Genomic DNA, 288,358 nt, shown 5'->3' on the forward strand with positions numbered 1-288,358 from the left:
GGCCAAGAAATGGCTTGTTGGACCATTTGCTTCCGAATGTTGCCCAAGTTGATCTGGCGGTTTCTCCAGCAACTTCTTGTTCCTTGGCCAAAGTTCTTTTGTCCTGGGGTGAGCCACAAGTTGTGACTGTCCTTTCTGCTGTTTTAGGGTACAAAAGAGACCCCAATCTCAAATCTAAGGGAAACATGTAGTATGTCTTAAAAGGGAAAAGACACCAAGAAGACACAGGCCATTAGCCCCGAGGGCAAAATGGCGACCGAAGATTCACATCAGGATGCTAGTTAAATAAGGCATAAAACTCCAAAACCGAAACTCAAACTCATAGGACCCTGTAAGACCTTAGAACGACCCCTGGGGGTTCTGAGACAGACACTGTTTACAGGAATAGAAAGCCCCATCTTTCTCACACAGTGGCTGGTGGGTTCAAAGAACTGACCATTTGGTTGTAATAGGTGGCCAGACAGGACAGGTGGGTTGTCCCTCCCATGCCTCCACAGGTCCCTTATAGGAGGGGGCGGGGAGGGGAACAGGGTGACCATTAGCCACCCATAAAGACCTTAACTGGGCATGTTCCAATTCAGCCCCACCCCACCCCAGCCAGGTGGGTGTTACACCTGGGTGGCCCAACCTAGGCCCAGGTGGGCTTGATTCACCCAATGGGTCAACCAATACCTCTGAGCACGCCTACCCAGCCAGAGGTTTAAAAGACCCTGGCAGCAGGAAGGCAGTCTCTTTCCCCTGCGCCTGTGCCCTGGTCAGTTGTGTTGTGGTCTATCTGGCCTCGGGGTGGGCATGCAGTCCCACGAGGTTGCCCGTGTTCGGTGGTGGGCCCCAGCGTGGCGTACGCATGGTTCGGCACGCTTCCCTGAGACAGCGTGTACTCTTTTGAGGCTACAAAACCTGAAACTTCGCCCATCCTTCCTAAAAACCCACTTGGATGACAAACCAGATTTCGGCGTGAATCTTCTCGTGGAAAGCCAAGAACTGAGCAACCTAACAGTTGCAAGCCAGTGTGTAATTACACCACCGGTGCTCCTCAGTGCAACAAATGAAACACACATTCATGATTGGTGGCGGATCACTGCATCTCACCATTGTAGGAGGGACTAAAGAAGCAGGTACAGGGCCATGATGGGGACCCGAGTATTATGTTAGTTAGAAGAGCTTACAAGACTGGTCCAGGGCACAGCTGATAGGCCATGATTTATGACTATGAAACCCCCCCCAGTACTATACATCATGGACATACCTGGGCAAGCCCCTAAGAAACTGCTCCTTGACCCAGACTCTCTTATTCTGAGATCAACTGCAGGTTGTGACTGTCTTTTGTGATGGGCATGTTGTGGGCCAGATCTGGTTACAGTTGATATTCAATTGCTATGGTTGGGATACTTAAAAAAAAAATTTTTTTTAGGTGAAACAATGAAATAGATCAGAAACCTCATCAACTAATTTAACGAGGTGTTCTTTCTCTCTGAATTGCTAATTAAAAAAATTTATTAGGGGCTCATACAACCCTTGGTTGGGATACTTTCCCCGTAGGAAATGACTCAGAAGAAATAGGTTATCAGGAAAACACAAACAGGTAAAATATGGTTAATAGATGATTGATTATATCTATATACATATATTTAATGATCTGTAATATCTTATACCCTCAGGGTGGTTCATTGGGCAAGCAAGGGATTTTACAGCATCACGCAGGACTCAGCAGGTTGGGGAGTGGCCTCACAGGGTCTGCTGATGAGGTTGTCTTTGAGAGGACATAACCCACTATTTGCCCACATCCTGGAGTCCCAACAGGCTGTGTCTACATAAGTGACAAACGATCAAATCGGCTGATCCATCCACTTTCTGTAATTTATCTGTCTCTAGCATGTTTCTTTAATTTAAAAATATTTAGTAAGTGTATTGTAGGCTTCAAGGAGTATTGACATCCACCAGCTTCTCTCATTATTTGAAACAAAAAGAGATCTTTAAGTCTTATTTTTGTAATCAGGAAACTGGTCCACACACAAAAAAACCCAAAAACCATAGGGTCCAGGAGATGTTCAAAACCATGTGGCTGTACAAACGGGGTACTACAAGTTCCCAGGGGGGGAAATGCAAATTTCACGTGGATTTTCTTTCTTTTTAAGTTATCTCATCTAGGATGAAAACTGGGACTCACTGACTGCCACAGAGCCGATTCCACAGGGTCAAACTGCCCCTGTGAGTTTCTGAGAGGTGAAGCCCCATCTTTCTCCTGCAGAGACTGGTGGGCTCCAACTGCCAGCTTTACGGTCAGCAGCTCAGCACACACATCACCAAACTCACTGCCATCATCATTTCTGACTCACAGCGAGCCTGCTGGGTCTGTGGGTTCCCAAGGCTCTAACTTTTTATAGAAGTAGAAAGCTTTATCTTTCTCCCTCTGAGCGGCTTGTGGTTCAAACTGCTGACTCTACAATTAGCGGTCCGATTGATATTCCATTATGTCACCAGGGCTCCTTCAAATGGGGACAAATCCAGGTTTCTTGTCCGTTCAACCCCCTACAGTAGGGACTAAAGCATCCTGTACTATGCTGGTACCACGGTCACAAAGAACTCCAAATCAATAACAACACAGAAGAGAATTTGGCCAGAAGCTACTAAGAAAGGCTGCCAAAGGCAAAAAATAAAAGGACTCAGGAATTTCAAACTTGGGTTTTATATTCTCTTCTAAAAAATGTTTTTGGATCACTCTCAACTTGGATATTCTATGTTAAACATCATTATATTCTGTTTTCTTTAAAGTCCCTATACCTCCACACAAGAGCCCTGGTGGCGTAGTGGTTGCACTCTGGGCCACGGTCCACAGTCAGCAGTTTGAAGCCACCAGTCGCTCCTTGGTACAGTTCTGCCCTGTCCTGTGAGGTTGCTATGAGTTGGAATCAACTCAATGGCACTGACTTTAGCTGGAGTGATTGCGATCATTCGGTTTATTGTGCCAACTAGGCCTCCATAGGAACATGTGGGCGGAGCCTCATCAGGTCACAGCTTGATTGGAGGTCTATGGAGACAAAATACTTTCCAGGCTGCTACTTGAGCTAGTTCGTTTCCTCAGTTGTGCGCTGAATTGCCTGTGGATGGATGTGTTGCTAGAGCTTGAGGCTCCTTCGAGGCCTGCTTCTTCCCGGTACATCCCTTGAGTTTGAGATCCCATGGGGTCTGCTTCCTGCTTCCATAAGCTCCAGGGCCACTGTTGCTGCCCTACCCTGCCTGTCTTGCCTGAGGGCAGATTTCACTTTCCACATCCTGGGAAGGGCTTTCTTAGAAGCCTGAAAGATTAACTTATTCTGGTAGCTGAAGAGAAATTGAGGCCAAAAATATTTCATTGTAAATGATGTGTCACTTTGTGTACTGCAGTACTTTATATATAGTAAACATGAAGATTAAAGGGAATAAAAAAATCTTCAAATGAGTAGCAAACTAAACCCCCTGGCATGGAGCTGATTCCAATAATAGAGAGTTGAACAGAATAGAGTTGCCCCTGTGAGTTCCTGAGACTGGAACTCTTTGTGGGAATATACGGCTTCATCTTTCCCCAGTGGAGTTACTTACGACTGGTGGTTTCGAACTGTTGGCCTTGCAGTTAGCAGGCCAACCGGTAACCCATTATATTAAATAATCCCTGTAACTACCAAGCCCTCTACAAAGCGACAGAAATCTGAACTCACCAGTACATCAGATCATGGTATTGCCTGTTTGAGCTTTGGACCACATAGCATGTTTTCACTGAATCTGAAGTACACCGCGTTAGATGAAAAAGCAAAGCTTACTAGCTTCTAACTTACTGAGATTATTTTCCCCAAAATTGCATTTTTTAACCATCAAAACTATTACAGTGTCCTCATTTTTGAAAGACGATTTAAAAACCAGTTACATTTTTTTTAAATGAGGCGCTGATACCAAGGCTTCAAGTAGAAAGCAAATGCTTTGAGAATGATGATGGCAACAAATGTGCAAATATGATGGACACACAATGGATGGATGTGTGGATTGTGAGAAGCATTGTACGAGCCTCCAATCAAATGAGTAAAAAATAATTGAAGACCCAAGTATGAAAACATAGTTTATTTCCGCATTCAGACTTTCGTAGTTTATTTTTACAAAATAAGGGACAAAATTTGGTTCTCTCTGTTATTATAGAATATGTCGTCTATATTGAAATATATATAGGTAGCACTTAAGTCATAAACACACAGCACATTCAGCAGCACATACACAGCCACCGCTATTTTTGCATATAGGATCCCATCAGGAGCTAAACAGATCCTAAATATGCAAATAATTCTTTGATGCTTTATGTCAACCGGTATTTTACAAAGGCTACTCTGCAAACTACCACCACCTACAGAATGGATAAGCTTGAAGGATACAATGTTACAATGTTGCTCTCATGCCAGACTAAGACTTCAAATCAGGGAAAGCCCGACTGAACTGATCACTTTAGAGCAAGGGCAGAAGGTGGAACTAGTAAATGGCGACTTGAAGACGTATGCTTTGGGAATTCAAAGGACATGCTTTTGAATCTTCAGATCTTGGCTTCTTTAGGGTTCAGCCGTTTCTTAATCCATGTGCGAAGCAGGCTCACTCGTCATCTAACTGTGATAGAGGGACGTCGCATAGGGACTGTCGTCATCTCTGGAAGAGAAATTGAGCAAACGTGAATGCTTACGAGCCACATTCAGCAAACGAATGCGTATACTTATTATACAACATAATGACCAATTGCCAAAGGGCAGAAACTTGGAAAGTGCATTTTTTTGAAAAGTGTTATGAATGTAAAAGATTAAGGTGTAGCTTCTTACCTCCATTAGGTAGAACAGAATGTAAACATTTTGGTGCCTTGGTTACTAGGCTAAAGAATGACATTTCTTTATATATTTATATGCTATTTTAAATTACGTCATTATTAGTTGCCACCGAATAAATTCCAACTCGGGGCGCCCCGTGTGTGCAGGCAGCACTGCTCCATAGGGACCTTCTGGAAGTAGATCACCAGACCCGGCTTCTGAGCTAACTCTCAAACAATCTCACTGCCATCAAGTCAATTCTGACTCACAGTAACCCCCTGGGGCCGGGCAGAAGTGCCCCTGCGAGTTTTCGAGGCTGTAACCCTAAGGTAATAGAAAGCGTCATCTTTCTCCCACAAAGTAGCTGCTGGTTTCGAACGGCTAACCTGGTGGTTAGCGGTCCAACATGTTACCCAATATAAACCTCCCACTTTTCATCAGATAGTTGAGTGCGTAACCATTTGTGCCTCCCAGGGAGCCTGTATTAAATTATAAATTCACCAGATGTATATCCTTTTTATGTTCTACCTCTTCCCCAAAAGGAATGTGAGGTGCTTACCGTAATGACCACATATATAAAAAAGCAACAAAAACTAGGACTAAAGAAAGGAGATGGAAACAAATGCATGGATTTTAAGAAACATTACAGTAGTGGAGTCTAGGCAGTAATTTTTGTTGCAAGCTTCTCAGTAAATTCAGCATAAGCAGACTGTGCTGTTGAAGTCATAAAGAGATGTAGAAACCAATTGCATAGGAAAAAAGGCTTCAGCATATATTTATTTAAAAGACAAAAACCGTATTCTCACCTGAGAAATACCAGCTAACATATAAATGAGCAGTGGCTCTGACAGATTTTAGAAGGCTCAGTACTTACCAGGGTGCTGTTTCCCTGGAAAGCTTCGATGAGATCCCTGTATGTGCAGCTATGCAGACTTGCTAAAGGGGCAGTTACACGAATAAGGCAGAGGCAAACCCTGTGTGATTGGACACTCTAACAGATGAAGTCTTATGCAGAACGCCGTAGGTTTGTTTAGACTTCGTATGTTAAAACTGCCTTCCAAGAATTAAAATCCAATTTTTTAAATATTTTTTTTTTAAAGGAGAAAGACATAGCCAAGCCAGGACGTTCTAAGAAATCTTTCGTTCCGCCTCTGGCATGCTCATCAGCACATCTTTACCTGCTTTCTTCTTTTAGTTTCTTGGCTGCCTGTGTGGATAACTTAATCTGCAAGTCTAGTCTCTGCAGGAAATCTTGGGCCGACACTTCCGCAGGCTGCACCGGCTGTGCGTCAGTCTCCTGAGGGCTGGGAGGGGACTGGTCTGCCTCAGTGCCCTGCGGCTCATCTCCATGGGAAAAACTGCCATCAACAGTTTCATTTTCTGGAGAATCGATTGAGTTCAGTCCATTAAACAACAGAGGCTTCTCGGATATGACAGGGATGTTCAGCGTTTTCTTCAGAAAGATACAATCATTGGTAAATAGTTTGTTTGCTCTTTTTATCTGCTCCATCTAAAATGTAAAAACAACAAGTTACATATAAGTAAATCCAGAAGTAAGGGTTACTGCACACAACAGAGAGCTACAAACATGCATGAACGAAATGTTTCAATGGCTTCTCTGGATTCCAGAGTCTCAGTTCAGGTGTGGTTACCTCCCCAGAGGCCTCCCTCCAGTTGTTTGAAATAAAATGTCAGAAAATTCCGTTTCCCTTTGAGGTGTAGGTGATATGGGTTCCCCATCAAGTGACGGCTCAGTGAGATGAAATAGCATGCTCACGCTCACACGTGACTTAAGCCGGTGGCGTGGGGACCAGAACCGGGCCGGTGCCCCTAGCCCAGTGCCTCAACTCGAAATCCACACGCATGGAGGCAGCAGCCAAAAAAATCAAATGATGACAAGAGGAGCCGATACCAAGGGCTCAAAGAGAAAGTGAGTGTTTCGTAAAGGATGATGGCAACGTATGTACGAATATGCCTGATACACTGGTTGGATGGAATGTTATAACAGCTGTGAGAGCCCCCCCCCCATCCCAATAAAATGATTTTATTTAAAATCAGATGATGTATTTCGCATTGAGCAAATGTCCTGCAGAAGACCTCTTTAAGGTGTTCCAAAGCAAAGAGGTCACCTGGAGGGCTGAGGGGCACCCCACCCAAGAGCGAGTAGTTCCAATCATCCCATAGACGTGCAAAGGCTGGACGTGGAAGCAGGGAGGCTGACGAAGAACTGATGCCTTTGAATCAGTGCTGGGGAAGAATACTGAATGCACCATGGACTGCCAGGAGAATGAACAAGTGTTGGAAGAAACACACTAGAATGTTCCATAGGAGGATGGCGAGAGTTGGTCTCCCACACTTTGGACCTATTGGTAGGAGGGAGATCAGTCCCTGGAGAAAGACATCATACTTCGTAGAGCGTGAGAAAGCAAGGTTCTCAATGAGACTGACTACGACTGGGGCTGGACTCTGAAAAAGCATAAAGCATTGATGTTGCAAGACTGGGCATCGTTTTGTCCTACCGTGCACGGGGCTGCTAAGAGCCAGCATCGACTCAATGATACCTCACAATGTCTTGGTCACAGATCTCACTCATACATGCACATATATCATATTTCATTCTTTCTACCCCGTAGACCGGGTAGCTGCCATTTCACTCCACAGATAAAAGTAACACGGCTCGAAGATTATGGAGCACAGAATCATCATTCACCTAGCAAATAGAGAAGCAAGAATTTAGTGAACCTTTTCCCCCATAACTTCAAACTCTTTTCATAGCTTGTGGGCACTTCATACACATCACAGAAATGAGGAATGTGATGGTTGAAAAGGAGAATGGAATTCGCATCCATGCTATCAAGCTGCACGGATGGCACTGGTGGGAAACCAGGCCCAGGAATTGATAGACTACCCAGGGAGATGTTGTAACAAGCAGATGCATGGCTGAGTGCTCACGCACCTGTGCCACCTGCCTGTGATAGTTAGGTTTGTGTCAACTTGGCTGCGACGGGAGCCTCCGTAGTTTGCTAGTAAGCCTGCCCTCCATTCTCCATAATGTGACCGAATGTACTGGAAACAACTCACGCAGTTGTGGGAATATTAGGGCTGAGTGCAACCCTCTACTCTAGACCACAGGCTAATGATGTCTCTCTGAGGAGTTGGCCTACTTCACATACATAATGAGACTTTGTACCGAATTCAACCCCTGCCCCCTCTCCTTGCCGTGTGGATCCTGCATCTGTTACATTTACTGCCAGTTTTTTGGATTTCAGCCAACAGCATATCATCCTGTCCCTGAGAGCTATCAGCTGCCTGCCATAGTACCTGCCAACCCTAGGAACCATCAGTCTCTACAATATGGCCTGCCAAACTGCCTCTGCATGTAGCAGACATAATCTTCCCCCTTTGTCTTCCTCCTGCCTCCTGGCTTCACTTCCTGTTTCCTGGTTTCCCAGTCCCAGCAGCTACTCAAGTCAAGAAAAGTCTGTGCCTTAATGTCTGACACACAGACTTGAACCAGACTGAACTTAGACGCTTCTACAACTGTGTGAGTCACTTTATTGAGGGCAACGTATACACAAACATGCCTGATTCAATTGATGTATGGATTGTGATGAGTTATACAAGCCCCCAATAAAATGATTTTTTAAATTAAAAAAAACACAGAAGTAAAATTTTGCAGAATATGATTTTTTAAATGGTTACAGCTGTATATGAACAAGAAACCACCAGATATTAAAGCTGTTTTCAGAAGAGGGCATGGAATGAGAGATATTATTGATGTCAAATAACTTTGACTGGGGGCAGAGAATACCACAGAGATGGTTACCTGTTTTGTTGATTATGCAAAAGCATTCACCTCTGTGATTTCATGTTACTCGTCCACAATCAATGGAAGCAGCACCCAAGATATCAAGCAATACCTGACAAGTCATAATATTTTCGTCACTTCGAAAACCTGAGAGAGCTGGACAAATGAAGTAGACCAGCAGTTCTCAACCTGCTTGTCGTGACCCTTTCACAGGGGTCGCCTGATTCATAACAGTAGCAAAATTACAGTTATGAAGTCACAATGAAAATAATGTTATGGTTGGGGGGGTCACCCCAACATGAGGAACTGTATTAAAGGGTCACAGCATTAGGAAGGTTGAGAACCACTGCTTTAGACAGAAGAACTGAGTCATTTGAATTGTTGTGTTGACAAACAATATTGAATGTACAGTAATCAGCTGCCATGAAAACGAATCAATCTGGAAGAAGTATAGCCAGATGCTTCTTAGAAGGGAGAATGGTTACGTATGGATTGTAAAAAGAATTGCACAAGCCCCCAGTAAAATGATCTTTAAAAGAAAAGAAAAAAAATCTCATGTATTTTGGAGCTATTATCAGGAGGACATATTAATCAAAATTTGAAGCACCTGCTAATGGAGACTGCAGTCTTCGGTGTGAATTACAACTCAAAGGGAAAAAAATCCTCACATCTGAACCACTAAATAACATCACTATAAAGGGAGAAAAGATTGAAGTTGTCAAGAAGTTCATCTTGTTTGGATCCATAATCAGTGCTCAGGGAAGCAGCAGACCAGAGCTCATAGGAAGCAGTGCATGGGGTCAGCTTGCTGTACAGGACCTCTGTACAGTGCTGAGAAGCAAAGACGTTGCTCTGAGGGCCAAGGGGCACTGAAATCAAGCCTTGGTATTTCAGTTGCTTCGCGTGCAAGCGAAAGTTGAGTATTTAATAAAGACCAACGAATAGGTGGATTTGAATTGGTTGCTGGCCAGGAATCCTTAAAGATCCAAGTCTGTCAAGAGAACAAACCAATCTGTCACGCAAGTACAGTCAGAAGGCTGCTCACAGGCAAGGATGCTGAGAGGTGGTCTCAGGAGAGATCAGTCCCCGGAGAAGACCATCCTGTGTGGTAAAGTTGAGGGGTAGCAAAAAGGAGGAAGGTCCTCAACAAGATAGATATTAACACAGTGGCTGCAACAATGGGCTCGAACCTGCAAACAATTGGGAGGATCGTGCAGGACCTGGGAGTATTTTGTTCTGTTGGACATAGTCAGGTCGCTACCAGTCAGAACAGATCAATGGTGCCCAGCAACAAGAGGAAGGGGAGCCCTGCAGGCGTAGTTGGTTAAGTGTTGGGCTGCTAACTACAGTCAGCGGTTCGGGCCCCGCCAGACACCCCACTAGAGAAAGACGAGGCTTTTTGCTCCCATAAAGGTTTACAGTCTATGAGGTTGCTTCGAGTCTACATTGACTGGATGGCAGCGAGACTGGTTTCTGGAGGAATGGTACTAAAACACATAGAAAGACTAGTGAATGCTCTCACGTGCTAGGCCTTCGGCTAAGTAGGCATTCCTCTCGTGTCCTTGGGCCCATCTGGAGGATACACATCCCCCACTCCTGCCGGTCGTCAGGGGGCTGCAGCTTAGCTAGAGGCCTGTGAATGCTTCCCGTTTCTCTCTCCGATCAGACTAGCACCTATGTAACAGAGTTTCCAGCAGGTTATGTGTATGTTTTCTGTGAACCGCTGCACTCCAACTTGTACCTGTATACAGGAGCACCTTGACACCCCCCCCCACACCCCTACCCCGGGCTGACCCTGTCCTGTCCTGTCCAGACTCAGGAAGCAGTACTGCAACCCGGTCGATAAGCCTCACAAGGCAGATCAATATATGCCTCTCAGACTCTCGATCTCAGTTACGGTACATTTAAAAGTTTGGTTTCTTTTTTCCTTTTTAAAAATACCATTTAAAGTTTGGTTTCTCTTTTGCCTTTTAAAAAATACCACATGAAATACAAGCTAGGCTTGCCATGAGTGGGAATCCACCCAATGGCCGTGAGGTTCTCCGGTGCCTATTAAAGAAAGGGGATAGAAAGGGTGGGAGAGAGAGGGAGAAACCTGAAGATGGGCAGATGCATTTTAGAGACAAACCAAGCCTAAAAAGCCCAGTGGGCTCTGGTACTAAGTGTGGTTTAGTCATGAGAGAATCCCTGCTCTCTTCTGCCCTTACTATCCCCCGCTCTGCAAGCCCCATCGACTTCCTCCGCCTCCCTTGGGGTGTGATCTTCCAGTAAGTGCTCTCTGCCTCTGGGGGTAAGCCTGTGACTCAGTCCTGCCCTTTCAACACCACTGCACCCCGCCTTTCAGGATAGGCCACGGTCCCAATGGGAGCCATTCGGAGGAGCGAACTGCCAGGGAGACCGCTGCTGGGCTTGGGAGAGGGCGGCTCCTCTTCTTTCCCTGCTGGAAGGAGACGGGCCTGGAATACTGGGAGCCACGCTGCCAACCTCATAGAGCCTGAAGCCACCTTGAAGGGGCACATTTAGGCCTCTGGCCAGAGCCCGATGCCAGAATTCTCCCGGACGTTTCCGTTCCAGGAGCCAATAAGCTCCATTAGCATGTTTACTTGCTTCAACCACTCTGAATTTCCTTTCCCTCGAAACTGAAAGAGCTACTCCTGTGGTGCCCTTCGAAATGTTGACTTCCCTGGACTTACTGAGGCCAGGAATCAGTGTGCCCCGGGAGTAGGGAGGGCAGCGACAGAAGATACGACTGGAAGTTGAATCGCTGCGGCAGAGTGCAGAGCAATATGAATAGACTTTAAATTTATGCCTGACCAAGTTCTCACACAGACTGTGGGGAAACGCATGCCTTTCTGTGGTCTTTTCCTGTGGACCTCGGGGAAAAACAGCCTGAGAAGTTTCCCCACTGCTCCCTAAGGAGTTACCATTGCCCTTGGTTGCCGCCCTGGGGGGTGGGGGGCTGTGACTTTGGTGGTTGGCTGACATTTCCTCAGTGAACTATACACCAAGATGGTTTGGCACTTTCTGCCTGGCCCTGGGTTGTAGCTTGCCCAGTGATTGGTATGCACCTCACAGAGGTGAATGGTAGCATGTTACACAGACTGCGGCCTCCGGGGGAATCGAGAGTGCCATGCCTGCAAACTGCCAAACTGCCAAGGGGTTGGGTATATTCAAGCAGGCAGCCCCACAGGAGTTCTTAGGTGGGGGGTGGGGCATAGAAGGCACAGAGCTGGTAGGGTTAACCAAGGCCTGTCCTCAGAAGCACAGAACAGAGAGGAAGCCTGCACGGTGAAGAGGCATCAAGAGAAGTATCTTGTATGAAAGATGGGAGCCTTTGTCTCCAAGCTTCCTGAGCCTGCGTGCCCTGCTTCTTAACACACCACGGACTATAAGATACGCTGCCTGCGAGTTCTATGCAGCCATTGCGACAGATTCTTGAACCCAGCAGAGAAGCAGAGCGGGCGGTGGCAGGGATGCTGGTGTCCGAACTGGCCAAAAGTTTAGAGAGTGGAGCAATGTCTGATTTCCGTTTCCCGAGGATCAGCGGTGGGCTGCTCCTGGTCCTTAGCCACCAAAGAAGCTGGGCTCTGGTGAGATGCGACTGCTCGGTAGACAATGTGGGGGCAAGGAGAAAGGGGGGGCAGGAAGGAATCAGTAGTCTTCCAGAAGAGACCATGAAAGGGTGGATTAAGGCATTGTATTCCTATCTCCCCCACAGTGATTGTATTGATCCTTGGTATGGAGCCTAGTGTACACCTGGCTCTGGGGTGTACACACATCACCTGAAAGGGGAAGTATGCTATGGAAAGCCAGCCAATAGCAAGAGGTTTGCAGGAAAGCCAGCCAATAGCGGAAGGTCTGCCAGTAGTGGGATTCAAAACTTGAACTTCCATCCCACGCGGCCCTCAGACTAGTTGGGGTGCCCTTCAGTTTTCCAGGCTGAAGTAGCTCTTTCATATAAACATGCTCATTCCATTCAAATCTTTCCTCTGTCCCTCCTCCTAGAAAGGGGGGGGGTCAAGAGCCAAGAGAAGAGGAACTTGAACGTGAGCCCCCCTTCTGGTGACACTGCTCCTCTCTTACAATTCTGGGATGAAAGGAGGAAGCAATTAAGAGAGATCCACAGAACAAACAGGCAGGGAAGATAAACCCAGAAAGGCACCAGCAGCAAGTTCTGTCTCCTGCTGGTTATTGTCCCTTTGCCCCCACCCTCGCCTCTTCACTCCATCCCCTTCTCTTCTGCTCTGAGCCCCAGAGGCTGGCTTCTTACAAACTCTAAGCGCCCCGTGCTCAGGGTTCCAGCTGGTATTGGTAGTGGAGCTTCAATTCTGAACATCCCACTTTGCAGAAGGCTGTGGAGGTCAGTGAACGCCCAAAATCCATTTGCAGAGTCTCCATACAGATGAAGCCTCCGGTGGCTGCGTCCTCATCTTTAACCAAGGATGCCCGTGATCTTGCCAGCGAGCGCAGAGCACCCTGGAAAGCAGCCCGGGAAGCAGCAGCCTCTCTTAGGGACTTGCCTAAGAGCATGTCCTTGATGGAGGTCTCCATGCTGGGAACCATACAGGGGTTTCACAGTCATGAGTCACGCCTTTATCTGTGTTGCCCGGACTGCCTGGGTCAGAAGGTCCTGGCCCCATCTCGTGAGCCTATCTCTAATGATGTGCGGGTCCTGCTGCTGCTTCTGTAGTCCCACCTATAACTGTGATGGATTATGGATCAGCCACCAATCATGAATCCGTGAGTTTCCTTTACCCCCCCACCCCACCACCTTTTAAAGCTCAGCATCTCAACAAACCCCCGGACGCCATGATGGCCTTGGGCTAATGGCCTCGCTTGTCCAGGGGACAGCTGTGTCTTTGTGCAGTCTTTGTCTTTTTCAAGACCTGATATAAATGTTCTCCAAATCATATTTGAGATGGGGGTCTCTTGTGTACCCTAAAATATATGCCAAGGGCAGGTCCCTGCAGAGCATCTCCCCATGGCTCAGGGGGTCATGTCTTTATGGCCAGACTTTCTGTCAGGCAGCCCCTCATCCAAGGCTCTGCTACACCATCCCTTCTCCTCCCCTCCCCAGGGCTGCGCTTCTAGTCCCCTGCTGCTGCTAGTCTCTGGGAGCTTCCCCCTCCCTCGATGGCTCCTTTACTTGGGCCGCACATTTCTGCAAATGTCCCTTCACTAAGTCACCTCTGGCCACACAGGCATGACGGCCATATCTGTCATTCCGAGGAAGTCAGGCCAGAGGCTGCTGATCTGAGGGGCCCGGGATGAGAGCACAAACCAAGTGACGGAGTCTGAAGCTCAAGTGCAACCAAGTATCCGGAGGGAAGGAGATGCAGGGATCCCGTAGCTCTCGTACGTGCTGGCCTACACTTGAGTCGTGAATTGCATTGCTCTCAATCAGCTCGGGAGCTCCCCAGAAGGCAGGAGCTGTGTCATTCGTCTCAGAAACATTCCCACCCCACTCCATCCAGTTGATTCTCGCTCACAGTGATGCTGTGATCCAGGGGAACCCCTTCATCGGGGTTTCCAAGGCTGTAAGCTTTTGTAAGGAGCCCTGGTGGCACAGCGGTTACAGGTGGGCTGTTAACTGTATGGCCGGCAGTTCAAAACCAGCCTTTCCAAGGAGAAAGACAGACTTTCGACTCCTGTACAGATGACAGGCTCAGAGACTCACGGGTCACTATGAGTCAGCGCTGACCCAGTGCCGCGAGTTTGGTTTTCATGGGTTTAAGTCTTTATAAGAACATAAAGTCAGGGTGCAGTGTAGCAACGATGAAACATACAACTCTCCTTTAGTTCCTAAATGCTTCCCCCCGCCCCCTATCATGATCCCAATTCTACCTTAGAAATCGAGGTAGACCAGAGCATGTACACTGGTAGAGAAAGGAACTGGAAACAGGGAATCCAGGGCGGATGATCCCTTCAAGACTAGTGGTGAAAGTGGCGATACCGGGAGGGTGGAGGGAGGGTGGGGTGGAAAGGGGGAACCAATTACAGGGATCTACATATAACCTCCTCTCTGGGGGATGGGCAACAGAAAAGTGGGTGAAGGGAGACGTCGGACAGTGTAAGTATCACAAAATAATAATAATTTATAAATTATCAAGGGTTCATGAGGGAGGCTGTAGTGGAGAGAGGGGGAAAATGAGCTGATACCAAATGTTTTGAGAACGATGATGGCAACAAATGTACAAATGTGCGTGACACCATAGATGGATGTATGGATTGTGATAAGAGTTGTACAAGCTCCCAAGAAAATGATTAAATAAAAAATAAAATAAAATTGAAACGAGAAAGGAATTATGACCAAAGCACTTGACACACAAATCTAAAAAATATCATCTTGGCAGTGCAAAGTAATGAGACATTTACCACCCTGTTTTTAAAAAAAGAACAAATTGGGAATTATATTCCGTCCCTTCAAATATACATGTGGGCCTAAATATCAGTCTTCTTCCTACAATAAAAAAGGATTATGGATAAAAAAAAATTTTTTAAAGAACAGAAAGAGCCATGTGGCTGAAGGGTGGGTGGGGTGAGCGAGCCCCAGCCCAGGCAGGGCTTTGGGGGTCCCCCGGGGTGAAGAATTTGCATTTTATTTCAGGCTGATGAGATGGCATCCAGGGCCCCAGGGTAGCTGGTGGCTATGTGTTGGGCTGCGATGTTCAAGGACAAAGTCTAGTCCCATAAACAGTTACAGTCTCAGATACCCAAGGGCCATTGTACCCTGTCCTTTGAGCCAACATAGACTCGATGGCAGTGAGCTTGGATTTTTTATTTTGGGGAGTTTGAGATGTCATGAGGACAAAGGAAGTACATCAATCCATTTGGTCCCCGGGAGAGATCCCTCCGACAGCTGTGTGGAAGGTGGGCTCGCAGGAGAGGCATTCCAGGGAACAGGAGGCTCGGTTATGGGAGAAACACAGTAACCCACGCAAGAGATGGTGGAGACTCCCAAACAATGCAATCAGGTTTGTTTTGTTTTGCTTTAATACGTTGTATACGTTTCCCTGAATATACAAAGGTTTGTTTTGGGGTGGTTTTTTTTTTTAATGTTTTGGGGATTTTAGCTCGTGTACAACTTAGAAAGGTCATGATGCAACCCAAAGAGGAACTGGAAAAGCCTACAGCCTTCTCACCTGTTCAATAGTTTCTGGTTTTCAACAAATGCGGAAGAGAGAACCTGTGGCCTTTACAAAGAGAGGTATGAAATGTTTGCATTTCAAGGGCCTCTCCTGGTCTGGATCGAATGGTTCTCACTGCAGGAGGCAGAAATGAACTGCTGGCCGGTCTGGTCCGTATGAAACAGATCACAGAGTGTTACGGAAAAGTTGAAGGAGTGGCCAGCGGCCCACCAGGAGGAAATGAAGAACAAAGTACCCTAGTCCATAGAAAGAATTTATGTGACGTGATTCCCCTGGAAATAGATTTTCCCCTGGAAATACATTTTGCAATGGCGAATTCACTTTAAGAGGAATTCCTAAAACAAACAAAATTAAAATTTAAAAGGTATCTCGATTAGCAGTTGTTGGGTAAAGCCAAGCCCTCTCCACAGGGCACTTGGATCAATATAATCTATCTCCCTGCCAGCCTGGGGACGCAATAGTCCAACCTCCCAGTCCTTCCTCTCCATTCTGTGAAAGAGACAGCCCCACCCCACCGGCTGCCCTTGAGTCCGAATCTACTGGAGGTGACCCTGTGGTGTCAGGAAAAAACAGGAATCCATCAGGTTTTCCATGGCTGATTTTCGGAAAGAGATAGTCAAGTCTTTCTTCTGAGGTGCCCTTGGGTGGATATGACCCTCCACCTTTTGCTGAGCAGGCCATCCATCAGGTTAACAGTTTATACTAACCAGGCATCTCCCTGCCCCCTATCCCCCCAAACAGAACCAATTGGTGATATAATTTACAGAACATTTTCAAATACATGTGCAGCATTTAGTTATCCTTATTATTTGACACAAAAGAAAACAGAGCTACATAGGAAGAGATTCTCCCCCCAAATAATTTTCTAGTGAAGTGCAGGATCCACACCTTGTTAGGTTCTAAGTGCTGGTAGCAAGCAGACCCCCTCCATAGCCACAAGATCACGGGAAAAGGTGTGTGGGTTTTTTTCCCTTTAATGTTCTAAAGTTAGATTCTGCAAACAAATAACTGTATAACTCTGTGAATTTACCAAATGTGAAATGGCTTGTGGCGTGCAAATGATACTTCCATAAAAATGTTTTAAGAGAATACAAGGGGACTTCAAACAGTTCATGGGCGAGGTGTCAAAGGGATCAGGTATCATGTATCAAAGAGCAAAAAATCTTATCATTGTGAATGAGGGGGAATGCAGAGTGGGGACCCAAAGCCCATCTGTAGGCAACTAAACATCCCCTTACAGAAGGGTCATGGGAGGAGACAAGCCAGTCAGAGTGCAGGGTAGCAAAGATGAAACATACAACTTTCCTCTAGTTCTTAAATGCTTCCTCCACACACCCCCCACCACCGCCCTATAATGATCCCAATTCTGCCTTACAAATCTGGCTAGACCAGAGGATGAACACTGGTACAGATAGGAACTGGAAACACAGGGAATCCAGGACAGATGATCCATTCAGGGCCAGTGGTGAGAGTGGCAATACTGGGAGGGTGGGGTAGAAAGGGGGAACCGATTACAAGGATCTCCATATAACCTCCTCCCTGGGGGACGGACAACAGAAAAGTGGATGAAGGGAGATGTCAGACAGTGTAAGACATGACAAAGTAATTATCAAGGGTTCATGGGGAGGGAGGGCAAGGAGGGAAGGGAAAATGAGGAGCTGATACTAACAGCTCACGCAGAAAGCAAATATTTTGAGAATGATGATGGCAACAGATGTACAAATGTGCTTGACACAACGGATGTATGTATGGATTGTGATAAGAGTTGTAAGAGCCAACAAAATGATTTTTTAAAAGTTCATGGAAAGATGGACTCAAAAGGTAACGGCGGTCCCTGGTTAAAAGGGAAGACAATCCCTACTTGCCCCTTAGTGTTACATCGATTTGTCCTCACTTGAAATGACCGAAGCAAGCACTACTTGAAATAAATTCTTCATCACTGTCAGCTGCATTTGGCCACAGAAAAGCGTTCGAGCCTTTCCTTGCACTAATCCCACTGCCACTGAGTGATGCCCACTCACAGCTTCCATACAGGGCAGAGGACAAATGCTCCTTAGGGTTTCCAAGGGTTTCCTCGGGCTGCATATCTGTATAGGGTTATCTGCCAATGAAACTGCAGACACAGGACACACTCCTACAAGCAATCTCATGCACAACCGTGCACTGCCTCTACTTGGAAATCTGTTAAAACCCCAAACTACTAAACATTATTTCAGCTGCTTTCTCAAGACAGAGGGCCCTACTTCAGATTCGTTTCCTTTGACCAGAAAGGATAAAGAATGTCCACCAGTGACAAACATCAGGATTCATATAAACTTCCGTCTCTGACTCACAGACCTTGTTCTCTTAAAATAACAATCTTCTTTTCTCGGCAAAACACCTTTTGCTAGAGAAAGTGTTAAGAAAGGAGCTAGCTTAGCAGGTATTTGGAGGCTGGAGAGAAGACCCTGGTAATAAAACCAGATAGGAAGTGAATGAGGGTAAGGGGGGGTGGGGGTTAAGGACGGACAAGTAAAGTCCACCAGCAAAGGAACTCGCAAAAGCTTATGCAGAGGACCTGATGCAAGGGGCTTAAGTGGAGAGCAAATGCCTTGAGAATGATTGGGACAGGGAATGTATGGATGTGCTTTATACAATTGATGTATGTATATGTATGGATTGTGGTAAGAGTTGTATGAGTCCCTAATAAAATGTAAAAGAAGAGAAAAAAAAAAAGCTTATGCAAATAAAGGGCTACCTCAGTTGTTCCTAGGAGCTCTGGTGGTGCAGTAGATGATGCCTTGAGCTGCTAACTACAAGGTCAGCAGTTCGAAACCACTGGCTGCTCTGTGGAAGACTTTCTAAAGGTGCATGACATTCTCAGGGTGGGTTCAGGAACCCACCCGCTGCCCTAAGAGGGTCGCTATGGGTCAGAAGTGAATGAGTGACCATGGGTTTGTCAGTTTTGCCTGCTGTTTCTTTCCCCGTGTGTTTCTATTGGGTTCCCTGGATGCCCTTTCAGGGGTCCCAAAGCTGCTCTCAGTAGCTCATGGAGCTCATGGAGCCAGTCAATTTCCTTCAAGGGCTTGAATCCAACTGGGAGTGGCCAGGATTTCTAAGCAAAAAAAAAAACAAGAGCTAAATATAGGTCCTCAGGGTCGAGGAAGGAGCCTTCTGGTCTCAGTGGAGATAAACTCAGTGAGGGAAATTCCAGTCCAAGACAAGTTCCATCTGAGCTGTGCAGGGTAGTTCAACTCGGGACGGTTTCACTTTCCCACAACCACTTCCTCTTACTACGCAAAGATGCGCTCACCTAAACCCGTGTTCAATCCTATGTCAAACCTACTTTGGGTGGAAAGAGAAAGAAGCACTATGCACCAAAAGGGAAGTGGGTGCAGGGGGGGTGGGGGGGCAGCATTTGTCTGTCGGCTGAGAGCTGGCTTTCAGCCAAACTTTTTTTTTTTTTTAACAGCGCCACGTGGGTTTATTTGTACAACAAACAGCACAAGAAGACACCAGCGCCATGCAGGCAGCAGCCCAGGGCTCACACCAGTCCCTCTCGCCCTCACAGAGAACTCTACTTTGTGGGAGCCTGGGGGCCTCTGGGAGCTTGAGCTGGAGTCGTGGCCTTGGCTGGAGCATCAGCCTTGCTTTGTGCCTTAGCCTTGAGCCGGCAGAGCCTCAGACCCTTGGCAATACGTGCCCGAGCCCGCTTGCCAAGCTTGGGGTGGGCAATGTAGGCCAGTCGGCTGAGCTTGTGGTTGACGCCCATTGGGATCTTGGCCTTGACCTCTGTGGGCTTCACAAGATCCTTGATGGCCTCAGCGCGAGCAGCCACAGCCTTGGCGTTGTTGGCCTGCATTTTCTTTAGGCCCTTCTTGTTGTGCTTCTTGGCGAAGCGCATGTTCCTCAGGAACTTGGGGTCCACCCCCTTAAGAGATTCGTATCGTTGTGACCGGGGTTTCTTGATGCCGTTTCTGTGCCATTTCCGGGATTGGTTGTGCATGGTGTGATTCTTGGATTTGGCCATGTCTGCACCGACGCCTGCAGCTCCCGGAATGCCAGGGACCGGAAGAGAGGTCAGCCAAACTTTTCAATTGAAGTCTGAAAGCAGGATGCACTATACTCATGCACCCCCTACCTGGCCATCTTTCAGAGCCTGCTCAAGAGAGCTGGAGGAGCCACGTGGAGACCCACACCAGCATTGGGATGCTTCCACTGCCACTGGATCCACAAGACTTTCCACCCACTGGCCTGTGACCTTCCTGCATTTGGCATCATTGCATGTGCTGCGTGAGTCTAAAAAGGAATTTATGGACTAGTGTCGGACATATGGGCTAATATCGGACTCATGGACTTGATCTGGACTGGGCTGGGATGCTTTCTCCGTATAGAATGACTCTTTGATATAAGTTCTCTCGTACACATAGATGAGCGTCTCTGGATTTGTTTCTCTAGTCAACCCAGACTAACACATTGTGGACTACCCCCCCAGGGCCTAGTGACTTGGTTCCAGCCTGTCTTTTCTGTGGATCAAGTCCACCCTGAAGGGCAAAGATGAATTAGACAGCCTCCCCTGCTGCTTCCAGGGGTCAGCGGACGATGAACTGACCTGAGGTGCCCAGAGGGCAGCGTGCACGACCTCACAGTCCCGGCACCTAGCAAAGCAAGGCTCTTCAGAGGTTGGTTTTCACCAAAGACAAACTGATGGACCTCAGTTACCAATGACTTAACATGTGAGCACCTAGCCAGAAAAGGATGGTGGGAAAGGGTCGTAATGATATGTTTTACATCCCCAGTTGAAGTGACACCTGGCCAGGTTCTTCGGTCTCCTCTTTTCTGTTGAAGAACCAGGGCCCAGGTGGCATCATGGGCTCCTCTCTAACCACAAGGTCAGCAGTTTGAACCCACTAGACACCGTGGGAGGAAGATGAGACTTTCTACTCCAGTAAAGACTCAGGCCTTGGAAACCACAGGGGGCACGTCGACTCTGTCCTAGAGGCTTACTGAGTCAGAACTGACTCATGGTAGTGAGGTATTTTGGGCATGGAGCAAGGGCCAGTAACTTTCGAGATGGAAGAGCCAATCCTGTCCCTCACAATTGACGAGTTATTTGAGAGCCATAAATATATATATATATATATTTACAAACAAATGAGATCACCATTATCGGAAAATGAAACCATTTCCGTGTTTAATTTGACTTCAGCATTGAACGCACCCCGGAAGAGCTGCATGTGGCTCCAGGGCGGCAGCTGGCCAACCTCTGGAATAGAGGAGCCTCCTGGGTCCCTGGGCTCATCTCTAGGATCCACGGAGAGAAACTCAAAGCTAACAGGGAACAAACAAGTAGAAATTTCAGAACCCATCGACAGAGCCTCCAAAATCTCAACGCTCCTCACTACTGCTTTGATCTAAGCTACCATCTCCTTTCCCATGTGCTACTCCCAAAGCCTCCACACATCCTGTCTGGTGTCCCTGGCCTTGGCATCTGCCCGAGCCCTACCGTGGATCCTCAAAATAGGAACCAGAGTGGTCCTTTTAACACATAAATCAGATGTCACACTTCTGCTCAACCCCTACCCCCCGCAGACCCTTCCCAAAGTCCACACAATAGCCTTCCAGACCCTACACGACCAGAGCCAACTACGGAACCCCTTTCTTCAGTCAGCTCCCGCCAGCCACAGTGCCTGACACACATCAAGCATGCACCCGCGGCCCCAGGGCCTTTGCACGACTCCGTGGGCACTGGGTTCCTTCTGCCAGGAACGCTCTTTCATCAGCTATCTGCTCGGCTCCCTCCTTCATCCCCTCTCGCCACACTGTTGTAAATTAGTTACTTCTACTAGTCCCATTTCCCGTCCCGGCTCTTTTTCTTCCTTTCGCTGATCACTCTAACATACAGCATAGTTTGGTTAGTTGCTTGGTGTGGCCACTGACTCAAAGAGAAAGTGTTTCTTATCTATTCATCAGTACTACCACCAGAAAGGTAGGGCTGAAAAGAGAAAAGGGAAATTGGATAAACGACCGAGTTTGTTGAGAAAGCAAGTCTGGGGAAGCGGAGCAGCACTGGGATGGAAGAAGGTTGCAATTCACCTAGCGGGTCTCAACTTGGGGGTTACGACCCCTTTGGGGATCAAACGATCTTTTCACAGGGTCGCCCGATTCATAACAGTAGCAAAATGACAGTGATGAAGTAGCAACAAAAATCATGTTATGGTTGGGGCTCACCCACCACATGAGGAACTGTATGAATGGGTCGCGGCATGAGGAGGTTGAGAACCACTGACTTAGCGTTCAGAAAAGGCCTGAACAGAAAGTGGATCCATTTAAGCAAAGATGTGAAGGTTACATAATTTTAAGGGCCTAGTAGAAAATAGAAATATGGGCCCTGGCTCATAAAGTACTTAAAATGTCAAGACGGCAACTCAAAAAACCAACCAACCAACCAACCCAGCACCTCAAGCTCACAGCCATCACGTCACTTCCGACACAGAGCGACCGTCCAGGGGCCAAGAGAACGTCGGGGTCTTCCTCTGCAGGAGTAGCTGGGGGTTCTGCATGCTAGCGCTTCAAACCAAAGGCCCTGCAGTCAAGGCCCCAGGTTTCATCCTAAGCTCTGAAAGCACCTAACTTCTGAAAGACAGGCAAGAAGTCTACAGAGACAGCAAGGGGCAGGAGCCTTAAGAGGCAAGGAGGAGGTGTGTGAACAGTACACCAAGAGTAAGAAAGGTTGACTTACGGTTAACTGAAGGCAATCCCCCCCCCCCGCCCCTCAAGACTAAGACATGCCAAGAGAGGTGAGCTGTCCTTTGTCAACCCCATGGTGGCCAGATGGAGCGACAAAAGACCTCCCCCTTTACAATAAAGGCTTTTAATGAAATATTGTTGGGAAAACGACAGTTGATATTTAGCTTGTCTAATCAGTTTTAGTTTCGGAAACACACGGGTCACTGTGAGTCAGCCCTGACTTCGTGGCAGGGAGGGGTTTTTGTTGGTTTATGGAAAGAATCAGGGGCACGGGGCTATGGTGGATGTGCATTGGGCTACGAAGCTCAAGGTCAGCAGTACAAACCACCAGCCATCCCCTTACAGAGTTACTGTCTCGGGAAGCCCATGCCCTCCATGTAGGCTCACTGCGAGTCAGCATCGACACAGAGGCAGTGAGAGAGATTGAAAGACTCAAACTTTGAGGGCTCGATGTATAAACTGCTGATCTTCTGCTGCTCTTGGGATTCTGTCAGACATAACCTCAATGCCGTGCCAGTCTGCTTCGCCCCCTTTTCTTACCACATCTGCCCAATAAAATGTTATTTCCCTGTTATCACGTTGTGGTCATTTCTCCCCTACGATGGTTCGACCTCTGACCCCGTGGCTAGCACAGGGCCCTTCCATCTGGAGCCTTGTGCAACTGTGGAGGTCACACACAGTGAAGCCAGTCCAGCACACAGCTACCTGGGAATGTCCCAAACAGATCCAACAGCAAGGACAAAGACCCCCAAGGAGGGCCAATGCTCTGAGAACAAGCAAGGAGACGGTGGCTTGTTAAAAATGAAGATCCTGTAAGGTAAAATAATAATTTATAAATTATTAAGGGTTCATGAGGGAGAGGGGAGCGGGGAGGGAGGGGGAGGGAGTAAAGGAAAATGAGCTCATTCCAGGAACCCAAGTGGAAGGCGAATTTTGAGAACAATGAGGACAACGAATGTATAAGGGTGCTTTACTCAATGGATGGATGTATGGATTGTGATAAGAGTTGTATGAGCCCCAATAAAATGATTTATTTAAAAAATGGAGATCCTTGACGTCTTTTGGGGGTATTCTGATCCAGTAAGTCTAAGGTCTGCCAGGACCCTTTAGGTTTGTTTTGGGGTATAAGAGACCCTAAATCTCATAATGTATTAAGTCTTAAACAGAACAAAGACAAGGCATAGACCAAAACAGATCATCCAGGAGAGAGAGCCCATTGGAGGGAGACCCAAGACTGAAACAGGGCAATTGGAGAACAGAGCAAATTGTCTGAGCAGTTTGGCTGGCAGCCAATCAAGACATCACACAGGCACTGGAAATATGGACGTGGGAATGGGAACATAATTGAGACGTGCATAGTATGCCAAACAAGAGTTTACGAGTGTATGCGTGCTTAAATTTTGAGCACACCGGTATGCAAATGGCCACGGATGGCAGTGACAGCCCAAAGTCCCCACGGAGACCGAGCTTCATTAACCAGGGATGTAGAGCCGTGGCTCTCAACCTTGCTAGCTAGGGCCGCGGCCCTTTCAGACAGTTCCTCATGCGGTGGTGACCCCCCAACCGTAACATTATTGATGCTATTTCATCACTGTCATTTTGCTACTGTTATCAACCAGGCAACCCCTGTGAAAAGGGTTGTGTGAGCCCCAAAGGGGTCACGACTCAGGTTGAGAGCCGCTGCTGTAGATGATCATGCTCTCTCTCGGGCAGAGCGCCTTGAAAAGCAGATGATCTCCACCCCGCTGCAGGCAACCCAGGGAGAGGAAGTCCTATTTAGGGGCTTGCTTGGGCACGTCCTCGACGGAGGTCCGTACTGGGGACCATGCAGTGGGTCACGTAGCCGTGAGTCATTCCCTCCCTATCTATCTTGCCCCACCTGCCTCGGTGAGAAGGCCTTGGACCAATCGTATCAGCCCTTCTATTAACAATATGTGTGTCCCAGTCACACTCCCGGCTCTGCTTCTGTCGTCCTACCTATACCTGCGATGTCTGGCTCTGCCATCAATCATGACTTTGTGACAGTTCCCTTTGTTCCAAAGCCATGTTATCTGGCTAGATTCCATGGACACCATTTAAGCTCCCACTAATGGCCTCCCTCGTGCAGATGAGGTTATCTGTGTCTCTGTGTTATTATCTTTGTCCATTTTAAGACTTAATAAATATTCTCCCTAAATTAGATTTGAGATTGGGGTCTCTTTTGTGCCCTGAAATACAAGATAGGTACAGGAGTCTCAGACCAAGGCAGTTGGACATGACTCATGATTACACTATCCCAGCACCCCGCATGTCCATCAAGGACCTACCCAGGCCAGGCCTTAAGGAAGGCTGCCCCTCTCCAGGCAGGTTAGGAAGGAGGAAGTAATCCACTTTCTACTGCTCTTTGCCTGAGGGCAGGACTGGTGCTGTCCCAGATAGTTAATGGCCAGAAGGAATTCAATGTGGCTTTCACTGTTACCTCTAGCCTTTAGCAAACAGTGCTCAGAATTTAATCTCTAATAGCTTGTCTGCCCCGGGCAATTGTGAGGATCACCCATCTCTTACAACATCCTAGATGCATCCTGCTGCCAGCCCTGGAGCACCACTTCAGAGACTCCATTTCTAACTTGTTCCCCTATAACCAGAACTGGCAACCAGGTCTCCATCTCCACCCCTTGTCAGAGTAGCTGTTTATGGGAGCCATCTTTGTCTAAAACATAATGGCTTGCTCCCATCTCTACCCTAAGGAATTCAAGTCCTGCCAGGACTTCTGGTTGAATAGGTGGGGAACTGCCATTTGCGCCTGGCTTCCCACACCTATGAAAACATCTGCAGAGCTGTGCTCTGCACATGCCAGAGCTCACGGACTCCGCAAGTCAACTGTCTGCCTGGACTGACTCAGTTTCCCCAGCTTCCAAGCAACTCACCACCTATTCCTTTAAACAAAAACATTAAAGAGTTTACAGATTATTTTAGCAATTCAATATTAGAAACTTTGAGTCTTTCCGACCTTTGAGCTTCTAACTAAAATCTCAATTTACAGTGAATAAACCCAATTAATATCTGCAGCTATGAAATTAACAAGCAATGTTATGCTAAGTATTGTCATCTGTACTCTTTTCATATGCTCCCAAACTCACTGCCATCGACTCACAGTGACCCTGTAGGACAGGGTAGAATTGCCCTTGGGTGTTTCCAAGACTATAACTCTTTAAGGGGGTAGAAAGCCCGGTCTTTGGCATTTCGAACTGCTGATTTTGCAATTAGCAGCCCAAGATGTAACCACTACGCCACCAGAGCTCCGTTTATATAACTAGTAGTTTATGTGTGTGCAAAAAACACCAAAAACACAATGGTTCTCAACCAAAGGTAATTTTGCCCACCAGGGAACATTTTTGAGTGTCTGCAGAATTTTTTTTAAGTCTATTTTAATTATTTACAAAAAGAGATCAACTGGAATATTACACACTTGGGAATTTTAATATTATTACCTGATGTACAAATTAGAATGAACTCTAAATGTCTTAATGGAATCAGTTATGTTAAATAAAAAAAGAATAAAATTCAATCCTTTCAAGCACTGATTTAAAATGACTTATGGAAAGTGGCTGGGTTAACTGGCTGCATTCAAATTATAGCAAAATAATTATATTAGAAGTAGAAGAAACCAAACTAAAGTATGTATTAGACTATCTCTGGGTCATGTGTCAAATGCCTCACTGAGAGGGCATAAACCCCTAGAGAATATAAGTTATTTAAGGGCAGGGATTATGTCTCTTGATAGTCATACCTTTGAAGTAAGGGTTAGAGGTGTTGGCATCAACCAAGCAGGGACTAAAGATGCTGCTAAGCATCCTGCCCTACAAGGCACCCTACCCAAGATGCTACTAAACATCCTACCGTACAAGGCCTAGGCCGGCCCCATCAGGTCCATGTCAACACTGCTGAGGGTGAGAAACTGTGACTTATGTCTATAGATGATGGTTCTCAAGAGTACATTGTGTATCACATCTGAAAGTCAACGGTCTTTCTAAAAGTAATGACAAATCTGACTCAGTCCTTAACTTAAAATGCCTTTTTAAACAAGAGTTAAAAGACAGTTTTACAAAAATAAATAAAGAAAAGACAGTTCTACAGAGCAGGATCTATATTCGAGAAAACACGGATTAGAAGGCATTTAATCAAAGGTGGAGAACCTAGTTGAGCTTTAAGTAACTGTAAGTGAGACTACAGAGGGCCAGAGGTCAAAGAGAATGCTGTGGGTGGGGACCAATGACAACCTCTTCTCTAGATGTTGGGGATTCCAAGGTATAGGCACCCTGACTCATAGAGACCAGAGAGAAAGACTTTTCATTCTTCATCCATAAGCAAAATGCTGAGAGAGTTCTCCCTAAGACTATGTTAAACACCAGAAGCAATTAACTAAAGAAAAGCAAGTGCTTTCTCATTGTGTGGATTCAAGCTAGTCCCTGTGACAAATCAATCATACCTGTACAAGATCCTTACACCTCAGGCATCTTCTCTCCCCTGTACCAGGGAGATTCATTACACCAATGGGCTTATTGTGAAAACAAATTAAGTTAAGATCAAGACAGAACAGGACAAATGAAAGGCCTGGGATGTAGCAGGCATCAGGCAGAGGGTGGCTATGAGGTTTCCCAAATCCACCTTCCACTGGCTTTGACCCAAACCAGGGACAATGAATGCATACTTTTCTCACACTTGGAAAGCTCCGGAGGGCACCGCATGGGGCCACCTCATCGTGTAAACCTCAGCCCAAGCCTGCACAAGATCCCTGCTCTCAAAATGCTGAAGTGATGGGAGAACCTGATAGGTAAGCACACACCCACTCACATGTGCAAAACAGATCCCTCTCTGTCAGTCGGTCTGAAGGGCCAGGAAGAGTTTCGCTTTGAGAGAAAGAGAAAGAGAGAGCGATAAGATCATCTTCTCTTCCCATTGCGGTCAAGGATGGCTCAGGAAAGAACATTGAAAACTGATACAGGGCGTCAATGTAAAAAGGCCCTCACACAGCTCAGCGTTCGTTATAAGCAATTTTGAGGAAACAACTCGTTCCCCCCGGTTTCCCTATTCTCCCCAAACATGTGATACAATATATGCCAAAGCCCCACATGCTTATCAACTTATAATGAATCCAGCCCTTTGGCTCCCCTAGACCATAGCTCTTGGCTGCAGCCTCGCGACAGGTGTCACATTCACAGTGAGTCCAGGGGTGTCATGTCACTTCTCAATCAAGCACCATAATGGATAGAACCCAAACCATCCAGCGGGAACAAGTAAGTGTACCATTCCGGACTCATCGCTGGGCTTGTTTACACCGACAACAGAATGCTCTCTTGACTTTGAGTAAATAATACACAGCAGTGTCGTCAGGCTGCACACCAACCGGGTCAAGCGACGCCGGTAGGGCCAAAGCCTGGTCCCTCTCCCGGGCGAGCCTGGGCAGGGCACCCACCTGGGGCTGCAGCCCAGGCCTGGCAGGCGCCCCTCTCCGCGCGCAGGGCGGGCTCCGGCCACCAGGGCCGAGCGCAGAGCGGGGTCCCCAGGGCCCGGCGGCCAAGGCCTGCCTCGGGCGCCCCTCGGAGCCCCCCCAACCCGCCCTGCTCACCGTGACTCCGTACTTGAGCGCGATGCCCTGCAGCGTGTCGCCCGCGCAGACCCGGTGCTGCACATGGCGCTCGATGGCGCCGGCGCCCAGCGGCGCCCGCACGCTGGCCGTGCTGCCGTACGAGCGGGTCTTGGTGCGGGCCAGGCTCAGCGACAACTCGGCCTCCTCCGACTCGGAGCCGGAGCCGGCGCGGGAGCGCGGCGGCGACACGGGCCCGGGCCGCAGCGCGCGGGGGCCGCCTTCCCGCAGGGCCCGCGCGGGCGAGGAATCCGCCATGGGTCCTGCCGGGGCCGCCGGGTCGGGAAGCGCGCCCCGGGGGCGGCGCCTACTCGGCCGCCCGCCTCCCACTCCTGCGCGCAGCGGCTGCGGAGCCCGGCGCCGCGGGGGCGGCGGGCGGGGGCCCCCGGCATGGCGGGCGCCTCCCTCTGCGGCGTCCTGCCTCCGCGGGCGGGAGCGCACCTGCAGCGAGAAGAGCAGAATCCTTGCTGCCGCCGCCTCCACCCAGCCCTCCGGGCTGCGCAGCTCGCTCTGGCGCAGCTGGTCCTCGGCTGATCCATCCTCGGGCGTCCCCGCCCTCCCTCCCCCGCCCCCAGGGGAACCCTGGGCCTACTCCCAGCCGCTTGGCCCACACAGACCTGGCCCAACCCTACCTAGAACGCAAAGCTTTGCTCTCCCACGTTTATTGACTCCCCTGCTTGCTTGCTCAGACCTTCAGGCTCTCCCACTACCACGGATCCTTCCCTCCCCCAACTCCGTAGCCCGATGACTTAAAAGCCCACGTCACAGAAACCACTGTGACCCACAAGCATCTTCCAGCGCATCTCAACAGCCTGGAACATCTCAATATCTCAGAGCATCTCAACAGCCTGGCCCAGCTCAACATCTCAGCATCTCAGCATCTCAGCGCATCTCAACAGCCTGGACCAGCTCCACATCTCAGCGCATCTCAACAGCAAGGCCTTTCAACCAGGAGTGATAGTGCTGCTACGGTCCAACGGGTTGGCTTAAAGTTTAACCATCGTATCATCGGGTTTCACTAGTCTTTGTGCCCCCGGCACCCCTTTTCCTCCCAGACTGCTCTGCAATCAGCCTGACCATTTACAATGCACTCTCTTTGACTTTGAATTTACTCTCTCCACTCACCTTTTGCTCTCAGCAGATTCTAGTTGGACACCCTGAAATCCTAACTCTCCACATAAGTCAAAACCTGCGGCCACCAAGTTAAATCCAACTCAGAGGGACTCTGTATAAGGTTCCCAAGGCTGGAAATCTTTATGGGAACAGATAACTTCTTGCACCCTGGCTTAATGAGTTTGAACTACCCACCTTGATGTTAAAAGTCCATTGCTGACCCGGCACCATCACCAAGGCTCCTTAACCCACCACGGTATTACCATGAAATTCACCAATGACTCTGTACTTGGTGAACTTCACCAAAGATAATGTACTCTTCTTTTAAACACCCTCCCCTCTTGAACACTTTCTCTTAAACATTCTGGCTTCGGATGGTAGTGTGCAGCATTGGGGAGCACCTACTAGAACCCAGTACCCCAGTTTGTTTGTATCCTGAACAGCTGTTCAAGAAGAGTGGCCATGTGGGCAGATTATGAGCGTGGAAGTTTGAAGCAATAGCTGAAGTTTCAACAAGTTGCTGTGCTGGACAGAGGCAAAGGAAACACGGACTCAGGAGATGCGATGGCAGGGGTGAGGAAGGAGCCATTTCCCCACCACACACCCCCCTGTAAAAGCCTTCGATGGCTTCCTGTGGACCACATCCTGGATATCAACTCCCACTGGTTTTCAGCTATTCTTTTTCTCCCTCATGCTCTGGCCGTCGCTCTATCTCCTCCTCAGTCTTTAGACACCCCATGCACCTGCTAGGCAGAGCCACTTGAACTTGTCTCCTTGTTGCTCCTTGATATTCGTTACCTGCCACCTGAACCGGCATTCTTCTAGTACCTGGTGCACGCTTTTTAGATCTAAAGGACCATCTCAGGTGACACATCCTCATGGCATCTTTCTTGATTACTCAGCTGTCCCCCGTTCCCACCTGCCCAATTATCATTTCTCCTTTGAAACACCAGAGTTCTTTTCCTTAAATTTTTTTTTTCGTTTTCCAAGAGAAGTTTTAACCTCTTGTTTAGCATCTGCCTTTACTGCACTTTTCTCTTGTTTGGGTTAATCATCTACCTGCCTTATTCTTTCTGCCAGATGCACGCTTCTGGGAGTTGTAACTAGATTTTACTCATCTTTAGAGCTCCCTCGGTGTCTTGAAACATACTTTATTAAAAGTATAGTAGGACGTGTCCAGTAGTAGTTCAAAGATGCTCGAGGCTAAGTGAGATTGTCTAACAAGAGTCTGCTGTGCAAGGTTGCCATTCCAAGAACCAAGAGGGAGCCAGGTCCCCAAAATACAGATGAGCGATTTATCGATCTCCATAGAATGTTAGGAGGTGTTTATTGTAAAGTGTTCCATGAGCAAGTAATTGGGGGAAATTCTGCATCTAACACATATCTCCTTTAGGTTCATGGTGCACATAATAATCAAGTTGCCCCAAGGTGTGAATGCAACATTCCAGCATGGACTAGGGAATCAGTGGAGAGGTCTGGGGGGCTGGCCCCAGTACCAAATACTAAGTGGACGCCTGCCCCTCCCCCCACAAGAATTTATTTCAAAGGATGGCATTGAATCTGCAGCTCTGGGAGAGGGACATATCTGATCAGAACACACAGGAGCAGATGAAGAGGGAGGAGGAGAGAGTGGAGCACATCCTGACCCACCAGGCCCTGAGGACAATGACCCCAATTAGAGCAGCCAGTACACAGAGAGGACCACATGACTGGCCCCACTATGAGACATGAAGTCCCTCACTGACCCATGGCCCTGCTGGGGACAGCACCGGAGACACAGTGTGGGAATTGCGCCTGACCTGATCCCACCACACTGAAGCAAAGCACTGGGGGAGTGCAGCGGCACAGCAAGGGAATGGAGCAGCAAGGTCCCCAGGGAATGCTGAAGGTTGACTTTGGGGCCAGGGCGTGGTGCCCCAATAGACTGGACTGGAAAACACTCCTAAAGGCCAACAAATGATCCTTGAACTAACTACAAGCTTTTCTTTTTTGTTGTGTTTTGTTTTGTTCTTTGTCAGTGGTTTGTTGTTGTTGTTTTGTTGTATATTGTTGCTTGGTTTGGCTCTGTCTTGTTTTTGTGCACGTTATTATCTCCACAGATCTGTCTAAATAAGATAGGCTGGATGAACAAACTGGAGGAAAAACAATGGGACCGACAGTTCCGAGGGGATAGGGGGGAGTGGGGGGTAAGGAAGTGGTGTTAACAAACCCAGGGACAAGGGAACAACAAGTGATCCAAATTGGTGGTGAGGTGGGTGTGGCAGGCGTGTTAGGGCATGATTAAGGGTAATGTAACGAAGAGGCATTGCTGAAACCCAGGTGGGGATGGAGCATGATAGTGGGACAGGAGGAAAGTCAAGGGAAATAGAGGAAAGAGATGGAAGGCAAAGGGCATATATAGAGGTCTAGACAAAGACATGTACATATGCAAATATATATGAGGATGGGGAAATAGATCTATGTGCCTATATTTATAGGTTTAGTATTAAGGTGGTGGAAGGACATTGGGCCTCTACTCAAGCACTCCCTCAATGCATGAATACTTTCTTTTATTAAATTGGCACTCTACGATGCTCACCCTCCCGACACAACTGCTGAAGCTGTTAGGTCTCTCTCTCCGGGACTAGATTTCAGCCTCGGTTCTTAGCTCCACGCAAGAAAGATTTCACGCCGAAGCCGGGTTCGTGATCCAAGTGAATTTAATGAGAGTTCAAAGAAGCATCAGGTTTTACACGCACCCATTAGGATTCCTTTGACCATGCGGCCTGGCAGAGACTGCCCCAGGTCACGCAAGGATCTCTCTCCTCCCACGAAGACAACCAGACTGCACAAGCAAACCAAGACAAGACCCTCTCCCTTCTGGTCCCTGCCTTTTCAAGGGTTCCCGGGGGAGGTGTGGTGAGCAACACCAGGTTGATCCCATTGGCTGAATTGCAGTCACCTAGCCCAGGTGGGCTGCTCCAGGTGTAATGCCCATCTGGGCCCACCGGTGGGAAAATCCAGCTTTTGTCCTTTGCTGGCTCTCCTGGGAATGCGTAAATGGACTTCCCAATTCCCTAGGCTAAGCTACCTAACAAAGCCAAAGTGGGTGAACAAGTAAATGTGGTGAAGAAAGCTGATGGTGCCCGGCTATCAAAAGAGATAGTGTCTGAGTCTTAAAGGCTTGAAGATAAACAAGCGGCCATCTAGCTCAGAAGCAACAAAGCCCCCATGGAAGAACACACCAGCCAGTGTGATCATGTGGTCCTGAAGGGATCAGTTATCAGGCATCAAAGAACAAAAAATCATATCATTGGCTACACACCACCATGATATGATCGCCGAAGACAAACGGGTGTATAAGCAAATTTGGCGAAGAAATCTGATGGTGCCCGGCTATCAAAAGAGGTAGTATCTGAGGTCTTAAAGGCTTGAAGGTGAACAAGCGGCCAGCTAGCTCAGAAGCAATAAAGTCCACATGGAAGAAGCACACCAGCCTGTGCGATCACGAGGTGCCAAAGGGACCAGGTATAAGGCATCATGCAAATATATATATATATATACCATAGTGAATGAAGGGGGAAGTGCAGAGTGGAGACCCAAAGCTCATTTGTCGGCCACTAAAGATCCCCTCATAGAGGGGTTTAGGAGAAGAGAAGGGTCAGTCAGGGTGCCAAGTAGTACCAATGAAAAACACAGCTTTCCCCAGATCCTGGAAGCTTCCTCCCCCCAACTACCATGATCCGAATTCTACCTTGCGGGACTGGATGGGGCAGAGGTTGTGCACTGGTGCATGTGGGAGCTGGAGGCACGGGGATTCTGGGATGGATGATGCCTTCAGGACCAGGGGTGTGAAGGGCGATACTGGGAGAGTAGTGGGTGAGTGGGTTGGAAAGGATCCACATGTGACCTCCTCCCTGGGAGACGGACAGCAGTGAAGGCGGGAAAGGAAGACTCCGGGTAGGGCAAGATATGACAAAATAACAATCTATAAATTATCAAGGGCTCAGGAGGGAGGGGGAAGCGGGGAGGGAGGAGGGAAAAAAAAAGAGGACCTGATGCAAAGGGCTTAAGTGGAGAGCAAATGCTTTGAGAGTGATTAGGGCAAAGAATGTACGGATGTGCTTTATACAATTGATGTATGTATATGTATGGATTGTGATAAGAGTTGTATGAGCCCCTAATAAAATGTAAAAAAAAAAAAGGAAATAGAGCTGGAAGGCAAAGGGCATATATAGAGGTCTAGACAAAGACATGTACATATGCAAATATATATATAAGGATGGGGAAATAGATCTATGTGCCTATATTTATAGGTTTAGTATTAAGGTGGTGGAAGGACATTGCGCCTCTACTCAAGTACTCCCTCAATGCAAGAATACTTTCTTCTATTAAATTAGCATTCTATGATGCTCACCCTCCCGACACAACCACTGAAGACAAAGCGGGTGAATAAGCCAATGTGGTGAAGAAAGCTGATGGTGTCCGGCTATCAAAAGAGATAGTGTCTGGGTCTTAAAGGCTTGAAGATAAACAAGCGGCCATCTAGCTCAGAAGCAACAAAGCCCACATGGAAGAAGCACACCAGCCTGTGCTATCACGAGGTGTTGAAGGGATCAGGTATAAGGCATCATCAGAACAAAAAAAAATCTTACCATAGTCAATGAAGGGGGAAGTGCAGAGTGGAGACCCAAAGTCCATTTGTTGGCCACTGGAGATCCCCTCACAGAGGGGTCTAGGGGAGGAGATGAGGCAGTCAGGGTGCGATGTAGCACCAATGAAGAATACAGCTTTCCTCCAGTTCCTAAATGCTTCCTTCCCCCCACCCCCGACTATCATGATCCGAATTCTACCTTGCAAATCTGGATAGAGCAGAGGGTGTACACTGGTACAGATAGGAGCTGGAGTCTCAGAGAATCCAGAGCAGATGATACCTTCAGGACCAGGGGTGTGAGGGGGTGATACTGGGAGGATAGAGGGAGGGTGGGGTGGAACGATGGAACCGATTACAAGGATCTACATGTGACCTCCTCCCTGGGGGTCGGACAACAGAAAAGGGGGAGAAGGGAGACGTTGGACAGGGCAAGATATGAAAAAATAATAATTTATAAATTATCAAGGGCTCATGAAGGAGAGGGGCGCGGGGGAGGGGGAAAATAAGATGACCTGATGCCAAGGGCTTAAGTGGAGAGCAAATGCTTTGAAAATAATGAGGGCAATGAATGTATAGATGTGCTTTACACTCTGGTATGTATGGATTGTGATAAGAGTTGTAGGAGCCCCTAATAAAACGTTTAAAAAAACAATAAAATAATAACAATCAAGCTTCTAGAGTTGTTGCGGTAACACGGGCTCTTGGAGGTTGTTTAACATTGTTTCCCACACTCATTTGACCCTGGAGCTCTATTTCTCTCAGAGTGTCTACAGTTTGAGAAATTGGGGATAAAAAAAAAAAGAGACGTGGTGGATTAAAGGGGGAAAAGACAAACAGAAACAATAAGAAAGGTGGCTTTGAAAAGTCAATTGATGGAAAAAGAAAAAAGAAAAGTCAAGAGAGGGTGGAGGGAGGGGAAAAAGAGGAGCTGATACGCAGAGCGCAAATAGAAAGTAAATTAAAATCATGATGGCAACGTATGTACACATATGCTTGATACTAGTGATGTATGGATTGTTATAAGAGTTGTAAGAGGCCCCAGTAAACTGATCTTTAAAAAAAAACCAAAAGAGGTTTTCAAAAGACAGAACATTCGGTACCTTGACTGAGGTGCACAAGCTACACCAAGAAGTAGGAAAGAGGCAAAGTGAGGGTCCTTTGATTTCTGTGCAAAAGGACCACGGCTGCTGTGGAAGTTACTCCCCCAAATGCGTGCTAAAGGAACGAGGCTCACTTGCCTCTTACTAGGGCTGATTCCTACGCTCTGACCGTTATTTTTAATTTCTCCAGCCACTCGAAATGCTGTTCCGTATACCTCCTCCAAAACAACTGTACACCGTCTCTGCTGCTGTTAGGTGTTATTGCATCAGTTCTGACCCATAGCGACCCTGTGCACTACAGAACAAAACACGTGGAGGACCTGCAGCATCCTCACAATTGGCCCTGTGCCTGAGCCCATTGTGGGAGCGGCAGCATCCATCCATCTTGTCCAGGGCCTTCCTCTGCTTTGCTGCCCCTCCACTTTACCGACCATGATGTCCTTCTCCGGGGACTGGGCTCTCTGACATGTCCAAAGTATGTAAGACTCAATCGTAGCATCTTTGCCTCTCAGGGACTGTCTGGCCGCACTTCTTCCAAGTCAGATTGGTTTGTTCTTTTAGAATTTCATGATACTATAAACCCCTCAGAACCAATAAAGAGAGTAGTGATATCAGGAGGGGAAGGAGAAGGTGGGGTAGAAAGGGGGAACCAATTAAAGGATCTACATATAACCCCCTCCCTGGGGACTTACAACAGAAAAGTGGGTGAAGGGAGATGTCAGACAGTGGAAGATAAGACAAAATAATACTTTATAAATTATCAAGGGTTTGTGAGGGAGGGAGGGAAAAATGAGGAGCTGATGCCAAGGGCTCAAGTATAAAGCAAATGTTTTGAGAATGATGAGGTCAACAAATGTACAAATGTGCTTTACACAATGGATGGATGGATTATGACCGTTGTTCAAGCCCCAAATTAAAAAAAAAAAACTTGATGGTACTTTCAATATCCTTCTCCAGCACCACAATCAAATGCATCTATCATTTGGTTTTCCTTTTCCAATGTCCAGCTTCCACATTGGACACGTGAGGCGATTGAAAATACCCTGGCTTGGGTCAGGTGCACTTTAGACCTTAACGTAACATCCTTGCTTTTCAGTCCTGTAGGATTTCTCAATGCTGTCGCGTCAGCCCCACACGATTCGCTCCCTCTTTTTTATGTAATCTTTACTAGAGTTTCTCCAGATCCCCCAAATTAATCCGCTTGAATGAATACTTACTTTATATTTTATGGTTAAGATGCTTTGTGAGTTGTTTTTCCCTAGATACCTAGGCTATTCCCAGAAATCTACGATCCCAGTTGTGGGAAACTGAACTGGGCAGAGAGTGTATGCGGACAAACTCTCAACATTCATACATTAAGGGGTCTGGGAGGCCAAGGCTCCTATGGAGGAAACCTTCAAGTTCGTGGGTTGGAGATGCGTCCCATTCACACTCTCCTATGACAAGTCATCCCCCTCAATGTCCCCCCATAATAATGCCAAATGCAAAGTGCTGTCTGCAAATACATGGTCACTCACTACACTCTTGACGGTCAGGTACTTGAATGTTATCTGCCTGAAGGTTGTCAGCCATAAGGCAATCAGACCCCATTGTCTGTCCCACCCTGTTGTAGGGCCCACTCCCTTCTGATAAGGAGAATGTATTGTTCCCCTGAAAGAGCGCCCAAAGACACCTATGATCAAGCCAACTCAGACGACCAAGGTTAGGCTGCCATCTTGATTCTAAAGTCCATCCTCGTTATATATGTGCCTTCCTGTCACATGTGTGCCTCTAGTGCCCCCCTTCCTATTGCGTGTACACCCTAGCTCATCCCCCTCCTCTTACGAGTATGCCTATTGTACAACCCCTTCCTGTTACATATGTGCTTACCATGGCCTGCGTGCCCCGGAGTATATAAATCGTGAGATTACATATGCTCTCTCTCTGCTTGGACCTGGCTCCTGAAGCCATGACTTTGAAGGTGAGCCCTGGCATGCTTGATCTTGTCTGATGGCTCTTTAATGCACCGGTTCTCAACCTGTGGGTCGTGACCCCTTTGGGGACTCGAATGACCTTTCCACAGGGTCGCCCAATTCATAACAGTCATAAAATTACTGTTATGAAGCAGCAATTAAAATAATGTTATGGTTGGGGGGGTCACCACCACATGAGGAACCGTATTAAAGGGTCGTGGCCTTAGGGAGGTTCAGACCCCTGCTTTAATGTTACCCTTCAATACACAACCGTCCCTTGGATGCATTCAGTTGTAGGGAGGCTGGTCCCCGGCACCAGCGAAATTTAGATCTATTTCTCCCTCATTCAAAGAATAAAAGTTAAGGTGCACAATTTGAATCTCTGATGCAATTATAAAAAAAAAAACTTTTTTTCTCATTTCCTTCCTTCTTGAACCAGACTGCAAAGGCATTTTATCTGTATCTAGCCACCGTGAAGCACAAACCACCCAATTAATGTGAGCGATGAGGAGAATTTCATCCGAGGTGAAAAATGATCAGAAAGGGGAGGCTTCACTGGCTGCCTCTAGTTCAGTTCCGGAGGTCCCGGCCAATGCAATGAGCGGTCAAGAGAGAACATAGGAACTGAAAAGAAATACACAACGTGCAGTTGCCTGATAATAACCAGTTCTGACTCGTGGTGAAACGGTGAGCGCAGAGCTGAACTGTGCGCCATCGGGTCTTCAACGCTGTGATCTTTGGGGCGCAGATTGCCAGGCCTTTCTTGCACGGCACCTCTGGGTGGGTTTGCCCCACCAGCCTTTTCTTCTCGTTAGTGGTCAGTGTTTAACTGACTGCAGCACCCGAGGACTCAGTTGACAAACAATCCCTGAAAATGATGTCTACGCTGGACTTATTTGAACTATCAAGAGCTCATCATCCCGAGATAAAAGACCAAGGACACCCCAACAGTCCATCAGAAAATGTAATCGTATAAAAATAGATTCCAATAACCCTGAGACCGAACATTAAGGGCGTGTTACAGAACAGCAAGGGAACAGAGCAACAAAGTCCCCAGGGAAAACCAAAATTAGACCTTGGGGCCGGGGCTTTGCACCCCATCAGACTTGACCAGAAAACACTCCTATAGGCCAACAAACAGTCCTTGAACTAACTATAGGCTTTTCTTTTTTGTTATTGTGTGGTGGTTTGTTTGTTTGTTTTTTGGTCATTGGTTTTTTGTTGTTTTGTTTTCGTTTGTTGCTTTGTTTTATTCTGTCTTGTTTTTGTCCATGTTATTATCTCCGCAGGTCTGTCTAAATAAGATAGGCTGGATGAACAATCTGGAGGAGAAAAAACGGTTCCGGGGGGACATGGGAGAATGGGAAATGGGAGGAAAGGAAGTGGTGTCAATAAACCCAGGGACAAGGGAACAAGTGATCCAAATCGGTGGTGAGGAGGGTGTAGGAGGCCTGGTAGGCGTGATCAAGGGTACTGTAGCCAAGAGGACTTACTGAAACCCAAATGAAAGTTGAGCCTGATAGTGGGACAAGAGGAAAGTAAAAGGAAATAGAGGAAAGAACTAGGAGGCAAAGGACATTTATAGAGGTCTAAATAAAGGCATGTACATATGTAAATATATTTACATATAAGGATGGGGAAATACACTTATGGGCATATATTTATAGATTTAGTATTAAGGTAGCAGATGGACATTGGGCCTCTACTTAAGTACTGCCTCAGTGCAAGAATACTTTGTTCTATAAAACTGGCATTCCACGATGCTCACCTTCCCGACAGGATCACTGAAGACAAATGGGTGCATAAGCAAATGTGGTGAATAAAGCTGATTGTGCCCAGCTATCAAAAGATATAGCATCTGGGATCTTACAGGCTTGAAGGTAAACAAGTGGTCATCTAGCTCAGAAGCAACAAAGCCCACATGGAAGAAGCACACAAGTCTGTGTGATCATGAGGTGTCTAAGGGATCAGATATCAGGCATCAAAGAACAAAAAAATCAAATCATTGTGAATGAGGGGGAGTGCAGACTGGGGACCCAAGACCCATCTGTAGACCCTTACAGAAGAGTCACAGGGAGGAGACGAGCCAGTCAGGGTGCAGTGTAGCAATGATGAAACATACAGCTTTCCTCTAGTTCCTAAATGCTTCCTTCTCCCCCCACTATCATGATCCCAATTCTACCTTACAAATCTGGCTAGTCAAGAGGATGTACACTGGTACAGATAGGAAGTGGAAACACAGGGAATCCAGGACAGATGATCCCTTCAGTACCAATGCTGAGAGTGGTAATACTGGGAGGGTGGAGGGAAGGTGGGGTGGAAAGGGGGACCTGATTACAGGATCTTACATATAATCTCCTCCCTGGGGGATGGACAACAGAAAAGTTGGTGAAGGGAGATGTTGGACAGTGTAAGATAGGACAAAATAATAATAATTTATAAATTATCAAGGATTCATGAGGGAGTAGGTAGTGGGGAGGGAGAGGGGAAAATGAGCTGATCCCAAGAACTCAAATAGAAAGCAAATGTTTTGGGAATGATGATGGTAACTAATGTACAAATGTGCTTGACACGATGGATGGATGGATGGATGGATGGATGGATGGATGGATGGATGGATGGATGGATGGATTGTGATAAGAGTTGTATAAGCCCCCAATAAAATGACTTAAAAACAGATACCAATAAAAATATTGAGGATTTAATGAAAGAGAAGCATGCTTTGTATACAAAAAAATTAAACCGCTTTACCAATGGACATAAAAGACTACATAAGTAAAAGCAGAGATATACCACATTTTTAAGTGAGAAGACAGGAAATTATGAAAATCTCATTTCCCTGTCAAACTAACATTTACCTTCATTAATATTCCAATAAAAATTCCTTAGTGTTCTTCAAAGGACATGACAGACGTCTCCTGAAATTTATATGGAAGATAAAGGGATAACAAGAGCCAAATATTTCTGGAAAAGAAAGAGGAAAGGGGACTCACCCTCAGAGTCATTAAGATTTACAATAAAACTAGGAGAACTACGCCAATGTGGTATTGATGCAGAGCGTGCAAACATAATCAATAAAAGATGAAGATTCATACATATGGGGGTACTGAATCTATGACAGAAGTAGAATTATACCTTCAATAAATGTTGCTGGCATAAATCAGTTAGGCATAAGTATGAAGAAGATGACATTAGATCCCTACTTTTTGGTGTATTGCTGAATTGATTACGGAGTGAATTAAGATGGTTGTTAAAAGGTAATCTTCAACACCTTCAGAACAACATATTTATAATGTTAGGGTAGAAAGAATTTCTTAAGCAAGATGCCAGAAATAAAAAGACTTATACTGTAAATTTATGTCAACATTAAAAACCACTGTACATCAAACGATGCCTAAAACATTGAAACAGACAAGACATACAAAGAGAAAACATTTATAATGTATTACTACCCATTATATTTTATAATGCTTACAAATTATTAAGAGATTAATAATTTAAAAAGCAACAGTCAAAAGACATGAACAGGCAATTTACAGAAGAGAAAATGGAAATGGCAAGATGCTCCACTTTACCAGTAGCAAGTAAATTTGATTTGAAACTATGACTTTGTAATTAAGCAAAAGTAAATAATTCGACAATGTTCAGTAGTAATGCTGATGTCAGAAAACCCACTCAACTCCTACCCATCGCCAGTGACCTGATCCTGACCCAGAATGACCCTGTAAGATAGGGTAGAACTTCCCCTGCCTCAGAAACTATAACTACATTTTTATGAGTGAAGGCAGCCTCATCTTTCAACCACAATGGCTGGTGGTTTTGAACCACCGATGTTGCCGTTAGCAGCCCACTCATTAACCCACTGTACCACGAGGGCTCCTTTGTCAAACACCAGGAACTGGTAGTGTAAGGCCAATTGGTAGTGTACGGTCAAAACTGGTCAACCACTTTTTGAAGAACTGTATGGCAATATCTAGTAAAGCTGAAAAGGATATGCCTGGTGTTCTGATTTTGGCGTATTTTTAGTCTAACTAACCTAAAAGTTTCCCTTCTACCAAAAACAAACTCACCGTTAAGTCGATGCCAACTCCATGTCTATAAAGAAATGTTTTTTAAAATTAAATTCATTAAAAATAAATAAATAAAATTAAATTCATAATTGAGCTGTCAGTTAAAGACAGTATTACGCACCAGAAAGAAAGACGTGAAAGCTAGACCATAAACTACTTGCCTAGCATGAGGACATAGAAAACTTTAAACTGTTAAAGAAATTGAATCAAACTTAGAGTTAAAAATCTTGCCACCCCAGACATACAATGGACCTCTACTCATGTCCTCCCTCAATGAAGAATTCTTTGTTCTAATAACCTGGCATTCTGTGATGCTCACCTTCCCGACACAATTGCTGAGGACAAAGTGTGATGAAGACAGCTGATGGTGCCTGGCTATTAGACAATATAGCATCTGGGGTCTTAAAGGCTTAAAGTTAAACAAGTGGTGTGGTTGTTACATAATCTGTTGTCAATTTGAGTAGGAAGAGTGAAGGGGTGGAGTTTGGTCTGTCAATCAGGTCACAGCTTGATGACCTCATTTGGAGCCACTAAGGAGATAAATTGCTCACTGGGGGAGGGACACATGCTTACTCCCTGCAAGACATTCCTGTGGACGAGACACATGGAGCTACACTAGAGCCTGGGAACTGAAGGAGCCACGTGGAGACCCTTGCCAGCACTGAGATGCTTACACCACCACTGGATCCACAAGACATCCCACCCACTGGCCTGTGATCTTCCCGCATTTGGTGTCATTTCATGTGTTTTGAGTCTAAATAGGATTGTATAGATTGGTATCAGACATATGGGATAATCTTGGACTTATGGACTTGATCTGGACTGGGCTGGGATGTTTTCTCAATATTCAATTACTCTTGTATATAAAGCGCTTTATTATACATATATGAGTGTCTATGAATTTGTTTCTCTAGTCTACCCAGAATAACACAAGCAGCCAACTAGCAGGGAAGCAACAAAGTGCACATGGAAGAAGCACATCAGCCTGTGTGATCACAAGGTGTTTAAGGGATCAGGTTCCAAGCATCAGAAGACCCAAAACAAACAATCATATTGATGTGAATGAGGAGAGTTGGATTGGAGACCCAAAGCCCCTCTATAAAAAATTGAATATCCCCTCATAGAAGGGTCACAAGGAAGGAAGGAGTCAGCCAGGGTGCAGTATAGCACTGATAAAACACCCAACATTCCTCTAGATCAGCAGTTCTCAACCTGTGGGTCCTGACCCCTTTGGGGGTTGAACGGCCCTTTCACAGGGGTCGCCCGATTCATAACAGTAGCAAAATTACAGTTATAAAGTAGCAACGAAAATAATTTTATGGTTGGGGGGTCACCACAACATGAGGAACTGTATTAAAAGGTTCTCGTGGCATTAAGACCCAGTTCTACCTTACAAATCTGACTAGACAGGCGCTTGTACATTGTATAGATAAGAGCCCTTGCCACATGGAATCCAGGACAGATAAATCCCTCAGGAACAATAATGGGAGCAGTGTACCATGAGGGTAGGGGGCAGGTAGGAGGAGAAAGGGGGAATTGATTGCAATGATTGCTGTATAACCCCCACCCCACCCCTGGGGGATTAACAACAGAAACATGGGTGAAGGAAGACAACAAGTAGGTAAGATATGAGAACAACAACAATTTATCATTTATCAAAGGGTGAGTGGGAAGGTGGGGGGAGAGGGGAAAGAAGGAGCTGATACCAAGGGTTCAAATAGAAAGAAAATGCTTTGAAAATGATGATGGTGACATATGTACCACTACGCTTGATACAGTAGATGGATGGATTATTATAAGAGCTGTAAGATCACCCAATAAAATGATTTTTTTTTAAATCTTGCTACCCAGAAAATATCAACGTTAGAAGATTTTGTTGTAGATTCCAGCAGCCTTTTAAGAAATAGATCAACCCAATCTTATGAAACCCTTTCAGAGAACAGAACAATTTTCCACTCAGTCCATAGAATAACCATGTATCAAGTCCTATATATACCACAGGATAAGTAGACATTAAACCCAGTTTAGGAAAGAAGGAATGGTAGGAAAATTATGGACTCACCTCACTCACAAACATAGACATACATATTTTGAGGTATTATTAAGTCATATCCAGGAGTGTATAGAAAAGATAGTCATCACGAACAAGGTAGCTTTACCCCGGATATTCAAGAGTATTTTAGCATTATAACATCAATAGATTCAATGACAGACTAGATAAGGTCAAGTAATGAGTCTAACAAAGGATAAGCAAGAATTTTATAGAGAAAAAATAACTTTATTAAAAGATATTAAATTAGAACTAAATGGAAAATCCATGAATATTCATGGATAGGAAGGCTCAATATAAAATATGTTGACACTCTTCAAATTTCTGTTGATTCTATGTAACAACAATTAACATCTCAAGATGGAGTTTCAAGAAAATGAGCTAACTCTGAAAAAAGGTGATGTGGAAGAGCAAAGACCCACAGAGAAGCAAGATACCCCTACAGAGTAAAAGGGGAAATGGAGCTACCAACTATCAAGCACTATTGTGAGGCTATAATAGTTAGGGCTGGGTAATATTGATGCTCGGTGACTAATGGATAAGAATACTGCATGCAAAAGCAAAATGACAAACGTGTGAGAACTTCATCCATGACAAAGGTTGCATTACAGGTCACTGGGGAATCGTCTATAATGCTAAGACTCACATGGTAGAACTCTACTTCCTACGGCATCCATCTTTCATTACAAATTAATTAAATATGAAAGGTGAACCTTTAACATTTCTCAGAAGAATATATATAAGAATAGTTTTATGCCCAGATGTCATAAAGGAGTAAGAATAGCGCCCATGATCTTGTAACACACGGCAATCTGATGTTATAAATTAAGCACATTTCGGCTTATTAAAAAGTTGAAAATAACAATGACCAAGTGATCTACACACTTGGAAAGAAGAAGAACTTGTGGGAAGTAAGGTCAAATGGAAAGATAATCTATTAAGAAAAACTGAGTTGATGATGATGGTGACGCAACTTGAAGAATGTAATCAATGTCGCTGAATACTGAGTTGTTTGTGTAGAAATTATTGAAAAGTGTTATGCTTTGCTATATGTAATAACAACAGTAATAAACAAAATCTCAAAAAGGGAAAGGAAAACTGCGTCTGTGTATGCTATAAGATTAGACACACACACACAAAAGATTAGACACACTAAAAAAAAGCTGAAAGAAAACAGAAAAAGAAAAGAATGCATGAATTCAAATATAGATCTGGAGGGAACAGTCCAGAATAAGTTGAAGAGGGAAGAGGGCATAACATGCAAAGGTTCAAAAATATATCAAAAAGGACTTCTCAAAGAAAATAGAGACCTGGCATATTAAAAAGATAATATCTACATTTGCTTTTGTCTAGTGTTGATGAAAGACATGAGCCCTCAGATAGAAGGGAAATCAATAAACTGAGATTGAAGAAACAAAATAAAAAACATCTAGATGATTGTAGCAAAATAAGAAACACAAATATATGGAGGAAACCTCAAAAAACATATTTTTAGAATCATTTTATTGGAGACTCATACAACTCTTATCACAATCCATCCATCCATCCATCCATCACGTCAAGCACATTTATGCATTTTTGCCATCATCATTCTTAAAACATTTGCTTTCTACTTGAGCCCTTGGTATCAGCTCCTCATTTTCACCTCCCTGCCAGATCCCTGCTCCCCCATGAACCCTTGATAATTTATAAATTATTATTATTTTGTCATATCTTACACCGTCTGCCATCTCCTTTCATCCACTTTTCTGTTGTCCGTCCCCCAGTGAAGAGGTTATATGCAGATCTTTGTAATGTGTTCCCCCTTTCTCTCTCACCTTCTCGCCTCCCTCTGGGTATCGCCACTCTCACTACTGGTCCTGAGGGGTTCATCTGTCCTGGATTTCCTGTATTTTCAGTTCCTATCTGTGCCAGTGTACATCCTCTGGTCCAGCCAGATTTGTAAGGTAGAATTGGGATCATGATAGTTGGGGAGAGGAAGCATTCAAGAACTAGAGGAAAATTGTATATTTCATCATTGTTACACTGCACCCCAACTGGCTCATCTCCTCCCCACAGCTCTCCTGCAAGGGGATGTCCAATTTCCAACAGATGGGCTCTGGGTTCCCACTCCCCACTCCCCCTCATTCACTATGCTATGATTTTTTTTTTGTCTTTGATGCCTGATACCTGATCCATTTGATGCCTTGTGATCTCAGGCTGGTGTGCTTTGTTGTTTCTCAGTTAGATGGCCCCTTGTTTATCTTCCAGCCTATAGGACCCCAGATTCTATATATTTTGACAGTCTGGCACCATCAGCTTTCTTCACCACATTTGCTTATGCACCTGCTTTGTCTTCAGCAATTGTCTCGGGGTAGGCTGCTGTGCTTCCTCCATGTGGTTTTGTTGTTTCTTAGCTAGATGGCCGCCTGTTTATCTTCAAGCTTTTAAGACCCCAGACACTATATCTTTTGATAGCCAAGCATCATCAGCTTTCTTCACCACTTTTGCTTATGCACCCACTTTGTCCTCAGCGATCAAGTCAGGACAGGCTAGTGTGCTTCTTCCATGTGGGTTTTGTTGTTTCTCAGCTAGATGGCTGCTTGTTTATCTTCAGGCCTTTAAGACTTCAGATGCTATATCTTTTGGTAGCTGGCCACCATCAGCTTTCTTCACCATATTTGCTTGTGCACCCGGTGTCTTCAGCAATCGTGCCTGGAAGGTGAGCATCTCAGACTGCCGAATTGTTAGAACAAAGTGTTCTTGTGTTGAGGGAGTACTTGAGCAAGGGTCCACTGTCCATCTGCATTCTTAATACTAAACCTACAAATATATGTACATAGATCTATTTCCCCATTGTTATAGATATATTTACATCTGTATATGCCTATATTTAAATCTCTATAATTAGCCTTTGACTCCTAGTTTTTTCCTCTATTTCTTTGTACTTTCCTCTTGTCCTACTATCATGTTCAGTCTTCATTTGGGTTTTAGGAATTCCTCTTGGTTACATTACCCTTGATCCAGTCCTGCCAGGCCTCTTACATCCTCCTTGCCACTGATTTTAGATCACTTGTTGTTCCCTTGTCCCTGGGTTTATTAACACCCACTTCCTTTCCCCCACCTCCCCTCTCCCATGTCCCCCTGGAACTGTCATCCTGTTGTTCTCTCTTCTGGCTTGTTTATCCCGCCTATCCCTTCCAGGTAGACATGCTATGTACCATCACAAGACTGAGTACAGCGAAGCAACAATGGAAAGTAAAACACAACACATACAAAAATGTATAAATAGTTCAGAGTCTATTTGTTGTCCTTTACAAGTGCTTTCCAGGTGAGTCTGATGGAGTGCCATTCCCTGGCACATCTATCCCTGGGGACTTAATTGCTCTGCTCCCCCTGCTGCTCTATCGCATGCGCCCAGAGGCTGGCCAAAATCATATTTTAAGAAATAATACATTTTTTTACAAAAGGAAAAGAATTCGATTGACAGAAATTTTCTCAACAGCAAAATAGGTAGGGCCAGAAGATTATACAATTCTCTTTGAATTCTTAGAGGGGAAATAATGGAAAATGAGGCACAGAATAATAATTAAATTCATATTCAAGAGTGAAGATATTAATATTTTGGAGTAAGAGAAGTTTTTTTCCGGAGCAAAGAGAGTGAAGAAAATCAAAGTTTCAAAGAAAAAATTAGTCCAAAGAACTGAGGGGCTCCAACAAACAGTCCTTGAACTTACGACATGCTTTTATTCTTTTATTGTTGTTGTTGCTGTTGTTTTTTCTTTTGTTGTTAGATTTTGCTCTGTCTTGTTTTTGTGCATGCTGTTATCTCCACAGGTCTGTCTAAATAAGATAGGCTGGATGAACAATCTTGAGGAGAAAAAAATGGGACTGATAGGTCCGGGGGGACATGGGAGAGTGGGAGGTGGTTGGAAAGGAAATGGTGCTAACAAGCCCAGGGACAAGAAAAACAAGTGATCCAAATTGGTTGTGAGGAGGGTATAGAAGATCTGGTGGGGCTTCATCAAGGGTAATGTAACTGAGAGGAATTACTGAAACCCAAGTGAAGGCTGAACATGATAGTGGGATAAGAGGAAAGTAAAAGGAAATAGAGGAAGGAACTTGGGGGCAAAGGCATTTATAGAGGTCTAAATATAGTCATGTACACATGTAAATATACTTATATATGATGATGGGGAAATAGATCTATGTGCATATATTTATAGGTTTAGTATTAAGGTAGCAGATGGACATTGGGCCTCTACTCAAGTACTCCCTCAATGCAAGAATACTTTGTTCTATTAAACTGGCATTCCATGATGCTCACCTTCACAACATGATCACCGAAGACAAAGAGGGTGCATAAGCAAATGTGGTAAAGAAAGCTGATGGAGCCCGGCTATCAAAAGATATAGTGTCTGGGGTATTAAAGACTTGAAGGTAAATAAGCGGCCATCTAGCTCAGAAGCAACAAAGCCCACATAGAAGAAGCACACCAGCCTGTGTGCTCAAAAAGTGTCGAAGGGATGAGGTATGAGACATCAAAGAACAAAAAAATCATATCATTGTCAATGAGGGGGAGTGTGGGGTGGAGACCAAAAGTCCATCTGTAGGCAACTGGACATTACCTTATGGAATGGTTGTGGGGAGGAGACAAGTCAGTTAGGGTGCAGTGTAGCAATGATGGAACATGCAGCTTTCCTCTAGTTTCTAAATACTTCCTCCCTCCCCTCCGCCCACTATCATGATCCCAATTCTACCTTGGAAGTCTGGCAAGACCAGAGGATGTACACTGGTACAGATAGGAACCGGAAACACAGTGAATCCAAGATAGATGATCCCTTCAGGACCAGTGGTGAGAGAGATGATACTGGGAGGGTGGGGTAGAGAGGGGGAACCCATCACAAGAATCTACATATGGCCTCCTCCCTGGGGGACCGACAGTGGAAAAGTGGATGAAGGGAGATGTCAGACAGTGCAAAATATGACAAAGTAATGATTAATGAATTATCAGGGGTTCATGAGGGAGGGGGAGCAAGGAGGGAGGGGGGAAATGAGAAGCTGATGCCAGGGGCTTATGTGGAGAACAAATGTTTTGAGAACGATGAGGATAATGAATATACAGGTGTGCTTTATACAATTGATGTATGTATGGATTGTGATAAGAGTTGTATGAGCCCCCAATAAAATGATTTTTTTTAAAGTAACAAAGGGGCCACTCAAACTTCAGCCTCCATGACCCTGAGACCAGAACTAGATGGTGCCCGGCTAGCCAAACCAAGCACTCTGGAAGTGATAACAGTAGAACAGGGATGGAGAACACCTGGTTCTTGGGCCAGCTAAGGCTTGAGAAATCATTAATATCAGCTAACATCACACACTTCACCAAAGAGAAGCCGCTCCAACCATCATATAAGGCTAATAGCTCACAGAGGGGTGAGTTGATTGGTTGTTTGACCAGTATGGCCTGTGAATAATTTTGTAAATATTCAATGTCTCCTGGTAGAAAAAAAAAGTTTCCCACCTCTGTATTAGAAGGACCCAGATAGACTGGAGGGAAAAAAATCTATATATAGATATATAGATATTTATAAAGGAACTTTGGGTCTCTATTTGAATCTTGCCTCAGTGTAAGAAGTTGGTTCTAACAAAATAACGATGTATAAATTACCAAGGGCACATGAGGGAGGGAGGAAAGGGGAGGGAGGGAAAAACAAAAAAAGAGGACCTGATGCGAGGGGCTTAAGTGGAGAGCAAATGCCTTGAGAATGATTGGGGCAGGGAATGTATGGATGTGCTTTATACAATTGATGTATGTATATGTATGGATGGTGATAAGAGTTGTATGAGTCCCTAATAAAATGTAAAAAAAGAAAAGAGGAGAAAAAAAATGATTAGGGCAAAGACTGTACAGAAGTGCTTTATACAATTGATGTATGTATATGTATGAACTGTGATAAGAATTGTATGAACCCCAATAAATTGTTAAAAAAAAAAAAGTTGGTTCTAATAATGTGACACTGTATAATACTCACCTTCATGACATGATTGCTGAAGACAAAAATGGTGCATAAGCAAATGTGGTGAAGAAAGCTGATACTGCTCAGCTACCAAATGATATAGCTCCTGGGGTCTTAAAGGCTTGTAATTAAAGAGGCGGCCATCAATCAGGGAAGCAATAAAATCCACATGGAAGAAGCACACCAGCCTGTGTGATCATGAGATGCTGACAGGAAGAGGTATCAGAAGTTCAAAAACACACAACCAACTCAATGTGAAGGGGTATGGATACAATGGAGACCCCGAACTCACCTGCAGGGTAATTGGACAGTCCCTCTCAGAAGGGCCACAGGGAATGGATGACCAACCCAGGGGGCGGTAGGGCACTGATGAGCCACATAAATAACCTCTAGTTCTTTAATATTTCTTCCCCTTAATGTTTTTGTTTTGCCTCACCAATCACACTAGGTTTGCATATGTTATTTGTAATATTTAAGTTTGTTCATCACATGAAAGTCAAGATAGATAATTCTTCAGAAACAGTAACAAGAGTAAGAGTTCCCAGAGGGTACTGGAAGAGAAAGGGGGACGAGAAGAGGGGGGACGGAGAGCCGTTAGCATGGATGATTGTATAACTCCATTCAATGGCATGGAGCAACATAATTGTATGAGAATGGATATCTTGGAGTGTGTAAAATATGTCATTAAAATAGTATAAAAAATAAATAAGCCAGACACTGGTAGGAGAGAGACAGGTGGAATCTTTGAGCCTATGACCCTTCAAGCCTGGAACTAAACTCACCCCCATTGCTCAGTTTCCAGCCAAATCATGGGCAGGCCAAAAAAGTGAACAGAGGCATCCTGGTGGTGTAGTGGTTACATGTGGGGCTGGGGCATGGTCAGCAGCTCCTCAGGAGAAAGACCCAGTTTTCTACTCCTGTAAACAGTGACATACATAGAAACCCACAGGGAGTTCACTGCAAGTCAGTCTTGGCTGGATGGCAGTGAGATGACATACAGGGAACAACACCAAAGAAGTAAGCACTCAATAGAACAATCAACCAGACTCTCTCACACTCACTCTCTGCCTCTCTCTCATACTCACTCACTCTCACTCACTCTCTCTGCCTCTCTCTCTCACTCACTCACTCTCTCTGCCTCTCTCTCACACTCACTCACTCACTCTCAGTCACTCTCACTCACTCTCTCACACTCACTCACTCTCTCACACTCACTCACTCACTCACTCTCTCTGCCTCTCTCTCACACTCACTCACTCACTCTCAGTCACTCTCTCACTCACTCTCTAAAAAGAAAAAGAGAAGAAGAAAAAAGAACAATCAACCAGAGTAGGTCAGAGACCAGCATTTCCCCCAGGGTGAAGCTCAGAAGGTAGGAAGGCAGGCCAAAGAGAAACAGGAACCATGGGGAGGGCACTGGATGGGTGCTGTTACCCTGTGGGGTGGCAGTCAATGTCACAACATAAAACGTGTCTGGACTGTTGAGTGGAAAACCCATTTGCTCTGTAAACTTTCACCCAAATCACAATTTTCAAAAATGTTTAAAATTGAAGAGTCACTGAAAGAACTTTTGCAAAAACACGCCAGGAAGAACATTGAACTTAGAATGAGTAAGATGATGCAACCATGAGTAATTAAATAAGCATTAGCTGTTACACACAACACAACAATCACTAATTGGAAACGAGGTAGAAACAAGGTAAAATTACACTACAAAAACCAAGGATGGGAAGGGGGAAACTGGGTCAGGGTCAGCTTTGAGGTTCTCTTGGATTCTTGAACTGAAAGATGAGTCGTTACATTATTTCACTGCAGTATTTGTTAAAGGAAGTAAGCATGCGAGGTATGCAAGCTTTATCATGGAGAGAACAGAATAGATATGACTTGCAAAGAAGTAGAGAAAAAAGAAGGGAGATGCTAAAGTCAGTCCTTCGAACAAAAGGAAGAAAAAGAAAGAGGGAGGAAAGGGCGCAGTGTGCAGAAAGAAAAGATAATAAATACAAATGGAGCAAACTCCTAGAGACCTTGTGGAATAGCGTGCACCTGGGTTTCCAGAGCTTCCGATCTTTATGGAAGCAGATAGCCCCATCCTTCAAACAAAGTTAGGACTTTCAGGAAATGCAGGGGATAAATACGTCCGAGAAATCCAGTCTGTCACAGGGAGCGTTTGGAATAACAAAGGTGCAGAAAGTTTAGGGAATGAGGTTTAAACTGGTTAGACACTCAACTCTTTGTAGCTCAGACTTGCCACACTGAGAAGTCCTATCGTACATGCCATTACTGGGTTTGATAGTGGAACGAATACTGGCCTCTCAATTCAGTGGCCCTTGCTTGCAATTGTGCAGTATGCTAATTCCAAAAACCTTAGAGGATTAACTTTATTTCCTGATTTTATCAGCCAGCTGGGGAAGACATGGCCCTGTTTTGGAATGTACAAACTGTGCCTCTTTGGGGGCACAACCAGTATCTAAAGTGAAATGAGAGGGGGAAAAAAACACACCCACTGCCATCAGATTCATTCTGACTCATAGTGACCCTATAGGACGGAGTAGAACTATTCCTTAAGATTTATGCTACTGTAAATCTTTATGGGAGCAGGCAGCCTCATCTTTCTCCCTCAGACAGGCTAGTGGGTTTGAACCGCCAACCTTGTGGCTAGCAGTTCAATGCTTAGCCCAGACTGTCACCGGGGTTCCTTGGAAGGAGAGAAAATGGGCTTACTAACCAGCTGCGTGCCCTTGAACAATTCATATCACCTCTCTGCGATTTTTCTCTAACTAGACTTAGAGAAAACTCCACTTTTGGTCATCTCACAGAGTGGCTGCAAAAATCAAAGGAGAAAATTAGAGTAGGAAGGTATTTTCACAAATGCAAAGTGGCGCTATTAGTTTAAACGATGGGGTTTTCTCCGCAGCACTTCTGGTGTTGTTGTTGTTGTTCACATGATTTTGATTACGATCACAACGTTGTGTCACTGTCATTCACCCTTATTTCTGGCAGAGGTGAATGGGGCATTGCAGCGTCAGTCCCTCTGGTTCATTTCCCTTTGACTACATTCACTCACCTGCTATCGAGTCGATTCCAACTAATGGCAACCCTGTAGGACAGGGTAGAATTGTCCCTGAGGGTTTCCAAGACTGTAGCTCTTAAGGGGAGTAGGAAGCCTGGTTTTGCTCCTGTCACTACGTTGCTAATTCGAAAATCACATCGATAGGCATTACATGGCAGGGGGAGAGTATCAGATTTGCAAAATTCCACATCCCTTAATCTGTCAAGGCAAGGGCAATAACAATAAACGAGGGTTAGTCACCATATATGTGGAAGGGCCCAGAAGTGAGAGTAGAGCTAGGTTAAAAGAAAATAAAAAGGAACCGATTACAAGGATCTACGTGTGACTTCCTTCCTGGGGACGGACAGCAGAGGAGTGGGCGAAGGGAGACATCGGACAGTGTAAGATGTGACAAAATAATTTATAAATTATCAAGGGGACATGAGGGAGGTGGGGAGCGGGGAGGGAGGGGGAAATGAGGAGCTGATGGCAGGGGCTTAAGTGGAGAGCAAATGTTTTGAGAATGATGAGGGCAATGAATGTACAAATGTGCTTTACACAATTGATGTATGTATGGATTGTGATAAGAGTTGTATGAACCCCTAATAAAAAGATTAAAAATAAAATGAAATAACAACTCCAACTTCGGAAGGTAATTATTTGGCCAAGTATTTTTGTTGTTTTGATCTGTGTTCTATGCCATCCCACCCCATCTCCAAACTTCTGAGACACAAAAGCATTTCAATATCTTCGCAGCCCTAAGAAACTGACAAGAGAATCTATATTCAAGACTGACGTGAACAGGCTTAAGGACTGGCTGATAGTAACACGTGGATTTTAACATCTCCTTGCCCTAACTAGGCCCAGCTATTTAGGCCTAGCACTAACAGAGTCCATGGGCTGTGCCCATGAACTCCCTTGAAATTCCAAAGGAGCAGCCTTGAATGAGTAGCTATGAAATCCCACAAACGGTGTCAGGTGCTTTGAATCGTAACCTGTCTTCCAGGTCGAAACCCATTTTACAGGTGATGAGTTACGGCTCAGAGAAGCTCAACTGTCCAGTCTCACAACTAGCGAAGCCTGCCTGGGAGCGTGCGTCCTCCAGCATCCTCACCCCCATCACTTTCGCTCTACCTAGCTATAGTGCCAACTTGCCTTACCTCCTTGCGCCCTGGCATTTCACCTGGTACACCTGTTCCCATGCCCCAGCCCCAGGCCCTTTTGAAATCAGCGGAGAACTGCAGCGGACCTGGTCTGGACCTAAGCCCCGCCGTAACCACGCCTCCGGGTGACGATGCTCACGCACCCGAATGCTCTTCTCACCACCTTGGCAAACCCTCAGCACCTTGCCACCCGCAGCCTGCACTGCTGCAGATCGCCCGCACCGCTTCCCCCCGCCCCCCAGAGGAGCGTCCTCCTCCCGGGACCCGCAGTTACGGGGCGGCGACGGGATTCCAGGAGAGGGGAAGAGCGGGGGGTGGGGAGCCCCAGATCTGCGCGCAGGCGGACCGGGGTCCCGCCCCCGCCCGCAGCCCCGCACCGTCCGAACTACGCTTCCCAGACTGCTCCGCTGCGGCCACGCGCCGCGCCGCCGCGCCCCGGCCCGGAGCCGCCTGTTGATCGCCGCGCTCGCCCCGCGCTCGGCGCCGCCCTGCGCCCTCCGGGCTGACGGCTGGGAGGCCCGCGCGCCGGGCCCGCGATGGGCGCCCCGACGGGTGAGCGCGCCGGGGGGCGGGCAGGGGAGGGGCGCCTCTGCGGACCCGGGGCCCCCGCGATGCAGAGGCGGCCGCGCCCGCCCGCCCGCCGGAGGATGCTCTGCGGCGCCGGCCCGGCGGGAGGGCAGCGCCGGCAGCCGCCTCGATGCCTCCCCGGCCCGCGGGGGTGCTCGCGGCTGCGGGGCCGGGCGCTGCGCCCTAGCTGCGTGGAGCAAGGAGCGCGCTACCGGGGGAGGCGCGGGCGGCGGGCGGCGGGCCCGGTGTGAGTCCCCCGCGCCGCACTGCGGCTCCGCCGCCTCTGCAGCCCGCCGGCTGCCGCAGGGAGGGCGCGGTCCCCCGGTCGCCAGCGCTGCGGGCCGGGCTTTCGCACCCTGCGCTTTGTTCCTCAGTTTCTCCCCCTCAGCTGGCAACGTTTGATGGGCTCCGGATCCCCGTGCCCCGCGCCACCTCCGTGCAGCCGACGGGAGCGCGGACGCGGGCCCATGGTGTCTCCTCCCAGGCCCGCTCCTGGGGCTGTCACTCGCCGCTGTCAGGGAGCAGCCTGTGCAGGTGTTCGCGATCGAACCCTCCGGTCGTTTCATTTTAATTTTCCTGGGACGGTAATAGTAATGTACGGTCCTTGGGTCGCCCTCAAATGCACCTATCACGCTACAGATGTGAAGATTGGTTTTTAAACATAGCCGGAAGAATAAAAGGCCCACCGTGGGAATTTTTACTGAACCTATTCAAAGAGCGAAGTGATGAGGTCAAAATACAAATGACCCCGCTAGAGGCAGTGAGTATTTGGGCGTCGTCGGTGCCCAGTAGGCATTGGACTCACGAGGTAGTTTGGAAAATGCAAGGGCAACATTGGAGAATGTTTTTATTTTTTTTTTAAATGAGCTGATACCAAGGGCTCAAGTAGTAAGAAAATGTTTTGAAAATGATGATGGCAACAAATGTACAAATGTGCTTGACACAATGGATGGATTGCAATGAGTTGTACGAGCCCCCAATAAAATCTTTTTTTTTTTAATTGTCGCCAGTCCCTCCATGGGGACCTTGGGCATGTGCGTGCACAGTGCTGTGAGCCTCTTTCTCCTTGTAAAATGGGGCTTTGTGCTACATGATTTCTAAGCCTCCGTTCTCCCAAGATTCTCATATTGGGGAGCTAAAGACATGAGGGTGCTTCTGTGAACAACACGGCAGAAAGCGCGATTGTGAAAGGGCCAGAGGCTGTGCCCTAGAGGGGAGGAAAGATGTTTTCAGGGCTCAGGCAATCTGATATTAACAACAACAACAAACCTGATTTCCCATGCGCTCTTCAGCCAAACCCAACAAATCTGTGTACAGTTGTTTGAGATTCTTGTCAATTATTCTCCATTGGTAGACAATAGTCTTTTGTTTTAATGTTGCGGAATGCGAACTGACGGGGTCAGCAGGTGAAGGGAGCAGGGCTGGACCAGACTGGTCAATGAAAGCCAGCTAGGGAGAGGGACTTTGAATGTAAAGCGTGTATTAGATGATATTATGGGGTGGGGTGGGGAACCTGCTAATTTTCTTAGGCATGGTAAAGGTACTGTGGTTATATAAAGAGCCTGACTTTATTCTTTGAATATGTATGCCTAAGCATGAATGATGAAGTTTCCCGACCTTTGCAACTTGCTTTCAACTCAGTGTTGGGAGGAGATAAGGAATGGGAATGGTTGTAAACTCAACAATAAAAGAAATACAGCAAAAGAGTAACAGTTGGTAAATGAGGCAAATCCTATCTTGCTGCTGCTGTTCAGTAGCATGGAGTGGGTGTCTCGTCATTACTGACCTCATGTCTCAGAGAACTGTCCCGCCCGGTTTGCTAGGCTTTAATCTTTCTGGGATTGCCAGGTCTGACTCCTGCAGAACTTCTGGATATCTTTGAACTGTCAACCTTTTGATTAGCAGCAGAGCATTTAACCATCGTGCCAATGGGGCGCCTGGAGAGTAGTAGACCTACTGATTGCATTTTTCCATAACCTAAACTTTTCAAAGTGAAGCGCTGTGTTGAGTACTACAGGGTTCTTTGTGGTTAGCGACAGCCAGCTGCAGTGAATCTAGTGGGAAGCCCCTGGCTCCAAGGTCTCAAGGTTTAAGTCTAGTTTGGGTATGAGCAGGGTTAGGGGAAGTTCCATTTTTTGGTTTACCTTGGCTACGTTCCATCCCTGAGCTACTAGCAAGTCCCGGAACTTTGAGGGCTCCAGCCCTCCTCATGAATCTGCTAAAGGCATTGTCCCGTTTCCTCTGCATTCTGGGACATGAGTTGATTTGGAAGGACCTTTGGGGACATTGGTGATGGTTTATTTTATGTTGAGTTGGGCGATGCTGGGGAAAGAATAGATCCTGCTTTTTGACAGATCAGAGGTTGTTTTTTTCCCCCTCTTGTTTCTCTTTATGTGTGAAGCACACCCAATCATAGCCTAGGGTGGGTTCAGAGAGGCTCCTGACAGACATGCACTGCAGGGGCTACCTGTGCAAGAAAGTAGGTTCCTCTATTAAGGTATGCTATTTACGCAAGGCTTTTGAGAGGGTTAGCGCTTCCAGGGGTTAGTGGTCATGATGGGTGGTACTGAGGGGGCTGTAAGGTAAGGTAATGTAGTATTTTCTAACTTATATGACCACAGAAGCTTCTGGACAAAGCCCATGAAGGACATGTGTTGCATGGAATCAACTTTAGATACTGCCCTTTTAGTGCATTTGGAGGTGGAGGTCAGGACTTAGGAATACACGTGTAGGCAGGGGGCATTTCTGTCTCCCAGTAGCCACAGATGAGATGTTTTAGATTCTAGCTTTACTGGACCATAGCAGCTCTATTCCAGTCTCCTTTTCCCATGGTAACGCCCAGACAACCGGACCTGGTTCTTCCTATAACTTTCCTGCAGAATATTTTGTTTATGTGCTTTTGAACCAATTTCATCCTCCATGCACCACAAAGTCAATGATCCACACATTTCGGCAGCCTTGTTGGCTGCGTAAAGCAGGGCGTTCTGGTTCTCCATGGAACACTCCTCCGAGAGCCACCCATGGCCCTGGCTGGACCTCTGTTTCAGCAGGACTTTCCCCAAAGATGTGGTTTCCTGCTCGTTGTGCTTTGATGTTTTGTGTCTGAAGGCTGCCCCTCAGTTACCTCTGTCTTGGGTGCTTCCCAGTCCTCTTGAATTCCACTGCTGATGGGTGGGTGGGATGGGAAAGAGAAGGTCAGCTCTGGGACTGTGGGTACCAGGAGTTCAGGAAACAGGACCTGAGGCCAGTCCTGGCCGTGAAGAGCAAGGCGGCAGCTCTGGCTAATCCTCCAGTGAAGAAGCAGGATGCCCCTAGGCAGAGTGCGTGTAGGGATTTAGATCAGTGTAATGGTAGTTAAGCACTCAGACGCTGACTGAAAGGTTGGGGATCCCAAATCATCCCCACTCCCCTAGGCCTCTGGCTGCTTCCATAGTGACTGTAGCATTGGAAACCCTAAGAGGGCAGTCCTGTAGGGTCACCATGCATTGGAATTGTCTGGAAGACAATGTGTTTGTGGTTGGGAGTCCAGCGAGCTGGGCTGCTTCACAGCCAATGTGTGCAGGGAGAGCATCCCGCTGTGTATGGTTAACAGATGTCCTGGTCAGCCAGTGCTCATTCCTTCCCAAGTGTGGACTGGTTTGCACGTCATTCTGATGCGAACTTGTGAGTCAAGGTGAATGAAGCACGGCAGCCATAAGTCCTCATGAAGCATAGATCAGAAGCTAACTGCGTGACAGATGCCCAAGAGAGAAAAGATAAGTGAATTGAGGATCTGCTACACTGGCAGAAGCCAGGAGGGCAACGAGAAGCAATCAAACGACAAAGAACAAGGAACCCATGTTGCCAGTGAAGACGTTAGAAAGCTAAGTTCCTGAGGGCAGGATAAAGGGATGTGGCTAGAACCTAGTGTTCCTCCGGGTTGACTAAAGAAAACAAATCCACAGACACTCAGATATGTATCAGAAAGAGCTTTATATAAAAGAGCAATTGTATATTAAGAAAACATCCCAGTCCAGATCACGTCCCTAAGTCTGATATTAGCCCATATGCCCGTTACCAGTCTATAAATTCCTCTTCAGACTCACACAACACATGCAATGACGCCAAATGCTGGAAGGTCACAGGCCAGTGGGTGGAAAGACTTGTGGATCCAGTGGCGGTGGAAGCATCTCAGTGCTGGCATGGATCTCCATGTGGCTCCTCCAGCTCCAGGGCTTTGGCTCCATCAGGGTAGCTCCACGTGGCTGGTCAACAGGAATGTCTCAACAGCAGGAATGGGAAGGCAAAGAGCCTGGGCCTGCCCTCCAGTGGGCTGTTTATCTCTGTTACGCCTCCAAGTGAGCTCACCAAGCTGCAACCTGATTGACAAGACTAGACTCCACCCCTTCGCTCAAGTTGACAGGAGATTATGTAACTGCCACAAACCTACACACAGTTAGTGTGGAAGACACCAGCAAGTGGAAGGCAAGGAGGTAAGCAGAGGTCAAGAAATAGAAAACGGAGACTATGGCCGAACAAGGAACAAGGTAGCATTGAGGTATAAACTCATCAAGAGTTAGAAACAATGTAACAATCTGGGCAGATGGAAAGACTTCCGCTTGAAAGAGTATCTGCCAATCTGGAAGCTTTTTGTCTCCTTCTTGCTAAGTAGCTTTCTCAGAGCATGATCATCCTTCACCATGATAACTCGCTGTCCTTGGCAGATGCTGATCCAGACCGACAAGGAAACCAGAAAGACTCTCGCCCCCCCCCACCCCCCAGAATGTTCCCAGATGAAGAGCAATAGAAAGTCTTTTTATTGGGTGCTTAACTATGTGCTAAGCTCTGTGCTAAGACTAGATCTCACTAAGCATTAAGCATCATCTCAGCCTTATGCGCTAAGTACTCTTCTTGGCCCATTGTACAGAAGATAGAAATGACGCTTGGAGAGATGTCCACATCAGACCCAGGACTGGTCAACTCCAAGGCTCAGTCCCGTGGTTTTCTGTGCTCCTACAAACCTGGGACAGAGAGGGCCGCTAGTGGGCACACTGTTAGAAACAGAGGCTGTTTCAGAATATGTTTCAAGCACTGACAACTTTTGTAAGATTGGAAAATTCAGAACAACTAACCTTGGATATAAAGATACTATCTTCTGCCCATGTGATTGGACCATCTTCCAATGGAGAGGTTTTCCAAACAGCAATGTCTCGGCATCTGTCACGTCCTTGTATTTTCCCACCAGTTAGAAAGGAATGTAACAAAGGATCGTTTCATGTTTTGGTGGAAGGTGTGTTGACATGCTGGCATTGTTTTAATTTACTGGTTTTAGAGTGTGTAGGCTTGGCCCATGTACAAAGTGGCTCTACTGGTTTTTAAGTCTAAAAACTTCTTATGAGGGTTTTTTTTAATTATGAAGATGTATAAAAAGGAATGAAGAATAATAACCTCTCAAGTAGCCACCGCCGCACCTGGGAATAAATCATCGCTGACAGAACTGAAGCCCCAATTCCCTTCCTCCAACTGAACTCCCAGTCCCCTCTCAATTGATTGCCCTGGTCAATGTTCCTTTCCTAGGTAGGTGTTCTTAGGGAATGATGGTCTGGCTTTATCCATTTCAAAAGGCTTCCACGGTGTCCCACTGCTTTGATTTGCTCTTGTGAAACCCAATCCCTGCCTGGATTTGGATTTCATAAATAGGGCTAAGTTGCTTTGGTTTAGTTTTGAACTTCTTGTTTTGAATTAGGCGGGGCCTGGTGTTTTTGATCATCAACTACTTATCAAATCTCTCCATAGCTTGCTGTGCTCTCCACCTCGTTTTCTCTCCTCTCTCCTGTAGGACACTATCATCCCTTTGACCCAAGTTCACAGTTGTCTACCCTCGAGCCCAGGCCCTTCACCTCCCTCCTTTTCCCTCCGCCCCCACTGGCAACCATCAAAGTCTGGTTCTCTGTTTGCATGAAAACCTTTGTTTAGAAATTCCCTTCAGGACAGGGGTTTCATACAACACTTGTCCTTTTTAAAATGAATTCCACTCAGCATGATGTTTTCCAAGACCATCCATGCTCTGAGGCGTGTCCCAGTTTTAGCCTTATTCTTTAGCCATGCAGAGTATTCCATTGTGTGTATGATTCCTTTGGTCTCATACCCATTCTTGACCCATTCTTCTGATGGCCCGTAGGTGGGTTTCATCTTGTGGCTGTTGTGAACTGTGCTGTGATGCACCTGGGTGTACCTATACCTGTACATGCTGTGACTCCTGCTTCTTTAGGCCAGATACCCGGCTGCTTGCCTTGGGTTTGATGCTGTCTTTGTAAGCCGGTACACAGGCTTCACATTGTAGCTGATGTTTCTTTTTCATGCCAGGCTTATTCAAATAAGAGAGTGGAAATAAAGTCAAGGTCCTTGTTTTCCTCTCTTGAACTTGTGTCTTTGGAGGAGTTGTTATCTGAGGGCCCACGTCATTCTTCCTTCTGCTCAAGACATCTCTCCTCCGGGGAGCATGCCCTTAACCTGCCCACCTGGGCTCCCGGAAGCCTCGCTTGGCCCGTGCTCCAGTGCAGCATGTATGTACGTGGATCTAGTTACCTGCTGCGTGTTTGCCACGGGACAGAGACTCCTGCTATAGCTGCAGCAGTGGTTGGAAAACTCTCCACTGCCATGTTGCTAACACTTGATAGCTGGCGTCTAGTGGGGGACCCCCTACTTTTGGCTACCCTCTGCACTTTGGGATCAGAAAATTGTGACCCATAGGGCTCTTATTGGCTGATTTTTTTCCCCTAAAGTAGATACCCAGTTCTTCCTTCCTAGTCCGTCTCAGTCTAAAGGTTTCTTTGAAACCTGGTCGGCATTATAACGAGTCTGCAAGCCTCCCCGAACAGGTAGCGCCATCAGCAGGGACTCCTACCTGGGGCTACTGTGTGGAAGACAGGAACTTCTACCACTGAATCACCACTACCCAATGCGGACAATTGGGGAGGGTGGATGTGAACCCTCAAATGTGACCCCTAAAGCAGGTCAGCCATGAGCCATAAAAATCCATGATTTGATTTGATAGCTTTTTTTAGAAAATATATTTTATTTTGGAAGTTATTATTCTTGGAAAATGATAAATATCCTGTAGTGGAGACCATGAGATATTTTATTTGTTTTTCAAAAATAATACCCAGGCCTTCTCTAAATCGTCCGATCAAAATTCTGTTCCAGGAAGATACACTGTTTTATTTCTCTTCTGGCTTTGAGGCCCCCTGATAAATTGACACAACTCATGCAACCCACTTTCATAGGTACTGTGGCTCAGGAGTATCACTTTATGATAAACACTTAGTTATTGCCCATCTTTCACTGCTAAATCGGGGCAGAGGATGTCATCCATCCTGTTCCCAGTTTCCCAAGATTTCCTGGGAAAATTTACTTTCAAAAGATAATCGTTGAGGGGAGCAGATATCAAGGAGTTCAAGAAGAAAGAAAATATTTTGAAACTGATTGTGGTAGCAATTGCACGACACTGCTTGATGGGATTGAACTATGTAATCTTATGATTTCTGTAAGAGCTTACAATAAAGTGATTTGAAAAGCAAAAAAAGATAATGGCTAAATGAAAATGCAAACCTTAACTTGTGACGCCCAGGAATGTGAGATGACAATTCCTGTCCTCTGGGAATTGGTGGTGCAGTGGGAGAGAGAACCATGCATGTAGGAAAAGATAAGCAGGTCTGTGACGTGGTCAAATAAACCCACTGCCATTGAGTTGACATTGACTCATCACGGCCCTATATGGGAGTTTTGTGGTTGTAAATCCTTATTATAGGCGTAATCTTTCTCCCTGAGAGTGGCTGGGGTTTGAACTGCCCAGTAGTGACCTGAGAGTACCACCAGGGCTCCTTAGGAGCACAAATATAGGGAGCAACTTCTGTGGGTGTAGGGGATCTCAGGAGGTTCAATGGGAAGAGCACTGGACCAGAGTACTACATCTCTCTGAGTGGATTTCCATCAGCTTTCGTTATCCACTTATTTATTGGATGCCTGGTTTGGGAGGAAAATGAGGCTTTCTACTCCCGTAACGTTACATTCTTGGAAGCCCACAGGGACAGTTCTACCCTGTCCTACAGGGTTGCTATGAGTTGGCATCGACTCAGTGGCCGTGAATAAAAGTCAAAACTTGGGCTCAGAGTCAGGATGACAACTGTGAATAAAACTGTGGTTAGCAACTAAGACGGAGATAAAAGAAGTCACTGTAATAAAGTGAAGGCGGGCTGTGTTCCAGGGGGAGGCCATGGGGCTGACGTGGCCTTTGTGTGACTGTGAAGCGTACAGTGGGGCTGGCAGGTGAGTAGAATAGCAAGCAGCCAGATGAGGCGGGGTCAGGATGCTCTGAGCAGAGAGAGCCGCAGAAGGCATGATCCATGAATTGGAAGAGGTCCCGGAGCCTGGAGCAGGAAGAGAGGGGAAGTACAGTGCTGGGGTGGCTGTTGAGGAGGAGAGAGGCCAACCTGAAAATGTGAACTTTATCCTCAAGACTATAGGAAAGGACCCCCTAGAGGATTTTAAGGAACTCTATCAGAATTGCTTTTTATAAAGATCACTTGGGCATGGAGAATGGATTTGAAGGGGACGAGGGAAGTGGGGGAGACTCTTGACCCAGAGCTAGAGCTAAAAGTTATTAGCCATTGATGGATAAGAAAGAAACAGAAGTACAAGGATGGCTACCTGGTTTCCTGGGAAGATTCCTGCCAGATGGGCATTCGAGAGGAGATGCAATTTGGAAGGAAAGAGGATGTTAACAGTTTGGGCGTGCTTGAGGTGTTGGAGGCAGCCAGGTGGACACATTCGTGAAGCCATGGAGACATCGGCATCTAGCTCCCCAGAGGAGCGAGGTGATGGTGCCATGGTAGAACGCACAGTTTCGCGTGAGCCAGGGCACCTCCTGCACAGCCACCACTGAGCAGCATCCAAACTAAAAGACAGGAAGCAAGGCCTGGAAATCTATTTCCAAAAATCAGCCCATGATAGCCCTGATCCCGTTGTGCTTGGGTGTCGCCATGAATTTGAGACCAACTTGGTGGCAGCTGACAACAACGATAACCCTTGGGAAGGACGCTGGGGCCGGAGACTGTGGCTTCGGAGTCTTCAGGTCATGCGCGATCATTCAGACTCTGGAGGATGAGGCGTTCACGCAGGGAGAGCTTGCCACGTGAGAAGAGAGGGTCTCAGGACCCTGAGGACTGCCAGTGTTGAAGGCAGATGAAGAAGACTGATCAGAGACGCCCATCAGGAGCGGTCGGAGAAGTCGGAGAAACACGGTACTGCAGGGCTGGGTGGTTTGTGTGGTCTGGCATGCTCTGCTTCTGCAGGGCTGGGACGAGAGCCAGGCCTCCAACACGGAGCACATTGGAGCGGCCAGGAGAAGAGAGTAATAGCATTATATCTGTCAAAGTCCCAGTGAGAAACAGGATGGACCAAGAACTCTATAGTGATTTATAGTGATTTTCTCCTAGACCTGATCCCCTCCATCCTCACCTTCCTGTTTCCTACCCATGTAGAAGCCAGAGCCCAAGGGATCCACTGATGCAGTTTCAATAGACCATCCTCCTGGGGAAGGTTGGAAGGTGGGTGTGGCCGGACAAACAAATCTGGGAAAACAAAAATGTTTGGGTAAATTCCTATTGTTGCTATAACAACTCAGCACAAACACAGAGGGTTTGCAGCCACCCTTTTTTTTTTTCTCTCTCTCTCTCAAAGTTGTGGAGGTTGGAAGTCCTGAATGGATCTCGCAGCTAAAATCAAGGTGTCTGTTGCAGGGCTGCATTCCTTTCTGGGGGCTCTAGGGAAAGAGCCATTGCCTTGCCTGTTGTAGCTTTTAGAAGCCACCTATCTCCCTTGGCTCTGGTCCCTTCTTCTACTTCAAAGCCAGCAGCATCACTCTGACCTCAGGTGGGCCTCCGAGGGCCCTTCTGTCTTGTCTCCATCCTTTCAGGGCCAGCACCTGAGTGCTTCTAGTTGATCCTGGATAATCTTCTCATTGTTAATTTAATCGCACCCATACACTCTCCTGCACTACAGGAAGTGGCATATTCAGAAGCTCTGGGCTTCAGGATGCGGACAGCCTTTAGGGTCCAGGACTTTTATTCTGCCTACCGCATAGGGTGATTAGACCATATTGCTCGGAGGCACGGACTCCCTCGGAAAGTAACGGGGGGGGGGGGGGGGAGAGAGAGAGAGAGAGAGAGAGAGAGAGAGAGAGAGAGAGAGAGAGAGAGAGAGAGAGAGAGAGAGAGAGAGAACAGGAAGTACAGATGAAATACAGTTTCTAGGAGGTTTGGAGGCTAGGCAGTCAGAATTGCGTTCTGCAGACAAGAGGGAGCCGTTATAAATTCTTAATGAGGGAAGTGGCCTGTTAGGAGGGTGAAGAAAGCTGATCCGATCTGGGTGGCCGAGAAGGAAGAGCGCCCTGCAGACGAGAAACCTTTGCAGATGCAATAGGAGTAGCCAGGCGTGAAGGGCAGGGTGTAAAGCAAATGCGCAAGGAACGGATGCAGTCCGCAACGCTGTGCCAGAAGAACTGGCCGGAGGTGCTGGCGGCCTGGGCTTGACAAGAGCAGGAAGGATCCCAGGTGGTTCTGAACTTGGGAAGTGGACTCAGGGCATGATCTGGAAACCCAAGAGGATATGTCAGTTGCAGAGGAAGATGGGGTTTGGTTCTATAACATTGGGATAGGGCTGCCAACAGAATCTGACCTATTCTGTGATACCCTCGATTGGGAAGCACACCCACATGTATGTGCAGGGAAGAAGACAAGACCATCAATCGTGACATAATGCTTTCTTTAAAACACACACACATTTTTAGGAAGCATATTAATGAAAGCTGTTTTAGACTTGCATCTAGAAATTTTGAAATCTTTCAAAATGGCATCACTTTAAAGTGTACAGTTCGCTGAGTTTTGACCTATGTGTTCCTCTGTGAAGCTGTCATCACAGTCAAGGGGGTGCACATATTGCACGCCCCCAAAGTTTGACCCTGCCCTTTGGTAAACGCCCCTCCCCACCCACCCACGGGCCGCTTCCTATGCTGCTGAGTGGATTGCTTTCATGCAGATTCGTTAGCATGGTATAGAACTGCAGTCACGTGAAAGAATGTAGCGGACACTCTTTTTGGTCTGAGTCCTCCCATGTGCTTTTGTGTATCACAGTTCATCCTTTTTATTGTCAAGTTGTGTTCTCCTAATGGCCAGTTCAGGTTGTTTCCACTATAGGGGGTCTTATAAATAAAGCTGTTGTGAATAGATTGATTTTTTTCCCCCTCAAGCATATCTCACGCTTGGTGACAAATGAGATGAAAGGGGGAAATGTAGGTGAACTAAATTCTTATTCAAGTTCAGAGTATAACTTTTGGAATCACTTTTTGACATAAGATTATCAATGTTTGCTCTTGTCCACACAGCACTGCCTCTGTACCATCAAAAGTGTTACACACACACACACACACACACACTCCATGAAAGTGCTGGTAACTGCAAGATCAACCATTTTAAACCGCCAGCTACCGCACAGGAGAAAGATGAGGTGTCCTTCTCCAGTGAAGATGTACCATCTTGGGGACCCACGGGGGCAAGTTCTACCCTGTCCTACAGGAATTGGAGTCGGAATCCACTTGGTGGTGGCGAACTTGGATGTTTTTGAAGCCTGACTGATTCTGTTGGCTCAGTCTCTCGATCGCTAGCGGCAAGGTTGGCGGTGAGCCTCATGCAGCAGCTCCCTGGGAGGAAGAGCAGGCAGTTTGCTCCTGTAAAGGTCCCAGGCTGGGAAACCCAATGGGGCAGTTCTACTCTGCACACTGGGTCACTGTGAGTTGAAAACTGACTCAGAGGCCAAACTGAAAAACCAAACCACCATTGAGTCAATTCTGACTCAGTAATGGCCCTACTATAGGGGTGCTGAGTCGATCAATGTCTGTGGGAGCCCATAGCTTTAACTTCCTCCCATGGAGCGACTGGTGGACTTGAGCAGCTGGCCTTGCTGTTAGCAGTCCAAGGTTTACCCAACCGTGCCACCAGGGCTCAAGGGCACACGGCAACAAACCACAGCTTCTTCTGGAGCTGGCTTTGGGGGGCGGGCGTTACGTACACATCTGAGCCACCTTCTTCGCTCCCTTGCCATGGTGATTTGGTTCTTAGATCCTAAAAGAGTCTACCTCTGTCCCCAGGATTTTCTTCCTAATCCTTGACTTCCACACTGCTGTTCTAAGCTGGTGCTTTTGATGTTTTTGTCTATACAAACCATGTCAAGCCCTCCTTGACTGCCTCCCATTTGGTGGCGTAGTGGGAGCGCAGGGGGCTGCGGTCTGCAGGGTCGGCAGTTCGAAACCACCAGCTGCTCCTCGGGGGAAAGACAGGGCTTTCTACTCCTGTAAACCGTTGTAGTCTCGGAACCTCAAAATGGCAGTGCTGTCATGTCCTGTATGGCTGTTGTAAGTTGGCATCAACTCGAGGGCAGTGAGTATGGGTTTGGTTTGGGTATATTTGTAAGATACCCCCTACCCCTTGATAGTCTAATGTAAGATGTAGGAAATCCTGGTCCAACAATTCACTGATAGATCACAGCCTAGTAGAGTAAGGTCATTGTCCAGTGTCACACAATCATAGAAGCTGGGACCAGAACAAAAATCTACTAGGATCCAGTGGTTTCTCTGACGTTAGTGGGGCTTAAAAAAAAAATCTCGAGTATATAAGTGAAAAACCCACTGCCACCTAATCAATTCCATTTCATAGCAACCCCATAGGACAGAGCAGAATGATTCCATGGGGTTTCTGAAGCTGTAAGTCTTTACAGGAGCAGACAGACAGCATCAGCCTTCTCTAATGGAGGAGCTGAGGAGTTCAAATCGCTGACCTTTCAGTTAGCTGCTGGGTGCTTAACCACTGCCCCACCAGGTGCGAGCGTATGGGAAAAGAACACTGTGCGCAGTTGAATTAATAAATGGAAGAAGCATTCTTCGTTCTTAACATTTCCTTTGCTAGATTAAAAAAAATCTGTTTAGATCACTTGTGATCCCCTATTTCTGACAGAATAAAGCCCAGGTTCCTTGGCAGTGTGCATAAGAAATGCCCTTGACAGATGTCCCTTCCTTGTCTTGAATTCTTTCTTTTTTCCTTCCTCCATCGATTCTACCCTGTAGCCTCACCAAACTACTCTTCTGCCACCAGCATAGCATGCAATTCTTTATCCTTGTACCTTTTCTTCTTCTGCTCCGTTTCCCCGGCGGTGACCTGCCTCCCCCATGTCCATGACACTCCTCCTGTGAGGCTCAAATGCCGCCTCTTTTCCACTTCCCCGCAAACCTCCCCGCCCAACCAAGGATGATTTCCTCCTGTGTTTCTAAACCCACCGCATCGATACAGGATTTGTGCTATGACAGGTACCACGTAGCATGATTGCTTTGTGTGTGTCGTGTCTCACTAAGCTGTGATCTCCTTAACGGAGAGGGTCCTGTCTTGTTCAACAACCAAGTCAGTGCAGATCTCTGGAAGGAGGAAGGGATGGAGGAAAACTTGCACTTCGGGTGAAAATTTAGGAGTGAAGTGGTGGAGGGAGGGAAGGGGGCTGGAGGGAGAATGGACCGTGGGAAGAAGGGGAATGAAGATGAGGAGTGAGCAGAAAAGAGAAAGGGAAGAAGTGAGGGTATGACATGTGGCCAGGATTTTAGCCCCTTGGCTTCACTGCCCTGGAGTTACTGGACAATGTGTTCTCACATCGCCTTTCCAAACTCTCTTCCCTGAATGCCTCCCATTTTGTATTCTTCGCATCATTCCTCACTGAAAAGACACAAGCATGCTTCTTACAACCGCCTTACAATGAGCTCATTGTCCTTTGCCATTCTTTTATGGAAAGCCAGGGAGCCGAGTAGTATGGTGGAAGGGCACTCGCTTCACTGGGGGATCAGCGCCTGGCACGGTCTCAGCTCTGGGGCCATTGGCAAGGCACTTAGCCACCTTCGCCTGAGACTCTTCATCTGTGAGACCGAAATGAAATATTTGCCCATGCTTCCTGGCAGAGTGGTCGTAAAGATCAAAGTCGGTGGACCAATATATAGAAAACCCCACATGCACTCTCAGGATGCTATGCAAATGAAAGTAACCTGGGTATTCCTCGGAGATACTGTGGGTTCAGTTCCAGACGGCTTCTACAAAATGACTCCCGCAATAAATTAAGTCACAAATTTGATTCCCGAGCTCTCTTGGCATAGTGGTTATGCTTTGGGCTGCTAGCCACAAGGTCAGCGGTTTGAGACCACCAACTGCTCTGGAGGGTAAAGACGAGGCTTTCTACTCTCATAAAGAGTTACAATCTCAGAAACCCAGAGGTGGAGTCTACCCTTTCCTACAGGGTCTCTATGCGTCAGAATTGACTCAGTGGCTGTTAAGTTTGGGTTTTTTATTTGATCCGAGAAAGAGATCCCATGGCCGAGAGCAGAACCCTGGCTCCTGTCACTATAGGACCTGCTTACAGAAAGGAGCTAACAGCGCGGTTCTTGTTCCTAGCCCACTGACGTCTCAGAAGCTGGCCCGTTTGAATGCCCCCGGCTCCTGCAGAAGGCATCGCAGAAGCCATGGCACTCCCCTTTCAGAAAGAGCTGGAGAAATACAAGAACATCGACGAGGATGAGCTTCTTGGCAAACTCTCCGAAGAGGAACTGAAACAGCTGGAAAATGTTCTTGATGACCTAGATCCTGAGGTCAGTGACGTGGCCTTGGAGCAGGGTGGTGGTTGATAGTACGGGGTGAGCTCCGGGCTGGGCCTTAACCATTTGGGTTCCAGAAACCCAGGGTCTGCACAGGGTGGGTTCTGTGTTTGTCCCCCGGCTGGTTCTGGGTCATTCCCTTTGACAATTTGTGGAGCCCTTCCGTAGCCACATCTCCCCCAAACCAATTTCACGTAAGTGAAGAAAATGGTTTTCCATTGGCTGAAGACGAGCTGGTCTGACGGGCAATGAACGGCTCTTACCAGGCTTCTTCTGGGAGCCTTACCCTCTGCTCAGCAACGCAGCCCTGGACGTAAATTTCCGTCATCCCCAATTTATAATGGAGATGACCCGTGAAGGGCAATCTCCATACTACCCCATCTACTAAATGTCAGAGATGAGATTTAAACTTGAATCCCCATGAACTTCCTCTTTCTTCTGAATGCATGCTGCTGTGGTTGGCTGCCCCTGGGCCGACCCCTGACCCCTGTGCTCAGCAGGGTCAGACCATGGGGACCCATAGGTTTTCCACCGGGTGGTATTCAGCAGTGGATCGCCTGCATTCTGCCACCGAACCATCATTGCTGCCATTTTCAAATACATAACTTGAAATCTCTGGCGATCCTCGACTAGTGGGTAGTTTAGAAAGACTGTGATAATAATTTTAAGTAAATTAAAAGGAGCCTCCTAATGTTCTTTATGAGTTCCTGAAAAATGCTAAGTAGCCTGGCTACCTTGCTCAGTGAGCAAGGGCTTTCCCCAGCCCCGATGAGGTCATGCTGAATTAGAGATGGAAGGATTCAATGCAGTGGTTTTACTACAAATGAAAATGCCACTGGAGCTTATTTCTATGATAGTCTGATGTAACACACCCCTTGGATTTTTAAAGTTCAGATTTACTTTTAAAAATACAAGCTTTCTGTGTCTGGTTTTTAAACAAAGGGAAGGACTCTGAAAGCTTAACCAAGCAGGCGAGGATCTCTACCAGGAGGCGCACTCCCGCGCTCGGCTATTTCCCCAGGAGACCAGACTCAAACTCACTGCCTCCGGGCCCGTTCCATCTCATGACGACCCCGTAGGACAGGCCAGAACTGCCCTGTGTGCTTCCAGAGCTGCTACCCCTTCCCCCCATCCCCCAAAACTGTTACTGCTTTACAGGAGTAGAAAGCCTCATCTTTCCCCCAAGGGGCAGCTAGTGTCTTCAAACTGCTGACCTTGCGGGTTAGCAGCCCAATTCAAAACCACTCTTCCAGCAGGGTGCCTCTTACCCAGGAGGGGGGTTAGCGTGTCACCATATTGCCAGAGACCCCTGGATGGAGCAGCTGTTAAGCACTGAGTTACAAACACAAACATTGGTGATTCATAGCCACACAGGAGAGGCCTGGCAATCTCTTCCACGAGGTCACAGCTGTTGAAACTCCCTGGGACACGAGTGTGTGTGTGTGTGTGTGTGTGTGTGTGTGTGTGTATGTATGTGTGTGTGTGAGTGCTGGGTAGCACACGGGGTCGCCATGAGTCAGGATCAACATCATGGCAACTGGTTACCCGTCCCAGCATCTCCGAATCCCTACCCCGGAGCTCAGCGGGGCCCTCCACACAAGATATGAGAGCAGGTAGGTTGGCGAGGGCTTCCCGAGCCCCCGGAGACCTCGCTTCCACAGGTGACTGCAAACAGGTGCCTTCTTCTTCCTGCTTCTCCGACACTCAGAGCCTGGAGGGAGAGGGGGCAGGAAAGTTAGGCGTGACCTCTGTCTTCTCAGAGCGCACTGCTGCCCGCGGGGCTCCGACAGAGAGACCAGACACAGAAAGCAGCCACCGGCCCCTTTGACCGCGAGCACCTGCTCATGTACCTGGAGAAGGAGGCTCTGGAACAGAAAGACAGGGAAGACTTCGTGCCCTTCACTGGGGAAAAGAAAGGTAAGGCTCACCGGGGGTAACATGTCTCGGGGCAAAGGTGCTCCTGAACATGGTCTCAGAGAGCCGAGTGGAAGAACTGACTTGGAAATGGAATACTAGATTCAGTATGGCAAAGGAGCTTGGAAGAAGAGATAGGCTTCCTAAGGGATCCTTAGGGTGTGATGATACTCAAATTGGTCCTTGGCTTTCTGTGAAAATCCTTGAGGTCTCCCTTTAAGGAATGTTCTAGAAGAGGGTCCCCTAGGCGCTAGCTGTACATAGCTCCCCTCCAGGCCTTTTGGCTGGCCCCGTCTGGAAAGGCCCTGGCACCAGACGGCTTACCTTGGACACTGGAGTCAGACATCTGCGCAGGCTCCCTTCCTTCAACCATCCAGCAGTTTCAGATCACCGGTTTCCATGCCGAGCCATGCACCGGGTGCTAGACCTACACGCAGATAAGCTCTCACCTGAGACCCTCGGGAACATGAGGTTTACTACGAGAAACATGACAGAGCTGGGTACGACTGAGGGCCAGGAGGCCGTCTCCGTCCTGGGACCACGCACAGAAGCAAGGCAGGACAAGGAACGCTCTGGCCCTCAGGTCTTGACCTCCAGTGCCCGTTGGGAGCGAGGCTCCAGACAATGGCGGAGAGGACAGATAGATAGATACTCGTGGGGCTGTTGGCGACCTTTGGCAACTACAGATCAGGTCGAGTCACTCTGGGAGCTCCAGGCCCCGTGAGATGGAGCCCCCGCCAGCTCACTGACTGTCTCTCCCTCCCTCCTCCACTAGTCTCAGCCCCGGCATCTTCATTCAGTTCCCTGGAACGGTTGCCTTCCTTCCGTCTCAGGGTCCCTGTCACGTGGCCTCTTCCTCATGACCCACATCCTCGTTCCCTCCGTTAGGCCTCCGCTGCAACGACGTCAGGACCACGCGCCGCTTTTCCTTGGCCCCTGTGTCAGACACAGGCTCCTTCTTTCCACCGCCACACCTACCTGCTGCTCTCTCTTTTTAAATTAAATGTACTTTTAATATTTAATTTATTTACTTATTTTTCCTGGTGTTGGGGTGTTTCCCACATTGGGCAGTGACTCCCACCACACCCCTGGTCCCCCCGGTGGGACCGTGTCTGTCTTGTATCCTGGCAAGGCGGGGGCACTCAGTAGTGTACACCGGTGTGGATAGATCAGATGCCACCTCTGGGCGTCTGTGTTGTGGCCACGGGGAACAGATGTGCAGCTTCTGAGCTGCCCCAAGTCAGGGTGCTGTTGCCACCTCCCTTGTACCTGACATCCCCGTTCATCTCTCCTCGTTCGTGCCCATTCGACGGATCATTGAGAATGTCATTTTATTCTAAAAGTAAAGATAAATGGTGACAAAGTCGCCTAATAACCAAGGATCACCATGGCGATTGGGAGTGTGTTGCCATGACAGCATGGCTACGGGACTGATTTAATTGGGAAAGAAAAATAAATAAATCATCATGTCAAATCTCTCAGAAAACTGTGACCGGCGTCAAGCATCAGGATAGCGACAGAATAATAAGGGGATAGAAAAGCGGTAGGTGTCTTGTGCTCAGAGGAGGGGTCGGAAGACAGGCTGTGGTCAATCATCCCTTGATCCGGATCCATCTGCAGAAGGGCCGTGGAGGGAGTCAGGGATTCAAGAACGGTGAGGGTGACACGTGGGGTTGAATCGGGGTATACAGTTGCACAATATGGCTCCGGAGAAGATTGAGAAGCAGCGAGATTGAATACAAAAGAAGAGAGGACCGGCTTTCCCAACAGCAGCGGGAGCCAAGTGAGGAGGCATCTGCGGTGCCCCTGGAAAGACCCGAGGGAGGGCGAGGAGCAGTGGGAGGTGACCTGGAGTCCTCCGGAGGGGAGACCACATAGCCCATCACGGATGCTCGGTGCCATGAGGCCTAGGTTCCTGGGACCTTGCTCTTCCACTCAGAGCTGGTTCAGGTGGGCCCCAGACAGGAACGTCTGCCCATCGTTGCCCTGAGTCCTGAAAGCTGCTGGGCTACCTGGCTCTGCACCAGGAAGCAGAAACTCAGAAGTCTGCTTTTGACTCTAGACCATCATCTGAACCAGGAAAAAATGCTTCCGAGTGCAGATACCGTGGACATTAAGACTGGCAGGAGCCTTGGCGTCTCAGATTAGATATTGATTGCCTGTTTTGATTTTTTTTTCTTTTTCCATTTTCTTTCCTCTGGGAGACTCTGCTGGGTTTCCTAGCATACTTCCTTTCTGTCTGGGAAATGTGGCAGCTGGGTGATGCTGAGCAGGCTGCACAGTGTCCATCAGTGGTAAAGGCCTGTGTTGGCTAAGGTGCCCCACATGGATCACACAGCGTGACCTCCTTCCTAGCGTTGAGGTCCCCAGCTCTGCCCGCCCCCATTTGCATGCCCAGCCCTTTGGACACTTGGTAAGGCATCTGTCTGGCAGTCAGCAGTGCCAAGCAGCAGGCAAGTCTGCAGGAAAGATTCATGAGAGAGTTGCTGACTTTGAGCTTGCTCCTTTTCTTTCCTGTGGGACTGTGATGCTCAGGCTAGCCACAGAGACCTGGGAAGAGCTTTGGTGCTCCATCTGGTTGAAGCTGGAGCCAGGTGTCTAAGGTGACAACGAGGAGAAGGTTGGTCTTTAGGGCACACCCAAGATCAAAAGTGGAGACCAGTTGCCCAAGATCACATCCAGAAGTAAGAGTAGTTCTGAGAGAGAGAGAGAGAGAGAGAGAGAGAGAGAGAGAGAGAGAGAGAGAGAGAGAGAGAGAGAGAGAAGCCAGGAGTCAGGAGGGACTGACCAGTAAGGAGGTCTGGGACGCGATGCACGACTCTGAACTATCTCGGGCCTGCCTTCCTCGGCTGTGGCACAGGTAGAATGGGGGTGGGGGGGAGGGTGTGGGCCTGCCTGGAAGTTGGGAGCAGGTAACATGCCATCCTTCCGGCATTGTGAGTCATCCGACCAGAAGTTTGGGTCAAGGAGGTAGGGAGGGCACAGATCTCAGTGGTTTGCAAAGTGAGCCGGGGGCCAAACCAATGGATTCTGAGCCAGAGGTGACAGCAGAGGTGTGTGTGCAGGAAGCATGGGACACACCTTGCTGCTCACAAGCCTCCCACCTCCACATTAGGCAACCCTGGTTTTGCCTCTGGACTTGGGCTTCCTGTGGTGTGCTCGGGCGGCTGTGTTTCTATCACCACCGCGGTCTTAGTGATCTGCGTTCTTTATGTAAAGCATGCTGCCGGCCCACAACCCCCATTTACAGGGGAAACTGCAGGGGATCCCAGTTTGTCCCTCGGGAGCCTTTAGGGATACACGAAGGGGCCAACCCCTGGTGTTTGCAGAGCCCAAGGCAAGAACACAGAGAGAAGACCACGTGCCATTTTTTTTTCTTAAAAACGGAAAAGCCAGCAAACTGCTGGCGTGAGTTCTGCCCTACACACAGTCGTTTGCAATAACCTGGAGGACCAGGCTCGGATTGAGTGCTCCTGGGCCCCTCGCAGACCCACGGAGTAATGCAGGCCTGTGCCATCCTGCCAGGGCCTTGGGCACACACCTGACACCCCAGCTAGATATCGCCGCTTCCTCCGTGGTCCCCCAGCCTGCAGGTGCGCACCCCGGCAGTGTGATTGCCTTCAGGGGCCCAGATCCGCGGGCCAGTGAGTGCGCATACAGACCCTGGAAGCAGGCCCGGGGCCACTGTGGGTCGCAATGTCTCTTGGCCCCATGATTCCTCCCTCTGTGGACTGGAGTGGAACCCTGGAATCTGCAGGGACCCTGGCTACCCAGGTCAAAGGGCAGTGCTACCAGTGGTGGGGAGATAGAGGCCAGGTACTCCTCTATTTTAGGACTTCCTCCTCCGGATGTTCTCCCAGGGATGATTGATGTTGGCAGCACCCCACCAGTGGAGGGCGCCCAGTGGCCTAGGGGTCATGACCAGAGCTGCCTTCTCTGCTCAGATCACGTAGCCTAGCAATAAGGCGGTCGCACACACTGTCTTTGTTTCCATCCTCTGATTTAAAGGGAGAGTCTTTATCCCCAAGGAAAAGCCCGTGGCACCTCTCAAAGAAGAAAAAGTGACCCTCGACCCGGAACTGGAAGAAGCTCTGGCCAGCGCCTCTGACACCGAGCTCTATGATCTTGCAGGTGAGTCCAGGGCGCTGGGTCACACTCCTGCCTGCCTGCCTGCCAGGGAGGCATTCCTACCCACGGTGTTGAGCTTCTCTCTGCCTCTCGGCTCTTATTAAAATGCCACGTCAACTCTGGGCCGTAAGCCACTTTCCATGGAGCCGCCTGTGACTCCCGGTGGCCCCAAGTGTATCGCCGCAGAACGGGGCCCCACGGACTTGCAGTAGTTACTGCCTCAGCAGTAGCTCACCAGACCGTCCTTCCAAGGTACCTCTGGGTAGACAGTGAGAGTGAAGAAAAGATGAAATGACAGCGCTGATGCTGTATCAGGAGCTATGTCATCACAGAGTCCCCCCCCAAAGCACTTCCTCTCTCCCCCCCCCCCCCCCCCGTTGTCACTCATGCCAGCTTGATTCATACTTCGCAGCCTGTTCACTAGTCAGTCCAATGCGCTCATGTTTTCCTGGCTGCCCCTAACAATGGGAGCAAATAATAATCATATTGATCACACAATATAATTAGGTGAAATTATATAATACATAACATGCATGAGAGCGACAGGTAGTAATATTCATTATGTATTGAAACGATTGTACCTTTAGATAGAAAAAAAACTGAACCGGTACCAAAAAAAGCAGACGTATTGAAAGGCAAGCTTACTCATTAAAATGACCTAGACTTTCTCCTACTCCACGTGTGTCCTGCAAGAGAGATTCCCTGCAGATCCCAGCATGTTTGCACGTTTGTATTTCCTCCCAGCGGGGTGTCAGCTTTGTCCCCGAGAGGGACATTAGGTCACCGCAAGGAGAGAGGTGCTTTAATTTCGGTTGGTGGTCGGTAGTAAGTCCGTGTCCTGAGGCCCCAGGAGAGGTCACCGCAGGTGAGGAAGCACCTGGATCCAGTAGTGAAGATCCGTCACAGCTGCTGTTTGTCTAGGTTTTGTAATCAACAGGCCCCACCCCCAGCGGGTCAGGTGATGTCGTGCATTCCAGAAGCTTCCAGCTGTGTGACCTCCAAGGACCTGCTGGTTGTCAGGTGTTTCTGCTGACGCACCTCAGAAGCACCACCTTTTCGGTTAAAGCAAGTACTTAAGGATCCGCACCCTCTAGGGATTTGTAGTTACTGTGCAAGGATCCTGGACTGTCACCGCCCCTCCCAAGGTTGTCTCGTGACTTCTACTGGAAATAACTCCAGGGCTGCTCTTGAATTCCCAGAAAATTCCTGAGCCAACTGACAGATTCTTAAGTTAGGCATAAGAATCTGCACACCACTTAGTGTCTGGCCCATAGGAACCCATCTACCCCGTATTGCTAAAGAGCACATGTAAGGAGACTTCCAAAAGTTCATGGAAAATTGGGATAAAAAGATAATAGACTTTTCCCATGAACTTTTGGGAAAGTTTTATCCCTCCAGGGAGAAAGTCTCGGAAACACACAGGGGCAGTTCTACCCTGTCCCTAAGGTTGCCGTAAGACGAAATCATCTCAACTCAGTGGTAGGGAATTTGCTTATAAGACGAGGAATCAGGCTGACTGGCATTCAGTCACTTCCCCGTCACATAACTGGTTTATACAGAGCCAAGATTCAAACAGCCAGACTACCCCCACTCTTTGACCTCCCACTTGCTGGCTGGCTGCCTCCACCCCTTCTCCCAATGTGTAGACGCAGCAGCACCGAGGAGGATTCCAGAGGCACTCTTTGGCCACCTGTTGGTAGACGATTATCTAGTCTGGGTTCCTTGACCTAGAATTTCTATAGCAAAGGGGAGTCTGGGCACTTAGCATTTCTGCCTGCTCAGTGTAGTGTGCTTGCTGTGGGCTGTGCTGCCCCCTGGTGCAGTCGCCATCTAGTACAAGAGACTGACAATGTCTCCTCGGTGTGCTCCTCTGGCTTCAGGAGCCCTGGTGGTACAGGATAGTATAGCACCGACGAAACACAACTTCCCTCTAGTTCTTTAATGCTTCCTGTCCCCCCACTATCATGACCTGAGTTTCACCTTACACATCCGGCTAGAACACATCATGTACACTGGTACAGACAGATGAGAGTTCTCGATACGTGGAATCCAGGATAGATGAACCTCTCAGGACCAGTAATGAGAATAGCAATACCATGAGGGCATGGGGAAGGTGGGGGGAGAAGGGGGAGAAAAGGGGATCCAATCACAATGCTCAACATACAGCCCTCCCCCCTCCCAGGGGGACGCACAACAGAAACGTGGGTGAAAGGAGACAGCAGACGGTGTAAGATAAGAAAATAATGATAATTTATAAATTACCAGGGAGGGAGGGGAAAAAAGAGGAGCTGATACCAAGGGCTCAAGTAGAAAGAAAATGTTTCAGAAGTGTTGACGGCAACATACGTACAGATGAGCTAGATACAATTGATAGATGGATAGTTATAAGAGCTATAAGAGCACCAATAAAATGATTTATTAAAATTTTGTTTAAAAAAGGAGGCCTGGTGGTGCAGCAATTAAGCACCCAACTGTTAACCACAGGTCACCCGTTCAAGTCCACCAGCCACTCCATAAAGAGTCGCAGCCTGCCTCTATGGAGATGTGCAGCCCGGGAAACCCTGTGAGACCATTCTGCTATGTCCGATCAGATACCTGACAGTAACGTTTCAATGTCTCTCGCTTCCCTTCCTGAGAGGCTCCTGGGGTGGGGGGAGGACAGCTCCTCTGGGCTTGGAGAGTTGGGGAGCCTGGCGCTGAAAGGGGCTGCTGATCTCTCAGCGATGTACAAGGTGCAGCCCTCTGTACAGTGTCAGGTACTAAAATGCCCTTAGACTCGGGCCTGCCCTCTTGTTTGGCAGATGAGAAACAGGAGCAGAGTCATGGAGATGTAAGCTGTGGGGGGCGAGGCGGCATAATTCAATGGACTTTGTTCTTACAGACACTAAGTCGTCTCATGGGCATAGGTACAGAAGACTGCTGATGGCCTTAGGAAGGGACTCTTTTAAAAAAGATGCCGAACTTTTCAAACTATCTACTGCACAGTTTTGAAGTCAAAGGGAGGGGCTGGAGACTTTCTTTGTATGAGGTAGGGGTTTCCTCTCGATGATATTCCGACGATTTGTTCCCGGGGTGGGAGAGGGGTGGATTCAGAGTGTGACATGCTTTCCTGGTCTCAGTGTCCGCGCCCGGGGCGCGTTTGCTTGCAGCTGTTCTTGGGGTGCACAATTTACTCAACAACCCCAAGTTCGATGAAGAGACGCCCAGCACAGAAAGTGGCAAAGCAGCCGTGCGAAGTAAGTTGATGGGGGATGCATGCTCGGGGTGGGTGGGGGGGCTGCAGAACGGCCTCCGGGTGAATCCTGCAGGCTTCCAAGGTGGATTTTTGTCAGTTCACCGAGGATCAGTGGGCTCCGGCAGCCAAACCAGAACAGATTGCTGATGGTGGAGGGGGGCGGGGATTGGGAGGGGGCGCTCCATCTGGCTGGGTTATGCGTGCCAGTCATTTGTCCCGAGCCCAGCCTCTTGGTTGGGTCTGTTCACTCAACAGATAGACTGCTAATAACAAGCTTCCACGTCAAATCAGAGGCCTTTAATGCCTTAATGCTCTCTGGTTCGCGGAGAGAGTTTGAGATTCAATAATGAGTGCTTGAAGCTGGGATTGGAAAACCCACTTTCCCCAAGGAACATGAAAGACACACTAACGTGGGCTGGCTGGCACAGGAAGTTCCTGGTCACTGTCTTTGATGGCCGCCCTTCCTGGGCATGCAGTGGATTGGATGCTTGTATTCACTCAGGAAACGGTCATCTATTAGATGATACCTGCCCTGAGCCAGTAAGATTCTAGACTTGACCAAACAAGCCACTGTCATTGAGTCCACTCCAATGCTTAAGTGACCCTACAGGACAGTGTCGAACTGTCCCATAGGGTTTCCAAGACTCTAGGTCTTTATGGAAGCAGACAGCCTCACGCTCCTGCTGTGGACTGGCTGGTGGATTCAAGCCACGGCCCAATTCTTAACCCACTGCACTAGGAGGGGGTTCTTGGACCTGGGCTTAGGTACAAAGATAAACAAGATGGTGTCTGCTCCAGGGGAGCTTGGCTGTTGGTGGTGGGGACAGATCATTTCAATATAGTGTGATCCAGGTAGGGTAGGAATCCCTGGTGGCACAAGGATTAAAGTGCTCAGCTGCTGATCTAACGGTCGGCAGTACAGTCTCACCAGCTGCTCCCTGGGTGAAAGATGTGGCTGACTGCTTACCTTGGAGCCCCCTGGGCAGTTCTGCTGTGCCGCTGGGGCCCCTCACAGGCACAATGGGTTTGGTGGCAGTGGGTTTGGTGAGCCAGCTGCTTTGAGAGCCCGCAGAGAATCGCAGCATTTCTGAGGTGAACCAGGTTTTATTTTCTGTGGTAGAGACTTAGGAGATGCAACAACCTTTGAGTGCAGAAGCAGAGAGAATTACAGCCTTAAAGCCTCGGAGCTGGCATTGAAAGCTTCCAGGGTCAATCGTGCCATGCCGTTATCACCCGTAACGGATAATTTGCCCACATAATGAGTGCCATTGATTTGTTTCTTCCTGGCTTCCTAGGCCTCTGCAGACTTAGAGAAGTGGTGGAAAGGACAACCCTGGTTATGATCAGTTGTTGGAGACCATTGTTTGCTAGTTTGAAAGGACAATGTTTGGACTGCTCACAAGCTGCCTATTAGATGTCTCATTGTGTAATCTTCTAGACTTGCACATGTATACGCACTTGTACTTATCTTTTTCCCCCCAAATCCTGGATCTCTTCCTAGTACACACAGGCTAGCCTCTCCTTTCTTTTAATGTACACTATGTAGTTTTTAAAAAATATGATTATGCTATAATCTACAGGCCGTTTTCACTTTGATAGCGATTGTGTTTGTTTAAAGCAGCGGTTCTCAACCTGTGGGTCACGACCCCTTTGGGGGTCAAATGACCCTTTTGCAGGGTCGCCTGACCCATAATAGTAGCAAAATGACAGTGATGAAGTAGCAACAAAAATAATTTCATGGTTGGGGGGTCACCACCAGATGAGGAACTGTATGAAAGGGTTGCGGCTTCAGGAAGGTTGAGACCCATTGGTTTAAACGCATTAAATTCAAGTTTTTAAATACGTCCGTGAACATACCTGAATAATGCCCATCTTCCTCTATTCCTGCTGCTTCTCCTATAGGTTGGACCTCTAGATAGAAATTTTCTATGCTTTCTAGTGACAAATCCTCCTGTTTAGTTTGTACCACTCTGTATTTCCACCAATAATGGGGGAGGATGATTTTTCCCTCCACACTGTGGACAAATCTCAACCTTATCTCTTAGTACTTTTTTTGCTAATTGAATGGAGAGCATGATGACTCAAGGTTTTATTTCAGGGTTTACCATTTATAGTAATGGGTTAAGGGGACAGCGTTTCTCCGGATCTTATCATCTATTCATCGTTAATTGGGTTGGTTCTCATTGATTTGAAGCAAGCTCTGTGTGCACTGGGATATTAACCCTTGTAATTATATGAGCTGCAAATATTTTCTGTTAACTGCTTTGGAGAATCCGTTGTTGTTTTTTCTCCCACTGACCTCAAAAAGAAAGCTCTGAGATGGAAATCAGGGGATGAGAGGCCTGAGAAAGGGAGCAGAGGAGGGAGAGAGGAGACTTGTATGACTGCCCTTTGGTGCCTCAAGCCCATGGCTTTCTGGTTGGTCCCATCAGAAAGAGGCCCACCCGGAGCAACAATGACAGTGCTCTTGTTGGGATGGGAGTCTGCTGCAGAGCCTCCTGGCACCTTGGCTCCAGGTGCCTTCCACCAAGGACACTTCCCACTGTGATGGGGAAACATCAGGCTTCCAAACTGTAACTCGAGCCACTCTCTTCCTTGGTTGGCTTAGGATAGAGTAGAGCTTTCTCTCGTTGATATGGTTGGCCTCAAAGAGATCTAAGAAATGTCAGGTTGGGGGAAGTCCTCTCGGACTGGGTGAGCAGAGCCCCGGCCTGTGCTTTCTGAAAAGGCAACTTGTGTTTTAGATGTGGTCAAAGGCGAAAAGGTCAAGCCGGTGTTTGAGGAGCCTCCCAACCCCACGAACGTGGAAGCCAGTCTGCAGCAGATGAAGGCCAATGATCCCAGCCTGCAGGAAGTCAACCTCAACAACATTAAGGTAGCTCACTGGGCGTCTGATGGCTGCCAGTCACTCGATGTTCTGCTTTCTCTTAGCTCCACACCTATGTCAGTTCTTCGCAGCTCCTGCTTTGGAGGCAAGATGGTCTAATCCAAAGAAGGAGTGGGTTTTAAAAAAAAGGGGATATACACATGACTTGTGTTATCATGGCATCATGGCGTCTTAGTTATCTTCCCCTGAATAACATTGACCCAATAGTCAGAGGCTTAAGAGAGCAAGCATCTATTTTTTGCCACAGTTTTTGAAACTCAGGAATCAGAATGACTTTGCAGGTCAGGTATGCTGATTCCTTTCTTGTCAGTAACCCAAGGTTTCTGGGCTTGGGCATTCCTAGGCGTATACATGTTCCTTTCGTGGTCTCTGTCCCCACCCCTGTGTGTGTCTCTGTCTGTTCTGATCCTTTTATCTTTGAGATGGTCAGGGTTAAGATCCACCACACACACACACACACAAACACATGCACAAGCATATACCTCATTAATACGGCAAAAAACCTTGTTCCAAAACAAGGTCATATTTAGAGGGACAAGGGTTAGAATTTCAGTATGTATTTTGTGGGATGCAGTTCAATTACAGCATTTCCCCCCTCGGCTTCTTACGAAAGACTTTATTTTTCTTTCCCTAACAGCCCTATGCGGGAAGACTACTAAGTTCTCAAGAGTGACTTATTTTCCATAGAAGCATTTAGACAGGGAGAGCGGGCCACACCAAGGATTGCAGAGGAAATAACTTTGTTAGAAGCGTTACTGTGGTTGACTGTCAAAGTCATTATGTAAAATATTCCTGATACATATTTCTTAAAACCTCAACTTTTGTTTTTCTCAGAGAGCTTATTAGTATGTGTGAGGTTTCATTTTTTGAAAAAGGAAACTCTAAGGAGTGTTCCATTTCTCTTTAAATGTACAGTAGGGTTTAATATCACTTAATCTCTTCATTGCTATCTAAAGACAACCATCTAAAGTACCGGTAACTCCTGCATTCCCTATTTCTTTCTCTAATGTGTAGATCAGCTAGGAAGATCTTTGGAACATAGCTTCCTAATGCTATCAAGAGGGCAGTTTTAGGCTGTAGAGTGCATATTCTCTTACAAGATCCCTTGGCTCTTTTACCATTTTGCCAACTCCTGCATGCAGATGACTCATCAGCTCCTGTCTCTGGGACTGCACCGAGTTTAAACTGATACATCTGCTCAGTTAGTTTCTTTTCCTAAACTAACTGGCTGACGATGCTTTGGTTCCTCCATCTGTGAGTGCTTTCTCGCCCTGCTCACACTGACTCCATTCCTCTTCATCTGCGTCTCTGAAAGGCTGGTTCCAAAGAAGTCTGCCGGGTAAAGAAGGATGGCTGTATTAAGCCTCAGATGCTTTGCCAGCGAACCTGCTGTTGTTAACCTCAGTGGGCTGTACCAGAAGAGCACATCGTTATTTCAAGGGATTAGGTTATTGTTTCCCAGTTCTCAAATGTCATCCGGATGATAAATAATTGAAGTTAAATAATAATAATGATACATTTTCAATGTTTGTTGATTTTGTACATTTGCAATGATGTTATTCAAAGAAATCACAATGCAAGAAACATTTTCATCATAAGATGAGTAAATGATCCCCACATCCCACACCTATACACTCGTGCCCGGTTTTTTGTAACAAAGATTGCCTACACACACACACACGTATACACTGCCATTGAGTGGACTCATAGCAACCTTATATATAGTGTTTCTGAGACTAAACCTGCACAGGAGTAGATAGCCTCCTCTTCGTTCTTTGGAGTGGTGGGTGGGTTAGAATCATTGACTTTTCAGTTATCAGTCCAAAGCTTAGCTGACAGTGCCACAAGGCTCCTTATAACAAGAGACAGGTCCAGATAAAAGAAATTAAAGCTCAGGGAAATAAAGGCTTATCGGTTTGGGGAGTTTAAAATTTAATTATATATTTCTACACAAGTTTGGGAATCGGTTATTTAGAACTCTAAGCCTAATCTTTCCAATGACAAATTGGAAGCTTATTCAATTGAATTTTTAAAAAATCATTTTATTCGGGGCTCTTACAGTTCTTATCACAATCCTTACATAAATCCATTGTGTCAAGCACATCTGTCCCTATGTTTCCATCATCATTTTCAAAACATTTCCTTTCTGCTTGAGACCTTAGTATCAGTTCCTCAATTTTTTCCCCCAATTGAATTGAATTTTGACACTGGCCTCAAGTATTTAGAATTTGCTGTTGACTGACCACTGCCATTCAGTCGATTCCAACTCATAGAGACCAATAGATCCAGATAGACTGCTCCTTAGGATCTCCAAATCTAAATCTTTCCGGGTGCAGGAAGTTTATATTTCTCTCAAGAAGTGACCTTGGCGTTAGCAGCCCAGTGCATAACCCACTTCTCCACCAGGGCTCCAACTGAGAAGGAGAACCGAGCAGCAGCAGCATCGAATTGAACGTTGTATGATCATTAGCAATGATAGGTCAAGTGCTAGACAATCAGTGTGGCGTGGGCACTAACGAATCAGAGTGGACCCAGACCAGGACGCTGTACCAGGTTCTGGAAACTCTGCTCTGCCAGACATGAACTACTTAGGTGCCGGACCATGAGAAGTCTGAGTGGTCCGGGGGATTACCTGGGACACCAGTGAGTAGTCACTGAATGATAGAGTGGGAGTATTCACTATCTGCTATGGAAATACTTAAGGCACCCTGGTGGTACAGCAGGTTAAGCACTGGGCTGTTAACCACAAAATCAGTGGTTCAAACCCACCAGGTTCCCTGCTCCTGAAAAGATTTATAGTCTTGGAAATCGTGGGAGCAGCTCTGCACCTCCCTAGTGGGTCACTATGAGTTAGAATGGAGCAGGTAGCAGTGAGAATGGGCTTTGGAAATACTTTTTTTAAAAAAACACTGTCCTAGCTACATTCTTGAGTTTTATTCCTGGGGGGGGGGGTCATAAGTTAAAGAGGGGATAAAGATAAAGGATTCGAGACTCACTGAAGGCGCTTCCTTACTCATGAGCTGTCCAGTAATTTTTGTCACACGCGATGAAAATGTCCCTTGCTTTGTTCTTTGGTTTTTTTGGTTTTTTTTTAAGGAGAACATGGTAAAGTTTAATTCTTTCTTTACAGGCTGTCTAGACCACTTTTGATTAAGAAAACTGTAGAAAGTTAGTGACTGCCACAAGCGGACGCCGGGCGGTGGCGCGTGCGTCAGTTCTCCACAGAGTCCTGCTTTGCGGGGGAGGGGGTCTGAATGCACTGCTGGGGTCTCCGCTCACACTCGCTGCAATCAGCCACGGCAGATTTTAGTCCACAGGTCGCTTTTCCCCGTATTTCTTTGTAAACTCTTTGGCGTTCTTACAGAATTTTTTACGGTCCTTAGAGTACTCTTCGGCTAGGTCGGCCCGGAGTGGGTGTTCAGGCTGGGGGTCGTTGACCAGGGCTATGAGGGGCTGGATGACTTGGTCAGTTTGGGTGGCTGGCTTCCAGTTTTCAGCGCTAATCACGGGCAGGCAGACCTGCCCCTTCTCGTCGATGTTCGGGTGGTAGATCTTTGTTTTAAAGGTGATCTTCGGTGGTTTGAAGGGGTACTCTGCTGGAAAGTTGATTTCAATTCTGAAGGCCCCCTTATCATAGGGAGGGTTTTCAGGAACAATAAGCCCTTGCCAAGTCAATAAATTAGCTTCATCAACCTCCTGCTGGCCGCCATCTTGGATCTGGTGCTGCTGCTGTCCCTTTGTTCTTCGTTTAAGAAGCCCTGGTGGCACTGTTGGATAAGCATTGGTTGCTAACTACAAGTCTGGCAGTTCAAACCCACCAGCCACTCCATCAGGGAAAAAGGAGACTCTGCTTCTGTAAAGATGTACAGCCCCCGAAGCCCTATATAGGGTTTCTATGAATCACAGTGCACTTGGTGACCGTGAGTTAGGGCTGAGGGCGGTGTGTCTGTATCCGTTGAATTTTGTACCTCGGGTGGCACACACCACTAGGTTTTAGATCTGGTTATGGCTCTATTCTTCCAAGACTTTAGCATCTGGCAGGAGGACACTGTCTGCCCAGCACAGGGTTTGGCTTATGTTAGGAGTTGAATGACAGCAAATTCCCAACAAGACTGAGAAACATTCACAGGCCTTTCAAAGTCCACGACTCTGCTGCTTCATGTCGGATTTCAGTTTAAACGAACCGTGTCCTTTTCTCTGATTAAAGGGGCCCACCAGCAGCGCTGTTAAGTCTGTCGGAAACGCGTAGGGCACGTTTTGGCACACGTGGCGCTGTGGGCAGAGGAGAAGTGGTAGCGAGCGCATGAAGAGAGAGGGACGGAGAGAGTCCTCCGGAGATGGCCGGCCCGCTCATCTGTAGGAATCATTGCCTCCTGTCACTCTGGGCTCTCCACCCAGCATCTGACTCTTACAGTGTCAAGTCCTCACCGTTTGTCATGTTCCACAGACAGCCTCTCACAGCATCCGTAATGGGACTCAAGAAGGTTAAGGTGGCAGTAGGTCACAGAGCTAGTGTGCAGCACAGCCAGGCCTCATGTCCAAGGTGAGCTGTGCCTTGTACTTCTCTCCCCTGACTTGTAGAAAGGCAACCCAGAGACGCGTAAGGTTCGTGTGGTCTTTACTCTCAGAAACATATATTAACTTGTATACTGTAGTATCATATGATAAACCCTTATCATATATTAACTTACCATATATACTCGAATATAAGCTGACCCGAGTATAAGCCAAGGCACCTAATTATTACCTGGGAAACCAGACAAACTGATTGACTCGAGTATAAGCCTAGGGTAGAAAATGCAGAAGCTATTGTTGAGTTTCAATAATCAAAACAAATGAAAATAAAATGACTCAAAATTGAGACATCAGTGGGGTAATGTATTTAAATATTTATTTTAAATAAAAAACATAAATAAAAGGACAACAAGTCATTTAACATTAGTAAACCAGCACAGTAAGTGGAAAATAGGTTCAACAAAAACAATAAGGCATCAACAATGATACCTTAAGAGTACTATTCCCTGAGCTCAATCAGCAACCAAGCTAAAATGTAAAGAGTTAAAATCCTTCAAAACTGGATTCCTCATCATCATCCGTATCCCAATGCAGAGCTTCAGCTGGTGTGAGGTCATCATAGACACTGTCCTCACTGAGATCGCCGTCATCACCATCACTGCTGTCATTTTCATACAAAGCGCAGTCTTCACTGCCATCTATAGCATTACTAATACTACATTTCTGGAAGGCATGTCGCACCATGTCTTCTGGAATGTCTTCCCATGCATCTCGAACCCACTTTGCTATTAACTCTGTCAGGCTTCATGAGATTTCCTCCTTTTGTTAGTCGGGCTTGACCAGATGACATCCATTCATGCCACATCCTTCCCACACGGTCTTTAAAAGGCTTATTCAAAGATACACGCCATAGGACGGCTCTGATTGGTAGATGTGAGTAAACAAACATTCAAAGTCCTGCAGTGTCAGCGGGGCTTTGAAGGATAAGATAACGGGCGCTTGTCCTGTTTCCTGGGGTGGGGGGAAGACAGCGAGATGTTACACCTTGCTGGGGTACCGCTGAACCCCAGTTTTTCAGAATATTTTTGGTGCTGAAAAACTCAGCTTATACACGAGTATATACGGTATATACTTCAGTATCATATGATAAACCGTTATCATATATTAACTTATATACAGCAGTATATGATAAACCCTTACTGTGGGTAACTTCTAATGCTGCCTAGGAGAGGCAAAGGAACCCATACTGCGCTATGTGTTAGGCTGCTAGCCACAAGGTCGGCAGTTCAAAACCACCAGCCATTCTTTGGGAGAAAGATGAATTTCTACTCCTGTAAAGAGTTACTGTTTCAGAAACCCACGGGGGCCGTTCTACCCTATCCTACAGGGTCGCCATGAGTCAGCATGCCTCCATGGCAGTGAGAGGAGGAAGTGGTATTTCAGATGTATCTCGAAAGGTGGACAGGAATTAGAGGAAATCCAAGCAAAGAGAACACACAGGTAAAGGGCATGGCGTAGTAAAACAATGGCCAGTAGCTCAGTCTGCCTTGAAGACAGAGAGAAGCAGGAGGCCGTGTCTGTGTGAGTCACTTCTTGGGGAGAGACACAAGCAAGGCAGGGCCAGGTTGACACATCTGGCTGTTGCTGTGTTCGGGTCCCTTGAGTCCGTGCGTTCTGAATGAGACCGGGAAGCTCTGGCCCATAGCGACCCTGTGTGCCACCAAAGGAAACACTGCCCGGTCCTGTGCCAGCCCCCAGTTGTTCCTGTGTCTGAGCCCATTGCTGGAACCACTGTGCCAGCTCATCCCCTCAAGCATCTTTCTCCTTGTTGCCGCCCTTCGACTTGACCAAGCAGAATATCCTTTGCAGGGACTGGGCGCCCTGATCACAAGTCCGGAGGGCATGAGATGAAGTCTCTCCAGCCTTGCTCTCAGGAGCACTCTGGCTGTGCTTCTTGAAAGACAGATTTGTTTGTTCATCTGGCAGTTCTGCGGGACTTTTGATAGTCTTCTGCACCGCCGTACTGCAAATGCGTCGATTCTTCTTCAGTCTTCCTTACACAATGTCCAGCTTTCACATGCATGTGAGGCCCTTGAAAAGTTCATGGCTTGGGGCAGATTGTGTTAGATTCCCTTACTGGACAGTAAGTGGTGCTGTTGGTTCAGAATAGCCCAGTCGCAGGCCGCTGGGCCGTGAGCATCTTTTAGAGGTACCGTGGCCCTCGCCATCTAAACATACAAGTTATTTATCTGTCGTGGGTCTTTAGCGTGGGATCGAGGAGCTGCAGAACGGTCTTTCAACTACCTGTGTCTTTCCCATCTTAGAACATTCCCATTCCAACCCTGAAGGAATTTGCCAAGGCCCTGGAGACCAACACTCACCTGAAGAAGTTCAGCCTGGCCGCCACCCGCAGCAGCGACCCCGTCGCGATTGTGAGTGAACTGTTCCGAAGCGCATGACAATATCGAACGACTTAGAGAAAATGTTGTTAAACTGTTTTATCAGCACACGATCTTAGAGCTGGTAAATTGATTTTCTGTGCAATTAACGAACTAATAAGACAGAAAAAACTCGAGAACCTGGCAGGGACCTCAAATGAACGAGGGTTTTATTAATGCTATATTTTTTACGAGAAAGAAAGATTCGCTTATGCATTGACATACTACCACGGAGTCCGTTCTGATGCATAGCGATCCTGTAGGATGGGGTACTACGACCCGGTAGCTGTAGGCTCTACTAGAGCCCCTTCTTTCAGAACGGCTGACCTTGAGGTTAGCAGCCAAACAGGGAACCACTCCACTACCAGAGTTCCTTACACATTTAAATAATTACATGCAAATAATTGAATAAGCATTCATGTTTTGTTTCTCCTTCACCATACATGTCCTAACAGTTTTGTATTTACAGCTGTGATCTGTCCCCGTCAGCAAATCATCTAATGACTCTGAAGCTGTGCAGGGACTGCGCATTGAGCATAAGAAATGCGAAACTATGTCTTCTTGTAGACTTTGAAATGGATTCATGTTTCAAAACTACTTTAAACCACAACGCTTTGAAAAACACATTGTTTTTTTGACATTTGTTAGCCAGAATATAAAAAAAAAATAACTATCCAAAAGCTCTATCCCTTCTAGACATTTCACCTGGTTGAGCTAAATAAGGAAGCCTTTGGGCCCAAGCAAGCACTACTGCCTTCACCGTCACACTGTCATCTTGTTATTTCCTCCTGTTATAATGGTTATCGAGCAGTCCGTAAGTCCCAGCACTGATCGTACCCAACCTTCAGCAATGCTATTAGTACTAACTAGACCTGAGGAAAAAGGGCCCTAGTAGCACTGTGGCTTAGGCATCGGGCTGTCAACCACAAGGTCGATGGTTCAAACCCACCAGCCACTCCCAGGAAGAACAAAGAGGTTGTCTGACACCCTCAAGATTGAGTCTCAGAAACCCTGCATGAGGTTGTCAGGATGAGTCAGAATCAACTCAGTGGCAGTGGATGAAAGGTGACACAGTGGTTAATCCCTTTGCTGCTAACTGAAGGGTCACCAGTTCAAACTCACCCATGGCTCTCTAGGGGAAAAGAACTGATAATCTACACAGTGGCTTTGCTGGAGAAGACCTGGCATGCTGTGTGCATGAAGCTTCCGATGTTCCAAACCCTGGGCGGTTTCACTCTGTCACAGGCATGACTGTGAATCTAAACTGACTTGGCAACATCCAATAACAATAGTATTCATACCATGTATTGCTCAAGGTCACTTGCACAAATGAGCTAACTCAGGGAGGTTAAGTAACTGGCCTATGAGAGCACAGCCAATGAGGAGCCTTTCCCAGGTCTTGCTGGTACCACAGCCAGGGTGTGCTTAATCCTTAAGTCACTCCGTATTTGCATACCCTGCCTGATTGTCAAACATTTGCCGCAGCGGGTCCTTTATCAGGCGTCGTCGGTGTCAGACAGTGGTTCTATCGCACTGAGGGCTCAGGCTGGAGTCCAACTATAGCAAAGCAAAGGTTGACTTGTCGTAGGTTGTTGGAAAGATCTTAAAGGGTGTTAGGAGCAGCATGGAACGGGGAAATGAGGAGCTGATGGCAGGGGCTCAAGTGGAGAGTAAATGTTTTGAGAATGATGAGGGCAATGTATGTCCAAACGTGCTTATGCACAGTGGATGTAGGTGTGGATTGTGATAAGAGTTGTATGGGCCCTGAAAAGCAGCATGGCAGTAAAAACTGCCTAGCATCGTGTCTGGCCCTGAGCAGATGTCTGAAAAATACCCTTCAAATTAGCATAGCTTCTCCAGCAATCACCAATCACCAGCTCATCTAAATGTTCAGCTGAGAGAGAAGAGAAATCTAGGAGTGGGGGAAGGGTCATTGCTGAGGAGGTTGATGAGTAGTTGAAACTGTTGAATGTAAAGTTGATGACCTGAAGTGTAAACCCCCACCCACCGGTAATTTATAATAAAAAAAATTCATTTGTAGGTTGAAAGCAGGTTTGAATGTGATACAGACCTTTAAAATCTAAAAATAGTGGCACTAGATCATTTGTAATGTGAAATGAGCTATTTAAAAATTCTTATCTGGTCTTGAAAATGATGACGTTTTGAAAATGATGGCAACATATGTACAAATATGCTTGACACGGTGGGTGGATAGATGGATTGTGGTAAGAGCTATCAGAGCTCCCAATAAAGTGATTTTAAGAAGCTTACACACACACATTAAAAAATTCTTCTCTGCATCTGATTTTGTATTATCTCTGCCCTTTAGTAGATTTGTGTCCAATAAAGCAAAAATAGTCACAAAACACTTTGTATGTAAAAGAACAAGGGGATGTATAAAAATGAGTTGTAGTTATTATATTGTATAGAGTAAAATTGGAGAGATGGACATAGTTTGTCAACAGTAGTAGTCAAGAACCTAACTCCCACTCTATGTCAAATAACTAGCTGTGTGGCCTAAATACACCCCAAATACTGTAACCTCTTTGAGACCATTTTTAACGTGACGACTGTATGTCAAGGGTCCACCGTGTGGCAGGCAGGTGTGTGGCAGGCAGATGCTAGAAGCTGAGTTTTGTAGTGGCATTTCTCAGGCAAATTTGGCTCCTGTGCAGTTTGGGTTTCTAATTATTAATTGAGAACTCTCTGTGAAATGGAAGAGCCTCAGATATTTGTCCTTTACACATACACACACGTGCGTGCACAGGCAGGCAGGGGTGTGTGTGAGTCTTCGAAAAGATTGTGAAAGAATTACGTGATCTTTCTATTCTATTTTCCCATGAACTTTTGAAGCCCTCTGATACACACACACACACACACACACACACACACACACACACATATATATAATGAGTAGCATTATATATATATTGTGGGAATGAGAATGATATATTTATATATATATATATATTGATAGAGCATTTTCAAAATAAGGTTTTGTACTGTTTTTTGAAATCACCCCATGGAGATTTTTCACTTCTTCTAATAGTTGCTAATTGACGTGTCACACCAGCCTCCTGCTACTCATTCCCACAAAAGAGAAGCAGAGTTCCAAGAATTGAGGGTTTTCAGAAGCATTTTCTTGGTCATGGTTGGGCGTGGGTACCAATTTCATCCAGCGTCCTGTCAGAAAGTCTTCGTTTTTAGCATCAAAGTGTGTGAAGAAAGAGTGTGTTAAGTGGGTCCCCTTTCCACACGTGGGCACCTCTGCTCTTCCTGTACGCTCGCACTCTTTGAACCCCAGGACCAGCGAAGGCCAGTGGGTTGGTGGCACGGGAGTCCATGTACATACGTCTTCACATTCAATAAGAAAAACATTTCACTTCAACAACAATGAAACAAAATTTCAAAAGAAACAGTATTTTATTGTGAGATTTTCAGCATCCGCAATTCAATAAGTGCAACATTATTTTAAAAATCTTAACAGTTTTACTGACATGTGATCCACACATTCAATATTTTAAACAAATAAAAAAAGTTGTGTCGTCATCACCACAGTCAACTTTAGAAGATTTTTTTCTTTCTTGTACTCATTGTTAGTAGCACCTGCTTCCCCCCAACTGCCTCTGCCATAACCCCAAGAAACTGTGAACCCACTTACTATTTCTGTAGATTCACCTAGCAACAGTACTATTTAAAAACCACTTTTCAAGAACGTTGTGTGTTTCAGACACTTCTTCAGGTGGCTACAAGCACAAGAGTCGCACCTGTGAGGCAGTGGGGTGTACCTGAAAGAGCTCTAGAATTGACGTGGAAGACGTGGGTCTCTATCCTGTGACAGGGTCAGTCAGCAGTACATTCTCTGAGCCTTGGTTTCTTCAGGGGTCTTTGTTGGGAAAGCCATTGGTATTGACCTGGAAGCAGTTACTACACCACACAAATGTGAGGATGGCTGCAGTCTTTCAGGCTGCGAAGCGCAAAGCCCCTGCGGCTTGTGCCTAGATGGCTTCATATAGTTCAGCCCAGTTGAAAAGACCCTTGCTGCGAGCTAAAAATTGGTTGATTACCCCAAGTGAGAGAGCGCTTCCAACAGTGGTTATGGCTAAATAGCCATAATTGGTCAGGAGAATTGAAAATCCAAGTTGAAACCAAGAGCTAGCCTCAAGAAACTTTCCCGTTGAAAGTTCAAAAACAGATCCAACCAGGCACTTCCAGGATTGTTGTGAACGTAGGCAAGTTCTGTGTGTGCGAGACGGCATGATCCTGAGGGCGGCTGGAGCTCAGAGGGCTGAGTTGCTGCAGGGGGACCACACAGCACGTGCCCAAGTCGGGCTGTAAGCTGAAGCCCACTGGGGTCGCCTTGAGTTCACCACAACCCAGCCACGTCCACAGAACCACCTTTCTAGCAGTAGTGCTAGAACATGAGCTCTGTGTTCTATGTTCAGAATGCTGTTACGTTAACAGCAGCATGCTAACCAGAAAGACAGACCTTACACCGGCACTGTCCTACAGAAATAGAATGTGAGGCACATGTGTCATTTTAAAAAAAAAATCAGTGTTTGAGAATGACGATGGCAACAAATGTACATATGTTCTTGACACGATGGATGGATGGATGGGTTGTGATAAGAATTGTACAGCCCCCCAATAAAATGATTTTTTAAAAATTTAGTGACCACATTGAAAATATAAAAAGAAACAAAATTAGGCGTGGATTTTATTTCAACCAGTCTGGACATCGTTTCAAAGCGTAGCCGGAATAAATACTGAGATAGTAGCATTTCTCTTTTCATATGGAGCCTTTGAAATCCGGTGTGTGTTTCACACTTAACATACAATCTGCTCTTCAGGGGCTTGACCGTATGTGGTTCCTGTGTAGACAGACCAGGTTTAGGAGGTTAATGAATATTTTCTTTTTCTTTCTTTTTTTAATCATTTTATTAGGGGCTCATACAGCTCATCACTATCCATACATACATCCATTGTGGAAAACACGTTTGTACAATATGTTCAGATAATCTGTAAAGTGCACAAAGCAGGCCTCTTAAAAAGATAGATTTCTACTAATTCCTTTCATGACATTTAAAAGATCTCAGAATGAACTCAACGGCAACTCACACAACAAAACAAGCCTTTTTATTTTTAATCATTTTATTGGGAGCTCACACAACTCTTATCAGAATCCATACAAACATCCGTCGTGTCAAGCACATTTGTACATTGGTTGCCATCATCATTCTCAAAACATGTGTTTCTACTTGAGCCCTTGGTATCAGCTCCTCATTTTTTCCTCTCCCTCTCCATTCCCCCTCCCTCATGAACCCTTGATAATTTATAAATTATTAGTATTTTGTCATGTCTTACACTGTCCGAAGTCTCCCGTCACCCACTTTTCTGTTGTCCATGCCCCAGGAAGGGGATACATGTAGATCCTTGTAATCGGTTCCCCCTTTCCAACCCACCCTCCCGGTATCGCCACTCTCACCACTGGTCCTGAAAGGATCATCTGCCCTGAATTCCCTGTGTTTCTGGTTCCTATCTGTACCAGTGTACATCCTCTGGTCCAGCCAGATTTGTAAGGTAGAATTGGGATCATGATGATGGGGGAAGAAAGCATTAAAGAACTAGGCGGGGGGGGGGGGGGGGGGGGGGCAAACAAACAAACAAAGAAGACCTAGAGGAAAGTTGTATGCAAAACAAGCCCTATTTTCACCGCGTTAGAACCCCCAGCACATGCACAAATATTTGCTAAACTGAAGTAAACTTGGGCCTACGGCCCGGGGTGATGTTTGGCTGGGCTTTCCCGCCCTTTGTTCAGAATAAGAGAAGTATTTCCTCTGGTTTAGAAGAAGTTGCCAAGATCCTGGCTGCTTGCCAGCAGGCCCTTCCAACTTTTGCGTGAAGCCTTAACCACTCTGACGTTTTTTGGCATTGTCCGAAGCAAATCCGAAAGGTTAGCGCGAGCTCCGTAAGGCAAGGCCTGATGGGCTCCTCTCCGGGGCTGTAATTAAAATGCGTGCATTTGATTTTAATTAAAGACTTCATGCACTTTCATCTACAAGGCACAGAGTCCAAGTGGTGAGTTTTTCTTGGCAGCTCCAGCAATTGGCCGACTAGGACACAGGGCACTTCTATTCCAGTGTTTCTCGGCTGGGGGCATTTGGGGTCCCTTCCCCAGGGGAGATTTGCAGTGTCTCCAGATATTCTGGGCTGTCATGACTGGGTGGGGCGCTACCGGCATTTAGTGGGTAAGGGCCAGAGATGCTACCAAACAACCTACCACACACCATAGCCCAACTCCCATGGCAAAGAATTAAACCAAACCCACAGCTGTCGGGTCCAACTGCCCCAAAGGGGTCCCCCGGCTGTAAAATCCTGACAGACGGAAACCGCCACGTCGCGCTCCTGCAGAGTATCTGCCTGGTTCAACCCCCTGCCCTTCTCGCTTACTAGCTGGGCACTCTTAGCCACTCGCTGTGACATCAGAAAGGGCCCTGGTGGTGCAGGGGGTTGCTCACCGTGGGGTCAGCCACCTGATGCCACCATGGCTTCTGGGGAGAAAGTGAGAATTGTGCTAGGGGGCGGTGGTGGCGGTGGTGGGTGGGTGGTGGGTGCCACCTGGGCTCCTTCAACAAGGCAGCCCCCGGCTGCTGTCTGGATCCCAACATGTTGATCCTGTATCCTGTAAGACAGCGTGGAACAGCTCCCTTCGGTTTCCCAGGCTCTGAATCGCGACCGCAAGCAAGCAGCCCCATCGTTCGGACTTGAACCATCACGTGACCAGGGCTGCTCAACCAAGAATGGACTCACTCGTCGCCATCAGGCTGATCCTGTAACAGCCCTTCGGGACCCAGTAGAGCGGTCCCCCACCCCGTGCGGTTCCGAGGCTGGAAGCCTCCATGAGAACACAAAGCTTCATCTTCCCCTGTGGAGCGGCTGGTCACTTGGAACCGCTGGCTCTGAGAGTAGCGGCCTAATTGTCACCCACTACGCCCCCAGGGTTTGTGACACCAAGGAATGAGCTGACCGAACATGACATTAGTGCCAAGGCTGAGACGCCTGGTTCTTGTGCCGTGTCTGTTGGTTCCTCCTCTCCCTCCTCCCTCCTCCTCCTCCTCGCTTCTTCCCTCCCTCTTTGCCTAACAGCAGTTCCAATAGCTGAAATGGTCCCAGTCCCATCTACAGAGAGCAGTTGGTTTTCATTCTCATAGTTGCCTCCCGGACTTTAATTAAAGTGGTTGGCGATCCAGGCTGCACCTTAGCCACCCGGAGAGGTGGTTTTTAGACATTTTGTTGATTACATCCTACGCTTAAGTATATGTGTTGATTCTAAATAATTTAAAAACGTGCTGCCAGCACTTACAGCGATGTGGTTGTCTGACGAGATAAAGGAGCCGTGGTGACAGACACTGTGAGTTAGGCCTTGGACTGCCAGCCACACAGTCGCTGACTCAAACCCCACCAGCCACTCCACAGAACCAAGACGAGGCTCTCTGCTCCCATAAGCACGCACCGTCTTGAAAACCCCAGGGCACAGTTCTGCTCTGTTCTCCAGGGTTCTTACGATAGGAATCACATCAATGGCAGTGCTTGGGTTTTCCGTTTATAAAGATACAGATCTCTGACCTTTTGGGCTTTACAAGCTAAAAGCTAATGCTGGTAGTTCATATTCCTTCCCTTGGAACCGGAATTGACTCGATGGCAGGGAGTTTGGGTTGGTGTTTCGGTTTGCGGGTAGTATTTTGTTTTTTCTTGCCAGACATGTTTACGACATCTCTTTTCCCTTGAAGTTCTGAAACGTCACTTATGCTCGCTTATGAATCTTTTTTATTCTGCCGAGCGTTCAGTGGGTTCTGTCATATGAAAGTGTTACTTTCTTCAGCTCTGGGGAATTTTGCTCTGAATCATTGGATCCATTTTTCATTGCTATGTATCTGCCCTCGCCTTTCTGGAACAGCTATTTGATGAATGGTAAACCTGTGTGTGGTTTCCTCCATGCTGCTAAATACAATCTTTCATATTTCCTATTTTTTGGCTTTTTAGTCTATACTCTTAGAAATATCCTCAACTGTATCTTATCTTTTTTTATTATTAAAAGATAAAAAAAAATAAAATAAAAGATCATGTTATTGGGAGCTCTTTCAACTCTTACAACAGTCCATCCTTCAATTTTATCATACATCAATGTTATCAGGCATATTTATACATATGTTGCCATCATTCTTTTCTAGACTTTTTTTTTTCTATGGAACTCTTGGTATCTGTGGGAGTCACCTAATCTGGTGTCAATTTAAGGATGAAGAGTACAGGGGCGGAGTCTAGGCTGCCAATTTGGAGATAGCCAATGAGACTTCTGTGGGCATGGCCTTCTCCTGAGAATTCTGGGAAATCTGATACTTCCTCCTGGGAGGTAGACGACACCTCCCTCTCTGCTACTCCCTGGGAGACATTGAAGAAAACAAGCCACATGGACGCAACCAGACCTTGGAAGCCAGAGAAGCCACAGAGAGACCCCTGCCAGCGCTGAGATGTTTCCAGTGACACTGGATCCAAAGACTTGCTACCCACTGGCCTGTGATCTTCTGCATTTGGCTTCATTGCATGTGTTTCATGAGTCAGAAGAGGACTTTATAGATTGGTATCGGACATATGGGCTAATATAGGACTTATGGCCTTGGACTGGACTGGGTTGGGATGTTTTCTCATTGTTCAGTTGCGCTTATATATGAATCTCTTTCATATACACATATGTGTGTGCATGAATTTGTTTCTCTTATCCAGCCTAACACAGTATCGGCTTCTCTTTTTTCCCTCCCCCTGCTCCCCTACCAGTTTCTTATAGTTCCTCAATTATTCCGATTTTATAATTCTGCGTGTCCTTTATTTCTTGTGTGTTTACTTTCAAAGGGACTCCAGGCGGCATAGTGGGCTACACGTTGGCTTGTTAACCACACGATCAACAGTTTGAAAGAGTCACCAGCTCTGCAGGAGAAAGAGGAGGCTTTCTACTCACACAAAGACACAGTCTGAAAAACCCACCAGGGCAGTTCTGTCCTGTCCTATTGGGTCTAGATGAGTCAAAATTGATGATGGCTGTGAGTTTTGTTTTTGTGTGGCAGTTACTTACAATGTAGTGTTTTTGATATTCAGGAACTCTTTCTCGTTCTCATTTCTTTTTTCATTGTTGCTATTACTTAATCCAGAGTCTTGATGGTGTTATGCTCTGAGCATTGGGCTGCGAACAACCAGGCCAGTGGTTCAAACCCACCAGCTGCTTCTTGAGAGACAGAGGAGACTGTTAGCTCCCTAAAGACGTTTTGTCTTAGAAGCCTAAGGAGCAGGTAGTTCTAGTCTGTCCTATAGGCTCACTGTAAGTCAGAATTAACTTGATGCAGTGAGTTGTTTTTCATTTTATATACACAACATAATAGACCCAGAAATGTTTTATGGAGACAAAAAGAAATGACATCTTTTGTTTATGTGGTTGAAAATATGAGAGGGTACCAAAAAAAACAAAACAAAAATAAACCCAGAAAACAGCTCCACAGGGCGGGGCTTTTGTAGTATGCTTTTTTACCACTAGGTGAGCATTGAGCAACTCTCTGAGTTAGTGCACCCAGTGACGTTGCCTGGGAAGGTTCTCTGGTCACAGTTAATTTTCTTGTAAAAGCAGTTTTGCTTGGAGCTCATTTTGTGCAATGGCTGATTTAAGAGAACAGCGTGTGGCCGTGAAATTTTGTTTCGTGCACCGGAAAAATAAGGTAGGAACTATAGTGATGTTGAACACAGCTCACAAGGTCCGCGCTGTGGGAAAAACTCAAGTGTACGAGGCGTGCTTTTCTCGTTTCAAAAACGATGAAATGTCAATTGATGACAAACCTCATTCTGGACGCCTGTCAACTTCCCAAACAGATGAAAATGTGCTCACTTGTGCTTGAAGACCGACGACGATGAGGGACCATTGAAGAGATGGGGAAGTTCTCTGGACTCTCTTGGAGCTCAGTTCAGCGAATTTTGGAATTGGGAATGGGAAGGGTAGCTGTGAAATTTGTGCCCTGGGTTCTGACTGACCAGGAAAAAAGAGCATCCAGTGGACACAAACTGTGCTTTGAAAGAACATCTCTCCAAAGCTACCCAGACATTTTTTCCAAGGTCATTACTGGTGATAGGACATGGGGCTATTCTCACTACCCTGAAAGCAAACAGCAATCAAGCCAGTGGAAGACGCCATCGCCACCTTGCCCCTCAAAAGCTTGTCAAGTCAAAGGTCAAGGTGATGCCCATTTATTTATTTATTTATTTTATGTGAGAGGGATTGTGCATTTGGAGTTTGTTTCACCAGGGCAGACTGCTAATCAAGCTTTCTATTTAGAGGTCTGAAAAGATTGTGTAACAGTGTGTGACAAAAAAGGCCTGATTTGTGGCAGATGGGGGACTGGTTTTGCCTCCATGACAATGCACCTGCTCGTGCAGCCATCTCAGTGCAGCCAGTTTTGGGCAAAAACCTAAAAACCCAGCATGTCTCTCTTGCCCCATGCACCCTACTCACCTGGCCTCACTCCCTGCGACTTCTTTTTGCTTCTGTGAATGAAGAGGGACATGAAAAGACAGTGAATTGATGACTTAGAAGAGCTGAAGGGAAAAAATGAGGGAGGTGCCATCAGCCATCCAAACAGATGAGTTTGAAAAATGTTTCCAAGAATGGAATTGCATTGAAGATAAACAAGCAAAGCAGCAAAGCCCACGTGGAAGAAGCACACCAGCCTATGTGATCAAGGGGTGTTGATGGGATCAGGTAGCAGTCATCAAAGAACAAAAAAATCATATGATTGTGAATGAGGGGGAGTGTGGAGTGGAGACCGAAAACCCATCTGTAGGCAATTGGACATCCCCTTACAGAAGGGTCATGGGGAGGAGACAAGCCAGTCAAGGTGCAGTAGAGCAATGATGAAACATACAACTTTCCTCTAGTTAGTTCATTAATGCTTCCTCCCCTCCACTATCATGATCCCAATTCTACTTTACAAATCCGGCTAGACCAGAGGATGTGCACTGGTACAGATAGGAACTGGAAACATAGGGACAGACTCCTGGACAGATAATGAGAACCAATATTGAGGGTAGCGATACCACGAGGGGAAGGGGAAGTGGGGTAGAAAGGGGAACCGATCACAAGTATCTACATATAGCCACCTCCCTGGGGGATGGACAATAGAAAAGTGGGTGAAGAGAGATGTCGGACAGTGTAAGACATAACAAAATAATAATTTATAGATTATCAAGGGTTCATGAGGGAGGTGGGGTGGGGAGGAAGGGGGGAAATGAGCTGATACCAAAGACTCAAGTAGAAAGCAGATGCTTTGAGAATGATGATGGCAACCAATGTACAAACGTGCTTGACACAATGGATGTATGTATGGATTGTGATAAGAGTTGTATGAGCCCCCAATAAAATGATTTTTTTAAAAAGGAAGAATGGAATTGCAGATTTGACAAATGTGTTAAATGTAATGGAGAGTACTTTGAAGGTGATAAGGTTGTTTTGTTAAAAACAAATTAAATACATAGCTGGGGGAAGAGTCCGGGGTTTTTAGGGTGTCCTCTCAATATCATATAATTCAGTAGTCTAATCATATTAAGACGAGTTGTGAGATTTCTTTTTGGTTTTAATTTTAATAAATAATTTTATTGGGGCTCTTACAACTCTCATAACAATCAATACATTTTAATCTTACAGCTCTTATAATAATCCATACATTTTAATTTTAATAAATAATTTTATTGGGGGCTCTCACAGCTCTTATAACAATTCATACATCAATTGTACAAAGCACATTTATACATATGTTGCCATCATCATTTCCAAAGCATTTTCTTTCTACTTGACCCCTTGGTATCAGCTCTTCTTTTTTCCCCTCCCTCCTCCACCCACCCACCCTCATGAACCCTTGATAATTTATCAGTTATTTTTATTGTCATATTTTACATTGTCTGCTGTCTCCCTTCACCCACTTTTCTGTTGTTCACCCCCCTGGTAGGAGGGTTGTATGTCAATCTTTAGGATCGGTTCCCCCTTCCTCCCTCTCTCCCCCTCCTCTCGCCTTCCCCTCACAGGATTGCTACTCCATTGTTGTTCGTGAGGGGTTTATCTGTCCTGGATTCCATGTGTCAAGAGCTCTTATCTATCCAGTGTACATGTTCAGGTCTAACTGGATTTATAAGGTAGAACCGGGGTCATGATAGTATGGGGGAAGAAGCATTAAAGAACTAGAGGAATGTGTGTTTTGTCTGTGCTATACTGCACCCTGGCTGGCTCGTCCCTTCCTTGTGACTAATGTGAGGGGATGTCCAATTGTCTACAGATGGGCTTTGGGTCTTCTGATGCCTGATACCTGATTCCACGGACACCTCATGATCACACAAGCCGGTATGATCTTCTTCCATGCTGGCTTAGTTTGCTTCTGTGCTAGATGGCTGCTTGTTTACCTTCAAGCCTTTAAGACCCCAGACGCTGTATCTTGTAATAACTAGACACCATCAGCTTTCTTCACCGCATTAGCTTATGTACCCATTTTGTCTTCAGCGATCAGATTGGAAAGGTGAGCATCACAGAATGCCAAGTTGTTAGAACAAAAAGTTCTTGCATTGAGGGAGGACCTGAGTAGTGACCTAATAATGTCTGTCTGCTACCTTAATACTTCACTTATAAATATATGTACTTAGACCTATAGCCTTATGTTATATATTAATATATTCACATATGTATATGCCTACGTTCATACCTCTATAAATGTCTTTTGCCTCCGAGTTCTTTCCTCTTATTTTCTTTTACTTTCCTCCTATTCCACTATCATGTTCGACCTTCATTTGGCTCTCTGTGCTTACTCTCCGTTACATTGCACTTGATCAAACTCACCAGGCATTGTATGCTCTGCTCGCTTCGATTTTAGATCTCATTGTTTCCTTGTCCCTGGGTTTGTTGGCTCCCCCCTTCTTTTCCTCCAGCTCCTCCTCTCCCTGTCCCCGTAGAGCCGTCGGTCCTGTTGTTTTCTCCTTGGGATTGTTTATCCTCCCTACGTTACGTAGATAGACATGAAAGAAATTAAAAACTAATAGTCTATGAATAGTTCTAGGTCTGTCTGCTGACCCTTTTCCGATTGGGTGTGATACAGTGCCAAGCTTGCCCCCACACACACACACACCCACAACTGGGAGTCGGAAATCTATTTTCAGAATTCCTCTGAGACTTTGTTGCTTTGCTCCCCTTGCTGTTCTGTTTCACTCCCTAGGTAGGTGGGTGGGAGGGGGTGTCAGAACAGACACAGTTCCCATACTGTGTCTCTGGTGCTGCCCCCTATAGCGCTGTGGGTCAGTAAGGGGACATCGTGTCCTGTGGTGCGGCCTACCCTACAGTCCTCTCCGTGCATTGGCTGTTCCACGCGGGAATGTCGTTCTTGAAGTTTGGTGGGCCAGGATGCTGTTCTCGTGTTCGTTCTCTCTCTCTCTCTCTCTCTCTCCCTTCCTCCCTCCCTTCCTCCCTCCCTCCCTCTCTGTTTGCTCCCGAGCACCTGCTTTCTCTCAAGGTGTGCCTCTGAGGAGCTGGAGGTTGCCTGAGAGTCCCCTGAAATAGGAGAGCTTCATTCTGGCAGGGGACCATTTCCGGGTGCCCAATGGTGATGTACCCCAATGATTCAGCCATTGAAAACTCAGTAGAGCCCAGTTCTACTCTGAAACACATCAGGACTCCCTAGGTCAGAATCCATTCAATGGCAACTAGTTTGGGATCCTTGGTTGGCGCAAGCGGTTAGCACACCTGGCTGCTAACTGAAGGGTCGGAGGTTCCAGTCCACCCTGAGGTGCCTCAGAAGAAAGGTCTGGTGGTCTGCCTCTGAAAAGTCAGCATCAAACTCCCCGTGGAGCACAGGGTCTGCCGGCACACCTGCGATGGCCATGAGCCAGAGAGGACTCTACAACAGCTGGTTGTGAGGTGTTTTCTGTGAGGTCTGTGGATACCTCAGTTTCTGCCCTGCATCTCTCTCAGGTCCTAGCTCCGCCCGTTCCCGAAAGCTCTTCCTGGGAGGCGACACTCTGCTCACAGTTGGTCTCTCTAGACCAGGCATCCTCAAACTACGGCCCTGCGGGCCACATGCGGCCCGCTGAGGACATTTATCCGGCCCACCGGGTGTTTTAGCCCCATTTGTTTTTTTACCTCAAAATAAGACATGTGCAGTGTGCATAGGAATTTGTTCATAGTTTTTTTTTTTAAAAAAACTATAGTCCAGCCCATCAACCGTCTGAGGGACAGTGAACTGGCCGCCTGTTTAAAAGGTTTGAGGACCCCTGCTCTAGAGGAAGCTGCAGGGAGAGGGACTGAGCTTTCCTTCTGTCTGACTGGCTGATTCTATCAGTTCCTAAGGAGATGCTTTCATGAAATGCTCCAACAGAACTCAACTCCGGGCACCTCCTGAAGTAACTTGCTTTGTGTTCATTTCCCCACCAAAATCTTTGTTTTCTAGAGATAATAGCACTTTGCTTGTTTTCGTACTGCCTAGAGTTCCCATTTTTTGTTTAATTATTTTAAAAACATTTTATTAGGGGCTCATACAACTCTTATCACAATCCATACATATACATACATCAATTGTATAAAGCACATCTGTACATTCTTTGCCCTCATCATTTTCAAAGCATTTGCTCTCCACTTAAGCCCTTTGCATCAGGTCCTCTTTTTTCCCCCTCCCTCCCCGCTCCCCCTCCCTCATGAGGCCTTAATAATTTATAAATTATTATTTTATCATATCTTTCCCTGTCCAACGTCTCCGTTCACCGCCTTTTCTGTTGTCCGTCCCCCAGGGAAGAGGTCACATGTAGATCCTTGTAATTAGTTCCCTCTTTCCAACCCCCTCTCCCTCTCCCCTCCCAGTATTGCCCCTCACACCCCTGGCCCTGAAGGTATCATCCACCCTGGATTCCCTGTGCCTCCAGCTCCTATCTGCACCAGTGTACATCCTCTGCTCTATCCAGACTTGCAAGGTAGAATTCGGGTCATGATAGTGGGGGTTAGGTGGGAGGAAGCATTTAGGAACTAGAGGAAAGCTGTATTCTTCAACGGTGCTACATCACACCCTGACTGACTCATCTCCTCCCTTAGACCCCTCTGCAAGGGGCTCTACAGTGGCCGAAAAATGGGCTTTGGGTCTCCACTCTGCACTTCCCCCTTCATTCACTATGGTAAGATTTTTTGTTCTGATGATGCCTCCTTATACCTGATCCCTTCGACATCTTGTGATCACACAGGCTGGTGTGCTTCTTCCATGTGGGCTTTATTGCTTCTAAGCTAGATGGCCGCTTGTTCACCTTCAAGCCTTTAAGACCCCAGACACTATCTCTTTTGATAGCCAGGCACCATCAGCTTTCTTTGCCACATTTGCTTATGCACCCGTTTGTCGGCGATCTTATCATGGAGGTGTGTACCCAATGTTCTTTGATGCCTGATAACTGATCCCTTTGGGACCACGTGATCACACAGGCTGATGTGTTCTTCTATGTGGGCTTTGTTGCTTCTAAGCTAGATGGCCACTTGTTTATCTTTAAGCCTTTAAGAACCCAGATGCTATATCTTTTGATAGCCAGGCACCATCAGCTTTTTTTCACCACATTTGCTTATTCACCCGCTTTGGCTTCAGCGGTTGTGTCGGGAGGGTGAGCATCATAGAATGCCAATTTATTAGAAGAAATTATTCTTGCATTGAGGGAGTACTTGAGTAGAGGCCCAATGTCCTTCTGCCATCTTAATATTAAACCTATAAATATAAGCACATATATCTATTTCCCCATCCTCATATATATATTTGCATATGTACATGTCTTTGTCTAGACCTCTATAAATGCCTTTTACCTGCCAGCTCTTTTCTCTATTTCCCTTGACTTTCCTCCTGTCCCACTATCATGCTCCGTCCCTACCTGGGTTTCAGCAATACCTCTTCGTTACCTTACCCTTGATCATGCCCTGCCAGGCCTGCCACACCCACCTCACCGCCAATTTGGATCACTTGTTGTTCCCTTGTCCTGGGGTTTGTTAACACCACTTCCTTACCCCCCACCTCCCCCTATCCCAATTCCCCCCGGAACTGTCAGTCCTGCTGTTTTTCCTCCAGCTTGTTCATCCAGCCTATCTTATTTAGACAGACCTGCGGAGATAATAACATGCAGAAAAACAAGACAGAGCAAAACCAAGGAACAATATACCACAAAACAACAACAACAAACCACTGACAAAGAACAAAACAAAACACAAGAAAGAAAAGCTTTTAGTTAGTTCAAGGATCATTTGTTGGCCTTTAGGAGTGTTTTCCAATCCAGTCTGTTGGGGCACCACACCCTGGCCCCAAAGTCCACTTTCAGCATTCCCTGGGGACCTTGCCGCTCTATTCCCTTGCTGTTCCGCTGCACTCCCCCAGTGCTTTTCCTCAGTGTGGTGAGATCAGGTCGGGCACAATTCCCACACTGTGTCATTGGTGCTGCCTCTGCAGGGCCATGGGTCAGTGAGGGGCGTCATGTCTCATAGTGGGGCTGGCCATGTGGTCCTCTCTGTGGACTGGCTCCTCTAATTGGGGTCATCGTCCTCAGGGCCTGGTGGGCCAGGATGTTCTCCACTCTTTCCTCCTCCCCCTTCATCTGCTCCCGTGTGCTCTGATCAGATATGTCCCTATCCTGGAGCTGCGGATTCAATGCCGTCCTTTGAAATAAATTCTTCTGGGGGGAGGGGCAGGTGTCCACTTAGTATTTGGTGCTGGGGCCAGCCCCCAGACTGCTCCACTGGTTCCCTACTCCACGCCGGAATGTTGCATTCACACCTCGTGGCACTGGGTTGAAGTCTGGCCCCTCTTTCCCTGTGGAGATATAAACAATACCCTCCCCTTGGGTGGGTTAGCACCCCGCGCCCCCACTATCCATTTATTCCTTATTTTCATCCTTTTTTTCCCTTTCCCCACCTGCTCCCCAGTTGTCTACCATGTGCAACCCTGGATTTGACCTGGTCCCTGCCATACTACACAGTCCTCACCCCAAGAATGTTTGTACACAGTAGCTTTTTCCCTATGCCCCATTTGCATTTATTTTAATGCTTACCTCAGCGGGCTCATGTTGTACTTGTCCTTTTGTGCCTGACTTACTTCATTTAGCATGATTTCTTCCACTTCTTCCCATGCCGCTATGTGCTTCATACCTTCATCACTGCTTTTTAGTGATGCGTAGTATTCCATTGTATGTATATACCTCAGTTTTTTAAATCCAATCATCAGTTGATGGAAATTTGGGTTGCTTCCAACTCCTTGCAATTGTGAACTGTGCCGCAATGAACATTGGAGCACAGATGTCTGGTCTTGGTTTGTTTCTTGCCTCTTCTGGGTATAGGCCCAGTAGGGGGAGTGCTGGGTCGTATGGTAACTCGATTTCTATCTGTTTTAGATATCGCCAGATCGATTTCCATAGTGGTCATACATACTTACAAGTCCACCAGCAGTGGATGAGAGTTCCTGTCTCCCCGCAGTCCCTCCAACACTTGTTGCTTTCTGATTTTTTGAATTGGGCTACCTTTGAGGGTGTCAGGCGGTGCTTCATTGTTTTAATTTGCATTTCTCTTATGGCTAAACATCCGGAACATTTTCTCATATGTTTGTTGGCCATTCTGATTTCTGCCTCTGTGAAACTTCTGTTCAAGTCCTTTGCCCACCTCTCAAGTGGGCAATTAGTTTTTTCTTTTTGGAAGCTAGCAGAGTATTGTAGATTTTAGTAATAAGGCCTTTGTCTGGTGTGTCATTGCTAAAGATGTTTTCCCAGTCCGTGGACTCTCTTATTACTCTCTTGGTGAATTCTTTTGATGTACACAGGTGTTTTATCTTCAGTATATCCCATTTGTCAATGTGTGCCTCCTCTGTGTTTGTGTCCTTCCCTATTTCTGATAGCCTATGTATTCCCAATTATTTTTTTATTACAGTGAGAACCTGGGTGTATAAGGGGAAACAAGCAGGACTTGTGCAATTGACTGTGTTGAACTGGGCATCTCCAGGGGCTTTGCCACTCTGAGGCCTGGTTTTGTTTCAGAAGTCATCCTCAAGGGATTCTGGCCTACAAATGACCTGAAATAACATGTCTAAACCTATAGCCCCCAAATGCTAGCCGACAGCCAAGATTTCTAGCCCTCCATCGTAGAAGGGGGGAAAATGTTATTTTGAGATCATGTCTGTTTCTTTAATATCTTTTCTTTTTAAAAAGACAACAGATGGCAATAGGTATGTTGAGTGCCCTATTGTAGGTCGATAACCTTTAAAAAATATTTCAGGCATGAGAAATTCCTAAGTCTTAGGACTGCTACACTAAACGATTTGTTTATTTCTGATTTAAATTATTACTCAGAAGCAAAAAACATGATCTTAACTGAGGGTTTAATTGCTTCAAATGCTGCAAAAACGCCTGTACTTAATTTGGGGCGGGGAATTTAGTGAAGACATTTTTTAGGAAACTCTTGTTCTTCCTTTTTCCCATGGTCAGGCTTTTGCAGAGATGCTGAAAGTAAACAAGACCTTGAAAAGTCTCAATATAGAATCCAATTTCATCACCGGAGCTGGGATCCTGGCCCTGGTGGAGGCACTGAAAGAAAACGACACCCTGACAGAGGTCAAGATCGACAACCAGGTAAGGGGGTCTGGGGGCTGGGCATGGCCCCACACTTCGGAGGAGTTAGAAACTGTGGCTGTTCTTGATACCTTAGCTTAGCTTTTCTGTGAGTTATAACTGCTCAGGCCTCTAGGGGGCGTGTGGGAGGCCTGATTCATCCTTGAACGTGACACAGTGGGGAGGCCTGAGGACCTGAGAGTCTTCAGACCAATCAGGCTCCAGGGAAGAACGAAGGGAGGTGGTCAGCTTGAAGGTGATGGTAGCAGCTCCGCCTACCCATCATCCTCCATAGCCTCTTAGTGTAGCTTGCAGCCCAGCGTTTGCCTCCTTCTGGAGCCTTAGCTGGAAGGAGACAGCTGGGTGGCCTAGTCTCAGACTGCTCATCCCTGGCTGGAGGATGCTGTAGCCAACTCACCTGGGCTCTGCACACAGGATGCCTGTTTAAAGCATCAGCGGTCTAGAACATGGTCTGGTGTCCAGCACCAAGCATCACCCCTAATGTGGTAAGACTCTTGACTCGATTCCAACAGCCAAAGCCAGCAGCTCGTCCCTGAAGCGTGCATCAGCCTGTGCTGGACTTCCCCTGCTGGCTCAGCCAGCTGCTGCCCAAAGACAGGACCGTGGTTACCAGCTAAGATGTTGTGCTTGGTGCTGTACGCCCATCGGCCCAGGAGCTTGGTGGGCCTGAGGATCAAGATGCTGTGGGAGGAAGGGTCCTAGAACAGACTAGACTGAGAGTGTCGCCTTGTGGGCTGGTGGGTCGTAGGGTGGGCGAATGACAGCACAGTGCCTGCGGGGCTCATCCGGACAGTCCCTGGTCCCAACACTCTAAGATCTCTAAGAGCTGACATTCCCCGAGCTGTACCAGGTCCTGACCACTACCTGGGGTGGAGGTGCTGCTCTCCTCGAGGGGGACCCGGAGGCGTGGCTGTTTAGTGTAGGCTCTCTGCCGCTGGGCTCCTCCCAGGGCCTCATTGCAGGAAGATCCCACAGGAAACAGGCCCTCCTTCTTGCACAACCAGAAGGGATGCATCACCAGAAGAATTGCTCCAGGTGCAGAGTTGGGATAGTAGACCCCCCCAGGAGATGTGGCACAGGAGGCTGCACGTGAGGGGCTCATGTGAGGGGACTTCACAGACTCCCTGGGAAAATGGAATGAAAAGATAATAGAGTTTTCCCAGCAACTTATGACACCCCCCTCATGTGCTCAGAGGCTCTTCAAAGCTATGCACACTTGTGTGTGTGTCCCACCTGCTAGTAGCTAAGAAAGAGGCACCGGGGCGTGGGAGGAGAGGAAAACCCCAACACAGAGAAATAGGGAGTGGAAAAAAAAGCAGCGCTCGCTCAGGGGTATTTGCTGACTAGACTAAGTGGAAAACAGCTGAGTGGACTCTGAGTAAACATTTCCTCATGGATCTAAGGTGGGAACAGATGCCTGGCCCAAAGCATATTTATCTTTCTGTGTTGGTTCAGGCCAGCTTGAAACCTCATATCTCAAAAATGTCCACTGTTCCTGATTCCCTGCAAGGTGCCACCGAATTAGGGTTGCCAGGAAAATAACCCTTAAAATGGAATTTTACATGCATGATGCGTAGTGTTTGGTATGGAGGATAGCCCGTGCGGTATTTACTTTAGGAACTCAAACTCACTTCCACTAGTTGGATTCTAACTCCTCGTGACCCTATAGGACAAAACTGAGCTGTCTCTGCGGGTTTCCAAGACTGTAACTCTGTTTTTCTTTTGTATTATTCGTTGGGAATTAATGCATAAATCATTCCAAATTTCAGTCACATTAAGTAGGATGTTCCATTGCCACCACAATCAGTTTCCAAACATTCTTTTTCTACAAGAACTCCTTGACGTCGTCTCCCTTCCCCCCTCCATACAGTGCTGTACCCCCTTATTCTACTTGCTGTCCCTCCTTATTCTACTTGCTGTCCCTCTAGGTCAAGGCTGTAGTTCTTTACAGGAGTACAAAGCCTCGTCTTTCTCCCGTAGTGGTTTCGAAATGCTGACCTTGCAGTTAGCAGCCTGATCGTAGCCATTATGCCACCAGAGCTGTTACTTGGGTTAGACTTATACTAAAAAGTTGCTTTTTATTTCCCTCAAATGCAAATTTAACTGGGTGACTTTTACTTCAACCTGCTACATCTGGCAGCCAACCAGATCCCCAGTGGATGAGCCGGCATCCTAAGCACTTAGGACAGGCCATTCATTTTCATGCACCTGAAAAAGAACGCACCCGGAAGTGGGAAGCCTGGTCTTACTCTCCTGAACCTCCCCTCAGTCATGTCTACATCGTCATGCTTCCCCATCACCTAGGAATACAGGTGTGTGGTTTCCCAACTCTGGCCGCCCAGTGAGCCTCTGCAATGACTTCTCTTTACCGTGACAAGAGGATTAAGTTGGTCTCCAGCAACAGGGAAGACTTTTCTTTACCCCCGGAATGAGGAAATTGTTGCAGAACTTGCCCTCCACCACATTTTATCCACCGGCTCATAGTCTATTCAAAGAAGGTGCCCATTTCCTCATCTGCATAATGAAACCGAACCACCCATGAATTCCATCTCACAGCGACCCTACCGGACAGAGAGAAACTGCTCCTTGGGTTTCCTGGACTATTAAATCTTTGTGGGATCAGGCAGCATCGATTGGAACCACCGATCTTGCTAACAGTCCCATGCCTAAGAGCCCCCCCGGAATTTTCCTCTGTGTAATGAAGGGTTTGACATCATCGCAAACTAAGTTTGCCCAGGGCCTGCAGCTGGGGCCAAGTTAGCATCGTAGCAATTGGCAGCTAGACCCAAGCAAGGGCCTGCTGAGGACCCACGGCTGGGGGCGGGCTACCATGGCCAGGCCTCAGGTAACTGTGGAGATGTAATCAGTTCCCTTGTGAGGGGCTCAATCAGTGAAGCAGATGATAAAGCAGGTGGGTAACTGCTAAGTAAATGTGAGTGGGGAGACGTGCTCCCTGGGGGCAAAAAAATGGTGTGATTTTTAAGAAATGTATGCTTTACGCGTGTGTCTGGGTTTATTTGAGTTCCTTGTACTCAGTTTCAGTAATCATGCTGCCCATTTGTTGCCCACAAAATGCCTCAAATCACAAAAAAGAAAGAAAAAAGAACTACGTCATGTGATAGAATACTTTATCACGGGCTTTTATATGCCCCACGCCCCATGGAGTTGTCTTCAATGCCAAGATTTTTTACAGAGCCACCAGTAGGCTGTCCTCCTCCTCAAAAGAAAACCTACCATTCTAGTACCCGTATTTTTACACTAGATTATGTGGACGGTTTAGGCTGTTAGTATTAGGGGACCGGCCTTGTTTCTGTTTCACTACTTGCCCTCATGCCACACAAGCTTAACTACAAAAGCAGAGAAAAGTTCGGAAAGAATTACAATGGATACCTCTATAGATGTTGTTGTTGTTGTTGGGTCGTGTGGAGTCGGCTCCGACTCCCAGCCACCCTGTGCACAGCTGAAGGAGACACTGGCCGGTCCTGCTCCGTTCTCACAGTGGATCTGAGCCCACTGTTGCCGCCACTGTGTCAGCCCATCTTGTCAGGCGTCTGCGTCTTCTCGCTGCCCCTCTGCTGCACCAAGCATCCTTCTCCAGGGACCGAGCGGTCTTTCCTGACATGTCCAAATTACATGAGACAGAGCCTCATCAGCCTAAGGAGCATTCTGGCTGCACTTCTTCCTGAACAGGGGTTTTGGCAGTCCGTGGTACTCTCAGTGTGCTTTGCCACCACCGCATTCTTCGTTCAGTCTTCCTTGCTGTGTGTCCAGCTCTCTCACACAAGCATATAAGATGATTGAAAATGCCGTGGCTTGCGTCAGGAGCACCGAGTCCTCAGTGTGTCACTCTTGCTCCTCGACACTTTCAAAGACCTTGTGCAGCATTTGACTCAAGAGGCAGTACGTGTGAGTTCCCCTCTAATTGCAAAACATTAGCAACGGCCAGAGCACTAAGACTTAAGCTACTGAGAAACAGCCAGCTGTTAGCTGCTTAGGGAGAAGGGGCTCAGAACTCAAGGAATATGGGTTTTGAGGTAACCGTTGCCTTGAAACCCATTAATAAGCACGTTACACAAGTCAAAGTTTCCAAACGCTTGAGATTTGAGAGAGGAAGGTAAGGTGTTGGTTTGTTTTTGTTTTTTTAATGTCATCCCTTCTTACCGCTGTGACCTTGCTGGCACCAACTAGGTGCACTCAAGGGGGACAGGCCATAGCTCTGACGTGCCCAGTGTTAGCACAGGTTGCAGTCCTTATGACTCCCCCTGTTCTGGAACTGAGCCCACCCCCTGAGATCACCTCTCAGCTAGACAATAGGCAAGCTTATAAACAACACCAGGGAGGACTCTCCTCCCAGGACAATCAACAGTGCAGACCAAAGGGCAATGTTTATCCAATAACAGAGCCTAGGGAGCAAGAAGGGACAGCAAAGAAGGAAGAGTGGAAATAGGGAGCACGGGAAGGAAGTTGGGGGTAGTGGTGCTATTCCATGAGGGGCCTGCAGCTAATGTCAAAATGTGCATGAATTATTGAATGGACAGCTAGCTGCCCTGCTCTGTCAGGTGGCACCTGCATCACAGCTAGAGCAGCCACAACAAAGAGACTCCCCTGTCCTAAGGCGTGTCATGTGCTGAAGTTGCTCTTGAAACTCTGAGCTCTGTGCTTCTTGGTTTGCTGCCCCACCCTCGCCTGTACCCATGTCACTGCCGATCTCTACAGTGTGGATACCCAAAATTGTTCCCGTCCGACTGGAAATATCACATTTTGCTAGGCTCTGAGAGAGAGACTTGCTCAACAGGTTACTGAGGGGGAGAGGAGCCAAAGCTTCACTCTGAGAACTTGTCTCCAGACACTTTTCTCTTTCATCTGCTTCCTACTTTTCAGTTTCTGTATTTATTTTCATCTACCTCGTACTTACACCTTCCACAGTTAAAATGTGTTATCCAAAAGGAAAACAACACGCAAAAATTGCCTGCCAGAGCAATAGAATCCAGCCCGGAAACAGGCGCGAGCGCACGTGTGAATTTTGCACGGAAGTGGTATTTCAAATCAGTAGAGGTGGAATGTGCTGTGGTTTCTGAACAGCACTTCTTATATTAAAGTTCTTTCTAGATGAAATAAAGCCTCAACTGATAAAGTACAAAAGTTCCACAGAGTAACAAACAAGGCAGTAGGAAGAACAGCGAGGGGGCTTCCTTAAACAAGGCCGATAATCTGTGTCTTTATTAGTGATCTGTAGTCTTGTTAATGTTTTATAATTTACCTCGAGGATCTTATATCCGGTGAAATGGCTACTCGGAAATTCACGGACAAGATGCATGATTACAGGGTTTATTAAGGATGTTAATAAGTTGTCATGCCCACCCCCCTAGTTGTTAGCCAGGAAATATTACAAAGCTTCAGGTCTGCTAATACCTGCCTAAAGGGGCATGCCACTACAATGTAAGCCTTAACTCGAAGGCATCCAGGTGAAGCTCTGTGGGTCAGCAAACCCTGCTCCCTGAATTCAGTGCCCAGAGGCACCCCGCTTTAGGAAGCCTCAGTCCAAAGGCACTCAGCCCCACTTCCATGGCTCAGCAAGTTCAACTTACCCAATTAAGTGCCCCGGGGCACCCTGTTCCCGAAAGCTAGCCTCCAGCATAAAAGCACCCAGCTTTCCTTGCTCTGTGGGTGGGGAAGTCCACCACTCTGCTCCATGCTCTGGCTCAGGGTATAGCTGTCATCCAGATCCAGGAGGTTCACTGTCCAGGGGTGTCAGGTCCAAAGGACACGCTCCACTCCTGGCTCTTAACTGGGAATGAGATTCCCTCCTCCAGCGTCTCAGAGGGCTCATTTTATGCACAGCAGGATGGTCCTCCAGGAAATCCTGTTGGCAGTTACTCACAGGTGAATCCTATCAGTATCTTCCCCCCCTTCTTACCAGACCCAGGCAGGGAATAGTTCTGTGGTGGGCTTCAGACACTCTGCCCGGAAGAGCCACACACACCGCTGTCCCTGTGAGTGTCCACAAAGAAAATAAATAGGCAGACAAGGAAAATTATGAAAAACCTATACATATAAGAAATTATAGATCTGTAATAAGTTAAAAAAGAAACAGAAACCACAGCCTGCGGGAAAAATAACCATTTGACCAATTTATGTTGTTTTCACAAGTGACTTAGTTACCTTGTACTGCTCTAATAGAAATACCCTACAGGGATGGCTTTAACAAGCAAGTTTTCTCGCCCTCAGCCTGGGAGGCTCGAAGTAGGAGCTCAGGGCACCAGCTCCTGGGAAGCCTTTCTCTCAGCCCTGGGGGGCGGTCCTTGTCTCCTCTCAACATCCATGCAGCCAGCATTCCTGAGATTCCCAAGTGCCTGAACATCAACCTTCCCCTGAGTTTAGGAGCGTCTTAGCAGAGACCCTGGGTTCAGAGGCTGTACCCTGCGCCTGGCTTTTCTTTCTGAGTGGAAGTCAAGTCTCTCATTCTGTTATCCCATTGTTCTCCTCTCTCCGCTCTGCTCCTGGCTCTTCTCAGATAAAAGAGATGTAGGCCACACCGAGGGACACTCAGCTTACATCAAGTCAGGGCTGTGACCTGAGTAGGAGTGTGTTACTTTTCTGGCTGGGAGCTGCTGTTGAGCTGGGTACCGCTCACAAGTCAGCACTCTATCCAGATGTGGGACACGCTTCTCCTTGGACCCCGCTGACCTTTGTCCTAGAGACATAGTTGCAGAAATGTCCCAGGATGCCCGGTGTTTACGAGGGAGGTTGGCGGCAGCATTGTGTGAAGTCGTGGGCAGCAGAAGGAAATGTCGTATAAACCCGTAGGGTTTCATAAATTACACTCTGTAACCACAATGGAATGCTGTTCAGTTGTTTGAGAGGATGCAGTGTAGCTCTATTTACCAACATGGGAAGGTCCCCTTAATATAATGTTAATGAAAAGTAAAACGCATGTTTCAGAACATCCTAGTAGAATCCACTTTGTTTACCAAAAAAGAAGAGGAATCTATGTATGTGTGATTGTATAGATTCACGAATGCAGAGAAAATGTTTAGAAGACCACAAAACGCATGCATAACTGGTCTCTGGAAAGTAGGAATGAAGGTTTCTACAAATTGCATACTTTTTTGGTTCGCTTTTTCTAAACAAGCCTGACTATTTCATTTTATTAATCCATTACAAAAATAGACTATGCCCCTTAAATTTAATTTTAAACTCCCATATTTCCATGCTTCCATTAAAAAATTGGGGGGAGGGGGCTTAGAAAATTCTTTTCACCAAAATGTAAGTCTAGACCCACTAGCACCCCCCCCCCACTAAGTGTTTAATGATTCCCTTGATCTTGGGCACAATTTAAATCACAATGGTACCACTTGGGGAATCTGCTAGTGAGACGGCCCTGGGAGAGTCCACTGTACAGTTAGTTGATCATCCTTAATCAGAGTAGAAAATTCACTCACTGGCCTGAGAGCTGTAAGGTAGGTTCACTATAGTAAAGCATTCTTTGTTTAAATCACAGGTACTAGGGTGAATAGGAAACATCAGATGCTGCTTTGACTCAAATTGTGCCTCTAGAATCACCATCCCTTCGTAAATCATTTGCTTAGTGTCTCAGTTTAGGATGCCGGCAGAGTCCACTATTTCTCTGCTGGCTTTTGCTTCTGGACACAACGCGGGATTCACACGTGACTATATGGGAAGTGACATCTCAAGTGACTTTGGTCCTCGCCATTTGAGTCTTTCCCCTGTGTGGCTTTTTGTCCATTACGGATCCATGTGTCTTTCCCGCGCAATTAACTCTTTCCTCCTTGGTTGTGTGTGTGTGTGTCCGTGTCCCCACAAACCAGAGACAGCAGTTGGGAACAGCTGTGGAAATGGAAATTGCTCAGATGCTGGAGGAGAATTCAAGCATCCTCAAGTTTGGATACCAGTTTACCAAGCAGGGACCGCGAACAAGGGTGGCCGCCGCCATCACCAAGAACAATGACCTGGGTAATAATTCTGCCATGCTTGCGTGCTCGTGGCAGTTAGAAGAGGTGATCCTTGTGTCCATCTCAGACAAAACAGTTAGCATATCATTGCATTGACGCTGGGTGTCATTTTGCCCTTCATCACAGGTATATTATTACATGGTCATGAGAACCCTATGATACTCATGTTAAGGTTTCTCCATAACATCCTCGCAAAGAAAGAGCTGTGTTCTTTTTCCAGAGAGCCTTCGGCTTTACTCAATTTCTTTGATGGATTTGCTTCTCCTTCCCTTCCATATTAAATATAATCACTCTCTGCCCAGAAGGTAGCAATAGAGACAGGGAGTCTAGTTCTCTGCGGTTTGACTTCTGAGGGTGGTTTTGCATTTAGCATTTAAATTGGGGCATGCGTACTGATACCTTGGTAATTTACATGAGAGAGTCATGAAACTACCTCGTGGGTGTTAAGTTTAGAGGTCACCGCAAAGATTTCTCAATTATCCCTGTTTTCTTTTCTCCTCCTGCCTATTCCTTGCTGAGCACCAGTGGCATATCTTCTGTTTGATTGAAGTGGGGTATTGTCCTGGTCAACACAGCACAACAGAATGGGGCAGATTGGCAAGGTTGGTCTGGGAACATCCCAGCCACCCAGGAGCAGACAGTCCACCAGGGAAGCACTCAGCCAATAGCAGGCCTCAGCCCCCAGTTTGAAGTTAGGGACGCATGCCAAGCCTTGGTCAGGGGCACTGGCAAGAGCGGGGCAAGGAGGAGGATTCAAATGAAGGACAAGAGAGAAGCCAGGTGGTGGATCCAGAGAGGGATGGGCAAAGGCTAGTATGCAGCCCTCTGCCTGGACACATTTAGCCATGGCCTTCAGACAAAGTGTGGTGTGTGGCATCCCAGGGGCTGGCCTGCAAACCTTCAGGGTACAGTGGGGGTGGGGTGAACAGGGCTTTGGGAAAGGGTGGGACAGCAGTCTGAAGGAGCCTTGGAAAAACCCATTGTATCCACAGCTGAGCAATATGTAGACCTAAGGAACCAGGCAACAGCTTCTGTCTGTCTAATGTCCTGCAGCCCAGGCAGGAGCAGGCTGGCTATTGAAGCAGAGAGGCAGGGCAGGACCACAGACTGGCAATGCCTTCTGGGGAAATCCAAGGAAGTAAAGTGTGACCTCCATCCCATTGCCCTGAGGGGGCTTAAAATGAGCAAGAAGGAGAGTGCTTCAGAAACTGGGAAACCCAAAGCTTCGGTTTGGGCAGGTTCTGTGATACTAAGTATCAGTTAATCTCGCGTTTGCTACTTATCTGAGCCTTGCCTTCCTTCGAAGTTGATACTTAGATTATATGTACAATACACTTAAAACATTCATCTTTTTTTTTTTTTTGGAGGAGCCCGGATGCAATGCTTCCTGGAATTCAAACTGTGTTTCCAATTACATAGATGGTGATTGTTTCAGCTCAGGGAGCTACACCCAGGCGGTGACTGAGGCGAAAAGCAGCCAGAGAGCTGTGCCACCAGGAAGAAACCTGGAGGTTCAGCCCGTTTTAGGGTTTGGCTCCGGACCTTCTAGTCCAGGGAAGTCAGGACAGTCTAGCACAGGTTCTCACCCATCAGCCATAACCTTTGTGGAGATGCGGATTCCCAAAATTCTCAATTCCACCAGACACTAAATTTCGTTTTCTCCATCTGTTATCGTGCACACTTGAGTAGTGAAATGTAGGGTAACCGTGTCTTCTGTTGCCAGTATATGTGATTCATGTTATTTTTTAAATGCCCCTTTAATGGTATTTTTTTAATCATTAATACAACCCTCCTTTCTTATGTAGTTCGTAAGAAGCGCGTTGAAGGAGACCGGAGGTAAACAACTTCCAGTGGAAGAGGTGACGTTTCACCCCGGCAATTGCTCCGTGACCATTTTAAGAAAGAAAGAAGCAAACAAAAACCTCTCCTTCCCCGTCGGGACCATTTTATCAAAGGTTGTTATTTCCGTTAACCACGCAGCTAATAATGTAATCATTGTTTTTGCTTTTTTTGTTTTTTTTTATTTTTAGCACACTGTATTTACCTGGGATTTTTCATGCATACAGTTGCTGTGTTTGAGGGCGGGCACTTCCGGCAACTTGCCTGAGCGGACCCTGGGCAGAGCTTAGTGAGTGAATTTAATCCCTTTCAGATCAGGTCTTCTTGCTTTAGTACATGAACTTTTCCCCCCCTTTAATCGCTGCAAGGAATTTAGTATACAACATAAGTGTTTTTAACCATGATTGCGATAGAAGCCTTTCTCTGTTTACACGCACAGCTCTGAGTTAGGCTGGATGCATCCCAAGTGTGCCGGCCCCAGAAGAATTTAGGATTGCCATTCCCTCCCTGGGAACAAGGTGCCCTTGGTTCCGGGACAAATGGTTCAAGTGCACATGCTCCACGAATTGAAGACTGGTAGTGTCATTTTCGCAAAAGCACCGCGACGCTTTCACACAACATTCACAAGGAAGTGTGACAGATGGAGGAGCCCACCAGGGCTGCTTCAAGTCACATTCGCACAGGTAGCAGCATGAATGACTGTGTCTCCGTCAACACACGCTGGGGCTCTACTCGGACTCTCGTGGATGACTGTGCCCAATGCTGTTTTAATATTTTCCAGCCGTGAGAGAACTCTGCTTCGTGTTTAATAAGAGGGAGGCTTTAGAAAACAGGGCATTCTTAAATAAAAACAACAGCAAGGTTGTCTGGCACACGTGACTGCATGATCTTGGACCGTTTTGGGGAGTGTTTGCTACTTTCCCTCTAGGGCCGCAAGATCGTAGGGTGAAACGTACGGTTCTTTTGTCTTTCGAGCATGATCCAACCGGACATTAGCAAATCCGTCCCGCAGATCGTTTATCTTGAGAGCAAAGCCTGGGAAAGTGCAACCATGGTGATTGCTCTTTCTGCATAGTCAGCTTTTACCCTAGCAGTGTGGAAACCCAGTGAAGGAAAGAGATGACCGGTTGCAGCCTTGGGCTCAGTGTCCTGGACACAGAGGTGTTCTGGAGAACTGTTTGTGCCTGAGGCCCGGAGCCCTTGTGGCGCAGTGGTTACAAGTTCATCGGAGATCCGAAAGGTCCATGAGTCCAAACCGCCAGGTGCTCCTTGGGAAAAAGATGGGGCTTTCTACTCCTGTTCCCGCAGACTCCCAGGGGCAATTCTACCCTGTCCGACAGGGTCACTATGAGTCAGCATTGACTCCATAGCAGTGAGGGCTGGAGGCAGCGACTGGCTCTTTGGCATCGCTTTGGGTACCGCTTCTTCCCTTCCCGTCCGCTCCCTCTGCTTAGGAGCCTTGTAAAGAGGACACATCTCCTGCTGGGGGCCCCTTGAGCTAAAGAGATTGTAAGCTGAGGCAGAAGGCAGCCCCAGAATTTGTTCAGTGACTGAGTGTTCCCGAGTGACTTGGTAGCAGTAAGACAAGTTAATGGGAAAAAGAATGAGTGTGGTGTTCCATTTTGCTTCTAAAGCACATGGACTCTGTCTGGCCTAAACCAAACTCCAAACCCATTGCCAAAGATGGATTCTGACTCATAGTAACCCGATAGGACAGAGCAGACCTGCCCCATAGGGCGCTCAAGGTTGTAATCTCTGCAGCGGCAGCCTGCCACATCTTTCTCCCTCGGCGCAGCTGGTGGTGGGCTTGAAGTGCCAACCTTTGGGTTTGCAGCTGAGCACTTCCCCGAAAGGATTGCAGCCAAGCAATCCCGAGGAAGCCGTTTCCTCTGGCACACGTGGGGTTGCCATCCTCTGGAGTTGACTGGAGGGCTGTAGGTTTGCGTTTATTTTTTAGATTGCTGGGTTTTTTACCGCTCGCCATACCACTGGGTGAAATGAATACAACGTTCCTTCTTTTCTGTTTGCGTGCATTGTGTAAGTTTTGGTCACCATGTTGCCAAATGCCAGAGGGACTTGTCTTCTTGGGACTCTTCTGTGCTTTAGATTTCATGCCGATCTACGTGCCCCTGCAAGCAAGTCTTTTCCCCTTTACTTGCTCTTACTCATTCCATTTTTTTCTTCTTCACCGTTCATAAGTCTTGGACCTTCTAAGGAATATGTTCCCAAACTTACTTGGCCTACCTTCCCCCTTTTCAGGGAAAACAAACAAAAAACCAAAAAAACTCAGCACTCCCTTGGCAATTAAACCCTTTTGTACTGTAGCCCATAATCCAGGATACAGTGTTTTAACAGCCCCCCTGGACGATTCTAGTATCCTACCCCCAGCAGGCAGTACCACCCACTTTGAGAAGCACTGTTGTAGAATATTCTTTTTAGCCTTGGGGCTCTGGGGGCTGGAGTTAGAGCTGCTGCTAACAGATTCTGACAGCCACAACAAAGTATCCGAATTTCAGTTATATTGTTTCTACCCTGGATAGTGTTTGAACAAGGTATTGGAACTGTCAAAATGTAGCGCTGCTTTCCCCTTGTAAAAGAGTTGGCCACATACAAAGTCTATGAAATCAGACATTTATTACTCATCCATTTGACCACATTACCCATGCTCAGAAAGTAGTCATTCTCATGAATATTCCCATGTTGAAGATGACTGGGAGGAGATAAACTTATATTGTTGCGAGTCTCTAAATCATTTAATTTGTTCATAACTACATCTCCCCAACTGCCCGAAGTGTGTAAGTGCTTCCATGATCCTTCTTTGCTGTCCATAATGTAATTGTTACATGTTTCTATGTTTTGCCAAGTACTATGATCTAGATATTTGGCTACATCTGGACAACTGATTGAAGGGGGCACTCTCCCCCAACTCACCCCTCTTTTCCATTTTTTGAGGCACGCAAGCCCAAGTGATCTTAAGGTAAGGTCACTCACCCACCTTCGCTTGTGAGGTCATACCACCAAAGTCCATCCTAGTGTGATTGGAAGATGACTTTTAGGCAATTCATTTGGGCAATCTTGAAAGTATGTGATTAGTCCAACCCTCCTGCATCTCCCGTCTGCCTAACGTGTGTGATGGCAGCTGTTCTGTCTGCATGAGCATGATTGAGCCCCTTCCTTGCCTCTTCACAGGGCATCATGTAAATAATTGTGTTGAGTTGTGTGTGTTGTGTGTGTGTGTGTGTGTGTGTGTTCCCGCACATGCTCACATGAGTATCACCAAATATCCTACCAGATATTTGGCTACATCTGGACCACTGATTGAAGGGAGATATTCCCCCACAGCCCCACTGCCCTTACCCTTTTTCAGAGTTGCTGCAGACCTAGCTTAGGTGTTTGGTTACTCTCTGGAGTTTATTTTTGTCCCCATCCCCCACATAGCATGGCATGTATGCAAGGGGACTTTCAGGCAATGATATCTGTCCCGGCACCAGGTGTCTCTGTGGGAGCACTTTCATCCGCTTTGGTGTGAATGAGCCCCTCCCTCCCACCTTTGTAGTGTACGTTGTATATAGATCTTTTGTACATAGACATTACCAAATACTGAGCAGAGGTATTTGGCTACATCTGGACAACCGATTGAAGGGAGATGCCTTCTCCCAGCCCCAGCCCCCACTCCCTGCAGGTCCAGGTGGGAGAATCCTCAGCCTGGCTGCTACATGCATCACACAGCCCCAGCCCATCAGAAATCATCCCAGTGCCCGAGACCTCAGTTTCTCTCCAGGGAAGACTGGCAGACCCTCCCCAAGAACAGCTGCTTCTCTCCCAGGGGAGACCAGTGTGCTCCGTCCCAGGCATGGCCTTGGGACCGTTTCAGACATACAAACGTACTGCTGACAAGAGGTATCGGCATGCTTTCTGCGTAAAGTAGCCCTTGACAAAGTACAAGCATTGGAAAATAGGAGGGGGCTTCAGAAAGTTCCTAGAAAAACGGAGTTCAAAGATCAGGAATCGTGCTACGGGTTCTGTTGTGTTGTTTGCTTGTGACATCAGCCGCCATGTGTGGGATGCGATGAGGAAACCACAGGCTTTGTGAAGCCCCCCTCGTCTTTCCTGCTGTCATGGGTATGACATGCTCAGCCCTTTCTCAGCACCGTGCAGGAGACAGCTGGAGGAGAAGAAGGCCGGATTAACACATTTCTAGGTTTTAGGGGAGGAAGGAAAGGAGGGGTGCTTTCCGGGCAAGCAGAGAGCACGTTGGTGTAAGTATTTATAACATCAGCACGTAGTGGGCAGGGGCGGTGTGTTGGGAACCCTGGGTTCTGGGGTTCGCTACACTGACTCGGTGGGCTGTCCCAGCGATCACATCTTAAGCTTGCTCCTTCCTGAAGCTCGTTCATTCCCTTTTCCACTGCACATGCAGTAATAGCTATTTTCCATGTAAAGAGCAGAGGACTGCAAATAAATGTCTTCGTCATGTCTTCCGGCAGCAGTTCTTTCTCCACTCCCTTAGTGCTCCGCATCTCATGTGTTACGTCCACTCACCACATCTCCATCCCGTCCTCAAAGCTGAGGGATTGAGCTACACAAAGGAAAGGGAGGGGCTTTGACGTGGCAAGTTGAGCCCACAGTAATAGAAATCACATGATCCTCCTGCCTGGTAATAAACTAGGGAGAGAAAGTGTCCAGAGCCTCCAGGACCCACACAGTTTTCCTGCATCCCAAGGCTAGGTCAGATGGGACTTGACCTCGTTGTTCGTGAGCTCAGTGGAGTTGAGCTGAGGCCAGGTAGAAGAATGTAAATTAAAGGTGTGTCCTTAATCGGTAGAACTAAAACCTGATCAGGCTTACCTTTGCAAGTCCTGGTGGTGTAGTGGTTATGCAATAGGCTGCTAACCGCAAGGTCAGCAGTTTGAAGCCACCAGTCACTCCTCAGGAGAAAGATATGGGGGAAATGTCACAGGCATCGAGAAGAGTAATCAACTCACTGGACTTTTGTCCGACACCCTCCGTGGTAGTCCTTCGGAGCGCATTGGCTCTCTGGTTGGTGTGGAAGGCAGCTCTCGAGACAGGGTGTGAGTCCCATCCTCAACACGCAGCAGGCTTGTGATCATGGGCCAGGCACTAAATTACCAGCCGATTATCAACCTCCTGGAGCGGAGTCAAGAAGCCAAGACACTTGGCTCCACCTTTCTTAGCTGGGTGACTTCGGGCAAGTCATGTAGTCTTGTAAGCCTACAGTTCTTCGGCTGTACCGTGGGAAGAATGAGCTCCTCACTAACTACCTCACGGAGCTCGGTAGATGGTCAAATACATGGAGGAGGACACTGCTAACTGGAGAGCTCTCCGTAACAATGAGAGATCCTCGCCACTCGGGGTTCGATACTGCTTTCTCCTGCCTCTTAACTCTGTTCTTTTCTTGTGTGTGTGTTTGGTTTGGTTTTCTTCTGGCCAACAATGGCATCTTTTCTAGACCAGGGAATTGAAGTGGAGGGTCTGCCACAGGGGACCGGAATGGCTTTACTTCCACCAGCTCACTTTGCCAGTGCCCTGGGGAACGGTCAGAAAGAGGGGGGTCTACCGCCAGACACCAGCCAAAAGGAAGTCAGGAATAAAGTGTGAGGGGAGGGTCTGAGGTGCTGCTGCATTCCGACAGAGGCCTGTCCCTGCTGGCGGTGGCAAAGCTAAGACTAGGTGCCTAAAAGACTGACTTTACGTCTCTAAGACTCCGTGCCCAGCAGCTGTAGACCAGGCATTCGATCTGATATGGAGGGGGAAACCATCATCTGTCACGAGACCAGCTAACCCTCCGCCAGCAGCTGCCTTGTCATCACCAGCAACCTTGGCCCCAGTCAGTGTTACTTTCTGCTAAGAAGGCATTGACACATGCTCACACAGGACTTGCATTCTGACTGGATACAGGGACTGTGCCTCATGAATCTTTGGAGTTCTAGTTAACATCCAATCAGGTGCTTTGTACGTGGTGTGTGCTTCCTCTGTGCTGCTTGAATCAAATTGTACTCCAACCCCCAATATCCACCCACCCCCACCCCCAAGATTACGCTCCATTGCCACCAGGTGAGATTTTGGAAACTGAAGTATTGGCTTGGTTGCCAGCTTTGCTGTCCTGGTTGTGTGTGACTCTGGCCAAGACTGTGTGTTTGTCTTCATTTCATCTATCAAATGAGGTGAGTAGATGAGGTGCTAAGGTCCTTCCAAGGAGTCCTGGGAATGTAGTGGGTTACACGTTGGGCTACTAACTACAAGGTCGTCACTTGGAACCCACCAGCCGCTCCGCAGGGAAAAAAACAAAGCATTCTGCTTCCAGAAAGATTTGCAACCTTGGAAACAAACCCAGAGGGGCTGTTCTGCTCTGTCCTATGGGGTTGTCATGAATCAGAGTCAACTCTGGCAGTGAAAGGGAGTGGGATAAGGCCCTGCCAGGACCCCTGATGCCACAGTGGTTAATCACTCAACTGCAAACTGAAAGATTGGCAGTTCAAACCCACTAGCCATTCTTCAGGAGAAAAGACCAGACCATCAACTCCTGTAGAGAATTTCAGCCCAGAAAACCCCACTGGGGCGGTTCCACTCTGGCCTTTAGGGTCCCTATAAACCCAAATTGAATCAATGGCACACAATAGCAACAAGGGTCTTCCCGCTCCAAAACCTGGCAATCTGATGATGTTATAATATGTCCATTGCCTCTGCACCTGGCCAAGGGGACCTCAGTTGGTACCTCATTCCCCACCAGGTGGTTGTGGTCAAAGGAAGAGCAGTGGACATCCTGTAGTCCTCTCTCTCTCCTTAGCCACTTGGACTAAGTCTCCAGAATTATGTCTGATGAGCATCATTCCTGAAAGGATATTTAAAAACATCTGGGATGTGTCTCCTCAAAATCCGTGGGGAAGACACTGAGCACACTACACACAGTGTGATTTTCTCGTGAGCTCACATTCCAAATGTGTCTGTGTTTCTGGGGTACACATTGACGAGGCAACCAGAAGGAAGTCAATTTGAACCATGGAGGGAAATGCCCGACAGATCATCTCCATTCACAGCAACTGGCTCTTGGGTGAAATGACATGAGTAGAAAATGTTACTTTCTCTGGACATTTTATTTTAGTACTAGGCATGGCCAGTGACAATCTTTAATTCAGAATGATATTATTGTGACTTACAGTCCTTTGGTTTTAAAATATATATATATATCCCTATAAACGTGGAATATTTTGATTTTAATTAAGCCTTAACCTTAATTATGTTTCCTCAATTCAGAGAAAGCAAATAAGTGTTTTAATTGCATTTTTTAGATATAAAATACTTGCATGCCACCAATCTGTAACCTTACCCATTCAGATGCCTGTGACATGTGACTTTCTGTATCTGTGGAGTTTTGAAGGTAACACAGGAAATATTATTGAAAATTATTTAAACTCCTATTGGAAATGTTTATTGGACTGTCAGCAACAGTTGAAAAATCCTTGTAGTTTCATTATTCATTGTGACTCTTCAAAAAAGGTAGACAATGCAGTCATTGGGAATTATGGACTCCCCCTCCCCCCACTTTTCAATGTGAAGTTGAACATTGTGTGGAAAGTAAATGTTTGCAAAGGCAAATTGTATGGGCTGTGAAATACTTGGCTGATTAACAAGGATCCCAAATAACCTAGTAGGTGCAAATTTTGACCCTTCAGAATTAGCCAGCCAGACCTAACACTAAGGTAAATGTAAACTGCTTTAATGAACTGATCCAGATAGTTTAGCTTTCAAAGTTATAATATATGCGTTTGTGTCTGAAATGAAATTCCCAAATGGAAGTGTAAAGACTATTGGAAATGAATAAACTCTCCTTTGAAAATGAAAGTAAAGAGTGGTTTTGTAAATGATTGGCATCAAGTTCTTATATTAGACCAATACATCTGACACGTGACTTTACAAAGTACCCCTGTGATGAGGAAGAGGGGAAGAAGTAACGAGACAACCACAGCTAACCAGAGAGGGGACTATAGCACTCGAGTGGATTAAAGCTTTTTCCCTTGAGCGTTTCATGTCAGCTTTGGATTTACAGCATGATGATTTTGTGAGCGAATTGAGAATCTGTAACAATAGTAATAATGAAATCGTACTATAAAGATTTGACCCTGGACAGACGGAAACATCCCCTCTCCTCCACCTGCCTTCAGACCCTGATTTTGATGCTTTGTTCTGGTGGATTTTCTGACATTGAGGTCCTACAAAGTCTTCCTAAGGAGCAAGGGCGGGGGGCAGGTGTCCATGTCTCATTTTGGTACTTGCTGTGTCCGACCTTGGACAAGAAAGTGTAGTTTAAAGCATTTAATGAAAAACAATCATTTAACAGTGTCTCTCTTTCAGTCTGTGAGGTTGCAAGGCATGGAGACCACAAGTATGGCCTCTGGGGTCAGACTTGTCTGCGTTCAAATCTCACTTCCATGAATCGTGTGAGCTTTTACAAGTGACCCAACCAGAGTTTTGCCATCAGTAAAATAGAATGAATAGGTAAAACCCTTAGAATACTGCGGCCTATATTACATAGAAGCACTTAACTATCATCCAATAATCAAACCCATGCATATTAATCCCAGTAAAATCCTCCATTCTGTGCTGATAGTGCACAGAATTTAAAGAGTGTTGAATCTGACTCATTTATTTCCATTTCCACTGTGCCTCCATTCCCAGCTCCACTCCAATAATTGAATAGAAGCACAATAGAGATTACTCAGGCGTTAGTCTGGCCCCACACTGTCACTTAGCACTGTTCCTCAGGGCTTCCTTAATACTTCCACCAGTTTGCTTTCTGGGCACCATTTTTGGGGTTTGGTAGTCTGGTTTTCGGAATGACTCCTTGGCTATTAGATCTGTTGTATATTGACTGTGTTTCAGACTATATGCTTTTTATCTGATCATTTATCCTTTGTCGATAGCCATGAGAAATGGCACTCAAAACCCTATCTACCAGCCACTGTCCAGTCTCACCAGTCAGGGAAAATGACGGGATGGCCACAACCTCATAAAGCGCCCTACCCATCACAAGAGCCCCGTGGGAACTGGGTGTAAATATTCTTGAATGAGTCTGGGCTATGCTTTGAACCCAGCCAACTTAAAAAGAGCGATGATATGGGAAAAGCAAGCAGGAGCAGGACCCAAAAGTGGTGGCTCAGGGAGTAAATTCTCGATATTATAGACCACTGACCCTGGACAACATTGTAGACAGGCGTATTATCCATTTTAGTAGGTTATGAGCTCTTAGAGATGAAGCACATGTCTCTGAGAGGTTCACTTGGAATATGTAATGGGATGGGATCATCATGGGAGACAAATCCAGAGAGGACGCTGGGCACAGCCTCATGGCATCCTGGAGAAACGTGGGCAGTGCACCTGCCAGTGCACCTGCAGACTTCCGTGGCTGGTGAAGCCGTCATGGTATGCATGTTTCCAATAGGCATGCAGCAAAATGTTGGCCATTTCGACGTTTCACACGTTCAAGTCAGGGACAATAATTATTTTTAGTGTGTTTTCAACCATCATCATTATCTGAAAAGAGTTCCCGTTTGACCCTGAATAATAAGTAAGTGCTGATTAACAGCATCATTTCACCAAGAAGTTCCTTAATGGCTGCCAGAAGGCACTCTCCTTGACATGTTTTCATCAGCAGTTTGTTAGTAACTTGGCTGTGGCTCCTGGTAAAACACGGAGTCTGCAGCTGATGGGCACAATGGGCGGAGGGATGAGAATGAGTCCAGATTCAGAAATACCTGGGCAGGCTGGCTTGTATGCAACAGATGAAATTTATTACAAGTAAGACTAAATACCTGGTGATATAGGGGTTGCCCATTGGACTGCTAACTGAAAATTCAGCAGTTCAAAACCACCAACCATCCCGGGGGAGGGGGGAAAATGAGTAGGCTTTCTGCTCCCATAAAGATTTATAGCCTTGACACCCCAAAGGGGCACTTCGACTCTTGTCTTATATGGTTGCTATGAGTCAGAACTGACTCAGTGGCAGTGGGTTTGTTTGTTTTTTAAGAACAAAATATTCTACTTTTAACCCCCCTCACCTCTGCCAAAAAAATCAATTACAAAGAGAATGAGGAAAACTAGGAATTAGCTGTCACCTGTGTGGAAGACGACTTGGGCACTTTTGTTGAGTAAAAGCTTAATGTGAATAAGAAATGTGTTTTCACAAAAGCTCACTCTAAGATTACACAAACAGTCTTGGTGTTCAGCCAAAATCTGTGGTTTGGCCTTGGCCTTGAGCCAGCTTTTGGAATGCCGACTTCAATAACATTTTCATCATCCTTGAACTTTGGCACGATTGGTGAGTATGTGTTCGTAAAGTAGTATCTAATCAGTAGTGTCACCGATATGGACAAAATTTCCATTTAGATTTATTATTATATGAATATTCATTTCCGGACATAGGCAGGCATTGTTAATGTAAGCAGAGTATAAAATCTCTGTACTGATTTATTGAAATTTTATAAAAATATAAATATTAATTAGTGGGTGTGTAAAATGCGACGATTTTTCATCGTGAAAATTTTTCATTATTTTATGTTCAAAACCAATTTAAAAACAGTTCAGAGCTGTTCGGGTGATAAATAGGAAAGCAGGCTGACAGTTAATTAATCTATAACAGATGGGAAGGACAGTGGAATGATACCTTAGTTATCAAACTCAATTTGTTCCAGATTTGTGTTTAAACACAGAAAAGTTTGATAACTTTTTTCCATAAGAAATAATTGGCTCTGAGGCCCTACTTAAAATTTCATTTTTTTCCAGGACTTTAACACAGATTGTGGAATTCCTCCTGAAAACATCTAAGCACAATAAATAAAGTACTTTAAATATAAAATTAACTTACTTTTCATTATGTTTTGTTGTTTAAAACCCCGTGGATCTTCAAAATGGCACACTAACATGAGCTTCAGTTTAAAATCTCCACTAGCATGCTCACACAAGTGAGCCTATATTTCTTTTTTTTTGAGCCTATATTTCATAGACGTGTGGCCTGGCAGTGCCTTTTCCTCTTTAGTCATGAAGGCCCTCGAGCATTATTTCCCAGAAAAGTCTGGTTTTGCCCCAGTTACACACTTGCTGGGGATTAAACCCTGAGCCTGCACGTATTCAGCCGGTTCAACCATGAATTTTCCGGCTTGGTCTTCAAATGAACAGGAACTTTGCAGCCTCTTCAATGGTCTGGGTTCTCCGTTTCGTGGTTGATGACTTCACACCTTTCACCTTATTAGCTGCTTTCATCACGGATTTTGAGATTTTTCTACCCTACAAGCTGAGGATCATGTCGACTTAGCCATGTTCTATTCAGCAGACACGTGGCGACCTGATGCAGATTTCATAGGGATTCCTTTAACTATCGTGATTCTCGTTTTTCTCTGACCTCGACTGCTTTCTTGGGAGCCTTGGTTACAATATTTTACACAATAAAAGGTACAAAAAAAAAGCACAACACCTAATATTTTAACTCATCAACACGACCTCTCTCTGTAGTCTGAGAGTGGCCCCTGGGCTGAAGCATCCCCACTTGGTGTCCGAGGCGAGACTTGATACGTGGCTTGCTTTCACCCGTACAGGGTTTTTCAAGTCGATTTTCAGTTCGACTTTCAAGCAAAGTCACAGACATGATGCAGAGTTTTCTCTCACTTTGCGGTTCCAGTCGCACCAAGTCCGAGCTTGGAGTTGTTCAATAACCGTGTATGTGTGTGTGTGTGTGTGTGTCCGTGTCCTTCTTAAGACAATAACTACTTATGACATTTTCTGTAACACAGGAAAGGGGAAGTAGGGATTGTATCATATAACTGAGCTCTGTAGGAATCAGTTGGTGTACCTTGCTCACATTGATAAAATTAAAGAAAAATAGCCCTTAAAACCCATATTGAATTTTTAGTTATTAATTTCACTTAAGAATGTAGGCCTTGTGCCTGTACTCACCTCCGCTGAAATTGATCTAAGACCATTGGAGTGTAGCAACGGGAAAGTCTGGGGCAATGATCATTCCTACACCATAATGTTAAACCTTTACATGTTGACAATTGGCTCTTTTTTTTAAAAAAAAAAACAAACATTTTATTGGGGCCCCTTACAGCTCTTGTAACTATCCCTCCATCCCTCCATTGTGTCAAGCATATTTATACATATGTTGCCATCATCCTTTCCAAAACAAAAAGATGATGGCAACATATGTACAGAGGTGTGTGACACAATGGATATATGTATGGATGGTGATAAGAGCTGTAAGAGCCCCCAATAAAAACAAACAAAAAACATTTTCTTTCTACTTGAGCCCATGGTATCAGCTCGTTTTTTCCTCCCTCCCTCATGAACCCTTGATAATTTATCAATTATTATTGTTTTCATATCTTACAACGGCCGCTGTCTCCCTTCATCCATGTTTCTGTTGTTCAGCCCCTGGGAGGCGATGGGGGGACAGTAGTACGTCGATCATTGTGATCGGGTCCCCCTTTCTTCTCCCACCTTTCACCCACCCTCATGGTATCATTACTCCCATTATTGTTCTTGAGGGGTATATCTGTGACAATAGGTTCTTAATAATGCTATTAAAATAATAATCTCACTACCATGATCCGAATTCTACCTTGCAAGTCTGGATAGAGCAGATAGGAGCTGGAGGCACAGGGAATCCAGGATGGATACCTTCAGGTCCAGGGGTATGAGGGGCGATACTGGGAGGATAGAGGGTGAGTGGGTTGGAAAGAGGGAACCGACTACAAGGATCTACATGTGACCTCCTCCCTGGGGGACGGACAACAGAAAAGGGGGTGAAGGGAGACGTGGGACAGGGCATGATATGACAAAAATAATAATGTATAAATTATCAAGGGCTCATGAGGGAGGTGGGAACGGGGAGGGAGAAGTAAAAAGAGGACTTGATGCAAAGGGCTTTAAGTAGAGAGCAAATGCTTTGAAAATGATTAGGGCAAAAATGTACAGATGTGCTTTATACAATTGATGTATGTATGGATTGTGATAAGAGTTGTATGAGTCCCTAATAAAATGTTTAAAAATAATAATCAAACTTTGGGATAAAATTTCAGATGCATTTATTCTGGATGTTTATTTTTTGATCGTAATATTTGCCATTGACCTTGACTTCAGCGGAGGGATGATTTTAATGCTCAACCCTTTGGAATTTGGCAGGAATGAGCATCCAGTGACCCTCCCACTGACGCATAATGCGGCATGAACATATGGGGAAAGGCAAAATGAATCCCAGCTGCTGGAATTCGGGAAGCATGTGTGGGGCACAGGCATTAAGGTGGAGAGCGAAACATGAGCCGGCTTCTAAGCCAGCGGGTGATAGGGAAGGGATTTCTCGTCAAAGAGTTTACTTGAATCCCTGCTATAAAATTATATGTCGCTACTCATGGCATTTCGTCTTCTCTGATTCTACCTTTCCACTAATTTGACCAACTCCTAGCTCCAGGAATGGAAGCCTCCCCTTTTTGCTTTCAAGTTTATGTCTTAAACTTTCCTCAGCTCTCCAATAAAATAACATCTTTTCAAAGAATGCTCAGCCACACCAAGGAAGCAATTTCCCATAGAAACTCTTGGATAGCAAGAGAATGGCTGCTGGCATTAATTTGCATGTGATGATTCCGTGTGGCACACTTATTAATTACTCTGGCTGGGAGCTTGCAGATAACACTGATTAGGACTCATGTACGTTAAACCAATAGATTTGGTGTTTTACGTTATCATTCACTTTCACTTAAACCCTAAAACCTAACAAGAAACATATTCTGCCCCTTATCTGCATGTTTCGTCTAGTGGTCTCAAATTCGTTCTTTTTTAAAAAAAATAAATCATTTTATTGGGGCTCATACAACTCTTATCACAATCCATACATACATCAATTGAGTAAAGCACCCTTAGACATTCATTGCCCTCATCATTCTTAAGATTTGCCTTCAACTTGGGTTCCTGGAATCAGCTCATTTTCCTTTGTTCCCTCCCCTTCCCTCCCCGTCAAATTCGTTCTCTTTTGTATGTTCAGCACGACTCTTTTTTTATTGGGTGAGAGGGGATCCAAGGCAGAGAGATTCCCTACCACGTCCATCTCGGAAGACTGCTTTTACATGAACAGTAGTGAGTTTGCTCTAGTTAAGTCAATGGTAACAAACACACCCAAACCTCCGTGTACTTCTTGATCATATTACATGTCAACTCCTGTGATTGGCTGACCCATGTGATTTCTCTTCTGAACTCCCAGGCAGAAAGATCTACCTCTATTAGACTATATCATTCTCCCCGTGTAGGGTCAGAACATTGCGATAACTCTTCAACTTTCCACACAGAACTTACATATTGTGACTTCTACCCAACGCCTATTGGAAAAAGCCAAGATTCCTGTATGTCAGCACTTCTTAAGGAGAACATCAAGTATACCAGGGGCTTGCGAAGAATGAATAATTTCCCTATAATGAATAACAATTAAGCATAATTATGTATTGCTGCTTTTTTTTTGGCCAATCAAATGGGCATTGTGTTTTAAACAAAAGATTTTTAATTAGGGCTATAAAGTATTAAGATCCAAATTTGGAGTGTTGTTTTTATTTTCCCTTGGCATAAAAATTCAGAACTAGGTTTTCAGTTGAACCGAACTCCTTAATCGGAGTTTTATAAGAAGCAATGTAGAAATGGAAGGCAGGTAAAGATATAAAACCCTTGAATGCTTAAATATGCTGTAAAACTATTGTACATGTCACTGGATTTTACCAAGTAATATCCTTCCTTCTTTTTCCCATCTACTGTGGCTTTTCAGTTAAGATTTTGTTTATAAAAGAAATTCATTTATTACAGCTCTACCTTAAAAAAAAGAATGACTAGGTCTGCTTTGGTAGAAGTAGAGACAGAATGTTCCTTTAGATGTGCTGTTGATGAGATTTTATCTCGGGTGCTTTGGACATACTGTCAGGGCGGACCGATCTATGGAGAAGGACATCATGCTGGGTGAAGTACAGGGCCAGTGAATTATCTTTCATTTTCTTTCTCTCTCTTTTTTTTTTTTTTGAGGAAGACCTTCTATGAGAAAGATTGGCACCTTCTATGAGAAAGATTGCAAAATGGGCTCAAACTTAGCAACTATTGTGCAGGACCTGGGAATGATTCATTCGGTTGTACACAGGGTCACTCTGAGTCAAAACTAATGATGTCACCTAGCACAATGACAATATATTCCGAGTTATTTTGAGGGTGGAATGATATAGATGAGGTGCTGGCATAGTGTTTGATATATATATTGCCAACACCCACTGTAATCAAGTCGGTCCAGACTCCTAGCAAACCTACAGGACAGAGTAGAATTGCTCCGCCAGGTTTCCAAGGCTGTGCATCTCTATGGTGCAGCCTCTTCTTTTTCGCATGGAGCAGCTGGTGAGTTCTAACTGCTTGTCTTGCCAGTAGCAGCCCAGCTAGTAACCCAGGATGCACCACGACTCGATATCTACTGAACCTGAATTCTATAGGAAGTTTCTCTTAGCAACTGTTTTCTCCATAAATATTCGAGATAGTGCTTTACACTAAGATCCTGAGGACTTGAATGGCCCCAAATTGAACGCTGATGGTCTTCCAAGAGCATTTGCAATGTAGGAGTTGTTTTGGTGATGGTGGGATTTTTTTTTGTTGTTGTTTTTTAACAATCCCAAATCATTCGTGATCTGCATTGCTGGGATTAGAGGGTGACAGTTTCTGATGCATGAAAGGAAAGACCACCAAGGGTGCTGGGGAACGAGTAGATGCCAAGAGAGGCTTAAGCATTAGACAGCTCGCATCCTGGGTGTAGCTGGAATGTATACCTGCAAGCAGGCACTTCACTGATCCACCGCGGATGCACAAAGGACAGCCACTGCCTAGGCCACCTTCCAACTCTATCCCCACCTTCTTAGTCGTCCTTTCAGACTACCCCCCTGCCCTAGCCTCACCTTCCTGGTTTTCTTCCCACCCACCTCAGCCCAAGTCCCACTGTCCCAGGAAGAGCCTGAAGTTGAAACGAGGAAGTGAAGGCCCGAAGAAATCACTAGGGTTACCACGCCCCTGAGGTGACAGCTACCTGCTCGAAAGCCTTCCTGAGCCTTTACAAGGGGCCCTGCTGGCACAGCGAGTTAAGCGAGGGGCAGCTACCCGAAAGGCCGGCAGGTGGTACCTAACAGCCGCTCTGCGGGATGAAGATGGGGCCATCGTTGATGACTTCCCTAAAGATGGGAGATTTCCGAAACCCTGGAGAGCACTTGTGCTCTGCCCCGCTGGTTGGCCCTGAGTCCCTATTTATTTTTCTTTTTGTAACAGTTCAGTGGGCACAGAATCCACCTATCACACAATTAAATCGTGCACTCACATCCAGAAGAGTTGTCCAATTATCATATTCGGTTATTTTTCTATCACTCTTTCGTGGCGAGCGTAAAAGGTTTGATGGCATCCACAACCAAGTACATACAAGCATTGTGTCACGTTGGGCGAGGCTTGCTAGCCGCAACCCCTTCCGCCGTCCTGCCCACAAAGAGCCAGGCAGGGGCTGCACGGAGCCTCAGCCTTCGCGGTCGGACTACAACTCCCAGGATGCCTCGCGGCCCGGGAGCGCGCGTGCGCGTCGGTGGCGGACTGAGCCCCAGCCGCACAGCCTGCACGGTGGAGTTGGGTGCTGCTGGCGGGTGGGTCCGGCAACTCCCTGGGACGCTGGCGGAGGCGGACGGGCGGTGCTGGGAACGAGCTGCGCGGAGCTGCCCGCAGACCCGGCGGGTCGGTGAAGGAGGTCGGTGGCCCCAGAGGGCGCCGGTCAGGTAAGCTCTGCCCCGCGCTTTCCAGGAAGTCCGTTTGCCCGAGCGGGCAGGGAGACACGCCGGCCATGGTGGCTGGAGAGGGAGAGCTTGCGGCCGCCCGGCCGCCCCGCGCTCCTTCCTCCCGCTCCGTCCCGGGGAGCGGGGGCCGCGCTGGGGCCGCGCCCCGGAGCGAGGAGGCGGCCGGGCTCGGGGCCGCCGTGGGGGCGCGCTGGGCGTCGCCCGCTGGGGCGGGCGCGCGAGCGCCGGGTCGCCGGTGAATCACTCCCGGGCTCGGCCTCCCGGGTTCGGGACCTGCCCCTGCCCCTCCCCGCGGAGCCCGCGGCCGCGGCGGCCCGGCGAGCTCTCCGCGCCAGCGCGCGCCTTCCACCGGCCGGCGGGGCTGCGCCGCGGCCGGCCCCACGACGCTCGCTGCTGCTGCTTGGAAATGTGTTGGAACCAGCCGACAAACCCCATAGCGCGCACACCCCTTTTGTGGCCGAGCCTGGCGCGTCTCGAGTCCGCCCTTCGGAGGTGGCTGCGCTGCAGATTGCGGGCTCCGAGTCGCACAGCTGGGTCCGGCTGTGCAGTTCAGTGTCGGCTTGCTCGGAGGCTGTGCCTGGGACGGTCACGTGTGTGTGTGTGTGTGTGTGTGTGTGCGTGCGTGCGTGCAGTGGTCGGAGTGTTTCCTCTGTGTGTGTATGCGTGTGCGCGCAGTGGTCGGGGTGTTTACTCGCAGGCCTGAGACCTGCTTGCTAGCACGTGTGTTTCTCTCTGTGTGTGTGAGTGCAGTGATGGGGTGTTTCCTCTGTGTGTATGTGTGTGCGCGCAGTTGTGGGGTGTTTCCTCCGCAAGCCTGAGACCTGCTTGCTAGCATATGTGTGTGTGTGTGTGTGTGTGTGTGCGCGCGCGCGCGCGCAGTAGGCGGGGTGTTTCCTGTGTGTGTGTGTGTGTGTGCGCGCGTGCGTGCAGTGGTCGGGGTGGTAACTGTGTGTGTGCGTGTGTGCGTGCAGTGGTGTGGTGTTTCGTGTGGGTGTGTGCGTGCGTGCAGTGGTGGGGTGTTGTGTATGTGTGTGCGCGTGCGCATGTGCGGTGACGGGGTGTTTCCTCCCATGCCTGAGACCGGCTTGCTAGCACAAATGCGAAACGGCGGGGATTCAGTATTTTTGTTTGTTTGTGTTTGTTTTGTTTGACTGTTTGGTTAAGAATCGCATTTCCAGCTTGCCCTTGGCTTCTCTTAAACCCGCATCTCTGCTGGTGTGAGGAACACTGCGGGAAAACTTCTCTCAGGGGCCGGGCTTCAACAGGAAATGAGCCCTTGGAGATTTAAATTACTTATGTGCGGTCCCCTGGGTTTGTAACAGTTCTCTGCCAGCTCGTGTTTCTTTTCCGGAGAATCCAACCCATTAATTTGTTAGCCGATTAAGTCGGTTAATAAATTGGCTTGTCTAAAGTATATTCGACTTTAAAATGCGCCTTGTGTCCGCTCAGTTGTCTGTGCTGGCCCAGACTTCCTCTCTAGGCACGTTTTAACCCTGTCACTTCCGTAAGAACCCCTAAACACGTTGCTACAATACTTCCAGTCCCTCAACACATTCCTGTGAAAGGAACAGAAAGGGAATTAAATGGTGAGTTCTGCTGTAAGAAAGACTCATAATCTCTCGGGTTCTTATTAGGGGCTCATACAACTCTTATCACAGTCCATACATACACATACATCAATTGTATAAAGCACATCTATACATTCCTCGCCCCAATCATTCTCAAAGCATTTGCTCTCCACTTAAGCCCTTTGCATCAGGTCCTCTTTTTTTTTTCCCTCCCTCCCCTTTCCCCCCTCCCTCATGTGCCCTTGGTAGTTTATACCTCGTTATTTTGTCATATCTTGCCCTATCCGGAGTCTTCCTTCCCCCCTTCTCTGCTGTCCCTCTCCCAGGGAAGAGGTCACATGTGGATCCTTGTAATCAGTTCCCCCTTTCCAACCCACTCACCCTCCACTCTCCCAGCATCGTCCCTCACACCCTTGGTCCTGAAGGTATCATCCACCCTGGATTCCCTGTGCCTCCAGCCCCCATATGTACCAGTGTACAACCTCTGCCCTATCCAGCCCTGCAAGGTAGAATTCGGATCATGGTAGTTGGGGGGAGGAAGCATCCAGGATCGGGGGGAAAGCTGTGCTCTTCATCGGTACTACCTTGCACCCTGACTGACCCATCTCCTCTCCGAAACCCCTCTATGAGGGGATCTCCATTGGCCGACACTTGGGCCTTGGGTCTCCACTCTGCACTTCCCCCTTCATTCAATATGGTATATATATATATACACACACACATATTCTTTTTATTTTTTTTTGCCTACTGCCTTATACCTGGTCCCTTTGGCACCTCGTGATCGCACTGGCTGGTGTGCTTCTTCCATGTGGGCTTTTTTGCTTCTAAGCTAGATGGCCGCTTGTTTATCTTCAAGCCTTTAAGACCCCAGACACTATCTCTTTTGATAGCCGGGCACCATCAGCTTTCTTCGCCACATTTGCTTATGAACCCATTTGTCTTCAGCGATCCTATCATGGAGGTGTGCAGCCAATGATATGATGAATTTTTGTTCTTTGATGCCTGATAACTGATCCCTTTGGGATCACTCGCTCACACAGGCTGGTGTGTTCTTCCATGTGGGCTTTGTTGCTTCTGAGCTAGATGGCCGCTTGTTTATCTTCAAGCCTTTAAGACCCCAGTCACTATCTCTTTTGATAGCCGGACACCATCAGCTTTCTCACCACATTTACTTGTTCACCCACTTTGGCTTCAGCAGTTGTGTCGGGAGAGTGAGCATCATAGAGTACCAATTTAATAAACGAAAGTATTCATGCATTGAGGGAGTGCTTGAGTAGAGGCCCAAGGTCCTTCCACCACCTTAATATTAAACATATAAATGTAGACAATTAGATCTATTTCCCCATCCTCATATATATGTTTGCATGTACACGTCTTTGTCTAGACCTCCATAAATGCCCCTTGACTCCCAGCTCCTTCCTTCCTCTCCCTTGACTTTCCTCCTGCCCCACCACCATGCTTCGTCCCCACCTGGGCTACAGCTATACCTCTTCTCTATGCAACCTTACCCTTGATCGTTCCCCATCAGGCCTGCCACTCCCCCCTCACTACCATTTTGGGTCCCATGTTGTTTCCTTGTCCCTGTGTTTATTAACACCACTTCCTTACCCTCCTCCCCCTCCCCCCACCCGGAACTGTCTGTCCCCCCGGAACTGTCTGTCCTATTGTTTTTCCTCCGATAGTTCATCCAGCCTGTCCTATTCAGACAGACCTGTGGAGACACTAACATGCACGAAAACAAGACAGAGGAAAACACCTTTAAAATGAAGTTGTTTAGCCAGATGACCCCACAGTTCCAGCCAACACAATTGATTGAAAACAAAATCTAAGAAGCCCTGGTGGTGAAGGGGGTGCTTGCTAACAGCAAGGTCAGAGTCTCAGAACCATCAGCCACACTGGGAGGAAGATGAGACTTTCCACTCCGGTGAAGATTTAGTGTCTTGGCAACCCACAGGGGCAGCCTTATAGGGTCACTGTGTTTCATAACCAACTCCCTCGCAGTGAGTTTGGTTTTGAATTTTAGAACAAAATCCTTATTTTATTCATCCAGAAACATTGCCAGCTCTGTGCTCGATATAAAGCATCAAAAAAGAGTAGGACGGGATGTCTGTTCTCGAGAATGTCCGTACCCTCAGTTTCCTTTCATCATCTTTTTATGACCAACTCCAAAGCTTCATGGTATGCTCCTCTGGCCAAATAAATACCCTGTGATTAATGACTTGAACGGAAATCATAGGGGTGTAAGTCCCATTACAATGATTGGTTCCACTTAAATCACAGTGTTCAAACTCTCAACTCGATCCGTTTCAATAAGAATCAACGCAACAGAAAGCACGTGGATGGTGTACGGGGGCGTGTCTCCAACGTCAACTAGCAGAACTCACCCAGGATCGTGTTACAGTGCAGATTCTGATTCCGGAGTTAGGGAGTGGGATTCTGCCATCTGCATGTCTTGTAGGTGATGGCCTAGTTATTGCTGTGGACCACACTTGGAACGTTGAGGGCTGGGAGATCAGGTTAAAGGGATTTTAAAGATGGTCTACATGACAGTTTAGAGATCCATGCTGATAGCTCTGATATTGGATGCATAGGGATGGCTTTTTCCAACTTGCAATTAAAAAAGAAAAAAATTATCCGATTCATTCTGCCTAAAGCAAATCTCTTTCTAAATCCCCTCCCCCATTCTTTCCCCATGTCTCTTTTCTCCTTTCCCTTTTCTCGTACTCTTCGCTGTGTTCGCTCTGCTTTTTTCCCCTTTCATTATCAGCGACCCTCAGCTCTCTTCCTTCTCATTAATCAGGAAGTAGTTCACCCCTTCAACAGGTTCATCCCATCCTGAGTAAGGCAGTCTTAGGCTCGTGTTGAATACAGACATTTGGTTCTTGGGGGAGCTTGCTCTCGATGGGGACATTAGACATTGGCACCTGTTGGTCGTACAGCGGATAGAACCACCTGTAGGTAATAAACACGGCGGTATTTTCAGGTCCAAGGAGCCTGGTGGTTAGGTACTTGTATGAGAACAACAACACGGGTCAGTGTGGCAGTCTGCTTCTGTTGAGGAATACAGTCTTGGACACACCACGGGACAGTCCCCCTCCGTCTCACAGGGTCAGAATGAGTTGGAATCAACTCGATGGCAATAAGTTTGGGTTTGGTAGGAGTTCAGTGACCTTTTCTTGGCCGGGGGTGGGGAACAGAGATAAATGAAGGAATCCTTTTTTTTTTCAGTCACTGGCCATCTAGGCTGTATACATTCTTTACCTTTTGAGTGTATGTGACATCAGAATACAGCACAACTTTGTAAAATGTATTTTATTTGGAACAGCGTGTGAGCGGGGCCTATGGGAATCCAAAGGGAAGGTGCAAAGTCCTGGGGTAACAATATGTGTGATTAGAGCCCAACAGAGGCAAGTGAGAAGGCGGAAGGAGACAGAGCTGGGGGCCTCTTGATAATTGGGAGAATTGATGAGAAAGGGGCTCCCTAGGTTTTCTGGCAACAATGAATGAGAACACTGGTTACTTAGGAATCAGTACCAGCGGCATGGCCTGGAATGGGGTTTTTATCGCTCTTTTACAAATCAGATGACCATTCTTTGCGCTTTGCTTTGCTCTTAAAACGAAACATGTATGTATTCCCTCTTGATTAGAGTCACTCAGGAGGGCCCTGTTCTCCAGGCTGTCAGTGCAACTAAAGCAGTAGCAACCTCCGTCACCAGCATTCTTTGCTGATGTTTGATGGCCATGCTTTAAGACCACAGTATAAAATCAGACCAAAAGGAAGGTGATAGAAATTCTGTTGGATCCTCTCTATTGGACACAAATTAAATTTCACATTGCTCTTTGTGAGAAGATAGCTAGATGAGCATCTATTCATTCCTATAAAGAGTTAGTCTCAGAAACCTACAGGTGCCATTCTCCTCTGCCCTAAGGGGTCGCCGTGAGTCCGAGTTGTGTTTTTGGAGTGAGATTCTAATATCGATCTATGTGTCTACCCATTCGGCCAGTTAAAAAATAAAAATGTGAAAAAAAAACAAAATGCATGTGTGGTGGTCTCGAAATCCTCCTGAAACAAAGTCATAAATGGATGTCTCCAAGCAGTGGGCTAACTTGTTTTTGTTTTTTTAATTGAGGTAAGGTCAACATTCTTAGGCGTTTGTACACCCAAAGTGACAGTTTTATACATCGTATCTTGTGGTGGTGTGTGATGCTGAGTGGATCCTGAGACATTATTTGGCCCAGTAGAATCTTTACCACAGTAGCACAGCATCAGGTCTTTTCTCCCATGGAGCAGCTGGTGGATCAGACCTCCCACATTCAAATTAACAGCCAAGCGTTTAACCTCTGCCCCACCAAGCCACCTCAGGCACCAAAACGGGATAAAAAGTATCTTTATCGTGGTTTCCTCCCATGCTGCTCTCTTGCCATTTCCCTAATTCACCCTCTAAAACAACCACTTTCAGACCTCTGGCACCATGGGTGTGTTTTGCTTAGTCTGGCACTTCATCTGTGGAATTGTACAATCTGTGCTTTTTTGGAATCTGGACTTAATTTGCTTGATAGAATGTTTTCAAGATCCCCGTGTGTTTCGGGATGTACCAGTTGTTCCTTTTAATTACAGGAGTATACAGAAACCCTGGTAGTGTAGTGGTTGCGTTGGGCTGCAATCCACATGGTTGGCAGTTCGAAACCATCAGTAGCAATTTGGGAGAAAGACAAGGCTTTCTACTCCCCCAAGCAGTTAGTCTCAGAAAACCCCAGAGGGTCGCTGCGAGTCCCCATTGACTCAGTGGCAGCGAGTTTGGTTTGGTATTCTGGTATGTGAATGTACCCCAAGTTGTTGATCAATTTTATCTTGGTAGGCATTTGGGTTAGTCCCAGGTTTGGGCTGGTATTAATAAAGTTGCTGTGCACATTCTTGTACAGTCTCTTGTGGACGTGCTTTCATTTTCCCTGAGTGGAATTACTGAGTCACAGGGTCGGTAGACAAAGAAGCTTCAACAAGTGTGTGGGAAAAAAATGAATTAAAAGGCCATGGGGATTTTTCATGAAATTTTTTGAAGCCCCTGTTTGTATTTAACTGTAATAAACTGAAAAAAAAAACATTTCTCCGAGATCATTTATATGCATGAGTTCTAATTGCTACATATTTTTAGTGTCACCAATTTTTAGTGTTGTTTTGTCAACCTTCGTTTCAACCATTCTAAAGGATATAAAATGATCCCTAATTGTGGTTTTAATTTGCTTTTTCCTGGTAATTAGGGACACTTAATTTCTTGTTAATTGGCAATTACTGCATCCTCTTGTGAAATAACTGTTCGTTTTTGCCTATTCTTCCCTTCCCCAGTGGGATGTTCATTTTGTTGTTCCTTGTAGGCGTTCTTTATATATTCTGAGTACAAGACCTCTGTCAGAATCTTGTGTTGGTAACAGTCTGTGACTTACCTGTTTATTTTCCTGATGTTTCAATGAACAGAAATTCATATGAAGTTCGTACTATTTTTCGTTTGCTTGTTTTTGTGCCCTGCCCAAAAACCTTGTCCTCCCTCCAGGTTTGGCAAAGATATTTGCTTGTCGACGTTTTATTGTATTTTCTATTTAGGAATATGTTCCATCTGTAATGATTTTTTTTGTTGTAATGAATTTTTGTGTTAGGAAATGAAGTAGGGATTGGGGTTCAGTTTTACCCTGTGGGTAGCTCGCCAGTCATTCCAGCAACACAAGTACAAAAAAACAAACAAACAAAAACATAAAACCTTTCCTTTATCCACCAGATTGATTGGGCACTTCGTGCCTTAGTTGTACGGACGCAGTGTGTTTCTGAAAGCTGGTCTCGTATCTTAAAAAAGTCTCTGCTGTGGCCCTTTCAGGGTAGGACTAGACTGATGGATCCAGGCCTGGTTGCCATCTGTGTCCAGATGAAGAGATGCCAGCCATGAATTTGAATTTTAAATGCATCCTCTGTGGGTTGGGTTAATGGAGGCAGCCTTACTTCATGGGCTCTGCTCATAATCCAGGCAAAGTTGGGGAGGAGGGCCTCCAAGCCCAGAGCTCTTCTGGGAACTGTGATAGAGCAAGCCTGTTGAAACGTGAGGGGGCCCGGGTGTAGCGGGATCCATGCGCGTTGGGTTGCTAACCGAGTTGCCAAAAGGCGCAGCTGTCTGCTCCAGTAAAGCTTCACCGCCTCGGAAACTTGAAGCACCAGTTCCCGTCTGGCCTATGGGTCACTGTGAGTTGGGACTGAACGGATGGCAGCAGGTTTTGTTTGGGTTTTTATTGTAAGTTAATATTGTTATTTGACTTGGTCAAAATAATGTAGCTATGAGGGGGTTTAAACAAGTTTGGAGTAAAAAAAAAAAAACTGTTTAACTCCCCTCTTTCCGAGAGCTTGACTCCACCCTGGTGTGTTGGTGTTTGTGTCTCTGCCCTGGGGTGTCGTTTCATCCTTAGTGGTGGGCATATCACTCCTGAGTTGGCTTTGGAACAACTTCTAAGGACCTAGGCTGGCTATTTTGGGTTTTTTGTTGTTGTTGTTGTTGTTTTTTTTACTGATAAGACAATAAAATGACACGCTTGCTTTAAGAGGCACGTCGCCTAACCGGCTCATGTCACCATTTCAGTCTTTCCCATTTCCTTCCAGGTGCGTTCGTTGACAGCCGTGCTGTCATGTGTCTTTGCTCATAGTGCTCAGAGAATGAGCCAGGCCTGGCGGGTCGCCGGGAGTTAGAGCTGCCTTGATGGCCGCGGGTGTGGTGTTGGGGTGCGTGCATGCTGCTGCCAGCAGTGGGTCACCCTGGGAGTAGAAACAATCAAAGATGGAGGGGGGAGAGCAAAGCCAGTGTTGACTCCCAACGCTTCCGTAAAATAGAGGAAGAACAATGCTGAGACGTTCAAAGACAGGGTTGCCCTTCAAGGAAACCGGGCAGACTGACTTTGTTCCCCTTATACTCTTTAAAGACACACACATGCACACACACACACACACACACACGCGTGCGGGCTTCAAAAAGCTCATGGAAAAGTAGCGCTAGAGAATAATTCTCAGAACGTTCTGAGATCCCCTCGCGCATGTGTCTTTATTGAAATATAATGAGTATGCCATAAGCTCCGCCATCTTTAGGTGTCCAGTTCAATTGCTCTTGGAGTGGGCACAGGAATGTGGTGGCTCAGCCACTCCCACCGTTTTAGAACATTCAGAACGCCTCCCCCACCCCCCACCTCACCTGGACCAGCAGCCAACCCGCCAGCCTCAGGCAACCTCTCATATCTCTCTCGCTCTCTCCTCTCTCCTCTCTCGCTCTCTCCTCTCTCTCCTCTCTCTCCTCTCTCGCTCTCTCCTCTTCTCTCTCTCTCTCTCTCTCTCTTTCTCTCTCTCTCTCTCTCTCTCTCTCGTTTGAATGGGCGTGCCTATTCGGGGCATTTCATATAAATAGAAAAATAACATTTACAGTCTTTTGTGGTAGATTTCTGTTATGTTTATACTGCTTTAACCGTTCATCCTGAGAAACGCAGTCGAGGTTGCTCCCAGGTGCACGCCCTCTCAGACCTGTAAAGATATACACACACCCTCAGGTACACATGCTCAGACACCCACTCACTGAGGCAGAAACACAGACACACTAAGACAGACTTACAAACTGAGGTCACTGACAGAGATAGATAGGCCTTTACAAATCAACAGTTCCGGAGCTGGGCCTGTCTGAGCCCTTATCACTTCACATACATCCGAGTGGACCCAATTCCTGAAGTGCGTGTGAGAAAATGGATGGGCGTACGGTGGACAGTTGGAAGGAAACCGGGGCTGAGTGGAATAGAGTGAAACAGACTGCAGGTGGCAGGTGCAGGCTCCTGATGTTCAAATCACTTACCGGAGCTTTGAGCTCAGCTGTTGAACCAGTAGCAATTGTTTGGTGCATCTATGTTGTTTCTTATATAGAGAGAAACCTGCACATAAATTGTCCCAACCTATTACACAGCAATCTCTTTGAGCAGCATATTATTAGTAATAATTATAATATTATTAGTAATAATTATAAAGTAGGGGATTTCCATATAGGAAACAATAACCAACATAATGTTTTTATTTCCTGGGTGTGGTGCTAAGGCATCAATGAGGAGTCGTTAAAATATGTTCCCTTGGTATGCATATCCAATGAAGGGACAGGTGCCCCCTGAAGTGTTTGCTTCCAATGTGGTACAGGTATTCAGGCCGTCTTTGTCCTGGGACCAGTATGGTGAGATTGGATTTAGTTCTCCTCAGTGGACTGTTATCCACACACATTATTCTTTAAAAACTGCTCTTCTTTCTTCTTTTGTTTCCTCTCTAATGTGCCCACTAGGATGTGCAACCTGAGCAGGGAGGGAAAGACCTAAAAATTCACTGCTCTGGAGTCCATCCTGACCGCTCGTGACTGTAGGACAGTAGAGCTGGCCCATTGGGTTTCTGAGGCTGTAAATCTTCATGGGAGCCGACAGTCTCACTTGTGACCTTGTGGTTCGCAGCCCAACATGTAACCTTCTCCATCGCCTGGGATCTCAAATGTTGATTCTATGACTATTACATGATTATTTCTAAATTAACCCTTCTTTCTGCCCTCCCACTCTGATTGTGCCCGAGGGTCTAGTTTCTTGGAGAACCATACAGACATGGAGGGGCCTGTACAATAAAACCTTCAGTTAGTTGGAACTCTGCCCTACCTATACCTTCCTTGGCCCCATTGTGAGCTCTCACCTGATAAGCCACCTAGCGTGAACACCTGGGGGCTGTCTGCTCTCCACTAGAAGCCAATTCTTGTCACTGCACTTGGCCTCTAGCTGTCCCTCCTGCCTCAGAGGAAACCATCTAGCCCCTTCCTTCCCTCCATTTCCTGCCACCCAAACTGCTGCTGGCCTGTGGCTGCCCTGGAAGTCTCTTGAAAGAAGTGTTATTTGAGCCTGAACAATGCAAAGGAATTTACAGATGTAATGAAGAGGGAGGTCGGCCAGGAGGCCCCAAAGCACCCATCCCTTGGCTGTAAATCAGGATGGGCGGTCACTCTTCCCCTTCACTTTCCCCCACCCCCTCCCCATCCTTTCCCTCATTTTCCCGTTTTTAAGCCTGAGCTTTGATCTCTTTGCTTATGGACAAGGGGGCTTCCAAAGTTTGTGGAACAGGGGATTAAAAGAGAATGGAATTTTCCACAGACGTTGTGAAGCCTCCGCCATCTACTTCTGCTTCCTCTACCTAGCTAACTCTCTCTCCCCTGACCACCCACCACGGGCTCTGAGCTTCCCTAGCACTAGTTGCCTGTCCCGCCCTTCTGGTAGTCAATTATATATATGTGCATTTTCCCCAAATAGTATCTTAGTCAAAGTTCTTTTGTCTCAAGGAACACAAACCCACTGAAGCTGGTTTACTAGAAGGTATGGTCCAGCGTTCCATTTGCAGTGGGGTGTTCTGTTGGGGCTGACATGAGCTGAAGCTGGGAAAAAATCACAATGCTAGTAAGAAATGGAAACGTTTCCTTATCGGTTATGCTAAATGTCATTCTCTGGGACGTGTGCAGTGAAGTCTCCTGTGGTCTTTTTAATGGAGTCCCATGTGTGGGGCTGGTAGAATGTAGCATTCCTTGTGGGTATCGGTTACTGTAGACTTGATAACTAAGTAGCCCTATACTTTTGTGTTTTAGTTACAGCAGTTTCATTTTCCTTCTCGCTTGCCTTTATCGGTGGCTTCTTGGTGTCAGTTAATTTACCCCTGTTGTTCGCGGTAACATAGAACTAAGGATATGGTAGAAATGGAGTATTTTAAAGGGACATGAATTTTAGGATCAGGTTAAAACCTCCCATCTACAACTAAGCACTTTACCTGTCCTTGGTCAGAGTCTTCACCCTTTCTGAGCCTCTTTCTTCCTGTGGGATATGTGGCCAGTAATAGTTTGCAGCATTATTGGGAGGAGGTGTAGGTGGTAAAATGCCTGCCACACAGCCGCAATGCCAATTGATTTTTCTTTTTGTCCTCATTATGTGTAGATCCCTTTGTTATGATCCCTTTGCTAGTCTGAGAAACTCATCCATGAAAGAAACGTGTTCCTAAGATGTAGTCACAATACGGGCAGTTTTATTCTATCGCTTGAAAATAGTATTTACTGCTGGTATCTTCATTGTTCATTTTAAAATTATTATCTACTTTTTGCTGCTCATACCCATCTCTCCACAACCCCGGCTCCCTTTCCTGCACCAGCTGAAGCAGCTCTCTACTTCTCTGCGGCTCTCTCCCTCTCTCTCCCTTGCTATCAAAGGAAAAATGTCCTCTAGGCCTCCTTTAAAGGCATATGCCAAATGGCCTTATGACTTGGGGGCCAGTCAGCGGAACTTCCTGGTCAGGAGCAATGGTTTCCAAGGCTTCCCTTCTTCCAGCAGGGCTGCTCTTGTCCAACTGTCCTCCGCCTGGACTAGTAATTCGGTGTTTTCTTTCTACCCAACCGTCTTCCCATTTCTGCATTCCCGCACGGTTCTCTCTAGCTGTGGTTATCATTGTTGGCGGTTGCATGTGGTTTGGTTTTAATTGTCTTCATGTAGTTAATAGATTTTATGTTTTAGAGCATTTACAGAAAAATGGCTTAGAAACTGAAGGGCACCTCCATCTTCCCACCCCTCAGACTCCCCTGCCGCACCCCCACCCCAATACTCTTCCTCCTATTGACACCTTGCATTCATTGGTGCGTTTGTTACAGTCGATGAACCAACGTCGATACATTGTTACTAGTCAAAGCCCATAGTTGACATTAGGGTCGCTTTTGTGTTGTGCAGTTCAGTGGGTTTTGATAAAGGCCTGATGCTCTGTGCGGTGCACGCTCACAGTATGATGGGGTAGGTTCGGAAGGGTTGTTGAAGAAAATTGCACATCCCATTGTAGGAAACAAGTGAGGCAAATTTAATAACATGTATTTAATTTTACATTTAGTCCTGTGATTTAATAATGTGGAAATTCATATTTTAATAAAAGATTTCGCACTTACTATGAAAATCAATGGGAAAGCTATAGAAATTTGCTTTATTTGCTAAGTTTTCAGGAAAACATTTATTAATATCATCCTACCACTTTAATTTCTTTTTACTTCATACAGTACATGCTCAACACCTTTGGCCCAGGTCTAACTCAGCTATTTACTTTTTCATTGTTTATCGTCTCGTGGTGTTTCAAGCCCCGTTCCTGAGCTATTTCATTTTCATTTGTTCTCGTGCTTATATAGCATGATTCAGCTTTCAGGTTTGGGGCACCTGCTGTGTTCATCTTGGCCAGGTTGAGCATAAGTTAGTGTGTGGGTTCCTTGCAATCATAGGCCACAGGGAAGACCTGAGTTCATCGAGCCCATTCCTTGCCCTGCTTCTCCCCTGTTGGCCGTGGGAGTGAGGGGCTGAGGCAGAGTTTGTGCTCAGCGGGGAGAGGCCGTGTTTGATTTGCAGTGTGTCACAGAGATGTGGCAGTCAGGGGTAGGGCAGGTGCCCTGTTTTGGCTGTCCTGCTTCTAGCCCGGAGAGCTGAGAAGTAAAGCAGCTGCTTGAAGCCACCGGGCCCGTAAGTACCTTCCATCTACTGACCCTTGCTCAGTGCGGGACGCCCAGTGCTAGGCCTTTGCTCCCAGAGCATTATGGCATTCCCTATGGGTTTGCTTGTTTGTTTTTCCTGCTTGTCTCTGTGGTGATGGACTGGATTCTGTTTGATATCTAAGTGTGTCAGAGTGTGTTAACATCTGAACGAAGGCCTCTACTCAGGCAATGTAGCAAAAATAAGGAGTTTGAGTTTATAATCTAATGAAAATTTAAACATTTCTTTTTATTACTGAAGATTTTCTTGTAAAAGCTTGAAAACTTACTACTTATCCCCATTACAATCCAACCAGACCCACCATTCCTTACATATAAATAAAAAAATAGACTCATATGAGAAACAACAGATTTTATAAGAAAGAAGAGAGATTGTTGATTCAATAACAAAATCCAATATAGAAGGATTTAAAAAAACTTAATAGGGTGAGATTGGATATGAGGTTACTTTTTATTTTAGACATTTACTTACTGTCTGAAATCTTTAGACAAAGCAGGATATCATTTTATAATTCATTGGCACAAAACAAGTAGCGGTGGTGACTGCATTTTGGTTTTACATATTCTTTATCATTCATGAAGAGACTCTTCATTTAAAGAAATATTCCTGTTGACAGACTCCACAGCTTGTGGACTTATTTTGGCGTTTAGTTGTGGCAGTCCCTTAGAGCACTTTCTCCTATGTTTTAGCAAAACCTTGCCTTTTAAAAATCTCTAGAAAGTCGGGTAGCTTTTGTACAAAATGCTTTTGTGCCATATTCAGCATTAATCAGCGGGCCTTCTGATTAATGACAACCATGAACACCTTCATCTAAGCCAGTGGTTCTCAACCTTCCTAATGCCTTGACCCTTTAATACAGTTCCTCATGTTTTGGTGACCCCCCAACCATAAAATTATTTTCATTGTTACTTCTTAACTGTAATTTTGCTACTGTTAGGAATCGGGCGACCCCTGTGAGAGGGTCGTTCGATGCCCCCCCCCCAAAAAAAAAAGGAGTCGCGACCCACAGGTTTTGAACTGCTGATCTGAGTGCTTTGTGCTGTAAACGAATTGATTTCTGCCAGCACAGCCTCCTCCCTGGGAAAGGGGGTGGGGAGGATGTTTGCATACATGCATTTTCGGTTGAACACACATGTGCTTCTTACTCTTCATTGTAACAATTGTTGACCCTGAGCAGAATAGATCATTGCTAGAAGTTCGCGTTCACACCCATAAATGTGAAATGGTGTGAAGACATGATAGAAAGAGAGATGGTGCCATGATGGCTTCTTGTCACCGCACTGGTTGGGCCATAATACACTTAGGAGGAAAAGTGGCAGGAAGGGGGCATCCAGAGGGACAGCCAGATTCACTTCTGCAGTTTAACCAACTCTACCAGAAACCACTTTTGTAATTGGAGAGACAGCAACGGCATATCCAAAGAAACGTTCTGAATATTAGCTTTTAAAAATGTTTAGTATAGGAACTTGACAACCATCAAGGAGTGGCTGGGAGCAGAATGAGTCCTCAGACCCAGAGTACCTGTGCTGATAGACCCAGGAGAAGGTCATGCTACAAGACCCAGAGCTCGCCAGACGTTGACCGAAACAAGGACCTTCCTGAGAGCCGACAGAGAAAGTGTTACTCTAGAGGGCCAGCACCCTGCATTTGGACTTCTACTCTCCTAAGCCGTGAGAGAATAAATTCATTAGCTGAAGCCAAAACAAGATTAGGTTGGGAGCTACATTTAACATTTATTTTATGATGGAATATTAGAGTCGCTGTGCCTGGTTATTGCTCTTTGATCCTTGGCAGCTCTTAAATTCTGGTTTCAGAAAACTTTCATCGAGGGGGAAACAACAAGATTCTGCACAAATTTTTTTTTTCCAAATTCTCCTTCCTTCATGTGTCCTGTGCCCCTTTTCCAGCACTGCCCCCCACCCCAGGACAGTACATTCAATGTGGGGGGCACTAAATATACACAGATTTATATTGATATCATGATGAGGAAGTAGAAAAGGAGAATGTTTCTGAAAGTTTATTTTCCGTGAGAACATGAAGCCAAAAATCTGGCCCAAAGCCCAGGGAATTCAGAAGGGATAAAACTGAAGGAAGAAGTTACAGTGAACTTTCTGTTCACTGCATCAAACTCATCTTGCTCTTAGCATGACTTCTGCAGGATGTAGCCTAGTTTATTTTAGGGTCTTGTCTATAGTGCAGTGCTTACTAACTCGGTGGATTAAGAAAATTCTTGCAAGAGGAAGAATGAGTCATAGTGATCCTTCCCTTTGAGGGAGAGAGAGAAGAAAGAAAACCCTCTGCACTTGGACTGAATCCTGCTCTTTAATGGTTGAGCCCGGATAAGCTTCCCCCATAAGCTGCCTCGTATCATATTTGGTTTTGCCCAAAGTATGTTGGTGGAAGACTCTTCGGGTTAGCCAAAAGGGATTAGAGAGCTCTGCACCCTCCTTACTCCAGGGACTTGCTCATATGATGTCATTTCTATTTTAAGGTGTGGTGTTTGTTTCTTTTTAAAATTTCCAGCAACTTCTAGAAAAGTTTCAGTACTTCCTAATCTACACAATCTATTAAACAAACAAACAGAAAGAGGACTGGAAAAACATTTGTTTCTGAGAAACTGGGTAGTCTAAGAGTTATGGATTCATCGGTGGTGAGCACAGAAGTGGGTTCCCCTCTGGCCTGGGTTTGGCTCCCTCTGATGCCACAGCCCTACCAGAAAGAGTAAACAGAGAGTAGGAGAGGGCCAGGGCTGGTTTAGCTGCATTGAGCCAAAAAAGGAAGTAGGGTGCTTATGTTGAAAGCCAGAGTGTCTCCGTCAGGTCCTGTTGAAAGGTGGTTTCTGAAGTGGTATGAGTAACCTGTTGAGTATTTTCGTGTGATAGTCATAGAAATGACCTGGCTGCTTTCTGCTCTAAGCATGCCCTCAGTTACCTGCTGCTTCCAATGGGCTCTCTTCTCTGTCCTGGCGCCAGCGCGCCTTCCTGGGCTGCCTTCAGACTAGATTTCCTTTTCTTTCCTTGTACTTTTCAGATCCTCTGCAGATCACATTATTAAAACCAAACACACAAAAAACCCTCAAAACGGTGTCCTGGTGGTGCCATGGATTAAGCACCAGGCTGGTAGCTGCAAGGTCAGTAGTTCACACTCACCAGTCACTCCTCTGGAGAAAGAGGAGGCTTTCTGCCCCTGTAAAGCTGTAAGGACCAGTCTCCACCACCCTCTGTAGGGGTGCAGGGAGTGGGGATTGACTCGGGGCAGGGGGTTGGGTTTGGGTTGACTTAGAGGTCTCATTTTTTAAAGATTCAAGATGGCATCAGTAGCGATAGCAGGAAAGACAGACTACTTAACTCATACCTGGGTTGGTTAGTTTCCATGGAAATTTTATCCAGAATAATTCATCATCGCTTCCCCAGACTTTGTGCTCCCATATCCGGTTCAGCTCTCGTGTCCCAAGATTACCACAAGCATTATTATTTATTGTACTGTCTTTGTGGTTGCTTTGTACATAGAAGCGAACCTTTTCTTTTTTTAAGTGAACCTTTAAGGACAAAAGGATTTAACATTTAATTGAATTCTAACTTACGTTACTTTAAAAGCAATACAATTTTATATAACTAAAATAGATTGAGTTTCATTTTTTTTAAAGGAAAATATTGTGCATGGTTGCAATGAAGTGAAATGACTTGCTCTGTCTCTTCTGTCCATTCTTTGTAACTTCCACCCAGTGACTGAGCGGGAGCATGCAAAGGAGATGTAGAGGACTCCTAACTTGCAGATTGGTTAGTTTTGTCATCCCACTGGGTATAAAGGTGAGCCGCTTCAGAAACAGGAACAAAGAATCCCGTGACCATTAAGAAAGAAGAGCTGCCGGCAGAGTGCATGTCAGGTCCGAGGCTGAAGTGGTGTAGGCAGCAGAACGACCAGAGGCCAAGACACCCCGGTCAGGAGGAGCTGCTGAGCGCCTTAGGGCATGTGGTAGTTATACAATGGTTTATCAGTTTGAGAAGATTAAGAGTGAGGGGGTGGAGTCTGGCCTGTCAATCAGGCCATAGCCAATGATGCCTCTGTGTGGGCATAATCTTCTCCCGAGGGTTCTGGGAACTCCTATGTTCCTCCTTAGAGGCGGGAGGCACTTTCTTTTGGTTCACTCCCTGGGAGACATTACAGCTGACAAGACACATGGTGCTACCATAGTGCCCTGAGTTGAAGGAACCATGTGGAGACCCCTGCCAGCACTGAGACGCTTACACCACCACTGGGTCCACAAGACTTCCCACCCACAGGCCTGTGATCTTCCTGCTTTCGGCATCATTGCATGTGTTTCATGAATCTGAAGAGGACTTTATAGATTGGCATCTGACTTAGGGGCTAATATCGGACTTCTGGACTTGATCTGGACTGGGCTTTGATGTTTACTCAATGTTCAATTGCTCTTGTATATAAATCTCTTTGTTATACACATATGTGTGTCCATGGGTTTGTTTCTCTGGTCTACCTGGACTAACACAGGGCAGGAAGGAGGCTGCTTTGCCGAGCGGGGTGCCCTCTGGGCATTTATCAGCCGCCCTAAAGGAGCTTTGTTACACTTGCTTGAACAGGACAGAGGCCAAGTGGCCACATGGCTGAGGGACTGAGGACCAGAGAGACACATGACTTTCGGCCTGTCTGAGAAGAGGTACTGCTGTGGACAAAAGTCTGGTGTCCCTTAGGTTTTTTAATCTTAGAGGCTGGAGACCTGTCTGACCTCTGCCTGGTGGCCATCAGTCTTACTGTGGTGTGGGATTCTCCTTCCCCTTATGTAACCACCAGGGTCATATGGGCCCCACACCATTTCTTCACTAGTGCTTTGGACATGGTAGACACTCAGTAAATATTTTGGTTGTAACTAGTGTTATTTAGAATCATACGCTTATTAAAAAGGAAATGACTTTATGAACTATTTGGAATTCCGGAATCTGTTATATATTGTCCATGACAGATTCTCATACTCAGCCTCTGTCTTAGCAATCCCAGGAACAAGTAGATCACTTCTCCATCAAAGAGACTATTCCCCAGACCAGCAAGTGTGAAATTCAAGCCCAACATAGCAAGGGCATTCAGATGCCTTACATGTTAAAATATGTAAGTGGGGAGAACTTATTTTAACATTGGTTCCACATTCAGAAGCGGATCCAAACAAACAAAAGGAATGTTTAATTTTCCAAAACAACTGAAGCCGATGCTCATGAGATTATTGGATGGTGACCCATTCTCTGTTCAAAGATAAGAGGGTTATTTAGATGGGGGAGGGGGGGTTTGATCTAGACTGCTGTTAGCTAATATGTATCAACAGTAAAAGGCTTTTACTGTAAAATGTTCTCGTCTAAATATCTGTGGCACCCTAAAGTGCGGTGAAACTTCTGCTCTGTTCCCGTAGTAAAGAGACAAAGCGTGCTAGTCAGGGAGAAGGGGCCCTGGTGACACTGTGGGGTGGGCCTTGGGCTACTGATCACCAGGTTAGCAGTTCAAACCCACCCACTGCTGCTCCACAGGACAAAGATGAAGCCGTCTGCTCCCGTAAAGATGTACAAGGTCAGAAACCATAGGGAACAGTTCCACTCTGTCTGATAGGGTCACTGTGAGCCAGACAGGACTCAGTGGCAGCGGGTTGAACATTGCTTGCTGGGCACAGTCTCTGGCAGAGGAGACTGCTCTGATGTAGGGTTTTGGGGAAGCATGAAATTTAGGGATTGGCAAAGTATCAGTCTGGGAGTGAGTTGGCATCACCGGTAGAAACACTGTTATTAGATGATTGGTTGGCTTGTGCTCAGAGGAATATGTCTGTCTGTCTGCTGCTGATTGGCCAATGTTCAGAAGCGAGGGGCTGGCAAACTACAGTCAGTCCAGCGAGGCAGTAGCAGTGAAAATGAAACCACACCATGGCAAAGCCCCGCCGACTTTGGGGACAACTGTAACAGAGCTCGTCAGTCTGTGAGCGGACGAGCTAGATGCTGCCAGAGTGTGATTCCTGCTTGTCAGAATGTGTGAGGTGAGCTCCTGTACGGCCGTGGTTCTCAACATGCAGCTCCTGGACAAGCAGCAGCAGCAGCAGCCCGCACTGCCTGGGAGCTGGTTAGAAGTGCACGGGGTGGGGGTCGAGGGGGAGGGGGGAGAAGGCGAGGCTTCCTACTCTGGAGAAGAGTTACCCTATTGGGGGGGCAGGGGGGGACACTAGGAGTCGAAATCCACTCACTGGCCATGAGTGCAGGACCCCTGCCCTGACCTTCTCCACCAGAAGCTCTGGTCTCAGGGCCAACCACTCTGTATTTGAACAAGCCCTCTGGGTAATTCTTTAGACCTTGGGGACCTCTGCCCTATAAATTTACTTAAGGTAAAGAATTAAACAGCCTAAACATGCCTGAATTAGTTTTCCCCCTATTTTTCCTTAAGAACTGTTTAACTTACATGACCAAATTTACTTAACAGCAAAGTGTTTCGTTTTTTAAATTTTGGTATTGTTGGTGGTCGTCTTCATGACTATAAAACCGTTTGGTGTAAAAAATGATTCCTGTACTCTTGCATAAATTATTTTATGACTTTTCATGAAACATTTTACATTATGAAACAAAGTTTTAAAAATCATTTTATTGGGGACTTGTACAACTGTTACTGCAATCCATCCATCCATCCATTGCATCAATCACATTGAAACAAATAATTGTGAAACATGTTACATACGAAACATTTTTGGTCGCTTTCAAAACAAATTATTTTGAAACATCTTACAGATGAACCATTATAAGTTAATTTGCTTTATGAAACATATTTTACACTAGTTTGAGAAATTGAAAGAGTTCCTGTGGACACAGTATACATTTAAAATATTTTCCCAGCACACTGGTTTCAACTCATCACAGGTCAGACTTTGTCCCAGTAGACAGTTGTCAAGTGACAAGCAAGAGAGAGAAGCCTATCTCATCCTCAGGCCAGGAAGAGAAGCAGGCACCGCTTCCCGAGCCATCAACCTCCCCTCCCCTCTTCTCCCCTCCCCTCTCTGAGGGGCTCCTAAGCTGCTGCTCTGTCATCCAATTGGAGCATCATCAGCATACAGATAGTCTTCAGTGAAGGAAGAGGGCGCTGAGGGAAAGTACAGTCAAATTGGAGAAACTGAACCTGTGGTCAGGCGGAAGCGGAACCACCTGACGGAAGATCGTTGGCCCGTTGGGAAATGTGTGAGCATCATTAGCTAGGACGCTAGGACGCACACCAGCCCGGAGCTGTTTACTGAAGCAGAATGAAGCTGCTGGGAGGCTAGGCATATTCACATAAGTCTTCCTGGCTCTTGGCAAAAGTCCCAGATCTGAGTGTAAAGGAGAAGCCTTCTCCGTTGCCTTGAAAAGAAAAAGTGGAAACATGCTAAAGCAGTCAATCCTTTAATTTTATGTGAAACCATTTAGGAAGGTTTCACTGTAGGCTGTACCATAGTTACCTAGTGCGAAAGTGAAAAGAGATGGAACAGATTTGTTACATGTGCAAGCAACAAATATTATTGTCCTGGATATGTTAAGAGCATCTGTGTATCAGTAAGAAAAACAGCTCAGTATAAACGTGGGCAATAGACTGTTCTGTAAGTGTCACTATTGGCTAAGGAACATCAGAATTTCAGCAAAATGTAAATTATAACCACAGTGAAATATAGCAAAGCCTGGAACGGCATTGATGGAAATTATTTTACTTTAGCATTTTTGCTTGTAAAACTCAAGACATTCTAAATTCTGTCAAGTAGCTGGTTTGATGGATTTGGATTTTTACCTGTTTCTTTTTTGTCAACAAAAGATAATGATCCATAAATAGTAATAAAGTGTAAATGATGGCCAATTATATGATTCGTGGAAATAACATTTGATCTAATCAAACAGCGGACCGTAGGGTGGAACTGATGTAATTTATAAAACTATATTGTGTGTTTTTTCCTTTTCCCAATAGCATCGCGTCTTGTGCAGAATATAGCAAAAGCTAGGTGACGTTCTACGTTCCCAATGATGGCACTGCCGTTCCGGAAGGATTTGGAAAAGTACAAGGACCTTGACGAAGATGAGCTCCTGGGCAGCCTGTCGGAAGTGGAACTGAAGCAACTGGAGACGGTTCTTGATGATCTCGACCCTGAGGTAGGCACTGAATAGCCCGGAGACACCAAACAACTTTTGACACCCTGCGCAGCAAAGCAGCGTTTTTCTCAGAACTTTGCCCTGCCTGGCACTGCCCATTCGCCTGGGCTCCAGTGACCCTGCTTCGCTTTCCCTCCAGCCCTCTCAGCTCTCTCTTGACCAGGCTGTGCTAAGCGATCTTCTCCAGCATCCTCATGTTCAAACGGCTCCTGAGACGTGCTCTCCTCTGAGAAGCTTGTCTCCTTAAGGAACTTGCTGAGAAACATGTTTGCGGTGGCATTCAGGAAGTAATTGGCTGTTTTCTATATGACAATCTCTGTGCTTCTTCAGAGCTTCTGTTACCAGACTGGCTTCAGGAGGAAGTGCCGACAGAAGGTCCTTCATGACCTAGACCTATTCCTTACCTTGCTGAAAGATACGGACCAAACGGAATCCTTTCCTGGTCTTAGTAGGTTTTCGGCAGTACTGCTGCCTGCCGTGGTGCAGGCTTGAATACGTGGTTTAATATAGAGAAAGTGATTTTGTTTGTCTTCAAATTATACAAGGTTGAGAGAGACAGAGGCTTAATGGTTATGATTGCTTAACCTAAAGGCAGTGGTAGCCTGCTAGGCTCCCTTACTGGACCACATTTCTTTATGCTGGGACATGGGTTTTTAGTGTCTTAAGGAGCCTCGGTGGTGCTGTGGATTAATCAGTGGGGTACTAACCACGTTGACAGTTCAAATCCTCTGATTGCTCTGGGGAAGGAAAATGATGTTGTCTGCTCCCATCTACTTTCTGAACCTCAAATATAAAGTCACTGAGTTAAAATTGACTTAGTGACAGGAGATTTTTTTTTAAACATTTTATTAGGGGCTCATACAACTCTTTTCACAATCCATACATATACATACATCAATTCTATAAAGCACATTTGCACATTTCCTGCCCCAATCATTCTCAAAGCATTTGCTCTCCACTTAAGCCCTTTGCATCAGGTCCTCTTTTTTTTCCCTCCCTCCCCGCTCCCCCCTCCCTCATGTGCCCTTGGTAATTTATACATTGCTATTTTGTCATATCTTGCCCTATCCGGAGTCTCCCTTCCCCCCCTTCTCTGCCGTCCATCTCCCAGGGAGGAGGTCACATGTGGATCCTTGTAATCAGTTCCTCCTTTCCAACCCACTCACCCTACACTCTCCCAGCATCGCCCCTCACACCCTTGGTCCTGAAGGTATCATCCACCCTGGATTCCCTGTGCCTCCAGCCCTCATATGTACCAGTGTACAACCTCTGCCCTATCTAGCCCTGCAAGGTAGAATTCAGATCATGGTAGTTGGGGGGAGGAAGAATCCAGGATCTGGGGGAAAGCTGTGTTCTTCATCGGTACTACCTCGCACCCTGACTGACCCATCTCCTCTCCGAAACCCCTCTATGAGGGGATCTCCAGTGGCCAACACTTGGGCCTTGGGTCTCCACTCTGCACTTCCCCCTTCATTCAATATGGTGTGTGTATATATATATGGTGTGTGTATATATGTATATATATATACATACACATACATACATATACATACACACACATATATATACATACATATATCATTTTTTTGCATGATGCCTTATACCTGGTCCCTTTGACACCTCATGATCGCACTGGCTGGTGTGCTTCTTCCATGTGGGCTTTTTTGCTTCTGAGCTAGATGGTTCCTTGTTCACCTTCAAGCCTTTAAGACCCCAGACACTATCTCCTTTGATAGCCAGGCACCATCAGCTTTCTTCACCACATTTGCTTATGCACCCATTTGTCTTCAGCGATCCTATCATGGAGGTGTGCAGCCAATTATATGATTTTTTGTTCTTTGATGCCTGATAACTAATCCCTTCGGGACCACTGGATCACACAGGCTGGTGTGTTCTTCCATGTGGACTTTGTTGCTTCTGAGCTAGATGGCCACTTGTGTATCTTCAAGCCTTTAAGACCCCAGTCACTATCTCTTTTGATAGCCGGGCACCATCTGCTTTCTTCACCACATTTACTTGTTCACCCACTTTGGCTTCAGCAGTTGTGTCGGGAGAGTGAGCATCATAGAGTTCCAATTTAATAAAAGAAAGTATTCATGCATTGAGGGAGTGTTTGAGTAGAGGCCCAAGGTCCCTCCGCCACCTTAATACTTAACCTATAAATATAGACACATAGATCTATTTCCCCATCCTCCTATATATATTTGCATGTGCATGTCTTTGTCTAGACCTCCATGAATGCCCTTTGACTCTAGCTCTTTTCTCCATCTCCCTTGACTTTCCTCCTGCCCTACTACCATGCTCCGTCACCACCTGGGCTACAGCTATACCTCTTCTTTACGCAACCTTACCCTTGATCATTCCCCACCAGGCCTGCCACTCCCCCCCTCTACCATTTTGGGTCCCATGTTGTTCCCTTGTCCCTGGGTTTGTTAACACCACTTCCTTACCCCCCCTACTCCCCCCCCCCAGTCCCCCCGGAACTGTCGGTCCCGTTGTTTTTCCTCCAGATAGTTCATCCAGCCTGTCCTATTCAGACAGACCTGTGGAGACACTAACATGCACGAAAACTAGACAGAGGAAAACAAAGCAACAGTATACAACCAGACAACAAAACAACAAAAACAATCCACTGCCAAAGAACAAAACAAAACACTTCACAAAAGAAAAGCTTGTAGTTAGTTCAGGGATCATTTGCTGGCCCTTAGGAGTGTTTTCCAGTCCAGTCTGTTGGGGCACCACGCCCTGGCCCCAAAGTCCACTTTCAGCATTCCCTGGGGACCTTGCCACTCCATTCCCTTGCTGTTCCGCTGCACTCCCCCAGTGCTTTGCCTCAGTGTGGTGGGATCAGGTCAGGTGCAATTCCCACAGTGTGTCTCCCGTGCTGTCCCATGTATCGCCCTTAGTCACTGATTGGCATCATTTCTCATAGTGGGGCAAGCCATGTTGTTCTCTCTGTGGACTCGCTGCTCACGGCCTGGTGGGCCAGGCTGTGTTCCACTCTCTCCTCCTGCCCCTTCATCTGCTCCTGTGTGCTCTGATCAGATATGTCCATCTCCCGGAGCTGCAGAGTCAATGTCATCCTTTGGAACAAATTCTTTTCGGGGGAGGGGCAGGAATCCACTTAATTTATGGTGCTGGGGCCAGCCTCCCAGACCTCTCCACTGGTTCCCTACTCCATAGTGGCAGGAGATTTTTAAGTAGATCCATAAACTTATTATTTATAACGTGTATTATAAAACTGTTTGTTACACATTTATATTTTGCGTGCGTGAGAGAGAGAGAGAGCGTGAGCGAGTGCACAGTTACACTCCTGAGCATTACTTTAGCACCTGGCTGCTGCGCCTGTACCTCGGATCAAGTTCCTTTTGCATAGCTGCCACCGAGAGGACAAGTTCCCAGTATCACAGGACAGCTAGGTCTGGAGGATAACTCAGGGGGTGTCGGGTCATGCTGCAGCAGTCGCTTCCACAGGCAATTCAGCTGCAAGCCTGCTAGAATCAGATGGTTTTTTATTTGGATGGAACTTGAGTTCATCCTGTCAAGTGTTTTCAAATTCTATACTGTCAGCACTTTAGGCAGACACTTCTGTTGTGAAGGGCAGTCCTGTGCATTGTAAGACATTTCGCACTGCCCCTGGGCCTGTGTGTGCCACACACCAGTAGCACACCTCTATCTGGGACAAGCACGGTGTTCCCTAGGGGACAACCCCTCTGGTTAAGAGCCACTCGTTCAGTCCCTTTTTTTCTATCTTACAGATGAAAATCAAATTAGGTAACTTGCCTTACACACTACAATCAGGGAAAGTACAAAGACTAGATAGTGGCCTTCTATTAAAGGACCATGAGTCTTTTATTAACTCTGGTCCTGTATGAATACTAAATATGATGCCGGGATTCTCTTACTTGCAAGTCCCCATCGGGGATGCGGCTACATCTCATGTACCTGGGACATGTTAGCAGGAGGGACCCGTCCCTGGAGAAGGCGGTCAGACTCTGGTCGGTGAAGGAGAAGCAGGGCCCCCAGTGAGATGAACTGACCCAGTGGCTCAGGCTCCATTCAGTGTATTTTCTCAGAGCAGCAATCCCCAAACGACAGCTGGGGGAAATTCTATGCTTTTGTTTCCACAACTAGGAGTATATTGCTAAAACAAAATCCGACTGCATAGAAGAAAGATGTAATTGTTACTGGCAGCCATTTTAATGGGAGCTTTATCTTTATGTTACATCATTAGGATTCACTAGGTCACTTGAGAATAAGCTTTTAGTGAAGCTTGAGTCACAGATTGATAACTCTAAAATCTGTCAGCTTGCTTATTTCTGGTCAAAGACTATATTGAAACACATCACTTTCAAGCTGTGTGCCTCCCTTGGGTTGCCTAGGTCAGAGTGAATAGTGCACCTCTCTCTCTCGCCACTGCTGGAGCCCAGATGGTAAAGTGGGTTTTCATATCAAGCTGTTAACCGCAAGGTCAGCAGTTCAAACCCACCGCAGGAGAAATACGCGACTTCTTGTTCCTGTGAAGATTTACCCACTCAGAAACCCAAAGGGGCCATTCTTCTCTGTCCGTCAGAGTCCGAGCCAGCCCAGTGGGTTTGGTTCCTCATCACTTCCAGAAAATAGCAGTACAGACATGCAAGCCATATTGATAGCGAAGGAAAGTAAATTTGAGTAATTTATCTTAGTGCGCTTATTTCTTGTAACATATTCTGAAATCTTTGCTCACATATTTGGAGGGCACCTATAAGCTATCCAAAGTTTAGGGATACAGCAATGAGCCAGATGAGCATGGCTTTTGAGGAGTGCAAGGTCAAAGAGCGAGCAGTAAAGGAGGGGTGCGCAGTCCAGGAAAGGTGAGCCGGGTGCAGGAAGACCATGTAGCGAAGGTACTGTTCAGCGGGGACTAAAAGGCCGTTGTGCTTTAAGTGCATGCGGCTGGGGTAGTGCTGTGAGATGTGGCTGGAACAGTGGTTCTCAACCCGTGGGTGGAAAGGGTCTCGGCGTTAGGAAGGCTGAGAGCCGCTGGGCTAGACTAACCTGTGGGAGTAGGGGTGAAGAGCCTCAGGCCAGTGATGGGGAGGGGCGGGTGGTTGGTAGGCTAAGGTCATAGCTCAGTCGGGCTCTATCAGAGCTTTGGGGCCAACATGGTGACAGTTGAGATGGAGAAAAGTTAAACAGATCAGTGAAGGTGTTTTGGTTTTGTGTTTTATGAAGTGAAAATGGATCGGACTTGATTGGGGATGGAGTCTTACCATGTAGTTCTTTTCTCCGTTTCAAAATTTGAAGGTAGACATCTTGTTTCTTTTCTGTATCCCTCTAGGGCAGTGGTTCTCAACCTCCCTAATGCTGCGACCCTTTAATACAGTTCCTCATGTTGTGGGGACCCCCAACCATTAAATTATTTTCGTTGCTACTTAATAATTGTAATTTTGCTACTGTTATGAATCAGGCAACCCCGGTGAAAGGGTTGTCCAGCCCCCAAAGGGGTCGCGACCCACAGGTTGAGAACCACTGCTCTAGACAGTTTTGTGTTAAAAAAAATTCTCGGGTGATCTTTTTTTTTTTTGTCTTTAAAAGTGAGCCTTCTGTACAAGAGGTACCATTTTTACTTAAAAGAGTGCACAAAGATGAACCTAGGAAAATTATTCATAGATCTTGGCAAATCATCAAGTTGAAGAACTATATTTCCTAGTTACAAAATGATTATTTCCATAGTAAACTGAGTATTCCCTGTTATCTGTGTCCATACAAGATCACCTTCTAATAATGAAAAGTTACCGAATGCCTTCTGCCACCAGGAAGTTCAATATGGCTGCCAACATTGAGAGGGGTTGCGTAAGAGGGTTAGCCCTTTTGTGTGCCTGCTGCTGGCTGCCTCGTGTTTTCAAAGCAAACGAATATTCAGGAATACTGAGGCAAGGCAGTTTTTGGTCTTTGGTCATTTGTGGTGATAATTTACTCTATAGGAATTAATACCAAACTAGTCCCAAATGTTGAAAAATGTTGCAAAAGTCTGACTCTTGCAAGATGATTGCCTGCTCCATCTTTCCCCCACTCCTCCTTTGAGTGTATTTCTCACCTTTCCTGATCCTGTAAACCAGTGGGTGTCCCATAGAAATCACTACAGTTTGAGGAAATGCCTCAGATGTTGTGGTGGGATCAGTTCCGTCTATCGTCCAAAGTCAGGCAGGGGTAAGCCAGATGCTGGGGCCAGTGCATGTACTCCACTCTTGCCTCTTTCCGATGATGAGCTCACACCCCTTGCTTCTCAGTGGACTCATCTTATTTGAAGCAGGGAATCTTGTTCACACTGACTTCCAGGTGAACCTGTTAGTATCTTGCCCTACCTTGTTACCAGACCCATGCAGGGAAAGGTCATTTGGTGAGAGTAACATGGTGCAATCAGATTTCACCCAAATGCCATGCATGTTTTACCCTGGACTGTATTTCATTTATACACACATGACCTGGGGCCTCTGGCACGGTGCTTCCAGGAGGATTGGCCTCTTACTAATTAGTCAGGCTTTCCCCCATGCCACTGCAGAAGCAGTCTCTTTCTCCTGCAGCTGTAGCATAGAATTCCTTAATCCATTGTTAATATTAACTAAGATGCATGAAACAAAGAGTGTGGTCTGATTCCCACCCTCTACTAAGGTCAGAACTCTATCTCCCCCCCTTCCTGTTGGTTAGCAGAGAATGCCCTCCCCAGTGGGACCCCAGCCAAAGGTGGACAACCTCCAGAATTTACCTCTTGCTCCTCCTAGACTTTGCGAAACTTCAGAGTAGGGCTACAGAAGACAACTTAAACCCACCATACCGCATCCCCTCTTCCCATTTGCAGTCCGCCCATGCCCTCGAAAAACTGGGTGCCCACGTGAAAACCCAGGGACAGGCCTCTTGCTCTGAGTATCTTCGAGTGTCCTGGAACATAGTAGCTCATTGACAGTGACAGCTGCTGTGTGTACGTATACAGCCACAGACCTGTAAAAGTCGAGTCTCATTACATTACGTCCAGACACAAATAAGTAAAGATCAACCTCCGTTAGCCCATGTACAGTATACACGTTATTTTTATCAGAAAGCCTTTAGAATAAAATATAATTTTAGTCATTTGTTTCAATGTGTATATTCTTTGGTCATAAAATGATTCTCTTTATGTGCTCCTATGCCAGGCAGTTTATTAAAACTGTATTTTAATTACCATCTCAGAAAATGCAAAGACTACAGGTTGTTCCGTAATAGTAGCATGCTTTCTAAAGAAAGTGTTTATCTGCTGCTTTTAATAATAATTTAAGCAAGTTCGGCCTAATCAAGAACATCATCTAAAATCCTGTAATGAAGTGTTTAATGCTTTGCATTATAGCCTGTGGTCCTTTGTGAGTCTAGTCTGTAACTGCTTGTGAACCCAGTGGCTGGTGTCCTTGGTGGTGGCAGTGACTGATTGGTTCTCTCTGGCAGAACGCCCTCCTGCCCGCAGGGTTCCGACAGAAGAACCAGACGGCAAAGCCGGTCACGGGGCCCTTTGACCGGGAGCACCTCCTTTCCTACCTGGAGAAGGAAGCATTGGAGACGAAGGACAGGGAAGACTATGTACCTTACACTGGAGAAAAAAAAGGTAAGCACAGCATTTTGAAGTTATTATTTGGTATCGAGGTTTTGTTTTGTTTTGTTCATAGGCAGGCCTAGAGAAAGTGTTTTTAATGATCGTCTTAGAGATGGTTACTGTTGATGTAGACGTGGGCTACATATTTTAGACACTTGCCTTACATTCTCCCTCAAGTTGCCCAGTGATGGTTTCTATTCCATTCTGTTACACCCTAGGCTCCCAAACGTACTTGACTTCCCACCCCTTTTTCAGAGAGCGAGCGAGCGAGAGAAAGAGAGAGAGAGCCCAAACCACTCAATGCCCCCACATCAAGTTATAAAACTTTGGTTCTATAAGCTAAATGCAGGCTAAAGTGTAGGTATCTGCTTTTGCAGTCTCCCCTGGCACAGTCCAGCACCCATGGCGGGCAGTAGTGCCCACTCTGTGAAACACTGCATTACACAGTGGATTTATTGAACACCCTGCAGTCCTCTGACAACCCTAAAACTGTGTATAGGTCAAATATTTCATTCTCTGCCACAGAATGCAAATGATACCAAAGTACCACTTACTCCACTCCAGCCCCTGCCTTTACTGTAGAACAGCACAAACCAGCTGGAGCCAAGTTGTGGAAACCTTTTTTTAAAGAGTAGCCTAGAGCCATCCTTAGTAGTTAACAGTTATAATCACTCACACTTCCTACTCATTCAGCTCAGGAAATGCTTCTAGGCCAGATCCCTCCCATTGCACTGTGTGGTCTTACATCTCCTCCCAAGAGACTGCCTACACCTGTGTTTATTAGAATCTTATAGTAACAGTCCGCATGGAATAAGTTACTTTTCTTGGGGTAAACAACAAAAAATGCTGTTAATTCAGACATCTGTGGTGGTAGCTCCTGTCTGACTTTTAAGGCCTAGTCAGAAATCAGTGATGAAAGGCATGTAACTGAACTATTGGGCTGCTAACCAGTGTGACCAGCCCTGACTCCAGGGCATCTAGGAGCCCTGGGGGAGAGGTGGTTATGCATGAGGCTGTGGTCCACACGGCCAGCAGTCTGCACAGAGCAGCAGCTCCTCCAGAGAAAGGCTGGACTTTCTAGTCCCACCAACAGTTTCAACCTGAGTCACCATTGGCTTAAGGCAGTGAACTAGGGTAATGGAATTCCTGGGGGCAATCAGGGCAGTCCTGAACATCAGCTCTGCCAGATGCTATCTGCACCTGAATCCTTAGTAGCCCAGGCAGGAGCGGACTCGGGCACTGTGCTCTCTCCTCGTGAGGCTTTGGTGTTTTATTTGGAAAGGAAGCCCTCCTGAAGAAGTTTAGTTAATTTATCATTTTTTAATTTATTTTTTATTATTTTTTAATCATTTCTTTTTAAAATAATTTTATTACTGGGGGCTCGGACAACTCTTATCACAGTCTATCCATCCATCCATTGTGGCAAGTAAGTACATTTGTTGCCATCATCATTCTCAAAACATTGTCTTCTTTCTACTTGAACCCTTGGTATCAGCTCCTCATTATCTCCCCTCCCTCCACGCCCCCTGACCCCTAATTTAGTTTATCTTACCAGACACTTTTGTCACATGATTAGACTCAAAGCTGCAAGGGAAGGTGGAGAATCCAATGGTCTATAGTAGAGGCATTTGAATATATTATGCACATGGGTGACATCAGTCTTTTTTTTAATATATATAAATCTTAACAGCAGACAACCTCCCCCTCCACTGGATCAGCTTGTGGGTTTGAACCGCCAACTTGGTGGTTAATAGCCCAACGCCTAATCCACAGAGCCATTAGGCAGGTCGCTGACATCACTCTTTACAAAAGTGCTGTTACCCCTTGCTCCTCCACTCTCTTTGGTGTCCCCCCCCCCCACTGTCAAGTTTCATTTGAGAATCACACCCTAGCTGCTATTACCATGCCCCTCAGGTTTTTGTGTTAAAAAGGCTAAAACTATACAGAGTGAAGAATCACAAAGATCGGCAAGAGCTTCAGAGCTTTTGTGTTGGTCATAAAAAAAGATTACCAGTTATATTTTGATCTGTATAACGAGGTGATTCTGACTCCTAGTAGCTTATGTGGGACAGAGCAGAACTGTGCTTGGGTTTTCTAGGCTGTCAATCTTAACAGGAGTAGAACGTTCATCTTCTTCCCATAAAGCAGCTGGTGGTTTTCAACGGCTGCCTTTAGAGTTGGCAGCCAAACGAGGAACCCACCCGCCACCAGGGCTCCTTCCAGGACATCCGCACCATCCATACGGAAGGCACAGTGTGAATAGCCATACTCCTGTTTGATACAGAGAGAACACCCTTTTCTCAGAACAAGTCTTGGCGGACCGCCACTTACTATGTGTGCTTCAGGTAGACTCTAGGGATAAATAAGAACAATAAAAAAGTAGAGACAAGAAAGGAAAATATAAGGCAGAGAAACCATGGAATGTGAGGATAAAGGAAGAGAACATAAGAGATAGGAATGAAAACGGCATTTGTCCTATACAGATCCAGGAAAATAAGAAAATATGGAACTAAGAAAATATGGAACGGAGGACATGATAGAGGCAAATAATAAGGAAATATTTTTTTAAAAGTATCAATAAAAAATGTATCTCAGCTATAGTGTAATAGTGTTTGTTGCCTTTTGTATCTTTTCAAAATTGTGAAATTGTCTGCTTTAGGTTTTAGATGTTTAAGAAAGAATGAACAAATATATACTTGGTTCCCTTGGTTTGGGGTCCGGGTTTCATGAAAGATCCCAATTAGTTGACATAATATCATGTTTAGTGCTTCTGTTCTACCCCCTAATCCATTGAGCAGTCCCTCGGTCTCAGAAGCTTGCAAATGGTCATGTGAAGGGTAAGTCTGGGTGTCTGTCCAGGAGCAGTGAGGCAGGAGGACTGTCAGGAATTGGAGAAAGACGCGGAATGGGTGGCTACTTGCCTCCATCAACAACCACTTCCAATGCCTGAAGCCCAGAGGAACTGCACGGTGCCTGGCTCCACCTGGCCACTGTCACTGAATGTGTGAATCCAAGATTTCACTGAAGAATCCTAAAAGGGGGTCAAATACAGCAAAAGATTTCAAATTCTAGTGGACTCACAACTTTCTGGAGCCATGGAAATGGGTGACTCTCTGCAGATTATTATTGCCTGGCCTCATCTTTAAACCTTAAACCACATATTTCCCCTGAAGTTTCCTTAAAACCAAAGCATAGTTTTGCATAACTAATGCGAGTGTCTGATCTTGTAAGCCTTTTGGGATCAAATTAACAGCAGCTCAAAAGAGTCAGAACCTTTGTTTATTGTGGAACAAAGTGTCCCCCAAACACATCTGAGACATGACGCCTGTAGCTTCCCTTCATTAGAATTGACTCCTCTCCTCCTCAAATGTCGACATGTCCTCTCAGTTTTGTACAAGGTATAATTATGAACAGTCACTTTACAAATCATGAAATGTAATAGTTTTCGTATTAGTAACTAATTTATGTATTAGCAGTCAGTGTCCTTGGTCGGATCTTCATAAAACATTGTGAGATGACGGAGAAAGAAATGTTGACGCAGCTTTATCTTAGTCAGTAGCCGAAATCCTGACATGTGCAGTGTTCGGTTTTATTGGGTTTGCCTGTACCTGGGCCACTTTGTAATTCTACCTCCAGAAATAAGGTGTGCCGTTAAGTGAAAGGATAACAAGTGTAATGAATTGTCACTCAGTGTCTATTTGAGGAACTAATCAATTCTAAGATTGATTAATAATTTTCTTTGCTGTTAACAAAATTGATCATCTAAGAAATTTTCAATAATCAATAGTGATTCCTTGGAGTCACCGTTCTGTTCAACAAGAGTCTAGCTTTTAAAATGAAGAACAGTACCTGTGAGTACTGTATCTCCTTTAAGAAGGCATCGGGGTGAGCCCAAGGAGTCAGCATTTTCTCTAAAGCCAAGATGACCTGGCAAGCAGTAGGGGAAACTCGGTTACATCTGCGTAGACGCCATCACATGTACCATTAGCCTCTTAAGAAGTCATGGTTTCCATAGTAAGATGACCAGTCTTCAGCTCTAGTACCTAAAGGCCATATTAACTCTCTGGGCCCAGGAATGGTATAACCATGTCACTCAGTGCTCTGAGCATTTTCCGAGTTATATGCCAAAATCATGTAGTGATTTCTAATCATTGTTTATTTTCATTCCTCTTGTTTTAATTTTTTTAATAATATTTTGTGTTGAGTGATCATTTATGCAGCAAAGTGGGCTAACATTGAACAGTTCTAGGCAACATTGGTCTCTCAACCTCTCGTCGCGTCCATTCTGGGTGTTCATCCATACCTTCCCCTCTTTGCTTTAGAGAAGACGTGACTGTTTGGCTTTTTCTAAAGGAGAGTCGTACTCACTGATGGTCTTCATTGTTTTATGAGACAATCTGTTATTTAGCTCATAGGTGACCTCAGGCTTTTGTTAGAAAATCTCTCTGATTACTCAATCTTATTAGACCAAAATATGGAAGGGGGGGAGAGAAAAAATATGGAAGGCGGAGGAATAAAAAACATGGAAGGGATTAAAAGTATGATTCAGTCATTAGACTCAGCCACTTTCTCAAATGACCGTGAAGTGACCATTCTATCTGGAGGTTAAAAATGACACGGTTGGTTGGCCATGGCAGAAGAGAACCTGATACAACTGGATATAGCACATTTCACAATTTCCTCTATTAACTAAGAGCAAAAACAATATATGTTCCTAGAGCATCTAAAATGTTTTAAAAACACATGACAGACTGAGGATACTTGACAGCTGTGTAGATAACTAGTAACTACATTTCCTGAATTGTAAAATGACCATAACTGTATGTTTCATAAAGCTCAGAGAGCATGTCAACCTCTGCAAAGGAGGAATTAATCCTTATTAAGTGAAGTTCGCGGCGTTATGCCTCAGATGCATTTTGGGGAGCATTGTGTCCAACACTAACAAATGTTGGCCTTTGACTAGAATAAACGGCAATAAAGGCATTAGGCAACTAATAAAGACAAAGTTAACAAAAATTATATGAAAAGATGGTTTTTAATATGCTTACCATATATACTCAAGTATAAGCCGACCCTAGTATCAGCTAAGGCACCTAATTTTACTGCAAAAACTGCATTAAAAATGTGCTGGAAAACTCAGCATATACATGAGTATGTATGGTAAATATGAGGGGGTACCCCCCCAAGAAAACCCAGATTCTCGTGCACCCCCCTCCAAAGCTTTGTATTTAATTTTTTTTTTTAAAGAAACAACCTTGTCACTTTCAGAGTACTCTCCTTTCCACTTAATACATTTGTCAAATCTGCAATTCCATTTTTGGAAACATTTTTCACACTCATCTGTTTGGACGGCTGACAACACCTCCCTCCTTTTTTTCTTCACCTCTTCTAAGTCATCAAAACGCTGTCCTTTCCTGTCCCTCTTCATTCGTTCACCGAGTGAGGTCAGGCGAGTAAAGTGCATGGGGAAGAAGAGGCATGCTTTTTTTTTTTTTTTTGCCAAAAACTGGCACACTGAGATGGCTGTGTGAGCAGATGCATTGTGGTGGTGGCAAAATCAGTCCTCCATCTGCCACAAATCAGGACTGTTTTGTCGTACACTGCTACACGATATTTTCAGTACCTCTAAATGGAAAGCTTGATTAACAGTTTGACCTGGTGTAACAAACTCCAACTGCACTATAAGTTAACATTTCTGTCTGTTTGGGAAATTGGCGGTTGTCCAGAATGAGGTTTGTCATCAATCCACATTTCACCTTTTTTAAAACAAGAAAACCACTCGTACCACTTGAGTTTTAACCATAGCGCTGTCCTTGTAAGCTGTGTTCAACATCACAACAATTTCTGCAGCATTTTCCCCAAGCAGGAAACAAAATTTCACATCTGCACACTGTCCTCTTAAATTGGTCATCACAAAAAACGAGGATGGAGCAACAATGCTTTCATGAAAAAAATTCACTGTGACTGAAAGCACCTTCCCAAGTGATGTCACTGGGTGCACTAACTCAGTATGAGTTGGTGGATGCTTCCCAAGTGGGAACCACGCTACAGAAGCTCTGCTGGGTGGAGCTCTTTGCCATTTTGTGGCGGGTACCCTCTTGTACAGTAGTCTTTACAACTATACCTTTTAAATATAGCTCTAATAAACTCAGAGTATTGTAATATAAAATAACATTGGCAAAGATCAATGGAAATGTTTTTTTTACCTGATTCTACTTGCGTTCAGAATGTTCAAAACCAGTCTATAAGTATTTTTTTAAAGTAAAACAATGTAATTCTAATACATTTTCCTTTTACTGAAAGATATAATGTTAAAATGGTGGCATTGTGTAGCTTTTTACCTTTTCGACCTCTGGTAATTACATAAATGTGTCAATTTTACATTGACACGATTAAGGAGTGAAGGGGTGGAGTTTAGCCTGTCAATCAGGTGGCAGCTTGATGACCTCATTTGGAGACACTAAGGAGATAAATAGCTTTCTTGAGGTGGGGCACGGGCTCACTCCCTGGGAGACATAGCAGCTGACAAGACACCTGGAGCTACGCTAGTGCCCTGAGCTGGAGAAGCCACATGGAGACCCCTGCCAGCACTGAGATGCTTACAGCTCCACTGGATCCACAAGACTTTCCACCCACTGACCTGTGATCTTCCTGCATTCAGCGTCATCATCACATCTTTTGTGAGCCTGAAGAGGACTTTATAGCTTGGTATTGGACATGTGGGCTAATATAGGACATATGGACTTGATCTGGACTGGGCTGGGGTGTTTTCGGAATGTACAGTCTAAAGCTCTTTCTTACATACGTATGAGTCTCCCCAGACTTGTTTCTCTAGTCTGCCCAGACTAGCACATGACCTTAAAACAGTTGAAAGATATTTAACTTGAGTCACAGACCAAGATAAGGATAAAGTAAATTATCCATCTAGCTATTTTTCTTTCCTGAGAATGTGAAAATGTAGGGAAGCTGACAGCATCCCAAATCAAACTTCCTGCCATCCCGTAAATTCTGACTCACAGCAGCCCTGTGAGCAAACTAGAACTCCCCGGTGGGTGTCCGAGACTGGTCTTTACAGAAGCAGAAGCCCCTCATCCTCCCAGGGAAAGGCTGGTGGGAGAGGGCTGAACTGCTCTCCTGGCAGGTAGCAGCCTATGAGTAACTCACAATGCCACCAGGGCTTCTGTTGATAATATAGCTGGTCAATATTTCTAATCGTATTTTTATGTACTGTGAACTTTCTAACTCTAGGACAGGTAAGGCATGAACTGTCGTGGAGGAACAATTTGTTTCAATCTTTCATTTATTACCGACTCTACTTTTTCTTTGATCTTGGGACCACTCCTTCCCATGCCTAACATGGCACTTCATCTTTTTCTCCACCCAACAGGTTTGTTGGGGTTTTTTTCAAATCATTTTATTAGGAGCTTGTACAACTCTTATCACAATCCATACATACATCCATGTGTCAAGCACATTTGTACATTTGTTGCCCTCATCATTCTCAAAACATTTGCTTTCTACTTGAGCCCTTGGTATTAGCTCCTCATTTTCTTCCCTCCCTCCCTACTCCCCCTCCCTCAAGAACCCTTGATAATTTATAAATTATTATTATTTTGTCATATATTACACAGTCTGATGTCTCTCTTCACCCACATTTCTGTTGCCCATCCCCCAGGGAGAAGGTTATATGGAGATCCTTGTAATTGGTTCCCCCTTTCTACCCTACTTTCCCTCTACCCTCCCGGTATCGCCACTGTCACCACTGGTCCTGAGGGGTTCATCTGTCCTGGGTTCCCTGTGTTTCCAATTCCTTTCTGTACCAGTGTACATCCTCTGGTCTAGATGGATTTGTAAGGAATTGGAAATATGATAGTTGTGGGGGTTCTGGGGGAGAAGCATTAAGAACCAGAGGAAAGCTGTATGTTTCTTCGTTGCTACACTGCACCTTGACTGGCTCATCTCCTGCCCGTAACCCTTCTGTAAGGGGATGTCCAGTTGTCTACAGATGGGCTTTGGGTCCCAATTTGCATTCCCCCTCATTCATAATGATAAGACCTTTTTTGTTCTTTGATGCCTGATACCTGATCCCATCGACACCTCATGATCACACAGCCTGGTGTGCTTTCTTCTATGTGGGCTTTGTTGCTTCTGAGCTAGATGGCTGCTTGTTTACCTTCAAGCCTTTAAAACGCCAGATGCTATATTTTTTTATCACTGGCACCATCAGCTTTCTTCACCACATTTGTTTATGCACCCAATTCTCTTCAACAATCATGTCAGGAAGGTGAGCATCATGGAATGCCAGTTTAATAGAACAAAGTGTTCTTGCATTGAGGGAGTACTTGAGAGGCCCAATGTCCATCTGCTACCTTAACACTAAACCTATAAATATATGTACATAGATCTATTTCCCCATCATCATATATAAACACAGATGTACATGACTATTTAGACCTCTATAAATGCCCCTTGCCTCCTAGTTCTTTCCTCTATTTCCTTTGACTTTCCTCTTGTCCCACTTGCATGCTGAGCCGTCATTTGGGTTTCAGTAACTTCTCTGGGTTACAATGCCCTTGATCTCTCCCTACCAGGCCTCTCACACCCTCCTTGCCACTGATTTTACATCACTTGTTGTTCCCTTGCCCCTGGGTTAGTTAACACCACTTCCTTGCCCCCACTTGCCCCTCTCCCATGTCCCCCTGGAACCATCAGTCTCATTTTATTCTCCTCCAGATTGTGTATCCCGCCTATCCTATCCTTATAGACCTGCAGAGATAATAATATGCACACAAAAACAATACAAATCAACAAAAAACAAAACGACAACAAAAAACCAATGACAAGGGGAAGAAAAAAGGTAATTACAAAAAGAAAATCCTATAAATAATTCAAGGTCTGTTTGTTGACCTTTAGGAGTGTTTTCTGGTGGAGTCTGATGGAGTGCCACGCCCTGGCCCCAAAGTCTATTTTTGGTAATCCCTTGGGACCTCATTGCTCTGTTCCCCTTACTGCCCTGTTGCACGTAGTGTTTTGCCTCGGTGTGGTGGAGTCAAATTGGGCGCAATTCCCACAGTGTCTCTCCAGTGTTGTCTCCTGTAGGGCTATGGGTCAGTGAGGGGTGTCATGTCTCTTATTGTGGCCAGCCCTATGGTCCTCTCTGAGCAGGGATATCATCTTCAAGGCTTGGTGGGCCAGGATTTGCTCCATTCTCTCTTCCACCCCCTTCATTTGCTCCCGTGTCCCTCTCCCTGAGCTGTAGCTTCAGTGCTGTCCTCTGAAGTAAATTCTTCTGCGTGGAGGGGGTGCTGTCCACGTAGTTGGGATTGAGGCCGGCCCCTCAGACCTCTCTACTGCTTCCCTGCTTCATGCCGGCATGTTGCATTCACCTCTTGGAGCACCGGGTTGAAATCTGGCACCTCTTTCCCTGCTCCACCCAACAGTTTGATTGGCATATGATTCACGTATCAAACAGTTCAGTCACCTCAAGAAGAATTGTGCACTTATCACCACCATCAGTTCTAGAACATTTCTATGTTGTTTTACTCATGGATGTTAGTTCTCCATTTCCCCTCAACCTCCCCTGCCATTGCCCCAGTTACTCTCTGTAGATCTACCTCTCCTTGATTCCATATAAAGAGAAACATGTAAAAACAAACAGATGAATAGCAAAGTAAATCAGACTAAAACCTCAATGGAAAGAAAACCAAAAAGATTAAAAACTAAAGCAAAAACCATGAGAGTGGGGGAATGCAGGGGGAGAAAAGGGGAACCGGTGATAATGATGGATGTATTATCTGCACACACACCCTCCGGTGGGTACGTGAGTGAAGGGAGACAAAAGATAGGAAAATAATAATGTATAATTCATCAAGGGTTCACAAGGATTGGGGGGGGGGCTCGCGGGAAGGGAGAAAAGAGGAGCTGATACCAAGGGCTCAAGTAGAAAGAAAATGTTTTTAAAATGATGATGGCAACATATGTACAAATGTGCTTGATACAGTGGATGTATGGATTGTTATAAGAGCTGGAAGAGTTCCCAATAAAAATCTATTTTAAAAAACCCAAACTACCATGTTTCCCAGAAAGTAAGACATCCCCTGAAAATAAGACCTACTTACAGTTTTGCCTCTCGCTGAAATATTAGGCATCCCCCGAAATAAGACCTCCCCGAAAATAAGCGCAGCTCACTGTTGGCAGCAGCGCAGCCGGAGCAGACAGGAAGTACGAGGTCTCTTTTAATAAAACAATAAATGTATGCTTCATGAAAAAATAAGATATCCCCTAAAAATAAGACCTTGTACATCTTTGGGAGCAAAAATTAATATAAGGCACTGTCTTATTTTCGGGGAAACAGGGTAGAACAAACTTAAATGGATCACAAAGGCGGTCATAGCTCTTCCTCTTTACCTGGACTATTTCTAAGTTAGCTCCTGGACTGCCCCTGATGCACTCTGGGAGTTAAGCTATGTAGCTGCCTCCTTTCTTCTGAGTTGTTTACTTACTGTGCTAGGCTCCTCCCTTCCTGGCCAGCACATCTATTCTTGCTGGCCTTGGTCCTTGGGGTACAGCCATTTAAACTTTCGTTTTGTTTTATTTTCCTTCCCCACCCTGAGATCGGAATGCCCTTGAGTTTCTTTCCCAGGAATCTACACGCCCCACCCTACTTGACTAAAGGTGAATTAAACAAGATTGCCTTCTCATATCCTTTCCAAGTTATTCCTAAACGCTGTAACTTTTCCGAAAGCGACTGTAGCCACATCTTGTTCTACAGATGCTTCCCTACCCGTGCTTGCGTACATGATTTCTTGGGGGAAGACAGACCTGATCCCTTAGTGAGGATGGGAGCTGTAACCATTCTTAACAGTGTGGTAACTGTCACGTGACGTCTGCACAGAGAGGAGGTGGAGTGAAGAACGTCCTAGCAATAAACTGTTAACTGGTTCCTAGTATGTCTTACTGATTTTTTGTTTGACAATACCAAGGGTTGGCAGGTTCTCTGCCCCCTCCACCCCACCCCCGCCCCCTTGGTACACACACAGGTTTGGATCGGTGCCATGCGTTTGCATTGCTATGATCTATGAGTTCTCACCTTGGTGTATTCTAGTAGCTGCCATTGTAGGTGGAGTGACATTGCTGAACAGACGTAGCAGTCAGGAGTCGCAGCCTGTGTGTGCTTGGCTCGGGTAAGGCTGGGAACAGGACATGGCATCGCTCACTTGTCAGGACATGTGTTGCTGTGATCTAGGCATTGCTTTCAAAGCCTTGCTACATGTGAAAGAGTATAACTTCAGCTTCTTAGAGAAGTTTTGCATTTCGTCGTGGTAACAAAGGAAGCTCAAGTTATTCAGCTAGAATGCTGTCTGTTGCGGGACAGCTGTGACAAGCTGCGGTTTGAGACAAGGCACTTATTTCAAATAAATACGAGTATGTCAGTTAGGAATCAGGACTTGGTGCGCAGTCTTTCGAAGAGAGGAAAAGTGAAATGAGGTCCATCCATTGGAATTCATTTTCATCTTTTCAAAGCTATAATTTCAGATTAGTTGTTACCGACCTGAGTTGGCAAACACGTAGAATTAACCTCCAGAGAGGTTATATCCGTATCTAACAGGTCCTCGTTCCCCGAGTTAAAAGTTCATGGGAAAATTACACTTTTTTAATCCTTGTCTCCATCGTGAAGCCTCCTCAGATAGGAACTATGTCATTGTCAGTCTTCCTGGGTTAGTACTTAGTCTATACATCTCTGTCCTTGCCTTTCTCTCTGCTTTTTACGTGTGTGTGTGTGTGTGTGTGTGTGTGTGTCTGCGCACCACACACAGGCAGTTCTGAAGCATAGGTTCCCAGACTTACTCGGCCTTCCACCCCTTTTCAGAAGAAAAAACATCAGCATATCTCCCCACCCCGTCCGAGCAATGAAAAACTTTTATACTATAACCCATCATCCAGCATAAAGGAAGAACAAAAATAACGGAAATGGCTATGCAAACTCCACTGAAGGCATCAGTGGCAAACAAGGGTCCAGGAATTGACAGAACACCAATAAGAACGCTTCAACATACCTGGTGGCAACATGAACGTGCTCACAAGTTTCTGCTGAGAAATTTGGAAGCAGCTTCCTGTCCAAACAGCTGGAAGAGATCCCTGTTTGTGCCCATTCCAAAGACACTTGACCCGACAGTGCAGAAGCGATCAAACAGTATCAGGAGTAGCCCACGCAAGCAGTCATTAGGAAAGAGCTGCCGCACGGCATCATGGGAGCTGCCGGGAGATGGAGCTGGGCTCAGAGCACCTGGACTGGGGAGCATTGCTGGCTTCCCTTGGAGCTGGCCTGAACTCAAGGATGCCAGAAAGATGTTTGTGTCTTTTACTGACTCTGCAAAAAGGTATCCGACTCTGTGGATCAAACAATGTATCACATTTCAAAGAATGAGAATTCCAGAGCGCTTCGTTGTTCTCACTTGCAACCTGTATGTAGAAGTGGCAGCAGTTGTTTGAATAGAGCAATGTTGGTTTTTTCAAATCATTTTATTGGGGGCTCGTACAACTCTTTTCACAATCCACACACACATCCCAAATCAGGAAAGGGGTGCATCTGGGGTGTACCTTTCACCATGCTTATTCCATCTGTATGCTGAGCAAATCCGAAAAGCGGGGGTATACGAAGAAGAGCGACATCAGGATTGGAGGAAGGCTTATTAACAACCTCTGCAGTGTGCAGGTGACAACACCTTGCTTGCTGAAATCGAGGAGTTCTTGAAGCACTTGCTGATGAAGATCAAAGACTTAATGGATTATAATATGGATTACAACTCTGTAAAGAAAACAAAAAGCTTCACACTGAATTATAAAGGAAGAAAAGATTGACGTTGTCAAGGATTGCATTTTAACTGGAGAGCTAATCCATACCTAGGGAAGTAGCAGTCAAGAAGCCAAGCCATGATTGCGTTAGAAAAATCTGGGAAGACCTCTTAAAAATTTTAAAGCAAAAAGATGTCACTTTGAGGGCTAAGGTGTGCCTGACCCAAGCCACGGTGTTTTCGATCACATTCGCGTGCATGCGTGCGATGAACAGTGGATAAAGACAGTCGGAGAGGAATTGGGATTTGGTGTTCGTGGGGGATATTAAAAGTACCGTGGTCTGCTAGAAAAACAACTTTGACTCCGAGAAAGTAGAGCCAGCATGCTCCTTAGAAGAAAGGATAGCTGACGTGATTGAACTGTTGAATAATACATACATTCACTCCCAATTGAAAATAAATTCTTAAAAGAATTGGAAGCCCATCTCACATACTTTGGACATGTTATCAGGAGGGGCCGGTGCCTAGAGAAGGACTCCATGGCTTACTTACATCAGGGCTGCCGCCGTTGGTTCAAGCCTAGCAGCTGTCAGGATCGTGCAGGACCGGGTTCTGTTGAAATCATTCAGAACTGACTCAGTGGCACCGAGCTACAAATTATGTGTATGATATGCTAACTCCTTTATAAATGTTAAATCAAGGGAGGGGGGAGCGGGGAGGGAGGGGAAAAAATAGAGGACCTGATGCGGAGGGCTTAAGTGGAGAGCAAATGCTTTGAGGGTGATTAGGTTAAAGAATGTACAGATGTGCTTTATACAATTGATGTATGTATATGTATGGATTGTGATAAGAGTTGTATGAGCCCCTAATAAAATGTTTAAAAAAATAAAATAAACAAATAAATGTTAAATCATTTCATCAAAATGGAATGGAGATTTTTGTGAGGAAATAATCCATGACTTAAGGAAAACACATCAGAATCAAGATGATGATGAAGTGGAATTCTAATAAGTTTGTTAATAAATGGTTTGAGATAAAAGAAGCATCATATTTGCTGCTCATTTCCGACTGTGCAGAAGCAAAATAAACCCTGCATAATACCACGAGTGAAAACCTAACATTTAATTCATTTTGCAAGACATTGAGGATACAAACTAAATTGACCATTTAAAAAATGATCTCATATTTATGTCCAGCTGATTTTTACTGGCTGGCTTACTGTATCTCAGAAAGTTGCCTATTTTTTTCCCCTTTCACATTAAATTTTTTTTACATTAGTTATTTTTTATCTCTGCATTTTAGGTTGCAAAATATAAATGTTCATATATGGATAACCACTCCTCACTCATGACCAGGGTAGGTTCCAAAGGCAGGTCATGATATGAAATTATCTGTGCTACAGGAAAAGAGAGGGTGACCACATCAGATCGCATCGTGAGGGAGCACTGTTTTGTTACCTAACTACTAAACCACTGAGCAGTGCAGCCCAGCCAAGGTCGCTGCAGAACCCAAACATCTCAGCCAGCACCACTCTTGCCTTGAAACTTAGCGTTGGCTACTTACTGCCAGATGCACTTCATTAACGCACAACGCAGTGGGTAATAGATGGGTTACAATTCTCGTAGATAATGAGAGACCCACACGTGAGGTTTAGTAATGTAAGCATTAAAATATGAACATGGATCTTTAAAGTATTTTTAAAATAGTTTGACTAACATAATTCACATGCTATAAAATGTACGCATTTAAAGTACTGGTATGCAATAGTAGTTCATAGAATATCCACATACTTAAGTTTTGAACCTTTTCATTACCTCAAAAAGAAACAAACCAGTAGTTGACCCTCACTCCACTCCCAGCCCTGGGCAGCCACTAATCTTTGCCTCTTTGGGATTATATCATATAAATGGAATCGTACAATATTTAGGTGTCTGTGACTGCCTTCTTTCTCTTAGGTGCATTTATTCAGAGCCCTGGTGGTGTCTTGGATGATACATTGGGCTGCTAACCACAAGGTCCGCAGTTCAAAAGCCCCATTGGCTCATCTGGAGTAAGAGGAAGCTTGCTCTCTGCTCCTGTAGTCTTGGAAACCCACAAAGACAGCTCCACCTACATGCTTGCTGTGAGCCCTGCTGGACTCGATGGCAGTCACTCTGTGTGTTTGTTTTCGGTTTGGATGTCGTCCCCGTCTCCTTTCTTTATATAGCTAAATCATATCCTTTTAAAGGACTATGTTTTTATGTTCCTAACGGAATGGACATTTGAGCTTCCACCTTGGGGTTATTGTAAGTAACGTTTCTATGAACATTTTTGTACATAGTCATGTACAAGCACATGTGTTTGTTTCCCTAGAGTGTGTTGTAGGAGTAGAATTGCTGGGCCACATGGTGATTCTATGTTGATCTATTGGTGACCTGCCAAACTGTGTGAGAGAGTGGTAATGTTCCCATTAGCCACGTGTGAAGGCTCCTGTGTCCACACATCCATGGTTACTTTGTCTGTTTTTTGTATTGCCCTCGTGGATGAGAAGTGATATCTCATTGAGATTTTGATTTGTATTTCCTAGTGACAACTGTTATTGAGCATCTCTTCCAGTGTTTACATCCATTGTGTATCTTGGAAACAGTGTCTTTTCAAGTTCTTGGCCCTTTGTGAATTGGGATAATTAGCTATTCTGGATACAAGCCCCTTTCTGAGGCTTGCCTTTTTACTTTTGTAATGGTCACTTTTAGCCCAAAAATGTTTGGTGCTGTCGTCCAGTTTAACAGTTAGGTTTTTTTCTTTCGCTGCTTAGGTTGTTGGGGTCACAGCAAAAGACCATTGTCTAACTCAAGGTCCTGAAGATTTACTCAGAAAGTTTTTTGCTAAGAGTTGTATGGTTTTAGGCCGTACATTCAAGTCTGTGATCCATTTTAAGTTGGTGTCAGTGTGTGACGTGAGGCGGGAGTTTGCGTTGATTCTCCTCATGTGGCGATGTAGAGGACCCGGAGGAGCCCCGGTGCGTAGTGGTCACCTGTGGGGCTGCCAGCAGCAAGATGAGGCTTTCCACCTCTGTAAAGATGCACAGCCTCAGAGACCTTCCACTCCGTCCGGTAGGGCCTGGAGGTTGGAACAGACTCGGGAACTGTGAGATGTGTATGTCCCAGCACCGTTGGATGAAAAGACTGTTCTTTCTCTATTGCGTTGGCTTGGTGCGCTCGTGAAAAAAATCGCTTGCTCATAAATACAAGTTGTTGGGTGAGAGGAGGGACGACTCTCACTTCTATTCTATTGATCTACGTATGTCTATGTGGTCTTTCTTACCCCGTCACAAAACTGTATTCGTATAAGTTTGTGGCACATGTTGTAATTTGGAAATGTGACTCTGCCAACTTTGTTGTCATTTTGTTTTTTCTGGAGGTTGTGTTGGCTATTTTGGCCCCTTGCGTTCCCATCAGAAGCGCTGGTGGCGCAGTGGGCTCGCATTTGATTCCACTAGTCACTGCTTGGGGGAAAGATCTGGCTTTCTGCTCTCAACAAGATTTACAGCCTTAATAGGAAGGAACTAGCAGGCAAAGGGCATTTATAGAGGTCTAAATAGAGACATGTACATATGTAAATTTATTTTTATATGACAATGGGGAAATAGATCTATGTGGATATATTTATAGGTTTAGTATTAAGGTAGCAGATGGACATTGAGCCTCCACTCAAGTACTCCCTCAATGCAAGAACACTTTGTTCTATTAAACTGGCATTCCATGATGCTCACCTTCCCGACATGATTGCTGAAGACAAATTGTGCATAAGCAAATGTGAAGAAAGCTGATGGTACCTAGCTATCAAAAGACATACTGTCTGGGGTATTAAAGACTTGAAAAAACACGCAGCCACCTAGCTCAGAAGCAACAAAACCCACATGGAAGAAGCACACCAGCCTGTGTGATCACAAGGTGTTGAAGGGATCAAGTATCAGGCATCAAAGAACAAAAAAAAAAATCATATCATTGTGAATGAGGGGGAGTGCCGATTGAGGACCAAAAGCCCATCTCTAGGCAACTGGACACCCCCTTACTGAAGGGTCTTGGGGAGGAGATGAACCAGCCAGGGTGCAGAATATCAACAATGAAACATATAACTTTCCTCTAATTTTTTAATGCTTCCCCCACCTCCCCTCCCCTATCATGATAGCAATTCTACTTTACAAATCTGGCTAGACCAAAACATGTACACTAGTAAAAATAAGAGCTGGAAACACAGGGAATCCAGGACAGATGATCCCTTCAGGACCTGAGGTGAGAGTGGCAATACCAGGAGGGTAGAGGGAAGGTGGGTTAGAAAGGGGGAACCAATGACAAAGATCTCCATATAACACTCTGGGGGGTGGACAACAGAAAAGTGGGTGAAGGGAGACATCAGACAGTGTAAGACATGACAAAAAAATAATTGATAAACTATCAAGGGTTTATGAGGGAGGGGGGCGGGGAAGGAGGCGAAAAATGAGGAATTGATACCAAGGACTCAAGTAGAAAGTTTTGAGAATGATGAGGGCAACAGGTGTACAAATGTGCTTGACACAACAGATATTTGTATGGATTGTCATAAGAGTTGTACGATCCCCCAATAAAACGATTTAAAAAAAAGATTTACAGCCTTGGAAACCCAACAGGACAATTTTACTCTGTTCTATATGGATGCTATGTGTCACTACCCATCGTGATGGAGTGTGGGATCAGTGCATTTCCATATGAATTTTAGCATCTGTTTGTCAATTTTCAGCAAAGAGCCAGGGATCTTGAGAGGGTTGCGTTCATCTGTAAACCAGGAGGGGAGAACTCCTTGGGTTTTCTACTCAGCACTAAAGTCTTGCCTAGTTTATCATTTCTTTCTTTTTTTTTTTATATATTCACTTTTTTTAACAATTTATTGGGGCTCATACAATTCTTTTCACAGTTCATACATATACATACATCAATTGTATAAAGCACATCTGTACAGTCTTTGCCCTAATCATTTTTTTCTCTTTTCTTCTTTTACATTTTATTAGGACTCATACAACTCTTATCACCATCCATACATATACATACATCAATTGTATAAAGCACATCCATACATTCCCTGCCCCAATCATTCTCAAGGCATTTGCTCTCCACTTAAGCCCCTTGCATCAGGTCCTCTTTTTTTTCCCCCTCCCTCCCCATTCCCTCCTCCCTCATGTGCCCTTGGTAATTTATACATCGTTATTTTGTCATATCTTGCCCTATCCGGAGTCTCCCTTCCCCCCTTCTCTGCTGTCCCTCTCCCAGGGAAGAGGTCACATGTGGATCCTTGTAATCAGTTCCCCCTTTCCAACCCACTCACCCTCCACTCTCCCAGCATCGTCCCTCACACCCTTGGTCCTGAAGGTATCATCCACCCTGGATTCCCTGTGCCTCCAGCCCTCATATGCACCAGTGTACAGCCTCTGCCCTATCCAGCCCTGCAAGGTAGAATTTGGAACATGGTAGTTGGGGGGAGGAAGCATCCAGGATCTGAGGGAAAGCTGTGTTCTTCATCGATACTACCTCGCACCCTAATTAACCCATCTCCTCTCCTAAACCCCTCTATGAGGGGATAGTTTATCATTTCTTCATTTGCTTTCTTTACCTTTAATCTAGAGAACTAGCTCTCACATGGTGCATTAAAAGGTAAGCGATTACAGCATAGTGTTAGACTACGCGTGAAGCAGAAGTATGAGGTGGCTCCTTTTGTATTGTTAGAAATGCAGTGACATATAGGCTCACTGCCTCTACAACGGGCTATGTCCGAGCAGTTGTCTGCGTCCTACAAGAGTTTCCACAGGCCCTCAGAAACTTGATTCGTATTGCTTAGTTTTACTGACAAGATGCATTTGCTTCTTATAAGAATTAGCAAAAGTTTGTCTCTGGGGAAAATTAGACATTAATAATGTCTCATGGAATGTGGATGAGGATCACAAAGATAAACTTTGTAGGGCTTTTTGATATAATGCTTTAAATTCCACCGGTCCCTAGAATAAGATGCAGTCAGCTGTTTGATTGCTTGTGTAGTTTGGTTTAGTAAGTGAGTACTATAACCCAACCTTTCTTGAGCTTGATTGCTATGCGTTCAAATCCCTGGAGAGCTTTTTAAAACCCAGAAGAAGCACCCCAGGGCAATTAAAACAGCTTCTTTGAAGGTTGGGGAGGGGGCAGTGGTCACTCCCCCCCCCTTGTTTGGGGAGAAAGTTCACTGCTAAAGTAAACCAACTTTGAAAGCCATGCTTTTTCTAAGGAGGGCTGGATTGCCCTCCTTAGAGTCTGAGCACCTGTGTTATACCATTCAGTCTGCAGTGTGGATTGGAATGTGGATGCTTGCCTTGTGTTTCCTGACTGGAGTCCATTAGACTGGCAGTGGTAACTCAATTACTCATGAGTTGGGCAATTTTGTGCGTGCTAAGCAAGGATGGCCCAGGAACGTTGACCATTTCTTTGGAAGCCTCCTTTGGAGTCGTGCCGCCCCCCGGAGAAGGACAAGCGTGCCCGCCGGGAGGAGAGCCCACATGCGCTGCATTTGCACCTAGTGCGGTCGGCGTAAGCAGCATCGTCGCCTTCCCTTCTCAGACCTCTCCTTGCGTCCTGGGAGGGCCTCGCTCTGAAGTCCAGACGCCTCTCGCAGCCTCACCACCGTCTGCTTAGTGACGTCGGAGACCAAGTCTGTTGGCAGTTTACGTGACAAAAGTTGCCATTTGAGAAAGTGCCCTCCCCCCTGTCTTTGGACTTTGTTTGTAAGGATGCGCTACGCAGATCGTCTTGGGAGGCCTGAGAACAGGGGCCTCCAGGTGATGCGAGTGGCCAGCGAGAGAGATGGGGAGAGTTAGCATCCTTCCGGTCAGGGTGGAACTACTGACACAACTCTGGAACCGTCGACCTCTGGGTAATAGAGCCTCTATTGTTTACGACCTTGCTGCCTTAAGAGTGGTCAGTAGATCCGCGGTACCAGCTTCACCTCGGAGGTCGGTTAGACAGGCAGAATTTCAGGCTGCACTTCAGACCCACTGCCCTAGAACCGACGCGCTCACGAAGTCCCCGGTGACGGAGGTGCGTGATACTGCTCGAGACGCACTCGTCTGAACGCCTTTTCATTGGGTTTCATCCTGTGCTGTTGAAAGTCCTTACTAAGCCAGCCACGGGTCTGACACAGCAGGCGGGCCAGGCCAGCGGCAGCGAGGAAGAAGGCAGTCTTCCAAGGCACAGAAAGCAGGGCAAGACTGGAGGACGAGAATGCTTTGCACTTACCCAGAACGCTGGCACCAAGGATGCAAGCCAGGGAGAAGCGCCCACAGCGTACAGTTCAAAAAGCAGCCAACTCTGGTAGCATTGGAGACTGTATAACCCCACTCGCTGGGGATCAGACAACAGAACTGCATGTGAATGGGTAAATGGGACTATGTAAGATAGGACACACACACAACTGAGAGGGGGAAAGAATAGGGGTTCCTGGGAGGTGTGGTGGAAGAAGGAGAGAGAGGACGAAGGCGAGCTGATATCAAGGAGTTTCAGAAGAAAGAAAATGTTCTGAAACTGATTGTGGTAGCAATTGTATAATACTGCTTGGTTTTATTGAACAGTGGAATATTATGCCCATCTGTAGGCAGCTGGACACCCCGTTACTGAAGGGTTGTGGGGAGAAGACCAGCCAGTCAGGGTGCAGTGTAGCACTGATGTAACAGACAGCTTTCCTCTACTTCTTTAATGCTTCACCCCCACACACTATCATAATCCCAATTCTACCTTACAAATCCAGCTAGACCTGAGGATGTACACTGGTACAGATAGGAACTGGAAATACAGGGAATCCAGGGCAGATGAAACCCTCAGGAGTGGTGATACCGGGAGGGTGGAGTGGAAAGGGGAAACTGATTACAAGGATCTACATATAACCTCCTCCCTGGGGGTGGACAACAGAAAGTGAATGAAGGGAGGCGTCGGACAGAGTAAGACATGACGAAATAATAATTTATAAATTATCAAGGGTTCGTGCGGGAGAGCGGGATAGGGGGGGAAATGAGCTGATACCAAGGCTCTAGTAGGAAGAAAATGTTTTGAGATGATGGTGGCGACAAATGTATAAATGTGATTGACACATGGATGGGTGTATGGATTGTGAAAAGAGTTGTACAAGCCCCCAATAAAATAATTTAAAAATATATCTCACAGGATGTTCTAGGGTTAAGGTTTGGGGTTCTCCCATCCTCTGTGGTTCCAGGAAATTTCAGATTCCATGAGAATGTGAAAGTATGTTCTATGTTTTCCCCGTTTTGATCAGGATTCTTCGGTCGACTCTTTGATCAAATTGTTCAGTACTAATGGCTAGGCACCGTCCTTGTCTGGTCTCAGAAAGGAGGCAGTTGTCTGTGCAGACAAATAGCCACACATCCTCCTCCACTCTTCACGCTCCTGCCTTTGTTGCTACAGACCCTTGCATGGCCGGTTGCCGGCTTCTCAGGCCCCAGGCACTGCGCAGTGACTAGACGGAGCAGAAGGATTACGGGCACTACAAGAACAATTCACTGGGACGTCCCATAAAACCATGGGCCTAATTCCTGATCAGTTCTCTCTCTCTCTTTTTAAAATTATTTTATTAGGGGGGCTCTTACAGATCTTTTAACAATCCATCACTTGTAACATATATCCAAACAACTTCTTTCTACTTGATTAGCCCTTGGTGTCAACTCCTTTTTGTTCCTGGCCAGTTCTCGAGGGAAAAGAAAATAATGGGCACGTTCATAGACCTTGCCAGACATTTTTGGAATTACAGTTTTCACCTGTCTTGGATAGAAGTCAGAGTCGACTTTGATAGCCCAATCCCAACTATGTGTGTGAGGGGGCTTCCAAAAGATCATGGGCAAATTTCATTCTCTTTTGATCTATTTCCCCGCGTGTTTGAAGCCTCCTCGTGTGTGCATGTTATTTGGTGAGCTGTGCAGCAGTTAAGTCGTTACCCTTTCCATTCTTTCCTATTTCCAACCTTGCATCGAACGTGTGGAAATAAATGTACTGCTTTTTCCCGCAGTGAAGACGAGGATTCTATCATGACTGGTTTTCACGGGTGTCCGTTGAGGCTTAGAGGAACAGTGCTCAGAAGTTTCAGATCTTTAGAAGTTTCTCTTAATATATAGACTTGTTTATGATTAGAATTCGAGTTTCTAGACCCTTATTGTTTCTACCACTCCCCAAGTGACAGTGGTTTATGTTTATTGCTTAAAAAAATAAGAAATTCACAGGTATAGATAAGAGATGGGAGCTCACAACACACAATCCAGGAACAGGAGTGGGAATAGTGATACCAGAGGGGAAAGGGGGAACCGATCACAATGATCGACACATAACCATACACCCCTCTACAGGGGGAAGAACAACAGAAAACATGGGGGAAGGGAGACAGTGGTCGGTATGAGATATGAAAATAATAACAATGGACCATCTATCAAGGGGTTATTGGGGGGGAAGAGCTGATACCCAGGGCTCAATAGAAAGTAAATGTTTAGAAAAGAATGAAGGCAAAATGTACAAATTCCTGAGGCAAGCAATGATAGACTGTGACAAGAGTTATAAGAATCCCTGATATTATCTTTAAAAAAAATCTTTTCATTAAAAAAATAAATAGAAATAAGAAATTGAATCTTGTTTTTTTAATCTCTTTTAAAGTTTAAAAACTGTTTTCATTGTTGTATATTCATTAATTTTTCTATATTTATACAGTAACTCATACTTACTACCCCCAAAGAGCTTATTTTTTCTTTCCAACTTGTACAACCAAATTAGTTACCCTGGAAACTTTTAAATGTATATCGAAGATGGAATAGAAATAATTGACTTCTTCCTTCAGCTCGACTGCCCACAGTTTTAATAATTGGCATTAGAAGAGATAAAATGGTAATGAGTTATAATGTCAGTAATGGTAATGAGTTATAATTTCTTAGTGAGATTAACATCTTGGTTTTTTTTTCCACAGGGAAAATATTTATCCCTAAACAGAAGCCTATACAGACTTTTACAGAAGAAAAAGTATCCCTTGATCCAGAATTGGAAGAAGCCTTAACGAGTGCATCCGATACAGAATTGTGCGACCTTGCAGGTACCCACCTCCGCAGGCCTAACAAAGGGCTTTGGGCGTTGTTGTTTATATTAAAATAGAAAAGACTTAATGTCTTTGCACTTACTCCACAGTGCCATGGTTCTGTTACTGGAACGTGTGGTTGTGAAATCGGGGAGTCTGTAGAACAATATTCCATCAGCTAGTGCACGGCTGGAAGCCTTCCCATCAGAGCGCTGGGAAAGAGTCTCCAGGCTCAGCCACTGCTCTGTTGTCAGCAGATGCAGACCCGGGCAACTGCCAAGCAGTTGCTCCTGAGCCATGCTCGCCACTTTCCAGCATGCGCTCCGGACGGCCCTTGTTATTTGCTTCATTGCTGCCATCCTGTTGGGGCCAGGGCCCCTCTACTCCCGGGGCCCTAAATAGAAAAGTCGGAAGCATGTCGAGACGTTAGTGCCAAACGACCTCAGGAACATGTTTCCGCGTAGCCGTGATGTTCTCAGAGAAGCACTCCAGGAAGGGGCACGTTGAGGTGTGCGGCACAGCCAGAGCAGGCCTGCTCTTCTCCACGGGCCTCTCAAGACTCAGCATCAGCGGGGTGTGCGGTAGCCTCTGCCATCGTTGTGCATAGGTGGTCAGAAACAAAGCTATTGTATTTTTTCTGCAGAGTATCATTTCGGAGTGATGCTACTTAATCTAATTATGAGAACTTAGCCATATTTTTAGTATTCTTCTTCCAGGTGGAATACGAATATAGATAATGATAAGTTTAACAAGTTAAGTTATAAACCTTATGTTCCTGGTGAGAAAGGGGAACAAAAATGGATCATTTCCATTTTCTCTCCTGGCCACCAGGTGGCGCCAAGCATTGCTATAAGCTTCCTGTTGGGCTGACTCCCAGCTGTGTGTCTGAATTCAGACATTGGAACAATGATGCACACACACTGAGCAGGAGACTGTAAATGATTTTAATCACCTTATCTCCCACCCCTTTTTCTGTTGTTGTCAAGTCTTTATTTCATCTACTAGGAAGAAAATCTAGAGAATATTAAGTTCATTAAGACAAATTTTGGGTAGTAAGTTCAATTCTTGTGGATAATAAAATTTCTTCTTCTTCTATATTTATAGCCATTCTCGGAATGCACAATTTGATAGCCAACACACAGTTCTGTAATGTAGTGGGAAGTAGTAATGGTGTCGACCAAGAGCATTTTTCAAGTGAGTATTTAAAATGCTTTGTGAATCTCTATCCTTTATCAGATATGTTGTTTTCTCCAGCTATTGCCTTTACTACGTACATACCAAATATTATGTGTGTGTACTCCCAGTTTGATGGTATTAACATAAGCCATTACTGTGGCGCTGATTCCGACTCAGAGACTAGTGGACATAGTCAGACTGCCCCAGAGGGTCTCCAGGGGTGTACAGCTGTGTGGAAACAAGCTGCCTCCTCTTCCCCGGGTGGAATGGCCGATTGGCTCAAACCACCAGCCTTTTGGCTAGCAGCCCAGCGCTAACCCACGGTACCCCCAAGGTTCCTGTGTTAACATAAAGCGCCATTAAGAATATGCAGTGCCTGACCCATATCAATCAGCAGTTGTCACAGAGCTGCTCTCATTTCACTAAATACTTCAAATGGTAAGTTGCGTAGAACTAGTCAAATGTGGGTTTTGTTGCCATTTAAATTATCCTTCATCGAAACCCTAGGAGGGGTGGTTTTAATGAGCGGAAGTGTCTGCATTCCAACTGCGGTGCTGGGTCTACAAGAGGCCGAGCTCTCTCTGTCAGCTCAGGTAGAAAGTCCTTGTCTCCCTGCAACATCTGCTCCAGACGATCTTCATGAAGCGTGGCGTCTTTCTTCTCCCCTCTGTTTACGCATTTGCCTGTTTAACCTCTTTCTTATAGCTCACAAGAGTGGATTTCAGATATACCCTATACAAATTCTGCTTCATTCATCACGTAATGAAGAATTCCCATTCCCATGTGCAATCATAACTACAGCTATAAAACCCACTGTAAATCCATACTGGAGCAGGCAACCTCAGTTTCCTCCAGAGGAGCCGCTGCTGGGTGTGAACCACTGCTCCTGCCATTAGCAGCCCAGCGCTTAGGTTTCACACAGTTCAATCCACCGCCATCTTATTATCTGTGTTACTAATTATCAAGAAATTCAGGCTGGCCAAAAAATATTATAGAATCAAAAGACACCCCAAGACTATTCAGCCTCGAAATTATTTAGTCTGAGGTGTGAAGTAGTAAGCTTTTTGAAAAATGATTATGTAAAAGAAAGAAAAGAAAAACGATTGTGTAAGGCCGTTAAAAACTGCCAAGGTAGTACATGTCTGTGTAACAATTTTAATGAACAGAGAAATGTGGAAGGCAAACAGTAAGTGTCTCTCTCTATCCACGACCATTTCTCCCTCTAGTCACGTCTACTCCTGGCCCTAACGCAACTGTTCGACCTTGTACTATGTCTACCTAAGCATGTATGTCTGCATGTTATACAGATAGAGTTTTTGGTTTTTCAAATAGAGTCATACCATAATTTTTGAACTACTTTTTCAATAACAGCTTTGACTACTTACTTTGAATGTTTACCATATTCATGTTTTATGCACGACGATTCATGTGGCTTTTTTATCATTTAATCCTCACAGCGGTTCTGTGAGATAGTTACCTTTATTACCTCTAATTTGCATGTAAGGAAGCTAAGGTTTTAGAATGATTACATGACTGGTCTCAGTGCCCCGTAGTGCAGTATATCTTGTTTCTTGTACATGTGTATATAGAGGTCTAACTCATCCAGACATCTGCATAACATTCCATTGCAGGGTGCTCTGTAATTTTGATTTTCCCTTATGTTTTCATTTACAGCCTGTTTGCACAGGTGGTGCCCTGATTGAACTACGTTAGGAAGCTTGTTTAACTTGGTCATCCCGCTTTGAGTGACGTGTCCAAACTCAGTGGGAATAGGTGTTGGCAGCCTGATCCATAGATTAAGTTCCCTGGCTCCTGTTGTGGAATGGCTTCAGCAGCCTGCCGCCTGCACCAGTTACCCACGTCAGGGAGCAAGCATCTTTAAATACACACATTGTGTAGAATTGGGGAGCAAACTCTTCCGATTTTATAAATTTTAAAATTGATGCAGAAGCAGCCTACCCTCTGCTTCCATGAGTCACACTGGAGGAGAACCAAGCACTTCTAGAGGGGTTTATTGGACGGGTGAGCAATGCTTACTACCTCGAGAAGAGTTTGGCTCTTAAAAGCCACACGGGGAAGGGAGGGACTGAGCCAGACAACAGCCCACTGAGTCTGTCAGTCTTTCCCTGTCAGTCACTCTTCCCTTTGGGGGTGTCAGTTGCCTCTGGGAGACTCTGAAACCGTGGGCATTCTCCACAGAACACGTGTGCATAGTTTTACTAGAGGAGCTTAGGGCCAGACACGCATGTGTCAAGGACTCTTTGCATTTGATGAAAGGGTCCGAGGATTCTGGGTCTTTACATTTTGAGTAGGTGTATTCTCGCCACGTATTTGGATATCAAGTAAAGAATTGGAAGGCGGACATGATGGAGGATCGTGGTTGGGGAATTTCTGTCTCTCTAGCTTTTTCCCTGTCCACTTTCTCTCACTCCCCATTGCTGCCTCCTCCGTGGGAGTCGCCTTGTTCTCCTTGTTGCATAGTCCTCTCCAGAAGAGAGAAGGTTAAGGAAGACATCCGCCTCTCACCCGCTCGTGTTGTTACGTCTGTACTGCTTTTAATGTGTGCGGCTCTGTGAGTCTTACCGCCTTTACACAGTTGCCAGTCAAATCTCAGAGAACATGATAAGACGCTCGTGTTTGTTTTGTATTTTTTACAATATTAGACATGATCATGACTACTGCTAAAAATAAGCAGGATCATCGCTTGTTATAAAATGTATTTTCTTAAAAAACGTGTTTTAGTCAAGAAGATGCTTGTAGTGCACCGAGAGTTGGGAAGTGTTCATTTGTTAACATTTTTGGAGGCAAACTGATTGCCAACAAATTTCATATTGGAATGTGTTTGGTATGGTTTATATGAGTGTTTGGGGTGTGCTTGGGAAGCGTCGAGCTCAACTGATGTCCAGGTTGTGCTTCAAGAGGAGGCGCTCTGCTTCAGCAAAGGTTTTCAGCCTTGGAAACAAGCACGATGCGGGGCTGCTATCAGTCAGAATGGACTGCAGGACAGTAGGTTCGGTTTGGGGTTTAAATAAGTGCCAGCACATACAGGTTCTTAAAGGGATTTTTAAGTCAGTGTTAATACATGTGTGGTCTCTACCGTGCATGAGCCCCTCAGCATGGTCTACCACGATAGTACTGGCAACCAAGGAGACTTGTTCTCTTTCCGTGTGTTCCCGTAGATGTGGTAAAGGGCGAAAAGATCCTTCCAGTCTTTGATGAGCCACCAAATCCAACCAATGTTGAAGAGAGCTTAAAGAGAATAAAAGAAAACGACGCTCGCCTGGTGGAAGTTAACTTGAATAACATAAAGGTAGGTATGCCGCGCAAGCAACAAAGTTGGTTTCTATTGAGTACAGGATGAGCGCTGGACAGTTTGGATACACCAGTAGTCTGATTCAGCCTATGAAAAGGAAGGGTCTGTTTCTCTACACTTTTTTTTTTAAACCCACTGCCGTGGACTTGATTCTGACTGACAGTGACCGATAGGGCAGCGTATATGTATGAAGTAGGTGGGCATCGAGTTAACGAGTTGCTAAAGAATAAGCTCCAGTTGGCTGTTGGGCTTGGCCCTTGTGTTCATTACAGTGTCTCTTGGTTTATCAGAAATGGGAAGAGGACCATGTGGAATAAAAGGCCCAGGGAGCCACGTTGAGCACAACTCTGTGCTCCCTGAGCCAGTGTCCCTTCCTGTGAGTGAGGGAAGAAACACTCTGAATGCCCTTAGTAGCCTGGGCATCTCTGTCTCTGAGTCAATAGTAATGACCTTACCTTGATTAGGCTGCAAGGAACTGCAGGTCTTGGATATTAAAGGGAGAAATTAGTGTCTAATAGAACTCATCATCATTCCTCATTAGTTTAGAGCCAATTATACTTAATACCTTGTAGCTTCAACTAAGTGACCAAGAACTGATCTGTGTGTGGTCTGCCTCAGGGAGCATGCTCATTAGAGGTTGGGATCTAACTCCTCTCTCCATGTAGAAAGTGGATGCTCTTTGCATCATCCAGGTTGACTTGTTGTAACACTATAATCATTTTAAAAAGGAGAATGTGGACGCTCCTGTAACCGAAAGAAATGGTGATACAGGCTCTGTTCTGGGTAGCAGACAGCTTATGCTCGTGGATCACCGTGGAAAAGTCCGCTAGAAATGGAGAAGGCTGAGTGACCTGTTCTCACCCGTAGACTAAAGATCGTGTGCTTATATCATTGTTTAGTACGTCGGAACAAGTAGCGTGCATTAGTAGGATGATTGATTTTCCCGTGAACTAAAATGTAAGGTGTTTCCTGTTGTTACTGTCTTTCAAGAATATCCCAATTCCTACCCTGAAAGAGTTTGCCAAGGCTTTGGAAACCAACAGCCACGTGAAACATTTCAGCCTTGCAGCCACCCGGAGCAATGACCCTGTTGCTATGGTAAGTAAGTCACTGTTGGGGATACTGACATGCTAACAACGCACCACGCCATGTTGCTGTTGGGTGCCAGTCCCACCTCATAGCGACTCTGTGCACAACAGAAGGAAACTCCGCCCGGTCCCGCGTCCCCCTCCCAAGTGTCCTTGCATGGGGGCCCTTCATTGCGCCCCTGGGTCAGTCTGTCTCGTGCAGGGTTTTCCTCTTTTTTGTTGCCCCTCGACTTTACCAACATGATGTCCTCCGGGGACTGGTCTCTCCTGACGACATGTACAGAGTATGCATGGGCCAAAGTTTCACCATGCTTACCTTTAAATGAGAATGCTGGCTGCATTTCTTCCCAGACAGATTTGTTTGTTCTTTTGCCATCCCATAGTACTTTCAGTATTCTTTGCCAGCACCGTAATTCATATGCACCCATTCTTGTCCGGAGCTCCTTATTCAGTGACTGACTTTCACATACGTGTGAAGGGACCAAGAGATCGTGGGTTGAGGAAGGTGCACATCAGTACTCGAGATACCTTATCTCTTTGCTTCTTCACGCCTACAAGAGGTCGTGTGCAGCAGATCTCAACACAGTGCACCGTTTGCTCTCTCGACGGCTGCTTCCCGGGCATCACTTGTGGACCCAAGCAAGACAAAATCTCTGACGACTTCAATTTTTTTCACTATTTATCATGATGTTACGTATTGGTCCAGTTATGGTGATTTTGATCGTCTACATTGAGTTGTAATCCATTCTGCAGGCTGCAACCCTTGATCCTTCATCAGCACGTCCTCCTCACTTCCAGCAAGCAAGAGTGTGTCACCTGGATATTGCAGGTTGTTAGTAAGCCTTTCTCCGGTCCTAAACGCCGTGTTCTTCTTTATGTGATCCAGTTTCTTTAATTATTTGCTCAGCCAATAATTCAGCTTATTCCATACAAAGTTGAATGAGTGTGGTGAGAGTATGCAAACCTGATGTACAACTTTTGTGATTTAAATCATGCAGTAGTCCCGTGTTCTGTTTGCACAACTGCCTCTTGAATTCTGTCCAAGTTCCACACAAGCACAGTCGAGTGCTCTGAAATTCCCACTGTCCTCAAGGCTGTCCATAGTTGGTTGTAGTCCACAGTCGAGTGTTTCAGCATCGTCAGTAAAACACAAATAAACATTGTGTATTTTCTGCGTTCACCCAAGATCCATCAGAAGTCAGCAGTAATATCCTTTGTCCCATGACTTCTTCAGACCGTCTGCGTCTCCGACAGCTCGCTGGCAATGTACTGCTGCAGCTGTTGTTGGATGATCTTCAGCAAAATTTTACTTCCATGTGATGTTCATGATACTGTTTGATAATGTGAGCATTCTGTTGGGTCACTTTTCTCTGAAATGGGTGCAAATACTGATCTCTCTCAGTCAGTTGGGCAAGTTGCCGGTCTTCCAAATTTCCTGGCCGAGATGAGGGAGTGCTTCATCAGCTTCTTGAAACCTTCCATTGGTGTTGCATCAAGTTTGATGCCTGGTTTTTGGCTAAAGCTTTTAGTGCAGCTTGAGCGTCTTCCTTCAGCACCAGTGGTTCTTTGTCATATGCTGCCTCCTGCAATGGTGGGGTGTCCACTAGTTCTTGTTCCTGCAGTGGCTCTGCATTCTTTCTGTCGTCTTTGGGCGCTTCCTGCATCAGGCAGTATTTTGCCCATAGACCCTTACACTATTGCAGCTTGCATATGTGTTTGTCTTGAGTTCTTTCGGTGTAACAGACACTGAGTATATTCTTCCTTTTTGTTTCCTAACCCTAGGTCTTTGCGCATTTCATTTTCATTTACTTGGTCTTCTTGAGCTGAACTTGCCTTGGCTAGTCTACGATGCAGAGCAAGTTACAGTCTCTTCTGAAAGAGTCCATTTTGCTCTTCTCATTCTTTCTGTTTAATGACCTTTGGGCTTCTTCATGATTGGTGCTTTTGATGTCATCCCACGTCTCATCAGGTCGTCTGTCAGTACTGTTCAATGTGTCAAAGCTGGTTTGGGAATTCAGGTGGGATAAACTCTAGGTCATATTTTGGCTCCATGGGCTTGTTTCAATTGTCTTCAGCTTCAACCTGAACTTGCATGAGGGATTGACGGTCTGGCTGCAGCTGGCCCCTGGCCACATTTGGCTGCTGATATCAAGCTTCTCCATTGTCTCTTCCCACAGATGTCGTCAACCTGATTTCTGTGTATTTCTGTTGATAAAAGGTATTTGCGAGAGTAAGTTGCTGGTCTTGCAAAATACTGTCATGCAGTCTCCAGTTTCATTTCTGTCGCCAAGACCGTATTTTCTAACTACCGTTCCTTTCTTTCTGTTTCCAAATTTTGCATTCGAATCGCCAGTAATTATCAATGCATAGTGATTTCATGTCGATCAATTTCAGATGGCAGTAGTTGGTAGACTTCTTCAATGTATTCATCACTACCTTGGTTGGTGCATTCAAGGTTGGATCTTGAATGTAGATCGATATAATCTTCTCACAGACGACATTATACTTCTTGAAATCCCCTTTTTGATAATGAATGCAATGCCCTTCCTCTTTTTAAAATCACTATATTAGGAGCTCTTACAGATACTGTAACAATTCATAATTCAATACGATCAAGCATAATTGTACAAGTGCTGCCACCATCCAGTTTCAAAACTTCTTCTATCTTCTTGAACTCCTTGATATCAAGTCCCCTTTATGCCCTCCCTCCCCTGCCCTACCCTCCCGGGAAGCCTTATATATTATTATTGTTATGATTACCTTTTTTGCCATATTTTATATCATCCAGTGTCTCAGTACACCTGCAGTTCTGTTGCTCGTTCCTGTTGAGTGGGGTGATGCAGTCGTCATTGCTAGCCCTTCTTGTAGGTCCCCTTCCCACCCTGACCCCCACCTCTCTTCCCACACCCTCAGGGAATCATTACTCCCGTTACTGTTTCTAAAGGGTTATCTATCTTGGCTTTCATTCATCGAATGATCTTAATTATACAAATGGACCTGTGCATTTTTAACAAGATTAATGAGGTAAAACAAATGCCATAATGGTAAGGGGAGGAAATCTTAAAGAACTAGAGGATAGTTACGTATTTCATCAGTGCTCTACTGCACCCTAGTTATATCAACCCTTCTGTGAGGGACTGTCCAATTATCTTACAAGCGATTGCCCTGCCTCTGGATAGTGTTATTCATAGCTTAGTAACGCATATGATTTTCTGATTCAAAATGGCCAGTATTAGTCCATTTCAGCTGACGAATGTCTGGTATATCGATCTTTATGCCTTTCATTTTATTTTTGACGCCATTTTTCTAGATGCATACTTCGTACATTTCAAGTTCCGATTGTTAGATTTTTTGCAGTTGTTTCTTCTCATTGTGACTCCTGCCACATCAGCAACCGAAGGTCCCTACGGCTTTGCCCACAGGCTATATTCGATCGAGGTCGTTATGCATATGGTCAACTGTACTCTGAAGCGGCAGCTCTTCCTCAGCCATATTTTGAGTGCCTGCTGATCTCAGGGCTCCTCTTCTGGCGCTGCCTCTGACAGTGTTCCGCTTCTTTCTCGAGGTTTTCAGTACCTGACAGTGTTGTGAGGCTTCCCATAAGGTCTTCAGCGGCTAATTCTTCTGAAGTAGCCTGTTCCGTCTTCATAATCTGAATACTATGTAATTCAAAACCACCAGCAGCTCCTTGAAAGAAAGACTGGGCATTCTGCGTCAGTAAATACAGTCTCTGAGACCCACAGACGGCTGCTGTGAGTCAGCACTGACTCAGTGGCTCTGAGTTTGGTTTGGGTGCGTACTGTGTAACAGAATGGGTGCTGTGAAATCTTCATTTTGAAACGCTTGGTCCCATTTCTAGGCTTTTGCAGATATGCTGAAAGTGAACACAACTTTGAAGAGTTTAAATGTGGAGTCCAACTTCATCACAGGAGTTGGGATCCTGGCACTAATCGATGCCTTGAAAGACAATGAGACCCTGGCAGAGCTCAAAGTTGACAACCAGGTCAGTGCTCTGCAGCAGTGACGTCCAGGGAGAGCAGACCCCACTGCCGCCGCCTTGGGGCTTAGAGACCCAGCGGGCAAGTGGGGAGAGGGCTTTCATGGCAAGATGAAGGGCCAAAAGGGGGTGGAGACATTGGGGCATCTGGAATGTTAACATATATGAGGATGTAGACACAGCCATTTTCTCCAAGTTATTTTAAGAGAATGTAGACAACTGGCTATTTTACACCTGAAGCACTTTTAGAAGTGACTCAACCCCTCTGTTAATTTGCAGCGCTTTCATGGCAAGACCCCATGGTAGCATGTCACATGCACACAGCGGATGACTAGACTACAGAGGCTGAGGGAAAGCAGGGAAAGCCCCAGTAGCCAGGTATCCTGAGGGTGTCAGGCAGGCTTCTGTCCGCCCAGCACTGTGCTGCCAGCCGTCATGACTGTGCTGTCCCACAGCCAGGTGAATTCTTAAAGTGACCAAGAAACGAGTATTTCAGAAACATTTCCGTCTAAAGTGAATTTCAGTGAAACTAAAACAACATTTGGCTGAAACGCTTCAGTTATCGGGAAAACATTTAGTGTATGCATCCCCCAATCTTTTGAAGGCAGCAAGTTTTATGACCCACACAGGTAGTGAGGACGGTCACATCTCAAAGTTGCATCAGAATGCCACCTAGCGGAATTGCTGGGTCATATGGTAACTGGCGCACTCTTGCAGTGGCTGAACCGTTAACTCTTCCTACCAGCAGTGTGTGAGAGCTCCAGCCTCTTAACCAACCCTGGTCACTGTCTGTCGGTTCTTTTAATACCTAGTAGGTATGGTGCCTTATCTCATTAGAAGCATGTACTGAACTTTTAGAATGTGTTTATTTTATGTATATTAGGAAGGACTGGGAAATTGTAATAACCCAACAGAAACGGCTTGCAGCTGAATGTCTTACTCTTTCCTTGAAAAGTATTTTGATCTAGTTTACTAATACTTTTTATTTCTAATTACTCCAGAGACAGCAGTTGGGGACAGCTGTGGAGCTGGAAATGGCCACCATGCTTGAGGAAAATACAAATATCCTTAAATTTGGATATCAGTTTACACAGCAGGGACCTCGAACCAGGGCAGCTAATGCTATCACCAAAAACAATGACTTAGGTAAGCTCCGGTAGCAAATGGAGATCCCGGGCTGGATGATTAAGCTGATGCGTTGGGAGAACTTCTTTCACGCTTTAGCAGAGAGAAATGATGTGGCGGCTGTTATGAAAGTCCACCTGGTCTGCTTTATACCCCCTGAAGTTAGATCACCTGGTCTGCTTTATACCGCCTGAAGTTAGATCGTCCAGTCCTTTCCATACTAACGAAATGAAAAGGCGAGTGGGCGAGATGGCACCCGTGTTATACAACTTTGAAATTCTTCCTCAGCAAGCAGACAGACAAAGGTTTCCTTAAAAAAGGAATCCTTGTTCTTAGTTCCGGGCTTGGCCCCGGCACTAATAAAACGAAGGTTTCAACGATACAGGGCAACGCTGGCCCGCCTCTCTCTGCCGGGCCATTCTCGGAGGAGTGGCAGCAGGTCCCCATCCACTCGCAGGTTGATTCGGTTTTTTACCCCCTAGCCTTACTTTCTCGTCATGCCCTTTAGATGCGGATGGCAAGCCGCGGACCACGTACTCCTCCCTCTAGTTTCAATAGCCTGATTGTAGGGACCCGGATGAGATCAGTGAAGCACTTGAACCTTGCCCGGGACTTCTTGGGCGCCCCCCAGGTTTCGTCGCCGTACCATGGGGCTGCATCCAGTCTTTAGTGCTCTGGTTCTGAAAATGCCTTTCCTTCTCTCGTTGTACGCTTTCTCTCAGCTGTTGGTTGAAATCACTCTGCGCACTACACATCTCTCCAGCTAAGCCGCGTCCCCATGACCGCAGCAGAGGTGGTATGGTACACATGCGGTGTGTCTTTGAACTTGGAGGCTCACCCTAGCTAACTGCATTAACAGTGTGTGTTGCACTCCGGCTGACAGCAATGTCTGTAACCTGTGTTCGTATAACTGTATCTAACGTGTGGAGTGGTCTGCCAGTAACAGCCAAGCCTGACTGCGACCCGGGATGTTCTTTGAAGCCTTCCAACCGAAGGATGTATTCAAACGGTGCCTTTAAGCTATCTGGTTTGTCGTATATTTGTATACACGACTTGCATTTTTATTTGTGGTCTCCATTTGGGTTTTTTCCCACAAATATTTCAGTAAACATAATGCACTTGTCCTGTGGCAAGATGGCTAAAATGAGAGTCGGGGTGGACTTGATGAAAAGGTTCATGAGAACTGGATATTCTCGTGCTCCTGGTGGTGACTGCTTACCTTCCTAGCCGGCACCCAGTCCGCGGTTGGAGAAGCACCAGAGCACGCCACCGACACCCCCAGCCTCGTCCTACTGAGGGAGGGCCAGCAGACAGACGCCCCTCCATACAGCAGGAGGGTTAGGAGGCCCTGGGCACCTGTTGGCTTTTCATTTCACAAAGGGCTTGGCACGGGTTCATTCTGTGGTTGACCCCCTTCTGAGAACCTGCCATTCCGCTCCAGCTATATGGAACCCGAGCCCACATTTGCATAAGATTCGCAGGCGACTGTTGGTTCTTCTATATACATCGTGTGTGTGGGGGGGGGGGTACACGCACGCGCACATGGAGCCGTGGTGGCACTACCAGGTAGATGTTAGGCTGTAGCCTGTAAAGTTGGCGGTTCAAGCCTACCAGCAAGCCCACAGAAGGAAGAAGGCCATGAGCTTCCACAAAGACCCACAGGCTCGGCAACCCCGTGTAGGGTCCCCTGTGAGTCCACGTTCCCTCGATGGCAGGGACTGTGTATGGACTTTGAATGTACATAGACGTGTGTGTCAATGAGAGTGCAGGTAGCGAGATCCGAAGCTGAGAGCCTTGCACTGTCACTAGTGAGCACGGCCTGGTGGAGGGGCAGCAGTCCATGGAGAAGTGGGAGGGGATTGGGTCCTTAGACATACGTATGCACCTGTCTCTCTCCTTCAGCCGAGCTAGTTGACTGGCCACATTACTGGCGCAGGTGTGTCCTCACAGAAATGGGCTTACCACACTTCCCTAAGATGTTCGTGACTTTGAGGGGTCATTTTGTCTGGGCCCCAACCCAGTTCATTCTTTAGGAGGCAGGAGAAGGAAGCTTGGGCGGCGGCAGCAGCAGCCCCCTTCGCTGTAGACAGAATGACAACGTGTTTGGGGCATGTTCTTTGTAGACTGGGAAACCCAGGCCAGTTTCTCACCCGAAGAGCATGCAGGTGGTTAGTTTTAATACTTTCTCATCCCCGCTGCCTGGATGGCCTCTTAATCTGACACAGTAACATGTTAATCTCTTTTAACAAGAAAAATTGGCACAATGACTAAAAGAATTAGTCTGTTGCTTAGATTTCTAATGTTGCCCTTTTATAAGCACATGTATTGATCGGCGATCTAATGATAATATAGTTCTCCTTTGAAGCCCACGGGTGAATTATGATGATGAGTCATGTGCGATTTTTGTGTGGAATTTTTAAAATTTTATTTTAATGGTCATGTGCTCTAGAACTGGACCTTTCATTTTTTTCATAACTATAACTGGGTTGTTCAGAAACTTGCTTGTTAGCAGCAAGTTAAAAAACAAAACAAAAAAGATCACTGCTGTGGGAGTCAGTGCTGGTTCATAGCACCACCAACCCCCTGTGATTTCCAAGACTAACTGATTACAGCCGCAGAAGCCCCGTCTTCCTCCTGAGTCACTGCGGGCAGTGTGGGTACCGTGCCAGCCACCAGGGCAAGGTAGCCATTGCCCCAGCCAGCTGATTTCTAATGCTCTTTCTCAACTCTTTCTCATAGTTCGCAAAAGACGAGTTGAAGGAGACCACCAGTAAGCCGGCCAGGCTGGCGTCTCTGGACGACTTCACAGGATCCCTAAGGATGCTCGTTGGTGATCACAGATGTGAAGTTTTCCTGGGTAGAAGGGAAAAGACTGGAAATCTCTCTCTCTCTCTCGCTCTCTCTCATTCTTTTAAAATAAAACCATATGTATCTTTGTTCTAGTCGCTACCAGTTTCAAATAGTCAAGTGTAAAGTAAATGACCTTTTGTATTTTGAGGTGATTTCAGTTCTCTTCTAGAATCAGTTGTAGTCCAGCTTTTACAGTTGTACGGTGGGGGGTGGGGGTGGGATATCAGAAGTCATTTCTGTAGAAGAGTGTCAACATTTTGAGGACTGATCCTTTTTAAATCCGAAATAGACACTGGTGATACTGAGACTGCTGGTTCCCCTTGTAGGTGTGAGAAAACTACAAGCTGTTATCGATGACCTGGAGATGTTCACATTTTTGTTTTCAATCCGACGTGGACAGGACAGGGGTGTTCTTTTCCTTGTGTCAGGAGAGCAGCATGCTGCCAGGATCTTAAAGCGATGGCACCAGAGACAGCCACCTGCGCAAGAGCAAAGGCAGGTCTCCAGAGAGAGTTCTCCACACAGTCCACCTCTGTACCTGGCTGGCACATCACAGCGCCTAGGAGCGCTCTGTTCTTTTTTAAACCAGTTCTAACTGGGTGATTTCGGTCTGCCAGGTTGCATGCTTTGATTAGAAGTACAGGTGTGTCATCCCAGTTTTTCACGTTGATAATGTGGGTGTTATTAACTTCTTACGGAAGCCAAGAGAAAAAAAGTATCTGAGTAGAAAAGCTATTTTCTTTCCTGAAAAAAAAAAAAAGCCTACAATCAGTTTTCTTTTTTGAATTTTTTTAAGTGTTAAAAAAAAGCTATTGTTAAGTACACAAAGCAAAGATGATAATAAACATGATAGGGTTTTCTTAGAAGCGTTGAAAACGGTCATTTAAGTGGATAGTTACTTTGAGTAAATTAGAAACTAATGTGTATAAAGTGCTTACTGCTTGATAAACAGTATTTAATCACCATTACAAATTTTCCAACTAGAAAACAAAACAGTTTTCTTTATAAATTGAACTATTAAGATGTTTCTAAAAGTTCATATTGTACAAAAGCAAATGCTCAGACAAATGTACTTTTCCTGTTGTTCCGTGTATTGGGGTGCACAGTTCAGCTGTGTGCAGTGGGGGGATCGTCGGCTGAGGGAGTAGAGCCGTCCTGTCAGCAGGACGGCACACGTCTCCCCTCATCACTTCCGCGTGGCCGGGGCGCCAGCGGCCGCAGCAGAGGACAGCTGGGAGGGAAGGAGAGGGAATCTGGGATGCAGGCCTCAGAAATGCAGGCCAGGCTGGATCGTTTCCAGAGAGAGGCTTCGTACAGCATCTGGCAGGTAGGGGACGATGGCGGTTAACGATGGTAACTTTATAAAGTTAAATTCCCGAACATCTGCTCTTCTAGCTTGGGCTGGACAGCTAATCTGCTGAGCAAGGCGGCTTCTTGTACTCTGGGGTAGTAAGCCTTCTTAGCGAGCTGACGTTTCTCTCATCAGAAATGTGACTTGTGTGTTTGGAATTGCTATCCAGTGTTTAAAAGGGGCCAAAGATGAACATTTTTGCTGTTCACGCTTGGCTACAAGCCACCGCTACCCCCACGTTATCCAGGCTTTTTCTAGACTTTTCTTTCCCCACAAACATCCGTTTCGAATTGTGCTTGATTTTTGCGATCACGCAGGAGGGTTGGAAGTCTGAGAAAGAGCTCATCACTCAGGCAGTCAAAGGCTTCTTTCTTGCCAGCTCGTGAACTGGATCAGCATGTCTTCTTCGCAGGACTTTTCATTGCAGTTTATTGTTTTAGGTAGGTAGGTCCCTACCTGGAATTTTGTATCGTATTTATGGCAAATATTTTTCCCCCGTATGAAGAAGTTGAGTGTTACATAACTGATGAGAACATTTCTTCATAAGCAACTGTAACGATGAACATTGATCCAATTGCAGAAAATCGTTCAAGAATTGTAATTATGCATCCAGAAAGTAGTATTTACTTTGATCTTTAAAAATCTGGCACCTGTTGACCTTTCAGGAACTTTCAGTATTTCTATCTTGCTCTGAAATTTTACTGGAGAATACATAGTCTTATTTTTGAAATAGTCTTAATTCTTAAACCAAAGATTTTCTAAGACCTGAAGCTTTGTAGTTCAATCAACTTAAACTTAACTGATTATCTAAGACTGTTCTTTGCATTTTAAATGCTGCTTTTAAAAAGGCTCTTTTAAATAACCCATTTTCTAATATTTTATATTCAGATTTGTCTAACATTGTGATTTCTTTTCCAATATGCCTTGATGAAATTGTATGTACTCAAGATCTGATCCTCCTGGCTAATGTGGGCGAAATGGACTTTGGTGCTATGTAGTTGTAGCTAATGTCTGGTCGACGTTCTACAGGCAGAGTGAAGCACGTCTCCTAAGAGTGCCGTTGGTTCAAAGACCAAATAGGCATTTTGTGTTAAGCAAGTCTGCAGATGGTTCTCTTCCCACAGCAGCACCGGCGTGGGCCGCGGTGACAAATCCTGTTATTTGCCTGAGAGAGCCCACGCGCTGGCTCTGCGTGATCAGTGTACTCTGGGAAAGCAGCGTGTAAAGAGAACATTGTAAACTGTGTCTCACCGGCCTCGTATCTGATGGGCTTTCATTCGAAAAGAAGATTCTGTGATACAATAAAAGTTGTCAAAGAAACAAACGTCTTGATGAGATGTTAACCTGCTCTTTACATACTGTACACTGGACGTAACCAGATGAAACACGCGTGGGGTCTCACAGTCACGCTCATGTGTGTGCACGCAGGTGCCTCACTTCTCCCTGGAAAACCAAGAACCGCTGTTCCCTCCCCGCAGGTCAAGGACTTTCGCCGAAGTCAGTCGCCACCTCCATCCTCTGCAAGTTCAGTGCCAGCTGACTTTGCCCTTAAATACACTGGCAGAAAACAGGGTACTGGGGAGCACAGAGCACATGGGTGTGTCACAGCCAACGGCCGAGGCTTCTGCCGGGAGGGACAGGAGCTCGGTAGAGAGCTGTCCACTCCATCGGCTCTAGACGCTTCATCTCGGAGCAAGATGAAAGACAGATTTTTAGGTTCATCTGTACACTTCTACTGGGGTCGTCCGTTCTGACGTCAGATTGCCGTTTGTGCAGTACAGTGCTGCCCTTTGAGACGGCCTCAGTAGGACTGAGCAGACTGGAAAATTGTTCAAATAAAACAACTTTTCTTTGTGTTTAAACTCCAGTCTGGTGACGTGAAGGCGCCCACTTTGGGGGTGCATAGAAAAGACATTGCTGGGTAAGTCACTTGCACCATTACCAAGCGTGTCCGTTTCCTGAGGTGGCTGAAACAACGTGCCAGCAGTCAAGTGGCTTGACATAACAGAGATAGATTCTCATCTGGCGCCGAGGCCGGAATTCTGGATTCCAGGTGTCTGGCAGGGCTGGGCCCAAGGGGAAGGCCCTGCTTTGTCTCCCAACTTTAGGCAGCCACTGATACTGTCTTGGGATGTTGGAACTCCAGTCTCCACCACCATCTCCCTTCTGTGGATCTCCGTATGGTCTCTTGATAAGGACACTAGATACTTTGAGTTAGGACGCACCCAGCTCTCCAGTATGACCTCTTGTTAACTATACCTGCTAAGATTCGATGCCCAAATAAATTCACATTCTCTCGTGCTCAGGGGAGTTGGGTCTTAAACATAAATGTGGGGGAAACAAATCAGCGCACAGCGGTATTTTAGAAAGCTTTTATTCCTATGAAGAATTTTACGCAGGTCACCTGCTGTAGTGGCTAGATAGGAACGGATCGGAACAGGAAGACACACCTTGGGCCTTGTTTTGTTTATCTGATTGTAAACACAAAGTCTCACAGGCTTTTAAGATGCCTTGAGGGAACCGATGACAAGGATCTACATGTGACCTCCTCCCTGGGGAACGGACAACAGAAAAGTGGGTGAAGGGAGATGTCAGACAGGGCAAGATATGACAAAATAATTTATAAATTATCAAGAGCTCATGAGGGAGGGGGGAACAGGGAGGGAGGGGAAAAATGACCTGATGCCAGGGGCTTAAGTGGAGAGCAAATGCTTTGAGAATGATGAGGGCAATGAATGTACAGATGTGCTTTACACAATTGAGTATGGATTGTGATAAGAGTTGTATGAGCCCCTAATAAAATGATTTTTTAAAAGTTTAAATTCCCACACCCCAGAAATGTGTTGTCGATTGTGTTCAAACGAAATGCAGAGCAGTGGTTCAGCATCTCACTGGTTTTGGAATTTGGCTTCTGGATGACATTTCATTTGAAAAAAACAGCCTTGAGCCTAGATGCCAAACTTATTTGGCCTACTGTCCCCTTAACAAAAAAACGCCCATCAATTCAGCTCTTTTGTACTGTAACCTCAAATAAAGTGTAGCTGTCTGCGTTTGCCCCCCGCTTTGGAAGACGCAGGTGTACAGCAGCCTGTGAGTTTTGTCTTTTGAACAGATGCTCACTCCCAACAAGGAGGAGCAGAGGAGCATTTAGAGTATTCCATCTTCAAACTTCAGGCCCACCAAAAGCCAAGGGTGCTCAGAGCCCCCCGTGGGGCTTTCTAGGTTATGCATCTTTAAGGAAGCAGACAGCCACATCTTTTTATTGGGGGAACCCCTGTGCATTCAAACACCCATCTTCTGGTTAGCAGACCGATACTTAAGCACCAAAGCTCCATAAACAACCCCTAGACAAGGGCTTTTTGGGATGCCACCCAATGTGTTCTGTGTCTGTGTTCTTCAGGAAAGGTGTCTTTACATACCTCTTCAACGACTGTTCTTGGTGGCCACCAGTCAGTTCCTACTCAAAGCAACCTAAGTCCAACACCACAAAGCGCTGCCAGTCCTGATCCATCCCATCAGTCATTCCAGATTGAGCCCATTGTTCCAACCACCGCGTCGGTCCATCTCCTTGAAGATCTCCCTCTCATTTCCCGAGTTATTCTACCCTCTTAAGCGAAGTTAAGGGAATTGTCAATAAAATGCAGAGCTTGCAGCCCTCAAGCCGAATCCCACTCAGCAACCCTGTAGAGCAGGTGGAGCCATCCCTGGGGGCTCCCAAGACCGTGAACTCTACGGGAGTAGAAAGCTTCGTCTTCCTCCCTAACCTCTTACAGTTCAATCTAGTAATGTCAGTACCAGTCTTGTCTGCCCCTAAAGTTGAATCCAGGTGATAAATGTCAACAGTGCCCCATGGTATTCTGGGCCTGGGGAGCCAATATTGCTGATAAACAAGGACTATTTATGGAAGGGCCAAGACCTCATGTCAGTCACCTCTGTCATCAGAAAGAGTCAGTGAAACGTGTACTAGATTGAGGACATTTAAGATTAGGGTGAATTTAATGTAAAATTATCCGAGTTCTCTCACCTTTGGGAAAGAAATTCCTCTTAAATTATAGGATGATGGACTACCGAGCATGGCGTATGTACTTTTCACTCACAACTGAAGATGCCTGGATATGGATCCCCTTTGGATAGCAGAAAGGAGCCCTTGTGGCAAAACAGGTTAAGCACTGGACTGCTCACCCAGAGGCTGGCAGTTCAAACCCACCAGCTGTCTGTTCCCACAGAGATCGATAGCAGGCATATCCTGTCCTACAGCATGTCCAACAGACTCAACGCTGGGTGAGATTAGCTACTCTGGGAACTCCCTGCTCCCTAGAGCGGGCTTGGGTCCCGGGAACTGTGGCTATAGAGAGCCAACCCTTGTCACAGTTGAGTAAAAATGCTCAGCTCTGGGTCATCCCTGCACTTGGAGACCCTGAGTTGTGGAGGGTGGCCAGCCACCAGCAAGTCCACAGTCACCAGAGGCGAGTCTTATGTTCAGCGTTGCTCCGTGGTCTGTCAGGGCGGAGGGCCAGGAACATGCAGCCCCTGATGCAGACATAACCCAGTGCACCAGGAAGGAAAAGGAAGGGGAGGGGGCAGGGCAGCAGGGACTCCCTCAAATCTCAGGCCCAAGTCAACACTTCCTGTTTGGGAAAAATGAATTTTCTAAAGTCACACACTTGCTTTTCAACATGTTTTATTCACAACTCGAATTACACAAAAACAGCTCGACTCCTCAGTACTTGTGCAAGCAGCAGTCCAGATCAAACATCGGGCAAATCTGCACAAGCCCCCTTAAACGGGTTAGCTAAGGTGGCGCTCTGAGGACTAAGCTTCCCCCGATCCAAGCCCTGGTGTTTTCAGTTGCCGCATCTGCACATGGAAGCGGGGCAATGGATACGGAAGGCCACAGAATGGATGCCTTTGAGTTGGAAAAGAATACTAACTACGCTGTGTAAGAGCAAACCTGTCTGGAAGACGTACGGCCAGACTACTGAGGAGCGAGCGTGCGGAGATTTGGTCTCATACTCAGGGGAGACCAGTCCCTGAAAAAGGACAGGAAGCTTGCTGGATTAACTATAAAAGAGAAAGACCCACAGTGAAACAGATACAGTGACCTCCAACCTAACCCACTAGCGAAGTGACAGGAGCGCGCTGTTAGACACAGGCTCTGAGGGAACTGACCACACAGCACCTGGTGACACCAACACAGCCCAAGCCGCCATCGAATCAAGACCAGTGTCGCTGCTGTGAAACTGTTGACTTCGAAACACAGCGAGTGGGCGTTTTGTACTTCACTGGTCTCTCTCTTCATCTGATGCTCGCTTCTTTCTGGAAGGTTCGCCTTCGGAACAGATAGAAGAGGTAAAATGTAAAATTCTAAATCGAGCATTTCTGGACATTTTATCTAAAGTACAGCAGTTCTGGGCTGGTAGTGAAGGAGCCTCTCTTCAGCTTGCGGCCCCGGGAAGGGACAGAGTTGGGGGAGATTTACTTCCCATGTGCCAAGTAGACATGCAACTGATAACTCTACGTGACAGAGCAGAACGCTCCCGTCGGGGGACTGTAATCTTTTGGGGAGCAGATGGCTGGTTTCTAGTTTCGAACCATTAAACCTTTTCAGTTAGCAGCCAAAAGCTTAACCACTGTGCCAGCGAGGAATTAAAAGTGGGATTTTGCCACAGACATGTTGAAGCCCCATCCTACACAGCGGGCGATGTTTGAAACCATCAAGCAGAACGTTACTGCAATGCTTACTCTTATTATCTGTGTCCCTGGGACCCCGAGGGGGGCATCTAAGTGCTCAAGAGAATGTTGACTGGTGAGTAGTCCGGCGGCCTCCGGGCAGTCAGAGGAGAGCAGGTGGTGCAGGGAGTACGAGGTGGACTCTGCTAACCCGGCCAGGCCAAGAGTTTGAGCCCACCAGCTGCTCCTCAGGAGAAGGAGGAGGCTTTCTGCTTCCATAATGGGTTACAGCCACTGCCCGGGCTCTTAAAGGCGTGCATTCAAACAAGCAGCCATCGAAGTGAAGCAGCAACTAAGCCCACGTGAAAGAAGCACACCAGCCTGGGTGATCCAAAGGTGACAATAACTAAATCCAAATGCGATGAAGGGAACGGTATCAGAGCTTAAATTGGGAACACCCAATTTGTACAAAGCCCTGGGGAGAAATGGGAGCCGCAGATCCATCTGCAGAGTGGTTGGGTCAGGCCTCTGGGGGGATCCCTCTAGTCACAGGCGAGGGACTTGAGCAGTTTTACTAGCAGAAATTAGTGTCCACTTGATGGGGAACTGGGCCCTCGTATAATCCGATACTGGTCGGTTGACCTCTCTTGACCCAACCTGAATGTGCTCCATGCTCAAATGTTTTTCAATTATTCGAGAAAGAAATGTCTTCTCTGGATTTTTAAATATTGTTGGTTGGTTTTTTTTTTCTTTCTTGCTCTTTATTTTTATCTTTTAGGTTGTTATTGCTTTCTTCTTTCTGTTTCGTTTTATTTTTTACTGTTTCTGTGAGGTCTCCCAGGTTAGGAAGCACCGAAGGAGTGGGTGCAGAGAGACAGTAACCGTTGCAATGGTTTATCAAGAAGGAGGGGAAGGGAACATCAGAGCTGATTGTGATGTTGCACACACAACTCTTCAGAAGCAGTTTTTTGGATTGAATAATATGTTAATATATCAAGAAAATGACTAAAACTAAAAAAGAAAAGAAACTTCACCTATGGTTACCAGGGGCGAAGGAGGAAGAGTTTTTGCTTAGGGGGCACTGAGTTCATTTTAATACGGGGGGACAGTTTGGAGAAGAAGAATGGCTGTCGACACAAGGAGTATAAAGAGTGCTGCTGAATTGCACATGTAGAAGTTGTTGAATTCGTGAATGTTTTGTTGTGTATATTTTTGCCAACATTGAAAACAAATCCATGAATAACTGAGTACTGGGAAAAAGAAACATTCTAAAACTGATTGTGATAAAAATTGTACCATTCTCTTTGATAGGGTGGAACTGTCTGATATGCAGATGAAGTACCAATAAAACTTTTAAAAAAATAAGATTTGCAGACTTATTAGCGAGAGTATCATAAACTCAGTGGTGGCAGATGTGATTGGGTTAAAATGCAATACCTGATCATTTGACTTCCCTTTTGGCCCAGTTTAAATTTGTCCTAGTTTTTAATATTTCCTGCTTTTTTCTCAGTTGAGGTTTTTTCCCTCTGGTTTATTTTGTTAATGTTGTTGGTGGTTTTTTTGGTATGTTTTCCAGTATATAAAATCTAGGATAGGTAAAGCCAAAGAGACAGTAAATGGATTGGTGGCTTATGAAGCGCATGGGAGGAGGGGTTGTAGGGAAATAGGGAAGTAAACAATGAGAACAAGAAGAAGAAAATGTTCTAGAACTAATCATAGTGATTATACAACTCTTTGATGGGCTGAACTGTTGAAATATATGGCATGTTATAGAGGTCAATAAAACTAAATACTTGAAGGGGAAAAAAGATTTACAACCTTGGGAAAGCACAGAGGCAGTTCGACTTCACTATGAGTTGGAATGACGATGGCAGTCAGATGGGCAATAACACAGTGTCTCACTTGGATAAATAACACAACATGTCTTTGGCTCTTTGATCTTATCAGTGGGAACGTAAGTCGTTAGAAGAGGGAAGCTAATCAAAAGCTCAAGGAAACAACTGGTCCAGAGGACTAATGGGATACTCCGGGCACCAGCCTCCATTAGCCTGAGACCGGAAGAACTAGATAGTGCCCGGCCACCACTGTGAGAGTGAGAACACGTAGGGAATAAACTCCAAAGCATGAAAAAGACCAGGCTGAGAAGTCTGATGGAGACTCGTCACCCTGAGTGGGATCAACAGAGCGGGGGGGGTGGGGGGGGTCAATGGTACAACCCTGAAATGATGCAGTGCTCCTCCCACGCGGACTCACCTCGGAGGCCCCCAGGGTAACGGCGTTTAATGGTAGCTAAGCTGCTGGCCCCTTTGCCTCTGCCCTCCTTATTGTCACTACCACTGTCAGCGTCCCCATAGGAGGTACTCGGCCCCGGGAGGCTCTGCTTCTCCCGAGCTGGGGTTGTCCGGGATTCCTGGTGTCTGGATGCTCTCAGGCGGTTTTCTTTCTGGAAGACACAAACTATAACATTCAAAAGGAAAAACAAAAAAACTCGTTGTTGCGCCCATTTGACTCATCTTGACCCTATAGGGCAGGGTAAAACGGCCTCTTGTGGGTTTCAAGGCTGTGAATCTTTATAGGAGAAGAAAGCCTTGTCTTCCTCCTGAGGAGCATCTGGTGGGTTCGAACAGGCAACCTTGCAGTTACCAGTCCAACACATAACCCACTACTCCATCAGCATCCCTAAATAAACTCTAAGACAAACATAAAGCTATGAGTTTTAAATCTCCGAGAATCCATTTTTCTACATAAAACACCAGTGTAGCCCAGTCACCTCACCCATTCCGAATGTCTTCCGGGAACCGTTGACCCCAGAGCCCATCTCTGTCACCACAGGGACTGCTGGGTTGTCCTTACATCTTGTGGCCTTACACACGCCACCAGCCCAACCCAAACAGGCCCAGGCAGGTCCTTGGGAACCGCACCCTCCTCTCTGCGGTCAGAGCCCAGGCTCAAACCACCAGCCAGAGACACCCTGCCAGGCCCAGCGGGAGCCGGAACTCACTTCCTGGACCATCGTTTCCAATCACCCCGAACCACACACCCCTGATCCCTGAGACTCCACCAAACTACTCTGGTTCCTCGATAGTCCTGCCCAGGGCCCCCCCCAGCTCCTGATCACAGAGGATGGGGCGCCCCACCGGTGAGCCCCTATTCCCTCCCAGCTGCCTGGCACTGGCATGTCAGCATTCACGAGGCAGGGACAGTTCCTGAGAAGTTAGGGGTGTACCTATCTGGCCTAACTGCGTTATGACATCTGTGTCTCAAACATGAACTCATTTAAAGGAGCCCCGATGGCACAGTCGGGTAAGCATTGGCCTAAGGACTGCAAGGTTGGGGGTTCAAAACCACCAGCCAGCCTGTGGCAGAAAGACGAGGCTGTCTGCTCCTGTAAAGAGCGACCGCAGTGGGTGGGTTGGGAATATAAACCTATGTGTTGTAAAGTTTCAAAACATGCCTCTCTTTCCCTCTGAAACCTGGCCGCCTGTGGGGACAGCACTTGTCCACCCCGTTTGGTCCATCTCACCCGTAACCGCTGACATTGTATGGTTAATCACAGGTCTGTAAGATTAGGCTGGCTCCCTGAGGGCTACAATGAAAGAAACGGGCAGCAGCAATAAACAATGGGGAAATGGGATTCTGGAAAGCACGGCGGCTCCCACCCCCACCCCGAAAACTCGCAGCTGGGGCTGCGCGAGCCTACCTTCATCACGTCGGTGTGCGGGCTCTCCGGATCACAGCTGGCCATTGGTAAGATTTGGATCTTCTGGGACTTCGAACACCGGGCCAGCGGCAGGATCAGCTTCCGGTGTGTGGCACTGTCTGTAGAGTGGGGCCTGCCGGGCAATGGACAAAGATGTCTTGCCCTGGATGGCGATGGAGGCAGCCACCAAGCGCCGAAACACCTGGGGCCATGACCCCTGCATGGTCAGCAAAGCCCCCAACCCAGGGCCGCCCTCCTGCACCGCCTCACTCTCTGGCTGGCTGAGACGACCCCCATCCTGAGCCAAGCTGATGGGATGAAATGGCAGTAGAATGGAAGGGGGGAGAGGCAGAGGGCAAGGTCAAGAGCTGTGACAAGACTGCTTCCAACGCTAAACACGAAGAGAGAGAAGAAACTTGAAATCTCACATGTACAAGGCAGCGGGGTATGTCCCAAACCAAATGCAAACCCAAACCCAACAACCTCCAGTGGATTCTGACTCAGAACGACTCGATTGGACAGCGTAGACCTGCTCATTAGGGTTTCTGAGACTGAAATCTTTACAGGAGCAGAAAGCCTCATCGCTCTGCCAAGGAGTCATCGATGGACTTGAACTGCCAACCTTGTGAGCCCAATGCGTCAACCCATTGCACCACCGGAGTGCCTTCCAGCACAGCAGCCATCAGGTATAAGATGTGAGCAATAGGAAAGTCCCCCCTTGGGGAAAAAATGGGGAGGAAAGTCAAAGCGAGGTGACTGCTACAGGAGGAGGTTCTCGGACTGGCTGCAGAAGGAGCCCAGGCACACCACTGAAGGAAGGCAGATCTGACACGAGACAGGGTGGTCCTGAGAGACAGACAGACAGACGCTGAGGAGAACACGGTTGTAGAGAGCTGGGGCGGAAGGATGAAGCCGTGCTGGGCAGTCTCATTGCCCCCATGTGATGCATACGGTACAATTAAACACGGGCACGCTGTGCAGTATCTTTCTTTGATTTGTTCCCCAACCATTTATTGTGAATTCGGTGGGGGTTGACTTTCCAGAGGGCCAAATTTTGTGTTCAACAGTTTAAACTACAAATCAAGCACCCCAATAGTTTGCCCTGTCCCCCGCCCTTTATTTCTCCCTTCACCCAAGTTATGACCTGCCAACCTTCTAATCTACTGCTTCACATTCCCTTCTCTTTGGGATGGCAATCTTTGTTTGTTTTCCCCCTTTCCCACAGGGATCTCATACAATATCTGTCCTTTTGTGACGGGATAATTTCTTTCAGCAGTGTTCTCCTGGTCCACTCGGGCCAAGAGGTGCTTCTTGGTTTCGACATTGTTTTTTAGCGATTAGTATTCCACTGTGTGCATGGGCCAAGGTTTCTTTACCCATTCGTCCACTGATGGGCATTTAATGTCCACTGTCTGGCTGTTGTGAACAGTGCTGTGAGGCACACGGGTGTGCGTATGTCTGTTCATGCTGTGACATTTACATCTCTAGGCATGTATATAGCCAGCAGGGGATTGCCGGGTCATACGGAACTTCTAGTCCCAGTTGGTTGACGTGGCACCATATTGCTTTGCATGGTGGTTGTACTTATTTCAAGTTCCAACAGCACTGTATGAGGGTTCCCGTCTCTCCACAACCCCTCCAGCATGTACTTTTTGTGTTTTTGTTTTGTTTAACATGGCTGCTGTCATTGTCCGTGGAAGGTGGTGTCTCAACGTTGCTTTGCTTCGCGTCCCTCGAGGGTTCGCGATCATGAGTATGTTTGCTGGCCATTCGATGTCATCTTTGCGTGTGTTTCCACGTGTTTGAAATGAACTTGTATGTCACTAAAGACCTCAAGTCCACTTCAGTGTTACCTTCCCTCCTTTTTTTTAGCCATTCAGACTAATATTTAGATCTGCGGGGTAATGAATCTGGGGAAATTGTTTTGTTTTGAAGGATGCATGTTCTACATAGTTACACAGACCATCTCAACAAAGGAAATCAGTAATAATACCCTGGGAGACATCCCATGAATGTGGTTTTATTTCTTTCTTGTCCCCCATCCATCCCTCTACCCTCCCTCTATAATTTCCTGTTCCTCCTAAAGTGATTAGTTTAGTGTGCCAACCTAGCAGATAAACACATGTGGGGTTAATTGAAGGGCAGAGGGATAAATGGCTCGGTGAACCTCGCCTTTGGAGTTCTCAGGTCTCTTGCTTTGTGATGGTCAGACCAGGGTGCAGCTACCTTAGCCAGTTCCCTGCTTCAGCTGGCAAGGCTCACTTCCTGCAAGACATCCCTGAGGAGAAGTCACATGGATCTACCCCGGTACAGCCCTGGGTGCTGGAGCACCGTGTGGAGACCCTGCCAGTGCTGAGATGCTTACACGTTCTCCGATTCGGCTTTCCTCCTGCAGGCGGCGTCATAGTGTGTGTTTTGTGAGATGGAGGAGGACTTTGTGGATTGGTGTTAAACATATGGGTTAATGTTGGACTTGTGAGTTTGGGCAGCACTGGACTGGGATGTTTTCTTGATGTGCACTTAACCTTGATATAAAACTCTCTCATGCATGAGTTTCTGTGGATTTGTTTCTCTAAAGTACCCAGACTAACACACTCCCCTCTACCTGTTCCCACCCCCATCCCCAGCCTCCTCCCAGTCTTCAAAGTCTAACCTTCTGGTGTAAAAAACGTTCCTTTTTCTGTGTTTTTCCTTCTAATTAAAAACATGCAATGATGTCATTAAATAAGATCGACTGAGTTCGCTAAGCATAATGTTCTCTAGTTTTGTCCATGTCTTTTGATGTCTGAGAGAATAGTTGTGTGTTACTGATGCATAATATTCCATTGTATGACTATACCAGCAGAGTCTGTTTACCCATTCCTCTATAATTGGAGTTTTGTTTCCATGTTTTGCTATTATGGAAATTGCTGCGCCAAGCATAGGGGGGGCATGTTTTCTGCATGTTGTATTCTGTAGTTGTTTAGGGCAGATACCCAGTAGAGAGGCTGCTAGATCATCTGCCTGGACGTTATCTTTGGTGAATCCTTGGTTCGGGTCCGTGGCCCACTGTTTCACTGGGTTCTTCGCCTTCTTCTCAGGGAGGGCTTGCTGTTTCCTACCGAGTGTAGAGATTAGTCCCTGGCCCGTGGTGGTGTTGGCAGCACAAAATTGTGGGCAGTTTTCCTGCTCTCTCGGTTCTCTTTCCACACGCTCTTAAGGAAGTCTTGATGTGCATGCATCTTACATTTAGTAGGTCCCGTGCATCTGTTTTGTCTTCTGCCGTGAGTTTCCCTTTGAGTGAGCCTGTGCCCTGCGATGGGGCAGAGGAGTCCACCTTTAGGACACCACCTGGAAGCGATCACTATGGATGCCAGGCTTCTGCGCAGTGTTTTGCTTATTAGTTGACTTCGTGGAAAGACCATCCCTGTAAAGTAGATGTTATCATCTCTGTTTGACAGATAGGGAAATGAAAACTTAGGGAGGCTGAGACCGTGCCTCAAGACCACGCCGAAGTACAACTACCGAGGTGTCTGTTAACAGCCTTACAGACAGCACCCTTTACTGAGGTAGAAGGTCAAGTGTAACAACTCCCTCCCGATTTGTTCCTGAATTTATAAGGCTGTGCAACCGTGACGATGATCTAATTCTTTTTTTAAAATAAATCCTTTTATTGGGGCTCATACAACTCTTATCACAATCCATACATACATCCATTGAGTAAAGCACCTTTATACATTCGTTGCCCTCGTCATTCTCAAAATTCACCTTCCACTTGGGTTCTTGGAGTCAGCTCATTTTCCTTTTTTCCCCTCCCCCTCCCTTCCCGCTCCCCCCCCCATGAACCCTTAATAATTTATAAATTATTACTTTATCTTATCTTACACTGCCCGGCATTCTCCCTTCACCCACTTCCCTGTTGCCCATCCCCCAGAGAGGAGGTTATATGTAGATCCCCGAGATCGGTTCCATGATCTAATTCTAGAACACACACACACTTATATCCTGAAAGAAACCTGGGGTCCATTGTGCCAGCTTTGGAAGCCCCCTGCTTCTCAGGGAAAGCCAAATGCTAACCAGCAGCCCTGCGCTGCCCAGAGGGGATGGGCGGGGACACAGCGTCTGCACAGGACCAGAGAAGGATGCTCCACAGCCACCACCCCCTCACTGCCCGGCCCATTGGTCAGCGTGGTGCCGGGTTGTGGCAGCCTTAGGGAAGGGGGTGACTAACCGTGGTTGGTCCTAGCCCGGGCCTGTCCCTCTCTCTGCTGCTTGTGCTCCCCAAGCACATACATCCTAGTTCCTGAGAAGCTTCCCAGGACCATTTCGCTACAAGGGGAGGTCATGCTGAGCCTGCTCAGAAGGCAGGCGAGCTCGCTGCGGGTTGCAGGGAGCGATGTGAGTTAGTCCACTACTGCTGGGGCTTGTGGAACTTTCTTAGGTGAGTTTGGACAGTATGACCAGGCTCCCTGAGAAATAGCAACTTGCGGGCAACTTGGAAAAATAAGATTGGAATCAGACCATGGACCCTGGTGAGCTGCCCGCCAAGTGACATCTACCGAGAGAGTTGGGCTCTTTGTGGCCCTCCCATTATGAGTCCCAACCCGCCGATATGAATAGTTACCTGAAAGTGAGTTTGGATTTAAAGACGGCTTGTCCCTGTAGGCCGGTATCTTCTCTTATAAACAGGTGATTGTAATTGCCTTGTATTGGGGCCTTGTAGACATCAAACACCTCGTTGCCTAAATGCAGAGACAAGCTGGGAACAAGAAACCATTCAGCTATTAGAGTGGATATAGAAAGAGTCCTACAGCTTCCCGTCTGCCACGTTAGAATGCTTAGCATACTGAAAATAACACGTCATTGCAGTATCCTGTCCTCAGGTTGAATTCATCAGAAAAGATGCTGCAAATAACTAACGGCCAGTTAAGCAGGAGAAGGATGACGCCACCTACTGGCAGGACAGATTGGCAGCGGGGGAAGCCCCCAGGGGCAGTTCTGCTTGGTCCCAGAGGGAGGCTAGCTACTCATTGCTAGCCACTGCTGGGTGTGGGGCGAGGGGCGGGCAGGGGTTTCTAGTGGCTATTTCCTTACAAAAATAAGCGCACGGAACTAAAATAAAATAATAAACGCAGGGAGAGCACCATGCTTTCAGCCCAGAATATAATTATTTTGTAATTTCCCCAATTCATTGGCAAAACAGAAACCTTTTCCCTTCCTTTCAGAATAATACTGTAGGTGGAGCTACCCGTACTTTCTACCTTACTGCTTGACCCACTGCCATTGCCAAGGCTCAGTGAGTCTCTAGAGCCAGTGGGTCTCAACCTTCCAATGCCGCACCCCTTCAATACAGATCCTCATGTTGTGGTGCCCCCTCCCCACCCCAACCATAAAGTTGTTTTCCTTGCTACTTCATCACTGTCATTTTGCTACTGGGATGAATCGGGCCACCCCTGTGAAAGGGTCGTTTGACCCCCAAAGGGGTCGCGACCCACAGGTTAAGAACCGCTGCTCTATAGGGTTTCTGAGACTAAATCTTTATGGGAGCCGACTGACTCCTCTTCCTCCTGTGGAGTGGCTGGTGGTTTTGAATCGCTGACCTTGTGGCTCGCCGTGCAATGCTTACCTGACAGCGCTCTGGGTCTAGGGCCCCAAACCTATTGCTTCTCATGGGCTTCTTTAGATCATACCAGGGGTGTAGATTTTATCAATCTTTTAAGGAACGCAAACCCCACCCAAATGCCCATGGTAGTTCAGTGAATTCTGACTGATCGCCACCCTGTAGGACAGAGTGGATCACCTCAGAGGATTCCCCAGGCTGTACATCTTTACGGGAGCATCTTCCTCCCTCAAAGTCATCAGCAGTGGATGCGTAACCACGGCACCGCCAGGGATGCTGAATAAATGTAAGGGGCTTCCCAGAGAAGGTCCCACCGCAAACCGCACACCGCGCAGGCCTCGCTCTGGGCCTGCCGCTCGAGCTCGCTCACCTCCCGTCCGACCACTTGACCATCCGAGCATTGCTCTCTCTCACTCTGTTGCCCTGGGCGTCTCTGCGCACTCTCCACCGTATGGTATTTTCCACCTGGTTCAAGACACAATGGCATCAGAAGGCCCATGAGCCCCATGGCACTTCTGCTGTGTCCTCACCTGGTAAGACATGGTGGGCGGTGACAAAATACGCTGCTTTTACCAAGAGCTGCTGGCGGGGGGTAAAAGGGACCTGAGGTCAAGGAGTTCAAGAGGGAAGAGAAGATTTTGAAACGGTGGTAGCAACTGAACAGTGCTGCTTGATGCGACTGAACTGGGGATGCTGTCTTAGCTCCCAAGAAAATGGCAGCGAATTTCCCCAAAATTTGGGAGATGGGGGAACAAAACAGGTAGCCACACCGAAGCCCTCAAATGTTGGTCTAAATCATAGGTTCCCAAATGTAGCTAGCCCGTGACCTCTTTTTTGCAAAGCATTACTCGGACGCCCCCACAGAAATTAAACACTGGTCCCAGGGCCCATCCTCCAGGATCAAGTGTGGGCATCTGCTAGTGCCGCCTGCCTGGATCTCCCCAGGGCTCCTCAGGGGGCGCCAGCGCCCACTTGGGGAAACACTGGCATAAAAACGAACCAGCCATTTTTGGTTACTTCTTTTCCTGGACTCTGGTTCATCACAGAGGGGAAGCTAAATCGGATGTAGGCGGAAGGCCCCTGTAGAACTGAGGCCTCTGGGTTGCAGGGCTACCTGACAGGCTATGAAGTCAAGGAAAGACACTGCCCCCCAAACTGCTGTGCCTGTTCTGCCCGTTCTGAAGCGCTCAGCACACGGCAGTGTTTCAAGCAAACGGAGGACCTTTAGGAAATGAAAAGCTGAGACGTGTGCTTTGGCCTGGTTTTGAGTTCAAACGCATCTCCTCATCCGGTGGGGCGCCACAAAAGCCAAATAGGGGGTGAATTGCTCTAAAAGGGAGATCCACATGGGCTGACCTTTGCTGACTTCCTAACCCGTAGCAAACAGTTTCACGGATTTATCCGTTCCTCTCTCCAACTCAGGGATCGTAAACCTGAGAAAAGGCTTTATGTACGGGAAGGTGCTGCTGGGGTAGAGAGAGGCCGACACCAGCCACACCTACAAGCAGACAAGTGCCATGCTTGCCTTGCGTCGTGGGTACTAAGCTGGCCCTACCAGCGATCCCCTGGCAGACAAGAGCACCATCTCCCGTTAAGAAGAGAGCGGCAGCGTTTGCCATCCAGGCCTTTGAGAAAGAAGCAGCCTGGTGCATCGTTTGGAGAGCCGTCTGAGAGGCGGTACCAAACACCTAGCTACGTCATCATTCCCTGGGGGCAAGCAGGCCACAATTGTCAAGTGCCTTCTCCCCAGAAAAGACCGTTAATTCTGTTTTAAACAGATGGATGGATAGATTGATTGATTGATTGATTGAGCAGGAAACATACAAGGCCGTTTCTGAAAACACAGATTTCCAGTGGTTTATCGCTGCATTTTATCATAACAGGTAGACACAAGGAAAAGAAGGGAATGAGGCGTGGAATCGATACCTTCAATTTTAATCTGGTGTGTTCTTCCTCGTCAAGCATCTTCTCATGTTCAAATTCATCTTCGTAGTACTGAGGATCGAAAGGCCTGCGAATGGTTTATTAATGTTGTATTAGCCACAGTTAGCAATGAAGATAAAAATATCTTTTCAGGTTTTCCAACATGTGGAAAAATCATAGAATCATGTAAAACCTTTGGAACGTCCGCAAATCACTGAGCTTTCTCCACATTTGTTTACAGAACGCATTGCCTTCAACAGAACCCAAGCATGATTAACATTTAGTCATTCACATTCATCTTTGGTCTGACAAAATAGGTCCGATAAGATACAGGTAGCACAACCTTTTTCTTTCTTCTTTTAAGGAAATCAACCAAAAAAACGAGCTCACTGCCCTCCAGTCGGGTTCCGACACACAGTGCAGGCGTACGCAAGCACTGGCTGAATACTCCGTGGTCAGTACGTTACTAACTCACTGTCACCCTTTTGTCCAAGATGGTCATCTTTTCTAGGTTCACAGTGACTCTTGTCCTGGGTGCTGGCCATTTCTCTAGCAAACTTCCCCCACCCCCTCATTTTCTGCTGTTGAAGAATGCTCCCCTCAGCTTTCACTAGTGGAAAGGACCATGAACAGCTGTGATGTCTGTTGACTTACAAGAAAAGCCAACGTGCTTCATGTGGAAACTTCTCTCACACCAGTAACACACCGTGTTTCCACTCTAGCACACCCGGATTTTTATTGCTGACTTTCAGAAGGACACTCTCTTCTCTGTCAGCAGGAGTGTTATTTACACTCCACATTTTTATTCAGCAGCTTGCAAAAGACCTTTGGCCCTCTTACTTGGGTTCGATGCGGAGAAACTTGGGAAGCTTAACAAAATGCAGCTCTCTTCCCAAATCAGAGTTGATGCTGGGAACCTCGACTTCCATTCTGCTCCCAGAGAGGGGCCTGTCCTCCCGCTGGCCCCGTGGCCCTCCACGTGCGTCCTAGGAGAGGATGCAGAGCATGACCAGATCATACAAGTGCCAGGACTTTCCTCCTGCCCAGCACAGAGCCTGCTTGGCAGGAAGCAAATTTCAGCACCATGTTTAAGGACTAACGCCCCCAACCACCCCGCCCCCAACCGTCCCCCTGCAGAACCTCAAACCCACTTGGAAAAAAAAAAACCCACCACCAAAGAAAGCAAGATTTGTTAGCTTGCGATATGGCTTGGACGAAAATTCTCCTTTTTGACTTATCTACATTTCACAAGGCTCTAACAACAGAAGTGTGAAATTACTCTGCCAGACACAGTCTTGAATAAGAGAAGCCAAAAAAAGAACAACAACTTTCACACAAACGTTTACAAATTGGGAGTCCTCCCAGTCTGGCCTCGGTCTCATTCTGAACCATTCTTCCTCTGCCGTCTTCTATCCAGGAGTCCCCACCCAGGCCACGGAAGGGCCCACTCATCAGAGATGTCAGACCGAGGGTCAGTTCTCCATGTCCTCTCGCACCAGGAGGGAGATGGGCCCACCAGCCTCTGAGACGTGTGACTGACTGTACTTACCGCCGGCTGGCCTGGACGAAGCGGTTGATCGTCGTCACTCCCTGAAGAAATGTCATGTATGTCGCCAAACAGATCCATGGTCGCACTGCGATCTTCCGGGTTGGAGGGAAACGCACAACATTAATTGCTCTAACTAATGTTTCTCCATCTCGTTCTAGAGTTCATAGGTCAAATTCCCACCAAACTAATCTCAAACGGACTCTCTGGGCCTGGCCCTGAGAAGAGTCACCGGAGTGACTGTGGAGAAGGGAGGGGGCAATGTTGCTACGGCAGCCGCTGGTAGGGCGGCCAGCCTTCGAAATGGTCCCCATTGCATCAGGGAGCTCTGTCCCCAAGAGTAAAATGTCCCCGCGCCTGGGCTCAGAGCCCTGGTTGTGGAGCCGTTACACGTTGGACTGCGATCGGGAAGGTCGGCAGTTTGTAAGCACCCGCCAAAGACTGGGCTTTCTACTCCCATAAATCGTCAGCCTGGGCAACTCACAGGGAGGGCACTTCGACCCTGCCCTACAGGGTCATTGGGCGTCAACAGCGACTTCATTGCAGAGTGTGGTTTGGGACCCGAGTCTGTGGAAGATATTTGGGGCTTTGTCTCTTGAGTCCCTTGCCAAGGGGATGCTAACTCTCAGGAAGTAAGGAAACAAAACTGTTCATGGAGATGCCTCCTGCCAGAAGCCATGCGAGCTAGCCGTTGTGACCCCACAAGCCCGCTTGCTGATTGCTGAGTCACAGGAGCGTTTGGGGTCCTTAGGAATCATCGTCGTTTGAGGGCCAGTATCTAGTCTGGTTCCCCAACCCAGCTACTATAGTGCCAACTGGTAGTTTCCATGAGGAGGGCGTGGGGGGTTGATGGTAGCTACTTGTGGTGCTTCAGAATCCTTCCACACAAAGACTCGACCTCCGCTCGAATCAACTCAATCAATCTCAGCCAGTGTCCAGTCCAGGTTGGGAGCAAACCTATGACTGGACACTGGCTGAGATGGAGTGACTGTCCGTTGTGGTAGCTCACCCAACATTTTGAAAGGCGGTCCATCAACTTCATTCTTGGGGATACCCTGAACAACTAGCCATCAGCAAACATGTCTGTAGGCTTAGTCTGATTACTTCTGCCCGCCCTTCTTAGTCAGGTGCCTACCTTGGCTCTGACACAAAGCTCAGCGCTGCCACCTGGCTTGGGCTATTCTGGGACCCCGTCAGGCCCATCTCAATGGCAGCATCTCCCGCCATCCCACCTGCCTACAGCTTTCGAAGAGTATGGGTCTCTGTTTCCAGGAAAACAACCATGGATGATGAGGCTGGGGGACTGGTTTGGGTTGCGGGCAGATCCCAGCCTTGTCGATGGGAGAGTGGATTCGGATCATCTAGAGTGGAGGAGGCCTGAGGGCACAGTGGTTTAGTGCTTATCTGCTCATCAGTGTGCAGCGGGCAATCTGCTCCCCTTCAGATTGCAGCCTCGGGAACCCGCAGAGGAGATGCCACAACATTCATTAGAGGGCGCAGCTTTGAAACGCTTGTGGGAAAACTTCAGGATCTTTCAGTTCCATTGTCCCACGACCTTTGTTGTGTTTCTTAGTGGTTTCGTGAAGGGAGTGTCTTCTTGGGGTCTCAGGATGTAGCGGGGGGCAGAGGGGGTGGCACGCAGAGCGCATCCTGTATGTCTATGTCAACGTTCCTTTCTAAGTCTTCAAAGTCCCTCCTCCACATCCTTCCAGGGCAGCTGTGGCATCTCAACCTCATTCAAGGTAGGCTGTTTCAGTCCATCACATACGAGTGACTAAGCTGTGAAAGCCATGGCCAGCTACCTGAGCTACCACATGAGATCCGTAATTTAAGTGTATACTGATCCCTGGTGGTGCTTAAGACTAAACATTGGGCTGGGGACCCAGTCAGCAGCTAAGCCCACCGGCTTCTCTGCAGGAGGAAGGTGGGCTATAGATTATCAGAAAGATCTACAGTCTCGGAAACTCTAAGGAGGAATTCCACTCTGTCCTGAAAGGTCACTAAAAATCTCAGATTTAAGGCAACAGCAGTGGATTTTGTTTTTGTTTTGTATCCATAGCAATAAATTTGGTCCTATATGCCAATAAACAAACAAAATTTGGCCCAAGTTAGTGTTAGTCTTTTGTCTAATATTTTAAAAATCGACTCTCCTTATATATACGGTATATACTCGTGTATAAGCCGAGTTTTTAATGTGCTGAAAAACTGGGGTTCGGCTTATACGGGTCAGTGGTACCCTAGAGAGGTGTAACATCTCGCAGGTGATTGTCATTCCTCCGCTGTTCATTCAAAGCCCCACTGACACTGCTGGGCTTTGAATGTCTGTTTACTCACATCTAACCAATCAGAGCCATCCTATGACGTGGACGGCTCCAATTCACAGAAGCACCCGTAGGGATTCACTTACACCGGCAGCTGAACTGGTGAGGATGTGTCTGTGGCTGCGCTCCGTCTTTCCCCTCTGGTCTCTGTGTTAATTCACATCCTGCATGTCCCATCCTAGGCTTATACTTGAGTCAATCAGTTTTTCTGGTTTCCCAGGTAATAATTAGGTGCCTCAGCTTATACTCGGGTCAGCTTATATTCGAGTATATATGGTATATTCCCAGGCTTCTGTCTATAATAGGGTAATTGTGCAATTCTTTGGGTGCCTGAGCCTGAGCTAGTGCTTCCTTAGACAGATTTTGTGCTTGATTCGCTGGAGCTTGATGAGATCTGAGTTGTGCATGTCCACTCATAAAACGTGTCTCAGAAAAAAACAAACGTGTCTCAGGCAACATTCATTTTGGTAGGTGAGTCCTGATAATGGAACTGCCCCAGCCAGGTAATGCTAGTACAGGATTTATAAACAAGAGACAACTATATACTCGTGTTTAAGCCGAGTTTTTCAGCACGTGTTTAATGCAGTTTTTGTGGTAAAATTAGGAGCCTCGGCTGATATTCGGGCCAGCTTACACTCGAGTACATACGGTATTTTCATGAGACAGTGGCTCAGCCTCTTTCCTCAGCCAAGGGAGGCTCAGAAAACCTAGGGAATTGGAGCTTTTCAGCCTCATTTCAGCCCAAACAGATTGTCCCCATTCCTAGTTTCTGTCCCATCAATGCCCTGACTCCCACATGAGATAGTTGGGCTGGTGTGGATCCCAGTGATGTTGCAATTCTGCAACAAGGCAACCAGTTGTTTGTTTGTTTTTTGTTTGACTTTCAGCAACCTGTCCTGTGGCTGCAAGATAAAAAGAGATCCTTTCAGGGTTGTCATGAATTGGCACTGGTTGTCTAATGGGCTGAACATTTAAAAGACCCAAACTTTCATTCATATACATATATATTTTGTAAATATATATAATATATATATTTCTGTAAATGTTCCAGAGCAGGCAAAAATATCTACCTTACACCACAGCCGGCAGCCCCTCATTACTGCCCAAGAGTCTATGTGGCACAGCCACGTGAGCTCTCATCCACCACGGATAATTTGATTCTTTTTCCCCCCCTCTTCAGTTTTATTGGCACTTGATCCACATGGTATCACACAGTTCACCAGCTCAATCATATCCAGAAGAACGGTACCATGACTACCAGTCGGTTTAGAACCGTTTCTTTTTGCCCCCGCAGGATAATTTTATTCTTCAGGGTGCCCTGCATCCCCTGGGCTGGGGCTGCCAGGACTTGGCATCTAGGAGAGCCAAGGGCCGGGCAGAGCTGCCCCTGAAGGAGCAGACGGCCAGGTCTGTCTCTTGCAGGGCATTGGTGGCTTCAAACTGCTGACCTTGTGATGCACGGACAGAGAAGCACTGAGCCACAGTGCGTCCTTAGTGAACAATCCGAATCCCATCTCCGTCTGCAGAGCTGAGCCACCTGTAGACTCAAACCCAGCCCAGGCCTCATCCTCGGGGCGTTTTCTTGACAGCCTTGTCAGGTTTGTTAGTAAACGGGAAACACCCCAGGTACTGCTACAGCTCCCACTCGGGTTAAAGGAAGTGTGGGTCTGTATAAAGTGGTTTACTAAGTTACTAAGTATGTTGAAAAAGGAGGAATCCCACCCCCCCACTATCATGATCCCAATTTACCTTGCAAGTCTGGCTAGACCAGAGGATGGACACTGGTGCAGATAGGAACTGGAAACACAGGGCGGATGATCCCTTCAGGACCAGGGGTGTGAGGGGCGATGCCGGGAGGGTGGAGGGAGGGTGGGTTGAAAAGGGGGAACCGATGACAAGGATCTACATGTGACCTCCTCCCTGGGGGACGGACAACAGAAAAGTGGGTGAAGGGAGACATCGGACAGGGAAAGATATGACAAAATAATAATTTATAAATTATCAAGGGTTCGAGAGGGAGAGGGGGTGGGGGCGGATAAAAATGAGGAGCTGATATACCAAGGGCTCAATTAGAAAGAAAATGTTTTTTGAGACCGGTAATCGCAACAAATGTACAAATGTGCTTGACACAATGTATGGATGGATAGATTGTGATGAGAATTGTACGAGCCCCCAGTAAAATGATTAAAATTTTAAAAGAAAGGACTCACGGTGGGGGGGGGGGAGAGAGAAAGACAAAGACAGAAAGAAAGAAATGAAGAAAGAAAGAAAAAGACAGAGATGGGGAAGAAAGGTAGAAAATGCAGGGAGCTACTTCCACCCCCAAGACTGAGGGGAGACGCTGAAAAAAGTAACATTTAAAACGAGGGAGCCCCGGGTTCCTACCTGGGGAAGAGACGTCCAGTTTGGTGCTGCTGCCTCTCGGGGGTCAGCGAGGTGGCCTGGGAGGGAGCTGCCTCTGTGAGGCGACCTCAGGTTCCCTCACAGGGCTTCCAGGAAGAGCCCCGAAAGCTCACAGCAGGAAGGAGGAGCAAGCCCTTCCTGGAGCAGAGGCTGCAGCCTCCCTCTAGCGCCCCCAGCAGGGGAAGCGGCAAGCCGGAGGGCGGTGTGCAGCCCCGGCTCGGCTGCAGAAGCCAGGCACTGCAGGGTGAGTTTGGAACAGCAGGGCAACTAGAATGCTGGGAGCAGAACCACCAGAATGCAGCTCATGAGGATGTTGACGCCTTGTAAGAAAAGGTCGCTGAGCAACTTGTGCAGAAATCTCCAAATCGGCCGTGTAAGCACTCCGTGAAAACATAATAGTATTAAAAGCAAAGCCAAGCTGAAACCTTTCGATGTGACGGGCTAGTCTGAAGGTTTTTAAATTAGGCAAGTGGCATGGTGATAAGCAGATTTTAGGGCAACGTGGGGGGTGGGGGGTGGGATTCACCCACATTGTGATGGAGTGTGGTCAGTCCATGAGGGGATTTTCTGTGAAGCAGCCAAGCAGCTGTGGGGGTAATAGGGTAACTATCCTCTCCTTAATCTGACCACAGTCTAGATACGATTGAGGGGGGGTTCATTCAGGGTGTGGTTCACCGTTAGTATAAATCAGCAATTCTCAACCTGTGGGTCCCAACCCCTTTGGGGGTCAAATGACCCTTTCACAGGGGTCACCCGATTCATAACAGCAGCACAATTGCAGTCAGCAAGGAAAATAATTTTATGGTTGGGGGTCACCTACAACATGAGGAACTTAAATGGTCGCAGCATTAGGAAGGTTGAGAACCACTGGTCTAGATTGACTGTGGACGGAAGCTAGCTCCCTTTTACTGTTGGGTCTGGATCTTGCGTCGGGTTGTAAAAGGTCATACCAAAAAAGTTCTCTGCTCTGCACCTGGCTTCCACTCACGGGCTGCTCTCCTTTGGGACCCAGCCACCAGATGGTACCGCGGAAGCAGGGCCTGGACCAGGATAAGACAAGTAAGACACCTTGCCTCAGGCACAAAACTTAAGAGGTGCCAAGAAACTCAGTAGTCGGGACTAATGATACTTCAACAGTTTTTTAAAAGTTGAAATCAAGGCTAAAAGTCTATGATGTACAGAAGGACAGCATTTTCATATTTTGGCTCCAACCTTGCACTTGTGTGGATCTCAACACTGACCTCACCCATCCCTGTCTGTGGTAGTTACATGATCTGGTGTCAACTGAGACTATTAAGAGTGAAGGGGTGGAAGTTAGCTTGTCAATCAGGTCACAGCCTGATGACCTCATCTGGAGGTGAGATGGAGATAGTTCACTAGAGGTCACTCTCTGTGAGACATTCCTGTTGACGTCACGTCACATGGAGCAACACTGATGGAACCAGAGCCCTGGAGCTGGAGTAGCTATAAGGAGACCCATGCCAGCGCTGAGATGCTTCCACCACCACTGGATCCATAAGACTTCATCCACTGGCCCATAATCTTCCTGCATTCAGCATCATTGCATGTGTTGTGTGAGTCTGAAGAGGAATTTATAGGCTGGTATTGGGCATATGGGCTATTATCAGACTTATGGACTTGATCTGGGCCGGGCTGGATTTTTTTCAATATATAATTGCTCTTTGATATAAAGCTCTTTCTTGCATACATTTGAATGTCTCTGGATTTGTTTCTCTAGTCACCCCAGACAAACACACTCTCGGAGTCTGTCTTTATGTAAAAAGCTTGGCAAGGTATTCACTGTTGATTTTTTGGTCTTAATTTTTACTTTTAGAATACTGCATTATAGTATTGCAATGTAGAATATTCCAAATCAGTGGTACTTAATAGTTCATAAAACTCATTTTCAGTGGTAAACGATTTCTACATGAATCTTCAGTAACATTTATGTACTTGATGGAGCTACCATCTTACCTCTCTACCTGTTTGCTATTCTCACCTGTGCTTTAGAGGAACTGTTCAATGTGCACTTACATAAATTGAATGACAATGCTACGTTTAGGTAAACAATATTGAGTCAAGGTTTTTTAATGATGACTTCATGGAATACATTTAAAATATTATTTCCAACTATTGGAGTTTCGGTAATTTCAATGGACTAGTCTGGTTTCCGTAAGGAGCCCAGGTGGCCACGTCCTGCTCTCAGTAGAACTGAGTGCTAAGGGAAAGTTTGCCTGCTGTGGAAGCTACGCTTCATGTCAACTTGATAAAATGAAGGGGTGGAATCTGTCTGTCCATCAGGTCACAGTCTGATGATCCCTTCTTGTGGGAATGGCCTTCGCATGAGGATTCTGGGAACTTCCTCTTTTGATCTGCCATCAGAAGAGGCAAGCCACTTTCTCTGCTGCACATTCCTGCTGACAAGCCACATGGAGCCAGAGGCCTGGAGATGCAGCCACTGCCATTGGATCCACAGGACTTTCCCCCCAGCAGCCTATCATCTTCCTGCTTTCAGCATCATTGCATGTGCTGTGTGAGTCTGAGGAGGAATTCATGGGCTAATATTGAATAGATGGACTTGGATCTGGACTTGGCTGTTTCACTTATGAATAATTATTTCTTGATATGAAGTTCTCTCACACAAAATGAATGTGACTGGACTTCTTTCTCTAGTCAACCCAGTTCAACACACTTGTAATTTGCTAGGTCTGGATCCTGCACTGAACTCATTTACCTGAGCTGCCAAGTCAGCAGAAGCTGTGGCGACAAGGTCTCTCTCCTAGAGCCTTTAGAGGGCAAAGTGCCTCTGCAGGGGCACAATTTGGTCTTAAATCGCCACCTGTGATATTTTATTGCATGGCTACCCTTAGACCGAATGCAATCACTGACGCTTCTCTTTACCCCTTTAAACTCTGCTCCTGACAGTTGCCCCTGTGGCCTCCTTCCAGCCCCCGTGACCACACTCTTTGGGGGGATGAAAGGAGAGAAAACAGACACCTAGGAGCGAAAGGCACCATCAGGTGGGTTCTTGCTCAGGAGGCGCCCAGGGGTATCGGTAGCAGTGTGCTCCAGTGTTTCCGAGGACTGCTTGTTCACAGCAGATTGCCAGGCCTTTCTTCCGTCACACCCCTGGGTGGGCTGAAACCTCTAACCTTTCGGGTAGCACTGTTAACCATTTGTACCACCCTGGGACGCCACTAAACCTAAGACCCAGTGTGAACAATTCTAAAGATAAACTTGCACTGGGAAAGGGCACTTCCTGAACACAGACCTGCTTTTAAAAATTTGGTTTTTATTACAATTAAAATTACACCACAGCAAATCATTTCGGTCAAAATAACTCATGTTTATATCATATTTATAAAACAAACTGTACACTGAGCTATATAAACTGCTTTCACATTTTGTACTTCAATCATCTTCTTCCTCCTCTTCATCACTGATGACATACTTCTTATGCTTCTTGTTGGCTTTATCATCGTCCTCTGCTTTCCTCTTTCCAGAGGGTTCACCTTCCTAAACAGATTTAAACAAACAAACAAACAAACCTCTGAACACCCACGGAGAACTTTCCCAGGAAGGTGCACCAACAACAGCCTGGCGCCGACTGACCGGGACTCACAAACTAACTGTTTACAAGCAGTGCTTAAGGCCCAGGCCAGTGCTCTGTCTGTTGGGGTGAGAGGCCCTTAGACATCAGTGTTGGAGTTCTTCCGGGGCCACTGCCGGCGGCTCGGGACAGATAGGAAAGGTGCCCGCGGGGAGAGCTGCCGGGGTAAGGGCTCAGTGGGGAACCTCTTTCTCCCAACCCGAGGAAGGGCCGGGTAACCTTTCCTCCGCGCGGGCTCCGTTTCTCTCGTTTGGGGCCCTCCCTTGCCCAGCGCCCTGGAGAACAGAAAACTCCCCCTCGCGGTCACTGAGGGACTCTAAAGATTTGGCTGCCTGCAAAATTAATGGGGGACAAAAATCCCCCCTTTACAGGTTTCCCGTTTCAGTGACTTCAGTCCTCCCTGAAAAGGGAAGCCGATCAATGACCCTCCGCCGCTGCGCTGCCCGTACTGCGTCGCCCTCGACTCCACGCGGCAGCCCCGCGGACGGACGGGAGGAACCAGGCCGGCCCTCGCGGCGGGCAGCGACCTCAGGCCTCCTACGCCAGGGACTGCGGGAAACAGCCCGTGGCTCAGGGCGTCTCTGGGCTCATGGTGTGGAAATCAGGATGGACCAGCGCAGCCCAGGGCCGCCCTGGGGCAGATGGCGGGCAATGGCAGGGCCCGGAGGGCAGCCTCTTGGAGGCTAGCTCCTGCAGCAGGCAGCTGGGAGACTTCATAGGAGCCAACATGGAGCCGCGGAGTTTGAGGTTTGTAACTGCCCCGCTCGGCTGGTGGAAATGAAAAAGGGCCCCGAAGTCGCAGGGCACGTGTCCCTCTCGGTCCCCGGCCCCTGCTGGCGAGAAGAGAGACAGCACTGCTTGGGGGGGCAGCCGTGTGCCGCCAGCGCCGCGCTGCACTGCGCCCTGCAGATGCTCTGCCGCTCTCGCCCAGAGGCACCTTGCAAGAAAGGGCCAGGGACCCGTCTCTGAGAACCCTGGGCGCAGTCCGCCCGATGCCCACGGGGCACCGCGGGCTGAATGACTCAGCAGTGACTGGTGAGGAACGGTCCTGCTGCGCGACAGAAAAGAACTCGAGGAAACTCATTCGCGAAAGGCCAAAGTCACGAAAGCCCTCTGCGAGAGCAGGCACCGGGAGCGCGCAGGGCGGTCCTGCCACCACGCATGCCCCGAGGGCAGCTAACCGCGCCCAAGCAGGGCCGCATCAAAGGGAAGAGCGAAACGAAGCGCCGCTGTCCTCGGCGGGGCCGGAGGGCACTGTGACCGGCCTCCCGCCCGCCCGCAGTCTCGGGCGCGCGGGGGAGAGCCTGCAGCCAGCGCCCCGCTAATGGCAGCTCGACCGCCAGGGTGAACCACATCCGTCTGACCAGGCCGGCCCACGGGCGTGCAGGGCCAGGTAAGGGACGCGCCAGGCTTCCTTCGTGTCGGCTGCGACGACTCAACTCTGCCGCGAGGGCGGGGAAACAGCAGAGAGGACACTTTCATAGAAACCAGAAAGGGGCCACGGGCCGACTCCTGTTCTAACCCACAGGATCTGTCCCCATCTGAAACAAGAACTGGTGAAGGATGAAAAAACACTTTCCCGTGAAAACCGAGAAGCACAAACCGGCACTCCTCTCTCCCCAGGCGACGGTCCAAACGCTCCAGGCTGCTGATGCAGGAGATGAAGAAGCTCCTGCCCTTCAGCCGTCCTCTTTGGTCACAAACGACTGACCAACCACGCTGAGGGAAATCTTGTGAAGAAAGATGTGCTGTAGGGCCAGGAGCACTGGGGCAGTGCACCCAAGCAGAGAGGGTGTCCCCAGCTCCTTCCCCAGGGACTGCACCCAGCCTCTCAGCATCAAGTTTGACCGCCTCTGTAAACACTGTGTTCATGTGGCTTTAAGATTTATGAGCTATTCTGTACATGGCTTGGTGGGTTAATCTTTGGGTCTGGAAATGCTAAAAAATTTCCCATATAAATTCATGGCAATGGCTTCTCACTTCATACCATTTCCGTTTACAAAGGCTTCCGTCAGGATGTTTTGCTTTCAGCGACCATGGGAAACTTAAAAATTCCCATCAATAGGAGACACAATCAATCAATCAATCATAAAGTTCACTGAGAAATAAAGAGCCATGCATAGAGATAAGAAAAATAATAAGTACTAAGACCAGACAGGTAAACCTTTCAGAAACTGAAATAATAAAACACAACATATACAGGTTAAAAATATTTAAAGCATAAAAGGAGGAAATGAAAATTGTGTTTTTTTTTCAATTTTCATTTACCAATCTTTTGTTTTCTTTTTGTTTGGTCTATGCCAATGTTGGCTTGCCTACATACATAAGACAGGCATGGAAAGTAAGCTTGAGAAGAAAGCAATGGGACCGATGGTCCCGGAGGGACTTGGGGGGAAAAAGGGGTTGGGGTAGGGTGTGGTGAGCAAACAACGCCACAGACAGGGGAACAACTAGGGAATTAAAATCCACAACAAGGAGGCTATAGATCCTGGGGGTGTTGGAGCAACAGCAATCTAGCTGAGAAATTACTATGTAGGGCGAGCGTGAGGGCAGGGCAGAAAGACGGTAAAAGGAAACAGAGGAATAATCTAGTAAGAAAAGCTATGAACAGAGGTATAAGCATAGGTGTGTACATATGTAAATACATTAATCCACAAAAATAGTGGTGTTGGCCTATGTATATATATATTTATATGGCAATACACTGAAGTAGCAGACAGACTTCTGCTCACACCCTCCCTCAATACAATACTTTGTTCTAACAAACTGTCCTGTGTTGCTCACCCTCCTGGCACAATTGCTGAAGACAAATGCGCACATAAGCAAATGTGGTGAAGAAAGTGGATGGTGCCTGGCTATCAAAAGATGTAGCATCTGGGGTTTTAAAGGCTTTATGTAAAACAAGCGACCATCTAGCAGATAAGCAACAAGCCCATGTGGAAGAAGCACATCAGCCTGTGGGATCATGAGGTGTTGCTAGGACGAGGTACCAGGCATCGGAAGACCCACAACCAACCAAGATAAAACATATAGTTGAGAACGAGTAGGGTCGGAACAGAGACCCAAAGCCCATCTATAGACAATGGAACATCCCCCTACAGAGGGGCCAGAGGGAAAGGATGAGTCAACCAGGGTACAGTAAAGCATCGATGAAACACACTATATTCCTCTGGTTCCTTGAGGCTTCCTAGCGTCGCCCTCTATGACCCCAGTGCTGCCTCTCACTCTGAACTAGATCGAAGAACATGCACAGGTATAGATAAGAGATAAGAACTCACAGCACACAGAATCCAGGAGAAGGAATGGGAGTTATCGAAACCACAAGGATAGGGGTCAGGGGAGGGTGGCGGAGAGGTAGGGGAAACCAATCGCAATGATCAACACACAACCACACACACCCCTCCAGGGGGAAGAACAACAGAAACCATGGGGAAAGGAGACATGGTTGGTGTAAGACATGAAAATAATCATTGATAATCTATGAAGGGGTCACGGAGGGTGGGAGGAGGTTAAAAAGAGGAGCTGATATCAAGGGCTCAATAGAAAGTAAATGTCTAGAAAAGAATGATGGCAACTTGTATTCAAACATGCCTGCCTGATACAACTGATGTATGAATTGTAATAAGTTTTAAGAGCCCCCAATAAAATGATATTTTAATTTAAAATGTTTTAAAAATGGGAAGTTTGAATTAAGAAAAGGATCTCTAAAAATAAAAAATGTAACTCTTGAAAGCTCAGTGAAGAAATTAGACACAGCTGAAGAATGAAGACATGAACTAGAAGGTAAGTAAAGGTCTAACCAATGAATCCCACTCAGAACAACACCAAAGCCCAGTTCAATCCCAAAGATGTTCCCATTCCAGGGTGGCAGTGTTGGAGGTTTCATGAGTCCACTCCACAGTGAGAAAACTAAGCCTGGCCAAATTGAAAAAGCAAAATCACAAAGCACCGGCCTTGTCTGGAAATTGTCCTAAGGGCATACAGCAAATGAAGACACATTGGAGAAAATCTACCAACACTGAGGGCAAACAGTGAGATCGGCACGTGAGCCGCTCGGCTCAACTGGACAATTCTCTACCCAGCCAGCGTCTGTGGCCCAGAGAGCAGGGCTCTCTCCTCAGCTCCTAATCTAGGGATTCAAAGCCTCACTGGGAGAGGAGGCCAAATCCTCGGTGAAGGCTCCAAGCAGCTGGCGCCCCTCCTTACCCCCGTCCCAAACTGCAAAACAGACTCTACCCCGGGTGCGGCATCACACATCGCAGGCCCTGATGACTCGCTGGGGCAAAGGCAAACAGACCCGCAGAGGTTCCTGCCCCACTTGGCACCCACAGCAGTGGCTCAGAGGCCTTGCCCACGGGGTGGGGAGGCAGTCCGTAAGGAAAACAGCTCCAAAAGTCTTCCAAAAATAACTGCCTTTATTCGAAACGGTGTGGGGAAGCTTAAGTCTAAAGGCACATTCAAACATAACCAGTTAAACCACAGACCAGAGAGAATCAAGAGAAGGCAGAGCTAAAGCGTTCCTGGCCTGACAAACACCTCCTACTAAAACTTAATGGGACTGACCTGCAGAGCAATGTGTGCCAAAGGGCACTGCTAACGAGTACACAATTTCTGGTGCTCTAGATGAGCCATGGGCTACGAAGGCCATGCGCTTGTCCGTCTACCTGTATTGCCCCACCATGACCACCTGGGCACCCTGCAGGCTTCTACTCATTCTTGAAGACCCCGAGAAAGACACCTCTGCGCACCGGGGGCCACGAAGCAGGCCCTCTGGTTCTGCATGCATCTCACTGTACTTCCCCAATTGGGCAGACAGCTAGTGCCTGCCTAGTTTATGAGCTCCCCTTCCTTCATGAGTTAGTGATACCAACTGGGCAGACGGTCCCCTAGCATGGCGGAGTTGTGATTTTACCTCATCGCTGTTGAGTTTCTTGGCCTTGAGTAACCTCTGCGCCTTGTCTTCATCTGATCCGTCATCACTGTCCGAAGAATAGATCCTGGCTCGTTCCTCTGAAAGGGAAGCGAACAGACTGTACTGGGCTTTCTAACATGGACTCCTTACTGCCAGTTCCTTCTAAGGAACTGTTTTTAGTTCCCTTTGCAAATTTCCCCAAGAAGAGATTTTTTTAAAAAATTGTACGTAAAGATAAATATAAGTTAAAAAAAAAAAAACCCTCACTGCTGTCGTGTCAAAACAAAGCCGACTCGACTTCTCAAAGTACAAAAATAGTTCATCTGACCGCTGTCAGGTGTCAAAAGAGCCAACCGTCACTCACTTTCCAAAGCAAGCGATCCGCTGGGGTCAGTGCTTCAGAAAGAAGACAGTTCATTACAACATAAACATGGACACTCAAAGCAAAAGGGTGGTTTGGGGTCCATTTGTTGCCAGGTGGGCAATTCAGAAGTCGATGTAGCTAAATGCAAGCTATTCTGACGGCCAAACTCAGATGAGCCTCTGGGTGGACCAAGCCAAACCCGACCTGGGAGCTTGTCAACCTTCCCTTCCCCCCAACCTGGGCTGACTAGACCAGGCTATAGACCTGAATGCTGCTGGCGACTGACCTTTGGCTTTTATCCTCCGATGAGCTAACACATACTGCTCTCTCAAAGAACATGTTTTTGGCTTCGTGTCTTTCCCGTGAGGTCCACTTCCACCATTAACCTTGTTCCAAAGCGGCCTTGACAGAAGGGAGACGCTCGCTCTCCGGTGCTGCTGCGGTCTGCTGCTGTCGAGTGGATTCTGGCCCATGGGGACCCCGGTGCGCAGAGTAGAACTGCTCCCTCAGGGTTCAAGGCCGTGGCCTTCTGGAAGCAAATGGCCAGGCCTCTCTTCTGAGGCACCCATGGGGTGGGGGGTTAGCACTTAGCCTATTTGTGACACACAGTCCCACAGAAGGAACAGGCAGACTGAGTGTAACAGCTCCCCAAACAGTGGAGTCCGGGCAAGTCGAGAGGAGGAGAGTTTTGCAGGATGGCCGGAGAAAGGCACATCTGGGTGGTCTGACACTTTAAACAGCTTAATGACAAAAGCCAGCCTGCACGGTCCCCGGGGTGCGCCTCACAGTGACTCCAAGGACAGGAGGTTGAGGCTTCGCCCTTCTTTTCTCAGACGAGGCCCGGGGGAGCCAGGGATGGGCAGTCACTTGTCCACAGCTGAGGAGCAGTGAGAACGACACATGGGTTTCCGCAGCCCGACTTCGTCCTGGCCGTGTGCCAGGCCCAGGGCCAAGGACGCTACGGGCAGCACAGCGTTCAGTCCTCACAGCCTTCCCGGTCACTCCTGTTAGGGAAAGATCCTTTCTTTTCCCGACGAGTTCACAGGTTCGGGAGGTGATGTGACTTGCTGCGAGCGGCCGAGCTGGGATTAGGGCAGGCAGGGCCAGGTGTCCGCCCAAGTCTGCTTCCTTCTGGTTTGGGGGGCATCTCGCTGCTGGCTGCGGCTGGGTGGGGGACAACTCTGGGAAACAGCCAAGTGGGGACACTGATCATCTCAAGAGCCAGATGATCCTGGAACAAGGACTGCTCCCCACTCCATACGTACCGATTATGAGGGGGACTCAAATCTTCACGGAAAAGTCCCAGTTATTGTTTAATTGCATTTTCCCCACAATGTTTTGAAGGTTGTGATTTCTTGCGAGTCACCCGATTCCTTCGTAGCCGGGCAGACTCAGCCCTGGTGGCCCTGTGGTTAAGCACTCACTGTGGCGCGGGTCGCCCAGCTGCTGGCAGGGGGAGCGCGGTGGCAGCTTGCTGCCCTACAGATCACAGCCTGCGAAACCCTCTGTGGCAGTCCTGCTGTCCTGCAATGAGTCAGGACTCATTCCATAGCAACGGCAACAGGTTTGGGCCACAACGAGGCATGAAACCCACCCAGGGTGCGCCCGAAGTCCGAGTGGGTAGCTCCGTACTGCGATGCGTCCACCAGGCTAGGTTATCGACACTTGAGCAAGGACCTACACCAGGGAGCGCTCAGAGAAACGCCGTGTCCAGCGGCCACCGCAGCCAAGAATACATCTCCAGGCCCGAAATCCCGTCTGCCCCACTCACCTCGAATGCCCCCTTTGTACCGGTTTTTAATGGCGGCCAGGCTGATGGACTCCTCGCCCTCCTCGTCTTCATCATAGCGGTCGGGCTCTAGGTAACTGGCGCTCAGCCCCCGCTGGTGCTGCTTCTCCCGCATGCGGCGCTGCTGGGACTCCCGGCGGATCGAAGCCCTCAAACGCTCCTCTTCTTTCTGTGAAGAAACAGACTTAGCAACTTAGCAAGCACGCGCGGGTCTCCTGGAGCCTACTTTTCCATTCTGAGCGTCTTTGGAGAACCGCTGTCCCCACAGCCCATCTCTGTCCCCACGGGGATGCTGCTGGTTGCCCTTCAGTCAAGAGGAAGGTAGCACCGGGCTGCGGAGCAGACGTGGCCGCGCACACACCACCAGCCCAACCCAAACAGGCCCACGCAGGTCCTTGGGAGCCCGCCGCACCCTCCGCTCTGCGGTCAGAGCCCAGGCTCAAACCACCAGTCGGAGACACCCTGCCAGGCCCAGTGGGAGCCGGAACTCACTTCCTGGACCATCGTTTACATTCACCCCGAACCATACACCCCGGATCCCCCAGGATCCAAACTACCACGGTTCCCTGATACTTCTGGCCCAGGGCCCCCGGCTCCTGACCACAGATGACGGTGAGCCCCAATTCCCACACAGCTGCTTGGCACTCGCATGCCAGCATTCATGAGGCAGGGACAGGATCTGAAATACTCTGGATTTCAGGTAAGAAGATGGTCCTTCTTCATTTGCTCTGCACTGATGCACACAACTCCACGTCTCCACAGTGGGTTGATTCACTCGGGCAGACTGAGGCTGTTCTGAGCACGGAATAGAAACAACTGCCAGTGGGGTGGAGACTGGCAGCACAATAGTAGATCCGTGTCTGCTTTTCCACAGAAGGTGGGGAAGTGGCAAACGGAGAGAGGACAGAGGGGGAGCTATCAAGATGGTCTACAATGGGGAGATTGGATCTGCAGGTCCCTCCGACTTCCCCACAAAGTCAGCTCCAGAGCGGCTTTCCCTCGGCACTGCCACTGAGCCTGCACAAGTCAGCCCGGGCCCACCAGCAAAGGGTACAACGAGGAGAGAGAAGGGGCCCTGGAAAGGGCCTTTCTGGGAGTTATTTAGCAAGAAAGACCCAGCGGCAACTGCACTCTCTTGGCCTCACTCAGTTGCACTGAGGAACATAAACCGAGCCGAGACACCCTCAAAGCCCTGAGGTCACCTGTCATCTGGGAGCAGACTGGCTCATTCAATAAACAAGGGCACCTGTGAGGACTGCGCTCCTTCAAGAGAAACCAATAGCTACGCAACGACACCAGTCAGCAAACCACCCACATTCCCCCTAAAGCACAGATGAGAAGGATGGGGGCAGCTCCACACAAAGTATGAATGCTGCGTACACTTTCACCAAAAACACAGTACTGGGGGAAATAAAAGAGAGAGAGAAATGTAAACCCACGAAGCGGGCATGGCGCTGACTGAGATGCAGCAGGGATCTGGGAAGACCCAACTGAGCCCCTGCACGCTGCGTCTCACAGCAAGTGCTGCGCCAACAACGCAAGCTCCCCCTCCCGCACGCAGGGGCAGTGCCACAGAAGGGAACTCCTGCCTCGGTGGCAATGGTTTCAATTTTGAAAACTGACCCGACAGAATGTTATCAACTGACCCAGAAACCACACCTACACTTAGCCTTGGAAGTCTCAGTGTGGCGTAAGGAGTTAACTCGCTCGGTTCCTAACTGAAAGGTTGGAAGTTCGAATCCACCCAGAGGCACGTTGGAGGAGAGGCCTGACAATCTGCATGCGGAAAACAGCCATGGAAGACTATGGCGTGGGTCTGCCGTGGCTCACGGGGAGGCTGCCCTGAGTCGGAAGCCACTTGATGGCCACTCAGTTTTCATCGGGTTCTGTTAGGTACTTTCCCAAACTTCTGGTTGTACTCCCACGAATTCTATTTAAAACGGCCTCATGAGCAGTTCCACTAACGTCTGCCATTGGTGCTACACTGAGCACAGGTGATGAGCTCACCTTCACGCACCAGCTGGTGGCGGAGCTCAGTGGGGGCGAAGTCGGCCGCGTGCCTGCTTCCCCCTCCCAGCGAGCCTCCCACTGTTTGGCAAAGGCTGAGCCAATGAATCCAACTCCCTGACTGTGTCAGTGAGAGGGAGAGATGACACGAACAAATATTTTGGGAAATGCCGTTCTTAATATGCCGCCAATCTCAGGACAACGTTTAGCACACGTACCTTAATCATCTCCGTGCGCTGGCATTCAGGATCCCGACCAGCCATCGGCAAGATTCTAATCTTCTGTGTTTTTGAACACCGGTCGGCCAGAGACAGGGTCATCTTTCTGTGCGTGGCACTGTCTGTGGAGTGAGGTCTGTTGGGAAATGAACAAAAACGTCTCTCTCACCACGGACCGCACACACTCCAGCCAGCCAGAGCACCTGACAGCGAGCGAGGGCCAGCGGCCACTGCCTGTTCACCACACAGGCACCAGGTGGCACCAGATGGCTAAGTGAGCTCCTTCTGTGGCTCACTGAGGGAAAATGGAGGCAGGACAACCACCAGCCAGCCGGGTGCAGCCCCATCACCATAGCAGCGACCGGAGATTCCCCAGCAATTGTTGACCGTGGGCTCTGTGCTTTGTACAGAATTTACTTGTCACTACTCCCCAGTGAGGCACTAAGATGAACTGTATTTTACAGGGCAGTGAAGCTACACGGAGCCCTGATGGCACAATGGGTAAGCACTCAGCTAACTGAAAGGTCGGCGGTTTGAACCCAGCAGTCACTCCTGGGGAAAACAATGGAGCAGTCTGCTTCCCAAAAGATGCACAGCCCTGGAAACTACGGGACAGTTTGCCTCTGCCCTAGGGGGCTCTGTTGGAATCAACTCGCTGGCAATAGGTTTGGGAGTCTGTGGCAGAGAGAGCGAGAGCGGTGCAGTCACCTAAATGGAAGTGGGTGCGGCAGACTCCAAAGCCTATGCGATTCGCAGAAGGCTAGCTCCCCAAGAGCCCTCTGCCATTCTAGACAAGCCTTGCTGAGGAGGAGCAAGAGCAGAGAAGGAATGGTCTAGGTAGCTCCTACAGTTTAGAGCGCACCCACCAACTGGCCTGAGCATTCAGTTGACCTTGGGGCACATCTCTGCAGTGGGGCAAGAAGCCAAAGCCTCTTCCCATCAGTCACCTCCCCCCTTTCCTGACCCCCGAGTCACCACTGACCTCAGCGTCCACTTGACTACAAAGAAAGGACACACTGATAGCAGAGGCAGGCATTCGAGTCCTCTCGGTAGGCCTCATCCTGGGAAGTAATCCAGTCATGTCCTGGTTTATGTAAGTGTCTAGTCCATTGGGTTGGTTCCCTAAGACCCGGTCACCATTTAGCACTCGGGACAAAATAGCCTATGAATTTCAGAACTAAGAACCTACGTGTGCCGGCAAGGCAGGCGTTTCAAGCACATCCACATTCCAGTGCTTTGACTGGAAGCAGCACTGCGCCGAGCAGCCGAGTTACCTGAAGGTGAGCTTGGTTTTAAAGACGGCCTGTCCCTGCAGACCAGTGCCTTGTCTTATAAACAGGTGATTGTGGTCGCCTTGCAGGGGGGCCTTGTAAACATCAAACACTTCATTGCCCAAATGCAGCGACATGCTGGAAACAAGAAATGTGCCACCGGTTAGTCACATCACAACGTGTTCGTGCCACTGTTTCCATTTCACGCACAAGGTGATCGGCCTGCTCTGCTCTCCTTGCCCAGCAGGCAGCAGGGCAGAATGGGACACAGTGTGGCATGAGTTACCCAGCCCTTATCTTCCCCATGAGAGACGGTTTGCAAAACGTCAACTCAGAGTGAGCAGTGCGCAATGGTGGGAACAAATTATTAAACTGCCAAACAGAAGCTGGAGCCAGTGAGGAAGACCATATTTCAGGCGCGTTTTTAATGTCTCCCACAAGCCTGCAGGACCCCAAGACTTATTTCTTTCTCCGCGGTGGCGGCACTCTATGCAACCTAGTTTCGGTCCTTCAGAAACTAAGGTCCCTCGCGGACCTTGCTCCCTGGGTCTTCCGTGCTCTTCAGAAGCTTGAGCTCGCTCACCTTCCATCTGACCACTTGACTATCCGAGCATTGCTTTCTTTCAGCTCGTTTCCTTCCTCATCCCGGCGGATCCTCCATCGTATTGTGTTTTCTACCTGTTTCCAAATACAAGTGCATCAGTTCCACCGACTGCAGGGTCTCTCCTCCTGCCCAACATGTCAAGGAGTAAGCATGGGCGCACGGTGACAGAAGGACAGAGAGCTCTGAGACCCTCTTGCTTCAGTCACCTGAAGACGCTGGATAAATTAACAACAGGGGAACAGACGCTTCAGTGAATTGCTGAGCTCCTCCTGCTGAGAGGAGAGGGAGTGGCGGGCCAGCAGATGGTGAGGGCGAGGGCGTGCTGGGAAGCTGGGAGACACCCTGAGAGTGAGGAGGGACAGTTGAGGACCTAGGGCTACAACCGCCCAGTAGAGAAATGTGACCAGCATGCAAAGCAGCTAACAAGCCCTATGAAAACCAGGAAAAGAGACTGGGCTAACCAGTCTGAGAGACAGGGCAGCTCCCCGTAGGAGTTAAAGGGGGGTGTGGGGAGGAAGTGCCCCTGTGAGAAGGAAAGCCCTAGGTTTGAACAGGCTGAGCGCAGCTTTGTCCTAACTGCACTGCGGTCGGTGGTGTGTGTGTGTGTGTGTGTGTGTGTGTGTGTGTGTGTGGAGGGGGGGCACGGGACTCGAAGCCAAGCCATCACGGCAGCTGCTCTCCCAGAGCTCACGCGGCACTCACCCAAACCTCAGAGAGCGGATTTCACAGAAAACAGTGAGCACCACCGAGGTGAGCTGACAACAAAACGTTAAGAAGCACTTAAGACCCTATCCCACGAGTGACAAGTCAGCAGACAGCCAGGGAGACCAGCTGCCCAGGAGCTCGAGTCACAGAAGCCTCTAGAGAACTTCCCACGAGAGCCTATGCTTACAAGCATGGGCAGGCACGAGGGGAGAGATGAACTACAAGGAGAAGGCAAACACCGTGCGGAATATCCGAGAGGTCTAGAAAACATTCAACAGCCTCCAGATATGGGAAACACTGTTACCGAAATTAAAACTCAGTGGGGCTTCCGGCAAAAGAGGGCCTGCTAAATGCCAGCCACTCACCCCAGCTGCTTCCTGGAAACCAAAGTCAACAAGGAGAAAAGGGGCCACTTGCGGGGATATGGTGGCCGCCAAGAGAAGCGGCATTCTGGAAACCACAGGTCTAAGACCAGGCTTCCCCGTGGCAGTGTCTGTCTCCTCCCCCACCATCTGCCGGAAAATCAGCACCTGCTGCCACCTCACTCCCGTTTGGGGATCTCCACTCGGTTACCTGCTACTACTGTCTCTGCAACTGAGGCCTGCATGGCCCCCTGCCAATTCTGATCTGTTTCCTCCTTTGTTAATCCTCACCAGCTAGATAAATAACTATACAGCCAGCTGGTTCAAGAACTTAATAAATGCTCATGAGTTAAATATGATGTCATGTCTGAATGCTGTTTCAACAGTGTCTGGGAGCAGGGGCAGGACTTGGCCACAGACAGACCACTGCCGAAGTGCTTGTACTCATCTTACTCCAACTGTAAATGCTTCAAGTTTTCCTTCATAAAAAATTAAAACGAAACAATCTGCTGTTGCTAGTCCCGTCTTCCCTCTCGCTCCAAGTGAGCACACATGAATATTCAAACACAGATGGGCTTCTATGAACTGAGCAGCTCGTCTGGAAAATGCTTTCTAGAATGTAAGGCGATTCTGATCACAAGGAGGCTGGGACAGGGCACGCTGCCTGTAGTCAGCCCACTGGGCTGAAAGGCGCAGGGGAGTACAGCCAAGACAGGGGCTGACCCAGAGGCACACAGTGCTCACTGTTCACTAAGGCATTATCTAGACCACAAATGAGCTCTCTTCAAAATCTTAAGGACACTTCAAAATGGCCAGCCTCGTCTTTAAACACAGCCACCAAACAAAGGGTTCAGAACTCGTTCCCGCGCAACACCAGAGTTTTAAAAGGCAGCAGCCTGCGCTAAACACCCACATTTTGTACTCGGAAGGAACACTGTTTTATAGTGTTGTCTGGTAGCACATACCTGAGAAGATACCTTCCAATGACCACTACATACATGAGACATGCCAGGGTCATGAGCCATCCAAAGCCTAAACCCATTCTAGTGCCGTCAAGTCTATGCCAACTCCCAGCAGCCGTGGACAGTGAGGTGGACCCGCCGCATGTGGTTTCCAAGACCCTGCCCGGCCTCTCTCCCACACAGCAGGTGGTGATGGAGAAAGCTCATGAAGGGTGGACTCATACAGCCAAGTATTGCCATTGCTGTCAATACGTTGAACACCTGTAAACACTTGAATTGCCAAAGCTTTTAGACGAACGTTATTTTCAACAACAGAGGAGTTGCCTGGGCAGTCTATGTATAAACACCTTATAGAACTTGGTTCCTTGGTTTGGAGAGCTAGGGTCACGGTTTCCTGGGGCACCCCAGCTAAGTGGCCTGCTAAAAGTGTTGAATGCCTCTGTTCTGCCTCCTGGTCTGCTGAGGAGCACCGGGGTCTTAAAAGTTTACAGGCAGCCATCCAGAGCCTGACACTGGATCTCTGTTCACCTGGAGCAAACACACAGACAAGGAGACTGGGACTGGGATGAGGATGAAGAGACGGAATGTGTGACCAACTGCCTCTGGGAACAACTGCCTCCCTGGGCATGAGACCAGAACTGGATGGCACCTGGCTATCATTACTGGACGTTTTGATCAGATTCTACCAAAGAATTGTGATCAAAAGGGGGCAGATGCAGAACAGAACATTCCATCCTATGGACTCCGGACTTCCTGGAGTCATGAAAGATAGGTGAATCCCTGGAACTGATTGCCTAGAAAGCATTTTTACATCAAAAACTGAAGTGGTCTTAAAACTAAGCTGTTTGGTTTAATTAATTTTGAAAAAAAAAAGTTTAAAGGTCTTCCTCGAGCACTATACTCTTTACAAATTATCTACATGGGCTCAAACTGACAGCACCTTGAAAGATGGCATAGGAATCTTGGCGGGCAGGGAGCTTCCGTTACCGCGGAGGAACAATCCAGAAAGGAGGTTGAGCAGCTACCCAACACAAGGAATGTAACGATGCCGCCAGTGTGTACACGGAGAAGTTGCTGAAATGGCGCATGCTATGCTCTGAATAACCTTGACTAAATAAAACTGAGACACAAAGAAATGTAAGAATCAGAGATCAGCCCCCAATACAATGATCTTTACAAAGATTATAGAAAGAAGAGACAGTTAAAAAAAAAAAGAGTTAGAAAAGGGACAGGCGCTAATACCAAGGGCTCAAGTAGAAAGAAATGTTTTGAGAAGGATAATGGCAACAAATGTACAAATGTGCTTGACACAGTGGATGGATGGATGGATGCATTGTGATAAGAGTTGTATGAGCCCCCAATAAAATGATTCTTTTTAAAAAAGACGATGATGGCAACACATGTACAAATGTGCTTGTCACAATGATGTATGGAATGATGGATGGTTATAATAGATGTTAAGAGCCCCCAATAACATGATTTACATTTTAAAAATTTAAAAAAAATTTTTAATTTAGTTATATGAGCCCAATAAAATTATTTCAAAAAGAGAAGTGACATCTTTTAAAATCAAGTTCCACATCTACTCTTCACTATTATCTCATGAGCTGACACTCCATATTTAGGGAAGGAGTTTAAAAAAAGAAAGAGCAAAAGCAACAACTCCTTAAATCATCATACAGGGAAGTAAGGGCCCCTGTGTTTCGAAGGAGAGAAAGAGTCTCCTTCCTGAGCCGCAGCCTTGATCTCCACAGCAGCCAGGGCTCGGGGGGGCCCCCGCACCCTGCTCTGAGCCTCGGGCACCCAGCTGGCCTGCAGTTTCAGGCAGCCAGTCTCTGAAAGAGGGGCAGAGGGTCGCCGACAGGACACATTGTTTGTGTCCTGATCCCACCGGCCCCCAGCTCTGCGCTTATGCTCCTGAACAGTGGGGGTCTAGCCAGCGAGTGTGGGAAACCAACACAGAGGATATATGACAAGGACCATATTCCTTGATAACAGAGAGAATCTGAAAAGTTAGTAGGAGAGCCTTTGCTTTGGTTAAGTTAGAGATAAAGTCCAAGTACACGATCCTGCTTTAGGTAGCATTCCCACGGATTCTCCCTTGAGAGCTGTGCTGCCTCAAAGTGAGCACATGGCTGATTGCATCTCCTTACAGAAACTGACATCCTATTGCATCTATCTCTTCCCGCCGTGACATCCAGTCCCCTCACACCTTCCCCCAATGCAGGTCTGAGGTTTCCTCACCTAGAGCTTAGGGACCTTATTGCAGACTCCACCCATCTTGTGATGGCCGAAACTACTGGATATGCATGTTTCATGGCTACCTATAAATATCCCAAGATCGTGAAGATTCACTCTCTTCTCTCACCTCCACATGGGCCATTCAGAGGGGCTGAGGTGAGCATACTGCCATAAACTGACTCTCCTATCTTTCCTACCCAGCAGCTGCAGGAGAGGGTGCTGCCCCACCAGCTTGTCCCCAAAGTGACTCCTTAGGGCTTAAGGCACGTTTAGTCACCGAAGCATAAGAGATACTGTCATACAACAATTTAGTCCTTGGAATGTAATGGTGTTGATAAATGAGGAGTAAGTATGTGTTTTTGTTCCTAAAATTATTCTGAGGACGTAGACTAGTCATTCGCTGATAGCACAGGGAACTGGGGGAAAGAAACCTCATTTTCCAAAGCTCAAGTTAGTTCAGGTTCGATTTTGCAAAAGAAAATAAGAGTAAAGTTTAGAGGGTTACCTTTAATTTTAACCTGGTTCTACCTTCTTCATCCAACATTTCCTCATCTTCAAATTCATCTTCATAATACTGAGGGTCAAAAGGTCTGCAAATGTTTTTTAAATAAACTATTAATCATGTTTGGTAAGGATGATTATTACCATTATGGAATGCTATCTCTACGAATACAAACCAATATATTTAAAGTGTTTATAATATGAATACTACCAACAAAAATTTTAAATCATAAAAAGATCTTTATGCTCAACTTCAAGGGAGAATTCAAATTACCATACTGCCTGAAAATTTGGTATTACTACACACTGTTGAAAATAAAGTATAAGCAAACTAAATGTTTACTCAAAATGCTCTTTGTTCTTATACGGTAAGTCCTTCCAAAGCACAGACCCACATGCTGCAGCCTCCGCACCCCTCTGTTTGAGGGAGCCATTCAGCCGCTCCCGGGTATCAGCACCGCCCACCGCTGTCAACCACACTGGTGAGCGGCTGGCCCCACCGGCTCCAAAGCCACTAGCTTTCCTGGCCCGCGGCGGCTACTGCAAACGACCTCGGCCGCTTCTCTAACAAACCTCCTCACACTCAACCTCGGCCAGGGCAGGGTTTCACTGGCCAAAATCTCTTGGAAGCCTTAGGGTGTCTGTAAATTAATTCACAAGACAGTATCAAACTGCTAAGAATCTCCCTTAAGAACATTCCATGCGAAAGGGAGAACTGATCGCCAACGATCTTTGTGTAACACACACACTCAAGCAACAGAAATGTGGGTGAAGGGAGGCAGTGGAAGGTGTAAGACATGAAAATAATAACTTATAATTTATCAAGGGTTCACGAGGGTGGGTGAATGGGGGAGGGAGGACACAATAGAAGAGCTGATACCAGGGGCTCAAGTAGAAAATGTTTTGAAAATGATGATGGCAACATATGTACAAGGGCACTTGATACAAGACAATGTATGGATTGTTCTAAGAGCTGGAAGAGCCCCCAGTAAAATGAAAAACAAAACAAAAACATCCCGTGCTTTTCCATCACAGGATAGGCTTACTTTTTTCTACAGACACATAAGGAATCTTCCATTCTTTGGTATGATGAATCAACTGTGTGAAATAACATGGCAACATTCCTCGCATCCCTAGTCAACATGGAGGAAAATGCTTCACTGATGCTTTACCTGGGCTCCACGCTGAGGAAGTTGGGCAGTTTAACGAAATACAAATCATTTCCTAAATCAGTGTTCACTTTGGGGATTTCCACTTCTATTCTGGTCTCAGGAATTGGCTCTTCCTCCTGTTGGTCCTGGGGTAATCCATTTTCATCCTAGTAAAGGAATCAGATAAATTCCAGAGTTCGGTGAGATCTTAGAACAGCTTTGCTCAAACTCTGTCCCTTAGGGACGTCGTGGGCAAAAGCACACTTAGACCACCATTACTGCAGGGCGAAGGCAATCCTCACTCTCTACCTGTACCCACTGACTCCCAACAGACTGGTTTGAATGCATCACTACAAGAAAATCTCTTGTATTGACAAATAGAGCTTGCAAATATTAGCAGAAGGATATCAATCAACCATTCAATAAGAGATAACAATTAATATCAAGGTAGAGCATTAACTAGCACACATTTCTTAGCATGGTCACCAACATGACACTCAAGTCAATGGTTCTCAATCATAGGCCCTCACAGTACAGCCCCCAAAGGCCTGGCTAACCTCAGGCTGGAGAGTGACTTCAACCCTCCCTTTCAAGTCTCTTGATTCTATTTCCAAAGTATAATTCAGTTGTCAACATCTTCTCCTAAGCAAAGTGAATCCCTTAGCCTGACACTTCTCCTCAGCCTTTGAACCAGAGGCTCAGGTCATGTTACGGCAGTAGTTTTACTCACAAGAGGCTGTCCCGGAGTGGGTGGCTTATCTTCCCCGTCACTCCCTGACGATATATCATCTGCACCCCCAAAGAGGTCCATGGTTCCACTATTATCTTCAACAATGGAGGAAAGATGAACAGGATTAATTTCTATACTGAAGGTTCTCCAAAGGTAATCATTAAGCGGGCAGCAGAAACCCCACAGAGAAACAACTGGGTTCCCGGCCTTCAAAAGGTCGAGCAGCACGTCTGCGGCAGGGAGGGGCGGCGCCAGCGGGGGCAAAGCGGCACAGGAGGCACTTCTCTCCCTTCCTTTTAGTGCCCCGGAGCCCACGTGTCCTCCTGCAGTCGCAGTCGCAGAGATCCTCAAAGTGGAGGTGGCAGCACGCCACAGGCCAAGTTTCTACCTGAGGACCTCGAGGCTCAACATGATCGCTCCCTCTCTATGCAGGCCCTAAGTCTTTCAGGTCAGACCTTCAGACAAAGCACCACCACTGTGCTCTGTGAAAATGAGTAGTTCAAGGTGGGTTATCGGGGAACCAATCAGAAAGACAAGAGGTGGATTAAAGAAAGATCATTGCTATTGGTAATGACATAGTCTAGGGCAGCAGTTCTCAATCTGTGGGTCTCGACCCCTTTGGGGGTTGCCTAAGACCAATGGAAAACACATTATTTCCAATGGTCTTAGGAACCGAGACACCACTCCTGTCTCTAGGCAGGTCCGCCCACCTGTAGATACGCCCACATACAAGTACCCCATGTGAATACTGTTACCCATGCTACACCGTGCTTCAAGACAAAATTTCATTTATTTGTAAGTAGAAATAAATATTTCACAATATATAATTACATATTGTTTTTGTGACGAATCACTATGCTTTAATTATGTTCAATTTGTAACAATGGAAATATATCCTGCTTATCAGATATTTACATTACAACTCACAACAGTAGCAAAATTACAGTTATGAAGTAGCAACAAAAATAATGTTATGGTTGGGATGGGGGGTCACAACATGAGGAACTGTGTGAAAGGGTCACGGCACGAGGAAGGTTGAGCACCACTGGTCTAGGGAAAGAAGAGGAGAGTGAGTTAACGAGAAGGCAACATCATTGAAAAAGAGGGAAGGAAGTAAAAGGCCAAGGTATTGACAAGTTCATCCAGGTGATCAAATAACCAAAACTACAACTTTCACCCGGACCCAGACAACACTTTGATAGCTTCTTCTTGGCTATTACCATTATCCAACATACTCTATGTGAGCAAGTCACAGGGGAACTGTGTTCTCCCAAAATGTATGCCAGCTTGCCCAGGTCATGATTCTCAGTGGTTTGGCAGTTATGTGATGAACTCCATGCTGTGACCGAATGTGATACACCAGCAGGATGACGTTGATCCCATCACGGACCCGTTCTGCTCTAACAAGTTTCCTGGGATGTTCCCGACAACACTTTCTCCTACAAGGGGGCAAAGACAAAGGGGCCTACTACCACCCAGAAAAGAAGAGTCAGAAGCAGAACTTATCCTTTGGACCCAGGGTTCCTGCACTGGAAACTACCTAACTCGGGGAGGACTGATGCCAAGACACATGGAGAGCTCCAAGAAACAAAGGTCCACAGATAGTGACAGGAGACAAAGACCTTCCTCCTAAACTGTTAGCCAACAATGAAAAAGCCTTCTAGAACAGTGTTTCCCAAAGTGGGCAGTACCACTCCGTGGAGGGTGCTGGAAGGGAATGACGTGGCAAAAACAGATACCTACACTTTATCCTGGATTGTAGGCTACAGGACTCAAGTTGCTATGGCCTGGGGGGGGGGGGGGGTGGGACTGGGGGTGGAAATGCTGAGTAATTTTTTTCCTGAAAAGTAGAAGGTAGGCCAAGACAGTTTGGGAAACTATTCCCGAGAGCTAGAACCGCACATCTGGACAGACTTTTAAGACTATGAGAAAATACATTCGGCTTGTAGTATATTTCTGTTATAACAGCACAAAATAACGAAGGCGGAGAGTAAGCAGAATGTTTTGTGATACTGAAGTATATGCTAACACAGCTATTAAGAAAAGTAACAATGTATTGCTACCAGTGTTCCAGTTTATGCGTGCATGAATTCATTCCACAAGAAATGTGTTTACGCTCTGTGCGATTCATGGATGGCCACAGCAAGTTCTCTCAGAAATACACCGGGGTTGGTCTCATTAGGGGACAAGGAGGAGGATACTTTGCGCGCCAGGAGCAAAAAAACGACTCTGAGGTCAGGGCTAAGGTGCTCACATTTACTCATCGTGTTGCGAGCCGCCCTGCCTCATTACGCGGGTCCTACAGCGGGGTCTCATCTGCTTGACGTGCCGAGAGCAGTACTGGTATAGTCTGTCCAACAGTGGCTGTGAGCCAAAGAAGGATGAATGAGTGCATCTGCCAAGCTGGGAGTCGCTCACCGTGGCTCTCACAGGGCTTTGTAACTCTCAGCAAACTGACTCGGTAGGACTACGCAAATGTGAGGGACGCTGGACGCCCACCGTATTGACACTCACAATGTAAACAGGGGGCACGGCATCCTTGTGGGGCTTTAATCCGTTCATGGCAAAACTCCCATTATCTCTTTATTTCATTATTCCACAGCATTTTGAAGGTCCCGAATACGGTGCGTACAGAGCCCTAAAGTGGGAACTGGTCAGTTCTGCAAACCCATTATGGCTTAAAATGAGTCACCGCAGAGAGAGGTACAGGGACCCTCACTACCACCAAGAAAGAAGAGCCAGGAGCAGAGTGTAGTCTTTGGATCCCTCGATCCAAGAGAAACACAAGGAAGAGAACTCAAATTCTTTGAAAAGTCCTTTGAAAAGGTTTACTGGGCCAGCTGAGACTAGAGAACTGCCTAAGCCTAATCCCCTGCAATACATTTTAAACCTTGAACCCTATCTATCCCAAAGCCACCTCTCAGTAAAATAACAGATTGGCAACAAAAGAAAGCACCTGTGAGGAGAGCACCCAAGATCATCGCAGTGAGACCAGAAGATGAGCCATTCCTCTAGAGCAGGGGGTCTCAACCTTCCAGTGCCACGACCCTTCAATACAGCTCCTCATGTTGTGGTGGCCCCCAACCATAAAGTTATTTTCATGGACACTTCACAACTGTCATTGTGTTACTGTTATGAATCATAATGTAAATATTTGATATGTAGGATATATTCTCAAATTAAACATAATTAAAGCAATAATTCATCACAAAAACAATATATTATATATTGTGAAATATTTATTTCTAATTACAAATAAATGAAATTTTATCTTGAAGCATGGTGTAGCATGGGTAGCAGTCTTAATATAACAACAGTTAAAAAAAACAACAAACAGTGAACTACATTGCTGTTTTGAGACAGTATGCGTAAAAGCCAACATCACTGCGAAGGTTGAAATAGCTTCTTTTTCACCACATCAAAAATTCTTGTGCTATCTCAGAAACATCTTCAAGGTTGACTGTGAAATGGCTTCTGGCAAGTGAAAATGGGGTGACGGGTAGATTTGGAAAGTACAATGAAATTTCTTCGTGGACTTACAGAATGCCTCATCCACCGGCATGGCATCCCTCATAGCATTGCTTCAGATCAAGGAACTCACTTCACAGCAAATGCAGTGCGGCAATGGGCCCAATTCCCATGGAATCCACTGGTCATGTCATGTTCCTCATCATCCTGAAGCTGCCGGCTTGATAGAATGATGGAATGGGCTCCTAAAGACACAATTACGGTGCCAACTAGGTGGCAACAACTTGCGGGGCTGGGGCAATGTTCTCCAGGAAGCTGTATACGCTCTAAACCAGCGGCCAATATATGGTGCTGTGTCTCCAATAGCCAGAATTCATGGGTCCAGGAACCAAAGGGTGGAAGCTGGAGTGGCACCACTCACTATTACTCCTAGTGATACCCTTGCAGCATTTTTGCTTCCTGTCCCAGCAACCCTGTGTTCCTCAGGCCTGGAGGTCCTGGTCCCGAAGAAAGGAACTCTCCCACCTGGAAACACAGCACGGATTCCACTGAACTGGCAGCTGAGAATGCCCCCTGGGCACTTTGGGCTTCTCATGCCTTTGGATCAACAGATCAGGAAGGGTGTCACTGTATTAAGTGGTGTGATTGATCCTGATTACCAAGGAGAAACTGGACTGGTGCTACATAATGGAGGTAAAGAAGAACATGTCTGGAAATCCAGGAGATCCCATAGGCCGACTCTTAGTGCGACTATACCCTGTGATTAAAGTAAATGGTAAGTTACAGCAACCCAATCCTGACAGGACTTATAATGACCCAGACCCCTCAAGAATGAAGGTCTGGGTCACCCCACCAGGCAAAAATCTACAGCCAGCTGAGGTGCTTGCTGAGGGCAAAGGTAATACAGAATGGGTAGTAGAAGAAGGTAGTTCTACCTATCAATTACAACCAATAATCAATTGCAAAAGCAAAGTTTGTAATTGTCAATGTATTTTCTTTTTATGTGCTTATTGCATATCTTTCCTTTGTTAATGTATGATATATCAGATATAAATGGACTCAGTGTGTTTTCATATATATGTATGATAGATGATTCATAAGTATAAGTGTGATTTCATCAATGTCTGGAAATTATATAATTATATATGGCTAAAGAATTGTGTACAGGTGACAGGTTGGCAAGAGGTGGATTGAGGTAGTTTATTGTGCCAGCCTGGCCGATAAACACATGTGGGATTAATTGAAGGGTAGAGAGATAAATGGCTTGGCGAGCCTCACCTTTCTTGTCTCTTGCTCTTTGATCATCGTACCAGTGTGCTTGCTTGTTCTTTGCCTCAATTTGCAAGCTACACTACCTGTGGGACACCTATCCTGTGGATTGTGTCGCTGTAATTTGAGGTTCCTTCAAGATCTGCTTCACCACACAATTGGAATTTACATCTCTTGACTGACTGTTGGTGACCTGGCTGACTGTTGATGACCTGCCTTGCTGTTTGCTGCCTGTGCCCGGATAGCCTGAATTTCTCTACAGAGGACTACCTGGCGGCCCTCAAGACTTGAAGGCCTGCCAGTGTCTCACAGCTGTCTCACGGGAGTGAGTTGCACTGAGCCATTTGTACTGCTTTATAATTTAACTGTCTGTGTTATCTGTCTATCTATCTATCTAAGTGTATATATAAAATTACTAGCAATCTGGTTTTGTCTCTTTAGAAAATGCTAACACACAGCATGGGCAAGTGTTCTTTCACAGGAATTACCACCGTAACCCTTTTGTCTGGTTCAATGAAAGCAGATAAGGCAGGCAACATGTAAATTTTATTTTCATCCAATTTTTTTTGCCAAAGCTGGTTTCATGTGGAATGACTTTATCTTTTCAGACAAATAAAGACATGTTGCCTTTGGTCCCTGCAGTGAGAAATTTAACTCATTCAAGATGGCAAAGATGGCAACCAAGTAAGCTATTTTCTGCAGTTCACGTGTATCGCTGAAAAGTATTTCGAACTGTGGTCTTGCTGATTAAAAAACGTTTTGAGTTCATCACGACGCTCAAAAATACGTTTTAAAACTTTTCCTCTCCACAACCATCTCACCTCAGTGTGAAATAGCAGAGCACTATTCTGCGCATCCAACTCGTTGCACAGTTACGAAAATAGCCAGCTGTTGGAAGTGCTCGCCTTTACAAAATTGACAGAACTTATGACGCTTTTCATTACTTCTTGTAACTCTTTGGCAGTGTCTTCGTTACTAATATTTGCCAATGAATCGTACAGTAAGTTTCAACGACTCTTGGTGACTCATTCAGTACTATACATTGAAATACAGATCGACATCCTAGCATAGCTGGAGCACCACCTGTGCAAACACCACAAACCCTTTCCCAAGAGATCTTATGCTCTTTCAGAAATGAACCAACTGTGTCAAAATATATCGCATGCAGTTCTCATTTCAAGAGGTTTGCAAAAAATAAACTCAGCTTTAAAGTCGCCATCATTAACGTACTTCACGTAAACCAGTAACTGAACAGTTTGCAACATCTGTAGATTCATCAAGCTGGATGCTAAATATTGGAAATGGAGCAGATTTAATTTCCTGGATTACCTGATCAAGAATATCAGCAGACATGTGATCTATTCTTCTGTGGACAGTGTCGTTAGATAAGGAAATTGCACTCAATTTCATAACAAATTCGTCTCTGATCATAACTCAAACAATGTCTTTGGTCACTGGCAATAGTAAATCCTCAGCAATGGTGTGAGGTTTCATAGCTCTGGTAATTCTAAGTGCCACCAAACATCAAGCTTCAATGGCTGCTATGTTTTGTTTGTGGTACTTGCCACCAGTGTCAGGTCTGGCTTTCTTGAGTCCATCAGCTTTGCTTCTAAAATAGTTGGCATCCTTGTCAACACAGCACGGATCCTTGCTATCAAAACGGCGTTTAAGTTTATCTGTCTTCATAGATTCGGCAGATAAACTTCACAAAAATAATACATTGCGGTTTCTCAATTCCTGCTGTAGTTATTGAGGTAAAACCGTATTGTAAAAAAATCCTGACTATATTTTCTTTTCTTAATGTTCTTCTCTACATGATCCATTGTCATGGTATGGTTTGCTAATGAAAATAATATATACAATACAAAAGAAGATAGATGGCATAGTTCAGTCAATAAAGTTCATTAAAGCTTCCTATGGTTTACCATTCTGTGTTGGTTTGTTTTTTTTAACACAACTGTGATTATCAAAAGGAGGCGATATTTACATCAACCACAGCTGAATATAAAAAGACCGATCAGCATCCAGATTAAGTTCCCATGGTACAGATATTTTTTTTCAGTAGTTGATGATTGTACAGAACATGATTTTGTTTACCCAGTAATTATAATTCATGAAGTGTCGTTTACCTCTAATACTGCTGCTTTCAACATAGTAGCTCCTTTTAACAGAGAACCTGCTTTCAACACAGCAGCTGCTTTCGACACAGTAGTTGCTCTCTACACATATAGCTGGTCCACATAAGTACATTATGGCACCAACCCTATCACATACACCTGTATTTGTATGGGGTGTACGTGATGGGGTTGGCTCGATGATGTCATCATAACGGATACTTCTAAGTGGGTGTATCTGCAGGTGGGCAGACCTGCCTGAAGACGGATAGAGGAGCGGTGTCTCGGTTCCTAAGACCATCAGAAAGATGTGTTTTCCGATGGTCTTAGGCGACCCTTGTGAAAAGGTCATTCGACCCCCAAACCCACAGGTTGAGAACTGCTGCTTTAAAGCAAAGACCGAGGGGCAGGGAGGCAGAACACTGGGCATCAGGCAACCAGAACCCAGTTAAGAGGAAATGCTGCCAACACACTATGGAAAGCATAACAAATGTCACCCAATGACCCGTATCAAACTGCTCAAAACAACCGAATTCTCTGGTCGCTTTCACCAAAAACACAACTCAGAAAAAGAAAAATTAAACGAGGCACTGGGATACCTTTTGGCATCTCAGCGTCACTCTCTGCTTCTGAATCTGACGCAATCGCATTCTTGCGTTTCATTCGTAAAACCTCGTCATCACTGTCACTGCCTCTTGCAGATTCTGTAAAAGAAAGGGAGACCTTCTGCATGATCACATCTGAACCCCAGCTTAGAACGTACATGCTTGTCAATAGGTTCTTAAAGCAGCCGTGGGGAGAGACCAACGGTGGTACATACAAATGATGGAACACCGCGCAGTAATAAACATGGGCGACCTCATACACGTATCAATCTCAATGCGGTGTGCTCCTGGAAATGAGTCAATCCATTTGCATGACATCTCGGAAAGGCAAAACTAAAGCAGCAGAACAGATCAGTGGTTGCAGGGTTTAGAGGTGGGGGTGCGACTACAAGCAACGGCAGGAGGGGGGTTTGATGACAGACTGTTCTGTAGGCTGACTGGTGGGGGTTGTACAAAGCTCTCTACATGTGTTAAAATAACAGAAGTGTATATGCACATACACAAAATCAACTTTACTCTTAGGTTAAGTTTAAAAGTTAAATTTAAAACCAACATTGGTTTTCTTTAAACAGAAATACAGTAGAAATGAGAATAGTAGTATTAAAATATGTATGATTGTATTGACAGATGACTCATTTCAGAAGAAAAAAACAATAAGTAAAAATATTGGAAAGGAGTATATCACTAAATACATCATAAAACAAATGTATCATTAAATACATAAAAAGATCTGGGTAGAACAGGACTATTGTATAATCAGTAAACGTTAAGCAGGGTAGTCAGTTACCTATGGCCTTCACCTTACGTTAGCCAGCTAGTATTTGGAAGAGTGCATGACTAGGCGTCCTGGGGGTACAGTGATTAAAGTGCTCTGAGAGCCACAAGGTGGGCAGCTCAAGACCACCAGCCACGGGAGAAAGACGTGCCAGTTCTACTCTGTCCTACAGGGTCGATTGGAGTTAGAATTGACTGGCGAGCAGTAGGTATTAAATATTTATGAATATTAAATATCTTGATAACAATACAAACAAACAACTCAACTCTGAATGGTTATTGAATACTTACTGGCATCCCATATTTTACACAGACCTGTATCCATCTCTGGAAATATTCTGACCTCCCTCCTAAGACTGCAAGAATGTGGTCTTGAATGATATCCTGCGAGGTATGTGTTACAGAGAAAAAGAGTCCTTCCTATTTAAACTCTCTAAGAAGAGAGGATAAAGATGTAATTAATACAATCAGTCACCTGAAGAAAATGAAGCAATCCAGAAAAAAACTTTAGGAAGACTTCCAACCTAATCAAGATGGCCATCACATAAATAAATAAATAAATAAACGAGATACCTAACCTTCATGTATCATACGCTACACGAAGAATCTATTAACTTCATCAGAACAGCAAAAGCAGTTACAAAAGGGAGGCCCAGAAAGCCAAACTCTGGCTGTGCGTTTCGGCCAGCCTTCAGGGAATGAGGGCCCCGCCCTAAGCCCACATCCCCCTCGGGCTGGGGTGCAAGTGCCAAGTTATCCCAGCCCAGGAACATGGGCCAGGGAGACCACCCAGCCACCTTCACTCCCAGATTTGATGCTTCCCAAGCAAGCTTCTGATTACCCTAGGGTGGCATCCACTAGAGTTGCCTCTGAAGAAAGAAGTAAGATGGAAATAACTGGTCACCTTCATTGCAAAAGACACACCTTTTTGCAACTAGATTTTTATACAGTCGATTCTGATGCATTTGATTAGCTGAGTACACACCTTAAAACCCAGCGGGCGCTGGATGGACTAGAGCCAGGTGCCCACACCTCAGTACACTCCAGGGGACAAGGCAAGCAGTCCTGTCCCCGCCCCTCCAGGCAAATCCAGTCTCACCGAGGCTCCTTAAACAGCCCACAGAGTGGAAACGGCTCTGCTGGCCGGGTAGCCTGGCACCAGCCACAGACTGGTTTCCTTTACATGTGTTGCCTGGTTATTAACATACGGGGCAAGGAGAGACGTGTAGGATGGGAAGAGGTTGCCAGGGAGGACAGGAAGGAAAGCCAGGGTTATGAAGGCTGGAATGAAGCAAGCATACGGGGGGTGGTGGTGGGGGGGAATCAAATGAATGGGCCCACGGGCACTTCTACTTGCGTGGAAAACGACTTTGTGTAAACGGTCCTCAGAAACGTCCTACCTGACTTACGGTCCTGGTCCTGGTCGTCGTCCTCGTCGTCGTCGGAATGCCTGCGGTCTTCATCGGAGGCCGGTGGTCTTTCGTCATCAGAATTCGGCCCTTTGTCCTCGTCGGACATCTGTGGCCGCCCCTCATCGTCAGAGTTCTGTTTCTCGGCATCGTCATCGGAAGCTGCGGGCTGGTCGTCATCGGAGTTGGGCTTCTCCTCGTCATCAGTGTTGTGCAGTTTCTCCTCCTCCTCCTCCTCCTCCTCCTCAGAATTCTGCAGCTTGTCGTCATCGGACCCTGGAGCCCTGTCCTCCTCCTCCTCCTCCTCGGAATTCTGCAGCTTGTCGTCATCGGACTGATCGCTTTTCTCGTCTCCGTCCCATTTCTCGTCGTCGGACTGAGCTTTGTCAGAACCGTCCGCTTCTGAGCGATGGCTCCCCGCGTCGGACCGAGCGCCTTCATCCTCGTCCTCGTTAGGGCCCTCCGAGCCGCTGTGCTGCTCCCCGTCGGAGGGCTCGTTGTCCTCCCGGTCGGAGTGCTCCGAGGCTTCCGTTCTGTTGTCTGAGCGTTCGGAGGCACGGTCACTCCCGCTGTGGTGAGAGGCCGCCTCGTCCTCACTGTCATCTCCAAACAGCTCCTGATTACTGGGTTTGCCCGAGTCACCTCTGTCATCCTGGTCACTCTCGCTTCCAGAGGCATTGCTGCCAGAAGCAGCATTCTCTTGATCAGAATCCGAGTCGGATCCAGAATCAGAATCTGTGAGAGAAAAATTACATTCAAATTTTTAGCAGAAAAGGAGGAGTAAGGCACTCCCACGCTCATCCAACATAGAGGCAACCACAGCAGCGAGTCTGCTCCAAACAGTCAGCACCTGCTTTCTCGGTCCTCTCAGCATCCTAGCCGGACGTTGTAGCAGCCAGGAAAGCACTTCATTAGGAAGCAGCGCTTAGTGGGCTTCCACTCAGCCTACCTCCCACCCATCTCTAATTAATAAGGCACAATCTCTGTGTGCCTGATTTCGCAAAGGATCAAGGTGATCACCCCTCCGTCGCAAAGGACTGTGACTACCGCTTGCTTCGGTCAGGCGGCTCTCTAGAGGGCCAGTTTATAGGACTTACCTTTACCCCACCGAGGCAGAACTCTTCAGGTGCGGAGGCCACTAGGGGGAGGGAAGCAAGCAATTATAAAAAATACCTACACTCCCTCTTTACTTGTTGACATAGTTAGGTTCCCAAAACTGGGTTATTATGTGAAAACTGGCATTATGTGAAAGTAGATGGTTTCCCCCCACGTCCAGACCGTTTGTCTGTTTCTTAGTTTTAATTTGGCAAATATGATCAGATAAATAACAACAACTGAAACTTGCTGATGTCTCAAACTGATGGGTCCCATACAGTATTCTGAAGGAGGTAGCCCAGAGGGCGCCAAACTGTCACAGCTTCCCCACGTCCCCATTTCCCCTTCCTCCTGTGCTAGTTCACAGCGTCCCTCACAGGGGTTCACTCTCGCCCCTGCAAGCCCCGCTTTCCTGTTCCAACCGGTTCTGTCCTTGGGGCCTGGCAAGCCACTGCAGCTCAAGGCTGGGCATGGAGAGCAAGTGCCCACTGGCTGGGCACTGTCTGTGCATCGCCTGGAGGCTGTCGCTACAGAGCAAGCAAGCCACCCAGAGACCGTCCTCATGGCAGAGGCAGCTCCACAGCCACCAAGCCTGCTGCCTCTCCCTGTGCAAAGCAGCCGAGAGCCGGTGTCCACTCTTGTTGTACATGCACAATGCCGAGAACAAGCAAGCTGCTACACGCGGAGCAGGTGTGCCGCCACATGCATTAGCTGCACGGACGATGTACAGCATGGAGGACAAGAAGAGCCTAAAAAGGCTCACAGGAAAGGCTGAGGAATGAGGTGTTTGACCCAGAGGGGCTTTCAAAAGTGCCCACATATTCCTGGGGCTCTAGAAGGCCACACCTGGGCCCAGAGACAGGGGGAGTCTTTGAGGCAAACTACACTCTCACCTCTGGCTCATTCACCTTCAGCATCTGTACCAACTAAGGCAAGACTTGTAAACCGCAAGCACCAACACAGACATGGATCCAGTCTATAATGGTGCAGAGATTGAGAGGCACTGGACAAAACTTCTGGGAATTATTGGTTTACCACTAGGCTAAAAGAATTGAGATGTCAGTGGTCACCCACATATATAATCTATGAATACAGATTTTAAAGTATCAGGTCAAAAAAGTTACTTAGCAGGGGCTGGCCCTAATCCCAACTATGTGATCAGCCCCTCCTCCAGCAGAAGAATTCACTTCAGAGGTCAGCACTGAAGCTACAGCTCAGGGAGAGGGACATGTCTGATTAGAGCACACAGGAGAGGAAGAGAGAGTGGAGCACATCCTGGACCACCAAGCCCTGAGGACGATATTCCTGCTCAGAGCAGCCAATGCAGATACAGGACCATAGGGCCACCTCCACTATGAGACATGTCCTCACTGACGTCCCTCAGTGACGCATAGCGCTATGGGGGACAACACTGGAGGCACAGTGCGGGAACTGTGCCCGATCTGACCACACCACACTGAGGCAAAACTCTAAGGGTATGCAACAGAACAGCAAGGGGAACAGAGCAAGGAAGTCCCCAGATCACACCAAAAATAGACTGTGGGACCAAGGCGTGGCACCCCATCAACTTGATCAGAAAACACTTCTAAAGGTCAACAAATAGACCTTGAACTATTTACAGGCTTTTCTTCTTCATTGGTTTGTTGTTGTGTTTTCTTTTGTTGCTTTGCTGTCTTGTTTTGGTTCACATTATCTCTGCATGTCTATCTAGATAAGATAGGCAGAATAAACAATCTGGAGTGGAAAACAACAGGACCTATGGTTCTGGGGGAACATGGGAGAGGGGCAGGTGGGGGAAAGGAACTGGGTATTAAAAACACAGGGAACAAGGGAACAAGTGATCCAAAATTGATGGCGAGGAGAGTATAGGAGGCCTGGTAGGGCTAGATCAAGGGCAATATAAACGAGAGGAGTTACTGAAACTCAAAAGAAGGCTGAACATGAAGTGGGACAATAGGAAAGTAAAATGAAATAGAGGAAGGAACTAGGAGGCAAAGGGCATTTATAGAGGTCTAAATACAGACATGTGCATATATAAATATATTTATGATGGGGCAATAGATCTATGTACATACTGGTATATTTACAGGTTTAGTATTAAGGTGGCAGATAGACAGTGGGCCTCCACTCAAGTACTCCCTCAATGCAAGAACACTTTGTTCTGTTACACTGGCATTCCATGATGCTCACCTTTCCAACACAATCAATGAAGACAAAGCAGGTGCATAAGGTATATGCACCTATCAAAAGATATGGTGTCCATCAAAAGATTTAGTGTCTGGGGTCTTTAAAGGCTTGAAGATAAAGAAGCCATCTAGCTGAGAAGCAACAAAGCCCACATGGAAGAAGCATACCAGCCTGTGTGATCATGAGGCATTGAAAGGATTAGGTATCAGGCATCAAAGAACAAAAATCATATTATGAATGAGGGGGAATGCGGAGTGGGGACCCAAAGCCCATCTGTAGGCATCTGGGCATCCCCTTACACAAGGGTCACGGGGAGGAGATGAGCCAGTCAGGGTGCGGTATAGCAACGATGAAACATACAACTTTCCTCTAGTTCTTTACTGTTTCCTACCCGCCACCATCATGATCCCAATTCTACCTTTCCGGCTAGACCTGAGCATGTACACTGGTACAGATAAGAGTTGGAAACACAGGGAATCCAGGACAGATAAACCCCTCAACATCAATAATGAGAGTAGCAATACCAGGAGGGGATGGGGAAGGTGGGGGAGAAAGGAGGAACCAATCAGAATGATCTACCTATAAACCCCTCCCTGGGGGCGGCAGACAATAGAAAAGTTTGTGAAGGGAGACATTCAACAGTGTAAGACATGACAAAATAATAATAATTTCTAAATAATCAAGGGTTTGTGGGAGGTGGGGCAGGGAGGCAGGGGAAAAAATGAGGAGTCAAGTAGAAAGCAAATGTTTTGAGAATGATGATCGATGCCAACAAATGTACAAATGTGCTTGGCACAATGGATGTATGTATGGGTTGTGATAAGAGTTGTATGAGCCCCAATAAAATGATTTTTAAAAGAAAAAAGAGTTGTATGAGGCCCAACAAAACGATTTTTAAAAATTACTATACAAACAACCAACAACACATAAATTGCAGCAAGAAACCTTGGGAAGGGAAAAGAAAGCAACTTCCATACTTATCAGATTACAATGTTAAAAATGTCCATTTTCCAACAAATTAATTATAAAATATGCAAAGAAACAAAGTGTGGACTACACTCTGGGGGAAAAAAGGTTAATTAATAAAAACTAGTCCTGCAACAGAAAAGTGGGTGAAAGGAGACATCGAACAGTGTAAGATATGACAAAATAATAATAATTTATAAATTATCAAGGATTCATAGGGCAAAGGAGGGGAAAATGAGAAGCTGACACCAAGGGCTCAAGTAGAAAGCAAATGTTTTGAGAATGATGATGGCAACAAATGTACGAATGTGCTTGACACAATGGATGGATGTATGGATTGTGGTAAGAGTTGTATGAGCCCAATAAAATGATTACAAATAAATACTAGTTTTGAAGAGGCTCAGATATTGGACTTAGTAAACAAAAACATTAAAAGAGCTCTTTCAATGGAGCCCTGGTGGTGCAGTGGTTGGGCTGCTTAACTGCAGTGCCAGCGGTTCGAAACCTGCCGATCTATAAAGAGTTAGTCTCAGAAGCCAAAGGGGCAGTTTTATGCTGGCCTACAGGGGCTCCACGAGTGAGAATGGGCTCAATGGCAGTGATGTAGCTTCCTTGGCTTGGTAGAGTAATGAGTTTGTAACATGTTGGGTCGCTAAGCACAAGGTCCGTGGTCCAAGTTCACCAGCTACTTGGCGGGAGAAAGCTGAGGACTGCTGGTAGCGTACAGCAGCCTCAGAAACCCATAAGGGACCTCGAAAGTTGCAATGAGTTAGAATATGAGTAAGAATCCATTTGATGGCTGTGGGTTTGGTTTTTCTTTTCTTATAAATATGTTCAAAGAACCATAGTAGATCACAAAGAACTTTTAAAAAATTGTGCATATCTCTACACAGTGAATATCCTAAAATTTTATTGTGGTGATGACTGCACATCTCTTTTTAATATATTTAAATCATTGAATTGTATAGCACATGAATTATATGTCCATTAAACTTAAAAGTAACAACTTAAACATTTTAATTTTAAAAATTTCAAAAAGTGAGTATCAATAATAAGCAATTAAAAAAACCAAGAATTTAAAATTTTTGGAACTGGTTGAGTATGCTATTGTTGTTGTAAGGTAGATTGAATGAGAAATTCACTGGAGGGATTCAATAGATTTTAGCAGGCAGAAGCAAGAATCCATGAATTAGTTCTTCTCCATAACTCCGAGAGTCCAGAAAAGTAATGAAACACACGAGGCATACCAGGAATTGTCCTGTCACATTCATACTACCTTCATAACTATCCGTAGCTTTCAGCAAGAGCCAGCCCATCACATTTTGCTAGTTCAACCCATGGTATGCCTACAGTGTTTTTTCTCTCATTTTCAAGAAGCTTTATGAACATTATTAATCTCCATAATAGATCATATTCTTGTTCATGCTCCCCTCTCCCTTCCCCATAAAAGGGTTCTATAATCTGACCCTTATATGACACACTGCATTTCCAAGTATTTCCCAGTCCCAATGACATGCTTGGCCACGTGAACTGCTCTGGCCAATCGAATGTGAGTGGCCAAGATGTGTGACATACCTGATCAGAAGCTTTGAAAGCAATTGCATGGTTCAGCTTGCACTCACACTTCTGTCCTCTGCTACAAGACGAGCAGTTTTAGATAAAAGGCTGGATCCCGGAAGGAAAAGAAACAAAGACACAGCACACTGCTCACTCCTTACATCATGAGAGCACTACTGTAAGCGACTGACATCTGCAGGGGTTTTTGGTCACTGTGTAGAGCAGACTAATGCAACCTTGTAAAGTCCAGTACATTCGAAAGCAAGGCATTGAAAGAGAAATGGCTTAATGGGAATAAATGAGAAGTGTAACTTTAAATGTTATGAGCTCCTGTTAGAAATTTCTATCAAGTCTAGATTTTATTGTAAATGTCTACTCCCCAAATTAACAAGAATGTTGCAGGCAACCTTTGAGTAACTGATGGATAAGAAGACAGCCCTCATCATTTACGTGAAGAGAAAAGAACTGACCCATGACATTTGAAAGAAATATACTAGGTCTAGGGAGGGATTCCACGCACGTTAAGAAACTTGCTGGGTGCAATTTCCTTTCACAACTTCTAGACTCCAGAGAGACACCAGACAGGTCTCTACTACTTTCCAGGAAAGCACACTGGATCTGGAAGCCACGAATCCCATTATGTAAGGAGTCCCCAGGCGGCATAAACTGTTAAGCACTTGACTATTAGCCAAAAGGCTGGCAGTTTGAATGCACTCAGAGGCCCGTTAGAAGATGACCTGCCTCCGAAAGATCACAGCCCTGAAAACCCTGGGGTGCAGGTCTACTCTGCACACACAGGGTAGCAACTAACAACAACACAGAGACATTCAGCTCAGTATACACATCACTTCCCCAGACAACGGGAAACTGCAGGCTATATCATATCAAACTATAGCTTCCAACCATTCCATTTTTATCATAATCAGCATTATGTAAGTGTCACCATTCTAACTATAATTTAGATTAGTTTACTAGTTACCATGTGTAGAGCATAGAGTTCTCAGGTAACGATATTTAATGAGTATTATCACCAGGCCTCTTCCCAGGCAACTTTGAAGGATTCAAGTTCCCATTGTTTCAATCCGTACCACCCAGGCACTCCACACTGAGAGGGATGAATAAATTAAGAAGTCCCAAATTTATGATGGGGTCTATTCCTATAACTCCCTCGGAAGTCTGTTCTGCCGTAAGTCAAATGGAATACTTTTTGGCTTTAAAGTTTTCATTGTGATTGCCTTTTTATTAGGAGTACCTTTAAAAATCTGATCTTTGTCTTTGGGGGATGGAAACATTTTACATCAGCAGCGAATGACACATGGCAACATTGTATATATATTAGAAAAACAGGCTGTGCTCTCCTAACTGGAAAACTTCCGTGGGAGAGATACTTATTGAGGGAATGAACCGGTTTCATGGGCGAGTCACGAGAGGGCGAGGGGCTCGCGAGGCCTTGAAGGATGGATGCATTATGGACAGGACAAACCGGGTGAAAGGTAAAACTAAGTGCAAAACGTCATGGGATCGAATCGGTAGGCAGGGCTCTACATTTCCAGGCTCATTCTGACTGGAGCCTCCTAGGTATCCAACCCAGCGAATCTCTCTCATTATTAGTCAAGCTCAGGTCATTACATTCTACAAGTTCACGGAACTGGAGTTGAAGAAAATGGGGAGGGGGTACATAACGCATTTTGCGAAGTTAAAAATATATACGATACATATGGAGAGAAACCTTGAGTCTACAGGATTGGGAGGATATTGACGTTCATCTTGGGCCTCTTTCTCACTTCAATTCATATTTCAAACGCCATAATCCAGTCCCTGGGCTAGAAATGCTTACAGAGCAAGCATGACCAACCCTCCCCCACACACCAGAAAGTCATTCACTTATTCATTCATTTCATCAACAGCGTTTTCATCCCTGCTCTCCAAACCCAGGCCCGCAGGCTCCTCTAAAGTCCCAACAAATTCTGAAGTTTGCTCGGGCTCTTAGAAGATGCGCTCCCTGACCATAACGCTGTGCAGCCCCATCCTGGTACCCTCCTCACCCACCCGCCTGGCACTCCCCATCACCTTCTGCAAACCCGCCCACCCCAGCCCCATACTCCCGGACAACGTCCCCCCGTACTCTGCCCCCCCGCCAGCAGTCGGAGATGTTGCAGAGCCCAGTGCAAAGGCAGGCACGGTGGGAGCCAGGGCTCCCTTCCAGACTGCGCCCATCGATCTGCCAGCGCCCCGCGGGCACCGCACACCTACGACTACGTTTGCCCCCACCTGCCAGGGGAGGTGGCACCGCCCAGAGCGCCCGCAGACCCGGAACCGGACCGGGCCCGCGCCGCCACGCAGTCGCCTGCCGAGCCCACCTTTGCGCTCAGCATCGCTGTCGGCGTCACTGCCGAAGAGGTCCTCCATATCCGCCATCGCGACGCTCTGCGGCGGCCGCCCGGCTGGGGGCGGCGCGGCGCCCGTCTTTACGGCACCGCGCCGTCTTTACGGCACCGCGCCGACGGAACGCGGCAGTGTCGCAAAGACTCCCTCGCTGGGAGGCTTGCCTTCGGTGACCCGGCTGGCCGGCGTTCCACCGTCTACGTCCGCACGGGGGGGACGGACCCCGGCCGGCTGGGCCCGGGGAGGACTTGTTAGCGGCCAGATAGGGGGTGGTCCCTCTCCATGCCTAGGGGGCCCCCACAGTGGGAAGCCGGTAAAGGCTAGAGGGCATGCGCCGACCCAGGCCTTCAGCCCGGGGTGGGGGAGGGGAAGGGGCGGGGTAACCCAGGTGGGCGGTACACCTGGGCTTAATTCCGTTTAATTCTCTCTCCCTGCCCCCCTTCTCATGCTGCCAAGAGGGTGCCAGTGTTCAGTTTCCTGTAACGCCTGAAACTTCTTGATAAAATCCCACTTGGATAACTGGGCTTCGGCGTGAATTCGTTCCCGTGGGAAGCCAAGGACCGAAGTCTTTCTCACCCTAAGGGATCTTATCAGATTCTCACCCCAGTCGGGTCCTCGCCGGCCTTAAAGGACTTTAGATCGTTATCAACCCGTGTCAGGCCCATTGTTTCTGGCCGACCGGCAGTTCTCGGCCTACTTGGTCTCTGAGCCCCGTATGTTCTTTTAAATATGGTGTTAGGAATTAAAGCTGGGGCGGTGGGGGCGGGGATTAGAGATTAGTACCTTTAAAAATAACAAGAATGCTATCAAATAACTTTTATTTGAAATTTTCTAAAGAAAAAAAAACTCTATATAGAGAGAATGGCATTGTTTCCCAGTCTTGAAAAGATCTTTAATGAGTGGTTTAAAAAACGACAACCAAACACTCCTGTGAATTTCTACATTCAATCCTAAATATTTGGGGTCTCGAATCATGTTCCTTTTAAGCGTCTCGAGTTTGGGGAACAAAAAACTCTGAAGGAGCAAGATCTGGGCTGTGAGAGGGGGGTGTAAGGTTTCCCACAGAAATTGTTACAAATTAGGCCTTGCTAGCTCCCGGAATGAGCAGATGCTTTGTTATAATGCGGGAGTGGGAGGTAGGGTTTGTGAGATATTTTTTTCTCAGCCCTGTGGCATAGTGGTTACAAGTTTGGCTACAACCCGTTTGAAACCCCTAGCTGCTCCTAGAGAGAAAGACCGGCTTTCTACTCCCGGACCGTTTCAGTCTTGGAAACTCACAGGGACAATTCTACCCTGTTCTATAAGGGTTGATCTGGGTCGTCATCGAGTTTGTCAGTGAGTTTGGTATTTTAGTTTACAATGTAGTTTGCAGATCTCTTAAAACTTTTTCTTAGTTTCCCTTTCTCAGAAGGGGTGGCCGTGAATTTGGAACCTGGGAATTGGGAATTCTAATACAGAACAGCAGCGGTCACAACAACTATCGCTGAAGAGCCCCAAGAATGAGCTGTTTCTTCTTTGTGATAGCTAAGTGATGTATCAGTGTGCGTGTGGACCACTTTAAAAACAATTCATTCACGTTTTGAGGGTATGTGGATATTGTGACTAGAGTGACATGCATGTATCTGTTTCTACTTTGTATTCCTTTGAAAACATAACAGGGAGTGGAATTGCTGGATCTCGTGGTAATGCTAGAGGACTCTAGGTAGCATAGTGGTTACATGCTTGGCTGGGAATCAAAGGTTAGTGGTTCAAACCCACGAGCTGCTCTGTGGGGGAAAGACAGAGCACTGTGCGTCTGCAAATGTTTACAGCCTTGAAAACTCCAGCGGGCAGCTCTACTCTGCCCTGCAGGGTCATTATGAGTCAGTTCACTTGATGGAAGTACTTTTATTTCTTTTTAAATCATTTTATTGGGGGCTCATATAATTCTTATCACAATCCATGCATACATCCATTGTGTCAAGAACATAGGTACATTTGTTGCCATCATTGTTCTCAAAATATTAGCTTTCTACTTGAGCCCTTGATATCTGCTGCTCATTTTCCCCCAAGGGGGGGGGGTGGGGGGAAGAGGACCTGATGCAAAGGGCTTAAGTGGAGAGCAAATGCTTTGAGAATGATTGGGGCAGGGAATGTGTGGATGTGCTTTATACAATTGACGTATGTATATGTATGGATTGTGATAAGAATTGTATGAGCCCCTAATAAAATGTTTTTTAAAAAATAAAGAAAAAATAATTTTGTGTTTAATTTTTGATGAATTTATACTAATTCATTATTTAATAATGAAGCAGCTACATTGTATTAGGGACACAAAGATGGAGAAGCTGTGTCACCTCCTGGGTATTTACACGACCTCATCGTCTAGTGAAGAAAGCTAAATTACAGGAGTGTGTCAATCTAAGGGAGAACGTAAAATACCCTGGCTTTTCGTGGTAAAATCTTGCTGGGTTGAATGCTATCTTCTCCATATAAAAGTGAATTGTTAGCCCTTAGGAAATTTGGGGGAAAAAATAAAAAGTAAAGCAAAAGTTAGGGCCATCAGGTACCATTCAAAAGAGCCCTTAGTTTAGGTTGTAAAAGAAAAACAACAATTTCTTCCTAATAAGCCCTTACCATTGTCTTGTGCCTTTTGAGAAAATCTATCACACTTACCCCTTTGGAATCTCAAAGCACAGTCATCTTAACCTCCCGACAGACCTCTGCCTTGAGTTTAACTAGGCCCCTGGACCCAAGGGAAACCTTTTGACCCCCAGGCACCTTAATGAAACTGAAACAGGGAAAGAAGATGAGACTTTCTACAGCCGGAAAGAGTTCCAGTCTCCGAACCCTGTTCTTTAAGGGATGACTCAAGGGCAGTGAGTCTGTGGTTGTGTTGGGGGTAGAGGGAGCCGAGGGGAGGAGATTAAGACGCCTGTCTTACTGAGAGACTGTCTGCAGCAATCCACTGGTAAAAGAAATAGATTTGTTTGTAATCAACTCATGCATGTAGGAACTGGAACTTTTATTCACCCCGATGAAAGGGGAGGAGCACTAGTGACACAGCAGTTTATGTGTTGAGCTGCTAACTACACAGTTAGCCATTTGAACCCACCAGCTGCTCCACGTGGAGAACGGGAGGCTGTCTAATCCCATCAAGCTTTACAGTCGCAGAGGGGCATTTCTGTTCTGGCCAATAGGGTTGCACTGAGCCAGCATCAACTCGATGTCACTACATTTTGGTAAAAGAGGGTGATTCGTCACCTTAAATCGATCCAAATACTGGAAAAACTACTTTACTGGATTCATTTTCATGTATAGTACTATTTCTGAAAAAGACTGATTAAATCTTAATAAATCGAATTATAACGAAACCTGCTGATTTGCCATGCTTATATGCATAACTAGCAGAAATAAATAGATTTTTCCATGAGTACTGCAAAAGTAGTAACATCTCATTCTCGGGTGTTTGTTTTTATTTTTGCTGTACTTTATGCTGATCGTTGCTCTGCTCATTGCCTTTCTTCTACAGGAAAGATTACACTTGGTTATATTTGAGTGAAATAAATCGTCATCATTTTCCAGTATTGCTCGCTGGAGGCAACTTTGACCGCAGTCTAAAGCATTAAAAATGAGCTCACCATTGACTCCCAGGATGGAGAACGTCATCCTGATGATTTGTTGTTGTTTTCTAGTTTACCTTTGGATCTTAAAATAATTTCATGATTTGCAACCAGGGATAGATCAATTGCAGAGTAACTTGACATTCTTTGGTTTCTGGTTTTTGAAAGGCTTGTTTCTGTTGCCCATGAAGGTTCTGCCTTCAGGAGGTGACCCTCCCCTCCCAAGCAGTGACTTTGCATCACCACCCTAGTCCCAAAGAAAAGACATTCCCGGAGCTTGGTTACATAACACAATACAATTCTTACATCATGACAAACAGCTTAACGTAACAAAGTGAGTTTTTCTTTTAATTTATAAAACATAGTATATGCTCGCATGAAGGTACAAAGGAGGAATATGTATTTTAAATTTGAATAACAACAGAGGAGACATAATAAGCTTGATTGGACAAACTACATGAGTGAAAATTCACTCCGTTTCTAGTGAACTGCCCCTGCACAGGAGGATCACGTGGCTGGCTGCTTTGTGAAAGGAGTTGGCCTTCAGAAGGGAACAGGTTGAGCTGAACTAAGCGGGCCAAGGAAGAAACCCTGCTGTTTCTCTCAGCTGCAATAAGTAAATAATGACCTGCTCTTTTCTTGGAAGACATGGACTGATCACTCACAGTCAACTTTTATTAGGTTTCTTACCAAACTGGGTCCCTGCCTCAGTGAACTGTGCCAAGCACAAAAGGACAATTACTACATGAGTCTGCTGAGGTAAACTCAAAAAATTCAAAAGGGGCATAGGGAAGAAGCTACTATATACATATGTCCCTGGGGTGAGGTCCAGGTAATATGACAGGGGCCAAACTAAACTCAGGGACACACATTTTAGCCCACTAAAAAGGAGGGAGGAAAAACAAAAGATATGGGTAGCCGGGGCAACAGGGCACTGTCCCCCACACAGGGGGAGGGTGTTGATTGTGCCTCCACAGGGAAAGAGGGACCAGACTTCAACCCAGTGCTCCAAGACAAGAATGCAACACACTGACATGAAGCAGGGAACCAATTGAGGGGCCAGCCCCATTACCAACTAAGTGGACAGCCTCTCCCTTCCCCTAGGAGAATTCACTTCAGAGGACAGCACTGAAGTTACAGCTCAAGGAGAGGGACATGTCTGATCAGAACACACAGGAGCCAACCAAGGGGGAAGAGAAAAGAGTGAAGCACATCCTGGCTCACCAAGCCGAGGACAATGTTCCTGCTCAGAGCAGCCAATGCACAGAGACGACCACAGGGCCGGCCCCACCACAGGACACAGTTCCTCATTGACCCATAGCACCACTGGGGACAACATTAGAGAGACACACAGTGGGAATTGTACCCGCCCTGAGCCCACTATGCTGAAGCCAGCCTCTGGGGGCATGCAGTAGAGCAGCTGGGGAAGCAGAGCAATGAAGTCCCCAGGGAATGCCAGGAATAGATGTGGGACCAGGGTATGACACCCCATCAGACTCCACTGGAAAGCACTTGTAAAGGACAACAAATAGACCTTGAACTGGTTATAGGGGGTTTGTTGTAGCTATTGTTTTATTTTCTATTGTTGCTTTATTGTGCTTGGTTTTGTGATGGTTCATATTGTTGTCGCGGGAAGTCTACCTGGAAGGGATAGGTGGGATAAACAAGGTGAGAGAACAACTGGATGACAGTTCAGGGGGACATGGGAGATGGGGAGGCGGGGGAAAGGAAATAGGTATTAACAAACCCAGGGACAAGGGAACAAGTGATCCAAAATCAGTGGCAAGGAGGTGTAGGGGGTCTGGCAGGGCTGGATCAAGGACAATGTAACAGGAATTCCTGAAACCCAAATCAAGGCTAAACATGATAGTGGGACAAGAAGAAAGTACAAAGAAATAACAGGAAAGAACTAGGAGGCAAAAGGGCACTTATAGAGATCTAAATACAGGCACATACAGATGTAAATATATATATGATGAGGGGGAAATAGATCTATGTACATGTATTTATAGGCTTAGTATTAAGGAAACAGATGGACAGCAGGCCCCTACTCAAGTACTACCGCAACACAAGAACACTTTGTTCTAACAATTTGGCAGTCCGAGATGCTCACCTTCCTGGCACAATCGCTGACGACAACAGGTTCACAAACAAATGTGGTGAAGAAAGCTGATGGTGCCCAGCTATCAAAAGATATAGCATCTGGGATCTTAAAGGCCTGAAGATAAATAAGTGGCCATCCAGCTGAGAAACAACAAAACCCACATGGAACAAGCAAACCAGCCTGTCCCAACACGATCACCGAAGACAAAGTGGGTACATAAGCAAATGTGGTGAAGAAAGCTGATGGTGCCGGCTATCAGAAGATATAGCATCTGGGGCCTTAAAGACTTAAAGGTAAATATGTGGCTATCTAGCTCAGAAGCAACAAAGGCCACATGGAAGAAGCACACCAGCCTGCATGATCACGAGGTGCCGAAGGGATCAGTTATCAGGCATCAAAGAACAAAAAAATATTGTGTGCTCACCTCCCTGATATGATCGCTGAAGACAAATGGGTGCACAAGCAAATGTGGTGAAGAAAGTTGATGGTTCCCGACTATCAAAAGATATAGCATCTGGGGTCCTAAAGGCTTGAAGGTAAACAAGCGGCCATCTACCTCAGAAAAAACAAAGCCCACATGGAAGAAGCACACCATCCTGTGAGATTCCGAAAGTCGAAGGGATTAGGTATCAGGCATCAAAGACCAAAAAAAAAAAAAATGATAGCATTGTGAATGAGGGGGAGTTCAGAGTGGGGACCCAAGGCCCATCTGTGGACAACTGGACATCCCTTTACAGAAGGGCCTCAGGGAGGAGATGAGCCAGTCAGGGTACAGTGTAGGAATGGTGAAACATGCAATTTTCCTCTAGTTCTTGAATGCTGCTCCTCCCCCCCCCCCCGCCACTATCATAATCCCAATTCTACCTTACAAATCCGGCTGGACCAGAGGATGGACACTGGTACAGATAGGAACTGGAAACACAGGGAATCCAGGACAGATGAACCCTTCAGGACTAGTGGGGTGAGTGGCGATACCGGGAGGGCGGAGGGAGGGTGGTGTGGAAAAGGGGAACCGATTACAAGGATCTACATGTGACCTCCTCCCTGGGGGACAGACAGCAGAGAAGTGGGTGAAGGGAGACATCAGACGGTGTAAGATACGACAAAATAATAATTTATATTGTCAATGGTGGAGGGGGGAGCGGGGAGGGAGGGAAAAATTAGCTGATACCAAGGGCTCAAGTAAAAAGCAAATGTTTGGACAGTGAGTAGGGAAACGAATGTACAAAAGTGCTTGACACAATGGATGGATGTGTGGATTGTGATAAGAGTTGTACCGGTCCCCAATAAAATGATTAGAAAATAATAATAATGGCAAACATGGCATCTTTGTATATTAGAGCTTAGGGGAATGAAACAAATATTATAAAATATCTATGATTTTTTTTATCTTTTTTTTAATTTTAACAATTTATTAGGGGCTCATACAATTCTTATCACAGTTCATACATATACATACATCAATTGTATAAAGCACATCTGTACAGTCTTTGCCCTAATCATTTTTTTCTCCTCTTTTCTTTTTTTACATTTTATTAGGGACTCATACAACTATTATCACCATCCATACATATACATACATCAATTGTATAAAGCACATCCATACATTCCCTGCCCCAATCATTCTCAAGGCATTTGCTCTCCACTTAAGCCCCTTGCATCACGTCCTCTTTTTTTTTTCCCTCCCTCCCCATTCCCCCCTCCCTCATGTGCCCTTGGTAATTTATACCTCGTTATTTTGTCATATCTTGCCCTATCCAGAGTCTCCCTTCCCCCCTTCTCTGCTGTCCCTCTCTCAGGGAAGAGGTCACATGTGGATCCTTGTAATCAGTTCCCCCTTTCCAACCCACTCACCCTCCACTCTCCCAGCATCGTCCCTCACACCCTTGGTCCTGAAGGTATCATCCACCCTGGATTCCCTGTACCTCCAGCCCTCATATGTACCAGTGTACAGCCTCTGTCCTATCCAGCCCTGCAAGGTAGAATTCGGATCATGGTAGTTGGGGGGAGGAAGCATCCAGGATCTGGGGGAAAGCTGTGTTCTTCATCGGTACTACCTCGCACCCTAATTAACCCATCTCCTCTCCTAAACACCTCTATGAGGGGATCTCCATTGGCCGACACTTGGGCCTTGGGTCTCCACTCTGCACTTCCCCCTTCATTTAATATGGTATATATATATATATATATACATATACATATATACACATACGTACACACACTTATATCTTTTTTTTTTTTGCATGATGCCTTATACATGGTCCCTTGGCACCTCGTGATCGCACTGGCCGGTGTGCTTCTTCCATGTGGGCTTTGTTGCTTCTGAGCTAGATGGCCGCTTGTTCACCTTCAAGCCTTTAAGACCCCAGACACTATCTCTTTTGATAGCCGGGCACCATCAGCTTTCTTCACCACATTTGCTTATGCACCCATTTGTCTTCAGCAATCCTATCATGGAGGTGTGCAGTCAATGACATGATTTTTTGTTCTTTGATGCCTGGTAACTGATCCCTTTGGGACCACTCGATCACACAGGCTGGTGTGTTCTTCCATGTGGACTTTGTTGCTTCTGAGCTAGATGGCCGCTTGTTTATCTTCAAGCCTTTAAGACCCCAGTCACTATCTCTTTTGATAGCCGGGCACCATCAGCTTTCTTCACCACATTTACTTGTTCACCCACTTTGGCTCCAGCCGTTGTGTCGGGAGAGTGGGCATCACAGAGTTCCAATTTAATAAAAGAAGGTATTCATGCATTGAGTGTTTGAGTAGAGGCCCAAGGTCCTTCCACCACCTTAATACTTGACCTATAAATATAGACACATAGATCTATTTCCCCATCCTCCTATATATATTTGCATGTACATGTCTTTGTCTAGACCTCCATGAATGCCCTTTGACTCCTAGCTCTTTCCTCCATCTCCCTTGACTTTCCTCCTGCCCTACTACCATGCTTCATCGCCACCTGGGCTAGAGTATACCTCTTCTCTAAGCAACCTTACCCTTGATCATTTCCCACCAGGCCTGCCACTCCCCCTTCTCTACCATTTGGGGTCCCATGTTTTTCCCTTGTCCCTGGGTTTGTTAACACCACTTCCTTACCCCCCTACCCCCCCACCCCAAGTCCCCCCAGAACTATCGGTCCCGTTGTTTTTCCTCCAGATAGTTCATCCAGCCTGTCCTATTCAGACAGACCTGTGGAGTCACTAACATGCACGAAAAAAAGACTGAGGAAAACAAAGCAACAGTATACAACCAGACAACAAAACAACAAAAACAAACCACTGACAAAGAACAGAACAAAGCAGTTCACAAGAGAAAAGCTTGTAGTTAGTTCAGGGATCGTTTGCTGGCCCTTAGGAGCGTTTTCCAGTCCAGTCTGTTGGGGCACCACGCCCTGGCCCCAAAGTCCACTTTCAGCATTCCCTGGGGACCTTGCCACTCCATTCCCTTGCTCTTCCGCTGCACTCCCCCAGTGATTTGCCTCGGTGTGGTGGGATCAGGTCAGGTGCAATTCCCACACTGTGTCTCCAGTGCTATCCCCTGTATCGCCCTTAGTCACTGAGGGCCATCATGTCTCATAGTAGGGCCAGCCATGTTGTTCTCTCTGTGGACTGGCTGCTCTACTCAGGAACATCATCATCACGGCCTGGTGGGCCAGGCTGTGCTCGATATTTAGAATGATACATGATCTAGACATACTGAAGAATGGAAAACCAGAAAATGGCCCACTTGAATGGGGCAAAATAAAACAAACTCACTGCCATCGAGTCTATGCTGACTCATAGCAACCCTATAGGACAGGGGAGGACTGTCGCTGTAGATTTCCAAAAATGTCACTCTTTTTTTTAAAAAAAACATTTTATTAGGGACTCAGACAACTCTTATCACAATCCATACATATACATACATCAATTATATAAAGCACATCTGCACATTTCCTGCCCCAATCATTCTCAAAGCATTTGCTCTCCACTTAAGCCCTTTGCTTCAGGTCCTCTTTTTTTTCCCCCCTACTGTCACTCTTTTTAAACAGTTTTAAAAAATATAATCCATATATCATACAATTTAATAGTTCAATCGTCACCACAATCCCATTTTAGAACATTTTCTTCTTTCTCGTCCTTCTTGCTGTTAGCTGTCTATTTTCCCCCAGCCTGCTCTGCCACACTCCCAGGAAACCATTAATCCAGTCACTGTCATTATAGATTCACTCATCCTTGGGAAAACATATAAAAACAAATAAGAAATAAAAGTATAAACTAAAAAGCTAACAACCAAATAGAGAAAAACCTCAGTTAAAAAGAAAGCAGAAAATATAAAAAACTAGAACTTCAAAATGAGTCTAAAGGGAGATCAAGTGATAAAATGCTTCATTTTCACCTAACTTGTATCTGCCATAATCCACTTTCCAATGCACTCTGCTTGATACAAGACTATTGGCATCCCTGGTCATGTCTGCTTCACCTTTTTAAAAACTGAAACAACCTTTAATAGGTCAAAGAGGGGATCAAATAAAATGATACACTTTTAACCTCACTATATCTGCTATAATCGTCTTTACAATACTTCTGCCTTATAACAAAGCTATTGACATTTCTTGACTGTGGTCAGAGGGGATTCACTGTAGGCTTAATCTATGTGTGGACCCTGCAAATGGATTTTGGTTTTCCACGGTCATCCATAGCCTTTTACAAACTAGATGTTCACAAGAGACTGTAACTCTTTACGGGACTAGAAAGCCCCTTCTTTCTCCCCAGAATGGAGGTTAGTCAAGAAAAATTTCTGAGAAAAGATGGATCCAATGAGATGAATGAAGTAGTGGGAGACAATCCAGTCACTGAGACAATTCCGCAGAACCAAAGAGCCAGCCAGCTCTGGTCAGTTTGTCAAATCTGTTCTCCAATCAGGTAAGCATTGGATGACTAACTGCAAAGGTTGCCAGTTCAAACCCACCAGCCACTCACAGCCTCAGATGAATTACATAGGACCCCTATGAGCCAGTATGCCAACTCGTTGGGTTTTTGTTTTGTGTTTGTTGAAGGGTTAAAGAAATCCCAAAATCTTCTAGGGAGAAAAATCAGCTGGCATGTACAGAATCCGGGATTAAAATGACATCAGATTGCTCAACAATTCTAGAACCTAGAAGGCAGCGGAGAATGGCTTTCAAAATCCCAAGGGAAGATAGTCCGTTCTGGAATTCCATACCCATCACACCATCCGTAAAGAGTACCACCACACCCACTGCCATCAAGTCAGTTCTGCCTCAGTGGCCCTCAGTGGGGTTGTCAAGGCTGCAGGTCTTTATAGGAGTGCTAGTCTTACCTTTTCCCCACTCATTAAATCCAAGGGAAGAATAAAGATATTCGGAGGAAAGCCAAACACTCCTGTAAGCATTGCAATGGTGCTGAGGCCACCATGCTGTCGACAAACGCACACACTGAGAGCAGAGAGCCCCTTGGACCTGGAGAGAGTAAGGCCAAGCAGCCCCAGCTGCACTAGCCCCCCAGCTGCTCCAAATCCAGCCAACTGCAAGCTCAGTGAGAGCCCTCCGGCTGGAATTGCCCAGGTGAGCCCTTCTTAAAGTCCTGTTTCGCAGCCATCCACCCACTGCTGTCAAGTCCATTCCGACTCAGTGATCCTCCAGAGGGTTTCCAAGGCTGTCAAGCTTTACTTCGCAGATAGTGGAGCTGCTGGTGGATTTGAACCACCCACCTAGGTTCATAGTCCAATGCTTACCGATCGTGATTTTTTTCATCTCACTAAGTTTCGGGATGGTTTATTAAACACAGAAACCACAACTGGAAAAGCTACTGGAGCTTTTGCCGTCGATGAATGGTTGTCCAGCAAAATTAGGGGCTAAACCAAGGAAGATAAGAACCAGCCTTTAAAAGCAAGACTTCTAACATTGGAAAGAAGCCAAAGGAATTCCCAGGATGACAACTGAGCGGGCTGGCCTAGAGGACGGTGGGCCAATTTGGACCGGTGGAGAGAAGAATCCAGGAGAAAGGGGGCTGGTGGAGGATGCAGAGTTCTCAGGCTATCACAGAGGCAGAAACTTCGCAGGCCCTGGAAGACAGCCATGAACAAAATGGATCAACTGTCCATTCTAGAGGGGTTTGCATTTTGGTAAAGGATCATAATAATAATAATAAAGGACTACATTAATGTGTAAATAGCTACACTTTCAGTTTGATATATTCAACACATCACGTTTTTCATATTTTAAAGCGTATTTGGGGGAACTGATACATTAAAAATTGTAATTGACACATTAAAAACTAAATAAATGGAAAATAGGCAATTATTTACTCCAAGAGAAACGAAATAGATGTGTGTAACAGTATACTATGTGGCTCCGCTGTGAATAATAACACTATCCTAATTGTTTTGTGTACAAGTACACAGCACTAAACCCCAAGCCCCCATCTCTGCTTCAGAATTCAGATTTTTATTTTTCTGGTGTGTGATAGTTAAGTTTTGTGTCTATTTGGCTGTGTCAAGATTCTCATTTAAGGCCCCGTAATCGCCTGTGATGTGACATAACAAAATGAACAACCTCCCTGAGGGGATCTACCTTGAGCTGCAAAGGAGCTTTAAGATAAGGGTGGAGTGCAATTCCCTTCTTCAGGCTCACAGCCCTGATGCAACTGCAAGGAAGTTTCTTTGGAAGTGCAGCCTGCTTCCTATATAAACAGACATGATGGGAAATTTGCTTACTTCCAACTTCTTTTGGATCCTGTATCTGGCTCACTGACGTCCCCTTTATTGGACTTGAGCCATTGGCCTGCCATATTGCCTGCCTACCCTGGGAGTCTTCAGTGGCCATCTGATCTGCCTAGATTCAGTCACCTCAGCACGCACCAGCCTGTTGTCTTCCTGTCAGTATTAGGATCATTGACAAACACCCCTCCCCACCCAGCTCTATGTCAAGAGAAGTCTCCAGCCTAATATCTGACTCATGGACTCGGTACCTTCCTGGATTTGTACTGAGACTTGACCACTTCTACAACTGTATGAGTCATTTTCTTTAGAGGAATTTCTTTCTATATATACATTTTTATGCGGGATGCAGAAGGGTTTTTCCCCAGGTTGTTCCCCATATTGTGTGCCGGGCCTAGAATGCTGCTTGCCAGCACATGGTGGGTGTCAGTACACTTGGAAGTCAGCAGCTTAGAGGTTATCTCCCAGAGGGCATCAGCCATCTACAGCAAGCAGACTCTAAGGTCTGTCCACCTTAAGTAGGGCCCGCTCCCTGCTGATAAGGATAGTGTGTGGTTTCCCTGAAGGAGAGACCAGAGATAAGGTCAAGCCAACTCAAGGAGGACCAAGGTTTAGGCTGCCATCTTGAATCTAGGGTCCGACCTTCTTGTCACATTTGTACCTTTAGTGCCACCCCTTCTGAATGCATGTATACCTCTAGTTTATCCCCCTCTGATTGATGGATCCCTATTGTACAACCCCTTCCTGTTATGATATAATCAGGGGGCTTGCATATCCGTGAAAGCGTATATATGCTGTGATTGGAAATATATTCGCTCTCTGCACGGGCCTGGCTGCTGAGATCATGGCTGTTCTGGACGTGAGCAATTGCATGCCTTATACAGTCTGATGTCTCTTTAAGTTTGTCCCTCAATTGCACAACCACCCCTTGGGCCCATTCAATTGTGGGGGCTGGTATCCCACAGTGTTAGGCGTCACTGGTTTTGCTTCTCTAGAGAACCCAACCTAACGTATTTGGTACCTGGAGTTGGGTAATTGACATGCCTGCTGTTTGCCTTGGTTATAGGTAGCAGTTTCCCAGGCTCGCTGTAAAGGAATTAAACCTTGATTCCCCGCTGCCCAGGGTCTCATGGTGAGCACAGTGCTTACCATGGAAAATTGGTAGGGCAGACTTTTGGATGGGTTTCACTGCCTTGGCGCTAGGGTTCAATTGGCCTGAGGCTATTTAGAGTTACCAAGGCCTGCTTTGAACACTAATGTTTTCAAAGTAAATGCTTCACACCTCAAGACACTCAGCTAAGGACAGTTAGAGGTGAAGGGGTGGTGATAGACCATCACTTGCCTCTTGATGACCATCTGTCCACTTCCAAGATCCAACTACACTCTTTTTAACTGCAGCAAAATTTTAGAAACTAATATAATGCATTTACTCTATTACTTAGTATACCCAGTGGGGTCTAAGCTGCATCTTCTTATAAAAGTAAACTTTACATGGCAAATATATACAAAAATACAAACTAAATATGATAAGCATTTTAAATAACTTCAAAAAGCTTTAAAAATTAATAAAAAATAAATAACTTCAGGTCAGTTTATGTAAGCTTTTTCTACCAAATGAGGTACAAAGGAACTTTCAATGGCAGAGCTTCCTTGGATTTCAGATTTGTGGATCAGGGGTGTGTGCCGGAATGAACTCACGGAATCCTCACAACAGACCTCTTAGAGAGATCCTATGAAATTCCTATTTTACACGTGGAGAACCCAAAGGATGCACAGAAAAAGCTAAAATCTTTGCTTTAGGTCACATGAGTTAATGAGTTGCTTGGTCATCAATAATGTAAGTTGAACTTGAGTAGCTCAAGTCTAGCAGTACTGTTCATTTTTTAGAATGTTGTACATGTACAAACATATTTCTATGTGTGTGTGTATATATATACTATTTAGTGAGAAATCATTTTTCTGTCCTGATTTAGAAAGACACAAAATAAAAGTGTCTTTATCTTGTTATCTAGTGTTCCTATGCGTTAGGTAGGGTTCTCTAGAGAAATGAAACCAGAACACTTATAAGATGTATATACACAGCAAGAAAGAATATAATGGCTAATTAATCCACACAACAGTACAGAGGGCTCAGTTCAACCTTCTTTCTTTTTAAAAATTTTAATTAATTTTTTATTAACTCACATTCATGGAAGAGTTACTATATTGTAGGTCCTTCGACTCACAGGGGCTGCCGGTCTAAGTGCAAGGAAACAGACGGCAGAGTCTGCCTTCAGGCAAGACAGGAAGAGTTGTCAGACAGCAGGGTGGGCAGCAATAGTTAGTAACACAGGAGTGTGGCAAAGCAGGCCCCAATGGAGTCTGGAGCTCTAGTGATGTATACTTGGTGACATGATCCACCAGCAGTGTGGTGAAGCAGGTCTTGAAGGAGCCGCAAGCTCTGGTAGTGCCCAGCAAGGAAACGTGATCCATGGGTTGGCTCAGCCCACAGGCAGTGCAGCACTCGGTTGAAGCAAAGAACTAGCTCAAGCAGCAGCATGCTGGTTCAATCACCAGGGAGAAAGAGAGAGACAGTGTGTTAGACAGGGTTCTCTAGAGAAACAAAACCAGGGCACTTATGATTATATATATATATATATATACGTATATATATATACATATATATACGTATATATATATATATATATATATACATATACACACACACACATACTGCACGAAGGAATATAACAGCTAATTAGTCCACACAACAGTACAGAGGGCTCAGTTCAATTCAGTTCTGTGGAACAGTTAATATATTCGAAGTCCTTCAACTCACAGGGATGCTGAGTCCAAGATCAAGGGAGTAGACAATTGAGTCTTCCATAGAGCAATGCAGGCAGTTGCGGCACAGGCCGCAAACAGCAGGGCGGGTCACCAACTGTCAGCCAGACACAGGATTCGACAGGTCTGGAAGGAAACTCAAGTTCTAGCGACAGGATCCATGGGTTGGGTGTCCCATGGGTACTGTAGCTCACAAGTTGAGGCAGAGAACTAGCTAAGGCAACCACATGCTGATCCAATCACCAGAGAGCAAGAGGGAGAGGTGAGGCTTGCCAACCATTGATCTCTTTGCCCTCTAATCAAACTGTGATCTTATTTATCCTACATGTTCTATTGGCTAGGTTGGCACAATAAACCTACCTATCACAAATGGGATGTCAGTCTTAGAAAGTATTTATCTCAGTCGTCCTCCAATCAACTGCAACCTGATTAAACTCCGCCCACATGTTCCTATGGAGGCTTAGTTGGCCCAATACACTTATCACATCCTATAATAGTAATACTGCTTTGACAGTCAGAAATGTATTTTCTCATCATTTAGGACACTAGACATGGATTCAGGGTGCTAGTCCTCTTGGAAGGTTTCCTCTGGCAACAGTCTTCCATTCGGTCTCAGAGTCCTCAGCTCAGTCTGTCAGGCTCTCTTTTCTTGGTGGTAATCAGGCCCCTTCCCTCTACTCCCCTCTTTTTACCTCTTGTCAGACAAAAAGTAAGGAACTCTGGTTGCATAGTGGTTAAGAATTGGGTGCTAATCACAAGGTGAGCAGTTCAAAGCCATCAGCAGCTCCTTGGGAGGAGGACGAGGCTTTCTAGTTCCATATGTAGTTACGGTCTCACAGGGGCAGTTCGACCCTGTTCTAATGGGTATGAGCCAGAATTGACTGGTTGGAGGTGAGTTTGGTTTTTTTTGGAAGTTAAAAGGTTCTGTAGGCCATACCCCAGGGAAGCAGCCTGTGTTAATCCGAGTTGATGAGAGAAACAAATTCATAGACACTCAGTTGTGTATAAGAGCGAGTTTATATACAAGAGCAATTGAATATCGAGAAAACATCCCAGTCCATAAGTCCGATATTAGCCCATATGTCTCATACCAATCTATAAATTCCTCTTCAGACTCATAAAAAGCATGCAATGACGCCGAGTGCAGGAAGATCACAGGCCACTGGGTGGAAAGTCTTGTAGATTCAGTCCTGGTAGAAGCATCTCAGCGTTGGTGTGGGTCTCTGCATGGCTCCTCCAGCTCCAGGCCTTGGGCTGCATCAGCATAGTTCCATCAGGCTGGTCATCAGTAATGCCTTGCAGGGGGTGTGTATCTGGCCTTCAGTGAGCTATTTATCTCCATGGCACCTCCAAATGAGGTCATCAAGCTATGTCCTTATTGACAGCCTAGGCTCCACCCCTTCACAAGTTGACACCAGATAGGTGTTGCATCCAACCGATGGCTTTATAACCGATAGGCTGATTGCATCATGGGGAATGATCATTCTCTTACATTCCCAAATAGCATCATTACATAATTGCCAAGCCACTGAGAATCAGGTCCAGTCAAACTGATATATATTTTTAGGAAAACACAATTCAATCCCTTTCAATGAGTTAGGAAAAAGTATTTTAAATTGTTTGTAAAAAATAAATCAATGAATCTGTTTCTCTTTTAAAAAAATCATTTTATTAGGGGCTCATAGAACTCTTTTTACAATCCATACATACATCATTTGTGTCCAGCACATTCGTACATATGTTGCCATCATCATTCTCAAAACACCTGCTTTCTACTTGAGCCCTTGGTATCAGCTCCTCATTTCCCCCTCCATCCCCGCTCCCCCGCCCCCTGAACCCTTGATAATTTATAGATTATTATTATTTTATCATATCTTACACCCTCCGACGTCTTCCTTACCCAGTTCTCCGCTGTCCATCCTCCAGGGAGGGGGTTACATGTAGACCAAATCTGTTCCTCTTGAGTCGATTCTGAGCGACAGTGGTCCTTGTGTTGCAGTAGAAATGGTGGCCTTGCAGAAGAGGACCCCAGGCCATTCTTCTGAGGTGCCAGACAGCCAACCTTCTCATGGGTAGTTACGTGTTTAAACGGTTTGCACCACACCCAGGACCTCGTGGTGTTTGGTATTATAGCTTAAATTCTGAGCTCCCTGTTTAGAGAAGGCTACAATGGCAGTAAAAATCCTAAGTCCATTTGGAGAGTCCCCACGTACATTAGGCCTCCATGGAATTGCTTCTGATCAGTAGCAAGGAGATAGATTATCTTGCCCTCAGGAAGTGCATTGGAAAAGAGATGACCTCCTCCCTCTCCAGGCAGCCCAGGAAGGAGACTTTTCCTTCAGGGGTTTGCTTAGGCGTGTCCTTGACGGGGATCACCCTCCTGGGTACGGTACAAGTGGTCATAGTCATGAGTCATGCCCTATCAGTCATGTCCTGGACCAATCTGGTAAGCTCTTCTTTCTAGCATAATATGTGTGTCCCAGTCATGTCCTGCTATGGCTTCTATAGTTTCACTTGGAACTGTGATGTATTAATCTGCCACCAATCATGAATTTGTGACAGTTTCCTTTGTTCCATGCCTTATTTAAGTAGCACTTTGATACAATTATGTCTTTGGATGCCATTATGTCCTCATGCTAACAGCCTCCCTCATCTGGACGATGTGCCTGTGCTTTTGTCCCTTTTAAGACTTAATAAACATTCTCCGAAAACCATGGTTGAGGCTGAGATCTCTTTTATGCAATATAAAACTACCATTCCAAAAAATAGACTCTTTTAAAATTACTGCCATCAACTCAATGCCAACTCCTAGAACCGCCCCTGTGGGTTCTGAGATTGGAGCTCTTTCAAAAATTGTTTTGTTTTTCATTTTTATGCTCTGAAGGTGGGTTCTGGACACTCACCATCCCCTACAGCCCTCCACAAATTGGGTGTTCAAGGTTGTACTTCTTTACAGGAGAAGACAGCCCCAGCGTTCTCCCAAGGAGTTAGCACCTGGTGGTTTCAAACTGACCTTGGGGATTGAAGCCCAGTGCATATCCACCATGGCACCAGGATTCCTGTGTGTGTTATGTAACACATGTAAATGGACAGGCTATTTCTGGAAAGTTGCATCAGAAGCTGAAAACAATGGTTGCCTCGGAGGAGACAAGGTACGAGGTAGGAGACTAAAGGATAGAGATTAGAGAGAACTCTCAGTTTTCTCTCCTTTGGACTTTTATGCCAAAGGACTGTGTTAAAAGTAAAATTAAATTGAAAATTACTAAAAAGAGAATAAGAAATATTAGTGGTGTTTAGTTAACTATGGATCCTGAGGTTTTTACAATGAGCATGTGTTAGTCTTAGAATTAAAAAAAAAAAAAGACACACTGATGTTGAGTAGATTTTGTCATGGCGACCTCATGTGTTACAGAGCATAACTGAGCCAGCGGAGTTTCGTGGCTGTAAGCTCTACAGGAAGCAGTTTGCCAGGCCTTTCTTCCGAGGTGTCATTGTCCTCTAAGTTGTCGGTCACAAACTGCTTGAGCCACGAGGCTCAGGGACCTTCGTTGTAGGCCAAGAAGAACAAACTTAGTTTTAGGGAGTTGTATTAGAGCTTAAAGTGGGAGCACCCCACTTTGCAGAGGCTATAGTTGGCAGTGATCGCCCTAAAATTCATTTGCAGAGCCCTCCCATAGATGAAGCCCCCACTAACATTGCCTTTGATCATTTATCAAAACCACAAAAACAAACTCCCTGTCATCATGTTGATGCCAATTCATGGGCCCCTATAGGACAGGGTAGAACTGCCCTGTGAGTTTCTGAGACTGTAACTGTTTACAGGAGTAGAAAGCCCTGTCTTTGTGCCTCAGAGTGGCTGGTGGTTTGGAACAGCTGACCTTTTGCTCACAAAGGGTAGCTTCTACACCACCAGGATTCCTGACCATTCATCAAGGATGAATATAATGTTGGCCTCAGGCAGCGTGCCTTGGAAAGCGGATTACCTCCATGCCTCTCCAGCCTGCCCAGGGAAGACCAGTCTCTCTTAGGGACTTCTCAGGTAATTCCTTGATGAAGAGATCGCCATGCTGGGGACAGTACTCGGGGTGCCATGGTCATGAATCATGCCCTATCAGTCTCTCCCCGAGACCCAGACCAATCTTGTCAGCTCTTCTAACTCAATGTCCGTGTCTCAATTACAGCCCCTGTTCCTGCCTCTGTGGTCCCACCCAGAGCTGTGATACATTGATCTTCCAGTAATCATGAATCTGTGACAGTTCCCATGGTCCCAGGCCTATTTAGCTGGCATCCCAACTGTGCATCCTCAGATGCCATTATGACCTCGGCCTCACTCAGCTGGATGATGTGTCTGTGGCTTTGGGTTGCCTTGGTCCCTTATAAGACTTATTCAATGTTCTCCTTAAATTATATTGGAGACTGGGGTCTCTTTTCTACTCTAAAGCGGAGTTTCTCCTCTATTTTTTCCTACTGATTTGTGATCTTGGATCTTGTCAGAACTCTGCAGGATGAGTAAAGGTTAGAAGATTAATAAAATGTTACAGTATCTTCCTAAGTCCCCACTGGAAATGTATACTCCATAGGCTGGGAATCTCAAAAGAATCTTGTATCGGAGGCCTGTTTATCCAGAGTTGCAAAAGCTATTTGAATGGAAAGCTGATTTGATTACCTCCTGGGAAAGTCTCAGACTCTCAAGACTTAAAAGACAGAAAATGGACATCCCATAATAAAATGTAGGTTGCTTTCCCCAATCTTTCCCCCAAGCCTCTTTCCTCTCACCACTGCCAATATCTAACTCGCTTCTCCAGGGGAAGGTGTCCACCCCAAGCACTCAGAAATGATCGCTTCGCATGCAAACGTGAAATTGGACAAGCAAAGTTGAGTTTGGAGAGCGGTTCCCGTGTCCTCCCTAGGAGAAATCTGCGGCCACATTAAGGGGAAAGAGACCAGGAGAATGAGCCAGAAAGTATTCCTGAGGGCTGAAGCGAAGTTTGCCCTTCTGAAACCGCTCCTCTTGGATCCGGGGTAGGCTAAGAGCCCGCTGCACCGCAGAGCGTGGGTCCCTCCCAGACGCTTAGGGGTTACCAGGGAGCGCTGTCCTCAGAAGACTGTGCCGCAGGCGGGCGAAGTCAGAGCGCTGGGCCCCAGCCGAGCAGGGACAAACAGCTCCTGGGGGGAGGACGCAGACAGGGGGGCGGGGGAAAGCGGGGACATGCGGGCTGGTACAGAAGCTGAGTCAGAAAAACGGCTATGTGGCAAAGAAAGGAAAGAAAGGGAAAAAACGAGAACTCTGAGTCAGGAGGAGGGCAGAGACCCAGTGGAAAGCCAGAAAGGAAAAGGGGGAACCATCCAGAAATGCAAATGGATTATCTTGGTTTAAAAGCATCAAAAGAAACCGTACCGAGGTGGGGGGTGGGGTAGGGGGCGCGATGGAAACACAAGTGGGGAACGCACCCCAATTGCATAAGCAATCGATGCAGAAAAAGAAATCAGGGGATGTGCAGACTCCCCTGCCGGCCAATATTTGTACAAATCCCAAGAAACCACGAAGACAGTTCCAGCTCCCACACAAGCGTTCACTTTTCGGTAAAGGAAGGGGCTCTGATTCAATCCCTTTCTTGGATCTCCTTATTCCACCAGCGGACCGCAGATGACCGCATCTCGCCGGAGGGTGGGACCCTGTGCTCTGGGTCTGGGTCTGATCCACAGGGGACTAGCAGGAGGTTCTGCTCAGCATGCCACGCTTCCAGGTACCAACAAGTCACTGTGGCGTGCTACAATTCTTCAGGGCACTATGGCAACAGACCACCAGATGGTGGTGGTTTGCCCTCCCTTGGGATGGTACGTCCCAGGAGATGGAGGTCAACTGCAAAATGAACACGTAGACACACACACACACACACACACACACACACACACACACACACACACTCCAAGCAGTTTTCCCTTTGCAAGAAACAGCAAAAAGGAACAGACAAGACTTCAAGAACACTCTCCTTAAATAGTAACCCAAACACTTCTTTTAACGGCATTTATCTGACGTCTCTGCCTTCTTAACTAAAAGAGCTTACGCTGTTACTCCGTAAGATGACATTTCCTTCCAAAGTACCGTTTTATTTGCTTGATTGTCATTCCTAAGGAAATGATTTTCAGGGTTAATCCCTTGCTTTACATAGGTGTGACATTTCAGCTTAATAATGATTCATATCAATGTGTGAGTTTAGCTTTCAAATATGCAAAGAGCCATGCGAACATGCAGCCACACATCCCCGTGAATTAACAGAGACTAAGCACTTGAAGGAGGTGGGAGGGAGGGGTGAATCCAGGTGCTAAAATGCTAAGAAGGAACTAAAAAGGGGAAGCAACCTCATGGTAATTCTAGAGTCCCGTGTCTTTAATTGCTAAAACAATATTAATCTTTAGAGAAGTTCCCCCCCCCCCTAGTAGATGCTTTAGTTCTATGTATTGACCTAAAGGGTGTATCAAAGGTGTCATCATAACAAGAGTCTTATCTCTGGCTTAACAATTCCACACCAAATAATTGACCTTTGGAAAATAAGAGATTTATATAAATTGTACAAAGGTGCTTATTAGGGCATTGTTTGTGCAATGAAAAATATTAGAAGCACCATAATATGGAGTTGATTAAATAAATTAATACACGTCCATTTGCTGGAATGCTGTGTAATCACTTAAATGCTTGTTTTAAGACCATCTCATATACTATGGCAATATGAAAATGGGTTATTCTTTTTTTTTTAAACAATTTATTGGGGCTGATACAATTCTTTTCACAGTTCATACATATACATACATCAATTGTATAAAGCACATCTGTACAGTCTTTGCCCTAATCAGGGTTATTCTTTTGAAAGGGTGATTTGGTATGATTCATTTAAATGATAGACGAGTATACTTTTTGATTCAACATTTCCATGTCTAGAAAGGCTTCCTAAGGGAAAAAAATTGACAGATACTCAAATTTGAGAATAAGTAAAAAAAAAACAACTGTTGTAAAATCATAGAAACCTTTATTAAACAAAAATATCAAAATAAGAAAAGCTATTCTTTCTCCACATGTTACCCAACGAGGTGTATCCACCGCTGAAGGTGGTGCTTCCATCCCTCTGACCCTTCCCCAGAATTCCCACCACTTTGGGTGGCATCACACCCACCTAGTGCTTGAGCCCCCTGGAGGCACTCAGATGGTGTTCCTTTTCCACATTCTGGGGATGCTTTGGACAAAGAAGTTTAAAGTGGGGGGGGTATTGGAGTTATAGGTGAGTGAGGTAAGGTTTGCCAACAAATCATTTGTAGGGGAGTCCGGGCGCACTCCACAAATGGACAGCTGCAGAGCCATCGTAGAAAAAACGTGCTGGGTGCAACTTTAGCAGACTATTTCTTACCAAGGCAGTGCCCAGCTTTCTTCACACTGCAGTGGTGGGGGAAAGCCAGCAAAGCCCATGTGAACATCCTGAGTCCTTCAAGAACCTCTGTCAAGATTACCCTTTGGGTACACACACACACACACACACACACAAACAACCCGTTTCCACACTCTTCTGAGTGACTTCTGACCAGAATGTACCTGGCCCAGCAAATCCTCTCAGAAGCTACCGTTTTGACTCAACCTCTTTTTGAGAATTCATACTAATGAGACGAAGACAAGGATATTATTGAGAAGCTTTGTCTGCGAGCCATCCACTGATCACAGAAACGGGTTTAAACATGCTTGTTTGGCATAAACTTCTACATGTATGAACTAGACTGCAAGGAGCAATGCTTTTTGCTTATCCTTACATATATGAGCAATATGTTCGTTGTAACTTGGTTTATAATAGCCAGAAATCGGAACCATCCAATACACCCATTGATGGAGACTCATAAAGATAAATCACAATCCAGTGAACCCAGTGCAGTGCTATACACGAGTTTAAAAGATTTAGCTAGCTGCATGTGTATTGAAGAGAGGAGCATTTTACATGTTTGTGTCACCAAAGCCATGGGAAGATAGCATGTTTTCTATATTTGTGCAGACGATGCTTAGGAGGCTATATGCAGTGGGATGCAGACAAACATTTAACAACGAGCTTTTCAAAAACAAAAAGCCCTGCTCCAAGCTATCAAATGATTGACTAGAGATGGGGGGAATCTGCACACCCTCAGCTTGGATAAGCCAGGGTGAGTAGGTTTCAGTACACCTCTCTATCCCTGAGAGGTGATATGATGGGATTATGATGGGTTCTAGTTTATCTACTCAGGAGAAGGATGGGGCTCTCTACTCCCATAAAGAGGTATAGTCTTAGAAACCAACAGAAGTTCTACCCTATTCTGTAGAGACAATACAAGTCATCATCGACTTGATGGCAATGAATAAGTGAGAGAGTTGATATATGAGGTGTCCTGGAGGCCCAATGATTAAGTATTCAGCTGATAGCAAAAAGTCAATGGTTTGTACCCACTAGTTGCTCCATAGAAGAATGAGGAGGTAGTCTGCAACCCCAGAGCTTCCAGTCTTGGAAACCCTATGGGGCAGGACTGCTCTCCTGGGAAGGGTAATTCATATACTTCTGTGTTAGCATTTAAAAAAAAAAAAGAAATTGTGTTACTTGTGTAATAAACAAAAAGACCCAAAATACCAATTTGGAGAAATCATTATCATTTCTTTAAAAGAATCTTTATAGACATAAGAACATGATGAAGGGGATGTCCAGTTGCCTACAGATGGACTTTGGGTCTCCGCTCCTCACTCCCACTCATTTAAAATGATATGATTTTTTGTTCTTTGATGCCTGATACCTAATCCCATCGACACCTGTGGTCACACAGGCTGGTGTGCTTCTTCCTCGTGGGTTTTGCTGCTTCTCAGCTAGATGGCCACTTGTTTTACTTCACGACTTTAAGACCCCAGATGCTATATCTTTTGATATCTGGGTACCATCAGCTTTCTTCACCACATTTGCTTATGTACCTGCTTTTTCTTCAGTGATTGTGTCTGGAAGGTGAGCATCGTGGAATGCCAGGTTAATAGAACAAAGTCTTCTTGCATTGAAGGAGTACTTGAGTGGAGACCCAATGTCCATCTGCTACCTTAATACTAAACCTGTAAATATATGCACATAGATCTATTTCCCCATCATCATATATAAACATATTTATATATGTACATGCCTGAATTTAGACCTCTGTAAATGCCCTTTAGCAACTGGACATCCCCTTTACAGAAGGGTCGTGGGAAGGAGACCCACCATTCAGGGTGCAATATAGCAACGATGAAACATACAACTTTCCTCTTGTTCCTTAATACTCCCCCCCCCCACTATCATGATCCCAATTCTACCTTACAAATTCAGTTATACCAGAGGATGTACACTGGTACAGATAAGAGCTGGAAACACAGGGAATCTAGGACAGATAAACCCCTCAAGACCAAAAATGAGAGTAGTGATACCAGGAGGCTTAAGGTGAGGTAGAAAGGGGGAACTGATCACAAGGCTCTCCATATAACCCCCCTCCCTGGGGGATGACAACAGAAAAGTGGGTGAAGGGAGACATCAGACAGTGTAAGACATAACAAAATAATAATAATTTATAAATTATCAAGGGTTCATGAGGGAGGGGGGATGGGGAAGAGGTGGGAAATGAGGAGCTAATACCAAGGGCTCAAGTAGAAAGAAAATGATTTGTGAATGATAATGGTAACATATGTACAAATGTACTTGACACAATGGATGTATGTATGGATTGTGATAAGAGTTGTACGAGCCCCCAATAAGAAGATTTTTAAAAAATATGATGAAGACACATTGGTAGTAAAACCTGTATAAAGTAATACCTTGTATGATCCTGATTTCATCCAAAAAATAATCTATTTTTTAACAATTTATTGGGGCTCATACAATTCTTATCACAGTTCATACATATACATACATCAATTGTATAAAGCACATCTGTACAGTCTTTACCCTAATCATTTTTTTCTCCTCTTTTCTTTTTTTACATTTTATTAGGGACTCATATAACTCTTATCACCATCCATACATATACATACATCAATTGTATAAAGCACATCCATACATTCCCTGCCCCAATCATTCTCAAGGCATTTGCTCTCCACTTAAGCCCCTTATTTTATGACACCAGATGGTTAACATTCATCATAAAACAATCATGAGAAGCTAAGGTGAGACCCAAGCCAAAGAAACCACTGCCTTCATGCTGATTCTGACTCATAGCGGCCCTATGAAGGGTTTTCTAGGCTGTAAATCTTTATCAGAGCAGATAACCTCATCATTCTTATGAGAGAGACTGATGGATTTGAACCACTGACCTTACGGTTAGTTGTCCAGGGCTAACTTGATGTCACCACCAGGGCTCCTTAAAGTGGGCAGAAGAAGCCCATGTGCATGGAATCAGACAAGCAGAATAAAATGAGACTGTTGACACATGGTGAAAAGTCTAACCAATGTCATAGAGCAATTTGTGTAAAAATCTATAGTTTGCATTATCAATATTTCTACAATTTAAAAAATGCAGAGGAAAAGTAAAAAATTAGCACCAAAACTTATTTAAATTAGAAAATTTATGCATTCCAGGATTATATAAACAGTGATATAAAAGTGACAAAATTTTGTTCCTGCAAATTTCCCCATTATCTACCAAATGCATATTGATTTTTAGCAGTATGACACATTGTAATAATCTATAAGACTCTAACAGTACAATAACTCTGAGCCTTAAAACTACAGCTACATTTGTGGTCATTGAAAAAACAGGCAGTTATCGGAGTTAAGTTGCACCTAAGATTTGAAACTAAATACTTTAATTTGGAAGAAGGTCAATATAATTACCTAGAGAAAATTCAAGACTTTTGCAGTAACAACAAAATTAAACCTAACCTAGGGATTTGGTTACATAGATTAGATGTCCTTAGCTTTGGAAACTACAAATGTTTATTTATACTGCAAAAAAATAACTTTG

General features: G+C 46.4%; 6 protein-coding genes across 7 annotated transcripts; 2 read left to right on the top strand and 4 right to left on the bottom strand.

Moving 5' to 3' along the window:
* Nucleotides 1–4,080: 4,080 nt before the first annotated feature.
* Nucleotides 4,081–28,424, bottom strand: LYSMD2 (LysM domain containing 2). The gene is made up of 3 exons (XM_075530739.1): nucleotides 28,111–28,424; nucleotides 5,996–6,327; nucleotides 4,081–4,665 (listed from the first exon to the last, which is right to left on the bottom strand). Exons 1-3 carry the CDS (start codon nucleotides 28,384–28,386, stop codon nucleotides 4,623–4,625), a joined length of 651 nt encoding a protein of 216 aa, XP_075386854.1. The 5' UTR covers nucleotides 28,387–28,424; the 3' UTR covers nucleotides 4,081–4,622.
* Nucleotides 19,330–19,782, bottom strand: LOC142426393 (large ribosomal subunit protein eL29-like). The gene has a single exon (XM_075531942.1). The coding sequence runs from the start codon at nucleotides 19,780–19,782 to the stop codon at nucleotides 19,330–19,332; it is 453 nt and encodes a 150-aa protein (XP_075388057.1).
* Nucleotides 28,425–53,671: 25,247 nt separating the features above from the next.
* TMOD2 (tropomodulin 2) lies at nucleotides 53,672–124,012 on the top strand. The gene is made up of 10 exons (XM_075532046.1): nucleotides 53,672–53,809; nucleotides 68,344–68,537; nucleotides 70,304–70,460; nucleotides 74,466–74,588; nucleotides 77,735–77,821; nucleotides 80,565–80,695; nucleotides 87,547–87,654; nucleotides 106,213–106,356; nucleotides 114,186–114,330; nucleotides 116,135–124,012. Exons 2-10 carry the CDS (start codon nucleotides 68,376–68,378, stop codon nucleotides 116,167–116,169), a joined length of 1,092 nt encoding a protein of 363 aa, XP_075388161.1. The 5' UTR covers nucleotides 53,672–53,809; nucleotides 68,344–68,375; the 3' UTR covers nucleotides 116,170–124,012.
* Nucleotides 124,013–132,814: 8,802 nt separating this feature from the next.
* On the top strand, nucleotides 132,815–201,038 carry TMOD3 (tropomodulin 3). Its single transcript, XM_075532444.1, has 10 exons — nucleotides 132,815–133,000; nucleotides 154,138–154,319; nucleotides 161,778–161,934; nucleotides 184,710–184,832; nucleotides 185,919–186,008; nucleotides 189,170–189,300; nucleotides 190,294–190,401; nucleotides 194,251–194,394; nucleotides 195,390–195,534; nucleotides 198,253–201,038. The coding sequence occupies exons 2-10, from the start codon at nucleotides 154,191–154,193 to the stop codon at nucleotides 198,285–198,287; spliced, it is 1,062 nt and encodes a 353-aa protein (XP_075388559.1). The 5' UTR covers nucleotides 132,815–133,000; nucleotides 154,138–154,190; the 3' UTR covers nucleotides 198,288–201,038.
* Nucleotides 201,039–204,461: 3,423 nt separating this feature from the next.
* Nucleotides 204,462–214,206, bottom strand: LOC142425643 (RNA polymerase-associated protein LEO1-like). The gene is made up of 4 exons (XM_075530956.1): nucleotides 213,688–214,206; nucleotides 209,085–209,217; nucleotides 207,638–207,827; nucleotides 204,462–205,043 (listed from the first exon to the last, which is right to left on the bottom strand). Exons 1-4 carry the CDS (start codon nucleotides 213,906–213,908, stop codon nucleotides 204,994–204,996), a joined length of 594 nt encoding a protein of 197 aa, XP_075387071.1. The 5' UTR covers nucleotides 213,909–214,206; the 3' UTR covers nucleotides 204,462–204,993.
* An 11,950-nt stretch (nucleotides 214,207–226,156) lies between these two features.
* Nucleotides 226,157–262,262, bottom strand: LEO1 (LEO1 component of Paf1/RNA polymerase II complex). Of its 2 annotated transcripts, none has more exons than XM_075530548.1 (12): nucleotides 262,108–262,262; nucleotides 253,934–254,677; nucleotides 251,754–251,858; nucleotides 244,304–244,398; nucleotides 243,595–243,740; nucleotides 242,427–242,511; nucleotides 237,631–237,725; nucleotides 237,051–237,185; nucleotides 235,777–235,912; nucleotides 233,534–233,720; nucleotides 231,399–231,496; nucleotides 226,157–226,388 (listed from the first exon to the last, which is right to left on the bottom strand). In XM_075530548.1, the coding sequence occupies exons 1-12, from the start codon at nucleotides 262,163–262,165 to the stop codon at nucleotides 226,224–226,226; spliced, it is 2,049 nt and encodes a 682-aa protein (XP_075386663.1). In that variant the 5' UTR covers nucleotides 262,166–262,262; the 3' UTR covers nucleotides 226,157–226,223. The 2 variants fall into 2 exon arrangements, with proteins under 2 accessions (XP_075386663.1, XP_075386662.1); XM_075530547.1 differs by having other exon boundaries at nucleotides 226,159–226,392.
* Nucleotides 262,263–288,358: the final 26,096 nt, after the last annotated feature.

The sequence above is a fragment of the Tenrec ecaudatus genome, chromosome 14, assembly GCF_050624435.1.
Source record: "Tenrec ecaudatus isolate mTenEca1 chromosome 14, mTenEca1.hap1, whole genome shotgun sequence".
Taxonomy (NCBI): domain Eukaryota; kingdom Metazoa; phylum Chordata; class Mammalia; order Afrosoricida; family Tenrecidae; genus Tenrec; species Tenrec ecaudatus.

Excerpts from the sequence above, each read along its gene's own strand:
- LOC142426393 (XM_075531942.1), bottom strand. The coding sequence starts at position 19,782 with ATGGCCAAATCCAAGAATCACACCATGCACAACCAATCCCGGAAATGG.
- LYSMD2 (XM_075530739.1), bottom strand. The coding sequence starts at position 28,386 with ATGGCGGATTCCTCGCCCGCGCGGGCCCTGCGGGAAGGCGGCCCCCGC. Across the intron at positions 6,328-28,110 it reads CGCTCAAGTACGGAGTCACG|ATGGAGCAGATAAAAAGAGC; the intron begins GTGAGCAGGGCG and ends TTTACATTTTAG. Across the intron at positions 4,666-5,995 it reads AAACTAAAAGAAGAAAGCAG|AGATGACGACAGTCCCTATG; the intron begins GTAAAGATGTGC and ends TTTCTCTTCCAG.
- TMOD2 (XM_075532046.1), top strand. The coding sequence starts at position 68,376 with ATGCCCCCGGCTCCTGCAGAAGGCATCGCAGAAGCCATGGCACTCCCC. Across the intron at positions 106,357-114,185 it reads AGGTCAAGATCGACAACCAG|AGACAGCAGTTGGGAACAGC; the intron begins GTAAGGGGGTCT and ends CCCACAAACCAG. Across the intron at positions 114,331-116,134 it reads CACCAAGAACAATGACCTGG|TTCGTAAGAAGCGCGTTGAA; the intron begins GTAATAATTCTG and ends TTTCTTATGTAG.
- TMOD3 (XM_075532444.1), top strand. The coding sequence starts at position 154,191 with ATGATGGCACTGCCGTTCCGGAAGGATTTGGAAAAGTACAAGGACCTT. Across the intron at positions 161,935-184,709 it reads TTACACTGGAGAAAAAAAAG|GGAAAATATTTATCCCTAAA; the intron begins GTAAGCACAGCA and ends TTTTTTCCACAG. Across the intron at positions 195,535-198,252 it reads CACCAAAAACAATGACTTAG|TTCGCAAAAGACGAGTTGAA; the intron begins GTAAGCTCCGGT and ends TCTTTCTCATAG.
- LOC142425643 (XM_075530956.1), bottom strand. The coding sequence starts at position 213,908 with ATGCTAAGCATTCTAACGTGGCAGACGGGAAGCTGTAGGACTCTTTCT. Across the intron at positions 209,218-213,687 it reads AAATCCAAACTCACTTTCAG|GCCCCACTCTACAGACAGTG; the intron begins GTAACTATTCAT and ends ATTGCCCGGCAG. Across the intron at positions 207,828-209,084 it reads CGCACACCGACGTGATGAAG|AAAGAAAACCGCCTGAGAGC; the intron begins GTAGGCTCGCGC and ends TGTGTCTTCCAG.
- LEO1 (XM_075530548.1), bottom strand. The coding sequence starts at position 262,165 with ATGGCGGATATGGAGGACCTCTTCGGCAGTGACGCCGACAGCGATGCT. Across the intron at positions 237,726-242,426 it reads GAACCAGGTTAAAATTAAAG|GTAGAAAACACAATACGATG; the intron begins GTAACCCTCTAA and ends ATTTGGAAACAG. Across the intron at positions 233,721-235,776 it reads AGCGCACGGAGATGATTAAG|AAAGAAGAGGAGCGTTTGAG; the intron begins GTACGTGTGCTA and ends GTTTCTTCACAG.